Source organism: Maniola hyperantus, chromosome 20 (genome assembly GCF_902806685.2).
Source record: "Maniola hyperantus chromosome 20, iAphHyp1.2, whole genome shotgun sequence".
Classification (NCBI taxonomy): domain Eukaryota; kingdom Metazoa; phylum Arthropoda; class Insecta; order Lepidoptera; family Nymphalidae; genus Maniola; species Maniola hyperantus.
Genome location: NC_048555.1, coordinates 11,351,081 through 11,585,816, shown reverse-complemented (window position 1 = coordinate 11,585,816; position 234,736 = coordinate 11,351,081). Strand labels below are relative to the sequence as shown.

The 234,736-nt window shown below is 37.5% G+C and overlaps 10 protein-coding genes across 15 annotated transcripts; 8 read left to right on the top strand and 2 right to left on the bottom strand.

Moving 5' to 3' along the window:
• Window positions 1–28,291: 28,291 nt before the first annotated feature.
• Window positions 28,292–42,823, top strand: LOC117992021 (endocuticle structural glycoprotein SgAbd-2-like). Its single transcript, XM_069505477.1, has 5 exons — window positions 28,292–28,325; window positions 28,989–29,199; window positions 38,315–38,488; window positions 41,458–41,667; window positions 42,539–42,823. The coding sequence occupies exons 1-5, from the start codon at window positions 28,317–28,319 to the stop codon at window positions 42,592–42,594; spliced, it is 660 nt and encodes a 219-aa protein (XP_069361578.1). The 5' UTR covers window positions 28,292–28,316; the 3' UTR covers window positions 42,595–42,823.
• Window positions 42,824–45,374: 2,551 nt separating this feature from the next.
• On the top strand, window positions 45,375–68,425 carry LOC117991693 (A disintegrin and metalloproteinase with thrombospondin motifs 1-like). Of its 3 annotated transcripts, none has more exons than XM_069505466.1 (8): window positions 45,375–45,555; window positions 46,322–46,401; window positions 47,700–47,882; window positions 63,634–63,872; window positions 64,903–65,081; window positions 65,824–65,929; window positions 66,448–66,588; window positions 67,102–68,425. In XM_069505466.1, the coding sequence occupies exons 1-8, from the start codon at window positions 45,546–45,548 to the stop codon at window positions 67,166–67,168; spliced, it is 1,005 nt and encodes a 334-aa protein (XP_069361567.1). In that variant the 5' UTR covers window positions 45,375–45,545; the 3' UTR covers window positions 67,169–68,425. The 3 variants fall into 3 exon arrangements, with proteins under 3 accessions (XP_069361567.1, XP_069361566.1, XP_034835182.1); XM_069505465.1 differs by having other exon boundaries at window positions 45,377–45,648; XM_034979291.2 differs by lacking the exons at window positions 45,375–45,555; window positions 46,322–46,401; window positions 47,700–47,882 and adding an exon at window positions 60,321–60,406.
• A 7,638-nt stretch (window positions 68,426–76,063) lies between these two features.
• Window positions 76,064–122,538, top strand: LOC117992020 (A disintegrin and metalloproteinase with thrombospondin motifs adt-1-like). Its single transcript, XM_069505427.1, has 18 exons — window positions 76,064–76,216; window positions 109,416–109,488; window positions 109,824–110,086; window positions 110,664–111,411; window positions 112,920–113,025; window positions 113,587–113,721; window positions 114,311–114,417; window positions 114,831–114,973; window positions 115,879–116,063; window positions 116,683–116,746; window positions 117,169–117,283; window positions 118,121–118,251; window positions 118,973–119,076; window positions 119,411–119,576; window positions 119,903–120,014; window positions 120,790–120,938; window positions 121,687–121,873; window positions 122,312–122,538. Exons 1-18 carry the CDS (start codon window positions 76,136–76,138, stop codon window positions 122,440–122,442), a joined length of 3,000 nt encoding a protein of 999 aa, XP_069361528.1. The 5' UTR covers window positions 76,064–76,135; the 3' UTR covers window positions 122,443–122,538.
• Window positions 122,539–124,979: 2,441 nt separating this feature from the next.
• On the bottom strand, window positions 124,980–135,440 carry dgt3 (dim gamma-tubulin 3). Its single transcript, XM_034979329.2, has 10 exons — window positions 135,169–135,440; window positions 133,284–133,496; window positions 131,980–132,169; window positions 131,331–131,506; window positions 130,831–130,941; window positions 130,070–130,222; window positions 129,204–129,381; window positions 126,826–127,046; window positions 126,077–126,242; window positions 124,980–125,134 (listed from the first exon to the last, which is right to left on the bottom strand). Exons 1-10 carry the CDS (start codon window positions 135,348–135,350, stop codon window positions 125,042–125,044), a joined length of 1,683 nt encoding a protein of 560 aa, XP_034835220.1. The 5' UTR covers window positions 135,351–135,440; the 3' UTR covers window positions 124,980–125,041.
• Window positions 135,441–148,685: 13,245 nt separating this feature from the next.
• Window positions 148,686–150,042, top strand: LOC117991731 (uncharacterized). Its single transcript, XM_034979330.2, has 4 exons — window positions 148,686–148,847; window positions 148,982–149,059; window positions 149,182–149,332; window positions 149,836–150,042. The coding sequence occupies exons 1-4, from the start codon at window positions 148,686–148,688 to the stop codon at window positions 150,003–150,005; spliced, it is 561 nt and encodes a 186-aa protein (XP_034835221.2). The 3' UTR covers window positions 150,006–150,042.
• A 5,770-nt stretch (window positions 150,043–155,812) lies between these two features.
• LOC138403706 (uncharacterized) lies at window positions 155,813–163,572 on the top strand. 2 transcript variants are annotated; one of them, XM_069505213.1, is made up of 4 exons: window positions 161,751–161,978; window positions 162,127–162,204; window positions 162,328–162,478; window positions 163,403–163,572. In XM_069505213.1, exons 1-4 carry the CDS (start codon window positions 161,817–161,819, stop codon window positions 163,570–163,572), a joined length of 561 nt encoding a protein of 186 aa, XP_069361314.1. In that variant the 5' UTR covers window positions 161,751–161,816. The 2 variants fall into 2 exon arrangements, 1 of the variants encoding a protein (XP_069361314.1); XR_011237900.1 differs by lacking the exons at window positions 161,751–161,978; window positions 163,403–163,572 and adding an exon at window positions 155,813–161,186 and having other exon boundaries at window positions 162,328–162,352.
• A 4,327-nt stretch (window positions 163,573–167,899) lies between these two features.
• LOC138403744 (uncharacterized) lies at window positions 167,900–170,199 on the top strand. The gene is made up of 4 exons (XM_069505489.1): window positions 167,900–168,070; window positions 168,470–168,547; window positions 168,681–168,831; window positions 169,514–170,199. Exons 1-4 carry the CDS (start codon window positions 167,909–167,911, stop codon window positions 169,681–169,683), a joined length of 561 nt encoding a protein of 186 aa, XP_069361590.1. The 5' UTR covers window positions 167,900–167,908; the 3' UTR covers window positions 169,684–170,199.
• A 7,194-nt stretch (window positions 170,200–177,393) lies between these two features.
• LOC117992018 (phospholipid phosphatase 2-like) lies at window positions 177,394–205,462 on the bottom strand. 3 transcript variants are annotated; one of them, XM_034979667.2, is made up of 7 exons: window positions 205,035–205,462; window positions 188,261–188,360; window positions 183,138–183,292; window positions 182,543–182,757; window positions 181,972–182,098; window positions 181,146–181,328; window positions 177,394–179,262 (listed from the first exon to the last, which is right to left on the bottom strand). In XM_034979667.2, exons 1-7 carry the CDS (start codon window positions 205,134–205,136, stop codon window positions 179,077–179,079), a joined length of 1,068 nt encoding a protein of 355 aa, XP_034835558.1. In that variant the 5' UTR covers window positions 205,137–205,462; the 3' UTR covers window positions 177,394–179,076. The 3 variants fall into 3 exon arrangements, with proteins under 3 accessions (XP_034835558.1, XP_069361569.1, XP_069361570.1); XM_069505468.1 differs by lacking the exon at window positions 205,035–205,462 and adding an exon at window positions 193,155–193,331; XM_069505469.1 differs by lacking the exon at window positions 205,035–205,462 and adding an exon at window positions 191,258–191,564.
• A 4,033-nt stretch (window positions 205,463–209,495) lies between these two features.
• LOC117991659 (uncharacterized) lies at window positions 209,496–212,318 on the top strand. The gene is made up of 4 exons (XM_034979255.2): window positions 209,496–209,630; window positions 210,363–210,553; window positions 211,223–211,336; window positions 212,148–212,318. Exons 1-4 carry the CDS (start codon window positions 209,516–209,518, stop codon window positions 212,280–212,282), a joined length of 555 nt encoding a protein of 184 aa, XP_034835146.1. The 5' UTR covers window positions 209,496–209,515; the 3' UTR covers window positions 212,283–212,318.
• A 559-nt stretch (window positions 212,319–212,877) lies between these two features.
• LOC117991660 (uncharacterized) lies at window positions 212,878–215,141 on the top strand. The gene is made up of 4 exons (XM_034979256.2): window positions 212,878–212,998; window positions 213,296–213,486; window positions 214,438–214,551; window positions 215,007–215,141. The coding sequence occupies exons 1-4, from the start codon at window positions 212,884–212,886 to the stop codon at window positions 215,139–215,141; spliced, it is 555 nt and encodes a 184-aa protein (XP_034835147.1). The 5' UTR covers window positions 212,878–212,883.
• The last annotated feature ends 19,595 nt before the right edge of the window (window positions 215,142–234,736 follow it).

Below are 234,736 nucleotides of genomic sequence, written 5' to 3'. Positions count from 1 at the left end.
TCTTGATTTAAAAGCCGGAATAAAATGTCACTAAAAGTCGAGGTTGAGAATAAGTATGGAGGCATCTAAATTATTAAATTAACATCACACAAAAGGATTTGACATACTGACCTTTTCAACAAGTCATGTAACTCGTTAGTTGTTACACTTTACAATGAAGACATGGTTAAGCTACCAAAAATTAATTATCTAAGTACTACTTAGATGATGATCACGACTCCGTTCACGTAACTTTTGGTTTTAAACCCCGTGGGCCGGGATAAAAGTAGCCTTTGTCCGTCTACGGGATGCAAGCTATGTCAATATGTACCTACCTACTAAATAGAATATGATGCTCGCGAGTTCCGGCGACTTTGTTGGTGTGGATTTAAGTTTTAAAAATCCCGTGGGAACTCTTTGATTTTCCAGGATAAAAAGCCTATGTCACTCTCCAGAGTCCAGGTCTTAAAATATATACGTGCAAAGAATCACGTCAATCCGTTGCTCCGTTGCGACGTGATTAAAGGACAAACCAACAAACTAACAAACCAATAAACAAACACACTTTCGCATTTATAATATGGGTACCTAGTGATTAGGCGCTTATTACATGCAAATATTTTATTATAATTAATTATATAATATTATATAATATATGCATTATGTTATATTTTTTGTAACGTGTTATTTTTGCTCCAAATAGATCCATTAATGTTTTGAAAACTTCATCCAAAACTATCAATTAACATGTTAACTTTTGGCACGATGATCTTTAACTCGTAAAATATGGATCCGGTACCATCGATATAAATGACAAGATATGCCCAAGCGAACAAAATTTTTCAAGGTTTTGGAACCAAATAAATCAGCGTCACCTCTTAGATAGGTACTAATGAACGACCCGTTTGAAATCCAGACGTCACTGAGGTTACATTTGGCGCTTAAGCACCACTGAGTCGGTGCCATTTTGTTTGTTTCCTGTCCATACGAAGTAATATATAAGTCAATGTCCGGTACATGATTAGGCTGAGATTAGTAAGCTGTGATAGCCTAGTGGTTAGGACGTCCGCCTTCTAATCGGAGGTCGAGGGTTCGGTAAAACCCGTAAAAACGCAAAGAAACTAAAAACTAACATAATGTATAATGCAAAGACGGCCTTATTACTAACCCCATTTCGTATGGGAAAAAGCCGACAATTCATATTCAATATCTAACAGCATTCATACTTCAAACATAGGAACCAATCTATTGTTTATGAGGTGTACCAAACACACAGACAATACACCCAAACACACTTCCTAATGATTCAAGTCATCCTTGACATAGGCGTGGGAGTACAATGGTAGGATCTGCCACCTGACACATTACTGAATTATTTGCGCTGGTGTACTATGCGTGATTAATTTAAAGAATTTACTTTATCCATAAGTAGTCATAGCTTACTGGTTAAGAGGTCGGCCTGCTATTCGGAAGGTCGGGGGTGCGATCCCCCGGGATCGCATTTTTAGGGCAGATCTAAGCTACGTGCTGAAAGGGGAACCTTACCCCCTTCGTTTGGGTTATTCCCGTTGAGTCGCACCCCCGTGAGTGACTCAAGGGGAATTCTTGGATTTTTTTCCCCGTTGAGTAACACTGTGACTCAATGGGATTTTTTTTCCCGTTGACTCACACCTACATATTGCGTGTGTAACAAGTGTTGACTGAATAGGCACTTTTCTTAGATGCTGAATTAGATAATGACATTTATTTTCATATCTAAGATGGCGGGGCGGGCATGCACTTTTTACAAAAAATATAAATGGGTGAAGTTTTCAGGGTTTTCCAGGATACTTACTGATTTTGATTATGACATTTATTTTCAAATTCAAGATGGCGGACATGCGACGATTAATTTATTTAGGAAATAGTTATTATTTGCCTTTAGTAAGCATAAATTGTAAAAGGTTCGTCAAAAATTTTTTTTTTTATGTATTTATCTCAGAATAGGCGCCCCGCACACCCGCGCTATCTCACACCGGGTTCGTGCGGGGGACGTGCGGGTGTGCGAGGCGTCCTCAACCCGATCTATGTAAACCTGTCGCGTACTATGCCTTACACGACGTAAAAATAGACTGGCTATATCATAATAATATCCTGGTAATAAAATTAAAACATCCGGCCGCGTTCCATTGTTCAGATCAATTAAAATTTAGAACAAAATCCCAAGATAAATTATTATAGAAGACATAAAATAAATAGCCTTCAAACCAAAAATTTATTTTACGAAGTTGACGAGGTATTTAAAAAACGGTCAAGTGCGAATTGGACTCAGACAGGAAGGGTTTCATACCATCATACAAAAGTAACACTTCCAAATTTTTTTTTAAATTTTCATGGCACCAATCTTGAGATTTTAAGTATTTGTTGTTATAGCGGCAATAGAAATAAACATTCTGTGAAAATTTCAACTCTCTATCTATTGCAGTTCACGAGATACAGCCCGCTGACAGACAGATGGGCAGACGGACGGACGGACAGCGGAGGCTTAGTAATAGAGTCCCGTTGACACCCTTCGGTTACGGAACCCTAAATACTAAACCATAAACTATAGCGAGTGGACTAACTTTGTGCGCACGCACTAAGCTAACTAACTAAGCGCACGACTTTTTCCAAAACCACTAAAAATTTAAAAATAAAAAATGTTTCTACACGTTAGTATAGGTACCTATGTAGGTATGTTGAAATAGACGCTTTGATTTCTAGTTTTTTTTTTTTTTTAAAGAATATTAGCCATGTTAAATGACTAATTTTCCCCTTTCCTCTCCAACTAAGCGTCAGGCTTGTGCTAGGAGTAGGTACGACAATAGTGCAACGGGCGGGGTTTGAACCGTGACCTTTCGGTTTTCAGTCCACTCCTTTACCAGTTGAGCTATTGAGGCTCTTATTATTATGCTCGCCCGACTTCATACATACACGTATAGAAACAATTTGTTTTTTTGCTTTGTAGTTGTTTTGGAAGTCGGTTTTTTAATAATTTTTTTCAAAGTCCGTTAGAAACGATTTGCCCTGCGCCAAATAGGTATTTGAGACTGATGAAGAAGATAAGAAAATGAAATAAGAATTTATTTTTTTATTTTTTTTATTTTTTAAAAAGAATATTAGCCATTTTTTAAATGACTAATATTCCCCTTTCCTCTCCAATTAAGCGTCAAGCTTGTGCTAGGAGTAGGTACGACAATAGTGCAACGGGCGGGGTTTGAACCGTCGACCTTTCGGTTTTCAGTCCACTCCTATACCGGTTGAGCTAACAAAATGTAACAAATCAACAAAATAAACAATACTAATGTAACAGAAAACAGATACAATTAAGTATGGATGATTAACCGCAAATAAACCACAATAGATATCGCTCTCACAAAGCGCCGACAACCGATTTAGCATTCTGGTAAGATGCTGCATTAGAAAACAATTCTTCTCAATTTACATGTACCATCTTTGGCTGCATCGTCAGTGGCCTATAATTAACAAATGAGTCAAGGGCTCCTCGATTGACCGACAAGATGTTGTATAGATACTCGTTGCTTTAGTTTTAAGTAGGTACGTATTAATTATTATCACCACTGACAGCCGCACTCAGAGTCGCTTAATCGTTACTTAAGGCATTCATTAGTATGGATAGCTAACGATTAAGCGACTCTGAGTGCGGCTGTATATCATCTTACAAATTAACATTTTGACCATAGTAAGCGTAGCATTTTACCTATTCTGAATAAATAATTTAAGTTTGAGTTTTGAGTTTAAAGTAAACAAGCTTATGCTCGCGACTTCGCCCGCGTGGACTACACAAATTTCAAACACCTATTTCACCCCCTTACGGGTGAAATTTTCAAAAATACTTTCTTACTGGATGCCTACATCATAATAGCTATCTGCATGTCAAATTTCAGCCCGATACGTCCAGTAGTTTAAGCTGTGCGTTGATAGATCAGTCAGTCAGTCAGTCATCTATCCTTTTATATATTTAAGACTAATAAAGCCTATGCCTGTAAAATTGTCAATCTTTTGTTACAAGTTTCCTAACTGTCGTAAACTGTAGTCGATGGTTAAAAGATACCATACCCGGTAAAACCATAACATAACAAACCACAATTTAATGGCTTCAATCAATATTAGTGTCATAAATTATTCATAAGCATTTTGTGAAGCTCATTCGATTTGTATGTCTGTCTGTTCAATGGGTTCACCTACGCAACCATTATCTATATTATCAGGTATTATAATAATTATCACCATGTAAATACTTATTGTATGGATTTGATATTGAATTGTTTAAAAAACCACGTTACGTACTATACAGCGCCCTTAAAATCTTACTTTTTACGCGACTGTTGACACATAGAGCAATTAATATGCCGCGTGAGGAGTCATTTTGTACGGACTATAGGTAAAGCTGTGGTAGCCTAGTGGTTAGGACGTCCGCCTTCCAATCGGAGGTCGGGGGTTCGATCCCGGGCACGCATCTCTAACTTTTCGGAGTCATGTGCGTTTTTAAGTAATTAAAATATCACTTGCTTTAACGGTGAAGGAAAACATCGTGAGGAAACCTGTCATGCCTGAGAGTTCTCCATAATGTTCTCAAAAGGTGTGTGAAGTCTGCCAATCCGCACTTGGCCAGCGTGGTAGACTATGGCCAAAACCCTTCTCACTCTGAGAGGAGACCCGTGCTCTGTAGTGAGCCGGCGATGGGTTGATCATGATCATGATCATGATAGGTAATATATCACATGAGATATGTAGTTAGCTTTTTTTAATCTTTAACTACCTGAAATACCTTAGCTGGACTCTTAGACTGGATTTTTAACTACCTTACCTTACCTTAGTAGGTTAAATAGTAGGTACCTATAGAACTTGCTCATTCAATACCAATGAGTTAGTAGCAGAATTGTTATCTTTTACCAAACTTCTTTGAAACATTTTACGATTTTACGAAATCCTAGTGTTTATTTAGCACTATCTATATTCTCAGATTAACCAAGACCTATGCAGTATGCACCTAGTAATTACCTCGATGACTTAAATACATAAATGTAATCAAATCATAAGAATGAGCTTCATCAAGCTTCACAAAGGCGGAATTTCATGTAAATTATGGCGTGCCAATCATTATGGAGAATTACAGATTTGTTCGATCATGATTTATTTATCTATCAAGGTTATGCTAGACTATCTCCTGAGACCTAAGTCATTAGGTGTTAGTAAGACATCCAACTCAATTTATTCAGTAGCCAAAGATGATGTAAAAGGAAGAATTAAAAACTGCTTACCCTTATAAACAAACCTAGATTGTTTTATAAATAACCGTGTTTGTTTTGGACTCCATTCGGCATTCATCATTATCAACCAATAGACGTCCTCAAGCTGTGGTAGCCTAGTTGTTAGGACGTCCGCCTTCCAATCGGAGGTCGGGGGTTCGATCCCGGGCACGCACCTCTAACTTTTCGGAGTTATGTGCGTTTTTAAGTAATTAAAAATTAAAATATCGCTTGCAAACATCGTGAGGAAACCTGCATGTCTGTGAGTTCTCCACAATGTTCTCAAAGGTGTGTGAAGTTGGCCAGCGTGGTAGACTATGGCCAAAACCCTTCTCACTCTGAGAGGAGACCTGTGCTCTGTAGTGAGCCGGTGATGGGTTGATCATGATGAGACGTCCTCAAATGGACATCGGCACTATTATATTATATTCTGTGCCAGCAGGGATTAGTCGGGATGATGGCAAGAGACATGATGGCGTCCCCGTTCCCAAGTTCCCTGAGAACGGGGACGGGCGCTAATGTGGGACGCAACTCGCGTTGACAAATCGGCCCCGTGTCATACATATTAGGGAAACAGCATCAAGACCGGAAGCCGCAATAGAAACAGCTGAAAACCACATCTCGAAAGATTTACTCGAAAGTTAAATTTTTGTTCCGTTTGCCGTGGAAACCCTGGGGCCATGGAATCTTCGTGCAAAAAAAATTACGAGACATTTCACCGCGATTAATACCCTCATCTAGTGACAAAAGTGCTGGCTCATTTTTTGCGCAACGGATCAACCTGGCTGTCCAGTGCGGAAATGCAGCCAGTATTCTTGACACCACTCCATGCGGGCATGATTTGTATAGTAATTAGATAAGGCTAGCTTTAAGTTTTATTGTAATACTAGGTAGCTGATTCCCGCGACTTCGTCCGCGTGGATTTACGTTTTTCAAAATCCCACGGGAACTCTTTGATTTTCCGGGATAAAAAAGTAGCCTATGTGTTAATCCAGGGTATAATCTATCTCCGTTCCAAATTTCAGCCAAATCCGTTCAGTAGATTTTGCTTGATTGAGTATCAAACATCCAAACATCCACACTTTCACATTTATAATACGTACCTACTAGCTGAACAGCCCCGGCTTCGCTCGGGTGGAGTTTAGGAAATTGAGGGGGAGGTTTAATTAAATTTTTCTCTCGTACTTCCAGGAATATTATAAAAAAAGAATTAGCGAAATCGGTTCAGCGGTTCTCGAGATTTGGGATGACCAAAACATTTGGTGATTCATCCAGCTCGCCAACAAACTGGCTCACCAGTTTGGCGAGAAAATAATAATGTAAATATTTGGTGTACCTACGCTTGTTATAAATTAAAAAAAAAAAAAAAATATATATATATTTTTTAAGATTAGTAGGATTAGGATAATATATTTTCATTAAAAAAATGTAAACCTCTATGTCAATAATTAAACCAATTTTCGCAATCAGCAAAACATACATTGAAACAAAAGGATCTATAGTAGGTAAACATAATTAACGCGTACCTATAGGTCGGTGTTTATCCCAATTTTAAATAATATCCATCAATATAGTATTCTCACCGTAGAAGGAACAGCAATTTCGGCGTGTTGTTTTGTAAGGTCCCATTACCTTTGACGCGAAAAACGGTTCAAGACGGTTATTAGCTATTATACACAGAAGTGGTACTAGTTTTAGATGTTTTAAGCGGATTAGGATTGCTGAGTGACCTACATTCTACAATACAGCAGTGTACTAAAATCACTACCCATATTATCATTACCTTAAACTAATACTACTAAATTACGAGTCTTCTCTCTAAAAGTCTACCTAGTTTAGATAATCTCTTCGTACGAAGCCTTCGTATAATTATGATAGAACTTCACTTACAGGTAAGTTCGTTTAATCAGTAATTATACTTCATGCTTCGTACTCGAGATTATATAAACTAGGTAGACTTTTAGAGAGAAGACTCGTAAAATAGAGGAAGCGTATGGTTACAAGAAAATGTTATAATTTTTTTATTATAATTATTACCAAACCATAAATATTCCTTTAATTATAAACAATGTTATATTGAGTAATATGAATCATTTATAACAATTTGTATTTCTAATGAATCATTCATAATAGCCCTGCTAAAACAATCATTTTGGGCATTAATAGGCCGACTATGAAAGTTAGCAAACGTTTGGGAACTTGAGCTCTAGCCTGCAGTTGGAGCTCTAGCTGATGCCCGCGACTTCGTCCGCGTGGAATTAGGTTTTTTATTAGCCTATGTCGCTCTCCAGGTCTTTATCTATACCCATGCCAAAAATCACGTCACGTTGCGTTGCGACGTGATTGAAGGGCAAAACCAACAAACTAACAAACAAACACACTTTCGCATTTATAATAAGGGTACTGATTATAAATGCGAAAGTGGGTTTGTTTGTTTGTCCTTCCTTCACGCCCTAACTAAGCAACTAATCGACTTGATTTTTGGTATAGAGATAGTTGAAAGGACACAGAGTAGCATAGGCTACTTTTTATCCCGGGAAATCAAACAGTTCCCACGGGATTTAAAAACATTAAAGAGTCCCCCACGGAAAAATTAAAACCATGTGGATTGGGTCGCGGGCAACAAGTATTATAAATGCAAAAGTGTGTTGGTTGGTTTGTCCTTCAATCGCGTCGCAACGGAGCAACGGATCGACATGAATTTTTGCAAGGGTATGGTTAAAGACCCGGAAAGTGACATATGCTAACTATTAATCCCGGAAAATCATAGAGTTCCCACGGAATTTTAAAATCTTTAATCCACGCAGACGAAGACGCGGCTGGGTATCAACTAGTAGGTACTTAGTTATAGCAATAAAGTAACCAACTCCTTAATTAAAATTACCAATTATCTCATCTAAGCCTAATGAGTAATCAGTAAATCTATATATATAAAAGGAGAAGGTGACTGACTGACTGATCTATCAACGCACAGCTCAAACTACTGGACGGATCGGGCTGAAATTTGGCATGCAGATAGCTATTATGACGTAGGCTTCCGATAAGAAAGGATTTTTGAAAATTCAACCCCTGAGGGGGTGAAATAGGGGTTTGAAATTTGTGTAGTCCACGCAGACGAAGTCGCGAACATAAGCTTGTTACTGATAAACGCTCCACGTCATCTAAATTACGTCATTCTACAATAACGCACCTAGTAGGAGTATTATTTTCTAGGTTACTACAACGCACATAGAGTTATGATACTAGCCACATCACTGACTACGCACTTTTTCACGCAAATTCATCTTGTTTTTAATTCTACTTTTCCACCAGAGATGTGATGTCGCTATGGATGTGTGTGACATAAGTCCCGCAAATTGCTATTACGCCCGAACCAGGTCTCATTAATCTCGAAAATCTTATGAATAAATAAAAATGTACTATTTGCTCGAAACTTCAGTCTAGTGCGGATGTCACTAAAATGGCGGCCACGTACATTAGCAATTTGCGGGACTTATACCCACCAATCATTTTCATTGCTCCACATACCTTGCTTATTATTGGTGGAACCGTACGGGTTCAACGAAGCTATGTTTTTATATGGAGGGAAGCGTGCTATAGATGAGAGCTACGGATAGGAGTTACGGATGGGAACTACGCATGGGAGCTACATGGAGGGATGCGTGCTATAGATGAGAGCTACGGATAGGAGCTACGGATGGGAACTACGTATGGGAGCTACATGGAGGGATGCGTGCTATAGATGAGAGCTACGGATAGGAGCTACGGATGGGAACTACGCATGGGAGCTACATGGAGGGATGCGTGCTATAGATGAGAGCTACGGATAGGAGCTACGGATGGGAACTACGCATGGGAGCTACATGGAGGGATGCGTGCTATAGATTAGAGCTAAACTGTACGCTTATTACGAGATTTTATGTCTCACCAACGTTGATAGTATTCGAGTGTCGAAACACTTCCGCGTTATAGTAAACTGAATCTTAACTGCCTTGTTTTAAAGCTCAAGTTTGTCTACATATCTACAGCCAGCGCTCCAAGCGGAAACGTTGCAAAATTAAAATCAGTGGCATTGAATTTTTGACTTCAATTCAAGGCTCTTTAGGTCTATTTTACTTTGACGGTATTGTGTTACGACTCTCGAATTCTAGCAACGTTTGGTGAGACGTAAAATCTTATACTAAGCGACAGGCAATGATGGCCGATGGGAACTACGAATGTGGGCTACGGATGTGAGCTACGGGTGGGAGCTTTATTGGTCTGTCCTTTAATCACGTTGCAACGGGGCAACAGATCGATGTTATTTTTTGCATGGATATAATTAAAGACCTGGAGAGTGACATAGGCTACTTTTATCCCAGAAAATCAAAGGATTCCCACGGGAACACGCAGACGAAGTTGCGGGCATCAGCGAGTAATTAATATTCATGAAAATTAGAATATGAAAGATGGGCTACTTGTAAAGCTAGTTCGTGAGTTTACACATTGCAAAACGGAACGTAATTTTAACTTAATATTGCGAGTGAGCTGCTATACTGATGCTGACATCGCGCAGTTATTTATGAGGCGACTAATTTAAATTGACCTGGAGTATCATCGGCTTCAAAATATTTGAAAAGTAGCTGATGCCCACGGCTTCGCCCGCGTGGATTATAGAAATGCAAAAAAAACCGGCCAAGTGCGAATCAGACTCGCGCACTGAGGGTTCCATACCTACTGCAATCGTATTTTCAAAAACTACTTACTAAATCTTAATCTTAATCTTTAAGAGCCTCAATTGCTCAACCGGTATAGCAGTGGACTGAAAACCGAAAGGTCGACGGTTCAAATCCCGCCCCGTTGCACTATTGTCGTACCTACTCCTAGCACAAGCTTGTCCCTTAATTGGAGAGGAAAGGGGAATATTAGTCATTTAATAATATGGCTAATTTTCTTTTTTTTTTTTTTTTTTTAAATCTCGTTCAAACCAATTTTCGGTGGAAGTTTGCATGGTAATTACATCATATATTTTTATTAGTTTTATCATTCTCTTATTTTTAAAAATACAGGGGGGGGGGGGGACAGACATCTTACTACTTTGGAAGTGTCTCTCGCGCAAACTATTCAGTTTAGAAAAAAATGATATTAGAAACCTCAGTATCATTTTTGAAGGCCTACCCATAGATAACCCACACGTATTTTTTTAACCCCATTTATTGTTTTTTTAATCTTAATGCGGTTCACAGAATACATCTACTTTCAACCAAGTTTCAACGTATATAGCTCTTATAGTTTCGGAAAAAAGTGACTGTGACATACGGACAGACAGACAGACATGATGAATCTATAAGGGTTCCGTTTTTTGCCATTCGGCTACGGAACCCTAGAAATCAGCCGATTCGTTGCTCTATCTGTATCACAGCCAAAGTTCGCAACATAAAGTAAAGGAAAGTATTCTTTATAGTTTACCACATAAGATACAACAAAATAGATGTTTGTACAAAAGGAAACAATATAATCCACTGACCACTGGGTCTACTTTTTGTTATCATATTATTATTTTTTTATTTTATTATTATTTCCTTTGATCTTTTATCGTTTTGTATTTTGTCTTTTTTCCTGTACCTTTATTTGTATTTAAATTTATTAATTATTATCTAGTTAGTGTAAGTGGCACTGCCGTTCTAATAAGATATAAAATAAATAAAATAAAAATAAATAAATAAAATAATTTTGAAAATAAAAATAGCTACATACTTACCTACTAGAAAACCGGGTCGCCTGTACTTATCGCTGTAGATAAATATATATATATATAACGCCTCTTCCATGTAATCTAATATTAGATCTCGCGCAACCAACTATTAAGAGTGAAATTTATTAATTGACCAGGAATGCTCTTATACATTTATATTACTAGTCCTTTGATAAAATTATGTGTAAATATAACAAATCTACTTACCATATTATGCTCATTACTAGCTTAGGCTCGCGATTTCGTCCGCGTGGACCACACAAATTTCAAACGCCTATTTCACACCCTGTTGAATTTTCAAAAATCCTTTTTCAGCGGATGCCTACATAATAGCTAGTTGATAGATCAGTCAGTCAGTCAGTCAGTTAGACAGTCAGTCACCTTTTCCTTTTATATACTCGTATTTAGATTTTTGCGTATTTGTGCCTAATCTTAATTCTGCTAACATTTTAGCATCATTTCAAAACTGAATGCGGAAAATTCATTGTTATGCATTCAAACTAAAAATCCTTTTCAGGAGATGAAGATTCTTTGCATTATAGAGTCTGTGATAAATTAAGCTGTTTCCTAGTTCCATGGTAGGGTCCAAACATCCTCTAGGGTTCCGTACTACAGTCGTTTTATTTTGACATTTTGCACGATAAATCAAAAATCTACGCGTAAAAATAAATAAAAAATTGTTTTAGAATGTAGGTTCCTCCACTTGGTATAGTTATCTTACTTAGATAATTGAAAATATTAATTTTTGTTCATGAACACATTTTAATTTTTTTTGTGATGTGATCACAAATTCACGATTTTCGGATTTTCCCCCTTATGTGTGCTACCTACCAAATTACATGATTCTAGGTTAATGAGAAGTACCCTATAGGTTTTTTGGAAGCCAGACAGACAGATAGACAGACAGACAACAAAGTGATCCTACAAGGGTTACTTTTTCCTTTTGAGGTACGGAACCTTTGAAAAACCGGCCAAGTGCGAGTCAGGCTCGCGCAATGAGGGTTCTGTACCACAGTCGTATTTTTTCGACATTTTGCACTATAATTCAAAAACTATGATGCCTAAAAATAAATAAAAATCTGTTTTAGAATGTACAGGTGAAGACCTTTCATATGATACCCCACTTGATATAGTCACTCACTTCGTAAGTTGAAAATACTAATTATTAGTTCATGACCACAATTTAATTTTTTTTGTGTGATCTAACCCTAAATTCACGGTTTTCAGATTTTTCCCCAAATGTCAGCTATAAGACCTATCTACCTGCCAAATTTCATGATTCTAGGTCAACGGGAAGTACCCTGTAGGTTTCTTGACAGACAGACAGACAGACAACAAAGTGATCATATAAGGGTTCCGTTTTTCCTTTTGAGGTACGGAACCCTAAAAAGGTCTCGTCTTTGACTTACCATAAAATGTATATCATTACGTGGTTATATGTTATAAATACAACTAATTTACATTATACAATTGAAAGCTTTAAAAGCTACTTAGCCGATGTCCATCTGTGACATTTAAGGCTATAGTTAGATGTAAATAGCAACGATTTGCGTATCCGCATTACAAGAATGTAATTTATTAACGTAATAAGTTCTACCGTGGTTCTACCTAAACTTAACTGTAACTATTAACTGACTCCCCGGTTTTGTTAACTGACAGACAACAGCAACAAACCCCTAATATTTATGGTGCTAAATAACTAGGATAACAACGACAAATGTAAATATAGTTTTAAATTAACATTGCACCGATTCCTTTGTCGTTCTCTAAACTAAATTTAGAGTATCTGCATCCTTTTCTTTTTAACAATGCTAAAAAAGGAACGGAACATGACTTTCACATTTAAAGACTCTAAATTTTAGTGCACAATACAAATTTAAACAGTAGGTTCACGAGTGCGTGCTAAAATCACGGGTTTACCATCTAAAAATTAAATTTAGAACTGTCAAACTGTGTCTGTCCTTTTCATATTACATTAGTAAGAAGAGCATGCGAATACTCTAAAATTCGGTTGTGCTCAGAATCAGTGCCAAGTATAACTATAGAATTAATGTTAGTAGTTGATAGTTTATGATTCCGTGGCGTCACCCGGTTCAGGGTGTACCTACCTACTAGCTGAAAATCATCGCTGTATATTCTTGTGCAACAAGACATACGAAGACCTGCTTAAAAACAATAAAAAATCCTAATCCTAATCCTAATAATATTAAAAATGTGAAAGTGTGGATGTTTGGATGTTTGTTACTCAATCACACAAAAACTACTGGACGGATTTGGCTGAAATTTGGAATGAAGATAGATTATACCCTGGATTAACACATAGGCTACTTTTTATCCCGAAAAATCGAAGAGTTCACGCGGGATTTCGTAAAACGTAAATCCACGCGGACGAAGTCGCGGGCATCAGCTAGTAATTTATAAAAAATTATTACGAAAATCATTTATTAAATAAAATAAATATTAAATGCCTCTATCTTCTACCCTGCCTTAATAATTTTCCATTATGAAGCCCCTAGGCATAGTTTACAACGACTGGTGTATTTGTGGTTCAAAGTTTCGCTATACAGTAAGTAATTATTTCACAATTACCGTCTCATCTGTAGCAATTTGAATAAAAAAGGTCAACTACATTCAAAAAGGATCGATGATTTGATCGGCTTGAACGCGGAACTTTTTGTTAAGTTTGTTATCCAGTTAAGGATCAAAGGTGTATAGCTTTTATCGCAAACTGAGCTACTCTATACTAAGGCCCAGCCAGTGCCGGCCCGAGCAAAGTCGGCGCACTAGGCGAATAGCTGGGCACGCGGCCCTTGAATCAAATATTTCGCAACTAGATGATGCCCGCGACTTCGTCCGCGTGGATTTAGGTTTTTAAAAATTCCGTGGGACCTCTTTGATTTTGGTGGGATAAAAAGTAGCCTATGTCCTTCCCCGAGATGCAAGCTATCGCTATACCAAATTTCGTCAAAATGTGTTGAACGGATGGGCCGTGAAAAGCTAGCAGATAGACAGACGGACAGACAGACAGACAGATACACTTTTGTAATAGGTTCCCTTTGCAGGTATTCGGGTATGGAACCCTAAAAAGGAAAAAACCGGCCAAGTGCGAGTCAGGCTCGCGCAGTGAGGGTTCCGTACTACAGTCGTATTTTTTCGACATTTGCACGATAATTCAAAAACTATGATGCATAAAAATAAATAAAAATCTGTTTTAGAATGTACAGATGAAGACCTTTCATATGATACCCCACTTGATATAGTCACTCACTTCGAAAGTTGAAAATACTAATTATTAGTTCATGACCACAATTAAATTTTTTTTGTGTGATCTAACCCTAAATTCACGGTTTTCAGATTCTTCCCCAAATGTCAGCTATAAGATCTACCTACCTGCCAAATTTCATGATTCTAGGTCATCGGGAAGTACCCTGTAGGTTTCTCTACAGACCGACAGACAGACAGACAGACAGACAACAAAGTGATCCTATAAGGGTTCCGTTTTTCCCTTTGAGGTACGGAACCTTAAAAAAGAGTTTTGCCAATTTTAGGGCAAAGTTCATAGTGCAGTTTTAGCATAGCATAGCATTTGACGTGTGCTGTAGGTACTTAGCAAGTACATAATATTATCTGATATCGATAATTATGCAATTATGTTTGGCCTCTAATTCAAACTATAAATCATACGTTTTTTATCTATTATTTGTTCCAAACTCGGAGATATTAATGAGAGCAAATTGAATATTAGATATATCTAATATTTTAGTCACATCAAGTTCCATAAAAGACTGATGAAAGGTAAACAATGCTAAATATTAAATGTTCTAAATCTATACCCATAAAAGGAAAAGCTGACTGACTGACTGATCTATCAACGCACAGTTCAAACTACTAGACGCATCGGGCTGAAATTTGGCATGCAGATAGCTATTATAACGTAGACATCCGCTAAGAAAGGATTTTTGAAAATTCAACTCCTAAGGGGGTGAAATAGGGGTTTGAAATTTGTGTAGTCCACGCGCAGTCGCGAGCATAAGCTAGTTAAAGTATAAGGAAGAATGGTACGAACGGTACGCATGAGAAACGAACAGACAGACAGATAAACATAATTTTAATACTGTCACCACTCACACGTTCTAATCTCAAATTCCATCAGTCCAAAACAATAGATCCAAACAATGATCTATAATACCCAAGTGACTAAAAATGAATATCTTCTCTAGAGATGTCAAGGTAAGATTACATTATCTAAGTGCAAGTCATGACTTTTAAACTTAATCGTCTAAAATAACAGCATTAATAAATAATAACAATTCTTCTAAGATTAATAAATATAAATCATTTTAGATTAGTGTTATAATTCATCATCATCATCATGGTCAACCCAGCACTGGCTCACTACAGAGCACGGGTCTCCTCTCAGAGTGAGAAGGGTTTTTGGCCATAGTCTACCACGCTGGCCATGTGCTGATTGGTAGACTTTTTTTTTAATTTATTTTTTTATTCAGATACAAGTTAGCCCTTGACTGCAATCTCACCTGGTGGTAAGTGATGATGCAGTCTAAGATGATAGCGGGCTAACCTGGAAGGGGTATGACAGTTTTTATTAAACCCACCCTTTGGTTTCTACACGGCATCGTACCGGAACGCTAAATCGCTTGGCGGCACGGCTTTGCCGGTAGGGTGGTAACTAGCCACGGCCGAAGCCTCCCACCAGACGAAATTTCACACACCTTTGAGAACATTATGGAGAACTCTCAGGCATGCAGGTTTCCTCACGATGTTTTCCTTCACCGTTAAAGTGATATTTAATTAGTTAAAACTCCGAAAAATTAGAGGTGCGTGCCCGGGATCGAACCCCCGACCTCCGATTAGAAGGCGGACGTCCTAACCACTAGGCTATCACAGCTGATTATAGGTAATTATTTTGCACTAAATAAATGAAATTCTAGCACCTTGGGACCCCAACGTACTTATATCCGTTTTTCGAACCATGTGCCCTGCCCCTTGCCACTTCAGCTTCGCATCCTGTTGAGGTAGGTTCGTTACTCTGGTTCTGCTACGGATCTTCTCAATTAATTAATCACGCAGAAGCTCTCTCCATCGCCCGCTGAGTAACTCTAAGCTTTCTTATGAAGATTTTGACTCACTGACTTATAATATCAAAGCACAGCCTAAACCGCTGGTCCTAGACACATAAAATTTGGAGGGTGTGTTCTTTGTAAAGAGTAGGTATCCACTAAGAATGGATTTTTCGAAATGCCACCCCTAAGTATAACCTACTTGGGGGTGGTTTGAAATTCATGTAGTCCACGCGGACGAAGTTGCGGGCATAAGCTTGTTTCTAATGGACATCTTTAAACAATAGGTAACCTTGTACCTTTGCCCTATTGTTATAAAAAAATGTAAAGGTCAAATTCTAACCTATAAGAAGACCAAAGCACAATTAAGCTGGTACTTTTATAAGTATACTAATCTGTGACCAAAGTTTGAAGAAGGATAGCGTATTGGAACCTGTAGCCTTTTTCTTTTTACCCGACTGCGGCGAAGCCTAAAGAAGGGTTATGTGTTTGACCTGTATGTATTTCCTGGATTTCCTCGTTGCGGATTTTGTCCCTCAGAGAGACACCCAACATAACTCGCTCCATAGCACGCTGAGCTACTTTGAATTTGTGGACAAGGCCTACTGTCAGTGTCCACGTCTCTGCGCCATACGTCATCACAGGTAGGACACACTCATTAAAGACTTTCGCCTTTAGGCTTTAGGGTATCGACGAATTGAAGACTTGACGCAATTTTCCAAATGCTGCCCAGCCCAGCTGTATTCTTCTGTCAGCTTCCTTGTCAAAGTTGTTCCTACCAAGTTGTATTGTCTGTCCTAGGTAGTTCTATTCTTGAACAACTTCGATGCTGACATTTTCGACGGAGACGGATCTCGGGATGACGTGAGCCTACCTAGCATCAAATATAGGTAACATTTGACGCCTGCCAATGTAGGTGAAGCCTCAAGGTTTTTTTAAAAGTTCCCTAACCGTCGAACTGTGGCGCTTTTACGTGTCGCGTAGTAGAGGCTCCAAATGAAAACGCAGTCAAATTACTTACAACAACCTACTTCCTATTCAATAAAAACGCCAATGCAGCACATAGATGGCGCTGTAATTATTTTACATCGCGCTTAAACAGCATGTTGTGTTTAGTATAAATATAAACTAATTTAAATTTTTAACGACTTCACACACCTTATAGAACATTATGGAGAACTCTCAGGCACGCAGGCAGGTCAAGAAAACATTGTGAGGAAACAATTTCTTAATTCTTTCAACATTAGAGCCTTTCTTTGTTTTATTTAGAGCCTCAATAGCTCAACCGGTAAAGGAGTGGACTGAAAACCGAAAGGTCGACGGTTCAAACCCCGCCCGTTGCACTATTGTCGTACCTACTCCTAGCACAAGCTCGCTTAAGTTGGAGAGGTAAAGGGAATAGTAGTCATTTAACATGGCTATATTCTTTTGAAAAAAAAAAAATTGCTTAAAACGCACATAACACCGAAAAGTTAGAGGTGCGTGCCCGGAATCAAACCCCCGTCGGCCTCCCGAATAGGAGGCCGACGTCTATACCACTAGGTTATCGTCACTTTTTCACAGACAGACAGTACGAATTCCTAAATCCGAAAAGGTAAATACAAAACAATAAGATTCCAAGGCCATAGAAAAGGAAAGTTCATTGTCCATAGAAGTATAGTACGTGACAGGTTGAGATGGCAATCGGGGTGTGAGGCGGGGGGACGCCCCCTCACACCCGCACGTCACCCGCGCTCGCCCGCACCGGGCCAGCGCGGGGGCTGAGCGGGTGTGCGGGGCGGTCAGTCCCCGCTTGCCATCTCGACCTGTCGCCGACTGTAGGCATATTTTACGCTCAGACCCATAATCCCACTTTCAATGATAGAATGTGAATTACATCACAAGTTGACCTACAAACTTATTACAAGTTGAACGATGAAACTATGCGCATCTCTTTCTAAAGCCCGTTTATAACTTTAGAGATACCCAACGATTTATCGCATGAAAAATATCGTACGACAAAAATATTTTATACTGTAAATGACGAACGCGCGGCGCATAATATTTTGATCTCTACAATCTCTTTTTTTAAATGTCACTTTTAGGTTGGGTCAAAAAGAAAAAAATATTATTGTAAAATAGAATGTATCTGGTTATAATTTCTGATTCAAAATAGATGAGGATTGAAACGAATTACTTCCTTAAAGCTTATCAGAATATTTAAAGCCTTACTTACTATTTTAAACAAGGAAATTTTAATATAATTATATCATTTTAGGTTCCTTAACTCTCATACTGTATGATAGAGATAATTATAGGTAGGTAAGTGATGAAATTTCAAATAATTATACATACTTTCTTAGTTCTCACCTACGACTGCCCAAAGTTAAAATCTACGTTATAAAATACTAACCAGTCTTATGGAGTCAATGCCCCGCCTAGTGGCCTACATACGGAACGTTCGATGAACTCTAGTGTCAATCAAATGTTTTATTTGCAATATTATCGTGAAATTTTACGAAATACGGGAATTTTTTTTCGCGTTTTTTATGGTATCATATCATATCACTAATCATCAGTACTATCACCTGTCTCCGTTTTTGTGTATAAAAGGAAAAGGTGACTGATTGGCTGACTGACTGATCTATCAACGCACAGCTCAAAATACTGGACGGATCAGGCTGAAATTTGGCATGCAGATAGCTATTATGACGTAGGCATCCGCTAAGATAGGTTTTTTGAAAACTATTATGACGTAGACCTCCGCTAAGAAAGGATTTTTGAAAATTCAACCCCTAAGGGAGTAAAATAGGGGTTTGAAATTTATGTAGTCCACGCGGACGACGTCGAGGGCATCATCTACTAAATAATAAATGTTGTCTGAATCGGAAGGTGTAAAGAATCCTTTCACTGTAAAATAAACAAAAAGAGACGGATAGTGTCTTGTCTACACCTACATATATTAATGTAAAGATTTGCTACTATAAAAGCGAATCTTCTGTTACCAACTTACTATTATATTGTACCGCATTGAATGAATTATGTTTGATTTTACACACATTCTTCAGAACTATGTTGCGCAGTGAATACGAATACTAATTGCTCCCTGAGATAATTAATATACTCAATAGTAATAAACCTATAGGATATAGATGAGAGTTAAAGATTAGGAAATGGCATTTTTTTTAAACTGATCTATATTTCTAGAATTTGAAATACATAAGTATAGAAAACTTACATTCTGTCGTCCTAAGTAAGTGTATATCTAAAAACCGGCCAAGCGCGTGGCGGGCCACGCGCAGTGTAGGGTTCCGTAGTCACAAATCATTACAGCTGACCTAGGAAAGCGCTTTTATTTTATTTATGAATATTGAGGATATTTTGAATTCCATCAATCACACATACAATAGATACAATAAAACTATAATATACATTAATATGCAACTCATAATATCTACGTACAATAATAATTAACCTCGAAAAACAGATACAACTTATTAACCTGTGAATCCTACTTAGCCATGATAGTTTTCCTTTAAAATTGATTATAATATATACCTACTACTGCTGTGAATTTTTTCACGTTCCTATATACTACCATTTGGCTGATAGAGGGGGGGACACTTGACTCGAATAAAAATTAGCACTTTAAAACATCATATTTTAAAAACGGATCTAGAAATCGAAAAATGATGTCCCCACACCCACAGTATTATTAAAATACCTATTTAACGATACCCCACACTATGGGGTAGACGAGAAAAAAAATCATCCCCACTTTACATGTAGGGAGCTACCCTAAAAACATATTTATCACAATTTTATTTCACCACTTTGTCGGCGTGATGAATATTAATTATACCCATGCCAAATTACAGCTTTCTAGCACTAATAGTCTCTGAGATTAACCGAGGACGGACGGACGGACGGACAGATGGATAGACGGACGGACATGGCGAAACTATAAGGGTCAAAGTCAAAGTCAAAGTCAAAGTCAAATGATTTATTCAAAATAGGTAATTAATAACGCTTTTTGATGGTCAGATGTTGGATTTCTAAGATATAGTGGTGATAATTACGCAAACTTAAAACTAAAGCTACGAGGGTTCCGAGGGGTTCTTTGTTTACTACGGAACCCTAAAAAGCGTCCTTAACTGCAATAAAAATATTTTACGATTTACGAGGACCAAACTAGGAATTAATTAAAAGCATTGGCAAGAGCGCTTTGCGTTTCAGTTCATGTACCTAGGTACACGCAGTAGGAAAATGGTAGGTACAAATATGGCATGTATCAAACCACGAAATGTTGAATGTAACGATATTTGCACTAATTTAAATACTGTGACATTCCACTAGACCACATTATTATAAACTCATGAAGGTCCTAAGCCTGTCTGTAGGTCTGTGTGAAGGTCTGGTATGTAATCTATGAAATAAGTTCATCTTAAACTGTTAAACAAAAACCAACCCTAAAACCACCTGTGCTAAAGTCTAATTTTCCTGTAACCTTTCCCAAAAGCTTTAAAAGTATTCCAATCATGTTTAAGTGAAATTAAGTTCTACGGTCCAGAAGACAAAGTATAAATTGGGTTGTTTATTAATAAAGGGCATTTAACTAAATCGAAGCATGAACTTTTCGTCACCAAAAGGCTTGGACGATCTAACCTAAGGACGCGCCTCGCATGATTATTCCCCCCTGTCAATAGTAATGGATTTTTAATCCACTGCGTTTATAAACACTGTTTGCGGAATCGATTTTGTCATTGTCAGAATCGTTTTCGATGTGTGACGACGTCTTACACGCTGGGTGAAAAATGCCTGTTTGTGCCGTTAGTGAGTGCAAGAACAAATCAAACACATCAAATTTACAAAAAGATGTAATTTCATTTCATAAGTAAGTATTTTTGGTGTAATAAACGCTTTCTATAAATTAAATTACATAAATTATTATAATAAAATAACAATCGAGAACTTTACCGATTCAGTAATTGAGTACGTAATAATTCGGTAGAAACGAGTCACACTCCTCACGAGACTATATTTTGTTTTTTCTAAACAATTGCAACCCTCGATATATACAAATTAGGTTAAAATTTGAATACGAAAATTTGAACAGCATGAAATTACGTAGTAGTAAAAATAACACTAGTCTCGTGGGAAGTGCGGTATACTATAGACGGAGAGCCAGCGCTCAAAAAACTGTTTGAATTTACTAAGGCTAATTTTTTGCGCATACTGACCAGCTCTGTCCCCATATTCTGCTGACTAACCATTACAACTTTTATTTATATGCAATATACAAGTTATATAACAATTTTCAGCCTTAGTAAATTCATTTTATTACCTCGCAGGTACGACACCTTTGATAGCGCACCTGAGTCACTGTTCTCAGGTTCACTTGACTGACCGCAGTATGTTTGTGTACGCAACCATTCTAATGAACTATATAAAAATTAGCCTTAGTAAATTCAAACAGTATTTTGGCTCCTGGCTCTCCGTCTATAGTATACCGCACTCCCCACGAGACTATAGTGTTATTTTTACAAAATTTTTCAGTATTAGATTTAATAGCGTAGGACATAAGGTTCGATTTTTAAGAATCATGTGATAGTGATTGCGGTTCGATTATCGATATCGATGAAAACATTTTCTTTATTATTAACGACTAAATTACCGTCTTCAAGTCAAGTAAAGAATAGTTATTATTAATTACCACAATTTTTTCGCTACCTATACTTGTAATAAAACTAGTCGATTTCTGTGATTTCACGTACTTAATACATTTTAAAAAATATTAAAGCAACGCAATTTTAGTGATAGGCGCGAAACGGGGTAGGGTGTCTCTGAACTGGGTAATATGTAGCTAAAAGGTGTACCTTTCTCAAGGATGAGGATTAGGTAATAATTTATCATAATCGTTTTATTTTTACAGATTTCGATATTTTTACAGAGAGAATCGCCAAGAATATACATAACATTAACCTAATGGTAAATAATGACGTATTGATATATGATAAAAATAGAAGAGGCCACCGTGTGTGTTTACTAATTTATTTTCATAGTATCATATCTGTCTTATGGAATTTTGCTGTGGGGTAAAAGCGCCTGCCGCTTATTGAGAAAATTTTTGCATTGCTAATTTGTAAGGGCAATACGTGTAATATTTAATAACTTACATTTAATTTTTTTGGACAAAGAGTACACCATATTGGAATTACCATGTAAACCCAATGCGCAATAAATAAATGATTGATTGGAAAGAAAAAAACATTTTATTGATTGATATACCTACTAATTATGTTTGGTAGGCTTTTGCGCGGTCAGGTTTATTTTGTATTATATAATAATATAAGTCATTAACTTGGACGATCTAACCTAGATTAGAACGTCCAAGGTCATTAATAAGCACATTTTCACTATCGAAATTTTAAATGAAAATTTCGTTATATAAAAAAATACAAAAGATTAAAAATGATATAAAATAAGTAAAAAAGTATGTGCATATTTTTTAAATATATATTTTTCTTATTTTTACGTTGCATTATTAGTTTTTGGGATAATTACCTATTAAGTGAGGTGAATGTATGCAAGAATACGCTACGCTGACCAAACACTGGTTTTAAGTAATTAAATACGAGTAATAAATTCTTACTTCTACTTTTGTTTCTGAAAAACTATCGATATATTTTAAAATATCGATACGGTAGCATCGCAAATCAATTTGACTGTCTTACACTCGTAATGTCTTTGTATGTTGATGTATATAACTTATTAGTGTGCGTAAAATGTAGTAGTGTTGAAGATTTAGATATGTGTGTGTTAATAATGACACAAAACTTTGTTAAGTGAGTGTGTCAAGTTGTCTATGTAGTGTTTCCTCGTCCCGCACCAAAAGTGACAGAAATTTTTATTCGTAATATTAGGCGCGTTACAAGTCCATAGGTTAGATCGTCCAAGCCAAAAGGTAACGATATTATGACGTTTTTGAAAATTCAAGTTCGTGATGGAATTCAGATCAAAACCTATAATTAATAAATGCCGGCTAAACCTTTAATTAAAATGTAAAACCTAAGTACCTACCTTCCTAAAAACAGCATGCCTGAGAGTTCTCCATAATGTTCTCAAAGGTGTGTGAAGTCTGCCAATCTGTACTAATTGACCTGTATGGTAGGCTAAATACACTGCTCACTCTGAGAGGAGACCCGTGATCTGTAGTGAGCCGGCTATAGGTTGATTACGATGATGATGATAAAATTTCACCTGCCTGGAATCGAATCTGCCTGTTACGATGAGCGAATAATTTAATTAACATAATTTTAACATTTTAACGTGCAACACTGCACGATAATGACAACAGCGCCATCTATATGTGATTTGATAAATTAATTTTAATTTATCTAATCACATATAGATGGCGCGCTGTTATTTTTATTTTTTGTGATGTGACCACAAATTGACGGTTTGCGGATTTATTCCTTTAATTATTATTGTGCTACTAGCTGACCCGGCGAACTCCTTATCGCCAAACAGTCGATTCTTGTCCAGGCAATTTTTTAAATTTTTCTCTCCGTAAGAACCATCTTCGTACTTCAAGAAATATTATAAAAAAAGAATTAGCGAAATCGGTTCAGCTGATTTGCAATCAGCAACACATTCAGCGATTCATTTTTATAAATAGAGATGAGACCTATCTACCTACCAAATTCATGATTCTAGGTAAACGGGAAGTACCCTATAGGTTTTCTTGACAGACACGACGGGCAGACGAAATCCATTCAAATCGTCATGAAGGTTTTTAAAGGCTCAAAATGTATTAATAAACACTTAACAATTCGTTTTCATATTATGTAATTATAAATTTGCTACTGTGATGAGTATCCATATTATGATATTAGTTTGGAGGTTTTTTGCAACTTCCATTAAGATTAAACCTTAAACTTCTCAACTTTAAGGGCGTCTGGCACGGGGGTTGCCACGACACTATGGGTGAGATCTATAGAGCGCACTCTGACTTTGCTTAGACTTAAGACAGAGTTAAAACGAGACATATCTCTCACATAAATCCGTCTCGTTTTAACTCAATCTTAAGTCTGAGCAAAGTCAAAGTGCGCTCTATAGATCTCAGCCTTAGTGTCTGGCAATGCGTGACGTGTTTTCTAATACCTACTATTTCGAGGAAAATATAAAAAATTAGACTTCATACTCTGGCGCAAAAAAATTACACTTTTATTACCTGTTATCTCCCAAACCCACCATGATCCAAACAAACGTGTCTCCCAGTGTTGGGGACAATACGCAGAGAAACTTTCAGCTTTTATAAAATAACGAAGGTCTGACACGTGCTGGCTCTCTCTCTATAAAGGCAGTTGTTGAAAAAAAATCAATACCCTTATTATAAATGCGAAAGTGTGTTTGTTTGTTGGTTTGTTGGTTTGTCCTTCAATCACATCGCAACAGTGCAACGGATTGACGTGATTTTTGGCATGGATATATATAAAGACCTGGAGAATGACATAGGCTACTTTTTATTCCGAAAAATCAAAGAGTTCCCACGGGATTTTTAAAAACCAAATTCCACGTGGACGAAGTCGCGGGCATCAGCTAGTTGATAATAAATTAAAATTCTAAAACTCTTTTAATTAAGCTCTTGAAAAGTTGGGGATGCGTGGCCGGGATCGAACCCTGGACACCTCGATCAGGAGGCTGACGTCTTAACTACTACGCTATCATCGCCTCACAATGAATAACAATAGTGTCTAATAGTGATTAATTCACTTTCTAAAGTGACCATACAAATCTTTTTATGTCATAAAGATATACTGCATCTACCATTAGGTAAGTGTTATGCCGGCTCCACACAGTCGTCCAATAGTCCAACCCTCCAACAACCACAAACGTCGATAGTGTGGAGGCGATCAAAACACTCTTCAGAGTCTCCACACATACGTTCCAACTTCATTCGCTATGGGGACGTTGAACTGATTGGAGCTTCCTCGCTATAATTATTTTTTACAAGTCTATAACTAACGTGAAATCATCCGTCTCAACCAAGCATCGTCGTGTAAAGCCATTTTATCTTTATGTTTGCGATGCTTGGGATTCCATGGCACCGATTCTCCTTCATATAAGGTGAACTCCAATAACAAGAGTACAGTATCGTTATTCCACTCTGTTATGATAAATACAAAGATTAGCTTATGCTCGTGACTTCATCCACGTGGACTATATAAACTTCTACCCCCCCATCTTACTTCCTTAGGAGTTAAATTTTCAAAAATCCGTTCCTAGCGGATGCCTGCGTCATAATAGCTATATGCATGCCAAATTTCAGCCCGTCCAGTAGTTTCAGCTGTGCGTTGATAGATCAGTCAGTCAGGCAGTCAGTTAGTCAGTCAATCAGTGACCTTTTCCCTTTCTAAATTTAGATAAAAAACATCCAAATAAATGGTGCGAAATAATTTGCAGTTGGGGTCGCAGCGTACTGCACACGTCTGTCTCGCCTGAGTGAAGAGACCGCAATGATGTTTGGAGGGAAGGTGGAGGGTCTGTTCGTGTGAGTTGGCCAACTCCTGATTTGGGTACGCGCCAACATGAGCCAACATCACCAAACATGAACGAACTATCTCTCCACACTTGGAAGATTTGACGTACAGTTGGAGTGTTGGCCGACTGTGTGAAGCCGGCGTTAGACATCATATTATCTGAATTTCATAACAGTAATTTTGTTTATAATATCAATGTTAAATGATGCAGTCAAATAGAATGCATTCACCCGGAATTACGGACTAATATAATTGCAAAATATGCAGGTGTGTCAGTCTGTTGGTTTGTCCTTTAATCACGCTGCAAAGGAGCTACGGATCAACGTGATTTTTGCATGGACATATTAAGACTTGAAGAGTAGGTATGCTACTTTTAAATATTTAAATCATCATCATCATCATCATCAACCAATAGACGTCCACTGCTGGACATAGGTCTCTTGTAGGGACTTCTACACGCCACGGTCTTGCGCCGCCTGGATCCAGCAGCTCCCTGCGACTCGTCTGATGTCGTCAGTCCACCTAGTGGGGGGTCTTCCAACGCTGCGTCTTCCGGTGCGAGGTCGCCATTCAAGCACCTTGGGACCCCAACGTCTATCGGTTGTACGAACTATGCGCCCTGCCCATTGCCACGTCAGCTTCGCAACCCGTTTCGAGCTATGTCGGTTACTCTAGTTCTCCTACGTTAATATTTAAATATCACTTGCTTATACAATGAAGAAAAACATCGTAAGAAAACCTGCATGTCTGAGAGTTCTCTATAGATTATACCTAATACTTCCAAAGGTGTGTGAAGTCTGCCAATCTGCACTTGGCCAGCGTGGTGGACCTCATTCTGCTAGGAGGAGACCCAGGCCGAAGATAAGTTGAAGATGATGATGATGATAACTAGCTAAAGCCCGGCATGCGTTTCAACCAACAACAACTGGCCCCGACTTCATTCACGTGGACTACATAAATTATCAAACCCCTATTTTACTCCTTTAGGGGTTGAATTGCCTTCTGCAATACAGGGTTTTCCTAGTGCAGAGGGAAGGAAACTTGTTTCTTGTGTCTAAATTCTAAATTCTAAATTCAAAATAAATTATTCTTATTCTTCTTATTCTTATTCTTATTTTTTAAAATCCTTAACGGATTTCTACGCCATAACTCATAATAGCCAGCTGCATACCATATTTCAGCCCGATCGTTCAGTAGTTTGAACTGTGCGTTGATAGATCAGTCAAATGCCAATCAATTGATCTGCTTGAATTCATCATCATCATCATCATGATCAACCCATCACCGGCTCACTACAGAGCGCGGGTCTCCTTTCAGAGTGAGAAGGGTTTTGGCTATAGTCTACCACGCTGGCCATGTGCGGATTGGTAGACTTCACACACCTTTGAGAACATTATGGAGAACTCTCAGGCATGCAGGTTTCCTCACGATGTTTTCCTTCACCGTTAAAGCAAGTGATATTTAATTAATTAAAACGCACATACCTAATTCCGAAAAGTTAGAGGTGCGTGTCCGGGATCGAACCCCCGACCTCCGATTAGAAGGCGGACGTCCTAACCAATAGGCTATCACTGTTTCTATTGCTTGAATTACAAAAACATAATTGCACCATGCAACGAATCGTTTGAAGCTTCTTCACCCAATGTCACACCTGGCACGCCGGACTAAATACACCAATTAATATCATTGCACGCGTTTGCGAATAACTTCCAAGCCAGATCATTATAGGCAGAGAACTGGTGGCAAGACTTTGAGACTGAAATCAAAATCAAATCAAATCAAATCAAATCAAATCAAATCAAATCAAAAGAAATCAAATGATTGTCATATTCTTCGTCCTATGCTAACTTTTTTTTTAAATAAAGATAGCGAGCAAACGAGCAGGCGGGTCACCTGATGTTATGTGAAAAAACTGCACATATATACGGACGCTCATCCAAAATTTGATAATCAAATTATTATGCAGGAGGATTCATAATGAAATAATAATCTCTGCAACTTATCATTGAATAAATACATCTAGCATGTGCCTAAATTGAACGTTCCAAATCATCTCAATCTAGTAATGCACCCACAACAGACGACCAGATAGAAGAAAGAAAGAAAGGACCTCGATCTAAACAAAAATTCAGTTTTGAAATAAGCAGATTTATTGGACAATCATGTAAAAATACATACAATTTAGCTTTACACGACTGCTCAAAAAAGAGTGTTATGGTTCAGGGCTGATGTAGGTATATAATTATAGTATAAATGTGAGTTTCTTTATCCCACCGTAACTTCTAAATGCCTTGACAGATTTGGGTTTATGTGGTATTGTTAGAACTCTTATATCATCTCAAATGACAGTGGCTATAAACTTTTGAAAAAAAATATACTTTTTTGCTACTGTATAGCGCCATTTTTGAATGTGAAAAATGTATCTTTTTAGTTGGATTTTTGGTAGATCAGTCGTGTTTTTGTTAAATAATCACATCACTAAGTAAGTCCTACTTGATAGACTTTCGACTTACTTATAGCTTTATCAAAAATTACCACCAACTCTTCAATTATAACTAAACTTATGAGTTGTAAAATAATCTCTATCGACGCTAAACGTGAAGGGATCTGAGATTCGAATGCTGTTATCAGTCTCAGTATAAAACGGCAGTGGAAACTCCAGCAGCCATCATTTCACTGTCTCATAACAACCATATCAGTGGTCAATCCAGTCATGCAAATAGTTAGTATTCATTTTTATTGGATTACTTAGTTATGGTTAGCTTTTGATTTTAATATGAAATGGAATTAGATACATTTTTTTATTCAAGTAAACTTTTCCAAGTGCCTTTGAATCGCCAAAAGAATCTACCAGTGTGCGTCAACCCTAATCTGTGTGTGAGAATCTGTATATAAATTCTGAAGTGTGTTTGTTCGTGGTTTGTTGATTTGTCCTTCAATCACGCCGTAGCGGAGCAATGACGTGATTTTTAGGTTTCCGTACCACAAAATGAAAAAAAAGGAAACCTTATTTCGTTTAACTTCGTTGTCTGTCTGTCTGTCGTGTCTGTCAAGAAAACCGTTAAGGTACTTCCCGTTGACCTAGAATCATGAAATTTGGCAGGTAGGTAGATCTTATAGCACAAGTAAAGAAAAAAAACCGTGAATTTGTGGTTACATCATTAAAAAAATATTAAAATGTGTTCATGAAAAAATAATTAGTATTTTCAATTTTCAAAGTAAGATAATTATATCAAGTGGGATTTCATATGAAAGGGCTTTACCTGTACATAAGGCAGATATTTATTTATTTTTTATGCATAATGTTTTGATTTATGGTGCAAAATGTGCGCGCAAACGTGTAAAAGAGAGAAAACTATCATTAATGTCTGTATTTTCTTTCAAGCTAATCACTCTAACAGTCGCTTCAATAGCAACAGCAGCACGGCTAGACACCTACCTACCACCAAACAAGGGAGCCAATAGTATAAACACAGGCCTCCAAACGCCCCTACGAGCAGACACCTCAGACTCAGGCCCTTACGTCACTCAGGCCAAGAACTACGCCGGTCAGGCCAAGAACTACCCTAGTCAAACTCAGAACTATGCCAGTCAAGGTAAGAACTATTTTCCATAAACTAAAAGATTCAGACCATTTCAAATATTATCAATATAATCATTATCAGTGATCATTAATGATTTAAAAAGAGCAACTGCTGAGTTTCTTGTCAGCTCATCTTAATAGAATCTGCTTTTCGAACTGGAGGTAGAGCTACTAGAAAGTAATGTACATCGGCCTTTAGAATGACATTTCGGCTTCGTAGAGCGTTGTCTCTGTCCTACCTATATGACGTTTTGTCGGTCTCAACGACAGGGACAACGCTCTACAAATCTGCTATTATATTATATACGGTAATTTATGGCAAATAAATTGCTCTTCGATCTTGCAGTGTTTATTGTTCACCCATTTATTTGAGACATCTAATAACAATAAATTGTTCTCTCAATCTAAATATATAAAAGGAAAATGTGACTGACTGACTGATCTATTAACGCACAGCTCAAACTACTGGACAGTAGATCGTGATCGGGCTGAAATTTAACATTCAGATGGCTATTATGACGTAGGCATCTGCTAAGAAATGATTTTTGAAAATTCAAACCCTAAGGGGGTGAAATAGGGGTTTAAAATTTTAGTAGTCGACGCGGACGAAGTTGCGAGCATAAGCTAGTTATACTATATATAGCTCAATTACCACTCACTCACTGATTGACATAATTGTTCTCCTAGAAAGAGATAGAAAATGATATAATAATGTATGGGAGATATGTTCAGAAGTGGGATTCGAGTAGGGAAAAATTATGACATTTCAGAAAAACAAGATGGCGGCCGACCTGACTTTTGTAACTTTTTTGTTTTCCAACCGATTTTGTTACAACTTGCAACAATTGAAGATATTAGTAAACAATTTTTAGAAAATGTGAAAAAAATTGGAAAAACAAGATGGCGGCCGAGATTTTCAAAAAATTTCCTCCTGTAAAATTTTGTATGAAACTTTTTTTTTTCACTTGTGGTTTCATATAGAAGACAAAGATTCCTTTAGGGCAACATATGGAGGGAGCTGATGATTGAGGATTTCGGAGACGGGTGAAGGGCACGCTTTAGGTATCGAAGATAGGTGGGAGGTGCTCGACCAAATGTCATTCGAAACCTCATCCAATTGCCAAAAATTTGAATTTTTTTTTAAAATTCCGAAAAAAAGATGGCCGCCATACAAATTTCATCGGCGTCCATCTCGGAGGGTATGAAAGATGGAAGAGTGGTTTCTTGGCAAAAGATGATCAGGATCTGAAGGTCTATTTGATGACTTGAAAAAAAATTCAAAATGGCGGAATTTATTTTTTCCGCCGACTCACTCATTGACATAATTGTTCTCCTAGAAAGAGACAGAAAATGATATAATAATGTATGGGAGATATGTTCAGGAGTGGGATTCGAGTAGGGAAAAATTATGACATTTCAGAAAAACAAGATGGCGGCCGACCTGACGGTTGTAACTTTTTTGTTTTCCAACCGATTTTGTTACAACTTGCAACAATTGAAGATATTAGTAAACGATTTTTAGAAAATGTGAAAAAAATTGGAAAAACAAGATGGCGGCCGAGATTTTCAAAAAATTTCCTCCTGTAAAATTTTGTATGAAACTTTTTTTTTTCACTTGTGGTTTCATATAGAAGACAAAGATTCCTTTAGGGCAACATATGGAGGGAGCTGATGATTGAGGATTTCGGAGACGGGTGAAGGGCACGCTTTAGGTATCGAAGATAGGTGGGAGGTGCTCGACCAAATGTCATTCGAAACCTCATCCAATTGCCAAAAATTTGAATTTTTTTTTAAAATTCCGAAAAAAAGATGGCCGCCATACAAATTTCATCGGCGTCCATCTCGGAGGGTATGAAAGATGGAAGAGTGGTTTCTTGGCAAAAGATGATCAGGATCTGAAGGTCTATTTGATGACTTGAAAAAAAATTCAAAATGGCGGAATTTATTTTTTTCCGCCGACTCACTCATTGACATAATTGTTCTCCTAGAAAGAGACAGAAAATGATATAATAATGTATGGGAGATATGTTCAGGAGTGGGATTCGAGTAGGGAAAAATTATGACATTTCAGAAAAACAAGATGGCGGCCGACCTGACGGTTGTAACTTTTTTGTTTTCCAACCGATTTTGTTACAACTTGCAACAATTGAAGATATTAGCAAACGATTTTTAGAAAAAGTGTAAAAAATTGTAAAAACAAGATGGCGGCCGAGATTTTCAAAAAATTTCCTCCTGTAAAATTTTGTATGAAACTTTTTTTTTTCACTTGTGGTTTCATATAGAAGACAAAGATTCCTTTAGGGCAACATATGGAGGGAGCTGATGATTGAGGATTTCGGAGACGGGTGAAGGGCACGCTTGAGGTATCGAAGATAGGTGGGAGGTGCTCGACCAAATGTCATTCGAAACCTCATCCAATTGCCAAAAATTTGAATTTTTTTTTAAAATTCCGAAAAAAAGATGGCCGCCATACAAATTTCATCGGCGTCCATCTCGGAGGGTATGAAAGATGGAAGAGTGGTTTCTTGGCAAGAGATGATCAGGATCCCAAGGTCTACTCGATGGGTGAAAAAAAATTCAAAATGGCGGAATTTATTTTTTCATACAAAATTTAAAACTTTTTTTAAATTGTTCAAAATGGCCATTATAGACCTCGAGAGCTGCTTTAGCAGCTCGAGCAGCGAGCTAAATACTAGTTATACTATATATAGCTCAATTACCACTCACTCACTGATTGACATAATTGTTCTCCTAGAAAGAGATAGAAAATGATATAATAATGTATGGGAGATATGTTCAGAAGTGGGATTCGAGTAGGGAAAAATTATGACATTTCAGAAAAACAAGATGGCGGCCGACCTGACTTTTGTATCTTTTTTGTTTTCCAACCGATTTTGTTTAAACTTGCAGTTATTTTAGACATTAGCAAACGATTTTTAGAAAAAGTGTAAAAAATTAGAAAAACAAGATGGCGGCCGAGATTTTCAAAAAATTTCCTCCTGTAAAATTTTGTATGAAACTTTTTTTTTTCACTTATGGTTTCATATAGAAGACAAAGATTCCTTTAGGGCAACATATGTAGAGAGCTGATGATTGAGGATTTCGGAGACGGGTGAAGGGCACGCTCGAGGTATCGAAGATAGGTGGGAGGTGCTCGACCAAATGTCATTCGAAACCTCATCCAATTGCCAAAAATTTGAAAAAAAATTCAAAATTGTGGAAAAAAAGATGGCCGCCATACAAATTTCATCGGCGTCCATCTCGGAGGGTATGAAAGATGGAAGAGTGGTTTCTTGGCAAGAGATGATCAGGATCTAAAGGTCTATTTGATGACTTGAAAAAAAATTCAAAATGGCGGATTTTTTTTTTCATACAAAATTTATGACTTTTTTAAAATTGTTCAAAATGGCGATTATAGACCTCGAGAGCTGCTTTAGCAGCTCGAGCAGCGAACAAAATACTAGTTATTATACTATATATAGCTCAATTACCACTCACTCACTGATTGACATAATTGTTCTCCTAGAAAGAGATAGAAAATGATATAATAATGTATGGGAGATATGTTCAGAAGTGGGATTCGACTAGGGAAAAATTATGACATTTCAGAAAACAAGATGGCGGCCGACCTGACTTTTGTAACTTTTTTGTTTTCCAACCGATTTTGTTACAACTTGCAACAATTGAAGATGTTAGTAAACGATTTTTAGAAAAAGTGAAAAAAATTGGAAAAACAAGATGGCGGCCGAGATTTTCAAAAAATTTCCTCCTGTAAAATTTTGTATGAAACTTTTTTTTTTCACTTATGGTTTCATATAGAAGACAAAGATTTCTTTAGGGCAACATATGGACGGAGCTGATGATTGAGGATTTCGGAGACGGGTGAAGGGCACGCTCAAGGTATTGAAGATAGGTGGGAGGTGCTCGACCAAATGTCATTCGAAACCTCGTCCAATTGCCAAAAATTTGAAAAAAAATTTAAAATTCCGAAAAAAAGATGGCCGCCATACAAATTTCATCAGCGTCCATCTCGGAGGGTATGAAAGATGGAAGAGTGGTTTCTTGGCAAGACATGATCAGGATCCGAAGGTCTACTCGATGGATTGAAAAAAAATTCAAAATGGCGGATTTTTTTTTTTTCATACAAAAATTTTTATTATTCAAATGGCCATTATAGACCTCGAGAGCTGCTTTAGCAGCTCGAGCAGCGAGCAAAATACTAGTTATACTATATATAGCTCAATTACCACTCACTCACTGATTGACATAATTGTTCTCCTAGAAAGAGATAGAAAATGATATAATAATGTATGGGAGATATGTTCAGAAGTGGGATTCGAGTAGGGAAAAATTATGACATTTCAGAAAAACAAGATGGCGGCCGACCTGACTTTTGTAACTTTTTTGTTTTCCAACCGATTTTGTTACAACTTGCAGTTATTTTAAATATTAACAAACGATTTTTAGAAAATGTGAAAAAAATTGGAAAAACAAGATGGCGGCCGAGATTTTCAAAAAATTTCCTCCTGTAAAATTTTGTATGAAACTTTTTTTTTTCACTTGTGGTTTCATATAGAAGACAAAGATTCCTTTAGGGCAACATATGGAGGGAGCTGATGATTGAGGATTTCGGAGACGGGTGAAGGGCACGCTTTAGGTATCGAAGATAGGTGGGAGGTGCTCGACCAAATGTCATTCGAAACCTCATCCAATTGCCAAAAATTTGAATTTTTTTTTAAAATTCCGAAAAAAAGATGGCCGCCATACAAATTTCATCGGCGTCCATCTCGGAGGGTATGAAAGATGGAAGAGTGGTTTCTTGGCAAAAGATGATCAGGATCTGAAGGTCTATTTGATGACTTGAAAAAAAATTCAAAATGGCGGAATTTATTTTTTCCGCCGACTCACTCATTGACATAATTGTTCTCCTAGAAAGAGACAGAAAATGATATAATAATGTATGGGAGATATGTTCAGGAGTGGGATTCGAGTAGGGAAAAATTATGACATTTCAGAAAAACAAGATGGCGGCCGACCTGACGGTTGTAACTTTTTTGTTTTCCAACCGATTTTGTTACAACTTGCAACAATTGAAGATATTAGCAAACGATTTTTAGAAAAAGTGTAAAAAATTGTAAAAACAAGATGGCGGCCGAGATTTTCAAAAAATTTCCTCCTGTAAAATTTTGTATGAAACTTTTTTTTTTCACTTGTGGTTTCATATAGAAGACAAAGATTCCTTTAGGGCAACATATGGAGGGAGCTGATGATTGAGGATTTCGGAGACGGGTGAAGGGCACGCTTGAGGTATCGAAGATAGGTGGGAGGTGCTCGACCAAATGTCATTCGAAACCTCATCCAATTGCCAAAAATTTGAATTTTTTTTTAAAATTCCGAAAAAAAGATGGCCGCCATACAAATTTCATCGGCGTCCATCTCGGAGGGTATGAAAGATGGAAGAGTGGTTTCTTGGCAAGAGATGATCAGGATCCCAAGGTCTACTCGATGGGTGAAAAAAAATTCAAAATGGCGGAATTTATTTTTTCATACAAAATTTAAAACTTTTTTTAAATTGTTCAAAATGGCCATTATAGACCTCGAGAGCTGCTTTAGCAGCTCGAGCAGCGAGCTAAATACTAGTTATACTATATATAGCTCAATTACCACTCACTCACTGACTGACTCATTGACATAATTGTTCTCCTAGAAAGAGACAGAAAATGATATTATAATGTATGGGAGATATGTTCAGAAGTGGGATTCGAGTAGGGAAAAATTATGACATTTCAGAAAAACAAGATGGCGGCCGACCTGACTTTTGTAACTTTTTTGTTTTCCAACCGATTTTGTTACAACTTGCAACAATTGAAGATATTAGTAAACGGTTTTTAGAAAAAGTGAAAAAAATTTGAAAAACAAGATGGCGGCCGAGATTTTCAAAAAATTCCCTCCTGTAAAATTTTGTATGAAACTTTTTTTTTTCACTTGTGGTTTCATATAGAAGACAAAGATTCCTTTAGGGCAACATATGGAGGGAGCAGATGATTGAGGATTTCGGAGACGGGTGAAGGGCACGCTCAAGGTATTGAAGATAGGTGGGAGGTGCTCGACCAAATGTCATTCGAAACCTCGTCCAATTACCAAAAATTTGAAAAAAAATTCTAAATTCCGAAAAAAAGATGGCCGCCATACAAATTTCATCGGCGTCCATCTCGGAGGGTATGACAGATGGAAGAGTGGTTTTTTGGCAAGAGATGATCAGGATCCTAAGGTCTATTCGATGACTTGAAAAAAAATTCAAAATGGCGGAATTTATTTTTTCATACAAATTTTTTTATTATTCAAAATTGCGATTATAGACCTCGAGAGCTGCTTTAGCAGCTCGAGCAGCGAGCAAAATACTAGTTATACTATATATAGCTCAATTACCACTCACTGACTCACTGACTCACTGATTGACATAATTGTTCTCCTAGAAAGAGATAGAAAATGATATAATAATGTATGGGAGATATGTTCAGAAGTGGGATTCGAGTAGGGAAAAATTATGACATTTCAGAAAAACAAGATGGCGGCCGACCTGACTTTTGTAACTTTTTTGTTTTCCAACCGATTTTGTTACAACTTGCAACAATTGAAGATATTAGCAAACGATTTTTAGAAAAAGTGTAAAAAATTGAAAAAACAAGATGGCGGCCGAGATTATCAAAAAATTTCCTCCTGTAAAATTTTGTATGAAACTTTTTTTTTTCACTTATGGTTTCATATAGAAGACAAAGATTCTTTTAGGGTAACATATGGAGGGAGCTGATGATTGAGGATTTCGGAGACGGGTGAAGGGCACGCTTTAGGTATCGAAGATAGGTGGGAGGTGCTCGACCAAATGTCATTCGAAACCTCATCCAATTGCCAAAAATTGGAAAAAAAATTTAAAATTCCGAAAAAAAGATGGCCGCCATACAAATTTCATCGGCGTCCATCTCGGAGGGTATGACAGATGGAAGAGTGGTTTCTTGGCAAGAGATGATCAGGGTCCGAAGGTCTACTCGTTGGATGGAAAAAAAATTCAAAATGGCGGAATTTATTTTTTCATACAAAATTTTTTATTATTCAAAATGGCCATTATAGACCTCGAGAGCTGCTTTAGCAGCTCGAGCAGCGAGCAAAATACTAGTTATTATACTATATATAGCTCAATTACCACTCACTCACTGACTGACTCATTGACATAATTGTTCTCCTAGAAAGAGATGGAAAATGATATAATAATGTATGAGAGATATGTTCAGAAGTGGGATTCGACTAGGGAAAAATTATGACATTTCAGAAAAACAAGATGGCGGCCGACCTGACTTTTGTAACTTTTTTGTTTTCCAACCGATTTTGTTACAACTTGCAACAATTGAAGATATTAGCAAACGATTTTTAAGAAATGTAAAAAAAATTGGAAAAACAAGATGGCGGCCGAGATTTTCAAAAAATTTCCTCCTGTAAAATTTTGTATGAAACTTTTTTTTTTCACTTATGGTTTCATATAGAAGACAAAGATTCCTTAAGGGCAACATATGGAGGGAGCTGATGATTGAGGATTTCGGAGACGGGTGAAGGGCACGCTCAAGGTATTGAAGATAGGTGGGAGGTGCTCGAGCAAATGTCATTCGAAACCCCATCCAATTGCCAAAAATTTGAAAAAAAATTCAAAATTGCAAAAAAAAGATGGCCGCCATACAAATTTCATCGGCGTCCATCTCGGAGGGTATGAAAGATGGAAGAGTGGTTTCTTGGCAAAAGATGATCAGGATCTGAAGGTCTATTTGATGACTTGAAAAAAAAATTCAAAATGGCGGAATTTATTTTTTCCGCCGACTCACTCATTGACATAATTGTTCTCCTAGAAAGAGACAGAAAATGATATAATAATGTATGGGACATATGTTCAGGAGTGGGATTCGAGTAGGGAAAAATTATGACATTTCAGAAAAACAAGATGGCGGCCGACCTGACTTTTGTAACTTTTTTGTTTTCCAACCGATTTCGTTACAACTTGCAACTAATAAAGATATTAGCAAACGATTTTTAGAAAAAGTAAAAAAAATTGGAAAAACAAGATGGCGGCCGAGATATTCAAAAAATTTCCTCCTGTAAAATTTTGTATGAAACTTTTTTTTTTTACTTATAGTTTCATATAGAAGACAAAGATTCCTTTAGGGCAACACATGGAGATAGCTGATGATTGAGGATTTCGGAGGCGGGTGAAGGGCACGCTCAAGGTATTGAAGATAGGTGGGAGGTGCTCGACCAAATGTCATTTGAAACCTCATCCAATTGCCAAAAATTTAAAAAAAAATTCAAAATTCCGAAAAAAAGATGGCCGCCATACAAATTTCATCGTCGTCCATCTCGGAGGGTATGACAGATGGAAGAGTGGTTTCTTGGCAAGAGATGATCAGGATCCAAAGGTCTATTCGTTGACTTGAAAAAAAATTCAAAATGGCGGAATTTATTTTTTCATATAAAATGTACCTTTTTAAAATTGTTCAAAATGGCGATTATAGACCTCGAGAGCTGCTTTAGCAGCTCGAGCAGCGAGCAAAATACTAGTCTCCTTCTAAAGATCGATGTACATTACTTTCGGCCGCGTACTGTACAGACGTACTCATAGCATACCTATAAGATACATTTTGTCCTATATGAAATAGTTAAATTTTCATGTAGATTTTAATGAATGGTGTTTTAAGTATACAGTATGTTATATAGTATACGGATAAAATACGGTTAAAAAAATCTTATTAACTTTTAACCGAACAACAAATTTCGTCTCTTAAATAATACGTACAACCGATAGACCTTGGGGTCCCAAGGTGCTGGAAGAGCGACCTCGCACCGGAACACGCAGCGTTGGAAGACCCCCCCACTAGGTGGACGGACGATATCAGACAAGTCGCAGGGAGCCGCTGGATCCAGGCGGCGCAAGACCGTGGCGTGTGGAAGTCCCTACAAGAGACCTATGTCCAGCAGTGGACGTCTATTGGTTGATGATGATGAAATAAAACAATATATTCTCACATAATATTATTAATAAGTTACAATAATTATTGTTGTAAGAAACCATTGACTTTTGACTTAAGACCAAAACTTCGGAAGTCAGTCCACGAACTACGAAAGCCAGGGCCAGAACTACGACAGTCAGGCCCAGAACTACGCCGGTCAAGCTCAGATCTTGAGATACGAAAACGAAATCGACGACAAAGGATGGCACTACGCATATGAAACCAGTGATGGCACTAAGGCTGAACAAGATGGTAAGTGTTATTTCTTATATGCATGTTATTACCATATTCCTATTGTTATTTGTTACATACATGCATATATATGCATGTTAATATATACATAATATTATTATTGTTAGTAATAACTAATAAATACCTACCTAGTTTCTCTAGTTACGCCACAAATCTCGATTAAAATTATCACTTCCTACATTCGATTAAGTTTTTGTATGAAAGCACTGGAATTAGCAATTATCTGTCAACACTAGCAACCAGTGGCGTGCAGCTCATAGAGGCATAAACGCACTGCTTACCCTCATTGCAATAAATCAATGCTTATTTTTCATTTTAACCTGCCGTGTAATAAGTTCATACCTAAATGCATACCCTGGCTTGAACTCCTGTGCACGCCACTGCTAGCAACATACCCATTAACTATAGCTAAGCTAGTACATAATATGAGCGAGCTAGCTTGACCGTAATCTAAATATATAAAAGGAAAAGGTGACTGATTGACTGACTGACTGATCTATCAACCCACAGCTCAAACTACTGGACGGATCGGGCTGAAATTTGGCATGCAGATAGCTATTATGACGTAGGCATCCGCTAAGAAAGGATTTTTGAAAATTCAACCCCTAAGGGGGTGAAATAGGGGTCTGAAATTTGTGTAGTCCACGCGGACGAAGTCGCGAGCATAAGCTAGTTATCTATATGACGTATTCAGCCCAAAATAATTAGCATGATAAGAAGCCATGGCTGAAAGTCACGTTTTTGTCAGTGTATATACGAGCGGTGATACCCTAGTGGTAAAGACGTCAGCCTTCGATTCGGAAGTTCGGGGGTTCGATTCCCGGCACACACCACTAAGTTTTCGGAGTTATATATGGGCCAGTGTGGTAGACTATGGCCTAAGCCCTTCTCATTCTTTCTGACAGGAGACCTGTACTCAGTACAGCCAGCAATGGGTTGATGATGATGATGATACCTGACTAGTTCCGAGCGGATTCCAAACGATCAGGTTCGACACAATTTTGTTTGACACATCAACTTCAACTCTAGTAACTCTTGTTTATTTAAAAGCTTAGATTTACTATACCTAAGTATCCATTAGATACATTTAAAAATATTAACATTAGTTTAAACTAAATAAACATTTCAAGTACATTTATTCAATAAATCCATGAATCCGGGTTAATCCCTTACACAATGTGTGTCAAAGGTTTGCACTCAAGTGTTTCATTGCAAATCAATCTCTCGCATCGCCTATCTACACATGAATCTGTTACATAATGTAATGATGATTGAGAGCTTTCCTAACGCAATGTACTTATGCAGTGAATTGTCAGGGAACCTGGTTAAGATACCCTGCGATGGGGAAATAGCTAGAGACGCGCGTTCATAAATCAATCAATCGACTTTTATGTGCTAAAAAATATGGAGGTTAACAAAGGTGTTACAAACAAAGCAAGTTTCATAGAATTTAGTGGGACTAGCCACTTAGTATAGGTAAATACTAGGGCCGATTCTCTTATACACAATCTCTAATATTAACTGAATTAACAGGTCTAAATCTAGTGCTATCCTTTTCCGAAAGCAACATTATGAAAGGGATAGCAATAGACTAAGGTGTGCCATTTTAGTTTAGTTTAGAGGTTGTGTACGACGGAATTAGCCACATTGTATCGTAAAATATTTTTTAGCACTAATACTCCATTGCCCCAGGGTCTCCACGGCAAACGGAACAAAAATGTAACTCTCGATAAGAGAGGCATACCTACTTGCGCCGAGTTGCGCCACTTGCCGTTTTCAGCTGTTTCTGCTGCGGCTCCAGGTCTTGGTGCTGTTTCCCTGTTACAACTTATTTTTTATAGGTATTTGTAGTTGCTATCGTAAAACTGGCGCAAAAAAAAACGATAAAATTCAATGTAACTTTAAAAAAACATTTCGTGAAGATTAGGAAGATTAAAATAATAAAATTCAGCTTTGGTACAGCACGCTGTACTGTGTTTTTACCATGAACGCCGTGACGTTAAAAATAAATGAAATCATTTTTTTTTAAATTATTCATTCTAACCCCATAAACTTCAGTCCAAGACCCATACCTATTAGTGAAAAATGTCACTATAGCATTTAAACGTAAATTCAATCGAGTTTATTACTTCGATCTCCGGCAACTTGAACTTTAGCCAAAGTTTACATCGTTACTCTATCATGAACGAATTTATCATTTAAAATGGATACAGTTCCCTTCGATTTTAACTTAAACTTAGATCTATTTTACTGCACGATCGATTCTTCAGCCAATATGCCTTCCAAAAGTCACATACTTAGCTGTTTATTACAGCACTTTGGGACCGAACGTCTATCGTTTTTAGGGTTCCGTACCTCAAAGGGAAAACCGGAACTCTTATAGGATCACTTTGTTGTCTGTCTGTCGGTCTGTCAAGAAACCTACAGGGTACTTCCCGTTAACCTAGAATCATGAAATTTAGCAGGTAGGTAGGTCTTTTAGCAGACATTCGGGGAAAAATTTGAAAACCTGTAAATTGTGGTTAGTGGTAACATCACACAAAAAAAATTGTGGTCATGAATTAATAATTAAGTCGTATTTTCAATTTTCAAGTAATATAACTATATCAAGTAGGGTATCATATGAAAGGTCTTCACCTGTGCATCCTAAAACAGATTTTCATTTATTTTTTATGCCTCATAGTTTTTGAATTATCGCGCAAAATGTCGAAAAAATACGGCTGTAGTACGGAACCCTCGTTGCGCGAGCCTGACTCGCACTTGGCCGGTTTTGTCGAACTATGTGCCCTGCCCATTGCCTCTTCGGCCTCGCCACCTGTTGAGCTATGTCGGTCACTCTGGTTTTCCTAATGATTTCTTCATCAATAATTTGATCATTCGTATTCAAATTTGTTGAATTTTTTTAAAGTTAGGCCCATCCCAAGGGTCCGTGAAGAAGCTGCGCTTCAAAAACTTTTTATATTTTGCAGGTCGCATCCTCCCCGGTGCTCAACCCGAAGAAGGCTCCCTAGCAGTGACAGGCTCGTTCTCCTACATCGGGGATGATGGACAGACGTACACCGTCACCTATACTGCTGATGAGAATGGCTTCCACCCCAGTGGCGACCACCTGCCGACCCCACCACCCATTCCTGAGGAGATCTTGAAGAGTTTGCAATTGACGGCCGCTGGTGGTGATGGTAAGCCTTATGTCATCATCATCATCATCATCAGCCTGTGGACGTCCACTGTTGGACAAAGGGCTTCCCTAAAGAGCGCCACCCCACCCGGTCCTCAGCTTTCTCATCCAGCCACTTCCCGCCAGCCTCTTTATATCGTCGGTCCATCGTGCTGGAGGGCGTCCCACACTGCGCTTGCTTGTACGCGGTGTCCACTCGAGGACTTTCCGGCTCCAACGGCCATCGCCTCTACGACAGGCATGACCTGCCCACTGCCACTTCAGCTTGCTAATAGTTTGGGCTATGTCAGTGACCTTGGTTCTCCTGCGGATCACACTGGTTAAAGACTTTCGTCTTCAGGCACTGAGGAATTGACGAGCCTTATGTATATCCATACTAATATTACAAACCAGCGATCCACCCCAACTTCGCACGGATGCAATTTACTAATAAAGAAAATGAGATTATCATCCTCAAAATGCTTGCGCTTTGGCGGTTCAAATCCGAGCCGTTATACCTACTTATGGACGCAAAATACAGAAGGAACGTCATCCGTCGAAACAGACGGAGTGATAAATCGACAATCGGATTTAATCTGAGTTTTGTCGGATTCGGATCGGATGACATCGGAACGTTAAACTCCTAAGAGGCATATCTTTGTCGGTAGGATAGTAACTGACCATATCCAAGGCCTCTCAGCAGACCAGAATAGTTTTTTTTTAAATTATTAGACCACAGCGCTCGCCACTGTACCATGGAGGATGGATGGAGCATGGATGGAGGATGGACGGAGGATGGATGGAGGATGGATAGAGGATGAATGGAGGATGGATGGAGGATGGATGGAGAATGGATGGAGGATGTATGGAGGATTAAATATTTCTTCTCTCAGTTTCAGGTTACGACAGTCAGAAGAGCAGCTATGATGCTGATGCAACGGGGTATTAACTACTATCAAGGTTCTTCGCCAATCGTTATCGATATCCCACCAAATCACACGAAGCAAACCCTTTTACCCCACTGCGACAAAGTTCCGAGGGTTATGTGTATGACCTATTAATGTATGTGTGTATGTATCTATGTCCGCTTGACACTACTAAACGGCTCAACCAATTTTACGTAATTAGATTCGCCGCGTGTGTCACTGGGTACAAAATTTAAAAAAAAAAAACAAAATAGTGGATTTTAGGCGCTTTAATGTGTGGGCTGAAAAAGACAGACAAGCACGAACCGCAGCTTTCGGGGGTTTTTGCAAATTTTTTGAATTACCTACCATTGTTCTACTTCTTCTTCATTTGAGGATATGCAGATCTTTTGGTTCCTGTAGGTATCACGTAGACTATCTCCAATCCATTATGATCGCTGCCAATAGGAATCCCCTTATTCCACAGGCAAAACTGATCTCAGAGGGCGCCACAAGAGGTCCGGCCTGGTCCGGCCAATGCAAGCTGACAGTTGTCATCTTTATAATATTTTTTTACAATTTTTTAAACCTTTTTGCATAGATTAATTATTGCTCGCTCTGTATGCCATTTTGATTAAAAATTAACTACCTACCTAACTAGGTACCTATTAATTAATCAGTCTACTGATAAGTTACTCGGTAAGGTCTGTTATTGATCAAAAGAGCAATGCCCTGACGGGGCTTCATGTTGTAATATTGTAATATTATATATGTTATGATGTAAGACATGAATGCAAATAAATAAAGAAAGAAAGTTGTATGGTTTTTTATACAAACGTTGAAGGTGAAAGATGAAAGATAGAATTTATCAATTTCGGCCGTTTGTACGGTTAACAGCTTTAGGTATAGTGCGTACATTTTGAGATCTCGCTTGCCATTTTAGCTCTGTGTGTTAGAAGTACGGTTCAACTTTAAATTAAGGACTAAAATCCTAAAATAGCTAAGAGCTAAAATGGTGACTGAGATCTCAAAATGTATAATTATTATAGTTACCTAATTCACTAAGAGACGCCTGCAAATTAATGATATTAAATGTACAGTCAAACGCAATTGCATCCATTTTTTTTGTACATAGTAGTTACCTACTTGTAATAGATAATAAAATAATATACGATTGACTGTAATAGATATAATAATAATTATTATACTTAATGGCCAGTAACTTAAATAGATACTGAAATTATATTTTTTGAATATAATTGTAAATATGTTATGGATCCTTTTATTAAGTTTCTCTTTTATTGAGAGTTAATTTGAGGGAAGGATCTCAGCCTTTTACTAAGTCCGTCCGTCTGTCTGTCAGCGGGCTGTATCTCCTCAACCGTAATAGGTAGAGAGTTGAAATCTAAATATAGATATAAAAGGGTGACTGACTGACTGACTGATCTATCAACGCACAGCTCAAACTACTGGACGGATCGAGCTGAAATTTGGCGTGCAGATAGCTATTATGACGTAGGCAATGTATCTATCCAGTTCAGCAGTTGAGCATTAGAAGGTAACAGTAACAGACAGACACACTTTCGCATAATTATAATATTAGTAAGAAAACAGATATCATCACCATCATCATTATCAACCGATAGACATCCACTGCTGTAGGGACATCCACACGCCACGGTCTTGCGCCGCCTGAATCCAGCGGCTCCCTGACACTCGTTTGATGTCGTCTGTCTGTCTACCTGTCACTAGGTGGTAACAGATATCTCATAGACCATGGAATGCGTATGGTGAAAAAATGTAACTAAGAACGTTATTATAAATTGAAAATCATCATCAACATCATGATCAACCCATCGCCGGCTCACTACAGAGCACGGGTCTCATCTCAGGGTGAGAAGGGTTTTGGCCATAGTCTACCACGCTGGCCATGTGGGGATTGTTAGACCTCACACACCTTTAAGAACATTATGGAGAACTCTCAGGCATGCCGGTTTCCTCACGATGTTTTCCTTCACCGTTACAGCAAGTGATATTTAATTACTTAAAACGCACATAACTACGATAAATTAGAGGTGCGTGCCCGGGATGGAACCCCCGACCTCCGATTAGAAGACGGACGTCCTAACCACTAGGCTATCACAGCTTAATTGATAGCCTAGTGGTTAGGACGTCCGTCTAAGCTAAATAGCGTAAGTACCTAAATGACTAGGTATATGCCTGAAAATTGCAATTGCACGCCTGAAAATTAAGTAATTACAAACAAATCAATGACTATATTAATTAGGGTTCCGTAGCCAAATGGCAAAAAACGGAACCCTTATGGATTCGTCATGTCTGTCTGTCTGTCCGTCCGTATGTCACAGCCACTTTTTTCCAAAACTATAAGAACTATACTGTTGAAACTTGTTAAGCACACGTAAGTAGGTGTATTCTGTGAACCACATAAAGATTTTTACACAAAAATAGAGAAAAAAACAATAAATTTTGGGCGTTGCACAAACTTAGCACTGAAACTAAAAAGTTTTTTTTTTCATCAAACCCATACGTGGGTATCTATGGATAGGTCTTCAAAAATGATATCGGGGTTTCTAATATCATTTTTTTCTAAACTGAATAGTTTGCGCGAGAGACACTTCCCAAAGTGGTAAAATATGTGTGTGTTTCCCCCCCCCCCCCCCCCCCCCCCTGTAACTTCTAAAATAAGAGAATGATAAATCTAAAAAAATATATGATGTACATTACCATGCAAACTTCCACCGAAAATTGGTTTAAACGAGATCTAATAAGTAGTTTTTGATTTATCGTGCAAAATGTCGATAAAATACGACTGTAGTACGGAACCCTCAGTGCGCGAGTCTGATTCGCACTTGGCCGGTTTTTTTTTATTCTACCTCGGAATTTGTCTGAGGAAGAATTAAAAATTAACAATCAGTTACTCTGAGGAATTGGAAAGTGGGCGTTTTAGGTATCAATTCAATTGAAAATCATTGAAATGAGAAAAGGTATAACTTTAATATTTCTTGTTTGCCAAGTCTTAATATCGCAATGCATTTTAGAACATTTTCTGCCATCTAACAAATACGTTTTTAAATTTGGTAAGTATTTCTTATTGATTTAATTTTTATTAGATACTGATAATATTATGATACTACAAAAATCGCAAAAAAATCCTATAATTATGTAAAAGTTTACGATATATTGCAAATAAAACAGCTGTCTGACGCTAGGGGTCAACGAACGTTGCGTAAGTAGGCCACTCGGAGTCAATGCCGCGTCATAGGGGAGGCATTGACCCGAGTTCTGCACGCTACACATTGCGGGTTTGAAAAATACTAAATCACTAAAATTACAAAACAAGGCAAATGGTTAGATAATAGATATTGGTATTGGATTGTGTCTAGGTAGAGTAACAAAAATAACGCTAAGTTTTTGCTAGCGTTCATCAGTACTCGTAGTATAAGATTTTACGTCTCACCAAACGTTAGAATTCGAGAGTCGAAACATTTCCGCGTTGTAGTAAACTGGATCTTAAACGCCTTGTTTTAAAGCTCAAGTTTGTCTACACATCTACAGCCAGCGCTCCAAGCGGAAACGTTGCGAAATTAAAATCAGTGGCATTGAATTTTAGACTTCGATTCAAAAATTTGTCTAGGTTCATTTTACTTTGATGTTATTTTGTTTGGATTCTCGAATTCTAGCAACGTTTGGTGAGACGTAAAATCTTATACTACGGATACTGGTTCTGTATTGCGGTCATCATTTTTACAGGCGAAGACCGTGGTGAGCAAACGTTCGCAAAAAGTGGAAGGATAGGCTTCTTTCGGAAATATTTGGCAATACCGATTTCTGTAAGTTTAATATAATATATCTTCTTATCAATTCTCTATAAATATCAATTAGAGTGCAACGGGTACGTGTAGGAGAGCACCTAAGTGAGCACTCAGTCAGTGACTTTGGCGTCCCTCAGGGCAGCACACTAGGTCCGTTACTCTTCTTAATCTACATTAACGAACTCTGCTTGAGTAGTATACCGAAATCTGATTTAATTATGTATGCAGACGATACTGTATTATTGTTCCATGATATCTCCTGGGACAGTGTACAAGTAGCGACTACTAAAGGATTATGTACAATAAGCCTTTGGCTGGAAAATCACTTACTAACACTGAATACACAAAAAAGTTCTTACATGAATCGCTAAATGTGTTGCAGATCTCAAGAACAGCTGAACCGATTTCGCTAATTCTTTCTTCATAATATTCCTTGAAGTACGGGGATGGTTCTTACGGAGAGAATTTTTTTTTTTAATCCTGAAAAAGAATCGAAAGGTCGACGGTTCAAACCCCGCCCGTTGCACTATTGTCGGACCTACTCCTAGCACAAGCTTTACGCTTAGTTGGAGAGGAAAGGGGAATATTAGTCACTAGCTTACGCGCACGACTTCGTCCGCGTGGACTACACAAACTTCAAACTCCTATTTCACGCCCTTAGGGGTTGAATATTCCAAAAGCCTTTCTTAGCGGATGCCTACACCATAATAGCTATCTGCATGCCAAATATCAGCCCGATCCGTCCAGTAGCTTGAGCTGTGCGTTGATAGATCAGTCAGTCAGTCAGTCACATTTTCCTTTTATATATTTAGACTAGCTTATGCTCGCGACTTCGTCCGCGTGGACTACACAAACTTCAAACTCCTATTTCACGCCCTTAGGGGTTGAATATTCCAAAAGCCTTTCTTAGCGGATGCCTACACCATAATAGCTATCTGCATGCCAAATATCAGCCCGATCCGTCCAGTAGCTTGAGCTGTGCGTTGATAGATCAGTCAGTCAGTCAGTCACATTTTCCTTTTATATATTTAGACTAGCTTATGCTTGCGACTTCGTCCGCGTGGACTACACAAACTTCAAACTCCTATTTCACGCCCTTAGGGGTTGAATATTCCAAAAGCCTTTCTTAGCGGATGCCTACGTCATAATAGCTATCTGCATTCCAAATTTCAACCCGATCCGTCCAGTAGTTTGAGCTGTGCGTTGATAGATCAGTGAGTCAGTTAGTCACCTTTTCTTTTTATATATTTAGATTTAACATGGATAATATTTTGATTTAAAAAAAAATGTATTTCTTGGTTGTTTGTGTTCCTCAGGTGCCGAAATGCTCCACCATCAGCTACGTTCGCGTGGTAGTATCCAACGTAGCGACTAGTCGTCCTCGTGTGAACTATGTCAATGATACGCAGACAGTGGAGATATCCTACCGTCTGCTGCAGTACAGCGACTCCTCGTACGTTGTCACCGCCAAGACTGTTAACAAGCCCTACTGTCGCGAAGTTAGTATAGTAGTAGTATAGTTCAAGCTTAAGAATGAACTTGGCAAGTTTTTTCCCCACAAATAATTGGGTATTTGACTACATCAAAAATAATTTGCCACGTGTGTGAAGCGCCGGCATTAGATTTAATATAAACCTTATTAATCGCACTGTCAAGATATAAACTGTTTTTCTCAGATTGCTTCTTTCATTTATTTTAGTTGGGTTTTATCTAAAATAGCGGTGATAGCCTTAGTAAAGTCAGCTCTAAGGGTGAGATCTATAGAGCGCACTCTGACTTTGCTTAGACTTAAGACAGAGCTATATCTCTCGCATAAATCCGTCTCGTTTTAACTCAATCTTAAGTCTGAGCAAAGTCAAAGTGCGCTCCATAGATCTCAGCCTCACACTTCGGAGTATGTTCGTTTTAAAACAATAAAATGTCACTCGAAAACATCAAAACAAACATTGAATAGTGCTTGTGCTACTTTATTTTTCTAGGTCACAAGAACATAGTGAACCGTAAGTACGGGTTAGAATAAACTAAGGACAGTTACTGGACTGTAAATTAGATTTAAAAATTAATCATAAGTAGAAGTTTAAGCTAGAATAATATTACTTATTAGCCCATAGGCTAGATAGTAGTAGCAATAAAGCTACCATTTTATAATGGTGCTTTATGGTAGAAAAAAAAAAAAAAAAAAAAAACTCGACAACATCGTGAGGAAACCTGCATACCTGAGAGTTCTCCATAATGTTCTCGAAGACACGAAGTATACTCATCTATGAGCTATATCCACGTAGAAGTAACCAACATAGTAGATCGTCCTCAGGTGGACTATGACAAGGATACGCAACATGATGACGGAGAGGAGACGCAGACAAAGAAGCGCTACTATAAAAGTTATGTCATCATCATCATGATCAACCCATCGCTGGCTCACTACAGAGCACGGGTCTCCTCTCAGAGTGAGAAGGGAGAACGGTGAAGGAAAACATCGTGAGGAAACCTGCATACCTGAGAGTTCTCCATAATGTTCTCGAAGACACGAAGTATACTCATCCATGAGCTATATCCACGTAGAAGTAACCAACATAGTAGATCGTCCTCAGGTGGACTATGACAAGGATACGCAACATGATGACGGAGAGGAGACGCAGACAAAGAAGCGCTACTATAAAAGTTATGTCATCATCATCATGATCAACCCATCGCTGGCTCACTACAGAGCACAGGTCTCCTCTCAGAGTGAGAAGGGAGAACGGTGAAGGAAAACATCGTGAGGAAACCTGCATGCCTGAGACTTGAGAGTTCTCCATTATGTTCTCAAAGGTTTGTGAAGTCTGCCAGTTATGTAAAGGATAGAAATTACCTCATGTTGTTATCGAGCGTTCGAACGATTCAAATCTCGATCGTTTCTACGAATGACATCATGACAATTATTGACAATTTAGCTTTTATCTTCGTCGGCCTTGCACCTACAAATTATAACGAGCGCTATGTCGTTAATAATTCGTTACAATTCGTTTACCATTAATAATTGTGAATGATACTGATGTATAATCAAAGTTAATGTAAGCAACATTGCAACAACTACATTCCTACCTAGTTTAGGTAGATATCTAGGTAACCTAGGTAATGTTATCTACCTGTGGGGTGATTCGCCAACTCAGTGTTCAACGATGAATGATAGCCACCGAGCTCATTTGACTTTTATTACGGTTCCGTAGCCGAATGGCAAAAAACGGATCCCTTATAGATTTTTTTATCTAGCTTATGCTCGCGACTTCGTCCGCGTGGACTATTCAAATTTCAAACCCCTATTTAATCCCCTTTAGGGGTTGAATTTTTAAAAATCCTTTCTTAGCGGATGTCTACGTCGTAATAGCTATCTGCATGCCAAATTTCAACCCGATCCGTCCAGTAGTTTGAGCTGTGCGTTGATAGATCAGTCAGTCACCTTTTCCTTTTATTTATTTAGATATACAACAGAATTAGCAACAATATCGATATCATTATCAAATTTAAAAAAAATACTTTTAAATATCTACCACTGATTTATACAGGGTGTAACCAGAACGCTGGCAAAAACAAAGACAGGTGATAGTACTGATGATTACTCATATGATACCACAAAAACACGCGTCAATGCCCCCAGCCCCACCTACGCCACGTCGTAAAGAGGGCCTTGACCCAAGTTTTGCACGCTATACATTGCGGGTTTGAAAAATACTACATTACTTAAACTACAAAATGAGCAAAATGGTTATTAGTATTGGATTGTGTTTAGGTAGTATAAGCAACAACGCTAAGTTTTTGCTAGCGTTCTGTACCCGTAGTACAAGATTTTACGTCTCACCAAACGAAACCAAATTCGAGAGTCGAAATACTTCCGCGTTACAGTAAAATGGACCTAAACAGCCTTGAATTGAAGTCAAATATTCAATGCCACTGATTTTAATTTCGCAATGTTTCCGCTTGGAGCGCTGGCTGTAGAAGTGTAGACAAACTTGAGCTTTAAAACAAGGCGTTTAAGATCCAGTTTACTGTAACGCGGAAGTATTTCGACTCTCGAATTTGGTTTGGTTTGGTGAGACGTAAAATCTTGTACTACGGGTACTGGTTACACCCTGTATACAAACAAGACAGGAACGTACGGTACGTAGTAAGTAATAGGTTGCCTACGGTGACGAAATGAATGAAATCATCGAGGTTAAGTGCACACAAACCATCATATACTTATGACAGTCACAAAAAAGACGTCTATCTTAATATCTAAAGTCAATATTTAGCAACATTATCAAGTCGCATATTTTGTTAAAAAATCATTGGTCGCTAAGGCGCTTACCTAAATTTTGTCGTTGGTTATGTAAAATATCACTAGTATTAGTATCACTTACACTACTACTACTTCTTCTTCTCTTAAAATATGGCTTTTTTCAGTGCCATGTCAGCACAATGCACTTTGCCAGTCTCAAGTAGCTTGAAGGAGACCCTACTATTATTAGATTTACTTACATAAAAATCTTTACAAGAAAGTTCTAGAGTGGAAATCGCGAACAAAAGTATGGGACGCCAAGATGGGCCGACGATATTGGGTAACAGGATGGCTGAATATACTACCTATTTATTTACTTTTTATTACACAGTTGTCTTATGTTCTTCATCCATATTTGATAATATTATGTTACTAGCTGAACCGGCCAACTTCGTACCGCCTAATTTTTTAATACTTACAATTTTTTGAATTTTCTCTACATAAGAACCATCCTCGTACTTCAAGAAATATTATAAAAAAAGAGTTAGCAAAATCGGTTCAGCTGTTCTCGAGATTTGCGATCATTTAGCGATTCATTTTTATATATATAGAGAAGATGTACTTAATTAATGCTTATTTTTTTTCGAGAAAGCCTGTAATTGGCCATATTACTGTAATTAGAATCTAAGAAACTTATTATGATACTAGCTTATTCTCGCGACTTCGTCCACGTGGACTACACAAATTTCAAACCCCTATTACACCCCCTTAGGGGTTGAATTTTCAAAAATCCTTTCTTAGCGAATGCCTTCGTCATAATAGCCTATCTGCATGCAAACAGCTCGATCCGTCCTGTAGTTTGAGCTGTGCGTTGATAGATCAGTCAGTCAGTCAGTCAGTCAGTCAGTCAGTCAGTCAGTCAGTCAGATCCCATAAGGGTTTCATTTTTCTTTTGGAGGTACGGAACCATAAAAATTAGAGACAAGGAACGGCTATCAGTGGCATTTGAACATTCATTTTGTATTAAAAACGTTATCAATTCTGTGAAAATATTATAGTGATAAGCGTATGCATAATATACATGCATGCATATTAATGATATAGATAGGAATATCTACTTTCTAATCACATTTTTAGGGTTCCGTACCTTAAAAGGAAAAAGGAACTCTTATAGGATCACTCCGTTGTCTGTCTATCTGTCAAGAAACCTATAGGGTATTTCCCGTTGACCTAGAAACATGAAATTTGGCAGGTAGGTATAGGTCTTATAGCACACGTAATGAGAAAAATCCTAAAACCGTTAATTTATGGGTACACACAAAAAAAAATCATGGAAAAGTAATTAGTAAGTATTTTCTCAACTTTAGAAGAGACATTTCACCGCAATTAATAGCCTCATCTGGTAACAGAAGGGCTGGGTCTGTTGATTAGACATGGTAAAAAGCATTATGACTTCTGAAATATAACTACAAATCCAGGATAAATAGACAAAATATGAGGAAAATAGCAAAATTACGCAATGAAATAATCAGGTGACGTCACTTAGAAACCTTGACGTACATAAATCAAAATATCCAAATTGCCCGTATATGAATGGAACTGTGGAAGGAAAACCGATATTTCTATAATAGTCACAAAAGTATTATTAATTTTTAGGTACTTTGGTATTGGTTCTATGACATAACCCATTAACGTATATTTAGGTCTAGATATAGGCAAGTCTAGCGTATTACCCGCCTTTATCGATAACTACTAAGTAATGCCCGGCATGCATTGCACGTGCCAGAAACCTTCCTACAAGTGCCGACAACAACTGTACAAAGTCATCTACCTATAATATCATCGCGCATCATTCATCTTTGGCCGAAATTCGGTGGGAAGGACTCGTTTAACGTATCTCAAAAAATCAATACCAGTAAATAATTAACAATTGTTGTTGTCTAATATACAGGGTCTAACCCAGTACAGTTAGTACAAGATTGAACAATGCATTTATCGTTTATCGTTTCGTTTACTCCTCACGGTCAATGTTTACGTATTGTCCGGCAGTATGAGTTGGCCATAACAGTCAGTATTGGACTCATCGAGTAAAAGAAATAGTAAACGTGATGGTCCAACTCTCACCACAATTTGTCTCTCTTACACGTTCGCAAAAAAAGGGGGACAGATATACGCTGCCATTTTGTTGAGTTTGGCATTTATTATTTCGTTTATTGACGTTTTTGACAGATTGACAATGACAGATTGACAGCGTGACAATGACAAACAAGTGACAGTCCACCACTTAGTCTATGGTGTGTGTGTCTATGGTAATTTGTCTAAGATCACTAAAAACCTCAAGAAACTTGTGTCCAGAGCCAAATTTTCATCAGATTAAAAAAAAAGTTACCGCTTTCTAGTCTGTTACTCTGTCATTGTCAGTAAAAAAAAAAATCAAAACAAACCAACATAACCTTTTATCATAACTGAAACTGAGAGTTGAGACTGAAACAAACGGAACAATCGCTTTAGTTTTAACTAGAAAACTGAAGTTTTACTGATTATTAGGTATATATTATTGTACGTAATACAACTTTGTAGAAACAACTTCGACAAGGAAGCTGACAGAAAAATAAGCTGGGCTGGGCAGCATTTGGAAAATTGCCTCAAGTCTTCAATTCGTCGATACCCCAAAGCCTAAAGACGAAAGTCTTTAATGAATGTGTCCTACCTGTGATGACGTATGGTGCTGAAACGTGGACACTGACAGTTGGCCTTGTCCACAAGTTCAAAGTCGCTTAGCGGGCTATGTTGGGTAACTCTGAGGGACAAAATCCGTAACAACGAAATCCGTTGGATGACCAGAGTGACTGACATAGCCCAACGAATTAGAAATCTGTACTGGCAGTGGGCAGGCCACGTCTGCCGCAGAACCGATGGGGCAGACGTGTTCTGAAGTGGAGACCGCGTATCAGCAAGCGCAGTGTGGGACGACCTCCAACCCGCTGGACTGACGACCTTAAGTAAGTTTACTCTCTCTCTTCGGATCACGCTCACATAATGTACTAATTACTAGGTAATACAAATCTCTTGATCTGAATTTGGACACATAGACAAGTGGCCAGGTTTGAAGAGTATAGTTAAATCATAACATAACTTCATATGTACCTACCTACTTAAATAATTACTGTCTACTAGGTACCTAGCATTAAATGAGTTCAAAAAGGGCTGAGCCATCATTAATAATTATATTTGTTAGAACAGTTTTGACTACTGACCGCTTGATAAATGACAACACATTTTAGACATAATCTTGTGGTACACTGAAGTTAAAGTTGCAATAAAACATCTAGGTAATCTATTACAGAAAGGCAACTCTTTAATAATCAATTCAGTTTTCTTTGTTTAAGACATGTAATTAAGTTCGGGACCTTGAGTTTGAGCTGTATTTTAGTGTATGTATAAAGGTTATCTGTCTATCTATCTGCTGGCTTTTTACAGCTCATCCGTTCAACCAATTTTGACAAAAGGTACAAAGATCTTTCATCCTGGGGATGGATATAGCCTATTTTTAAATAAACTAGGCTCTGAAAATCGAACAGTTCCCACAAGATAAATGAAGTTGCGAGTATAAATTATTTAGTGTGGAGCTTTGTTACATGCTGGAGAAGGAGATAGGCTACTTTTACCCTTTAAATCAGCGCGGATAAAGTCACGGGCATCATCTACTTATTAATTAATATTATAAATAAAACTTAGACCTCATTAAGATAGATAGTAAAATAAGAAGAATAGTTCTTGTCTAATTAGCAATTTAAAAAATTAAAGATCAATAATTTCTATTTTTTCAGTGATAACTGTGGACCAGTTAGTTACGTTATGTTAACAGCCTGTGAATGACCACACCACCTGCCTAATCCACTTTGTTAGAAGAATGCAAGTTGATTTTGCTGCATCAAGACTACACTCTACAGAATCCTCATAAGTCATCTAAGTGCAGTAACACTGCGCAACAAACTACAGTTTTATAACAATATAAAAATTTAATAGTAAATAAAATGTTTTTTGTCTCTGCTTTTCTATTATGAACATAGTGTTTTTATAGCTAGTCATGCCATAAGATTCTTTTATAGGCATTTTAATTCATACCTACATACAACGGGCTAGCTTTTGAGACTTGCCGCCTTGATGGAGAAAAGAAGAGGAGATAGGGACGTTCCGGAGTCTCTGGATTCATCCATACAAAACGTGAGTGAGTCTCTGGCTGAAGGAGTGAAGGGGTTGACTTACCCCGCCGCCCCCTACCGAGGCTGTTTTAAGTCAATGACAATTTTATCAAAATTAAAAATCATTTAAAAAAGTATACATCCCCGGCGGAAAATCACTCCTTCCAAGGGAATGATTTCCCTCCCCTCCCTTTTACCTCAGCTACCCCCATCAAGGCTGCACGTTTCAAAATGTTCATACAAATAAACAAAATTGAAAATTGCCTGTTACGTTCTCAATAAGCTCATAATTAAAAAAATTGTGAGCTAATCTTTGAAGTGTTGAACCGATTTTGATGAGACTTGGTGCACAAACAGTTGGGGACAGTGTGGCTAATTCTGTTAGACGAGGTCTAAATGTATTGCTATCCTTTTCTGCAGTGCAGGGAGCTTATGAAAGGAACAGCAATACACATAAACCTGTCATTTTAATTTAGTTTTGATCATAGATTCCCGGAAATATCCAGGCAGGCAAATTCCAGAATACTTTTTAACTATTATTAGTATCATCTGAAAACTTACTTTTTTTAGGATGAAATAAAACAAATTAAATTCTTTTGTTTTAATTTAAATTAGATACTATAAGTAGGTAGGTATGCGTATAAGTATTTTACATCAGCTGTAAAATTCATAAGGTGTATTTAAGTAGGTACATCATAAACAGTTCAAATTATATAGGTATTCTACAAGTCTGATGACCCCCAGGTTAGTTGCAGTCTTGACTCTTGAATTAAGTTAGGTTCTAGTGGCCCTAGCTTAGGTAGCTGGAAGATAGGCAACATAATCTGGTAAGTATAGGTTAGGTACCATAGATGATCTGCAACCTGAAAATAATAATTTATTTTAGAAAAATACTTAATATAATAAGCTAGCTAAATTTGGTAGGTAGGTCCATTTCATACAAAATTTTACTAACTTATACCCTTCTATACTAGATTGTGCCCGCGATTTTGTCCGCGAGGACTACACAAATTTCAATTAGATAGATCAGTCAGTCAGCTTTTCCTTTTTTATATATAGATAAATTAAGTACCTACTTTCTTGTTTGTGAATGGATGCAAGTAATGGTAGGTAGTAGGTAGGTATTTTCTGTTATTGTATGTATGTTTCTTAATATACCTGGTAGGTAGGTACCTACCTAGGTTTCTATTCTGGTGAAAAAATGGGTTGATTTTATCAGATGTAGGTACCAACTTATATGTGTAATTGAATCATAAATTAATGTAAGTAGGCACCTACTTAGTAGGAAATTTGAGCCACACGTTTGATGTACCTACCCATAAGGCTTAGAATAATATTATGTAGGTATTAGGTACCTAGGTATAGGTAGGTAATAAATTGTGCATATCTTACCTTTGCCTCAATGATCAAGGTGTGACATACTCTTTGTGATCGATCTTACAACGCTACAAGTAAATGCATTCTGCGAGCTATATGTATGGATGGCTATCGCTGCACAAAATGATTCATCCGAGATGCACTATTATCATTATCTATCATTTTAGCCTGTGGATGTCTGTCTTCTACATCCAATCATCGCTGCACAAAATGATTCATCCGAGATGCACTATTATCATTATCTATCATTTTAGCCTGTGGATGTCTGTCTTCTACATCCAGTCATCGCTGCACAAAATGATTCATCCGAGATGCACTATTATCATTATCTATCATTTTAGCCTGTGGATGTCTGTCTTCTACATCCAGTCATCGCTGCACAAAATGATTCATCCGAGATGCACTATTATCATTATCTATCATTTTAGCCTGTGGATGTCTGTCTTCTACATCCAGTCATCGCTGCACAAAATGATTCATCCGAGATGCACTATTATCATTATCTATCATTTTAGCCTGTGGATGTCTGTCTTCTACATCCAGTCTTGAGGCATCCTCATTCAGCCACTTCACGTTAGGTACCTACTCTATAATATGAACGGTCCATCGGTCGGTACCCCACTAGGTACTTGTAGGTATGCTGTGGTACCAAATCTCAACTCAGTAGGAACGCAGGCATGGATTGTTCACTGCCACTTCAACTTGCTGGGTGGTTTCGACTATGTGAGAACCTGTTTCTTTGACGGATGCTCAACCAAGTACGACAGGCATGGATTGTTCACTGCCACTTCAACTTGCTGGGGGGTTTCGACTATGTGAGAACCTGTTTCTTTGACGGATGCTCAACCCAGTACGACAGGCATGGATTGTTCACTGCCACTTCAACTTGTTGGGGGGTTTCGACTATTTGAGAACCTGTTTCTTTGACGGATGCTCAACCCAGTACGACAGGCATGGATTGTTCACTGCCACTTCAACTTGTTGGGGGGTTTCGACTATGTGAGAACCTGTTTCTTTGACGGATGCTCAACCCAGTACGACAGGCATGGATTGTTCACTGCCACTTCAACTTGCTGGGGGGTTTCGACTATGTGAGAACCTGTTTCTTTGACGGATGCTCAACCCAGTACGACAGGCAAGGATTGTTCACTGCCACTTCAACTTACGGGGGGGTTTGGGCTATGTGAGAACCTGTTTCTTTGACGGATGCTCAACCCAGTACGACATGCATGGATTGTTCACTGTCACTTCAACTTGCTGGAGGGTTTGGGCTATGTGAGAACCTGTTTCTTTGACCGATACACTGCGCACATCACAAATTACGCCGCTGAACCAAATTTAAGTTACACAATCACGAAGGTTAGCTTTGACTACCTTCCCAAACATTCTCCTTGCCTCCGTGGGCAAATTAAGGCACTTCACTTATTAAATTTCATCATTTTGTTTAATTATCAATAAGCTTTCACGCTTCTCTCACCGAGTATTTTTTGGTGAGTTACAATTCGACTATCGACTCGTATCCATAAGCGAAAATGACGTCATTTACTAGTTTTAGGACGTCAAACTTAGGACTCGTACTGCCAAATTACTCGATATTGGTATTGGTGTAGGTAAACGCAAACCATTCTCGATGGTGACGTAGTTATGTGGTAATTGGTATCGTAAAGTTGAAAGCTATACTCGCAAACACTCGATCATCTTTAGTTCGCAATATTTCCGCTGTGTCGCTGCCTGTAGATGTATGGAAACAGTCGATTTCGACTTTGGTATTTTTAAAACTATGAAATCTTATACTAACTGTACAGAACGCTGGCAAAAACGAAGACAGGTACTGACGATTACGATATGATACCACAAAAAAACGCGAAAAAACAGTAAAAAATCCTATAATTTTCTAAAAGTTTACGATCTAATGCAAATAAAACATCTGACTGACGCTAGAGGTCAACGAATGTTGTGAATAGGCCACTCGTCGAATGTAGGTCAATGCCGCGTCGTAGGCAGGGCATTGACCCGAGTTTTACATGCTATACATTGCTGGTTTGAAAAATGCTAAATCACTAAAACCACAAAATGAAGCAAATGGTTATTGGTATTGGATTGTGTTTAGGTACCTAGTATAACAATAACGCTAAGTTTTTGTTAGCGTTCTGGATACACCCTGTAGTTCCCCAATGTTCCCCAGCTTTTATCTGGTGACCTTACAGATAAATTCACGAAACTGATAAGCATATCCAAAACCTACATTATATTTATCTGGATTAAGTAAAAGTAAATACCTAAAAATAATCAGTTTAGTCCCTACAGTTGAATAATGCAAATATCGGCATCACCAAATCTAAATAAAATATATAAAAGGAAAAGCTGACTGACTGACTGACTGACTGATCTATCAACGCACACTGCACAACCCAAACTACTGGACGGATCGGGCTGAAATTTGGCATGCAGATAGCTATTATGATGTAAGCATCCGTTAAGAAAGTATTTTTTTTAAATTTAACCCATAAGGAGGTAAAATAGGGGTTTGAAGTTTGTGTAGTCACAACACATATAGAAAGTGATCCTATAAGGTTTCCTTTTTAGGGTTCCGTACCTCAAAAGGAAAAATGGAACCCTGACGATCTATGTTGTCTCTCTGTCTGTCTGTCCGTCGGTATGTCTAGAAAGCTATATAGGGTACTTCCCGTTGATCTAGAATCATGAAATTTGGCAGGTAGGGAGCTCTTATAGTAGACATTAGGGGAAAATTCTGAAAACCGTGAATTTGTGGTTACATCACACAAAAAAATATTAAATTGTGGTCATGAACTAATAATTAGTATTTTCAATTTTCGGAGTAAGATAACTGTATCAAGTGGGGTATCATAATATGAATTAAGGGCTTCACCTGTGCATTTTAAAACAGAGATTTATTTATTTTTATGTATCATAGTTTTTGAATTATCGTACAAAATGTCAAAAAAATACAACTGCAGTACGGAACCCTCGTTGCGCGAGCCTGACTCGCACTTGGCCGGTTTTTTTTGATGTACAGAACCCTAAAAATTACAATATCATCCCAAAAGATTTAAGCACTGTTAAATTTAGAAAACTAGCTTTATGCTTGTCGATAAATTAAAAAAAAATGTATCCTCCTTCGGATTGAAATATATCCCTAACCAATTTGGACCTGGGTATTCCAGACAATCTATAACTAGACCGCAGAGGCAATTTACCGGCAGAACACGAGACTAAATTGAAATTGAAAGTTACAAACCGTTACAGTAATGTTTCATACAATGTAAATACCTATATTATACGGGTTCGGTCACTCGGAGCACGTTTACATTTTGCCGAATCGATTACGCGCGCTCCCCAGCGCTTTCCATAGAAATGTAGTTTCGTTCTCATTAAATATTTGTCTTTTTTTTTTTTTTATTTCAGATACAAGTTAGCCCTTGACTGCAATCTCACCTGATGGTAAGTGACGATGCTGTCTAAGGTGGGAGCGGGCTAACCTGGAATGAGTATGGCAGTTTTTATTTAACCCATACGCCTTTGATTTCTACACGGCATCGTACCGGAACGCTAAATCGCTTGGCGGCACGGCTTTGCCGGTAGGGTGGTAACTATCCACGGCCGAGGCCTCCCACCAGACCAGACAGTAGTGAAGTATTTGTTTCTAGGTCGTGTCTACAAAATTGCTTAGCATTCAAATGAGAACCAAACTACGTTTGTGTCATTGACTTATATGTATATTACTTCGTATTGACAGGGTTATTGAACAAACAAAATGGCACCGACTCATTCAACCAATGCAAAATCAGTGACGTCTGGATTTCAAATGGGTCGTTCATAACTAACCAAATAAATCAGCGCCACCTCTTAGGTACCTTTGAGGTGGCGCTGATTTATCTGGTTCCTAAAGCTTGAAATATTTTATTCGCTTGACCATATCTTGTCATTTAACTATATCGATGGTTTGTGTGTAAAGGGCTGGAGAGCGCGCTGGAGAGTTACCTACTACTTAAACAAATCGTAACGATTCTATGTAAACGGTAGTTTTCACGAAATTAGTATCAGAGCTCGACCGCCGCAAGTTCATGCTTTATGGTGCTTAGTATGTTCTTAGCTTTTTAAGTGTGCGATTGTGTGTGTGACCATGAAAGTGTGTCTGCTCGTTGTTTTGTTGTGGCTGCTCGATTTTGGCTGTTGTGGCCAGGTTGGTTGTATTTCTAATTTTATAATCTTGAGTAGGAAGTATTATCTGTAATCTTATTGATGTTTATATTTTTATTTTGTCACATATGTTTGTAAAATGTTGTATTAACTTTTAATTGGCGACTACATTTAGTAAGTAATATTTTCAGAATTAAGTTTTTTTTTTAAATGTATTAGTGTAAGTAGCCGTTAGTTAATTTAATATATAAAAAAAAAAAAAAAATTACTTGGGTATCTATGCATTTTTTTTATGATTGAAAAGAGCTTTAAAATCCAAACTCTTAAAAGTAAATTGAAAAAATCTGGGAAAAAACTTTTTGGGAGTAAGACAATAATGTTAAGTAGGAACTTCCTGAAAACTGTTTCTTGCTGAAAATTATATATTTTTTTCATATTTACCAAAAAATAAGAGTAGGTAGGTATCTATACATAACATAACAGACTAGCTGATATATACATAGCATAACACGTAGAACGCGGACGAAGTCGTGGGCATTTTATAAACCCCAAGGGAATTCTCTCGTTTTCCGGGATAAAAGCTTTTTCCATCCTTAGGATGCAAGCTAGATTTATATGTAGAATTTTCCAATTTTTTTTTCAAAATCGATTTAAAATAGATGAACTGTGCAAAGCTAGCAGACAGACAGACAGACACATTCGCTAGATATAATAGTGTATTTTTCTTGTATTTTTCTTATGAATATGTCAAGAACGTGTACCATTCAAAATAAATAACAATGACATTTAATAAAGTGACGTAAGTTTTAAGGTGCTTACACAGGGGCAATACACACATATTCGTGCAATTCAATATTGATAGCAGTGGTTCACGTTGGCTGCCTATTCGGAGGTCCAGACTCCAGGTTTCGATAACGGGATCTCTAACTTTTCAAAGTTACATGAACCACTTAAAAACATCGTGAGAAACTCAGCATGATTGGGAGTTCTCTATACCATTGTCAAAGGTGTGTGAAATCTATCAATCTGCACTTGACTAGAGAGGTCGGATATGGCCAAAACCCTTCTTTATTCAGTAGTGGACCGGCGATGGGTTGAAATGATGATGAAACATTTGAGTAGGTACCTACCTACATACCAAATCAATTAAAAAAACTATCTGTTCAGTTGGAATTCAAATCCCCGGACTGCATCAATAACAATATTCTTCGACGACTTTTATACTTTTTAATCCACTATTAAGAACTCTATTCAATACAGTTTTTTACTATAAAGTCGGACACAAAACATAACTACTGTTAGAGAGCTTCTAACAAGCTCTTTGAGCTTTGGGATGCTACCCTAGGAAGAAGAACCAGCAAAAAATACAATAGTTTGAAAAAGGCTTTTTTGATCACGAATGCCCTAAGGGGTAGCAAAAGAGTCCACTTATCTGGCAATTCATTCGTGAGAATTATAAAGTTTTACTATATTATGCTATTATTGAAAATCATTACATCCGACAGTACATCAGTACGACCGAGCCGACCCCGAACGTTTCAATGAAAACATAATCAGTAGATACCAATAACGCGAAACTATATTTGTTTGTTGGTTTATTGGGTTGTCCTCCAATCACGTCGCAACGGAGCAACAATAGAGGTAGTGATTTAGAGATTTTTTGCAACGTGTTTTTTTTTTTTTTTTTAATTATTATTCATGTACCAAAAATTGTAGTTACAAAGTAATAATAAATTAAAATACATCGGAAATGCTTATCTCTAAACAGATTTCTTCCAGCTTCCCATTCAAGGTTGTGAGTAAGGCGTATCAAGAAGTGGAATTTAGGTCTACGGTACTAGAATCTAATAAACTACATAAATATCTTATAATAAATACCCAAATCAACTTATATACAATAATAATACTTATCATAAATAATTATATACATAATATATGAAAAATATAAATACATATAATATATAAAATACTCTATATTAATGATAGGTAATACTGCTTCACTCTGTATTTGAATGAGTGTAGTGATTCTTTTGATTTGAAGATTTGTGTGTTGTCCCTGTAGGCACGCTGAGCTTAGTGCACTGCACTGGTATTATCTTAAGTCCTAATAACCTATATGATTGAAGCATACGCTAATCGCGGATAATATAGTACCTATTAAAATGTAGACTAGGTATATAATTTCTAACAGCTCTAACTTTATCAAACAACATATTTTTATCAATTTTTGTAACGCGTATCTAGATAAACAATTTTTTTTTCGAAAACAAGTTTGCCCATGACTACAATAATTTTACCTTGTAGTGATGCCTATGATGGTGAAGTCTAGTCGGCTCTGTAGTGAGCCAGCGATGGATTGATCATGATGAGTTAAACTTCTAAGTTCTAATGTAAGCGGGGGAATAAGCCCCCACTGAGACTGGAAATAACCCCATCTTTTTCTGTTATTACTGTAGAACGGTACAGATGCGAACTTAGTTTAGATAAATCTGTTTTTTTGCTGTTTTATGGGTTGACTTCGTATTGAATGTAGGAGGAATATACCCCTTAATTTTTTTTTCTGATATCACTACCCCTATCATACATGTATTTGTTTGTTGATTTGTCCTTCAATCACGTCGCAACGGAGCAACGGATTGATGTGATTTTTGGCATGGGTACCTATAGTTAAAGACAATGGAGAGTGACATACGGCTACTTTTTATCCCGGAAAATCAAAGAGTTCCGACGGGATTTTTAAAAACACTAATTACACGCGAACGAAGTAGTGGGCATCAGCTAGTTTCCTATAAGGGAAATATTGAGACTTGTATTGAGACGACTTGTCTAGCCACAAGTTGTTCTACTAGACATGAAATAATTTATTCGTGTGAGTGATATTCGAAGAAATTGGTTTACATCAATATTTAGATAATACCAGCCCACATGGCTCTTCAAAGAGAGTTCAGCAATCATAAAAGTTATTTTGAACGCTTCAAAATAAAATCAAGTAGGTATTAACCTAGTTATTTAAAGACCTACTTGAAAGATTTTGAAAGAGTTACATAACTACAAATCTTCTGTCGGCAGTTCCTAGTTTCCACTGACTGTCAGATTTTTTTTAATAAAAATATTTCTAAGTAGGTATGTAGCGAGGTACCTATTTCCATATCGAAGGAAAAAAACCGATTAGGGTTCCTTTTTTCCTTTTGAGGTATATAGAATCCTAAAAAAGGAAAACCAAAAAAAAATCACTAAAGTACTTACCTACTATTCCTACTGTATTTCCAGATGAGATCCACATCATCAATCAAATATTTAACGCAACAGAACAACAACAACAACGATATAACCATTAAGGTGATGGTGCATTTCGACAAATTCCTGACAAAGAAGCTGGTGAAAGAATACAAAGTGAAAACGAGAAAGAAACTCAAAATGATCACGCACAGGATTCTCGAGGACGCTAGAAATTATTTCAAACATCCAAGTTTGAATCAAACTGTTAACTTCGTGTTAATGGATACAAGGCAAGTAAATGGCCTAATTAGTAAACCTATTGAGGCTCAACTTTACCAGTTGAGCCTCAAGAGCTCAACTGATAAAGGAGTGGACTGAAAACCGAAAGGTCGACGGTTCAAACCCCGCCCGTTGCACTATTGTCGTACCTACTCCTAGCACAAGCCTGACGCTTTTGGAGAGGAAAGGGGAATATTAGTCATTTATTAACATGGCTAATATTCTTAAAAAAAAAAAAACCAAATTTGAGTAAGCAATTTTGGCTGTTACTTTATCACAACATTAAATGATTAAATTAAATTTTTTTTTTCAATGACAAGATAATATCTCTTAAATATCATCTTAACTATAGATAAGTGCTCACTGATGCTGCAGTTTAAAATAGAAACAGGCTATTTTGGTAGTGGTATGGTTAATCGGTTTCTACAATACGTTGTATACAATCTCTAAACTTATGATTTTAACTAATGATTTTAAGCTTATTTCGTGGTTTAACGAGATATTTTAATGTATTAAACAGGTACATACCACGATTAATTTTTGTTTTTATTTACTAAACTTAATTGACAGACCTCTAAATAATTAGAGTGATCTAGAGTGAAATAGCTCTCTATCTAGAGAGCTATGCTTGGAGTTTCTCTACGTGATCAAATCAGAAATGAGGAGATCCGTAGGAGAACTAGAGTAACCGACATAGCTCAACGGGTTGCGAAGTTGAAGTGGCAATGGCCAGGGCACATAGTTCGTACAACCGATAGACGTTGGGGTCCAAAGGTGCTAGAATGCCGACCTCGCACCGGAAGACGCAGTGTTGGAAGACCCCCCACTAGGTGGACGGACGACATCAGACGAGTCGCAGTGAGGCGCTGGATCCAGGCGGCGCAAGACCGTGGCGTGTGGAAGTCCCTACAAGAGACCTATGTCCAGCAGTGGACGTCTATTCGTTGATGATGATAATGATGATGAGAGTGAAATACCTACTTACTGATTTATATAGCGGAATTTACCTTACAATACTCAAGATAATTGTATGCATTGTAGGTTCCTAAGGGATAGCAAGAATTTGATGGGCGATGAAAACGCTCGTGAGTATTTGAAGAACTACTGCGATTGGCAGGCAAAGAAGAAGGTGACTGCGAAGACTCAGTACTACTCAGTTTTGTTGACTGGAATGGATATTTTTCATATCAATAATGGAAAATATGTTAGGACCAGCTCAGGTGAGGAAGCTGAACAGATTATTATTTGAATTATTTAAATACTAGCTTATGCTCGCGACTTCGTCCGCGTGAACAACACAAATTTCAAACCCTTATTTCGCCCCTTAGGGGTTGAATTTTAAAGAATCCTTTCTTAGCGGATGCCTACGTCACAATAGCTATCTGCATGCCAAATTTCAGCCCGATCCGTCCAGTAGTTTAAGCTGTGCGTTGATAGATCAGTTAGTCACCTTTTCCTTTTATATATTTAGATTTATTCATTAATTTTTCTTAAGAAAAACATGACATAAAAAGGATTGTCGCTTCGCCAATAAAAACAGCATCTGCATTGCTCTGTTCTTCGAACTTGGCTTGACACACTGCCGTGTGTGGATATAGTAAAAAACCGAAAATCTGTCGCTTCTAGACCTGAAGATTTACAAGGCAAACATATCTAGCAAGGCAAATCCTTAAAACTAGGTTAGTTTTCCAAATCTTCGAGGTAGTAAAGAGGTTTTGGTTCGATGTATTCAACAACCTATGAACTGAAGACAATTTAGTAAAGGTTTTAAAATATAAGTAGGTATAAGCGTCATCAAATCAGTTTAATATAACATTAAGAAGACTGAAGATGGGCAAAGAATATGAATGAAAAGAATAATTTAGAGTAGAGCCATAAATATAATATGGCTACCAACTAGTATAAAAGGAGATTTGTTTTTACGAAGTATTGAACACAATAATTATACCTACCATGTTTCAGGTCGAAGTTATACCAGAGGTGCATGCCATGCCAAAAAAAGCTGTGCGCTAATAGAGTGGGATCCGAAGCTCATTGGATTTTTGTTTGCTCATGAAATTGGACACAGGTAACTCTTTTAAATATAAATACCTTAAGAATTATTACCGAAACGAAACTTATTTACCTACATCTATCTAAATATATGAAAGGAAAAGGTAACTGACTGACTGACTGACTGATCATTCAACGCACAGTTGGACAACTACTGGACGGATCGGGCTGAAATTTGGTATGCAGATAGTTATTATGACGTAGGCATCCGCTAAGAAATTAAAAAAGGAATTTTGAAAATTTTGAACGTGAAATAGGGGTATGAAATTTGTGTAGTCCACACGGACGAATTCGCAAGCATAAGCTAGTTTTACATAGATTTGATTTAGTATTGATACGGTTGAAATTATTGATAAAAGTATTATCTAAAATCTAGCAAACCAAGCACAAAAATCTAGCCAAACGAAAGCTTACATTACATAACATATTAGGTACTGGAACGTATCTATTTTTTCTACAAAATTTCTTTGATTGGGTTGGATAATATTCAAAAGATAGCCAAACTTCTTTTAAACCCTATCTTTGACTTTGCAGCCTCGGCATGAGACACGACGGCCCTCCTCACAACCGATGTAGAGAACAAACCCACATCATGGCGACCAGATACGACCCCTGGCATCACCCGCAGACTTGGTCATCATGCAGCTTGAATACTTTGAAGCAGTTCTTGAATAAGTAAGTAACCAATAGATACACTAAACTGTAGACAATTATCAGGACACCCAAGTTCAAGAACGGCAAACGAACCGGCATGCAGTGTGGATATTCTATTACACGAATCATTTCGAGCTACGCAAAACTGAAAAACTATTAATTATTTATTAATATACATACCTACTTAAATTTTTTCATACCTAGTAAGGACTCTGTAAACACTTATGCAGAGATCTGTAGAACGAACGTACTTTGACTTTACTTAGGTCTTAGACTTAAAGGAGACCGACCAGTTTTGGGCCCAGTCTTGTTATAGAAAAAAAAATTGGAAAAAATCTTTTATTGTTTGATAAACCAAGATCACAAAAAAATAATTAAAAAAATATGAACGGAAATGTCTGTTTTTGTCGAGATTATTACTATAAATTGTATAGTGGGATGTTGTATTATTTTATGTTAGGTTATTTTACAAGCAAATTTTTTTAGTATTAATAGTAGATATTTTTGACTAAAATACCTCTTCCTTTTTTTCAGTAGCCACCTGTCGTGGTGCGTCAAGAACGAAAACGAGCGTGGGGTTACATTCAAGTACTTTCAATAACAACAATTTGAATCTGTGATAAGGATAAACTGATACCTACTTAGTATTTTTAAAGTTAGTTAGTTGTGAAGACGATGCATTTATACTTACTTGTTTTGCTGGCTGAATAATCCAAAGACTAATCGATCTTGGTCGATCTTGTCGTCTCATTCCTGTCCTAATGGATACTCCATTAGGACAGGAATGAGACTGGCTGACCAGAACAACCGTCATAGCTCATAGTATTACCGTAGAGCGAGACTCTGCCTGGAGATGAACCCTAGGGCTCGATAACATCGGTGAAAAAACCGGTCAATTGCAAGCCAGCTTCGTACCATTGTACCATCGTACTGGATATTTTAACTCTTTTATGGGCCACTGCAAGTTAACTAATCAGTTGATTTAGTAAACTAATTACTTATTCGTGGACATAAATATTATTTTGTCGTGATGTAACCACGAATTCACGGGTTTCGGATTTTTTCCCTTTATAAGACATTTCTACCTGCCAAATTTTACGAGTCAACAGGAAGTACCTACCCTATAGGTTTTGATTCCTTGACAGACACGACAGACAGCAAAGTGATTCTTTAAGGGTTCCTTTTTCTTTCGAGGTATGGAACCCTAAAAATGGTCTAAAGGAGCCTCTGTCATCAATATGAACGGTAACGACATTTGCACTGAACTTGGCTTCCCATGCCTTGGGGTCCCCTCTACGAGGACTTGCGGATAGCGCAACAGCGCAGGGAAGCCTTTTTCTACACGGACCTCGTCTCATCGGCGGAGAACTATAAGCCGGCGGAAATATCTACGAACCTGGCTTAGTGACGTCAAGCAACGCGCTCGCGTTGGCACCGGTACTGAATCGACGAAAAAGGGCGAGTTGCGGAGAAGCGCATTCCAGCGAGGTTCGTAGATATTTCCGCTAGGTATAGTAGTAGTAGGAGGCTCGGGGAATTCACGCACCATTGTGCAAAAATATTTATTCGTAATATCTAGTCATGTAGGTAATTAATATTCTGTTTCAATCATTAGATATTTTTTTAAACTCTTCTACTTTAGCAGGGGGCAGCGGGCACGGCAGTGCTCCCGCCAAGACGAGCTGTTTGTTACTTAAAATATAGAATTATGTTTTCATTGTAAGTGTAACTATTTTTAGTAGGTAGGATTATTTTAAAACGTAACTTAGGTGCCTAATTACAAGTACCTAGCATATTAGTATAATTATTTAAGTAAGTAATTTGAACAGCCTAAAAATACCTATTTTTCCCATCTACATCTGCCTATTGATACAAAATATGATATTGAAACAAATAAAAAAGTGAACTACTTAAACGTTTTTTATCTCTCATCGTTTGATTCTATAACCATAAAAGAAATTCTACCCATATTATAAATGCGAATGTGTGTTTGTTGGTTTGTCCTTTTATCACGTCGGATCGGAGCACCGGATCGACGTGAATTTTTCCCACGGGATTTTGAAGAACCTAGTCCGCGACAGGTCGAGATAGCAATCGGGGTATGAGGCGGGGGGACGCCCCGCACACCCGCACGTCACCCGCGCTCGCCCGCACCAGGTTAGCGCGCGGGCTGAACGGGGCGTTCCCTCCCCCATTGCCATCTCGTAGGTAATTTGTCCAAAGTGATTTAGCTCGGAATCCAACCCGCTAACTCGCTACACTTCTTTGGCTGTATTCTGCTGGAGCGGTCGTCAATACCCCTGACATACAAATGTTCTTTAGTTTACACATAGCGTGTTTGCTATGAAGGAAAAGGAGGCGCTCATCAAAATTCTGTACTAACCTAAGTACCTAACCTAAGTCTTAGCTTATGTAGTACAGAATTTTGATGAGCGGCTCCTTTAGGTCCTTGGATCCTAAGAAGAGTGTTAATAAAACAATAGATACTTACTATTATTTTTATGAATAAGTACTTACTATGAGAACTGTGCTCAGTAAAAAGTTTTTTTTTTTTCAGTTTGTGCCACACATGACATACTTTATTCAGGCGCTTCTTCTACTTGAGGTGTTTTGACTTTACTACTCAAGTATTAGAGGCGCCGGTATACCTAACCTGCAGGGCGATTGTCTAAAACCTGCATCAATCATTATTACAATCTCAATTGTTCTGATTGGCTGAATTTGTGCGATTCTTGGTGCAACAATGCATTGTGGCCAATAGTGAGCGAGCATTAACCAATCAGAGATGATTGCGATCGTGACATTGTAGCTGTCAAACAACCGCGGTAGGGCCACAGGTCTAGCTGGTAATGTGTGGTACAGCCTTAAAAAAAAAAACGTTTTTCTTTCTTTTCTTTTCTTCAGTAGTGAGGCGGCGCGTTTATTGCCCGTGGTAGGTACTTACTACCAATCGTACTACCAGTAACGGTACCAGTACACGGGTAATTTGATTGCCCGTGTTACTACTGCAGTTGATAGTAGTAGATACCACGGGAAATAAAAACCGGCCAAGTGCGAGTCAGGCTCGCGCAATGAGGGTTCCGTACTACAGTCGTATTTTTTCGACATTTTGCACGATAATTCAAAAAGTATGATGCATAAACATAAATAAAAATCTGTTTTAGAATGTACCTACAGGTGAAGACCTTTTATATGATACCCCACTTGATATAGTCACTCACTTCGAAAGTTGAAAATACTAATTATTAGTTCATGACCACAATTTAATTTTTTTGTGTGATCTAACCCTAAATTCACGGTTTTCAGATTTTTCCCCAAATATCAGCTATAAGATCTACCTACCTGCCAAATTTCATGATTCTAGGTCAACGGGAAGTACCCTGTAGGTTTCTTGACAGACAGACAGACAGACAGACAGACAGATAGACAGACAGACAGACAGACAGACAGACAACAAAGTGAACTATAAGGGTTCCGTTTTTCCTTTTGAGGTACGGAACCCTAAAAATAACAAAAGCAAACATTAAATTAAAACAATGGGATAGATTTACTTGCTAAACTATGAATCCCGCAAATTGCTAATGCGCGTGACCGCCATTTTAGTGACGTCACGTAGACTGAAGTTTCGAGCTGATGGTATATTTTTATTTCGGCTGACGTCATAATGACGTCATTTCGATGTTAATGAGACATGGTTCGAGCGCATTAGCAATTTGCGGAACTTATACAAAACACTTTCCCTGTATGTCTATTAAACAATGCCAACAAAAAATACACATAAATTCAGGTCACGCGCGTCCATCTGTATCACATTTACATTTTACAAAATATAATATCATTAAAGTACAATAACAATGTTTGTTTGTACCTATGAGGTAGGTATTCGTAACTACCTAGTTAAAAAGGTTTGTGGTTTTGCAGAAGTTTAATTCAGATATTTACGCAGTTTGATTCAAATTTTAGGGTTTGATTTCAGCAATTAGTGTACTAAAAACTAATTTTGTCATACTGCTTATATAAATTAAAATATAAACCTTTTAATAATAGCAATCACATTCAATTTAGTTTTAGTTTTACTATGTAGTAAGAAAATTAATACTGACCGATTCCGAATCCAGGGTATAATCTATCTCCATTCCGAATTTCATCCAAATTCGTTAAGCCGTTTTTGCGGCTAACATACTAAATTCAAACATCCACACTTTCACATTTATAATATAAGTAGGATTAGGATTAGGATATTAGGATTATGATTACAGTATAGAGATCAAAATGTGTACAAAGAAACAAAATTACGCAATGCCCCAAACTAAAGCTAGGCTAAATATATAAAAGGTAAAGGTAACTGACTGACTGATCTATCGACGCACAGCACAAACTACTGGACGGATCGTGCTGTTTAGCATGAAGCTAATTATGACGTAGGCGTTCGCTAAGAAAGGATTTTTGAAAATTCAACCCCTAAGTGGGTTAAATAGGGAATGAAAATTTCTATGAAAGTCCGTCATTTTTCAAGTTATTTGCATGAAAATTGGTATTTGGTTCGTCGGTTGTCGTATTGTATGCAACTTTTCCAAAAAACTTTTCCTTTTATAAAAGTGGGGTTTTAAATTTGTGAAGTCCACGCGGATGAAGTCGCGGGCACAAGCTAGTCAATAACAAAACTCTATATTAGTATTCGGGCGATATACAAAACTGAAAGTTTGTTTGGCCATTACGCGAAAGTTACATTTAATGCAAGTAAAAGTGATGTTGCTGTGCAATTTATTGTTTCCATTACCTACAATTGGGAAAGCGGATTCTGTCTGTTATCTAGATATATAAAATTCAAAGCCCTGACTGACTGACTGACTGACTGACTTATATATCAACGCACAGCCTAAACCGCTGCTGGTCCTAGAGACATGAATTTTGAAGGTGTGTTCTTTGTAAAGAGTAGGTATCCACTAAAAAAAGATTTTCGAAATTACACCCCTAAGTGGGTTAAATAGGGAATGAAAAATTCTATGAAAGTCCGTCATTTTTCAAGTTGTTTGCATGAAAATTGGTATTTGGTTCGTCGGTTGTCGTATTGTATCGTTAATGATTGATGCAACTTTTCCAGAATTGAGTCACTGAGCTTTTTTAGGAGGCTTGTGATTATGTCCAAATGTCCAAGATCCATATCAACACTGGCGACAGCGACTTTTTTTTTTAAAGAATATTAGCCATGTTAACTGATTAATATTCCCCTTTCCTCTCCAATTAAGCGTCAGGCTTGTGCTAGGAGTAGGTACGACAATAGTGCAACGGGCGTGGTTTGAACCGTCGACCTTTCGGTTTTCAGTCCACTCCTATACCGGTTGAGCTATTGAGGCTCTAAATTGGTTTCTCTAAATTGGTCTTCAAACACGTGGGAGGTAAAAGGTTTAGCTTTATGTTACACTTTTCCATGCAAGTGCTGATGCATGTAGATGCTTTCTCCGGAGCGTGAACGTGGTACCGTTCTTTTGTCTTTTATGGTCGGAGTTATTGTAACACCTATAAACAATGGGTGCTCGATTCTGTTCCCTTTGTTCTCGTCTAGGTCACTAGGCCTCGTTAACCCGCTAACTCAGTCATCATCATGATCAACCCATCGCCGGCTCACTACAGAGCACGGGTCTCCTCCCAGAGAGAAGGGTTTTGGCCATAGTCTACCACGCCGGCCGTGTGCGGATTGGTAAACTTCACACACCTTTGAGAACATTACGGAGAACTCTCAGGCATGCAGATTTCCTCACGATATTTTCCGTCGCCGTTAAAGCAAGTGATATTTAATTAATCAAAACGCACATAACTTCGAAAAGTTAGAGGTGCCGAAAAGTTATTTGCCCTGCCCATTGATGTTGGAATCCCCCTCTACTATTCTAGGGCCCTGCCCATTGCCACCCCAGCATCGCAACCCGATAATTTTTGTCGGTTAGTCTGGGTCTCTCACGGATCTCATTTCTGACTTGATCACGTAGAGAAACTCCAAGCCCATGAGTGAATCTGTATAAATAATAATTATACTCGTCATCAAATCATCAGAGTCATCTCTCAGTCAGGATTTGCAGCAAAAAGTGTCAAGTTTCCTTTCTCTTTCAAGATTCGCTCCAATACATAAGTACAATAAATTGTACGCTACATACATTCATTATACAAAATACCACAGAATTATTAGGTATAGAATAGAAGTGTTAAATGAGCGTAAGATTGTCGCCGCGCAGATGTGCAGTGACACACCAGTGCGTGATATTGTAAAAAAATGACGTATTTGCTTAGTCTAATAGTTTAATTTACATTGCATTGGATGCAAATGATGCAACAGATTTTTTTACTGATATATTTTTGGATGAGCTAAAATTAGCTAGGTAAGTACTCAATGTCTGGATTTTGAAGAAAGTGTATACCAACGGCCTTTATGTTAGCTATGTATTACGCACTTGACGGGTCCAAGGCCAAACAAACTTTTTTGCAGTCTGCAACTCGCTTTTATTTATAACTAGATGGCCAGTGTCATACAAATTTTGACAACTACATACACAATTTTTGTCCAAAATGAATCTAGTGCTTTTTTGGGATTTAGGCTTGCGCTTGAAGACAATCATGCCTGAGGAATAGAGAAATGATGAGGTCTAGGTCGGAGCGCGCTTGCCTAGAAGATGCCTATTCATATTATGCTAACAAGAGGTCGTTGGGTGATACCATTTCTATCATTCTAGTCAGAGTTCTGTGACTGGTAAATATGGACGAGCTAAATATCCGTATATTGGGAGAAAGGTATTATTAACAATGCTTGGTACACCACATGTGACATATCAGATAGATCTCCGCTATTCAATGGAACAGGTGGTAGCGTGGAGACGACTAATAATGTTATTTTATTTTTTCTAGCTGATGCCCACGACTTCGTACGCGTGAATTTAGGTTTTGTAAAATCCCGTGGAAACTCTTTGATTTCCCGGGATAAAAAGTAGCCTATATCATATTCCAGGTCTTTAACTATACCCATGCAAAAAATTACGTCGATCTGTTGCGAAATGATTGAAGGACAAACCAACAAACACACTTTCGCATTTATAATATGGGTAGTGATAGGTAGTGATTTCGAATATGTAACAGATATAAAGACAAGTCATAAATATCTGTATATATTAGGAGAAAGGTCTTATCCATCATCATCATCAACGGAAGGACGCCCATTGCTGGACGCCCATTATTATTCATTTAAAAAATATTTCTCTTCATGCATAGAGGGAAAGTAGAGAGCGAGAAAGAGAGTCTTTGTTGCTATAAAGAACAAAAGGCAATGCTTGAAATTACATGGTCAACTGCATAAAAATAAATTGTGGTTGTGGTTAAAGAATTTTATTCTCAAAAGAATAAATAAATTCAACGAAAAAATATATAGTTTTATCGAAGAAGTCTCTACACCGTCTTTGTTCTAACGCCACTGCGTGTGAGACGGAACTCTTGATGCAGAAACATTTTTACTGTTTCTCCCATTTTCAGAGGAAGGCGATTCCTATTGTATTCCAATTTCGAATTACTTAATTGTGGAATAGTTAGTAAGTACCATATACTTACCTGTGAAGCTGTGATAGCCTAGTGGTTAGGATGTCTGCCTTCTAATAGAAGGTCGGGGGTTCGATCCCGGGCACGCACCTTTAACTTTTCGGAGTTATATGCGTTTTAATTACCCAAATAAATATCACAATTAACGGTGAAGGAAAACATCGTGAGGAAACCTGCATGCCTGAGAGTTCTCCACAATCTTCTCAAAGGTGTGTGAAGTTTATTAATCCGCACATGGCCAGTGTGGTAGACTATGGCCAAAACCCTTCTCATTCTGAGAGGAGATCCGTGAGATGGGTTGATCATGATAATGATAATATACTTATCTACGGAACATGTATTTCGCACCTTTGAATGAGTATGGATTGAAAAGTCCACATATTTTCCAAAAATCTAGCTTAATTAAAGATTTTCGTTAATTTCTCTTTTAGGTTGTATAAATAAATACTAAGTAAGTAATAATACTAAGTTTAATAGTAAGTACGAATATATTAATTATTTGGGATATTATTTATTGATTTTTGGCAGATTTTTTTAAATTAGTGATTTGATTAGCCTAGATAATTTCTCATAGATACCTACAACTATGCAAAATGTTTGTACTTAATTTTTGTTTTTATGTGTGACTGACGAACGAAAAGCCACCGAAAATAATAATTTAAGTAATTAACACCAACTTATCACTCGTAGACACACGAAATTATTTTTATAACTGAACTTTAATACTTATGTTATACTTGTGTTTTTCAATAAAAAATAAACAAAACCTACCAAGAAAAATCACCAGGCTGTATGGTCTACGACATTTGCCTTTCCTGACGGGGATGAATTAAACAACTAGTTACTGAAAAACCTTTAAAAAAACTAGGTAAATTTCATGCTTTCTATACTTAGATTTTTCATAAACATTGAACGTACCTTTAATTCGATTGCAATGCAATTTCCAATTATTTCAAATTCGCAAGCGTTAGTTACATCCACAGAGCAGAAACAAAGAGGAGTTGGCCTAAGCAACTGTGCACTGTGATTTTCAACTAGGTCCTGACGTCATCACTGTGGGCGGGGCCTTAGTTAGTATGCTGTCTGCGTTCGTCAGGTTCACATATATTGAGACTCGTATTATCGGTGTGTTTTCGCGTTTTGAAGAACAAAAGGATGAAGTGTTGTGTTTTATCGTGTCAAAGTTATTCAGACAGACGTTCTGATGCTATGAATGGTATCACATTTCATTTGTAAGTAATTTTATACGTAATTATTATTGCTTTCTACACTTATTGACATCTAGTGTGAGATAGCTGAACTATGTAGTGACATCAATATATCGATGTTAGGTCGCTAAGCGAGTAGTTTTGCTACTAACCCGCAGATGGAAAATTGAGAAGTGGGCGGCGTTCCACAACCCCTCACCCCGCAAAATGTCACTCGATATTTCATAGGGAAATCTTAATACAACATCTCCTCTTTGTTTCTGCTCTATGGTTACATCGATCCCAAGTCCCAACCCTCCCTTCTAAACCGCGATCTAAATCGCTTGCACCAAACCTAACGCAGTCGCGGCTCGCGAAACCTCGCGAACTGCCGTTAGAGCAGGCGTTTCAATCTCTAATTTTACGACAAAAACAATAAAAAAAACATTAATATAACATAAACTAACGATTAAAAAAGAAAAAGTTTGTATACGTGTTTGACAGTTACGTAAAACCTCTCTACTTCAGCTGTAAATTAAAAAGTTAATTGTCAAATTCGCGCGGGAAAGTCGAAATGTGCAAATTATTATTATGTTCGGCGAAAAAGTTTAGCTGATAATAAACAAATAAATAAATAATTAGATAGAGATCCTAAGTTATTTCTAATACTTTTATGTAGTATCTAATGAGAAAATGTGAGATTTTTTTTATTATCCTTTGGATTAGGCAAAGGTTACGAGTCGTACAGCCAGTTTTGTCATGACTTTTTTTTTAACTTTTGTTGTTTTGAGTGAACTATCGTGATGTTTTGGAATCGGGTGCTTTTAATCGTAGCTTTTTTATCGTTTGTTGAAGTCAACAGCGAACATCTGATAAGAGACGATGTAAGTAACACGTATTTCTATTTTTTTAAAGAGAGCTTCTTATCAAAAAGTTGTTGCGAATTTATACTAATAATTATTACAAGTAGCATCTCCTAATGTATTTAAAACCAGTATTATAAGTAGGTATTCAAATGAATAAAAAATATTGGGCATTCCACGGATAGTGAAGGTTTTAATCGTTTTTCTTATTAGCGTAATAGCCATTTAAATATTTTAGCATTTTTTTTTTAATTCACTAATCAAAGGTCACTCATTATCATACCCTCTAGTTTAATGATCATGTAGGTAAGCCTTTGCTTGAAAAGTTCCATGGTTCAAAAAATTCGAGTAGATAGGTAGGTATACCTACTTCTCTTCTCTACATAGTATATAATAAAGTCGCTTCCCGCGTCTGTATGTATGTATATATGTATGAACGCGTAAATCTTTTAAACTACGCAACGGATTTAATGCGGTTTTCACCAATAGATAGAGTGATTCAAGAGGAAGGTTTGTAGCTATAGTTTAATTCTCAAAAAATTAGAGGTACCTAGAGAAATTGAAATGATGTGAATTAGGTCGGAAAAAAATCCTCTCATTTGAGAGTTTCCGAGGCAATGACACCTCAATGACACCACATTAGTAATCTACGTTGCACCCATGCGAAGCCGGGGCGGATCGCTAGTATTTTATAAAATTAGCGCTACTTTTACGCTTTACAGTAAAAATATAACTTGGTAAATATATCTGTATATCTGTACATTAAAAGGAATCTGAATAGGTACCTACAATCCTGCACGTCAGAAAGATTGGATTTTATTCACTTTGACCAAAAAATGAATTAACTTCATATTAATTACCGACAGGATTATTAACTTAATGATTTAACGAAATTTAGTACAGGGATAGCTTGCATCCCGGAGACGGACATACAATGCTATACATTTTGTCCCTGAAAATAAAAGAGTTATCACGGGCTTTTTGATTTATCTAAGTCCACTCAGAGTCGTATAGGCATCATCCACCTAATTATCAACTAATCAATAAAATAAATACTTACCTACTTAATTATTACTAATTCCATTTATATTAAGTATTAGCTTGTTATTAGTTAAGTTATGTACTCAAAATACATACATATATACATATATGAGACCCATTTTTACATAACTATACTACTTTATGTAAAAATGGGTCTCTAAAATGACGGTATATGATGGTATATTTTTATTTCTGCTGACGTTAAAATGACGTCATTTCGATGTTAATGAGACATGGTTCCGGCGCAATAGCAATTTGCGGGACTTTTACCTAGTAACTTCGCTATTTAGCTTTCGTACCAGAAAGCTAAATCGCTTGGCGGTACTTTTTTCCCAGCAGGTGGTAACTAGCCACATCCAAAAACTCCCGCCAGACTAGAACTACGGACGATTTAGTATTTCTCAAATGACCCCTGCCGGGTATCGAACTCGGTGCCTCCCACTTGTAAGAGCACACCGCTCAGCCAGGGAGGCCACTTACCACTGGGCCAGGGAGGTCAAGAAATTAAACACCTATACGCTCCACTGTAAAATTTACTTTTGCGAGATTTTCAATTATTTTACCTTCCTTACATGTTTTTACAGAAAAATACACTGCCCACAATTTTTATAGTGCACTAAGTAAGTATAATTAGAAGATTTCAATCAAATTCAGTTCAGATATTTTCGCAAGCCATTGTCGACGTGCTAAGCGCAATGGGAAACTTACATTTGATTAGAACTTCCATGATTTAATTTTAAAAAGCAGGACATATAAAAGTCTCAATGAGGAAGTTTCAGGGACAGCATCAATAAAATTTTCATAGATGTCTCTTGAATATTTCGCATAGGTCGTCACGAAAGAGGAAAATACTATCTATGCCACAGATCTAAGACTGACATAAGAATATGTCCATAGGTTAAATAGTTACTCTTTATTCTTCATATCATTATGTCATTGATTGACACGACCTAAAGCATAGATCATAATAAGTATAGATACTTATAGGTAGATATTATTTTTCGCCTTTAGTAGTGGTAATATATTCAGTGCCATCTATGAAAATTTTCTCGAACGTTGCCTGGAAACCTTCTCATTGAAAATAATTTATTTGCTGATTGAAAGGAATTATTGCTGGATGTCAAACACTAAATCAATCTCAATTTTTTTAGCTGAGCATAACGTACAACAGAAACTATATAAAACGAAAGAAGCAACTGCACGGTATCCATAACGACTCAACCCTCTAGAAACATCAAGTTTTTCTGTCTGATGTAAAGTTGCTAATTTTGACTGTTTTAAAATAAAAGTAGCGGGCAAACGAGCTGGCGTGTCACCTAATGTTAAGTGATTACCGCCAACTTTAAACATTTTCAGCACCAGAGGAACCGCCAATGCGTTGCAGGCCTTTCATAAATTTGTTGATCCGCCCCTTGAATAACCCCATGTTGTAATACGTGGTGTTAGAATCTAAACGGCAAAATTTACAGTAAGTATATAGCAATATAATTTATGTAACAATTTAAGTAAGAACTGCACTATTTATTTTAGGCAACTGAAAGCTCAGCCGATTCCACACAATCAATTGGGTATTTGACTACATCAAAAATAAATTATTTCTCAGTGATTATTAAATAGAGGATCTCCCAAAATACGTATAATCCACGTACTTTGTTAGTTTTAAGTTTTAATTAATAACCGTTTGAAATTATCGATTAAACTAAAAAAGTACGTCATTATGATGTGAGGTCACATTCCAGTACTTCATAGAATATCGCATACTAAGTGCGCGTTTTGACGTTTGATAAAAAGTTACTAATTTGACTAGTTGTCAAATACCGTATTTTACTACACTATCTTTTAGGAAAGCACAGTCGATTCCACGCAATAAATGTTTGCAAATTGAGTCCTAGAAGTACGGGAAAGTGTCGTATTCCTACATTTACATAGCAATGCTTTACTTTGTGAAATATGGAATTTCGATTTGAAGATAGGAAAATAGTTTTATATGAATTTTAATTTTTATATGAATGTTTTAATGCTCTAATAACCAAAATGTCGCAACTGGTAGTTTGTAAGTACTTAACACGAAGGTAACTAAATAGTTTATTCAAAGCGCGCTCCATACATACGTAGTTTTGTAAACTGTACATTTTTAAAGAACTCTGGAAAACCACAGACACTTATTAATTTCTAGAATGTATCTACACATTGAATTTCATCATGATCAACCCATCGCCGGCTCACTACAGACCACGGGTCTCCTCTCAGAGTGAGAAGGGTTTTGGTCATAGTCATATAGTCATAGGGGTTTAGTCATACCACGCTGGCCAAGTGCGGATTGGCAGACTTCACACACCTTTGAGAACATCATGGAGAACTTTCAGGCATGCAGGTTTCCTCACGATGTTTTCCTTCACCGTTAAAGCAAGTGACATTTAATTACTTAAAACGCACATAACTCCGAAAAGTTAGAGGTGCATGCCCGGGATTGAACCCCCGACCTCCGATTAGAAGGTGGACGTCCTAACCACTAGGCTATCACAGCTTTTTTCATTGAATTTGATTGGTTAACACTCAAATGAGAAGTTCCGGTACGATGTCGCGTAGAAACCTATAAGGCCCACCCCTTATCGGGTTCTACGCGTTTAGTAAAACTGTCCATACCTACCTTACCTAAGTCAGACCATCTTAGACTGAATGATCACTTCCCCACCACCAGGCGAGATTGACAGTCAATGGTAACTTGTACCTAATCGAATTAAAAAAGCCATAATTATTTTAATTGAGAATTTGTTAGCCATTTTTCTCACGCAGTTGCTACAAAGATGTCGAATGGAACATCTCAATTCGAAATTAACGACTAAATTGTATAAGTCGTAATTGTAAAGTATACAATTATACGGTTAGTTCGCATAAAATCGCAATAAAACGACTCAAGTGTTGCAGCTCTAAGATTCTTACTCAAGGCAGAATGAAACCATCTTATACTGATAATAATAATATAGAATGTACCTACCTCCTGTCTGTACATATTGGTATAATGGTATTACATCACAAAAAAATTATGAAAATGTATTCATGAATTTTCAAATTAAGATACATAACTAATCAAGTGGGGTATCATAATATAAAAGGGCTTTGTACAGGCATTCTAAAACAGACTTTTATTTATTTTTATGCATACCTATCCACTTATAATATTATTTGATTTATTGTGCAAAATGTCGAAAAAATACCGTTCCTTCCCCACCTTATATCCGATGTTTACCAATCGAAAAATCTGAAATTATTACCGTCAATAGAATATTTATGTATATTTCACAGAAAAAATATAACTAACGCTCTGTCATAGTGTTTTTGATAATTACAATAAACCTCGACAAACAAAGTTTTACGGTTCATTAACAAAAGTGATTCTTGTCGTTTTACTTCTTCTGTAGTACGGAACCCTCGAAACATAAATCCCGGCTGAAAACCAGCGCTGTATGCTCTTGTGTATGTAGCATGTACAAGACACACCATAGCATTATGCTGAGCTGGAATCTTTTTTGTGCCACACATGACTGTTTGTGGCGGTTGCCACAATTGCAACTAGATGGCGCTGTTCAATCGATAACATTTCATGACGTAGTCCCGAACAAATGTACCGCCGACAGTACTCGCACTAACGGAGTTTTCTGCAATCTGGACTATTTAATTATCTCGACCCAGCTGGCGCCATCGAGCACAAGCAACCGCTCGGTGGGAGATCTCCCTTTTTGGTACGGTGGAGCCTGCACACCGCTCCCGTAGAACTTTATTCCGGCGCTTCTTCTGCTTGAGGAATTTTGTCTTTAGTGCTCCGGGACAACCAACCCTTAGGTATAACAATGTTATGTGTGGCACAATTTACAAATTAACCAACGTTTTCCTTTCTTTATGTAAAAGAAAATACACGGACAAAGTCGCAAGCAAGTCAAATATTATGTGATTATATTATCTTAGCAAAGTTAGGCATCTACTGAGATCTATAGGCCCTGTGTTTTATTAATTGAACAGAATGTAAACATATTGTGTCAAGGAGCTTATAATGTCATACTGGTTCTTTGACCTTAATATAATAAATAGAACAAATTGCTTTTATGGCATAGAGGTCAGAGAAAACAATGATTTAATTATTTATCATGCATTATTCCAGCATAATAGATTATGCAATATGCATATTAGAATATAGATCGCTACCGGTCACTTAGATCGGTAAAATCAATATATTAATCCATAACAAGTAGGTATAACCATACCAATATTAAGAGCCTCAATAGCTCAACCGGTAAAGGAGTGGACTGAAAACAGAAAGGTCGACGGTTCAAACCCCGCCCGTTGCACTATTGTCGTACCTACTCCTAGCACAAGCCTGACGCTTAGTTGGAGAGGAAAGGGGAATATTAGTCATTTAACATGGCTAATATTCTTTAAATATATATATATATATTATAAATGCGAAAGTGTGTCGATCTGTTTGCTACCTACTTTTTAAATTCAGATAAGAGTTAGCCCTTGACTGCAATCTCACCTGGTTGTAAGTGATGATGCAGTCTAAGATGAAAGTGATAGCGGTTTTGTAATGCATTGCCTCTGTCGTGGAGACCGACAAAACGTCACGTCTAGGTATGAGTGACAGAGACAACACCCTACAAAGCCGAAATCTTATTCTAAAGATCGATGTACATTATTTTCTGCCGCGTACTATAATAAGCTTTTTGATTGAAAAATGTATAAAAATAAAATCCATACTAATATTATAAATGTGAAAGTGTGTCTGTTTGTCCGTCCGTCTGCCTGTCTGTCTGTCTGCTAGCTTTTCACGGCCCATCCGTTTAACCGATTTTGTCAAAATTTGGTATAACGATAGCTTGTATCCTGGGGAAGGACATAGGTTACGTTTTATCCCGGAAAATCAAACAGTTCCCAGGGATTTTAAGAATCGAAACTCACGCGAACGATAAGTCGCGGCCGCGGGCATCACCTGGTAGGTATATAGGTACCTAAGTCTTTTCTACCTACATGAGGATTTCTTTTTAGGGTTCCGTACCTCAAAAGGAAAAACGGAACCCTTATAGGATCACTTTGTTGTCTGTCTGTCTGTCTGTCCATCTGTCTGTCAAGAAACCTACAGGGTACTTCCCGTTGACCTAGAATCATGAAATTTGGCAGGTAGGTAGATCTTATAGCTGAAATTTGGGGAAAATCTGAAAACCGTGATTTTAGGGTTGGATCACACAAAAAAATCAAATTGTGGTCATGAACTAATAATTAGTATTTTCAACTTTCGAAGTGAGTGACTATATCAAGTGGGGTATCATATGAAAGGTCTTCACCTGTACATTCTAAAACAGATTTTTATTTATTTTTATGCATCATAGTTTTGGAATTATCGTGCAAAATGTCGAAAAAATACGACTGTAGTACGGAACTCTCATTGCGCGAGCCTGACTCGCACTTGGCCGGTTTTTTTTATCTTAATCTTTCGTGGTACAACTACAACGTGATAAACATTAGGTAAGTAACTAAGATGGGGTCGTGACTTCTTTATGGCCACTTTAAATGCAAAAATAGTAGGTACCTACCAGTCGTGGAAAACGATTTTTTTAGATTTCATTTAGATCTTTATACCTACTTACTTAATTTCATAATACTGTTACGTTAATTTGCTGTGATAGCCTAGTGGTTAGGACCTCCTACTCGGAGATTGGGGGTTCGATCCCGGGCATGCACCTCTAACTTTTTGGAGTTATGTGCGTTTTTAGGGTTCCGTACCTCAAAAGGAAAACGGAACCCTTATAGGATCACTTTGTTGTCTGTCTGTCTGTCTGTCTATCTGTATGTCTGTCTGTCTGTCTGTCTGTCTGTCTGTCTGTCTGTCTGTCTGTCTGTCTGTCTGTCTGTCTGTCTGTCTGTCTGTTTGTCTGTCTGTCTGTCTGTCTGTCTGTCTGTCTGTCTGTCTGTCTGTCTGTCTGTCTGTCTGTCTGTCTGTCTGTCTGTCTGTCTGTCTGTCTGTCTGTCTGTCTGTCTGTCTGTCTGTCAAGAAACCTACAGGGTACTTCCCGTTGACCTAGAATCATGAAATTTGGCAGGTAGGTAGATCTTATAGCTGGCATTTGGGGAAAAATCTGAAAACCGTGAATTTAGGGTTAGATCACACAAAAAAAATTAAATTGTGGTCATGAACTAATAATTAGTATTTTCAACTTACGGAGTGAGTGACTATATCAAGTGGGGTATCATATGAAAGGTCTTCATCTGTACATTCTAAAACAGATTTTTATTTATTTTTATGCATCATAGTTTTTAAATTATCGTGCAAAATGTCGAAAAAATACGACTGTAGTACGGAACCCTCATTGTGCGAGCCTGACTCGCACTTGGCCGGTTTTTTATTATTTTTATTATTGTGAAATTAAAATTAATTTTTTAGTCTTTTATCCGCCACCATATCATATAAATTCCTGTAAGGTGCTAGTTTTATTAGGTACAAACTAATAATTTATTGGCGTCATGAAATGAAAACAAAGCTCGCGCGTGGCTTGCACAATCAAGTCATGCGCGGCTCAGGGTTTAGGCGTGCTGTCTGCATTCTGAACGTCCCTTTCGCATTCTTCAGCTTATTTACGAGTTACGACTCCAACTAACACATATTTTTTTTAATAAGAATATTAGCCATGTTAAATGACTAATATTCCCCTTTCCTCTCCAACGAAGCGTCAGGCTTGTGCTAGGAGTAGATACGACAATAGTGCAACGGGCGGGGTTTGAACCGTTGACCTTTCGGTTATCAGTCCTGTTAGTTATTTGAACTAACACCGAAGACCCGATAGGCAGATCTTCTAATTTTTAGGTTCGGAGAAGGAACAATGAAACAACGTACTTCAGCGGAGAGTTTGTGTGTATGTAACGGTTTATTTTGACATTTCTTATATAGGTACAATTTTTAACCATAGACTAATTTTAGGCATAATCTACATAATAGTTCCGATAGGCCGCGAACGCACTGTCAACTTAATAAGAAGCGTTGACAAGTCCACACCTTTACCCGTTGAGCTATTGAGGCTTTTAATATTGGTATGGGTATACCTACTTGTTATGGATTAATATATTGATTTGAAATGATTGCAACGATTCTGTTGCTGATTACGAACAAACTACTGTCAGGTTTTGCGTGTACTAAAACTAAGGTTTTATATTTTTTCGTAAGTTCGTTGTGTTCAATAGACGACGTGACTTTTGCAATTTCTGAAATGAACATTTGACATGACTGGTTAAAAGCTCACGGCATTTGCTCACGGTTGGAATTATTATATCAAAACCTTTTACATAACATTTCCTATACCTAAACTATTATACTTGTAAATTCTAACAACATCCAGTTCTAATATTACGAAACCTTGGCATTTCATTTTTAGTTCATTTTCCATAATTTCAGTATATTTTATTATTATCGCGAAAATCTCGTAACGACTTGTTTAACTGGTTTATAATTTTTGTACATAACTGACAAATATTGTCATATATTATTACATACTTATATAATATCATACTTTGTCTATAATTAAACAAAACACGTTGAAAACAAATATTATAGTTATTATTACAATTAAATTTTACTATTAATATTGTTTTATTTTACTTTTAATTTAGATTTAAGATTTTTAAAATATTCAATATATATTATATTCAATCTATTTGAAACAATGAAATTTTTTTTTTAAATTTTCAGTTCAGTTTTAATTTCCCTAGATTTACTTAAATGTAAAAATCCTAACAAGTAATAATATTAAATCCTTTAAAGAATCATATTTTAATATTATTATAGTGGTCTAATAAATATTCTAGAGCTATTATTGATTTCATGCATGACTAGGTTATTCAAGCCCAGTTTTTCGTAAATTATTCACAATTAGCTTATGCTCGAAGATTTCTAAATAAAAAATACACAAAAGAAATACTTAAGAAAAAGATTTTTCTTAAAATCGGTCAAGTGCGAGTCGGACTCGCACGCTAAGGTACATTACCATCGTACAAGAAATCACACTTTTTTTTCATGTTGGCCATTTAAATAAATATTATTTATTGTTATCGCCGCAATGGAAATAGGTACATCAAAATTTCAACTCTCTGCCTATTACGGTTAACGAGATACAGCCCGCTGACAAACAGACAGACGGACGGACAGCGGAGGCTTAGTAATAGGGTCCCGATAGCACTTTTCGAGTACGGAACCCTGATAAGGAAAAGATTTATTTTCTCTGTTTTTGTGTGCATTATTCAGTGATTCAGGTAAGCGTTATAATCATGTGTTATAAATAAAATATAGGCAGAGCTAATGAAGCGTAAATACTAAATACTATCTGATTTCACACTTTTTCTCTTATAGAAAGATTTTATTATAAACTAGACGATGCCCGCGACTCCGTCCGCGTGGAGGATTTAGGTTTTATAAATCCCGTGGGAACTGTTTGATTTTCGGGGATAAAAACTTGCGCCTATAACCGTCTCCAGGATGCAAGTATCTCCGTACCAAATAGACTGATGATACCCGCGACTTTATCACGTGGATTTAGGTTTTTAAAATCCCATGGGAACTGTTTTATTTGCTCGGACAAAAGAAGCCTGTGTACGTCTCCGGGTTGTAAGCTATTTCTGTACCTTCATCAATATCGGTTATTTATTAAACGGAATGACCATGAAAAGCAAGCAGACAGACATACAGCAGGAATATTGTACATCAACCGTCAGAAAGAGATAGCGGTTTCGTAGAGCGTTGTCTCTGTCGTTGAGACCGACAAAACGTCACATAGGTATGAGTGACAGAGACAACGCTCTACAAAGCCGAAATCTTTTATTAGCTGTATCCAGGAATTGAATTCGGAGGGGGTTTTATCAGGGCCTCAACCGAATCTTTTTGGGGTAATTATCTGGTTACTGAAATTTTACCTTACAATTTGACAGGGAGACAGAAATAAAATTGCGAGCGAAGCGAGCACGATATTTGTGATATAACATTCACAATAAAACAAAATAGGTAAATGTAAGATTACTGTCAAAATAATCAGCTACAATAAAAGTGCGAGCGAAGCGAGCACAAAATTCTTGGCTTAATATTCAGAAAACCCCCAAACCATGGCTACGACCATGTGTACGGATAGACAGACACACTTTTGAATTTGTAATATTAGCATGGATTATTATGGATAAATATTATGAATAACAACGCATTAATAAAGAAGACCGTATGAGAGGCTAAAATTAGAAATTGCGGCGACCACTTTCCACGATACGCAACGATTGTTCCGAGATGAGATGACGAGATAATTTACATTCGCTTCCTCGTACAATGCGCAGCTAGAAAGCTGTATCGGAAATGATATTGGAATTCATTTAACTATGCAACAATTAGGTACAAATGATTAGGTACAACTAATGATAGTATAGACGTAATGACTTTAAACCTTATAGTGGTTTTTCGCTGTATCCCAAATACTTACAGTCCTATAATAATATGAACAAAACCGCGAGTGCGAGTCAGACTCGCGCACTGAGGGTTCCGTACTACGGTCGTATTTTTTTGACATTTTGCACGATAAATCAAAAACATAAAATGCATAGATAAAAATAAATAAAAATCTGTTTTAAAATGTACAAGTAAAGCCCTTTCATATGATACCCCACATATTACATTGAAAGTTGAAAACACTAATTTTATTTGTTCATGAACACATTTTAGTTTTTTTTTTGTGATGTAATCACAAGTTCACTTTCAGATTTTTGCCTTACGTGTGCAGACAGACAGACAGAAAACAAAGTGATCCTATAAGGGTTCTTTTTCCTTGAGGTACGGAACCCTAAAAATCGTCACCGTTCCATTAATAGGTATATATATATATATACCTATCAATGGAACCATTAGCCTAGTGGTTAAGACGTCGGACTCATGTTCAGGTGGTCGGCAGCTCGATGCCAGGCTCGTCCTCTAACTTTTCGGAGTCATGAGATAACTATTATTACTTTATTATAAACTAGGATAAACATAATGACGTACGCTGAAAAAAATATTAAAATCCAACAAAGATTTACAAAGTTACAGGCATTTTAATTTTGGAGTGGGAGGGTCTTCTATCCCTTTCTCGCAAAGCGAAAATTTGTATGAAACCGCACGAAGCTACTATGGCATTACTAAGGTGTGACGTCAAAATGCTATATCGCTATCTCTGTCTAATTAGAAATATTGAAATGCTTATAACTTTCTTGTTATTTGATCGATTTAATTAGTTTTTTCAGTTTACGTCATTATTTTTATCCCATTTTTTAATAAAGTAATAAAAAAATAGGAGTCAAATACCCAATTTAAATTGGTCACATGATTTAATGGTGAAGGCAACATCGTGAGGAAACCCGCATGAATGAGAGTTCTCAAAGGTTGTGAAGTCTGCCAATCTTCCCTTGGCGAGCGTAGTGTTCATAATATTTTCAAACATGCTTATGTCAAAGAGGAAATCTACAAGACGTGATCAAAGGATTAAACACTAAATATTTATGAAAGCGTTACAAAATCCTTAATATAAATAAACGTTACGTAAATGTTATTGTAAATTATTGTAAACACGTAAATTATTATTTTATCTTTTAAATAAAATCTAATGAATATTTCAATAATAAATTAGGTAATTAAATGATTATTCGAATCGTGTCTATGTTTGAAATTGATACTTAATTATTATATTAAATAAATAAACAACGTATAGGATGATTTGTTTATTTTTTACATAATATTATGTTTAAACTTGGGTTAACTTTAAAAAAACTCTATTCTAAGCTATCCAAACGAAACTGTAGATAATTTAGTTCTTTCAATAAAAAATTTTTACAAAAAAAATAAAAACCGACTTCGATACACAAACACTAAAAATTGAAAAATAATTTAATTTATTACCGAATATCTTATGTATACAAGAGTTAATATAGTTCCATAATAATACTTTTTGGTGCCGGTGCCAATTAGCTTTAGCTGCGCGAATCGTCTAGACTTCATATTTTTATGAGACTCCACAATGGCACCTCATTGGCACCGACCCCAAAAAATATTATTATGGAACTATATTAACTCTTGTATACATAAGATATTCGGTAATAAATTAAATTATTTTTCAATTTTTAGTGTTTGTGTATCGAAGTCGGTTTTTATTTTTTTTGTAAAAAAATTTTATTTCACAATTTTTAGTGGCCCCATGGAATTATGCTATGACTGGTTAAAAATCTACTGTTTACTAAGCTTATACACTGATCGCGAGCAATTTACTCTTATCCGTTGAGGAGTTCCAGTATCTATCTTCGAAGATGTTCATCAGATCTTCACCAAATTTAAATGGGACCAACTTTGAAGTATACCCTTTCAAAAAAAAAAAAAATTTTCAAAATCGGTCCAGGCGTCTTCGAGTAATCGGGGAACATACAAAAAAAAAAAAAAAAAAAAAGATTCCGACGAATTGAGAACCTCGTTAAAAAAGCAAATTTCTCTTTTAAAACGCTTACTGTAAATCTTTTATCGATAAAAAATTGTTCGATTAGCATAAAAACCTTTATTTTCTATTCAAATATCTTCCAAAAACGCATACCTACTGTGAATGATTCGACACGATTTTAAGTGAAATTATTTTGTTAGCAACTGCTTTGACCGTTATTTGCTTACCGCAATGTGTTTTTAGAGAATGTTTTTACAATGTCAATTGATTGAACCATGGCGTTAAACGATGCCACGGCGATTAGTTTCAAAAACTACTGTAGGTACATCAAAATTCGATGGGTTCCCAATTTGAGCTGTGCGTTGATTCAGTCAGTCACCTTTTCCTTTAATAGTGGTAGATGCCATCCATCTGACGGTTCAAAAATAATTTTAAAAGTTAAATTGAATAAAAATTATTTTTATTTTATTTTAATACTAGCTTATGCTCGCGACTTCGTCCGCGTGGACTACACAAATTTCAAAACCCTATTTCACCCCCTTAGGGGTTGAATTTTCAAAAATCCTTTCTTAGCGGACGCCTACGTCATAATAGCTATCTGCATACCAAATTTCAGCCCGATCCGTCCAGTAGTTTGAGCTGTGCGTTGATAGATCAGTCAGTCAGTCAGTCAGTCAGTCACCTTTTCCTTATATGTATTTATTAAGAATTAAGAATTAAGAAGACTAGCGACCCGCCCCTGCCTCGCATGGATGCAATGTAGATACTAATGTGGTGTCAGTGAGGAGTGATTAATAATCCATACTTCCATACTAATATTAATGCGACCAACAACGCCGTCGCCTCCGTCTCGTTTTGTTGCGCGTAATATTTGTTAATTTTCGATGGAAGCTTGATTTCTTCAGACATTTTGTTTAAATATCGTCATATTTCAACAAATTAACACAAACCAATATAAACTATATCTATAAACCTTCATCTTGAATTACTCTATCTATTGGTGAAAACCGCATTAAAATCCGTTGCGTGGTTTTAAAGATCTACGCGTTCATATATACATACATACGTACAGACAGCGGGAAGTGACTTTATTTTATACTATGTAGAGATATTTAGACTATTACTGGCTACATAATAGGTATATTTAACTATTATGTTTGAGAACAAAACACGGTTTTATCAATACCATCTCAGTTGGAAACTGGTCCAACCGCCACAGTAATGTCTCTGTACGTCAATTGTGTAAGTCTGAAAGTTATCTGCGGTGTGACTCCACTGTATACACAGTTCTCATAGGCCTATCTCTGCGAGATAACACTGGCACTGTGAAAGGAAGACACACAATGCGGGCCAAAAGCTAACTCCTTCTTTATCAGTTCGAGAACTTCCAGATAAGGTGACACTACATCACACGTGATTACATTCCATAAACAATGGCACCGATTCTAAGCACAACCTAATTTTAGAGTATTCGCACCCTCTTCTTACTATTGTAATATGAAAAGGACAGAAGCAGTTTGACATTTCTAAATTTAATTTTTAGATGGTAAAACCCGTGATTTTAGCACGCACTCGCGAACCTACTGTTTAAATTTGTATTGTGCACTAAAATTTAGAGTCTTTAAATGTGAAAGTCATGTTCCGTTCCTTTTTTAGCATTAGTAAAAAGAAAAGGATGCAGATACTCTAAATTTAGTTTAGAGAGAGACTAGAGAATCGGGGCCAGTTTTAGTAAATTTCTTAAACTTGTGTAAAGGCAAGTCTTAAATTTATGCTCCTAAAAAAATATATGATACAGTCGACTATGTAAATAATAAAAAAGCCTGTAGGGCGATTGTCTAAAACCTGCATCAATCATTATTAAAATCTCAATTGTTCTGATTGGCTGAATTTGTGCGATTCATGTTGCAGCAATGCATTGTGGCCAATAGTGAGCGAGCATTAACCAATCAGAGATGATTGCGATCGTGACATTGTAGCTGTCAAACAACCGCGGTAGGGCCACTGGATTTGACTCGCTCCAGCAATACACGGGGCTGCAATTGCTTGTACAGTAGGTATGGTATAATAATATTGTAAACATAACCACAAATTCACGGTTTTCAGATTTTTCCCCGAATGTCTGCTATAAGACCTACCTACCTAGTACCTACCTACCTACCTACCTGCCAAATTTCATGATTCTAGATCAACGGGAAGTACCCTGCAAGTTTCTCGACAGACCGACAGACAGACGGACAACAGAGTGATCCTATAAGGGTTCCGTTTTTCCTTATGAGATACGGAACCCTAAAAATAGTGGACTTTACGTATTTTGGAAGACCCTCTATTTAATAATCACTGAGAAATAATTTATTATTGACATATTACGCACTCATCCGATCCGCGTCCGTGAAAATCCTTAAATGACATCCAACTTCAAAACGCGTCCGCAATCGCATTTTTCATACAATTTTTTTTTGGATACTGCAAGTAAACTGTCAACTATCAATATATTTGGTCCACATCGATCCTTTATAGACTGTCTCCATGAACCGTGCTAGGAAAACTATATTTTGACATTGATGCAGTCATTAAATGATTGATGCAGGTGATTCGTAATCGAGCCGCGGATTCGGATCGGATGCAGTGCGTAATCGCCCTTATAGTGTATCTTTAATAGTCAAAGTCAAAATCAAAGTCAAATGATTTATTCAAAATAGGTAATTAATAAAATTCAAAATAGGCTTTTTGATGGTCAGATGTTAGATTTCTAAGATATAGTGGTGATAATTATTACGCAAACTTAAAACTAAAGCTACGTCTATCTGTGACTCTACCACCGCACAGGTTTGGAATGCAGATTCTACTAAGAATAAAAATAAAATAAATTAGTCTATTTCAGAGCGATGACATTTATATAATTACAGTTATACACGACTATAGATAACAATGTTCCCGTTCTTCGCGGTCGGTGACGATCTTAGAGCGTGTGAACTGCAGTGAATACCGAATTATTCGCCGACTTGACAAACAGAACATAACGCCTTCAAGAGTGGAAAAATTTGGAAATTCTAGGTACATTTTTTAAAATAATTTTTCATAAACAGGTGGATCGTAGGTGTGTATTATATTTACATTGATGAATACAAAAGTATTACATTGATATAGCTAGAGATTAGTAGAGTCCTGACTCCTGACATAGATACCTAAGCCGACTAGCACCATTACTGAAGAGTTAAACTGGATTCAGGCAGCGAAGACCGTACGCCTAGAAGTCCCTACAAGAGACATTCAAGTTATCCCTTGACTGCAATCTCACCTGGTGGTAAGTGACGATGCAGTCTAAGATGGAAGCGGACTAACCTGGAAGGGGTATGAAAATTTCATCAAACCCCTTTGGTTTGTACACGGCATCGTACTGGAACGCTTAATCGTTAGGCGCCACGGGTTTGTCGGTAGAGTGGTAACTAGCCTCCCACCAGACCAGACCAGAGAAAGTTAAGAAATCATAAAATCCCAAATTTCCCCTGCTGGGAATCGAACCCGGTACCTACCACTAATTAGACCACAGCGCTCACCACTGCGCCAGGGAGGTCGTTAAATGATAATGATGATGATGATGAATTACGAGCCTCCATAGGTCAACCGGTAAAGGAGTGGACTGAAAACCGAAAGGTCGACGGTTCAAACCCCGCCCGTTGCACTATTGTCGTACCTACTCCTAGCACAAGCCTGACGCTTTTGGAGAGGAAAGGGGAATATTAGTCATTTAACATGGCTAATACTCTTTAAAAAAAAACAATTCAGCCAACCTGAAACCCGACAAAACTTCGAGAATTGTTGTCATCTGAACTTTTTCTCAGATTCAAAGACACCGTGAAATAATAGATCACTTTAGCAGTCAGTCGAAAGTCATGGTTTTGAAGCCTACTTAAATAATTTCGGGTAGGTAATTATTATGTTGTTGACAAAACTATACGCATGTGAGCAGACTCGCTTTGTTGCACAGCGAAATTGTTTTGAACTTTCGTTCGGTATAATTTTTGGATAAAATATTTTTAAGTTAAAGTACCTACTATTATTATTGCCAGCTTACCCTCAACCCAAAAGAGACATCCAACCCTTCCCTGAAGACCAAAGTCGTCTTCGTCGTCGTAGTCGTCCGACAAAAGACGCCTTAAGCACGTCCTTAACGATCCCGACGATCAAATTATGACCGACAATTCTCCCTATACCGTAGGGCTACACAGCTCAACCTTATTACAGCGTCTTCGCCGGCGAAGACGATGTCCCCGATTTCTAACGTCACCCGAACGTGGACTCACGCCACGGCCTCGGGGGCGTACAGACTAACCAATATAGTCCAACAAATCCACCCATCCCAACGCCATCCTAAGCCGTGGTCCGAGCCTCACATGAGGCGCCTTTAGGAGGACGTTCCCCCCGACCTCTCAAATTATTTCTTCGAGTCCTAGGGTTCACCCCCAGGCGGAGCTTCGCGCTCGCCACCCTCCCCGGTGACGCTGTAGCGGCCAGTAGAGCATACGCAGCATAGTCAATCCGAAACAACATAAAAGCACTCGACCAGCAGTGGACGTCTATAGATTGACACAACGACGACTTCATCCGCGTGGACTACCCTAACCCGTGGAAATTTCAAATCCCTATTTCACCCCCTTAGGAGTAGAATTTTTAATAATCTTTTCTTAGTGGATGCCAACGTCATAAGAACTATCTGCATGCCAAATTTCAGCCCGATCCGTCCAGTAGTTTGAGCTGTGCGTTCGTAGATCAGTCAGTCAGTCAGTCAGTCACCTTTTTCATACGTTTTTATATATTTAGATTCTTGTGAAATTTTAATTTGGCTTAGATCTTGTCAAGCGCTAAAACGTCAAAGAAAAATAGATTAGCGATCATGATGATGAGGCTGCGTGTCCACGAGGCGTGTGATCGCGGTTCGGAAGAGCGAGAAAACGTCGCATTCCTATTAGCGATTAAAGCTGCGCGTACACCGAGCCAAAAGAAGAAAATAATGACCAAGTCAAAGTCAAATCATTTATTCAAATTGTACACTATCTGAATGTCAAGTGCTGAGTTTGCAATACGATATTTGCAATACACTAAAAAAAATACGTAAACGTAAAACTAAAGCTACGAGTGTTCCAAACGTCTAAGATAATAATCACTTATAATACCACAAGAGCTTCAAAATTATCGGGTATTTCCCGATAGGTTCGTTGCAAACAAATGAAGGAGTCAAGTTTTTCAGGTTAAAAACTTCCTGAAAAACTTGACGACTTTATTTGTTTGCAGGGAACCTTGAGGGAAATGCCAGATAATTTTGAAACTCGTGTGGTATTCGGGGGATTATTTTTCCGTCCCAAATGTCGGCTAAAATCTCCAATTTTCACAATTGAATTCAACCTGTCAGTTTGACGTGTGGACTTCAACTACCAGAGAAAATTTTCAAAAAATTATCAGTATAATACCATGTAGGTTGTACCACGTGACGTCGAATGGTGCAATTCTATTGGTCGACATTTGGGTCGGAAAAATAATCATTGATATTCAAAGAAAAGTTGATAACTAACCGATAAAACGGCTAGGATAATTTTTTAAATTATTTCAGGACTAGCTAGCTAGTGGATTTAGGTTTTTAAAATCCCGTGAAAACTCGTTGATCTTTCTTGATAAGAAATAGCCTACAGTACCTGGTAGGAAATATTTTACATCAACCTCTCCTATACATAAACTTAATATTGTATATAAATTCTATTAATTAAAAAAAAATAGCAAACTGAGTGTGCCACAAGCTTCACATTGCACATCTGCAACTGAGCAAGTGTCATTGACCGCAGATTAACTGCATAAGGAAACCTGTTCACGGCACGTCATACTTGTAGCCAGTTACATAATTATTCAGCCGTGGCGACTTTTTGTCGCGGATGACGATCTAGCGTCCAGTTATGCGAAAAAAATAGGATAATCGTTATTCTATACTAGATGATGCTCGCGACTTCGTCCGAGCGGAATAAGGTTTTTAAAAATCCCGTAGAATTTCTTTGCTTTTCCGTGACAAAATGTAGGTTTATGTCCGTCCCCGGGATGCAAGCTATCTCTGCAATAAATTCGTGAAACAGGTAACAGGCTGAGATAGACACACTTTCGCATTTATTAGGCACTAGATGATGACCGCGACTTCGTCCGCGTGAAGTTAGTTTTTTTTTAAATCCCGTGGAAACTCTTTGATTTTTCGGGATAAAAAGTATGCCTATGTTACTCTCCAGGTCTTTATCTACACCCATGCAAAAAATCATGTCAATCCGTTGCACTGTTGCAACGTGATTGAAGGACAAACCAACAAACAAACCCACTTTCGCATTTATAATAAGGGTACTGTTTTAAATCCCATAGTAACTATAAGTGTCGACTTGTGACACTTGTTGACATGCCTTTGTCTATATCCTGTTCATCGAAACGAGCTAATAGGGGAATAATAAAAGCTACTTGTTTACCTTTTTATTCAGTTTAGGAAAAATAGATTAGCCAACAATATTCGAACATTTCGCAAAACAGGTTTAAGTAAATTATGGAGATAATGCATAAAGGTCCTAATTAAACAATTTTATAAGTAATTTAGATAAGAGTAAATTTATTTGCCTCAACTAGTCGTTAGCTTGAGTAATCTCCGTCCATGTTACCTCACAATATGACCGAATATCCATCTTCGATTGTTATCTTCAGGCCTTGGCCACTTTGCATCTTCAACTTGGTAGGAACATTCTTTAGTTGTTAACAGGTTCATGCTTGACCCACAGTAGACACTCCGTACAACCGAACTGGTTTTAATTACCTGTTACTACTACCGGTATACCGGCCTGTCCGCACACTGCGTTTGCGTGTTTTGGGTAACATTGAAGTACAAATCAGTACATCAGTACCCTTATCATCAGTAGTTCAGTACCCTTATAATAATAAATGCGAAAGTGTGTTTGTTTGTTGATTTATTGGTTTGTTGGTTTGTCCTTCAATCACGTAATTCATTTCGATTGACGAAATACCAATATCATAATGAAACAAAGTTTTAATCAATATTTGAATTCGATTCGGTCTATTAATGTCTCGATTCCTATTAATATCGATTCTTGCTAAATAAATAAGCAAATAAGGAAATACCTACTGTGGCATCTATTAGCTTATTAGCAATCTTGGGTGCGTTTAAGACCTACCTACCTGCCAAATTTCAGGATACTAGGTCAACGGGAAGTACCCTGTAGGTTTCTTGACAGACAGATAAAGAACGAAGTGATCCTATAAGCGTTCCTTTTTTCCTTTTGAAGTACGGAACCCTAAAAAACGAGTTGAATTTTGCGAAAATTTTAGATCAGAATGCACAAACGAGGTCGTTGGGTAGGGCCTAATTAAAGCCCATAAGGACTCTGGGCGAACTTTGCGTACTTAGTTATTGAATTGAATTTAAATTTCAATGCACCTGTACTTATTTATGTTACCATTTATTATAGAAACTAGTATTTTCGTGAACTAGTTTTAAGGACTAGATTGTTAAGCTAGAGCCTAATCTAAGCCTAAGAAAATTACTATATGAGACCTAGTTTTACTTTAGAGCTAGCGCGCACCACGGTAAACCGTACGTTTTTTCCCGCAAAATCTGTGAACTATAGAATTATATGGAGGCGCGCGCACTGCGTAATCAATTCCGCAATGGATTTTGATACATCTAATTTCAAATTTACGGATTTTGAAAATTCTTTGGTGCTTGGCGATCGGGGGTGTCCGGCTATTGGGCGTTTATAGGTGGTGGTCTGTGTTTTGTATATCTACCGCTCAGCGCTCTGAATACGAGCTGTTTAGGGCAATGGTGACAACGGAAATGCTATTAAAAAAGATAGTGTTTGATATGTTTTCAATACTTACTTGATATTTTATACCGATACGTACATCCAAATATTAAGTATACCAACATTTTCCATAAAGATAGATATGTAGGTATATCAAAAAATATATCGATGTGTCGATACATTTTTTCAACAATACACTCGCAATGCAATTCGCAGCGCTGTCGACGTGCGTTCATAAAACGCACGTGAAAATTTCGCCATGTGAAAAGGCCCTATCAAGAACAGCTGATATTTATCTATAGGTAGGTACCTACCTACCGTATAACTGTGCAATTTTGTATATAAAAGTAAATATTCGTTAAATATTCACGCGAAACTAATTCAGGTTAACCTGGTCCAGTTATTTGTTAGTAGTTTCGTAAATCGCTAGCCTATTAGTAAAGTGTTTACCTTGGTAACAATCGCTGCATTCCATCGATCTAGAAAATTTATTCCAATATTTTGTAACAATTTTGCATTTTCTAAGTGGCATTGAATTTTTTTTCGCTTACCTAGTTACAGTACCTACCACGTTTTTAGGGTTCCGTACCTCAAAGAAAATTGAACCCTTATAGGATCACTTTGTTGTCTGTCTGTCTATCTGTAAAGAAAACCTATAGGGTAGTAGGTAGGTACTTCCCGTCTAGAATCATGAAATTTGGCCGGTAGGTATTTTGTAGTTACATCCTAAAAAAATTAAAATTTGTTCACGAAAAAATTAATTTACTAAACTCAATATATTATAGATGGTGCAGTGCGTCATTAGCTAGTTGGTACGCGACAGGTCAAGATGGCAATCGGGGAAGGAACGCGCCGCACACCCGCACAGCTCCCGCGCTAAGCCGGTGCAGGTGAGCGCGAGTGACGTGCGGGTGTGCGGAGTGTCTCCCCGCCTCAAACCCCGATTGCCATCTCGACCAGTCGCGGACTATAACTGGCCCTGGCCGTGACTAGTGAAGGTAGTAGAAACAATGATTGATGTGCACGCACAATACACTTGTGGTAAAAACATGTTCAAATATAATATAACACTAGCTGATGCCCGCGACTTCATCCGCGTGGACTTAGATTTTTAAAAATCCCGTGGGAACTCTTTGATTTTCATGGATAATTTTTTTTTTTTTTTTTTTAAAGAATATTAGCCATGTTAAATGACTCATATTCCCCTTTCCTCTCCAACTAAGCGTCAAGCTTGTGCTAGGAGTAGGTACGACAATAGTGCAACGGGCGGGGTTTGAACCGTCGACCTTTCGGTTTTCAGTCCACTCCTTTACCCGTTGAGCTATTGAGGCTCGTAATTCAATATAATAAGCTTATGTCACTCTCCCGGTCTTTACCTATACCTACCCATGCAAAAAATCACGTCAATCCGTTGCACCATTGCGACGTGATTGAAGGACAAACCAACAAACAAACACACTTTCACATTTATAATAAGGGTACTGATGATTAATAAAATGGGTGACAAGGTCGACAATTCAATATCGAGCTGGCAATCGGGATGGGGACACCCCGCATACCCGCACAGCCCCCGCGCTAACCCGGTGCGGGATAGCGCGGGTGACGTGCGAGTGTGCGGGGCATCCCCCCGCCTCATACCCCGATTGCCATCTCGACCTGTCGCGTACATACTTATAAGTTATCTATAACAAATTTAAAAGCTTCCCTGTCTCTTACAGACTGACAGATCTATTAGCGGACAGTGCCACCAACTTATCTGTTCATGTAGGCAAAATTGGTATTAAAGCCGCGTCAGCTGCCATTTAAAAATCCACGTGGGTGAAGCCGCGAGTATCAGCTTGAGCTGTCAAATCCCGTGACTTTAGCTGCCAATCGCGAGCCTATTATTTAAATTTGTAGAGCGCACTAAAATTTAGAGTCCTTAAATGTAAAATTCATGTTCTGTATTTTTTTAGAAATATTAAAAAGAAAAAGATGCAGATACCTACTCTAAATTTAGTTTAGAGAATGACAACAGAATCGACGTCAGTATCTACTGAATCAATTAATCTACAAACCTTTAGTTGACACGATTGTCAAAGGCACAGGCTTTCCTGCCAAAGCCGGTTCATTTTCTCTCCATATACTAACCGTATTCAATGCATTGGTCACAGTATGTTTTAGTTTTTGTGACCATTTATTATACAAAGGGGGCATTGAATTGGTACGTACCTATGGCATTGCAAAACCGACATACAAATAGGATCATAGAAGTTATTAGAACGCATTTTTGGTATGGAGTAGCTTTGCGCGCGTTGATTTCTTTCAAATATTTATTACGGTTTTCAGCTTTAGATTGAGCTAGTATTCTGTATTACAAATAATTCATCAGACTACTTGCCCGGAAAAAAATCAGATTTTGAATAAGACTGTTGTCATTTGATTTTGAAGTCCTTATAAGACAGCTATGTCCAGCTGTGGACGTTGCTGGTTGCTGATGATAACTTGCGCTGATGCTTTTTGTGCAACATCCTAAAGCATTAAGCCACAGAGGTGCAGACAGTACAGAAAGATAGTGCCGAGTAAACATTTAGGACGTAACTGTTACAACAGTTACATACAGCGAGTCGCAGGGAGCCGCTGGATTCAGGCGGCGCAAGATCGTGGTGTATGGAAGTCCCTACAAGAGACCTATGTCCATCTGTGGACGGGTATCGGTTGCTGATGATGACTTGCGCTAAGGCTCTTTGTGCAACACCCTAAAGCACTAACTGTCGTACTCAGAGTCGCTAATCGTTACTTAATATTGAGTTAAAACGAGACAGATTTATGTGAGAGATATAGCTCTGTCTCGTTTTAGCTAAACTTAAGTAACGATTAAGCGACTCTGAGTACGGCAGTTAGTCACAGACTGCAGACAGTACAGAAAGATAGTACCGTGTAAACAATTAGGGCGTAACTGTTACGACAGTTTACATACGAGCGAGTCACTCAGTGCGACAGTAATTAGACAAACAAAAAGCTAATTATTAGGTTCCTTATGTAACATCCAGATAACAGATTTAGATCGGTTACGCACTGTATCCGTTCCGAATCCGTTAAAATACGTTCCGAAGTTGAAGAACTATTTTACGCACTAGTCCGACTAATGTTGTATAGAAGCAGGCGTTACTCTGCGGAAATCCATGATATACAATGAACCAAAAGCTTAATTTGTCATAATCCGCTGAAACAGTTTGAATCTGTATGGTGCAAGATGCAGCATGCGGCATGCACCACCCGCCCTCCCACTGCTAAACATGCAGGGAAAAGCAGCCACCACGCAGCACCACACAAATCCCAAATTGATCGTCCGAATCGATGATTGCGTCAAGTGTGTTTTGGGATTTGTGTGGTGCTGCGTGGTGGTGGTGCATATTGCAGGCAACCAGCTGGTTCTTCTCGGTAGGATCTAAGACATTCTGAACCATGGATGATGATTCAAAAGTACCTACTTGTAAAAGTTTAATTGAATGGGGAACATATTTTGATTTGATTTAATAAAATTATATTATTTATTTATGCTTTTAGATTCAAAAAGGGATAGACAATAGAGCCTCAATAGCTCAACAGGTAAAGGAGTGGACTGAAAACAGAAAGGTCGACGGTTCAAACCCCGCCCGTTGCACTATTGTCGTACCTACTCCTAGCACAAGCTTTACGCTTAGTTGGAGGGGAAAGGGGATAATTAGTCATTTAACATGGCTAATATTCTTTAAAAAAAAAAAAAACTTAAATCTAAATTAAAAGTTTTACTTTTTTTTAAAAAACGTTATATAAATCTAAAAACTCATCGAGACAACCGCAGCGAGGCATTGTACCCAAGATGCTGGCAGCATTACCCCTGGATGGCCAAACTAATTCTTTGACCAAGGTAGCTGCCAGGTTTAATAAATACAAACATACATAGACTGCTAAAATCATAACCCTTCCTTTTGGCTTTGCCGTAGTCGGTTAATGTAGGAACTCTACATGGGAATTAGATAATGCAGGATGAATAGACAACTATTTATTTTCTCATGTCTTACCGTGTAATGTGTTTGAAATTATGTGTGATCTAATTTCTTTTTGTATTCATTCTTAGGTGTTATTATGAAGTTTGTGTACCTAAGTATATATGTAATTGTGTCACTTTACTTTTTTGCTTTCTTTATTAGATACACTTTATACACTGTTGTGCCTCGAATCCAGTTAAGTATATCTATTCAATATAGCGTATTTTTAATTAATCACAGATACGGATACCAATATAAAGTACTTACCTCTTCTTATCTTTTTAGGGTTCCGTACCTCAAAAGGAAAAACGGAACCCTTATAGGATCACTTTGTTGTCTGTCTGTCTGTCTGTCTGTCTGTCCGTCTGTCAAGAAACCTACAGGGTACTTCCCGTTGACCTAGAATCATGAAATTTGGCAGGTAGGTAGATCTTATAGCTGACATTTGGGGAAAAATCTGAAAACCGTGAATTTAGGGTTAGATCACACAAAAAAAATTAAATTGTGGTCATGAACTAATAATTAGTATTTTCAACTTTCGAAGTGAGTGACTATATCAAGTGGGGTATCATATGAAAGGTCTTCACCTGTACATTCAAAAACAGATTTTTATTTATTTTTATGCATCATAGTTTTTGAATTATCGTGCAAAATGTCACAAAAATAAGACTGTAGTACGGAACCCTCATTGCGCGAGCCTGACTCGCACTTGGCCGGTTTTTTTTTTCATTATAAATATCTATCTATCGGCCGAAGAATCTATTACCTACGCGTAAAATCTAACTCCCAACGCGTCATTTTAACTTTTTGTGTCAAATTTCATGTTAAAAGTACGATTTTAGTCTTTATTTTAAAGGTGAACCGTACTTTGAACCAGTTCACCCATATAAAGGTAAAATGGCGCGTGAGGTGTCATTTTGTACGGACTAAATCTACATTATGTAATTTGGCGGTACGTTATACGGAAACATAGTTTTTCGTCAAAAAGACCATTTTCTTATAGCAATGTGATTTTAGAAACTTCTAAGCTTTCTCGGTTCAGTACAAATACAAAACGTTGACACACCAGCTTGCGTGATAAAGTACCCATTTGTATTTCTGTTACACTTGAGTGAATTGTTGAAACTGCACCAGTTTCCACACTAGGTAAACTAATTTATTTTTAAATGACAAACATTTGCTTTTTAGATTTTGTAATAGAGAGAGAGAGAGAGAGCCCGCGAGGGCCAGACCTTCTTTATTTTATAAAAGCTGAAAGTTTCTCTACGTACTGTCCCCAACACTGGAGGGAACGATTTATTAAACTTAAACTTTAATTTATTAAAGTGCGTGTCTGGCAGGAATCCATGACGTGATTTCTAATAGGTACTATTCAGAAAAAAATATAAAAAAACTAGCTTATGCCCGCGACTTCGCTCGCGTGGACTACACAAATCTCAAACCCCAATTGTACCCCCTTAGGGGTTGAATTTTCAAAAATCCTTTCTTAGCAGATGGCTACGTCACAGTAGCTAAGTACATGCCAAATTTCAGCCCGATCTGTCCAGTAGTTTGAGCTGTGCGTTGATAGATCTGTCAGTCAGTCACCTTTTCGTTTTATATGTTTAGCTAACAATGCGGTGGGTTCCCAGGTCATTCCGCAAAATAAAACTTAGCTTAGTAAAAGTTATATAGGTATAGATTCATGCAGAAAGCTTATTATAACTCTAAACATCTCAATAGGTCAATGATTTATGGAGCGGACTGGAATTAGAAAATTTGTAAGTTCTTATCCCAATTTTCATTCTCTCAAAGGATTTCAAAGGGTTCAATTCAAGGATAGGTATATAGAGTATAGACGGAAGTCGAGGGGCATCAACTACTTTTAAATTACCTATATGCAGTAAGGAAATCGCTATAGAATTAGGCGATACTAAAAAAACGTAAGTTCATTACAATGCCATATTCCAAAACAAAGAGTGACCTTGAAATATGAGGTCATATTTCTTCAAGTTAATAGTGATCGTGAAGATGCGCTGATATATTTAGGCACAATTCAGATTCATCATGATTAACCTATCGCTGGTCCAATAATGAGCACGGCTCTCCTCAGAATGAGAAGGGTTTAGGTTTGTCACGCTGGCCCAGTGCGGATTGGCAGACTACACACACCTTTGAGCACATTATTGCTGGGAATGCAGGTTACCTTGTTCCAATATTTTCCTTCGCCGTTAAAGCAAGTGATACTTAATGACTTAAAAGCCGTGAAGAGCTAGCAGACAGACAGACACACTTTCGCATTTTGGATTGTAATATTATTATGAACATTTTATCAGTAAATGCACTAACATCAAGATAATAGTGCAATTACATCTCGCACCCATTCAAGCCATTTTCATTATTTCGACCCTGTGTGTTTGCACGCATGGCAAAAAATATTATATTCTTGTAATTTCATGGCAAAAGATCATCTTAATGACAATCATTAGACTGCGTTATGCGGCATGCTAGCATGTTATGTAGAAAAACTGTATAATAGTATAACTGTATAATCTATGTTCTAAGATCTTATTTAGTAAGATGAAAATTATAAAAAAATATTTAAGGCGATATGCGTCCCAAAAGCGGCGTTGAGACACATTTCGGATGTTCAAAGAATCAAGTTTTGACCTCAAAAACTACAAATATGTTTATTTATTTTTTAATATAATAAAAGTTAAAGATATTCTTTAGTGAATTACGAGAGCCAAAACACAATTGCCACAATATGACTCGATATAAAATAATCGCGAAATTTCCCCAAAATACGCATTTTTTGCGCAAACTGCGCAAGGAAGGTCTGGCTCTCTCTACCTTTTTTGACGGAATTCAGTAGGTACATCCCGGTGTCCCGGGGAAGGACATAGGCTACTTCTTATCCCGGAAAATTAAAGGGATTCCCACGGGATTTTTAAAAAACCTAAATCCATGCGGTTGAAGTTGCGGGTAGTCTAGTTTTACGTATAAAAGAAGATAATAATATAAAAACTACGAACTTTAGATTATTATGTACCTGTCAAAGAGAGGTAGCAACCATAAAGTTTATCTCAATGTATATAACGGGTATTTATTTTTTAAGGTTCCGTACCTCAAAAGGAAAAACGGAACCCTTATAGGATCACTTTGTTGTCTGTCTGTCTGTCCGTCTGTCTGTCGAGAAACCTACAGGGTACTTCCCGTTGACCTAAAAAAATCTAAAAACCGTGAATTTGCATCACAAAAAAAAATTCAAAAACAATTAGTATTTTCAATTTTCGAAGTAAGATAACTATATCAAGTGGGGTATCATATGAAAGGTCTTCACCTGTGCATTCTAAAACAGATTTTTATTTATTTTTATGTAGGTACCTACCTGTCATAGTTTTTGAATCATCCTGCAAAATGTCGAAAAAATACGACTGTAGTACGGAACCCTCATTGCGCGAGCCTGACTCGCACTTGGCCGGTTTTTATTTTATTTGTCGATATTTCAACCCAATTGCACGGGTCGCGGTCACGACGGGACTGCGGTGCTGCGAGAGACGAAGTTCGAGCTGTCATGGGCAGTAGCGAACTACCCTCTTTCTTTGTTGTTCTTGCAATTGGGTTGAAATATCGACAAATAAAAACAAAAATTAATCGTGGTATGTACCAGTACGTATATAGTACATTAAAATATGTCGTTAAACCAAGAAATAAGCTTAAAATCATAAAGTTTATCATACAAGCAAATTACAATCAGACGTTAATCTCACATATTGTCGTCTTATCTCCCACATCTTATATCACTCCTTTGTTGCCTTTAATTGCAATTTAATTACAATTTAACACAAAGGCGTTGGGATGTGTAATTTTTCAGATATTATGCATGCAAAATTCGCTTTATTTTCATGAGTTATTAGGAAGGAAACCACTTAATTATTGTTGTTTGATGATTTTTTTACCGTTAATTGTTAAGTTATTTTTTATTTTTTTTTTTTTATTGTTTTTTGCAATCGACAGCGATATATACAATATAATTTTACATAATAACAGACTGAAAATAAGGCCAAATAGGATTACAATTTTTTACAGATTACTTAAATAGATATGAAATATAAATTATTTATAACAGTACGTTTGATAATTTAAACAAGCTTTACAATAATATAATAATATGAAAATATAAAAGTCAATTAACTAGTAAAAATACCTAGTAGGTGATTCACAACATATGTATGTGTGTGTGTATGTGTGAGTGTATGTGTGTCTGTGTGTGTGTGGGTGTGTGTTTGTGTGTGGGAGAGAGAGTATGCGTGAGTGCGTGCTTGTGGGTTATGATATTATGCAGATTTATGTACTATTATAGATACTAGTATAATTATTATCAGTTACATATTATTATTTTTCCGATGCAGACATTATGTTATTATTTATGTTATTATTTATGGAGTTATGACAGACGATTAGTATGTAAATAAAGTGCCACTTCTTGCATAATAATATATCTTCTACGTGGTATCGTAACGGTATGTAAATCGTCCTAACCACGGCTTTGCTGGTATGGTGTTATCAGTATTGTCATCAGCTCTAACCATCGCTGGCCTATTACGGGAAAGGTATATTCAAGGTGGAGGGTACCAGAGGGCGAGGAAGGTCACCTACGCGATGGACCGACCAAATTAAGTCCGCTGGGGGCGGTCCCGTGCACGAATGTACCAGACTATCGGCCAGCAGGGAGAAGTGGCGAATGCTCGTGAGGCATATAACATCTGCCCCCAAAAACGTCACTTCGTGATGACCACGACCTCTCTGCCAAGAGTGTTACGACGGAGAAGATAGCTACAGTCTATGGCTAAACCTTTCCCCCCAACCATTTTTTTTTTCTTTTTTAAAAAGAATATTAGCCATGTTAAATGACTAATATTCCCCTTTCCTCTCCAACGAAGCGTCAGGCTTGTGCTAGGAGTAGGTACGACAATAGTGCAACGGGCGGGGTTTGAACCGTCGACCTTTCGGTTTTCAGTCCACTCCTTTACCGGTTGAGCTATTGAGGCTCCATGGTTTGACCATAGTCAACCAGCTGGCCAAGTGCGGATTGGCAGACTTCACACACCTTTGAGAACATTATGAAGAATACGCATACAGGTTTTCTCACGATGGTTTCCTTCACCGTTAAAATGAGTGATATTTTATTTGCTTAAAACGCTCAAGTCCTACAAGTTAGAGGTGTGTATGGGATCGAATTCGGATTCGCCGAATATCTAGTTCTAGAAGAAGGCTATCTATCACATACCTATAGTCCTATACCTATAGACAAGAACAATAGTAGGTATTAGATTATATATTTTATTTATATATATGACGGCTGAAGAGTTTCAGAGCCATTTTTAAAAAGCGTGACGTCAGCATTGCTGACGTCACTGTGTTCAGTATATTCATCCATTATGAATGTAACTACAATACTCGTTTGAACTTTACTTTTATTGCAAATCTCGAGAGGTTCGAGCAGCACGACGTCTCAAGCAATAATGAAACCTGAAACGTCGTCCGCCTGTATTTATACCAAAACATGCGTAATCACTCGCTTACAATAACAATTCGTCATCACTTTCAATTGTTCACTATGATTAATCAACTTTACAAACACTGAGGCTATTTTAGTACTTGGTTAACAAGGTAATATTTAACTTTTGATTGACTACGATTAACTATTAACGCCTTCGCGCCGACGAATTTATATATATAATTATATATTTTATATATATAATTATATATTTAGCTCGGGCGACGTGCGTTTGTGCTGGGCGTCCCCCCGCCTCATACCCCGGTTGCCATCTCGACCTGTCGCGTACTATAGATATATTGACAAATTCCGTGCACAATAGCGCTGGTAATGTCAGATGCAATGGCTTACCTTGACAATTGTAGTGAAGGAATATTGTGACACCTATTCATGATCCGTCACGCTCGGAACAGATGGTAACTATCACGATTTGAATATCGATAGGTTTGCTATAGATGGTGTTTTGATAACCCATGAAATCCATGATTTAGGGTTCCGTACTTCAAAAAGAAAAAAGGAACCTTTATAGGATCACTTCGTTGTCTGTCCGTCTGTCGTGTCTGTCAAGAAAACCTATAGGTGATTTCCCGTTGACCTAGAATCATGAAATTTGCAAGTAGGAGGACAAAAAATTAATGTGTTCATGAACAAATAATTAACATTTTCAATTTTCAAAATAAGACCAAGTGGGGTATCATATTATGAAAGGGCTTTACCTGTACATTCTAAAACAGATTTTTATTTATTTTTATGCATAATAGTTTTTGATTCATTATAATATAATGACTGTCTATCAGTTGACAACTAGGTACGACGATACCTTTTCCAATAATTTTTCAAAATAAGTTCAACCTATCTCATAACAGTCTCATCTCGCAACCGTATATCATTGATCAAGCGAACGTAATTTAGTAACAACCCGACAAGAAGAGTAAATCCACCAAACGATTCGTTTATGTTACGTAAAACTAGACCGCGCGTATCCAAACACTTTCATTGTTTTACAGAAGCTGGCATCTTGGCTCATTTGCGATTAATGATCGCATTTTGCGTAATGCTACTAAACGAAATACATATTTTTGCAATTTATCAAAAGCCACATTATGGTTAATTGGAGAACTTTTTTGAAGGCGGAAAAAGGAAGTTCCCATGTTTAAGATAAGATAAGATAACTTGGTAAAACAAATACGGAACAAGACGAGATAATCGTAAGCAGTTTTGATGTCTGTAACACTGGTTGGTGGTGTAAAGCATAGGTTAACAGCGTTTTACTCACACGTTGCTGAGTTGCTGCACATACACGTGTAGAGGTCTGAGATTTTTTTTGGAGGAGGAAATAATTCCTAATTTTCTTCGGACTTACAGTACTCAGCCGAAAATAATGTAGGTACATCGGCCTTTAGAATGAAATTTTGGCTTTGTAGAGCATTGTCTCTGTCACTCATACCTATACGACGTTTTGTCGCAACGACAGAGATAATGCTCTACAAATCCGCTATGTCCTTCTAAAGGTCGATGTACATTACTTTCTGCCGTGTATTGTAGGTATGTCTGCCTGGCAAGACGTGTCCGTCTCGTGTGAACATAAATAATGACCGGTTCTTGTCTTCTACGAGTAGATAAGCAGGAAAGTATAGTACGCGACAACCGCACACCCTCACAGCGCTTGCGCTAACCCGGTGCGAGATAGCGCGGGTGACGTGCGGATGTGCGGGGCCTCCCCCCGCCTCATACCCCAATTGCCATCTCGACCTGTACTATACCTGCCTACATTGCATTACATATTCTGGATTACTGCAATTCAAAAAGACTTGAAAGTCTCTTACCATCAGACGAGATCGCTGTCAAAAAAACTCGCTATGAAGTTTTAACATGGACCAAACATGAAATTCGATTAGGCACGGGAATCCGTGTGAAAAATATCCATTGTCAAAAAGTGTCGAGGTCATTTTCTCGGCGGGCGATAATAACAGGTAGACCCAGGTAGAACAATAGTTATTGCCTGCAAGTCGAATCGGCCGACGAGGTTAATGCCTGACGTTTTATTTCCATGTTAGTTTAGATACAACTTACTTTTCCCCTGCAAGCAGCTGTGGTAGCCTAGTGGTTAGGACGTCCGCCTTCTAATCGGAGGTCGGGGGTTCGATCCCGGGCACGCACCTCTAACTTTTCGGAGTTATGTGCGTTTTAATTAATTAAATATCACTTGCTTTAACGGTGAAGGAAAACATCGTGAGGAAACCTACATGCCTAAGAGTTCTCCATAATGTTCTCAAATGTGTGTGAAGTCTACCAATCCGCACATGGCCAGCACGGTAGACTATGGCCAAAACCCTTCTCGTTCTGAGAGGAGACCCGTGCTCTGTAGTGAGCCGGCGATGGGTTGATCATGATGATGAGGACTTTTCCCCTCATATTAGGACTAATCCATCAATCAATCAATCAATTAATCAGCCTGTTTTGAGTCTACTGTAACTGTAAACATTACGCCTGCATACCTTTTAGTTCATGATAACGTATTAATGCGGATGTTACGATGGAATTAGTTGCTCATAGCAACTTGCACTTGAGTCTTGACTCTTGACTATTATTTTACACTTAAATTTAAATTTAATTTAATATTCTTTACATTACATTTAGCTAGACCATTTCACCTCTATTCAGGGCACAAGATTTAAAAGGAATCAGTACTTAATTCACATGAATGAATGGGCAACCCCTGTACTAGTAAACACTGTATTACAGTGGGTTGCCTTCTCCATTTCTAAAAAGTTGAATAAATGTTATTACAATTTGGTGCGCTAAGGTCGGACATGTTATACCGGTGTCTATTACAAGTGATTGTGGTGTGCATGTATGCGAGTGTGTGTGTGCGTGTGTTAAGGTGTGTATGTGTGTGTTTGTGTGGGTGCATGTGTATGTATGTGTATTATTTGTTGTTTATATTAGCTAGTTTGTTTCAATCATATTATTTTAATCAGAAGATCCTCAGTTTCGTTATAATTTAGAGCATTGAGATATTTTATTAATTGCGTTTTCAGTTTATTACTTGTAAAATCTTTTAGCAATATCTTTCTGCATATTGCATTGTATAGTTTAGGACCGAGATAATTTATGAATTTCTGAGCAAAGATTGTTTTTATTTTGATACTTCAATGTCAGCATTCAGCTTTGATGCTTCCTGATGTATGAACGTGCATAATCGGCTAATTCTAGATGCACAGATAAAACCAAACATCACAATTATTATGAACCATTAGCATACAAATAATATTTTTATTTAAATTATACAATTAATTGTTACAGGAACACAAGAATCAGCTGCTCGAGCATCTCTCAGAGACGGAAAAGGTGTTCCTACTTGGTGCTAACCATGAAGGTAAGTACTGCCTACTACATATTTTGCGAAAAATTTTATAAGCGAACTTTTACTTTTTCGTACTTTTTAGGGTTCAGTACCTCAAAAGGAAAAACAGAACCATTAAAGGATCACTTTGGTGTCTGTCTGCCTGTCTTTCAAGAAACCTATAGGGTACTTCCCGTTGACCTAGAATCATGAAATTTGGCAGGTAGGTAGGTCTTATAGCAGACATTAGGGGAAACATCTGAAAACCGTGAACTTGTAGTTACATCATCACACAAAAAAATATATATGGTCATGCATAACGCATTAGCAATTTGAGGAACTTATATTACTTAATCAATATTTTTCAGGTGCAGAATTTGAAATAGCACACATGAAACGACCGAAACGTCGCAAAAGATCATTATTTCACGATAACGATGATGTAGCTCATTTGAAGAAACACTTAAATATAAAACGGAGTCCTAGAAACAGTCTCCTGGATCCACAGTTCTTGTTGCTGAAGAGATGGTCGAACGGTACAGAAGCTGGGCTGGACCAGCGTACTGATGAGGAGATAGATTTATGTTATTTTAGAAGTGAAGATGCTGCCTTGTATGTTTGTGAAGATGTGGTAAGTTTTATACAGGTTGTAACCGGAACGCTAGCAAAAACTTAGCGTTATTGTTAATTGTTATACTGCCTATACATAATCCAATACCAATAACCATTTGCCCCATTTTGTAGTTTTAGCATTTATCAAATCCGAGATAGCTTTCACCTCAGGAAAGAACGTAGCCTACTTTTTGTCCCGAAAAAATCAAAGAGTTCCCACGGGATTCTAGACTAGACTTTAGTATAATAAGAATAACGTATACCTACTCTATGTATGTGTGTATATTCTTTATTGCACCACAAAACACAAATGACAGGACTGTCTTAGATTTATAGATTTATAGGAACTAACAGTCTTCATCTTTCTTATCTAGTTCCTACTTATTTATAGGGAATAATAAAGAACTTTCATCAAGTCTAAAGACTTATAACGTAATCACAACTGAAATCGGCGAACCAAAATATCTGTAGTATCACTAACCAAGAATTCTTTCGTGAACATGCCGTAACAATGTCTGGTATCATTTGTTGTAATTTGCAACATTATGCTTCATCGCTTCATTGGTCACGTAATCCAAAAAGTTATAATGTTTCAGAGAGGAGTCGTCAAGTCAAACGATAGTTACTATTACATACATCCACTGCCAGAAAGATTCCACAACGAACATTCAAAACCACACATCATAGTCAAAAAATCTATTTTTGACCTCCCTAAGTATACAAATGACGAAGATGTAGACATTTGTATCGAGAAACATAACATTACATTCTTTGAAAATCCCGAAGAAACTAAAACATGGACTAAGCATAGAAGAAAACGAGAAATTATAGCTGATACAATTACAAATGGGAATAGCTTAGACCAATTTAAATTAAATTTAGCTCATAGGAATAAAACTATACAAGATTTTGTGGGAAAACTAGTGCTAGGAGAAAATAGACAGAAAAGAGCTGTGTTACCAGCGATTTTTGTCGAAACAGCTGTGTTCGTAGACAGAGATTTATACAAGCACATGATAGTTAACTTTCCAACGGATACAGAAAGGGAGTTAGTTAGATTTGTACTAGCGATGATAAATGCAGTACAACTTATATACCACGACCCAAGTTTGGGAAGGCCAGTAAATTTTATTTTGAAGAGATTAGAAATCCTTCACGAAGACCCTTCGAATTTGAAGAGACCTCATGATATTGATAGGTTTTTGAGTAACTTTTGTACGTGGCAACGATTGGAGAATCCACCAGGGGATAATGATCCATTGCATTGGGACCACGCGCTGATATTAACTGGATTGGATTTGTATGTCGTCAATAAAAATGGAAAAGTGAGCAGTCAAGTTGTAGGTAAGTACACCAACCAATCACTAGACCAACTGCCTATCACCTTCGCAATAGTAGCTTTCCTCAATAGCTCAACGGTTAAAGGAGCGGGCTGAATTCTGAAAGGTTGCCGGTTCAAATCCCACCCGTTGCCCTACTGTCGTACCAACTCCTAGCACAAGCTTTACGCTTAATTGGAGGGGAAAAGGGAATATTAGTCAGTAATTAACTTGGCTAATATTCTTTTAAAAAAACAGTGAAAAGAACTCTTAAAAAATAGGTCTTAGATGTTTGGGCGAATAAGTTTTGTGCAACTGCCTTACATTGATTTCGTACCATTCTTTGACACGCTCTCATTCGCATTGCGTCCAATCTTTAGATGAGTTAAAAATAATGATCATTACTCCATAACCACCAAATTGCAAAAGTGGATTAGTTCTTGGATCAAATTAATTAAATTGCCAACAATAAATATGATCATGAAATTGTATTAGTAATCGGTTTTCGTAACTTAATAATTTATCTGTAAAAACTTATAGCTCTCCCCCAAACGGCCACGTAATGGTCAAAATTGCTTTCAGTTCTTAACACTTTTTGTACAATTATTGAAAATCTTTTTGGGGCCTTGCAACAAACAACGTGTAACGTGACAAACCTGCGCAGTAGCTTGACTTTTTTAACACACTTTGGTCACAAATTATTACGGATAATATGATATTACATCTTCTTCTGACAGTGCCGTCTCCTATCGGAGGTTGGCAACCATTAGGGCTATCTGCACCCTGGACACTGCTGCGTGGAAAAGAACGGGTACTCTTCCCGTACCATTGGCGAAAATTCTCGAGCCATGATGTTCTTCTTCGGCCAGGTGGTCTTCTGCCGGCTATTTTCCCCTGAATTATGAACTGGAGGAGGTCGTACTTGCTATTTTTCATAATATGGCCAAAATACTCCAACTTCCGCAATTTTACCGTTTACAAAATGGCCTACGTGTACGTAAGCCCTGTTGAAGAGTCGTCGAGGTCGTCATTTACCACCAGATCACAAAGAATTCAATCCCAAGAGTACGCATATACAAGGTTTTGCATGGAAACAAAATCGTTAAATATTGACGGGGGGTAGGGGAGAATGCTTTGTTGTGATTGGTGAACTCAAAAGTTACGTAATCAACACAATGTGAGGAATGAGGGTACCAAACGGGCGTTGGCCGACTTTTATGCTAAGCAGCTGCCTAAGCTTAGCGATCGGGGATGTCCGGTTATTAGGCGTCTAACAGGTGGTGGTCTGTGCACCAGATCAAGGGCGTCGGACTACTTTGAATCTCTCTTTATACTATGATTTGGCGCTGTACGCTACAGCGCAAGTTTGTCACTTGACTCGCCATGCCTACAAACCAAGATAATTTTGCGATGCTGCATTATTATACTGAGCCTGTGATATTGTGCAAATCAGTCCGTATCATCGCCGAAAATCCAATCGGTATTTCATGTATCTCTAGCAGCCAGTAATATGGATCATGTTTTTTTTTGTAGGTTTAGCCCCTGTAGCCGGGATGTGCACTGTGACCAGCAGTTGCACTGTAAACGAAGGGAGACATTTTGAAAGCGTTTATGTCGTTGCACATGAAATTGGACACAAGTAAGTCAAAAGCTGTAATTTTTGTCTTGGGCAGACTTTGTAGAGGCTGAGATCATTGGAGTAGTCTTAGCCTTGCAATCTCTAGGGTGACTTCTATAGAGCGCACTCTGACTAAGCTTAGACATAAGACAGAGCTATACCTCTCACATAAATCTGTCTCGTTTTAACTCAATCTTAAGTCTGAGCAAAGTCCAAGTGCTCTCTATAGATCTCAGTAGGTGACTAGAGACTATACTAGGTATATTCAAAAAGGCATATTTATTTCCCTGTCCGAGTGTTGAAAATTCATTCTCCACTAGAAATGTTTCAGCCTTTTGAAAGTTACCCCTAAGGATTTTCAAGTCTCTTAGGATAAAGAAAAACACAAAGATTGGTGACGAAGCCTTCGGATACTATCTCGGATATACGCACTTTACGTGTGTAAAAGGATTTTTTCCACTTTCTATATTAGAGGGTACGGCTGCCCAGAAGTAAGACACTGAAAACTATAATTTTTCTCTTCTAAAACCATCAGGACTTGCAGAAAAAGTTAACTTAATTACTTAATTGTATTCTTTTCAGTTTAGGAATGCGCCACGACGGTCCTCTAGCAGATAATGGCTGCGACCCCACTGCGTATATCATGAGCCCTACTCTTGGAAGCGGCAAGATAACCTGGTCCCAATGCAGTAGAAACTACCTACAGAAGTTCCTTGAGTAAGTATAAAGATAAGTACTATATCCAGGCACTTGCCATAAGAAGACCCGTAAGATTACGCAACGTATTTTTTAATACTCTGGGTATATGAAATGCGTGTAGCAGATTCAGCTGCATTGGCTGATGATGTTAACAGAAGTCAGCGCTACTCACCCAGTCCAATGGTGCTGATGTCACAAAGCGCTAAATATTGCTGACCCTTTCAGTTCCTATTGAAAAGTGTGCCTTTGCGCATTCAATGGCAAATTTCTCGGCTCTGCCAGCACTGTGATATTTGCAGCCGTTTGCGATTTTCTTGCGCAGCAAAATAAATTTTACTAGATATGGATGGTATTCACTGTTCATTTGCTAAAACAAAAAAAATCGTTTGTATAACATATCAAAATAGTGGGTTTCTTTGACAATGAAACATCACTAACCATCCATAAAAGCAATCTACAAAGCATTGCAAGGGACGAGTAGGACTTCCAATTTTTGTTAGTCAGATCTATCAAATCACTGTAAATATTTATACAATCTGTGATGATGAAGAGGAAAAAAATAAACTAACGATGCATGTCTCAAATATTTATGTTGGTTGACTTTCAGCACATCACAATCTAGATGTCTTCTGGACCACGGTAATTCGGCAGGTCAATTAGATCATAGTGCAGAAGGGATCCTACCGGGTGAAAGATTTGACGCAGACCAACAGTGTAAGTAAAAACTTACACTGCTAACTTTTAAGCTTTTACTAACGTTTCTGTTAGAAATTTCAATAGGGTTAAAAAACCCTATTGAAATTTCTAACAGAAACGTTAGTAAAAGCAATCAAATATATTTCTAGAATAAAGCAAGAGAATACGAAGTAGTTGGCAAAACAAAATGTTTAATTCAATATCACGAGCAAAATTGGCACCAACCCTCGAAGAGGAGGCGGCCGACCTCTTACACCGGAATTCATAGTCAAGATAGGGGCTTCTTTGGATGACGATTCAGACATATTGTGTCATACACAACCTTAATGCATTGCATAAAGATTGAATATGACTAACTATGTCCTCTAAAAAAGCCCCTATTTTAACTATGAATTCCAATGAAAATAGCCTTTACTCTTTAATCGTTTTAGGTATGCTCAAATACGGCCGTGGCAGTCGACATTCTGGGGCGCAGAATTTAGAAGATATTTGCAGAGATTTACATTGCCAAAGAGAAAGGTATACCTGGACGTCGCACCCTGCGCTCGAAGGGACCAGATGTGGTGAAGATATGGTAAGAAATTTTATAAAGATATCAGCTAATACTAAGCAATGATTAGAACAGCGGGATGAATCACCAACTCAGCGTCTAACGCTGAATGATAGCCACCGAGCTCATTTGACATTAGTTGCTTCTACATTGCTGCTTCATTGAGTGGTAATAAATTATTTTTTTGTAGCAAACCTTCAACGGATTAAAAATAAATATGTCTAATAAGCTCGGCTTATTCAGTCTTAGAGACTGAGTTAGCGAATCAGTAGGCTGGATTTTTCCAATAACATAATTCTGCCCTAATTCAATATTCCTTCGAAAATCTGACTTCGCTACCAATGACAATTCAAACTTTAGAGTGATCAAATTTTGAGAGTCCAATATGGTCAGTTAAATTAGTTAGTTTAGTTAAGTCTTTAAATCTCAGGAAATATAAGTATTCCCTATATTTCCTAAAAGTTCCTGATAAAACGCCGCGAACGTGGTACGTCGAAGAAGACTTTATTCCATACCCCTTCATGCAGTCCTCGTCTATTTTTCATCTGAAAAATTCACCTTTTAATCGGTGCCCCAAGTTGGGTGGCAGCCGCATCTCGATTCAAGTGACCAAGTAAGCCCGGCCTGGTAGTACTCCCGATATTTCTTCAAGAACATACTAGGTCAAAGAAGGTATTATTCCAATACGTTCATCATCATCAACCGATAGACGTCCACTGCTGGACATAGGTCTCTTGTAAGGACTCCTACACGCCACGGTCTTGCGCGGCCTGAATCCAGCGGCTACCTACGACTCGTCTGATGCCGTCCGTCCACCTAGTGAGGGGTCTTCCAACACTGCACCTTCCGGTGCGAGGTCGCCATTCTAGCACCTTGGGACCCCAACGTTAATTCCAATACGTTATGTATTTTTTATTGTTTGTCAACAGTACTGCAGGGGCGGTGAGTGTGTGGAGCAGGGCAGCGCGCGGGGTGTGGGAGTGTTTGTGGGCAGCGCGAGCTGGGGCCGCTGGTCCAGGTGGTCGGAGTGCGCGTCCGCGTGCTTGCTGGATGAGGAGCACGCGCCCGCCGCTGCTGGCGTGGCTATCGCTACCAGAAGATGTACTAGACCGAGGTAAGACTATACCAGGAGCACAGCTCACGACGGTTATGGAATTTGTAACAAAATATCGAGGCTTCACCTACACTGGCATGGCAGGCGTCCAATGTAGTATCCTAGTTCAGTAATGAAACAACGATATCTTTGAAATCACGTCACCCCTAGCCTTTTTTTTCGAGGGGGAAATCCACCCCATAAAAACCCACTAAAACCCCCTCGATGGCCCTCCTCAGCGCGGTATTGAGACGCTCCGGGAACGTACGCCAGTGCCTCTCTTACGCGACGTCCATTCGACTCATCCTGGAGAAAATACTTCTCTGGCCTCATGCACCTGCATGTAGGCACAGCAGCTTGTGCCACAGCAAGCTGCCGACTTCTCAGGGTCGCCGGCTAGAGCCAAACTCCAGCCACCCGCGACCTCAAAGTCCTAGCGCCAGGGACTATTGAACGTCACCCCTAGCTTAATATTTGACAGATATCGATTCAGGATCAAACCGAGAGTTTCCTCGCTGTCACTCTGCCAGGAGTCTGCAGAAAATCGTTTCAGCCAGCGTATCTTCAAACGATAAACGATTTGAAGCTAATTTATCATTATTATCCTACCTAATATATATGGTTCCTTACTTTTTTTCAGACATGAAAACGGGAAAAATTTCTGCCAAGGACACGATAAAAAATATCAATCATGCCATGTCACGGTAAGATATTCAGTACCCATATTATAAATGCGAAAGAGTGTTTGTTTGTTGGTTTGTCCTTCAATCACGCCGTGACGGAGCAACGGATCAAGGTGATTTTTTGCATGGGTATAGTTACATAGACCTGGAGAGTGACATAGGCTACTTTTTATCCCGGGAAATTAAAGAGTACCTACCCTCGGGATTTTTAAAAACCTAAATCCAAGCGTACGAAGTCGCGGGTATCAGCTCGTTCAAAATACAATCCCTGCAATTTAAAGTATTTAAAATAATGAACTTAATTTAGGTTAATAGACTTGGCTAGAAGATCTCTTTTTTGATTACTGTTGCCTTGAAGGTACTTAAGTTATACGTGGCAGGGAACATGCACGATGGAAGGATTAGAGGTAAAATTATAACTGAGTGGATTGTTTTGGTTTTAGTGTAAAAATGTACCAAGAATGACGGTGAGGGAATTCGCTGATCAGATTTGTGTGAGAGCTCGGGACGTGGACCCTGATCTTATTGGGACTGGTCTACAGAGGTTGGATGTTGATGGTAAGTATTTTTAGTGTGTTTTCCGAGTGCCGAATTTTTTTTAATTTATAGACTTGCCGCTTTGCTGCATGCCGCCCTGCTGGCAAGTGACGGAATTTTTAAGCTCAGCCCGTAATAAATTAAGAATTAATTGTTCAAGTCTAATTTCTGTCCTTTTCATAATACTCGGCAAATGACGGAATTTTCAAGTTCAGCCTGTGAAAAAATTAAGAATTTGTTCAAGTCTAATTTCTGTCCCTTCCATAATGCTCGGCAAGTGACGGAACATTTAAATTCAGCCCGTGAAAAAATTAAGAATTTGTTCAAGTCTAATTTCTATCCCTTTCGTAATGTTCGGCAAGTGACGGAAAAATTAAGAATTTGTTCAAGTCTAATTTTTGCCCCTTTCATGATGCTCTCTATGGAAATAGATAGCACTAGATTTAGACATAATTTGGTTTAGTTTAGAGCTTGTGTAGGTACAATAAGATGGGGACCCACACTGCTGATTTATCCCGACAGGTGGCGCGCATAAGTGAACTGGCCATAGAGGTAGTATCATCTGTGGAACCGGCTATAGGTACTGAGCTGTCAAACGCCATAATTTAAAAAAATATGTCATGTACAGTGTGACAAGGCTATCTTGGCGCGTGTCGAAAATCGGAACTAACGTTGCCGTCAAGTGTCCCCTTTGTCCTTGTTTGAATATTCTAAGCCTTTGTTCTCACTCAAGTGCCAAGGGAGCCTTGTCTATATATATGGCTATACATTGGCCGCCCGGACCTCTTGTGGCGCCCTCTGATATCAGTTTTGCCTGTGGATCACGATTGGTCACATTGGTTGTTCTTGACATCACAGATGCAAGCAGCGCCTGCGCAGTATGGTGCGACACGCGCGGCGGTGGATACAAGTCTCGTGGATGGACCCTACCCGATGGGACTTCTTGTTCCACGCTATCCCCTAAGTTTTGCATCGCTGGTATTTGCAGAGTGAGTATTTAACCATTAATGGCGTCGATTTTCAAAGGTCTGACAGTTTTTTTTATTATTATAGGTAAACGCTTGACCACAATCATTCCTCATGAAAATTGATGATGTGGCCAAGATGGTACGCGTTTACCTAGAATATGCCTATTCACTCTTGTTTTAAAGATACCCGGGTTGTAATTGGTAGGAAACACATACGTGGAATAGTATTCCAAACCTTAGCCATGCGTATGAGGAATGATGACGCAAAACCTTTCGTGCGTGTAGATAGAATGTTGACGACATAAGGATGGAAGTTCTAATTTAAATTAGGTTTGTATACGTCCTTTTCTTATTACATTGGTAAGAAAAATATGCGAATACTCTGAAATTCAGTTGCACTCAGAATCACTACAACTGACGGGCTTGTGAAGTGGTTCGGCAAAATAGTAGGCAGAATTTGCAGTGCCTGAAATTCTATTTTAAAGTAAGACTAGCTTATGGTCGCGACTTCGTCTACGTGGACCACACAAGTTTCAAACCCCTATTTCACCCCCTTAGGAGTTGAATTTTCAAAAATCCTTTCTTAGCGGATGCCTACGTCATAATAGCTATCTGCATGCCAAATTTCAGCCTGATCCGTCCAGTAGTTTGAGCTGTATGTTGATAGATCAGTCAGTCAGTCACCGTTTACTTTTATATATTTAGATAATGTTTCTTTGTCAATATTGTTTTCTTCTTGCAGAAATTCAGCTGCACTGCGAATACAGACTCGGAGTTTTCTCTCACGGCAGGAGAATGTGAATGGGAGGCGTTACAAGTACAGACTGTTACGCAACATACTACATCGTAAGTGTACCTACATAATAGTGTGGACGTCCACTGTTGGACATAGGCCTTCCCTAAAGAGCGCCACCACACCCGGTCCTTAGCCTTCGACCTCATCCAGCCACTTCCCGCCAGCCTCTTTATATCGTCGGTCCATCGGGCTGTGGGGCGTCCCACACTACGCTTGCTCAAGGACTATTCGACTACACCAAAAATATATTATTTCTCAGTGAATATTAAATAGAGGGCCTTCCAAAATACGTAAAACCCATCTAATATAATAATAATCCATCAATCCTCTAGATTGGCCCCTGGTCTAGGTAATTTTCAAAATTTGCGTAAATTTCAATTTCAGAACAAAAACCTCAGGCACATGGCGCCGGGCGGTCGGCGCGCAGTGGCACCCCAGCAGCGGATGTCACTTTCGATGCGTGTTGGGCGGTTCTGGTCTACGCCTCGTCAGTTCTTCCTCACGACGAACTATACAGCTGTGCCAACCGGATAGAGAACGGACGCATCTGGTAAGGAACCTTGTTTTGTGGACAATAATTAATAGTGGTTAATTTTTTAGCTATCTCATGGTGTGGGGTATCGTGGTGTATTTTTTCATTCAGGGATTCGTTTGCGAAAATATATAAAGCTTTAACAGACGAAAACGTGTAAGTGCGGAAAGATCAGTGCGGAAGTCAGCCCAGAGCGAAGAAAGAAGAAGGGAACACTGTTAGGTTTTTAGGAGGCAATAAATACTCTCCTCAATAATTCAATTGAATAATTGCTTGTTTTTCTGGAGGTAAAACGACCTTGACTAATTTCAAACTTTACCCGTTCTATTATTGTATCATTTCAGGGTTGCAGTCAGCTGATGTCACCATACCAGTACGCGACGATGGTCTGCTCGAAGTACAAGGAGAGGGTCAGAAGACTGTCAGGGTTGGGCATGCAGATATCGCCCGCATTAGGTAACAAAAAAAAATCTCGGCATATTTTACACAATTAATTATGAAAAATTAAGGGACAAGGCATTGGTGAAATTTCATAATTATTATCATAGCCAGTTTGTATCTACTTCTGGACATAAGGTTTTGTGAGTGCGCGCTACAACACAAGATCCTCCATCTTTCTCATCCAACCACTTCTTCCAGCTAACTTCTTAGGGCCATCTTCCGTCCGGCAGGTTGGATGTTCGTCCAAGTTGCTCTTGCTGGTACGCGGTCTCCACTCCAGAACACATCTGACTCAGCGACCTGAAGTAACTTGGTGTGGCTTAACTGCATATTCCTCTCTAGATCCCATATTCATTTCCGTCAATTAAGACCTGTGAATTGTTTGTTTCTTTTTCTTCTTCGGATGTCTCTCCGACTAGCAAAGGTCGTCAATTTAGTATACTGCTGTCTCCTTTTAAGGCAAAACAATTCAGGGGCATTAGCGATTCCCGTTCACTTTCGCATGTTGCTAAACCAGGACTTTTTGTTACTAACGCCTCTTTTTCCAGCAACTTTTTCCAACATCTTACAACGCTGCGCTCTCCAGTGCGAGGTCGCCATTATAGCACCTTGGGACCCCAACATCTATAGCATAGCTCTCCCCATCACCTGCTGAGTTACTCTGAGCTTATGAGTCTCATAGTTAGCGACCATATATCAGATCCATATGCCATCACTGGCAAGTTGGCAACACGCTTTATATTCCACTCAGTCAATAAACACAAATATAATTTTTTCAATATTTTTTCAGAGGATCCCGACCGCCCATGTCGCATAGCGTGTCAAGACGAACGCGTCGCGCATCGGTTCTACCTCGTCAACGGACATGACGGCTGGTTTCCACTGGGTACCTCATGTGGAAGAGCTAACAACTCTTACTGCGTTAGTGGGAAATGCTTGGTAAGTTGTCTTTCTCTTTCAGTTCAATTCTAGGGCACCACTCGATCATCGCATTCTACCTCTTCAAAACACAAGACGGACGGTTTCCCCTGGACACGTCTTGTAGAAGAGTCAACAACTCTCATTGCGTTAGCTGGAAATTTTGATTCTAAGACCACCCAGGATTATTGTCACGATGGGTCGAGCATGGTTTATGATTTGACGGGGTCCACAACGGTTGGTTTCCACTGTGCACGTCGTGTGGGACAGCTAACAACTCTTATTGCGTTAGCGGGAAATGCTTGGTAAGAGGTCATTTTCTTTCAGTTCGATCCTCAGACCACACTGGACGATTGCAAGTTGAATTAAGGGGGCGGAGGTAATCTTACCAGTTTTGGAAAAACTAACTCAACAATAATAAAAACGGCTATATATCTATTATGCTCATTACTTCGAAGTTGGAAGCACCTTATTTAGCAGAGACAACTAACTATGTCTAGTGTCTCTAATGTATCTGTCAATGCGATTACTATCTGTGAACGCTGAGTGTAGGCCGAAGCTCTATTGTTTATTAAATACTAAGATAATACGAGTGATTAATATATAAAATAAACCCCGAAGACCTCAACAACAAGCATTTTCATTCAATAAAACATTACACCTTAGCCGTTGAATTATTTACGTACAGTCTCAAAATCTTCACCTAAAGTAGTTGAAAGGAAAGGGGAATATTTTACTGTTACTTAAATAATAATTCTCATGGTTTCAGGAATTCGGTCCCGATCAAACTCCTCTATCAGAAATGGTGTTCACACTGCCTCTACTGAACCGCACTAGTGAGGACAACAGGCGCTCCTCGCGACACCGCCGGAGTTTGTATCGAGACAGACTCACTGTGAAGGCGTCATTGGACAGACAACATTTGGATGAAATCATTGCGAGACTCAATTTCACAGGTAAAATTTATTTCAACACTAGCTAATGCCGTACGCGTGGATAAAAAGTTTTTCTGTACGTGATTAAATAAAAAATGAGGAGATCCGTAGGAGAACTAGAGTAACCGACATAGCTCAACGGGTTGCGAAGCTGAAGTGGCAATGGGCAGGGCACATAGTTCGGAAAACCGATAGACGTTGGGGTCCCAAGGTGCTGGAATGGCGACCTCGCACCGGAAGACGCAGTGTTGGAAGACTCCCCCACTAGGTGGATGGACATCAGACGAATCGCAGGTAGCCGCTGGATTCAGGCGGCGCAAGACTGTGGCTTGTGGAAGTCCCTACAAGAGACCTATGTCCAGCAGTGGACGTCTATCGGTTGATGCTAATGATGAAGATTCTTTAAAAAAAGCTTATGTTTCCAAGTAAAGTATGTTGAAAAATGATTTTCTTTTACAGATAACAACAAAGGACATATCACATACTTCCAGAGTATCCCAGAGAACATTGATGTGGATTTCACGAATCCTATACACATATCTCCAGAAGACACGCTATTGAGGAAAATACCACGACCTACTTGGGACTGAATTCTTCATAAACAACGACTTTTAGGCAGTGGTCTGAGCGCCGACGATGAACGAGAAACGAGAAGAACTAGAAACTTAAACGAGTTTGCGATCAGCGAGAAGCGAGTGTGTAGTTTCGATAGATTTGTCGCCAGGCTATAAGTGCGACGAGCGATTACTCGCGCCATTCGCCCGCGGTCGCTCAGTCCTGTGCAAACCTGCGCGCGCGTTACACGTGTTCAAGTGAGCGAGCATCGCTGAACGAATATCGCTGAGCGCGTTTATTTTTGAAGGCTCGTCGCTCAGCGACAAAACTAGTAAAGCGAGGCGGCAGTGTGAACAGTCAGAGAGCAACTTTTGATATATGCATCTCTTTCGTTTACACGGAATTTACATTTATTGTGCGTTTCTTGAGAGAGAAAACCGCCGATAGTTAGTCGTTTTCTCGCCGGCGGTCGGACCATTGCCTTAAACAGAAGAAATAGCTATACAGTGCGACAAGGCTACCTTGACGCGTGGCGAAAATCGGAACTAACGTTACCGTCAAGTGTCCCCTTTGTTCTTGTTTGAATAGTCTAAGCCTTTGTTCACCAACAGAGCCCCCTGTCAATGTCATTCAAGTGCCAAGAGAGCCTTGTCGCACTGTAAGTCGTAGTCATAAACTGAACAAGGAATATACTACTAAGAGAAACTGATATGGCAGATGCTCTGAGATGCTGGAAATATTTTAATACCTTTAGACACTGCTATCAACTACTAGTAGGAACATATTTTGGCATTGATAGCAAACGAAATTATTACCTCCATGGATGTAGGAAATCTAAATATATAAAAGGAAAATGTGACTGACTGACTGATCTATTAACGCACAGCTTAAACTACTGGACGGATCAGGCTGAAATTCGGCATGCAGATAGCTATTAGACGAAGGCATCCGCTAAGAAAGGATTTTTGAAAATTCAATCCCTAAGAGGGTGAAATAGGGGTTTGGTATAAGTTAGTAATATATAATACCTCTTTACATTGAAATCAAGTGACGTGAGTGTAGGATATACTTTAAAAATCGATCAAGTGCAATTCCGACACACGAAAGATACCGTATCGTCGTATAAGTCCCGCAAATTGCTATTGATCTGGAACCATGTCTCATTAACATGTAAATGACGTCATTTTGACGTCAGCCAAAAAATATACCATCAGCTCGAAACTTCTGACGTCACTAAAATTGCGGCCACGCCCATTAGCAATTTGTGCTGTTATAACGGCATTCTGTGAAAATTTCATCTCTCGAGATATTACGGTTCACGAGATAGTCTGCTGACAGACAGACACATGGACAGTCGGATGTTCGGAAAAATTGAAGGCGCCCTAATTGGGCTCCTTTGGGTACAGAAATTTTTATCATTAAAACTGCCTCATATAAATGGTGCTCCGAATATTTAGGTTGTGTATATAAATAGTTAAATGTATAGTCAATTTTACGCTTTCTTTGCTGACTGTACGGTATTGTGATCGTTTTAGTATTTATTTAGTTAAGAGTTATTTTATATTTTCCTATTATGTAATATTATTACTATAAAATAGTTTTTACAGATTTTTGTTGTTTTTGTATATCCAAAAGTTATTTTTTTAATTCATAGACTAGCGCTTGCCTATAAGATGCCTATTCACTCTTGACTTGAAGGTACTCATAATAAAACTGATGCTGAAAGGGTTGTTCCATATCCTAGCGGTTCAAATTAGAAACGAGGGGGCAAATCGCTACCTATACTAATATTATAAAGAGGTAAAGTTTGTAAGTTTGTTTGTAGGAAGGAATTACTAAACCAATTTTAAAATTGTTTTCACCAGCTACATTATTCCTGCGTGACATAGGCCATATTTTATTTTTGAAAAAATAGAGATCCCTACGAAAGTGCAATAAGCTACCCGTGCGAAGCCGGGGTGGGTCGCTAGATAATGTGGCTAATTCTGTTTTACACAAAAAAACTAAACTAAATTGACTGGTCTAAATCTAGTGCTATCCTTTTCCACAGGATTCATTATAAAAAGGATGGCAACACATTTAGACTTTTCATTTTAGTTCAGTTAAAAGACTGTGTACAACATAATTACTAGTCATTATGCTACCTTACTGATTCTGTTGGCAACTAGTGTAACTAAACACGCTGTATAGTGCGTGCTTTTTGAGATCTCACTCGCCATTTTAGCTTTGTGTCAACTGTCATGTCAAAAGTACGGCTGCTCGATTGCAGAACAGCTACAATATCACGATCGCAATCACCTCTGATTGGTTGACGCTCGCTCACTATTGGCTACAATGCATTGTTGCAACAAGAATCGCACAAATTCAGCCAATCACAACAATTGAGATTGTAATAATGATTGATGCAGGTTTTACGAAATCGACCTACAGTTCACCTTAAAATTAAGTACTAAAAGTAAAATCGTACTTCTGACATGACAGTTGACATAGAGCTAAAATGGCGAATGAGATCTGGAAATGTAAAACCATGTGAAGTTATTCACGGTAAGTTTATGACAAAGAAAACTTTTTGTATTTAAACGAAGTTTATTATATGAAAAACAAACGGTCACAAAATTATTACTAATATTTTAATTAGTTTCTCACGTGTCTTATAGCGGCTAACAACTTCGTAGGGTCTGTGAGGAACCACTGCCAAAGTTTTCTTAAGTTGTTTTTATCGCCATTCTGTAACAAACAAACAACATGTTGTTCTAAACTTAACATTTTGAGTCACCAAACAATCATTTTTCTACCACCGCGCACCGTACCGCAAGGCGCCGGGCAAGTTTCCACCCCTATGTCGTCAACATACCATCTACGCGTACGAAACGATTTGCGTCATCGTTCAGTAGGATATCACTGTTCTTCTTTAATCTATCGCCACTTCTTATCTAAATAGAGATAGCTTACCTTAACAGCATTGAAGGATTCACTGATCTGTAGCACCCTGGCTTCAACTCCTGCAGTCTCGTGTGTCAACGCATGTCTCAGATATGAGACACTTCTGTTGTGACAGTTCGGCCGCTTGGTGCATCCGTCCCAGATGAGTTTGTGTAGTGGTTTTTTATTTTGCCGGTTGGGTGGTAACTAACCACGGCAGAAGCCTCCCACCAGACCAGACCAAAGACTATACAGAAATTATAAATTCCCAAATTGCGCCTGCCGGGAAGCGAACCCTGGACCTCCCATTTTTAAGACCACAGCCCTCGCCATTGCGCCAGGGAGGTCTTTATCTAAATAGAAATAGCTTAACTTAACAGCATTGAAGGATTCGCTGATCTGTAGCACCCTGGCGTCAACTCCTGCAGTCTCGTGTGTCAACGCATGTCTCAGAGATGAGACGCTTCTGTTGTGACAGTTGGGCCGAGATAGCTTGCCTTAACAGTATTGAAGGATTCGCTGATCTGTAGCACCCTGGCGTCAACTCCTGCAGTCTCGTGTGTCAACGCATGTCTCAGAGATGAGACGCTTCTGTTGTGACAGTTGGGCCGAGATAGCTTGCCTTAACAGTATTGAAGGATTCGCTGATCTGTAGCACCCTGGCGTCAACTCCTGCAGTCTCGTGTGTCAACGCATGTCTCAGAGATGAGACGCTTCTGTTGTGACAGTTGGGCCGAGATAGCTTACCTTAACAGTATTGAAGGATTCGCTGATCTGTAGCACCCTGGCGTCAACTCCTGCAGTCTCGTGTGTCAACGCATGTCTCAGAGATGAGACACTTCTGTTGTGACAGTTCGGCCGCTTGGTGCATCCGTCCCAGACGAATTTGTGTAGAGGTTTAGCTTGATCTTTGCTGGAATTTTTAGGTTAGAACTTCTTTAGAACTTTAAGGATATAAATTATGAAAGATTTTAACACCACTAGGCCCATGTTATAAATGCGAAAGTTTGTTTGTTGGTTCTTCAATCACATCTGAATGGAGCAATGTATCGATGTGATTTTTTGCATGCTTATAGCGAAAGACCTGGAGAGTGCCATAGGCTAACTTTTGCTATAAGACCTACCTACCTGCCAAATTTCATGATTCTAGGTCAACGGGAAGTACCCTACAGATTTCTTGACAGACAACAAAGTGATCCTATAAGGGTTGCGTTTTTGAGGTACGGAACCCCAAGTGTTTTTCTGATGGAGACAGAGTTAAAATGCGACAGATGTATATCTCTCAGATAAATCTGTCTCTTTTTAACTCAATCTTAATTCTGAGCTCACAGTGCGCTCTATAGATATCACCCTGAGTATCCAGCAGAAAAACACATGGATTTTTAGGGTTCCGTACCTCAAAAGAATAAACGGAACCATTTTGTTGTCTGCCTGTCAAGAAACCTATAGGGTACTTCCCGTTGACTGGTTGGCTGACCTCAGCCTCGTTTACTTACATTTCTTCTATAGCAGCTTCTTTTATCCTATAGCCATATAATATCTCGTCATTAGCTTGTTGGATGTTCCTGCGTATATCATTGTAAAGTTTGATAGGTAGCAATGGGTCGCTAACGGGTTCAGCATTTAGTATAGAAAATAGACTTTCGAGTACGACGTCTGAATTTTGCAGGTTATTCTCCGCTTGGTCTTGCTCCATACATATATTGTCCATTGATTTCTGAAAAAAACCATTACCCATATTACAAATGCAACAATTGCGCCGATTCTGGTGTCTTTTTCAATACCAAATTTAGAGTATCTGCAAATTTTACATTTAAAGACTAAATTTTAGTGCACGCTACAAATTTAAACAATAAGCTCGCGACTCGCAGCTAAAGTCACGCGGTTTGACAGCACTAAATTAAATTTAAAACTGTCAAACTGTACCTGTCCTTTTCACATTACATTAGTAAGAAGAGTATGCGAATACTCTAAAATTAGGTTGTGCTCAGAATCAGTACCAATATTCTTTTTTAAAAAAAGTGGAGCCAAGTTAAAAAAAAAGAGTGGAGATCGCGAAGTGTGAGGCGCGCTCCAGCAAGATGAACCGACGATATAATAAGAGGATGGCGGTAAGGTGCTGGATGAGGAAGGCTGATCACCAGATATGCTGGTGCTTTTTGGGATGGGCATATGTTTAGCAATGGACGTCCACAGGCTGAAATGATGATGATGAAAAGCATGAAGGGTAAGCTTTAATACTTACAATTCTCTCAGAAACAGAGTCGGTCTCTTGCAGTAAGTACATTCTGAGGTAAGAGGCGAAACATAACAGTTCCTGAGTGAAATACAGCTCATGCTGCAGGGCGTTGTACAGCAAACGGTCTATTGCTGCTGCTTCATGTAAGGAAGGGATTATACCGACCGACAGATAGAGAAAGTGAGAGTGAGTTTCACCACTGTTGGAGTGAGATCAGCAGTGGAGACAAGTTCTAGAGTGGAGACCGCGAATAGTGTGAGGCGCGTTTCAACAAGATGGACCAACGATATAAGGAGGATGGCGGGAAGGCGCTGGATGAGGAAGGCTGAGCACTAGATATGCTGGGAAAGGTTTATGTTCAGCAGTGGACGTCCGCAAGCTGTATGGTGGTGCGAGATGTTGGTTGTAAATAAATAAAATTTATGATGACGCGTGTCTGGCGTGCGGCCGCTAAACACGCGTGGACACTGTGTCGCAACGGCGTATTGGAACCGACTGACTGTTTGTCAAAAATCAAAATACTTTAGCTGTTTGTTTTCCAAAAAAAAAATGCAATGCCGGCTTCGTATCGATGACGTGACGTGAAGCGTGAAGCGTGACGTCACAGGAACTGGTTTTTTGTAGTTCTTTCTACAGAGCGGAGGCGCACATACGGCACATAATAGCCCTGCACGCGACCTGCGGTCTATGTATGAGAGGTTTATTTGTTTATGTGTCTTTGTGTGAAAATGTGAAAGTATTGGAGATATAAGCTGAAATGATGATGATGATGAAAAGCATGAAGGGTAAACTGTAATACTTACAATTCTCTCAGAAACAGAGTCGGTCTCTTGCAGTAAGTACATTCTGAGGTGAGAGGCGAAACATAACAGTTCCTGAGTGGAATACAGCTCATGCTGCAGGGCGTTGTACAGCAAGCGGTCTATTGCTGCTGCTTCATGTAAGGAAGGGATTATACCGACCGACAGATAGAGAAAGTGAGAGTGAGTTTCACCACTGTTGGAGTGAGATCAGCAGTGGAGACAAGTTCTAGAGTGGAGACCGCGAATAGTGTGAGGCGCGTTTCAACAAGATGGACCAACGATATAAGGAGGATGGCGGGAAGGCGCTGGATGAGGAAGGCTGAGCACTAGATATGCTGGCGCTCTTTGGGAAAGGTTTATGTTCAGCAGTGGACGTCCGCAAGCTGTATGGTGGTGAGAGATGTTGGTTGTAAATAAATAAAATTTATGATGACGCGTGTCTGGCGTGCGGCCGCTAAACACGCGTGGACACTGTGTCGCAACGGCGTATTGGAACCGACTGACTGTTTGTCAAAAATCAAAATACTATGTATGTAATATGTTTAGCTGTTTGTTTTCCAAAAAAAAAAATGCAATGCCGGCTTCGTATCGATGACGTCACGTCATCTTTACGAATCGTGAAGCGTGACGTCACAGGAACTGGTTTTTTGTAGTTCTTTCTACAGAGCGGGGGCGCACATACGGCACATAATAGCCCTGCACGCGACCTGCGGTCTATGTATGAAAGGTTTGTTTGTTTATGTGTCTTTGTATGAAAGTGTGAAAGTATTGAAGATATAAGCTGAAATGATGATGATGATGAAAAGCATGAAGGGTAAACTGTAATACTTACAATTCTCTCAGAAACAGAGTCGGTCTCTTGCAGTAAGTACATTCTGAGGTGAGAGGCGAAACATAACAGTTCCTGAGTGGAATACAGCTCATGCTGCAGGGCGTTGTACAGCAAACGGTCTACTGCGGCCGCTTCGTTTGTTATGTCTTTGAGAAATGTTAGATCTTTGTAGATCTGTCTGTAAATTCAAAATTACATAATTTAAAAAAAATCGGAGAGCACTTTTTTGGATGTAACACCCGTCAGGTAGATTTTTTTTCGTATAAAATGTAGCCCATGTCATTCCGACCATAACAACGAATAAATGTTACCTACCTCATTCATCAAAATCGGCCCAGTAATTTAGGCGCTACGGTGGAACACACAGAATCTGATACAAACATACATACATGCGTAGACTGCTTTAGGGTAATGAGATGGTTTCTATGTTAGAATCCTCAAATCCTATAAGGTTTCATCTAAGGTTAAGTAAGAGGATATTTTGACGTATTTGACGCGTATAGTAATTAACTCAAAATAATGTAAAGTAACTTACTAAAAGTAACGTACAGTGACTTGCGAAAGTAACGCATAGTAACTTGGTAAAAGTAACATATTATATTAACTTACTAAAAGTAACGTATACTAACTTACTCTCTAACACGTACAGTAGATTTAGCTATACTATCCAAAAGTAATGTATAGTAACTTACTAAAAGTGACGTATAGTAACTTGCTAAAAGTAAAGTATAATAACTTACAAAAATAACATATAGAAACTTGCTAAAAGTAACGTATAGAAACTTACCAAAAGTAACGTACAGTAACTTACTAAAAGTAACGTACAGTAACTTACCAAGAGTAACGTATAGTATTTAGTAACTTACTCTCTAACAAGTAGAGTAGATTTAGCTATACTATCCACAGTGAGACTAGTCCGTCTGTCAACAAAGCGCTGTATGGCGTTGTGTATCTGTTGCCCCAATATTGACTCCTCTTGTTCTAATAACTGGATTGCACATTTGTGAGATGCCTGTGTGCTGAAAATAAATAAAAACAGGTCAAGTGTGAGTCAGACTCGCACACGAAGGGTTCCGTACAAGAAAAACTTAACACTTTTTTTTTTAAATGATGTAACCATAAATTCACAGTTTTCGGATTTTTTCCTTTACTTGTGCTATAAGAATTTGGTACCTGCCAAATTTCATGATTCTACGTGAATGGGTCGTACCCGATAGGTTTTGATTCCCCTAAATTGACAGATATGACAGACAGATAGACAAACAGACAGACAACGAAGTGATCCTATAATCCCGATTACTTTTTATCCGGGAAAATAAAAGAGCTACGACGGGATTTTTGAAAACCGAAACTTGCGGATGAAGTCGCTGGGATGCCTTAGTCTAAATATATAAAAGGAAAAGGTGACTGACTGACTGACTGATCTATCAACGCAGAGCTCAAACTACTGGACGGATTGGGCTTAAATTTGGCATACAGATAGTTATTATGAGGTAGGCATTCGCTAAGAAAGGATTTTTGAAAATTCAACCCCTAAGGGGGTGAAATAAGGGTTTGAAATTTGTGTAGTCCACGCGGACGAAGTCGCGAGCATAAGCTAGTATTTTATAAATTAGTAAAAACTTACGTATATGGACTAGAGTGTCCACCGCTGTAGTTAGTAATAAGGGCCAATTTCTCTAGCTCCCCAGATAAGTCCGCTTTTGATTCTATGTAGGCAGCAATGGCACCTGACAATCTGAATAAATAAGAAGAATAATTAGATGTTGTTACACGAAAATGATTCAATGGTACTGATTCTGAGCACAATCTAATTTTAGAGTAGGTATTCGCATCCTCTTCTTACTAATGTAATATGAAAAAGGACAGACGCAGTTTGACAGTTTTAAATTTAATTTTTAGATAGTAAAACCCGTGATTTTAGCGCACTGTCGCGAGCCTACTGTTTAAATTTGTAGCGTGCACTAAAATTTAGAGTTTTTAAATGTAAAGTTTGTTCTGACCCTTTTTAGCATTGTTAAAAAGAAAAGGATGCAGATACTCTAAATTTAGTTTATAGAAAGACAACGGAATCGGTGCCAATTCCTCTCTGGGACTATAACGTCATACTTAGTACATTCAACAAACCTGTCCTCCATATTCCTGGCTTCAAGAACTGCAAGCCTGGCCTCATTGTCCAAGCCATCATTGAGTTTGCTGTCGAACTTCAACATCGTGAACATGTCCACGTGTGATTTGAACAGCTCCTTTGTTTGCTGGTACGAGTCAAAGGGGCCGTATGTGAAGAACCTTTTGCTTGCCTCCTAAAACCACATCATAGAATCAATACAAATGCGATTAGCACTGGAATTCATAATCAAGATAGGCGTTTCTTTAGAGGAAAATTCAAACTACATGTGTCATATTTAACCTGGCCCCATTGTCTAAGGGTGAGATCTATAGAGCGCACTGTGACTTTGCTTAGACTTAAGACACAGAGCTATATCTGAGAGATATAGCTATGTGTTATTTTAGACACAGAGCTATATCTCTCAGATAAATCCATCTCATTTTGACTCAATCTTAAATCTGAGCAAAGTCAAAGTGGGCTCTATAGATCTCAGCCTAAACCATCATTTAGTTTTCATAGAGTTTTCTGTTGAACTTCAATAATGTTAACAAGTTTTTTGTTTGCTGGTACGAGTCAAAGGGGCTGTATGTGAAGAATCTTTTGCTTGTTTTAAACCACACCATGGAATAGTGTCCATCACCTACATTTCTCTCTTCTTCCTCATACCTTATCCCCAGCACAGCTGCCATACACGTTCAAGGCACCAGCGACAGTGTCCACTATGTCACTGGTGAGAACCTCCACATGCTGGGCCAGCTTCACACACTCCTCCCCATGTGAGGCTTCATCCTCTACCTCTTGTTGTTCAGCTGCATACAGTTTTGACAACTCCATTGTGAGTTCTTGATTTGTTGCCCTGGAAGACAAAATCAAAGTCAAAACTGTTTATTCAAATTAGGTACAGTGTGACAAGGCTCTCTTGGCACTTGAATGACATTGCCAGCGGGGCGCTGTTGGAGAACAAAGGCTTAGGAGTATTCAAACAAGAACAAAGGGGACACTTGATGGCAACGTTAGTTCCGATTTTCGCCACGCGCCAAGATAGCCTTGTCGCACTGTACCATGTACACTGTCAATTGTTAAATTTGACAATTAAATCAACATCATCATCATTATCAACCAATCTAGACGTCCACTGCTAGACATAAGTCTCTTGTAGAGACTTCTACATGTCATCTGCCCACTTAGTGGAGGGTCTTCCAATCCTGTGCTTTCCAGTCTGAGGTCGCTATTCTAGCACCTTGAGACCCCAGCGTAGCAGCAACCCATTCCCAAGCTTTCCTATCATATCATCAGTACCCTTATTATAAATGCGAAAGTGTGTTTGTTTGTTGGTTTGTTGGTTTATTGGTTTGCTGGTTTGTTGGTTTGTCCTTCAATCACGTCGCAACAGTGCAACGGACTGACGTGATTTTTTGCATGGGTATAGATAAAGACCTGGAGAGTGACATAGGCTACTTTTTATCCCGGAAAATCAAAGAGTTCCCACGGGATTTTTATAAACCTAATTCCACGCGGACGAAGTCGCGGGCATCAGCTAGTATCTAAATAAAATATGAAACTGAATAAGAAATTGTATGGGATAATATTATGTACTAGACATGTCTACATCTAACTGGTTTAATGACCTGATTAAATTTAGTGCTGTTCTTTTCCCCAAGGCACATTATGAAAGAGATCACAACACATTTGGACTACTCATTTTAGTTTAATTTAGAGATTGTGTACAATAGAATTCACCACACAATGTGGCTAATTCCATTGTACACAATCTCTAAACTAAACTAAAATGGCATGTCTAAATCTTTTGCTATCCCTTTCATAATGTTGCTTGCGGAAAAGGATAGCACTAGATTTAGACCTGTTAATTTAGTTTAGTTTAGAGATTGTGTACAATGGAATTCGCCACACTGTGTAAGTTTTGAAACAGGGCTTAAGAAGGATAGAAAAAGAACTGTGAATATACTTACTGGTTCTCCTGTATCAGTTCCTTAAGAATGTCCTCCTGCTTGTTTAACATTTCAAGCCTCTGTTTCTGGATACTAATATCAAGTCTGACATCTTCTAACCCATCCTGGTCTCCTGGTAGACAGAGACCTTTGAACTCATTTTGTACATGGTGCAAGCTGACTTGTAAGTCCTCTGGTGACAGCACTTTGCCTTGTTTTTCAAGTTCAGAGTATCTAAATAATTTTAGTCATATCAAAAATTGCAGACCGACAGGAATCAAACCCGCGTCTCCTGGGATCGCGGCCGACACTCTGACCACTAAGTTATGGCACGCTTGCTGCCAGTGACGAAATTTGTGATATGTATGTTCACTCAGTACTGAAGCAACTGTTTATGCCATCTAGTAGCGACACTTATGCAGTTATCGAAACTACTTTCAAAGGCCCATATTACAATGCAGCTCTTTGAATGAGAAATGACATATTTGCTTTTTACTATACTTTTTTTAATTTTATACTGTTTGGCCTACACTTACTTGAAGTGTATTTAAAACACTATAAAAATAATAAAGAAATTCAGAGTATCTGTAACGGATATCAAGTTTATTTACTTTTTTATTCATTTAAACATCTTTATTGCTAACAGCATAGCAAAAAGTAAGAATACAGGATAGTAGTCATTTTAAATACCAATTTTCTCTTATTGAATACTAGATGATGTCTGCGACTTCAATACTTAGTGGATTTAGAGCTTTTTTTTAATTCCATGAGATCATCCAGGATAAAGAGTATGAACACATAGTGATAATAAAGGTATGACACTTACTTTTCTAAGTAATACTAATACTAATCTAGCAGGTATTTTATACTTACTTTAGTATCAATCTGGCCCAGTGTTTCCATGTACACGGTAATTACCGTAGATGCACCGTAATTCAGTCCTAATCTACCGTCAAGGTAAACATGCCATTACCTTGACCGTGTCATCGTAATACAAAAATCACGTTAAAAATTCATAGTATACTGCGTAATACGAGTACGAATCTCAGTCACGTTAGCATATTTCGTAATGGCAACATTTCTCTTGCTCTCGGTTAATCTCAGCAATCTATTTTCGTCCTTATTCAAGCAATTAGGAAGGAGTGAAATGTAAAATTAATGAGATTTTACAAAATATTAATATTAATAAATCCGTATATGAAAAAGATATTGCTATGCTAGGAGAGTCAGATTCAGAATAATATTAATAATTGATTAAAAAGCAAATTCGTGACTTTTTCTTTTAAAAATGACACGGTATTCTTTTAGCTAATCCACCGTAATTTAATCTAGAAACACCGTAATTTTAACCCTTCAACACGGTAATTCTCGATTTACATATGGAAACAATGATCTGGCCTATGAGAGAGGTTATTTGTACAGAAGAGGGTCATGGCCCTGATTCTCTAGTCTCTCTCTAAACTATATTTAGAGTATCTGCATACTTTTCTTTTTACTAATGCTAAAAAAGGAACGGAACATGACTTTCACAGTTAAAGACTCTAAATTTTAGTGCACAATACAAATTTAACCAGTAGGTTCGCGAGTGCGTGCTAAAATCACGGGTTTTACCATCTAAAAATTAAATTTAGAAATGTCAAACTGCTTCTGTCCTTTTCATATTACAATAGTAAGAAGAGGGTGTGAATACTCTAAAATTAGGTTGTGCTTAGAATCGGTGCCGTGCTACTATAAGCTCGACCAAAAATTCAGCCTATTGCTGCTTAAAAAACTCTAAAATTCCTACGGAAATCTGACTTCAGTGTCATATTTTTGTTAAATACCTACGTAAATGAAAAAAATTATAATAGGTATGTACAACATAGCTGATGACAAATAGGTTTATTCTAATTAAACTTTAGATTACCTGCATTCTTCTCGAGCAGTTAATGCATTGTTCTGATCTAAATTATCGTAAATCCACCCCAGAACACCTGCATAGTCTGGATCACTAAGCAACCATTCGAAGGACTTATTATAAGTTTCCACGCCTAAACTACGTAGAAAAGGGATGAATTCTTCATCACTTATATGATTATGTTCATTCATTTTTTATTTGATAGCACCAAAATTCACTGAAACAGTGCCGAAATACAGAAAAATCAACTTTCCGTTTTTCCGTTACACTCAAGATTTGAAAACAAAACCGACAAAACAACAAACAAAAGTCACTGTCAGTGTGTCAATGTGAAATGCTATTGTGACATTGACTTACTGTAACCGTTCAGAAAAACTTAAAAATTTTTTTACAAAAAAAATAAAAACCGACTTCGTTACATAAACACTAAAAATTGAAAAATAATTTAATTTATTACCGAATATATTATGTATACAAGAGTTAATATAGTTCCATAATAATACTTTTTGGTGCCGGTGCCAATTAGCTTTAGCTGCGCGAATCGTCTAGACTTCATATTTTTATGGGACTCCACAATGGCACCTCATTGGCACCGACCCCAAAAATATTATTATGGAACTATATTAACTCTTGTATACATAATATATTCGGTAATAAATTAAATTATTTTTCAATTTTTAGTGTTTATGTAACGAAGTCGGTTTTTATTTTTTTTGTAAAAAATTTTTATTTCACAATTTTTAGTGGCCCCATGGAATTATGCTATGACTGGTTAAAAATCTACTGTTTACTAAGCTATTACACTGATCGCGAGCAATTTACTCTTATCCGTTGAGGAGTTCCAGTATCTATCTTCGAAGATGTTCATCAGATCTTCACCAAATTGAAATGGGACCAACTTTGAAGTATACCCTTTCAAACAAAAAAAGAATTTTCAAAATCGGTCCAGGCGTTTTTGAGTAATCGGGGAACATACATAAAAAATAAAAAAAAAAAAATAAAAAAAAAGATTCCGACGAATTGAGAACCTCCTCCTTTTTTTGAAGTCGGTTAAAAATTGTTCCGAGGTAAAACAACCAACACCCCAAGCTAGCTTTTTGTTTTAAATATAATATTAACAAAAATGCTACACAATTCTACAACTGATATAATACTAATGATTTTTGTTGCTAGGTTCATTTGAAATGTTTTAATTATAGATAGGTATAATAAAATATTTAATAAAAAGAAACAAAAAAACTGTTTGGTAAGTTCTCGCAAGATGTCGCTACTAGTTTCAATACAACTTTTATTTGTTTGAACTTTGAACGTTTCCGTATTTTTAACCGACTTCCAAAAAGGTGGTGGTTCTCAAATCGGCCGGTGGGTCCGTTTTTTTAAATTTAACAATCAATAAATTCAAATTAAATCAGAACATAATTATCGACTTTACCCAGAATACATAACTCTGTACCCAGAAGAAATAAGTCTCATTTTACGTTTCATTACATACCTACCTATAAGTAGTGCAAGAAATAAACGAAAACAAAAAACATTTAAATATCCTGCGAAAAAGTTTTGCTGACAATATGGCGCCCCATACGTCATCGTCACGTCACCCTCGTAAACTTTGACTAGTTGAGAGAGTTTACAAGCAGTTGACGTCATCAACGATTCTCGTAGGTACGGTCTACCTATCTTGTATTTTTCTAAATTGACGAAATAGTTGGTTTCCAAAATTCACATTCAATAACTACGAATGCCATCAATAGATCCTATACCTATTTTACACGCTGTCAAATACCCTATTGCGACAGAAACACAAAGGAAGAGTGACCAATAAATAATTGACACATTATTCAATTTAGAGGCCCCTCTCCGTTTTGGAATATTATAATTTACCCTCGCACTTGAACGGGATCTCAGTTCAAGGTCACGATCTTGTACGATTCGGACTCGAGGAATTTTACAGCATGGTCAATCATTGGTCAGTCTCCTTTGACTAGGGTTGCCAGATGGAAAAATATAAGTACTATGTACCTAGGTAATTAGGTATTGACAATAGCAATTTTAGCTACCTTGGCTACCTAAAATATGTAATACACTTGTTGCTTGAAACTAATTGTTAAAACTTGTTGTTGAAATTTGTTGCGGAAACTTGTTAATGAAACTAGTTGACGAAGCTTGTTGCTGAAATTTGTTGCGGAAACTTGTTGACAAAACTTGTGGCTGAAACGTGTTGACGAAACTTATTGCTGAAACTTGTTGTGGAAACTTTGGCGACCTCGCACCGGAAGACGCAGCGTTGGAAGACCCCCCACTAGGTGGACGGACGACATCAGACGAGTCGCAGGGAGCCGCTGGATCCAGGCGGCGCAAGACCGTGGCGTGTGGAAGTCCCTACAAGAGACCTATGTCCAGCAGTGGACGTCTATTGGTTGATGATGATGATGAACGAACAAGTGAATTCTTATCTACTTCTCACGTCCAAAGCTCACAAGCATGTAGGTACCTATAGTACGCGACAGGTCGAGATAGCAATCGGTGAGGGAACGCCCCGCACACCCACACAGCCCCCGCGCTAACCTGGTGCGGGCGGGCGCGCGTAACGTGCGGGTATGCGGGGCGTCCCCCCCGCCTCAATCCCCGATGGCCATTTCGACCTGTCGCGGACAATACCTAGTAAGTAACAAAGTATTTATCAGTAGTGCTCATCGTGGGCATTATGTGCATTGTGGGCGTCGGAGCCTATTCACGACGCTTCCGTCAACGACGCTGACCGAGCTTTCTAGGGGTTACAGTTCCATTGTCATAGCGGACGATTTTGTTAACGTTTTCTTTTAAAATGCTATGATTAGAATGTTATGGAACTTTGAAATTCTGGATTGGATTAACATAGTTTTAGGTAGGTATTTTGTACATACTTAATATAGGAAATAATTATATGTAAATTTTAAGCAAATTGCTAATGTGCGTGGCCGCCATTTTAGTGTCGTCAGCACTTGACTTAAGTTTCGAGGTGATGGTATTTTTACTGAAATATACGTCATATGACGTCAAAATGACGTCATTTCGATGTTAATGAGACATGGTTGCAGCGCAATAGCAATTTGCGGGACTTACACCACGTTATTTCATTCATGTACGAGTAAATGCATAATCACAAAGCGTTACAAAAGCCACAAGAAAGCATTGTCACACTGATTGTGCTAGGGCTGCTAGGGAAATTTTTTAATTAGTTTGGCACCATTGAAATGCCAATCTACTTATCTACTAGGCATATCACTAGGATTACTTCTAATGCTTTTCTGACGTGTAGAATATCACCATTTAATGATGCACCAAAGTAGGTGCCTTTACCTTACCATAATGGTGAGGTAAAGGTCGATGTTAATGTAATGATTCATTAAATATAACGTAAAATGGGTATATTTTCATAAAATAGTAAATAGCCTAATAGACAGTATAATGGACATATTTCCATCCAATATGAAGTTGAAGTAGGCTACATAAGTATCCTTGACAGCAAAGAGACGTCGCTAGAAAAACAATAGAGCATGCCTGCCCAAGCCTTTACAATAAGCCAACTTATTCCAGCAAATATAAATCATAAACCATCTCTTATAATAAAAATATCCTCAACTTATAGGAACTGACTTTATTCCATTTAGACAATACTTAATAAACTTCAATCTTAGTTCTAAACTATTAACTTCTTCAAGACATAATTATAAATTCTAATTTTCCCTGCTTCAAATCAATAGCTCCCGCTCTTATTGCCGCCATTTTTACCTCTCCTCATAATTCTTTTTTTAAATTCAACTGTAGGCAAAGCAATGTCGCTAACAATCGGCCATTCTGACTTCATGTCTGTCCTCAGACATTCAGGCTCAATTGAAAGAGATTCTCATTCTATCAAACTCATAGTTTTATCTTGATTTCATGATCACTAACTTTTCATTAATCAAACCACTTCTTTGGTTGAATTCGAAAAATTTCATCTTTTCTTGTCAGGGTTTCTTATTTTATCAAACTTTATATTAATTTCATAATCACCTAAACATAATTACTTAAACCAAACTATTTCTTTGGTTGATTGTTGCATTCGAAGTATTTCATCTTTTCTTGACAAGGGTTCTCATTCCATCAAACTCATAGTTTTATCTTAATCTCATAATCATCACCTTTGCTTAAACTAAACCGCTTTTTTGGTTGATTGTTGCATTCGAAGAATTTCATCTTTTCTTGGCAGGGGTTCTCATTTCATCAAACTCATACTTATATCTTAATCTCATAATCACCATCTTTGTTTAACCAAACCACTTCTTTGGATGATTGTTACATTCGAACTTGTCAGGGGTTCTTATTTCATCAAACTCATAGTTTAATATTAATTTCATAATCACCATCTTTACTTCAACCAAACTATTTCTTTGGTTGATTGTTGCATTCGAAGAATTTCGTCTTTTCCTGACAAGGGTTCTCATTCCATCAAACTCATAGTTTTATCTTAATCTCATAATCATCACCTTTGCTTAAACTAAACCGCTTCTTTGGTTGATTGTTGCATTCGAAGAATTTCATCTTTTCTTGGCAGGGGTTCTCATTTGATCAAACTCATACTTATATCTTAATCTCATAATCACCATCTTTGTTTAAACCAAACCACTTCTTTGGATGATTGTTACATTCGAACAATTATTTCGTTTCGGCCATCCTTTTCTTAGAATGTCCTCATTCACACATCAGACAGACATAGACATCAGTTTAATATTCATGATCATTGTCAATGATGCCTAATGGCCGCAAACTAATAGTCTCAGTCTCTTATTATGATCGTCATCATATCCCCAACGTCATGACATCAGTAAAACATCCATGATCGTTCGTCAATAATGCTTATTATTACTTGTCACCTTAATTAACTATATCATTTACGCCATGACAGCCCGCTCACTAGCCTATGGTCATTCTCTTATCATCTTAATCATCATCTTAATTAATTATATCATTTACGCCATGGTGGCCCGCTCACCAACTTGATGGCTGCAAACTAATAGTCTCATTCTCTTATGGTGATCGTCATCATATCCACAACGTCATGACATCAGTAAAATATCCACGATCGTTACGTCAATGATGCCTGAAAGGAACAAAATAAAAACTATTAAGCAGTATCTGAGTTCTTTAAATGTGTAAATGCAGTGTAACTTTAGAGATATACTCACTTATTATTAATTGTCATCTTTAACTAACTATATCATTTACGCCATGGCAGCCCGCTCACTAGCCTATGGTCGCAAACTTAATAGTCTCATTCTCTTATCATCTTAATCATCATTTTAATCATTATTTTAATCATCATCTTAATTAACTATATCATTTACGCCATGGTGGCCCGCTCACCATCCTGATGGCCGCAAACTAATAGTCTCATTCTCTTATGGTGATCGTCATCATATCCACAACGTCATGACATCAGTAAAATATCCACGATCGTTACGTCAATGATGCCTGAAAGGAACAAAATAAAAACTATTAAGCAGTATCTGAGTTCTTTAAATGTGTAAATGCAGTGTAACTTAAGAGATATACTCACTTATTATTAATTGTCATCTTTAACTAACTATATCATTTACGCCATGGCAGCCCGCTCACTAGCCTATGGTCGCAAACTTAATAGTCTCATTCTCTTATCATCTTAATCATCATTTTAATCATTATTTTAATCATCATTTTAATCATCATCTTAATCATCATCTTAATTAACTATATCATTTACGCCATGGTGGCCCGCTCACCATCCTGATGGCCGCAAACTAATAGTCTCATTCTCTTATGGTGATCGTCATCATATCCACAACGTCATGACATCAGTAAAATATCCACGATCGTTACGTCAATGATGCCTGAAAGGAACAAAATAAAAACAATTAAGCAGTATCTGAGTTCTTTAAATGTGTAAATGCAGTGTAACTTAAGAGATATACTCACTTATTATTAATTGTCATCTTTAACTAACTATATCATTTACGCCATGGCAGCCCGCTCACTAGCCTATGGTCGCAAACTTAATAGTCTCTTTCTCTTATCATCTTAATCATCATTTTAATCATCATTTTAATCATCATCTTAATCATCATCTTAATTAATTATATCATTTACGCCATGGTGGCCCGCTCACCAACCTGATGGCCGCAAACTAATAGTCTCATTGTCTTATCGTGATCGTCATCATATTATCCACAACGTCCTGGCAATAACATGGCACATTTTGCTATAAGTAATATCTTCTGCATATTTCAATAGCTTATAAATTTTGTTTCTTGTATGACATCAATCTCTTTATCAAACTATGATCTTTAAATTGTACCGCATTTACATCTTGATCATCATTACAGATTCTTGCTGAAACAGAAATAAAAACAAAGCAGCAACAAAATCACCATTAAAAGGTGGTACATAATTTATTATTGTTAATTGTCGTGTTTTAAAAACGTTTAACTTTCAAGAGTAAAAGATTAATTTTTTTATTACGATTCCCGCGCATAATTTTTTGCGCAAATATATATTTTTTCAGATTTTTTTTTAATGTGCTGTTTAGTAATTTTTTTAATTTTACAAAAAATTATATCACAATTAAAATATTTTAAGTCATCTACGATTCACCAGGCTGCATGGTCTACGACCTTTGCCTTTTCGAGGAACGAATCGAAATATGCATACTACACCTATACAGCTGCATTCCAATTTATGATTGATCCAAAAAGATAACAAATATGGCGATACTGATCACGTGACTTTATTTTGACTTGACCTCTAGTGATGCGCTATTGCTGAACTAACTATATTGGGAATGTGGACGTTTGAATGAATTAACTCTGATGTAAAGAATTATATTTTCATTTTATGTACTTGCAAAACTTATAAGTCCGTAAACATTATTACGAGAATGCAATATAAAATAACTTTATATATCTATTGATGGTTCGTAAACAATGGGGCCGATTCTGTTGTACACAATGCTATATTAAAATAATTTGATTTAAATAACTCGATCAATTTCCGATTCTGAACGAATTATCGATGTGTACGGTCCCTAACATTCATACATTTTCGTCTGTGGTTGCAATGTCTAAAGAAATTAAAGAATGCGAAACGTCAAACTAGCATTTTAGTTTACTCTGTGGATCTTAATTTTGTTTTCATTTCATTTTTAATAAAAATTTTGCTTAAATCATGGATAAAAAGAATGAATTTTACGTGTAGGTATATTTGATATGTTGTTCGTGGACCACAAGGCATTAGTGAGTGTTTTAAACTGTTCTATCATCGGGAAAAGTGTTAACGACGTTTATGTCACGGTGCTTTTTACTTCGAACAAAACTATGGAAATATGAACTGATATAGGTAGTTTGTACATCAACAGCTAATAATATTTGTAGTAGCAATACCAAAGATTATTTTTAATGCCGGCATACTTTTTCTCTAGAATCGTTACACGTTTCGTTATACGCATATATATTTTTTTTGTTAAAATAATCAAAATATACCTAGTGTATTATTTTAATAATTTCGACTGTAATATAAATTCTTATAAACATTTTATAAATCAATAAACTGATTGATTGCCTCCTAATGCCCTATTCATTTTAAAATTATTAAATTTCTACATTTTGATGAAATAATAAATCGACATTAATTAGTTTGACATCATACAACTTTTCTCACTTCCAGATTCTCCCGGGTTAGGTTATCCCATAGATTATCTACTAAGTATATTGTTGTCCTATAAGTTATTGGTAGGCTCAAAAGAGCTAGAACCCAGAGCCGTAAAACCAGTAAAAAAAAAGTTATCGATCTGTGGTCAATGAAGTGTAGTTATACACTAAAGGCCTTAAAGGACTGTTATCCAGGGCCGTAAACTAAAAAAAGTAAATAAATAAACCTTTATTTTATGTTTCACCCAGTTTTTTTTTTTTTTTTACCCTTTTTTTTTGGTCGGTGTGTTTTACTACATTTTTCATTCGGATTCGTCCAGAATTTGGACAGTAAACACTAGACACGACGTTACTGGTTTTTTTTAAAATTTAAAATGCTATGTTATACTTTATTAAGTTTAATAAAACAAAGATATTGTGATGATATTACTTTTGTTTTAAATAGTTCACACTCAACTTAGACACAAGTTTTACCTCTTTCATTGTTACTATGTTAAATATTAAGCAACAACAATGAAAGAGATAAACTTGTATCAAAATAACCTCGAAAAATTATAACAACAATAGGTGTAGGATAAGGGCTATATATAGCAGAACAACAGAACCATAGTTATGGGTATATCTAAGAAAATTAGTTCGTACACCAACTACTAGGAGCGCTGATTTCCTTGATGGTTTCGTATAATATTTTCCGCGAGTGATAACTCTATACCCTAATATAATACTACTCTATTGTTTATGATTCCGGACTTTTCCTAAAGTCCATTTGAATATTTTAAAATATAAATTATTATAATATCTATGTTCTGCATTTTAGTCGAGACAAAATCAAAACTCAATTTAACACTCAAAGTACATAGGTACTTTAATAAACGAATAAAAATAGGTACTCACAAAATTGTGGGCGATGAGTAATCTTCACTTTGGAACTAATAAAAATATCCTCAACTTATAGGAACTGACTTTATTCCATTTAGACAATACTTAATAAACTTCAATCTTAGTTCTAAACTATTAACTTCTTCAAGACATAATTATAAATTCTAATTTTCCCTGCTTCAAATCAATAGCTCCCGCTCTTATTGCCGCCATTTTTACCTCTCCTCATAATTCTTTTTTTAAATTCAACTGTAGGCAAAGCAATGTCGCTAACACTTATTACAATGACATAAAGACTATGATCGCTTAAATATTTGTTTTAGACGGCTAATAATTTTGTACAAATGCACTCCTTATCAAGTGGAAAGAGCTCTTTAAGTTCTTCGTGACTTATGAAAGCCTGGTATTTCTGTGCTGACAATTGTTTTTTTTTGAGCCAGACTAATCGACCCCAATCACAAACAATGATTGCCTATGTACAGTTCTTGCAAATCACGAAGGCTAGTGAACTTTACTTGTGGTAACGTCGTTTACATGGTCATTGCGTAAGTGTGCGTGCATGTCGGACCAATCAGTCGCGAGCAAGCGCTGTCAAACGCACACATTTAGTGTAGGTACCTACCTTACGTATCATTATTTGTAAAAACTGGTCCTCCTGAAACACATTTCTTTTTTACCTCTCTTGCTCGAAAATTCAGAATTCTTAGGCCGAGATCTATAGAGCGCACTTTGACTTTACTCAGACTTAAGATTAAGTTAAAACGAGACAGATTTATGTGAAAGATATAGCTCTGTCTCGTTTCAACTCTGTCTTAAGTCTAAGCTAAGTCAGAGTGTTTCTTGCTGGTTCTTCTCGGTAGGAACGGCATTCCAAACCAGTGGTAAATTAAAACTACCCGACGATTCAAAAGCACTTGTAAAAAGTTTAGTTGAATAAAATATATAATTCTACTTCTACTTCTCACCCTTAGTCTCAAATCTTGCACAAATAAAAATAAAGCAAGAACTTACCTAAAATCTTTACAGGGACAGCTTTAGTCTTTAATAAGTCCCCTAAATTGATCTTAAACTGAAAATAGACAAGTGAAGTGTCAAAGAACTAACACGCCGTCGACAGGTCGGCTGAAAGGTGAAAGATAAACAACCAAGCTCGTGCAGAGTGATTTGTGTTTCTAAGTTATAAATAAAGTAATTTGTTCATCAATGTCTTGGGGAGTGTGACTATGAAATTTTATTATGGGATGATATTGTCAACGGTAAAACTATTAATTCTTTCAATAATCGAGGTTTTAAGGTTTTCATCTGTAATAATTATTTATGATATACTTACTTAAGTAGTATCATAAATCATTACATATTAAAACACTGTCAACACCATTAATTCCACACCTTAAAATTAATGTGTCCATAATAGGGTATGTTACCCTATTTAAACATCAAATACGTAGAAGGTACCTAAATTTGATATCTATATAGTATGTACGTAAAGAAAATGATAAATAAATAAAAGGCCGATATAAATACATAATATTAAAACTTATACTTACCATAGTACGCGACAGATTGAAATGGCAATCGGGGAAGGAAGGCCCCGCACACCCCACATCGCCAACCCGGTGCGGGCGAGCGCAGATGACGTGCGGGTGTGCGGGGCGTCCCTCTGCCTCATACCCCGATTGCCATCTCGACCTGTCGCGTACTATACTTACCGGTGACTTTCATCATCATCATCATCGTAATCAACCCATAGCTGGCTCACTACAGAGCAAGGGTCTCCTTTCAGTATGAGAGGGGTTTGGCCGCTGTCCACCACGCTGGCCAAGTGCGGATTGGCAGACGCGATTGTTAACTACCTACCTAGTAAGTAGGCATTTACTCAAAAATCCACACGAACGAACTCGCGGACATCATCTCATCATCATCATCATCATCATCATCAACCAATAGACGTCCACTGCTGGATATAGGTCTAGTTAGATAAAATTATAAACGACTCTACACTTTTCCCTATTCAAATGCTCTTGAACTAGAGTGCTTACACAAACAGACTGACACTGACTGACTGACATACAGCGCTTCTAAGGCGTCCCAACATCCAGAAATAGACGAAAACAAAATGTAAGTAATGATAAACACTGCATTTACAGTAATTTATTAGAAAGCACTTAGGTAGGTGAGTTTACCCAAATCGAAGAAAAAACGTACGACGAAACAGAATTACTTGTAGGAATATAAAAAGGTAGGTAAAATTTGTTATTTAAATTACACACATGTACTTACACACTCACACACATACACTAACACACAATACACACTGACACACACACGCACACACGTATTTTTAAGTTTCATATTCTTTTAGTTTTTGTATAAAGTAAGTGTTTATTTGTTAATGACGGAGGAGGGAGAGCGGGGACCCTGAGATACACGTTTTGCAAACTAACTTCAGGGTCCCTGGCACAATTTTTAAAAGACCTTTGTAGAACAAATAAATCATTTCAAAAAAAAATCTAACTTTCATACACATGAAAATATTATTGAGTTTTGACAATAATCACCCACACCTTTAACAAAAATGTTATTAATGGATTTTTAGTAGGTACCTAATACAAAAGACGACATCATTAATAATTCAGAAAAAGCAATGTATTAAAATTAGGAAATCCAATTACTTTACGTGATAAAGATGACAGTATTACGTACATTGCCTACGTGTTATCTAAACCATAAATAAGTCCAAAGGATGGAAGAGTGACACAAGCAATAAAACCAAAAAATATATTCTCCACCTTGTTTACTGTATATTTTGTATAGATTGTGCTCTTTTAAGGAATAATTTAAGTGACTTTTAGAGAATATTCTTTCTCCTGATGACAAAAATAATCAGCGATAACTTTGGATTTAGCATTTTGAGGCTGGGTGCTTTTAGAAGCACCTTTACTAATACAGTAACTCCTCCGCCTTGCACTGCTTCTTATTATTAGAGAGGACTACTAAATACGGCATACTTGGCTAAGTTGTCCATTTCTGTATATTCTCCATAGATTTTCCACCATTTATAAACATTTTAAAAATGTGAAACGAGTGATATTCATCTGGTACGTCCAACCTTTTAGGCCTTCTTTCTTACTTTTTCTTGAGCCTGATATTTTGTGTTAAGTACCTACTCGAGTTTTTATCAATTGAATAACTAAACAAATTACAATGTTAACTTCCAAATTCTTAACTTCTGTCAAATGGTTCATGTTCATCCGCCTTATATTCGGCCACTATTACTACGTGGGCAAATCCAAAACCCTCAAATTATTGATTTGGATTTACTGTTTTCTTTTCTCAACATTTTGTTGTACTATCTTCCTAAAATTAATAGATGTAACATTTGTAACTCTTGTAACATATTATCACACGGAATTTATGTTCAATTGTATGATAACTTTGGTATTTAAAAGCAACTATGTAAATTCAATAATCTCTCTGGTGTCTGTTAGTGAAAATATTATAAACGCTAAATATATCGAAGTATCTTACAAGATGTTTGGAACATTGCTAATTTTATTATTCTTTCGTATTTTCGTCTATGTTTACTTTGGTAGAGATTTGGGTTATTTTGTGGCATTTTTACTTTGCTTCATATTATTGTTCTCTATATTTGTAAGCTACATCTCAAAAATATTGTTCTTCGATGTACTTTTCCACCGCATGAAGACCGTCCGGAAGGCTTTCGAATACAAATATGTCGAAGTTAACGTAATTGGTAAAGAGAGGATCAAACACAGAATTAAAAATATCAAGACATGTTTAGCCGTCTATGATCATTTACTACATCACGTTGAAAATTTGGATCTTGGACTTGAAATTTGGGTAAATAATAGCTAAACTTTTTAAGGTATCCTTTCGAAAATTGGCGTTCACAGATTTTTGGTGTGAGGTATTATTATTTTTCCAATTCCCACCTAAAGACTTCTTTCTGACTAAGGTAAAATTATGCAATATTTAGTTCAAAAATGTTTTACGCCGGAACAATATACGACAATGCGGCATACTACTATGGAAAAAATAATTTTGTGACCATAAGAAGCATGCGTCAATCTATTTTATGCCAAGACAACATCATAATGTAGAACTGGAAAATTATGGTATGACAGATTCGACGATTCTTGCTACATTTAAAAATATTGTACGACGTGGCCCTGTGGCATGCCACAGTGTCGCACAAGCGCTGGCGTAATATACGATAGTAATAATTCATAAAGCGGAGTGCATTCAAATCGATTTCTTCATCAATTTAAAACATGTTTATAATATTAAACTAACAACATTGGCTAACTGAGTTGAGCTAATGGAGCACAATTTCATTACAATAGTGAAGTTATACTGATAGTTTTAAAGATATTCAAGTTCCGCTTTGACATTATTCACCTGTGGAACAATTTTCTAGCCAAAAAAAAATATTTCAAAATGCTTTCTTCAGCGTTTATACTCCGTATTAAGAAAATGTTGGCCATTCGTATTTTATTTGGGCACTACTATAACATGGGAAATTGCAAAATTTTAAATTTGTTGCTCCGTTTGTACTGTGTCATTGTGGTCTCCACAGTTTTCATCATTTATATCAAGTCGCCAATAACTAGTATCATTGCTAAATTCAACTATTACGATTTCCTGATAAACTCCCTAACATCGTTGCTATTTCATTGTAAATATATGGACAAAGTTTTTTCTCTCGTTACGTTTACTGGAAATATTTTGCACGAAAAATCTATAAATATTTCTATCAAAATGTTAGCTACTCTGTTATTTTTTGTACTGTTCCGTATTACCAACTACTTGATATTTGCTAAGTTTCCCTGGAACAGTGTTTCTTATTATGTTTATTTATTTACATTTTTATCTACGAGTTTCTGCTATTTCACGAAAATATTAGCTTTCGATGTAGTTTTTCAACGCATGAAATTAATCAGAAAGACAATTGAGGCCAAATATATCACCGTAAATATCATCGGTGTTAAGAGGTTAAGATATAAAATTAATAACATCAAAAAATGCTTAGACGTATACGATTGTTTGATGAATTACATCGAAAATATGGACCCTGAGCTTGAAATTTGGGTAACCATTCTACAATTTTACATACCTCAGTTAAGAACTATTGAAGGAAATGTCTTTGTTATTCGTTCCTTTTTTACTCAAGTGTATATTGTAAAGAAATTTCTTAATTTTATTTATCTTTTGTATTTTTTCAGCTCTTCTTCACTGTATTGATATATTTTCCAAAAGCAGTTATTTTTATGCGCAATGCCATGGTGCTTATTTTAAATAAGGTATTTTTTTAATAAATCACTTTTTTTGACCTCGATTTTTTCTTAAACTTCGAACTTAAGCATAAGTAGGACTTAGTTAATTTTTGAAATTCAAATTAAGTATGTACATAAATTGTTTTCAGGAACTATTAACTTTTAAAGCATTTTGGGCTGTAGCTACACTGCTCTTCACAATTTGTGTGGGAACTTGGCCAATGGTTCTATTTGAGCTTACCAAGAATGAAGTGGACACCATTAAAGATATTTTGTTTAAACAATCTCTTATGGATACGGGTTAGTTACAGCTAATATTCTAGAAAAAAACAACGCGCAACGAGGGTTCCGTACTACAGTCGTATTATTTCGACATTTTGCACGATAATTCAAAAACTATGATGCATAAAAATAAATAAAAATCTATTTTAGAATGCACAGGTGAAGACCTTTCATATAATACTCCACTTTATATAGTTAGCTTACTTCGAAAATTGAAAATACTAATTATTAGTTTATGACCACAATTTAATTTTTTTTTGTGTGATGTAAACACAAATTCACGGTTTTCAGATTTTTCCCCAAATGTCTGCTATAAGATCTACCTACCTACCAAACTTCATGATTCTAGGTCAACGGGAAGTACCCTGTAAGTTTCTTGACAGACCGACAGGCGACAGACAGACAGACAACAAAGTGATCCTATAAGGGTTCCGTTTTTCCTTTTGAGGTACGGATCCTTAAAAACAATTGTTTAAAAGTTTTAGCTAAGTTTTAGTTTTAGAGAGTACATTTTGTTTCAGATGAAATTCTTCGCTTGGAAACCCAACGCGCTCTCCAGCACATCAGTCTCCGCCCATGTCAGTACCACGTCTGCCGCATGATGCCGATGGGCGTCGGTCTGTCACTCAGCTTCATCAGTCTTTGTATCACCTACGTCATTGTTCTTGTGCAACTGACACCTGATAAATGAATACCCTTTCTTTTTTACTTACACTTTAGTTTTGAGATTACCCATTGGCATACCTGCAGAATATTTTTTACTTCTTCACTTGAATCGAAAGTATAATAGGTACCGTTCTCTATTACCGAAAGAAGACCTCTTTTCGTTTATTATAAAACTAGATGATGCCCGCGACTTCGTCCGCGTGGATTTATGTTTTTGAAAATCCCGTGGGAACTCTTTGATTTTCCGGGATAAAAAGTAGTCTATGTCCTTCCCCGGGGTGCAAGCTATCACTGTACCAAATTTCGGCAAAATTGGTTGAACGGATGAGCCGTGAAAGGCTAGCAGACAGACAGTCAGACAGACGGACAGACAGACAGACACACTTTCCCATTTATAATATTAGTATGGATACATTTCACTATATAACCTAAGTTTGCTAGAATCGATAACAGATCATCTGCAGTTGTTTTAATTATTGGATTTATTGTGATTAAATTAGAATGTTTGTTTATCTGTGTAAAATTTTCTTGTAAAGTTATTTATAGAGCTTATCTTGTAATAATGTTTACTTACTTATAGAGACTAAAATCAATTATTATTTTAATTTTAGCAAGAAGAATTAAACTTTAGCATAATCATAATGATATAATGTATCTAGGTATATTAATGATTATAAGTATTGATAAACCTAAAATAGATCGGCTGATGTTTTTAATTTTTCAGTGTTCATTTATTGTATGGTAATTGTGATTTAATTTTATAAACAGCTATTGTTTATTTACTCGTGTTTCTTCTTCAATTGTTTACTTACTAATACTTACCGGATATTTCTATTTTTCATAGAAATGGATTTGACGACCTCCCTGGCGAAGTGGTAAGCGCTGTGGTCGGTAAGCGCTGTGGTCTTATTAGAGGGAGGTCCCAAGTTCGATTTTTGGCAGGGGTTTGAAATTTTATGATTTCTAAAGTTCTGGTCTGGTCTGGTGGGAGGTTTCGGCCGTGGCTAGTTCCCACCCTACCGGCAAAGCCGTGCCGCCAAGCGATTTAGCGTTCCGGTACGGTGCCGTTTAGAAATCAAAGGGGTTTAATGAAACTGCCATACTCCGTCCAGGTTAGCCTGCTACCATCTTAGAATGCATCATCACTTACCACCGGGTAAGATTGCGGTCAAGGGCTGACTTGCATCTGAATAAAAAAAATTGCTTTTTAGCGACAATAATGTGGACACATGTATATCTACTTTTTTTTAGGCTTCCAAATTCAGAGGTTACAACAAAGCCCTATTAATGTCACTCTGCTGTCTGTCTGTCCGTCCACATATCACAGGTCTCTAACGCGTAGACGAAATGAGTTACAAACCTGAACTTTTGGTATTTGGTGTAGAACGTTGACCCAAAACAGCATATTGAATTAGAAATTCAATTAAATTATTTTTCAGAGGGGCATACATGAAAAGGGAGCCGGATTTTTTATTTCTCTACCCAACATGTGGGATATCACTTTCCAAAGCTCACTGAGTGAAGTACGAATAAGTACCTACAATTTTATTCTTTTTTATCTTAAATAATAACTAAATGGGGGGGCCATCAAAGTTTGTAAATAGTAATCTCAAAAACTACACTAGGTGGTTAGAAATATGAAATTTCAGTATAATATTATGTACCAATCCAGCGTGGGAGACTATGGCCTAAACCCTTCTGATTCTGAGAGGAGACCCGTGCTCAGTAGTTGACCGGTAATGGGTTGATCATGATGATGATTATGTACCAAACAACAAATACTGAAAACAACGTACCTAATATCAAGACGCAATGTGAACATAGTAGATGACATGTTTGGTAGTGAGACGAGTTGGAGCGTAATAGCCTCCTTCTGTGAAACTGTCATAACACCGAAGGAGGCCGCGGAGTAGAACGAAAGCTGGACGCTGATGCCCACCCGCTTCACAGAAGACAGGGGAGAAGAAGGAAACAGTATGCTCATCTTCTCCCACCTTACGAAATAGGTGCAAACCTGTGCCGGTTCAACGTCGGGACGTCTGAGTCGCATTCGATACCAGGGATCCTGAGACGCCTCATTCCTGACGCGGACTGTGCCACTGGGGTTTTTAGTGCCCCACAGCAGTGCCAGTGAGTCCCACATACTTATCCGCTTTTGTGCGGGATAAGGTTTTCAACTATATTAATGTAAAAAAATCAGGTAAATCCGTCGCTCTGTTACGGCATGATGGAAGGACAAACCAATAAACCGAAAACCTACTGACGACCTACGCTTTCGCATTTATAACATGGGTAGTGATTACTTATAACTGAGTTAAAGCACACACTTATCTAATTTGCTGCAGTCTTAACAAGGTGGAGGGAAGCGGGTAAAAGACGACATCATTAATAATTCAGAAAAAGCAATGTATTAAAATTAATGAAATTGAATTGAACAAGATAGTAAATGCAATTACTTTACGTGACAAAGATAACAGTGTTATCCAAACCATACATAAGTCCAAATGATGGAAGAGTGACACGAGCACTAAAGCCAAATTATATATTCGCCACCTAATTTACTCTATTACTGTATATTTCTGTATAGATTGTGCTCTTTTAAGGAATAATTTAAGTGTATTCCGGGGAATATTCTTTCTCCTAATGACAAAAATAATCAGCGATAACTTTGGGTTTAGCATTTTGAGGCTGGGTGCTTTTAGAAGCACCTTTACTAATACAGTAACTCCTCCGTCTTGCACTGCTTCTTATTATTAGAGAGGACTACTAAATACGGCATACTTGGCTAAGTTGTCCATTTCTGTATATTCCCCATAGATTTTCCACCATTTATAAACATTTAGAAAATGTGAAACGAGTGATATTTATCTGGTACGTCCAACCTTTCAGGCCGTCTTTCTTACTTTTTCTTTAGCCTGATATTTTGTGTTAAGTACCTACTCGAGTTTTTATCAAATGAATAACTAAACAAATTACAATGTTAGCTTCCAAATTCCTAACTGCTGTCAAATGGTTCATGTTTCATTCGGCCACTATTACTACGTGGGCAAATCCAAAACCCTCAAAGTATTGATTTGGATTTATTGTTTTCTTTTCTCAACATTTTGTTGCGTTTTCTTTCTAAAATTAATAGATGTAACATTTGTAACTCTTGTAACATATTATCACACGGAATTTATGTTCAATTGTATGATAACTTTGGTATTTAAAAGCAGCTATGTAAATGGGATAATCTCTCTGGTGTCTATTACTGGAAATATTATAAACGCTAAATATATCGAAGTATCTTACAAGATGCATGTAACATTACTAATTTTATTATTTTTTCGTATTTCCTTCTATGTTTACTTTAGTAGAGATATGGGTTATTTCGTGGCATTTTTGTTTTGCTTCATATTATTGTTCTCTATATATGTAAGCTACATCTCAAAAATATTGTTCTTTGACGTACTTTTCCATCGCATGAAGACCGTCCGGAAGGCTTTCGAATACAAATATGTTGAAGTTAATGTAATTGGTAAAGAGAGGATCAAACACAGAATTAAAAATATCAAGACATGTTTAGCCATCTATGATCATTTAGTACAACACGTTGAAAATTTGGATCTTGGACTTGAAATTTGGGTAAATAATAGCTAAATTTTCCTATCCTTTTTGAAATAAATAAAGATTCTTGAATCTTGAAAATTGGCGTTCATAGATTTTGGTGTGAGATATAATTAATCTTTCCAATTCCCATCTAAACACTTCTTACTAAGGTAAAATTATGCAACATTTAATTTAAAAATGTTTTACGCCGGAAACGATATATACGACAATGCGGCATACTAAAATGGAAAAATTAATTTTGTGGTCATAAGAAGCATGCTTCAATCTATTTTAAGCCAAGACAACGTGATATAACTACATAATTACGTGATGTAGAACTAGAATATTATGGTATGACAGTTAGCCGACGATTCATGCTACATTTAAAATTATTGTACCACGCGGCCCTGAGGCATGCCGCAATGTCGCACAAGCTCTGGCGGAAATGAAACATATACGATAGTAATAATTTATAAAGAGGAATATATTAAAATGGATTTATTCATTAATTTGAAACATGTTCATAATTCAACTAATAACATTGACTAACTGAATCGAGCTAATGGAGCACAATTTCATTACAATAGTGAAATTATACCTGTTTGGTTTTTGTTACAACAAATCAGGTTCTTTTGTTTTTATTCTTAATATATCATTTATTTTATTTAATCTATCTCCTTTCCCACTCAAAATTCCCTCCAAATTACGAGCCGCGTGGAATGGAACGCAACCGAAGAAAAAATCCAAGATGGCGAAAAACACTCGAACGCGAGCCCACGCTGCTCCGAAAAGGTTTAAGTTTTGGACAAAAATGTGAACAATAAAATCCGAATAAAACTATCCGCTGGCCAGCAAGTGTCGTGAGTGTGTGACTGCAACTACAGAAGAAATCTAAAACCCTAGTGCATCCATAAGTGCAGCGCCGGAGACAAAGTACGTAATCCTGTTGTCTTATTTAATTATCCCTGGTGCCTTTCCCAATATTTAACATTTGGTCCTTCGTTCGCGAATGCATCGAATTTTCGGTGTATAAAAAACTGGTAGTTATCCTATGGGGTTGCATATCGTCACACGGGAATATCTTGGGTCAATCGGGGTAAAGTTCACGAAAATACACTGTACAAGCCATGTTTATTACGATATATGTGTATTATATCGAGTGTAGTATATAATAAATCCCTTATTTAAATGGTTGTAGTATATAATACGATATATATCTACATTTAAAATAGCACCGTGTGACGCTCTTGTTAGAACTTAGAATTGTGTAACAAAAGCTAAGCATGCTTTCGTTCGTTTCTACTTTAAAATAGAAACGAAGATGGCGTAGGGGCTATTTATGGTTAAATTTCTATTTTGGGAATCGGATTGCGTCATCGCGTGGGGCGAGCGCGGATTCTAGGAATTTAGCTGTTCAAATTGGATTTAAAGGATACTACACATGGGCGTATTAAAAGGTTTGGTTATTTTTTCGGAATAATTTTTCCCTAATAAGTTAAGGGTTATGTTTTGGCTTATTAGGAATTTCTTGGGAAGTAAGGGTCACGGCACACTAGTGCGCGTTTATTAAAAAGTTTGGTTTAGTTGTTGGAAGCATTTTTCTCTAATAAGCTTTGGTCGGAATTTCGCTTATTAGATATTTCTTTGGAAATAAGGGCCGCTCCACACTAGCCAGATTTATTCAAGGTTTTGGAATTATTGTAGGAGCACTTTCCCTAATAGGTTTAGGATCGATTTCACCTATTAGGTATTTCGTTGGAAATAAGGGTTGCTTCACATTAGTGCAGGTGTATTGCAAATTGTAGTTTATGTGTGGGACGCATGTTTCCCTAATAATGGTAATTTGTGGTTGTCCTTATTAGGTATTTTCTATTCTTGAAAATAAGGGCGGTTCCGCACTGAGCTAATTTTGGAAAATTGTCTTGGGTTTTATTAATATTGGAATTAATCATTGGTGCTTTGATTGGTTAATTAGGGTTGCTTTAGTCTTAAAATATTAAGGTAATTAATTATTAAACTTTAACCATGGGTGGGAAAAAGTTAATGACTAAAGTGCGTTATGATATGACCGTTTCTAATTTTGAGACAATACGCTCTCTCTCTCAGGTGGTATTGGCTTCAAATGAAAATAAGCTTTTATTTAAAGCTAGATGTGCTGATTTGGAAAAACTATTTGAGGATTTTCAGGAATTGCATGTCCAATTGGCAGCGGAATCGGGACCGGAGTTTGATCAGGAAAAAACACATGTTAGTGTTCAAAGAAATTAGTAATTCTTACTATACATCTAAGGCGAAATATGCCGAACTTTTTGAGGACTCGGAGCTGCCAAGGGCGACTGCAAGTAAAAGCGATGATTCAACAAATCAATCGTATAAACCGAATCTGTTACTACCTAAGGTGCAAATTCCAAGCTTTAGTGGTAAGATAGAGGAATATGAGTATTTTATGGATTTGTTCTTAGCAATGGTAGGGAATGATAATCAGTTGTCTAACACACAAAAAATCTATTATTTGTGCGGGGCTCTGAGTGGAGAGGCGAAGAGTTTGGTACAACATTTGTCAATTACCGGGGAAAATTATCTGGTTGTGCTGGATATTTTAAAGTCAAGGTATGGCAACCCAAGGTTGCAGGCCGATAAATTACTTCACACTATGATGTCGGCGTCTCCGGCAACAAAAAATTTAGGTTCTTTAAAATCGTTTTTAAATGTGTTGATGGAGACTAGCAAAGGACTGCAAAAGTTAAAGTTCCCGACGGAAGAATGGTCCTATTTGCTGTTGTATATTAACTTAAACAAATTAGACATTACGCTTAAGCGTCAGTTCGAAGATAAATTTGGGGGAGGCCAGGGGTTACCAACCTTTGAAAATTTAATCACTTTTTTAACCAAGGAGGTTCAAATTCTAGAGACTACTAATTCAAGTTCAAGGGGTACCAGCTCAACAAATTCTACTCAGCAGCATAAAGTGCACGTGGCTTATTCAAGAAACCAAACGCAAAAACAGTCGATTCAGTGTATTCTATGTAACGGGGTTCATTATTTAAATCACTGTGAGAAATTTAATAAGCTGAATGTAGCAGCACGGAAAAACTTTATTATTGAAAAACGGTTGTGTTTTCGGTGTTTTCATCGGCATCATATTAATGAATGTAAGGTCAAATTATCTTGCGGGACCTGTAATTCTCGGAAACATCATTCTTTGCTTCATTTGGATGAGGGGTCTGTAGGGAGCGGCTCTACTGACTCTGGTTCGGCTCCACCGGGTACGGGGGGTTCTAAATTGGGTTCACCGAATGAGGGAAAGTCAGATGCGGTTAATGTTTTGCATTCAGCAGCGATAGGTGCTCGGCGCACGGTTTTATTGTCTACAGCTTTGGTGCATATCTTGGACAAATATGGAAATTATCATGAAGTCCGTGCTTTGTTGGATAGCGGTAGCCAAAGTACCTTTATTTCGGAAAAATGTATATCCCGGTTGGGATTGAGGGTTCAAAAATCGGGTTCTGTGGATGTACGGGGGGTAGGGGGAAGCCTGTTATCCGGGTATAAAGGCTGTGTTACAGTCAGGATTACCCCACGTCACGTTGATAACCCAGTGTTGGTGACAACCGCTTTGGTATTGAATAAGGTAGCGGATGATCTGCCTAGTTGGTCATTACCCAGTCAGTTGATGGATTGCTATCCGGGGCTGCATTTGGCTGATGATCAATTTTTTAAAAGCGCCAAAATTGACATGCTCATTGGGGCGGATCTCCTGGGGGACATTTTTCTGGGTGGAGAGATTATCCGACCTGAGGGGTTGCCATGGGCCATGAATACCATATTTGGTTATATTTTACAGGGGGCATGTCAAGTTAATAGGGAATCTAAATCCTCGGTACAAGTTTATTTTGCTAACACGGATGCTATATTGGAGAAATTTTGGGAGGTGGAGGAGGTGCCTGTCAAGATGAAGAATCCGAAAGAAGAGCCATGTGAAGTTCACTTTGAACAGACCCACCAACGGGATGCAACAGGACGATACGCACTGCGGCTACCGTTTCTAGCGGATCATCCTGAGTTGGGGGACTCTCAAAACCAAGCACGTAGACGGTTTCACACTTTGGAGAAGCGGCTCCAGGCGAATCCGGGGTTAAGCAGCAAATACGTGGACTTCATGCGGGAGTACCAGCAGTTGGGGCACATGGTTCCTTTCAGTGGAGATCTTGAAGCATCTCATTATGTAATTCCTCATCATGGGATATTTAAAGCGGGATCGGAGAAAATTCGAGTGGTGTTTGACGCCAGCTGTCCTACATCAACGGGGGTTTCTCTGAACGATTGCCTTCATGCCGGTCCTAAATTACAGCATGACGTTATGCAGGTTATCTGTCGGTTTCGGCTCCACAAAATTGCGTTTTCTACGGACATCAGGATGATGTACCGTATGATTGAGATTCAACGGGAAGATCAAAGGTACCAGTTAATATTTTGGCGGGAATCACCGAAGCTACCTTTGCAATTGTTTGCCTTAACAACGGTTACTTATGGTATGAAATGTAGTCCGTATCTAGCTATAAGGACTCTACGACAGCTCGCGGAGGATGAGTCACGTACGCCTAAAGGCGAGTCTGACCAAGGCGAGATGGATTCTTCCGGATTAGCAGAGGCAGCTCACGTGCTTCAAACATCCGTGTATATGGATGATATTTTAAGTGGAGCTCCTACTTTACCTGAAGCTCAACGGTTAAAGAAGGACATAATTCACCTGCTGTTCTTGGGCGGATTTGAACTGCGCAAATGGATGTCAAACGACGAACACCTCTTGGAGGATATTCCGTCAGATCATCGAGAGAAACCCCACTTATTTGACACGGACGGTCCTGGTTATGTAAAAATCCTAGGAATTCAATGGAATCCGGTTGCGGATACTTTTACTTACCATACTAATCTGGATCCAGACGTGGTTTGGACAAAAAGAGCCATTTTGTCCGTCCTCGCTCGTATGTTTGATCCTATGGGTTGGATAACCCCTGTGATTTTACAAGGGAAACTGTTGTTACAGCAGATTTGGCTGCTGAAATTAACCTGGGATGAATGTCCAACGCCAGAAATTATCAAGGAATGGACTCACATATTTAATCACCTCCCCGCCATGGAAAATCTTAAAATAAATCGGTTTGTGTTGGCTGACGAGGTCGTTCATTGCTCGTTACATGGGTTCTCGGACGCCTCGGAAAAGGCTTTTGGCGCCGCAGTTTATATTCGTACTGTGACTACGAGTGGTCAGGTTCGGATCTTTTTAATGATGGCTAAATCGAAGGTCGCTCCTATAAAGAGTAAACTAACCATACCTAAGTTGGAACTATCGGCGGCAGCGTTAGCAGTCAAATTGCTAACATACGTCTTAGATTCTATTAACGATAAAGTTGTCGTGCATGACATTTTTGGTTGGTCGGATAGCACGATAGCTCTTTCGTGGTTGAAATATCCACCTCATCGGCTTCAAACGTTTGAAGGAAACCGAGTGACCCAAATCAACAACAGTGGTTTGGATATTAAATGGAGATACGTGCCCTCGGAGGGGAACCCGTCAGATGTTGCCAGCCGAGGCTGTAAGGGGCACGAGCTGCGGTCTCATGACCTGTGGTGGGGTCCACCGTGGCTGTTGTCGGATGAAGGTGATTGGCCGGTTAATCTGGTGGATCCGGTTGACACATTGCCCGGTTTACGGAGGGGCGGTAACGTCACTGTGTCGGCGGTTGCTGTATCGGATACATCTCTCATGGCCAAGTACAGCTCTTTGTCCACGTTAATAGCGGTGACCGCGTATTGCATTCGGTTTGCGTCGAACTGTAAAAAACCGACTAGCCGAATCACGGGTCCCCTAACAGTGGTAGAACGTAAACAAGCTTTAGAACGGCTTGTTCGGTTAGTCCAGGCAGACGCCTTTTCCAAGGATATTGAAGCGATTTCTAACAAACGAATGTGTTCCACGGGCCTAAGAAGATTGAACCCTTTTATTGATGATTCAGGACTACTTCGGGTGGGAGGCCGACTTGAACGATCTAGTTTACCTTTCGAGGCTAAGCATCCGTTGCTTTTGCCCAAGTCTCATGTCCTAACATCCTTGATAATTGTGCATCATCATGAGCGATGTTGCCATGTGGGAGCAACTGCCCTTCAGGCAATTCTACAAAAACAATTCTGGGTCATTTCCGCTCGGCAGGCTATTCGAAGCCAGTTGTTTAAGTGTGTAAAGTGTTTTAAGACTAAAGCCAAGCCAGCCGAGCCTTTTATGTCGGACTTACCAGCTGACCGGATAAATGCCACTGGATTGTTTCATACGGTGCAAACGGATTTTGCGGGTCCGTTCGCAATTAAATCTTCTCGTTTACGAAAAGCCAAGGTCTTAAAAGAGTATTTGTGCGTATTTGTCTGCTCTGCTACAAAAGCAGTACATTTGGAAGTGGTCGGAGATTTATCAACGGAAGGATTTTTAGCGGCTTTCTCCCGTTTTTCGGCGAGGCGTGGTTTACCTTTTCGGATAAGATCAGACGGTGGGGGAAATTACGTTGGAAGCAGCCGTCATCTGGATGAGGTACAGCGGTTCTTGCGGACTCAGGAAGTGCAAGATAATTTGACCCATCAAGCTGGCCAATTGGGAGTCATTTGGCAGTTCAATCCCCCCGCGTCTTCGCATTTTGGCGGGCTTTTCGAAAGTGCTGTTAAGTCGGCTAAGACCTTACTAAAAAGGGTTGTGGGAGATCAAACCTTAACGCATGAGGAATTTGTAACTTTGGTGGTCAGAATTGAGGCTGTGCTGAACTCCAGGCCTTTATGCCCTTTATCTCAAGACCCGGATCAGTTAGAAGCTTTGACTCCGGCTCATTTTATTATCGGCAGGTCGCTTTTGGCAGTTCCCGAGTATGACTGGCATCATATTCCGGATTCTCGGTTAAACCGCTATCAGTTGGTTACGGCAATGTCCCAGCGGTTTTGGCTTAAGTGGAGTGAGCAGTATCTCCACACCCTTCAAATGCGAAACAAGTGGACTGCCACGACTGACCCTCCTACCGTTGGAGAGTTAGTCTTAATTAAGGACGAGAATTTGCCGCCACTTAAATGGAGGCTTGCTAGAATTAACGAGCTGCTACCTGGGAGAGATGGGGTAGTTAGGGTGGTAAAATTATTAACGTCCACTGGTTCTTTGGTCCGACCTGTTGCCAAACTGTGTCGGCTTCCTTTAAGTTAATACAATGTTTAAGGGATAAAGGCTTTTAGCCTTTCTCGGGGGGAGAATGTTTGGTTTTTGTTACAACAAATCAGGTTCTTTTGTTTTTATTCTTAATATATCATTTATTTTATTTAATCTATCTCCTTTCCCACTCAAAATTCCCTCCAAATTACGAGCCGCGTGGAATGGAACGCAACCGAAGAAAAAATCCAAGATGGCGAAAAACACTCGAACGCGAGCCCACGCTGCTCCGAAAAGGTTTAAGTTTTGGACAAAAATGTGAACAATAAAATCCGAATAAAACTATCCGCTGGCCAGCAAGTGTCGTGAGTGTGTGACTGCAACTACAGAAGAAATCTAAAACCCTAGTGCATCCATAAGTGCAGCGCCGGAGACAAAGTACGTAATCCTGTTGTCTTATTTAATTATCCCTGGTGCCTTTCCCAATATTTAACAATACCTACTGATAGTTTTAAAGATACTGAAGTTCCGCTTTGACATTATTCACCTGTGGAACAATTTTCTAGCCAAAAATAATAATTTCAAATGCTGTCTTCAGCGTTTATACTCCGTATTAAGAGAATGTTAGCCATTCGTATTTTATTTGGGCACTACTATAACATGGGAAATTGCAAAATTTTAAATTTGTCGCTCCGTTTGTACTGTGTCATTGTGGTCTCCGCAGTTTCCATCATTTATATCAAGTCGCCAATAACTGGTATCATTCCTAAATTCAATTATTTCGATTTCCTCATAAATTCCATAACATCGTTGCTATTTCAGTGTAAATATATGGACAAAGTTTTTTCTCTCGTTACTATTACTGGAAATGTTTTGCACGAAAAATCTATAAACATTTCTTTCAAAATGTTTGCCTCTCTGCTATTTTTCGTACTTCTCGGTATTACTAATTTCTTTATAATATCTGCTAAGAACAGCGTTTATTATTATGTTTATTTATTTACATTTTTATCTACGAGTTTCTGCTATTTCACGAGAATATTGGCTTTCGATGTCGTTTTTCACCGCATGAAATTAATCAGAAAGACAATTGAGGCCAAATATATCACCGTAAATATCATCGGTATTAAGAGGTTAAGATATAAAATCAATAATATCAAAAAATGCTTAGATGTATACGATCGTTTAATGAATTACATCGAAAATATGGACCATGAGCTTGAAATTTGGGTAAACTATGGACATTCTACAATTTTACATACCTAAGTTAAGAACTATTAAAGGAAATGTCTTTGTTATTCGTTTCTTTTTAGTTTTTTACTCAAGTGTATATTGTAAAGAAATTTCTTAATTTTATTTATCTTTTGTATTTTTTCAGCTCTTCTTCACTGTATTGATATATTTTCCAAAAGCAGTTATTTTTATGCGCAATGCCATGGTGCTTATTTTAAATAAGGTATTTTTTTAATAAATCACTTTTTTTGACCTCGATTTTTTTCTTAAACTTTGAACTTAAGCATAAGTAGGACTTAGTTAATTTTTGAAATTCAAATTAAGTATGTACATAAATTGTTTTCAGGAACTATTAACTTTTAAAGCATTTTGGGCTGTAGCTACACTGCTCTTCACAATTTGTGTGGGAACTTGGCCAATGGTTCTATTTGAGCTTACCAAGAATGAAGTGGACACCATTAAAGATATTTTGTTTAAACAATCTCTTATGGATACGGGTTAGTTACAGCTAATATTCTAGAAAAAAACAACGCGCAACGAGGGTTCCGTACTACAGTCGTATTTTTTCGTCATTTTGCACGATAATTCAAAAACTATGATGCGTAAAAATAAATAAAAATCTATTATAGAATGTACAGGTGAAGACCTTTCATATAATACTCCACTTTATATAGTTATCTTACTTCGAAAATTGAAAATACTAATTATTAGTTTATGACCACAATTTAATTTTTTTTGTGTGATGTAAACACAAATTCACGGTTTACAGATTTTTCCCCGAATATCTGCTGTAAGATCTACCTACCTACCAAATTTCATGATTCTAGGTCAACGGGAAGTACCCTGTAAGTCTCTTGACACACCGACAGACGACAGACAGACAGACAACAAAGCGATCCTATAAGGGTTCCGTTTTTCCTTTTGAGGTACGGATCCTTAAAAACAATTGTTTAAAAGTTTTGTAAGAAATCCGTCGTAAGTATAAACTAAAGACATATTTATTAGAAGGATAGCTCTCAAAATTCATAGCTATCACCAACCATTCTCTAGCGTCTCTTCTATTCCACGCATCATTGGCAAAGTAAATTGTACCCATTTGATACAACTGCGTACCATAAAAACAGAATTGAATTTAACTTTTCGAAACTACCTATGTGCGTTTCAACCAATAAACTGTCACTTGAGTTAATGGTGAAGGAAAACATAGTGAGGAAACCTGCATGCTTGAACGTTCTCCGTAATGTTTTCAAAGGTGTGTAAAGCGTAATTACCTATAGCTTGAATCCTTCTCAATCTGATAGGAGACCCGTGCTTAAAAGTCCGACAGCGATGGTTTGAGAAGATGATGATGATTCAACATACGCTTACGTATCGATTTTTTTAAATGAGTTAAGTTTTATGGAGAGTACATTTTGTTTCAGATGAAACCCTTCGGTTGGAAACCCAACGCGCTCTCCAGCACATCAGTCTCCGCCCATGTCAGTACCACGTCTGCCGCATGATGCCGATGGGCGTCGGTCTGTCACTCAGCTTCATCAGTCTTTGTATCACCTACGTCATTGTTCTTGTCCAACTGACACCTGATAAATGAATACCCTTTCTTTTTAGGGTTCGGTACCTCAAAAGGAAAAACGGAACCCTTATAGGATCACTTTGTCGTCTATCTGTCTGTTTGTCTGTCTGTCTGTCTATCTCATGAAATTTGGCACGTAGGTAGGTCTTATAGCAGACATTAGGGGAATAATCTGAAAACCGTGAATTGGTGCTTAAATCACACAAAAAAAATTAAATTGTGGTCATGAACTAATAATTAGTATTTTCAATATTTGAAGTAAGATAACTATATCAAGTGGGGTATCATATGAAAGATCTTCACCTGTGCATTCTAAAACAGATTTTTATTTATTTTTATGCATCATAGTTTTTGAATTATCGTGCAAAATGTCGAAAAAATACGACTGTAGTACGGAACCTCGTTGCGCGAGCCTGACTCGCACTTGGCCGGTTTTTTTTACTTACACTTTAGTTTTGAGATTACCCATTGGCATACCTGCAGAGTATTTTGTACTTCTTCACTTGCATTGAAAGTATAATAGGTACCGTTCTCTATTACCGGAAGAATACCTCTTTTCGTTAAATACATTATTTCACTATATAACCTAAGTTTGCTAGAATCGATAACAGATCATCAGCAGTTTTAATTATTGGATTGGTGTGATTAAATAAGAATGTTTATTTCTCTATGTAAAATTTTCTTGTAAACTTATTTATAGAGCTTATCTTGTAATAATGTTTACTTACTTATAGAGACTAAAATCAATTATTATTTTAATTTTAGCAAGAAGAATTAAACTTTAGCATAATCATAATAATAATATTATGTATCTAGGTAGGTATATTAATGATATACATAAAATAGATCGGCTGATGTTTTTAATTTTTAAGTGTTCATTTCTTTTCATTTATTGTGTGGTAATTGTGATTAAATTTTAAAAAACAGCTATTGTTTATTTACTCGTATTTCTTCTTCAATTGTTTACTTAGTAATACTTACTGGATATTTCTATTTTTCATAGAAACGCATTTGACAACCTCCCTGGCGAAGTGGTAAGCGCTGTGGTCTTATTAGTGGGAGTGTAGTAACCAAAGGGGTTTAATGAAAACTGCCATACCCCTTCGAAATTAGCCCGCTACCATCTTAGACTGCATCATCACTTACCACCGGGTAAGATTGCGGTCTGAATTTAAAAAAAAAAACGCTTTATAGCGACAATAAAGTGGACACATCTACGTTTTTTTACGATTCCAAATTCAGAGGTTAAATCAAAGCCCTATTAATGTCACTCTGCTGTCTGTCTGTCCGTCCGCATATCACAGATCTCTAACACGTAGACGAAATGAGTTACAAACCTGAACTTTTGGTATTTGGTGTAGAACGTTGACCCAAAAAAAAGAATATTGAATAAAAAAATTCAATTAAATTGTTTTTCAGGGGGGCTCCCATACAAAAAAAAGGAGCCGGAATTTTTAGGGTTCCGTACCTAAAAAAAAGGAAAAAAGACTTATAGGATCACTTTGTTGTCTGTCTGTTTGTCCACCTGTCTGTCTGTCCGTCGTGTCTGTCAAGAAAGCCTATAGGATACTTCTCCTTGACCTAGAATCATGAAATGTGGTAGGTAGGTAGGTCTTATAGGACAAGTAATGGAATAAACCTAAATGTGAGTTTGTAATACATCACAGAACAAAATTAAAATTTGTTCATGAACAAATATTAGTATTTTCAATTTTCAAAGTAAGATAACTATACCAAATTGGGTATCATATAAAAGGGCTTTACTTGTACATTGTAATTTTTAAAACAGATTTTTATTTATTTTTATACATAATAGTTTTTATTTATCGTGCAAAATGTCAAAAAATACGACTGTAATACGGAACCCTCGGTGCGCGAGTCTGACTCGCACTTTTTTTCTCAACCTAGCATGTGAGATCATCAACATCAACCGATAGAAGATATTTACTTTATTTAATCAGTACACCCCTTCCGCTTTCTTTAATTTTTATAATATCCTCTACCCTAAGGTTGCCTGGAAGAGATCGCTATTTTAGCGATAAGGCCGCCTATTGTACATGCTGTATTTGTTATATGTCTATTGTTTTTGTTTTGGTGTACAATAAAGCATATTTTACTTACTTTTACTTACTTTAGAAGTCCACTGCTCGACATAGGTCTCTTGTAGGGACTTCCACACGCCACGGTCTTGCGCCGCCTGATGTCGTCCAACGCTGCGTCTTCCGATGCGAGGTTGCCATTCCAGCACCTTGGGATCCCAACGTCTATCGGTACCTATCTATAACATGTGGGATGTCTCATCTTAAAAATAAAGAAATGGGGGCCAGATAGACCCCGTCACAAAAATAATATATTTATTACTATCATCTTTGTGATGGGGTCTATCTCAAAAACTGAACTAGGTAGTTAGGAATATGAAATTTCAGTATAATATTATGTACCGACGATCCAGCGTGGCAGACTATGGCCTAAGCCCTTCTGGTTCTGAGAGGAGACCCGTGCTCAGTAGTTGACCGGTAATGGGTTGATCATGATGATGATTATGTACCAAACAACAAATACTGAAAACAAGTAATATGAAGACGCAACGTGAATATGGTAGATGACACGTTTGGTAGTGAGACGAGTTGGGGTGTAATGTCCTCCTTCTGTGAAACTGTCATAACACCGAAGGAGGCCGCGGAGTTGAACGAAAGCTTGACGCTGATGCCCACCCGCTACGCAGAAGAAGACAGGGGAGAAGAAGGAGACGTTATGTTCATGATGCATGATGGAAGGATAAACCAATAAACCGAAAACCTACCGATGACCTACGCTTTCGCATTTATAATACGGGTAGTGATTACTTACAACTGAGCAAAGGTTTAATTCAACAAGGCAAGGTGGAGGGAAGCGGGTGGATGTGGTAGGTGAAGGACCATATTTGGTGGCGCGCTCTTGGAAAGCTATTCCCAGCATTGAACATTGCATATAAGTGATACAGGCTGATGGAATGGAATGGAATACTATCAAGTCTGAGAGTCAATATAAACCTAGTTTACCTATGATCTGCTGGAGAAAATGCATTCAAAGATTATGAAAAATTTGGGGCTTATAACCATTGTTATTTCCTAAACTGCAATCCTTATGAACTAATATTCATTGCCTTGCATAGAATAACTAGGTACCTTTTCTATCTAGAAAAATATATTAAAACTGTATACATAGGTACCTACTTAGTAACGTTTTATCCATGCCGCGTAAATTTTATTTCATAATAAACGAGACGTCATTAATAAATAATTCAGAAAAAGCGATCTACCTACATATTCACAAAAATGAAATTGAATTAAGCACGATAGGAAAACAATTACTTTAGGTTACAAAGATGACAGTTTTATGTGAATTGCCTGGACCTAGGTACATGTTGTCCAAACCATACTAAAGTCCAAAGGGGTGATACGAGCAATAGGTTCGACAAATATCTTCAACTCCTAGAACCTACCTTAACCTTAATGAATAGATTTTATTATTTTTCTCCAGTGTAAAAGTGTCATTATTTAATTCAAGAAACTTATAGAGAGAAGTTTTTTCTAAATAAAATCATCGAACCTGATATTTGGATACAGTAACTTTATGATCGGGTGTTTCTAAATCTGCACTAATAGAAGTAACTCTTCCACCTTCCGATGTTTCCTTATCATCAGAGACGACCATAAAATACGGCATGCTTACTTGAGTTATCCCTTTCTGTATAATTCTCCATCATATTATCATTTAAGAAGGGAAAATCGAGTGTTTTTTCATCTAGTAGGTAATTCCATTCTTTCGCACTCGCGTTTTTAGCAATTGAATAACTAACAACTATCTAACTAAATAAATTAATATGTTAACTTCTAACTTCTTAACTTCTGTCAAATGGTTCATGTTCATCCGCCTTATATTCGGCCACTATTACTACGTGGGCATATCCAAAACCATGAAATTTTTAATATGGTGTTATTGTTTTGTTTTCTCAACATTTACTTGTGCTACTTGTTTAAAATTAGTAGATGTAAAATTTATAAATTTTGTAACTTATACAGAATTTATATTCAATTGTATGCTAAATTTGTTATTTAAAAGTGACTATGTAAATGGGATAATCTCTCTGGTGTCTATTACTGGAAATATTATAAACGCTAAATATATCGAGGTATCTTACAAGATGTTTGGAACATTGCTAATTTTATTATTTATTCGTATTTTCATCTATCTTTACTTCGATAGAGCTTTGGGTTTCATCCTGTCACATTTTCTTTGCTTTTTATTATTGTTCTCTATCTTTGTAAGCTACATCTCAAAAATTTTGTTCTTCGATGTTCTTTTCCACCGCATGAAGACCGTTAGGAAGGCTTTCGAATACAAATACGTTGAAGTTAATGTTATTGGTAAGGAGAGGGTCAAACACAGAATTAAAAATATCAAGGCATGTTTATCCGTCTATGATTATTTACTAAAACACGTGGAAAATTTAGATCTTGGACTTGAAATTTGGGTAAATAGTAATTAAATTATTTAAGGTATCCGTTTTGAAAATTGACATTCAAATATTGTGGTGTGAGATATTATAACTTTCTCCTATGTTATGAGAATATTGGCTTACGATGTAGTTTTTCACGCCATGAAGTTGATCAGAAAAACTATTAAAGTCATTTATTATATTGCCGAAAATGCCATTTGAATCAATAAAACGTATAAGATTATCGAAAATCTGGACCCCGATCTTGGAATTTGGATAAACTATGAACATTCTACAATTTCAATAAAAATAGCAGAATTATTGTTGTAGAAATTTTTTTCGTCATGTTTTTAATATTCTTATTCGTACCTGTCCTTTTTTTAAATTAAGTGTGTTCTGAAGAAATTGTTTCTTAAAATCTTTTGTATTTTTCAGCTATTCTTCACTGTTTTATTATATTTTCCAAAAGCAGTTATATTTATGCGCAATGCCATGCTGTTTACTTTAAATGGGGTATGCATTTCCTTAAATTACTTCATTTTGACCTCGATTTCTGTACGAATTTCTTTACTTTAAATCTTAAGTACCTTCTTAAACATTACGATAAAATTAAGTGCATATTTATAATTAAGTAAATTGTTTTCAGGAACTATTAACTTTTAAAACATTTTCGGCTGTAGAGACACTGCTCTACACAGTTTGTGTGGGAACTTGGCCAATGATTCTATTTGAACTCACCAAGAATGAAGTGGACACTATTAAAGACATTTTATTTAAACAATCCCTTTTGGATACAGGTATGCTACAGCTAATGTTCTAGAAAAAACAATCGTTTAGAAGTATTTATGAAATCCATCGTAAGTAACTTAAGACTAAAAAGTAGAAGAAAAAGATAAAGAACTAGAATTAAATAAACGATAAAATTAGTAAGACAAAATGGGAAATAAAAGAACATGCAACTGGAATGCTGGAAGCTTTAGGAGTTGCGTGCGTTTTAAGCAATTAAATAGGTATTAGAATTTGCTCTAACGGTGAAGGAAAACATTGGGAGGAAGTCTGAATACTCGAGTTCTCCATAATGTTCTCAAAGGTGTGTGAAGTCTGTCCATACTTGACTAGTGATGAACCCTTCTTAAGAAGACCCGTGAGCCGGTGGCGATGGGTTCAGATGATGATGATAATCCAACTTACTACGATTCGGTTTTTCTTTAAACCGAGATAAGTGTAATAAGTACTTATAATGGAAAGTAAATGGGGTTTCATCTCTGGACATGATACGGTCATCCGAGACAAACCATTGCGCATATGACTGGGTGCCCTGCGTGCCCGACAACCTGCACGAACGAGGAGCTACACGAGGCTACCGACAGAGCTATCGCGGTTGCGGCTTTTTAAGCTCCCCGTATTTGAGGTGACCGTCGACTCGAGAAGAAGAAGAAGAAATGGAAAGTAAACCAACCAGATTACATTCTATTTCAGATGAAACTCTGCGCCTGGAAACCCAACGTGCTCTCCAGCACATCAGTCTCCGCCCATGTCAGTACCACGTCTGCCGCATGATGCCGATGGGCGTCGGTCTGTCACTCAGCTTCATCAGTCTTTGTATCACCTACGTCATCGTTCTTGTGCAACTGACTCCTAATAAATAAAGATCTTTTTAAGTGCCCCGTAAACGGTCAAACATGTTTGTCAAACACGCCGTCAATCAAATTGGCCAAACACGTTGTTTGTTTGACAAACGCAGCCATACACCCTACACCTTCAAGCATGTTTGACTTACCTTGCCAAACACGTATTTTATTTTTTAAAAACACGTAGTTGGATTGACAAACGCATCAAACACGACCGCAGACGTTCAAATAATTTGGCAAACATGTTTCACCGTTTACGTTGCACTTTACTCACACTTTAATTTTGATTCTACATAATATTGTTTGTGCTTTTTTACTTGACTTCTAAGTATTCTTAGTACCATGAACCACCCTCTATCGTCGTAAGATATCTTTTCGTTCATTCTGAAATCCTTATTCAGTTTTATTTTTATTTTGTGGTGATATTTTAACTAATTACTATTTGACTAGTTTTACTGCCACTATTTAGCATAACTTTGCTAGAATCGATAACAGATCAAATTTGTTGTTTTAATTTTATTGGATTTTTTGTGATTAGGGTAAAAATGTTAATTTTTCTAGTTTACTTTATTACATTATTTTCAGTATATATTATACCTAACTTTTTTTTATTTTATTTTATTTATTTTATTTTATTTATATATACCTAACTTAAAATAATGAACAAGTATTACGGAAAAACTTATCTTGTAAAATCTGTAAAATATAATATTTTTTTTAGTTTTAGCATAATCATCTAATAGGTAGGTAAGTGCATTAATGATGTTGATGATTAAAATTTTAGATCAGCTAATGTTTTTAATTTTTCAGCGTCATGTACCTACCTATAATGTGTTAGCTCTAATTAAATTTTACAAACAGCTATTTTTATTTATTTTTTCTCTAATTATTCACTTAGTAATTCCTTCCCGATATTTATATTTTTCATATATATATATGAAGATATTTTGAAAATTTTTTTTCGAGGGCACTTTATAATCGATACTGAACACAAAACTGTAATTTTTTTCATTTTTGTCTGTCTGTCTGTCTATCTGTCTGTCTGTCTGTCTGTCTGTCTGTATCACGGCCGCGCATCACGCTGAAACTACTGAATGGATTCCAATGAAACTTGGTACAATTTGAGGTCATACTATGAGGAAGAATATAGGATACTTTTTATCCCGAAATTCAGCATGGTTCCCGTAGGAGAGGGCATGAAAGTTAAAATGTATACTGAGTTGTAATTCATTAACGCGTAGCCCGATTTCATTCATTCTTTTTTTGTTAGAAAGGGGATATTTTAAAAATTGTTCCGTAAATATTTCAAGGTAATCGGTTTTTAACCGACTGTCAAAAATGAGGTGGTTCTTTTTTCTACATCGATTTTTTCGAGGTTTCTGGACCGATTTGCAATTTTTTTTTTAAATCAACAAAAAAAGTTTTTGTGGTGGTCACATAAAAAAATCTGGATTCAACTCCTTAATCCTGATGCTGCAGGGTTACTGCCCGCCTGAGTTATCAAGATTCAGGAAGTGTTCATAGTGAATTCATATTGTAGGTACCAAGCAACGACTTTATTCTCAGACTTTAATCGTGGGGATTTTAGAATTTCTGATAGTGAATAGATATTTTTAAAAAAATTAAAAAATTTGAATCTGAATATGACTGTTAGGCGGAACGAAGTTCGCAGGGTCAGGTAGTATATATATATATATATTTAGTTGCCTGAATAAAAATTGCATTTTAGTGACAATAATAATTGGACACGACGTGTATTGCGTTGCTGTTTTTTATGTACACTCAAGTATATTATGGTTTACTTATAATAAAGTATCTAGACTTATAGGTATTTTCACTTTGAAGAGTGGTGATAGTCTAGTGAATAGGATGTCGCGTCGGCCTTCCATTCGGGAGGTCAGGGGCTCGATCCCGGTCACGAACCTCTTACTATTCAGAGCAATTAAATATCCTTTGCTTTGGTGAAGGAAAACGTCGCTCGTGAGGAGCTGGTGATGGGTTGTTGATGATGATGATGATTTGACTTTCATTGTTCAACGCCCTATAGAGTCATCGTACCTATCGTACACGGGATCCATATAGGTAAGCTTATCAGCAACACTGTAGGTAATGTGCTGTTTCTTTTATTATTCAGATACAAGTTAGCCCTTGACTCACCTGGTGGTAAGTGATGATGCAGTCTAAGACGGAGGCGGGCTAACCTGGAAGGGCAATTTTTACTAAACCCTTTGCTTTCTACACGGCATCATACCGGAACGCTAAATCCAAAGGCTATTTCGCTTGGCGGTACGACTTTGCCAGTAGGGTGGTTACTAGCCACAGCCAAATCCTCTTACTAGACCAGACCAGAAAAATCATAAAATTCCTTTCCCAGCCGGGAATCGAACCCATGGCCTGCCACTTATAATGCCACGGCGACCACCAATGCGCCAGGCAGGTCGTGTGCAGGTAATTGAACTATTACGACAGAACACTCAACCATTGTCACAATAAGTCTGATTGGCATTACAATACAATAAGCTTTATGAATGGTGATAACTATAACTCTAATCTTTAACTTATCAAAACACGTTAGTGTTTACCATTAACTTTTGGATCGTTGGCTTCATCTAGATATGGGAGGTCGATACACTGGATTTGTCCGTTTACGAATTATGGCATAGGTACTAGATTAAGGCCCGGTCTCCACCATAAGCGGAGCGGAGAGGACAGAGGTGGATTATAAATGTCGAGAGCGTCCTAGGCAAGCACCTCATAGACGCCCCTCTAACAGCCACATAAAAAAAATACTAAATAATTTCAAAATAACGAGGAACCGTCTCATTGCATAGCTGGTTGTTGGTGATTATAATTCATAAGAACGAGTGAAGAACATCACGTCATGACACTTTGCTATAGCAAATAGGCAGCTTCCGTCACCCCAAGATAATATTACTTAATAGGATAATTAGGTAGGCCAGGGTGGGAGGTTTCGGCCGTGGCTAATTACCACCCTACCGGCAAAGCCCTACTGCCAAGCGATTTACCGTTCCGGTAGAAATCAAAGGGGTATCTTTAATAAAAACTGCCATACACCTTCCAGGTTAGCCTGCTTCCATCTTAAGACTACATACCACCAGGTGAGATTGCAGTCAAGTGCTATAGCTTGTACCTTTCTGAATAAAATAAAAACCATTTGAATCCAACTAATAGAGATAATTCGAACTAACTTTTTATTAGAAAAGTGATACTATGCCATTAATGATTTTTTAAACGACGCAAATAAAAAAAAAAAAAAATACGGGTCTCCCTACTAAGGTCTACTGACCAAATTGCGATACCCAAACTGGGTATCCATAATCCTACCTTGTACACAGTTTATAGAATTGCAATGATTTGAAATTGAGATAATTAATATACCCACATTGTCTGACGTACTTATTAAATAACAAATTGCAAACTAAACTCATGTCGGCGCAAATGAAAGTGTCCCACATAGCTAATGAGCGTAATTTCGCGATGATGATTATTTTAGCAACGCCAACGTCTGGGGTCGAGGGGTCATCCAACTTGCATTTAACATCTGCGTCTGTTATTTATTACTCTTCTTTTTGTTTGGCACATTTTTAGTGTTCCTTATTTGGTTTATGAACAGTATTTACAGCCAGTGAGGATCCGAGACATGGTCGCTAACTATAGGCCTCATAAGAAAGCTCAGAGTCACTCAGCGGGCGATGGAGAGAGCTATGCTTGGAGTTTCTCTACGTGATCAAATCAGAAATGATGAGACCCGTAGGAGAACTAGAGTAACTGACATAGCTCAACGGGTTGCGAAGCTTAAGTGGCAATGGCAATGGCAAACCACCAAGTTTTGCCTTGTGTGTGCTCTTGGATCTATGAATTTTCGATAAGTATTTTTTGAGTGTATTTTAATGACTCGTTCACGTGACTCCATAGTAATTATTATTAAGTGCATAGGGCTGCATAGTCATAGGGTTTCCCTTGCCAGATGACATGCGAAAAACGTACTTTCCCAAAGGTATGTTTGCGCGCGTCACATTGTTAAATAGGTAATTTTTTATTTACTAGCTTTTGCCCGCGACTATTTACCTGGGTATCTAATCAGTGAAATAATAAGTTTCAGAATCTGATTATTAATGCTGGAGATTCCCTTATATCTGACGTCAAAATCGGTTTAACGGATGGGTCGCGTGAAAGGTAACAAACAGACAGATGGATGTAAACAGACAGACTGACACACATTCGCATTTATAACATTAGCATGGATAGGTTACACACATTTTTAGGGTTCCGTACCTCAAAAGAAAAAAAAGGAACCCTTATACGATCACTTTGTTGTCTGTCTGTCTGTCAAGAAACCTAAGGGGTACTTCCCGTTGACCTAGCCTAGAATCATGAAATTTGACAGGAAGGTATTAAGGTCTTATAGCAGACATGAGGGGAAAAATCTTAAAACTGAATTTGTGGTTATATCACAAGAAAAAAATTAACATTATTTGATCATCATGAACAAATATTGTATTTTCAACTTTCAAAGTAAGATTACCTACCATACCAAGTATCATATGAAAGGGCTTTGCTTGCACATTCTAAAACAAATTTTTATTTATTTTTAGGCATAATAGTTTTTGATTTATCGTGCAAAATGTCGACAAAATACGTCTGTAGCACGGAACCCTCAGTGCGCGAGCCTGACTCGCACTTGGCCGGTTTTTTCGTTATGTAATAAAAGCACACTGCAGGATGCCCACCTGTTGGCTAGTTATTTTAGGTATAGAGGGGAACTAAGATATGATCATAAATCACAATAAAAGCGAGCGATGCGCATCTCGTCTCCCGTGTCGTTACCCCACCGGAGATTACGAGGTATTACCCAATTGACATACACAACAAACACAAGTTTTTTTATTTACTTAAATTATATTTTTAAAGAAAATCATAAGCATACCTACCAAATTATGCATTCGTCTTTAGGCAAAAGGATTTTGGAGAAAATAATAGCCCATAAAGCTGTGATAGCCTATGAGGTCGGGGTGATGAAGGAAAACATCATGAAGAAACCGGCTTGCCTGAGAGTTCTTCATAATGTTCTTAAAGGTGTGTGAAGAACGCCAGTCTAGCCAGCCTGGTAGACTATGGCCAAAACCCTTCTCATTCTGAGAGGAGACCCTTGTTCTGTAATGAGCCGGCGATAGGTTGTAAAGAGGATGATGAATAGCCTGAAGCCGGATTAGATTTTCCACTTGCTTGGATTTGACCATTGTTTCAGGAAAAAAATGCAAATGTACCTACTTTTTTTTTTAATGCTTTTTCTACTCAAATTAAGTACATAACTACACTAATTAATCACTATCCTATTGTCTTCTATTTTCGATCAGCTCTACTGACATGTATAGATAAGAGCGATTGAGTGACGGCACATCAAAGATGTAGATAACCCTCGGGTAACATTAGGGTTATTACGTCATTACATATTCCTAGTATACCTATTCTATGACTATACTTCATGTATTAGGTATAACCTATCAACTGACTTGCTACCATCCATGGACTTAGGATTGGTCAAAGAGACTCAATCGGAGGCAATGAGAGAAAAGACTTCATTCTAACTCAGAAAGAAGTAAGTATTTTCTCTGATTCTAACTTAGAAAGAAGTCTTCGAAATCTGACTGCCATCGATTGAGTTTCTTTAACCAATCCAAAGTCCATGGATGGTAACAAGTCAGTTGGTAGATTATTTTAACTCCTAAAATCTGTCTTTTTCTAGCCTACCCCATTATGATCACCAGCCTCTAGTCTTTTTCAACCATTGTAACTCTCAGGGTTTCCGTCTAGTAAGTAATTTTTAGGGTTCCGTACCACAAAAGGAAAACGGAACCCTTGTAGGATCACTTCGCTGTCTGTCTGTCTGTCTGTCTGTCAATTTTAGACTTGCCTTTACACAAGTTTAAAAAATGTGTTAAAAGTATGCTCCTAAAAAAAGCATATTATACAGTCGCAGACTATGTAAACGATAAAAAAGCTTGGATTTGACTCGCTCCAGCAATGCAAGGGGCTGCAATGGCTTGTATAGTACGGTATAATAACATTGTAAATTGAAAAATTAAAAAGAGCAACCGCCGAGTTTCTTGCTGGTTTTTCTCGGTAGGAACGGCATTCCGAACCAGTGGTAAATTAAAACTACCTGACTATTAATAAGCACTTTTAAAAAGTTTACATGAATAAAAAAACATTCTATTCTATTCTATTCTAAACCTAGAGGGTACTTCCCGTTGACCTGGAATCATGAAATTCGGCAGATAGGTAAATCTTATAGCACACGAAAGGGATAAATCCGAAAATCACGAATTTGTGGTTACATCATGAAAATAAAATAAAAAAGTGTTCATGGACAAATAATTACTATTTTAAACTTTCAAAATAAGATTACTATACCAAGTGGGGTATCGTATGAAAGGGCTTTGCCTGTACATTCTAATTTCTAAAACTGATTTTCATTTATTTTTATGCATGCCCAAGTGTTCTCCATAATGTTCTCGAAGGTGTGTAAAGTCTGCCTATCTGCACTTGGCCAGCGAAGTGTGGTTGTGGCAGGTATATCCCGAGTAATTGGGAAACACGCTAAGAAAAAGGGTAAATATTTTTCCTGAAGATTCCTTCATAACAAAGTGGCATGTCATTGCACCCATGGTCCAATCAAAATCCTCTTAACACCACAATTTATTCACATGCGTCAAACGTATCCTTCTCACGATCATCCTAAATTGGCTACATCATCACATCGTCCGTCTTGCATCACTCGGGAATCGATCCCGGGCCCCGGCATCCTCATTTACGCAACGACATAAACGACGGTGAGGCAATGGTGAGGCTATCATTCTCAATTGATGTCCTTTGCCCTCTAGACCCCCATTAGGTTGTAAAATAGATCTTCAGTTACAAAAAATGTTTACTCATAACTCCGCCCCGCCCCTGTTTCATTCGAGTGGAATTTTCTAAAAATCGATAAATGGGTGTAATTTTTAAAAATTCTGAAACTTTCTTCAATTTAGAGCGGGAGCCCTAATTAATATCAAATACAAAAAAAATTGTGTCTCTGGAAGGGGTTTCTCTGATCCATGATCACTCTATCTAGTGTGTGGCATATCGGAGCGAGACGACAGTAGTTAATAGTTCATACACTAACACTACAAACCCATAGGGCATAGAGGTAGAATTTCTATAAATGCTTTCTTAGTGAGTGCCTACGTTAAAGAAAAGAATGCCTACCTATACCAGTCCAAAGTCAAGTCAAAGTCAAAGTCAAATCATTTATTTAAATTGGGTAGGTATCATTGTTTTGTAATTTGTACACTTTTTGCTCAGAATACAGAATAACTTTTTGATGGTCTTGTTGAATATGTAAGATGTTGGTGATAATTAATTATGTTTTATTTTATTTTATTCAGATACAAATTAGCCCTTGACTGCAATCTCACCTGGTGGTAAGTGATGATGCAGTCTAAGATGGAAACGGGCTAACCTGGAAGGGGTATGGCAGTTTTTATTAAACCCGCACCCCTTTGGTTTCTACACGGCATCGTACCGGAACGCTAAATCGTTTGGCGGCACGGCGTAGGTATCATGCGTGCAATGGACTGTTTCTATACATTTAAGAATCATGTTATTGATGGTATTCACTAATAGATGGCACCTAGGCATTTTTATGGAAATAATAAAAACAAATAAATTCGTCAATATTTTTATTTAAAAAAAATATGAGTATACAAACAAAGGTACCTAATGAGGTATTTACAAAAATTATGTACAACGCTTCAAAAGATTTTAATTTTAATTTTTAACATAAAACTTACGCTTCCTATTATCGTGAGTTTGCATTGTTTGAAAACTATGTAACGTGAATAATTATTTCGTACAAGATGACTTCTCACGCGCCATTTTAACTCTATAGGCAGTGGCGTGCAGGTCATAGAGGCATAAATGCACTGCTTACCCCAGTTGTAATAGCTCAATGCATATTTTTCATTATGACCTGCCAGTAAACAGGTTCCTACCTAACTAATGTCTAACCTTGTGCACGCCACTGTCTATAGGTCAACTGTCATGTCAAATTTACGGTTCACCCACTTCACCTCTAAAATAAGGTCTAAATTCGTACTTTTAACATGGACACATAAAGTTAAAATATCTCGCACATAAATCTGTCTCGTTTTAACTCAATCTTAGGTCTGAACAAAGTCAAAGTGCGCTCTATAGATCTCAGACTAAGTTTAATGTTAATTAGTGCAAACTCACAGTTAGTTTAAATTTAATAATTACCTACTTGCTAAAATACTTTTCAGTTTCTTAAAATTTATCGTCATTATTTTTTAAATATCTACCTACTTATCGTGACTATGCTAAAATCACAGATATTAAAATATGGTCCTCGTATAAAACTATAGGTAGATTGGAATGATTGATTGCTCTAAACAGTACCTAGTAATTTTTTAATAATAATAATTACTTAAAATAACATTAATGATATGTCCATTATTATTTCTAGTTATATTCACAATTGATGCCTATTTAAATCTAGTCTAATAGGTCAACAACCAACTATCGGGGCCTATTTCACAATCGTTAGATAAACTTAATCTAACGGATAAATTTGACATTTTGACAGACACCCAATACACCCAAATCCAACGAATAAATAACAGGTCAAAATTCGTTGGATAAAGTTTATCTGGCGGTCGTGAAAAGTCAATAAATTATTTACGTTTTTACATACAGTTCATAAAATATGTAAAAACGCGGGAATTTTCAATTAAAAAAAGTCAGTTTTACCAATCACTATAAAATATCAGCTTCGTATTATTACTTTCACATTGGTTCTCGGAAGATTTTTTTGGAGAATGTAATAATTCTCATGCTTTCCGTGTATACAACGCTTGTTTTAGTAAGCGCAAAAACATAAACACGTGTCGAATATTTTCATAGAAAGAATATACATATTATGTACAAAATTTCAAAAATATTTAAGAATTTACGAAGTTATAAGCTTGTTCTGTTGAGTCGTCATCGCAAAAACATGGTCACCCCAAGCTAGCGGCTGTGAGCGAACGAGACGGCTGGCGTCGATCGTGCGCGCTCCCGCTTGCACGGCTCGAATCAGCTGGTGCATGCGGTCATTAAACTAGGTGTCCAAACTTGCAGGTTTTTAAAGTATTTTTTGGTCAAAAAAAGTTGTAAAAATTGCAATCGATTCTGTTACTGATTCTGAACAAACTACTTTCAGGTTTTGCGTATACTAAAATTAACGTTGTATAATGTCTTATCCTGTCGCTGCTGTGACGGCACTTTAGATAGGTACTCACTATCAGGACTTAACAGACCCTTATTAAATAGAAAGATCAATAAACTGAGGGACTAAGAAGGTGATTGCTGAGGTTCGTCGAATACTAAAGTCCGAACAGTATGCTGACTGTCTGTCATGACGGAAGGTTGATGGGGTTCATCAAACACTAAAGTCCGAACAGTCTGCTGACTGTCTGTCATGCCGTTACTTTGTAAGGTCTTCGGTGGTAGCTTGAAGTTGTCACAGATAACTAGTACCTGGAACAAATATTATTTATAATGTAAAATTATATAAGAGTTATGTTTATGTTCCGTTTGCCGTGGAGACCCTGGGGACATGAAATCATAGTGCTAAAAGGATTTTTAACTAACCAGACATTTCACCGCAATTAAAAGCCTCAGTGACAGAAGGGCTGGCTCATTTTTTGCGCAACGGATCAGCCTGGCTGCCCAGCGCGGAAATGCAGCCAGTATTCTTGGCACCATTCCATGCGGGCTTCCGCGTGGACTACAAAATTTCAAAACCCTATTAGGAGTTGAATTTTCAAAAATCCTTTCTTAGCGGATGCCTACGTCATAATAGCTATCTGCATGCCAAATTTCAGTCCCATCCGTCCAGTAGTTTGAGCTGTGCGTTGATAGATCCGTCAGTCAGTCAGTCAGTCAGTCAGTCACCTTTTCCTTTTATATATATAGATAAGGTACAATATTTTCTATTAAAAAAAGTTGTATTGGTTATGTCCCTATTGGTTATGTCATGAGATGGACAGAGACAGACCAAGTGAGAGCAAATATGTCATTTCTCGTTCAAAAAGTTGCATTGTAATATGGCCTTTTGAAAGTAGTTTCGATAGCTGCAAAGTGTCGCTACTAGATGGCATTAATAGTTACTTCAGTTCTGAGTGAACATACATAGCACAAATTTCGTCACTGGCAGCAAGCGAACCGTAGCTTAGTGGTCAGTGCGTCGGGCGCGATCCCAGGAGAGGTTCGATTCCTGACGGTCCGCAATCTTTGATATGTACCTATTTAAAATTATTTAGAAATTTCCTTGAAGTGTAGGAAAAACACTATAAAAATTATAAAATATTTTGACAGGAAATTTTACACAAAAAGTTAAATTGGCGCGTGAGGAGTTAAATTTTACGCGTTATATGTTGTACTAGGGACATAAATGAAACAAAAGTAAACATTAAACTAGGGTTTAACTCCCAAGTAACATGGTGGATTCATGAGAGGCCATTGGCCTGAGCAAACTTGTATGAAATATTTATTCTGTCCACGAGTCTGTAAATTAATTTGACCACATATAACAACACAATGCGGGATTTAATTAGGTCCCCTCGTTTGTTGGTTTACTTCACTAACTAAGAGTAAGTTAAACAGCTAACAAGGACCGACTGTTTAACTAACTCGTCCTCCTAATCCTCATACATCAGGATTAGGTACTGAACTTTACTATAATCCTAAGCAAACAAATGACGACAAACACCAAGATAAACAAAATGGTCATAATTTGATACAACTAAAATCAAACCATTTCACAATTTCAGAAAAAAATAAAAAGTCGAAAACGATGGTAGGCAGTTGTTCTTTGTTAAGTGGTTGATTGCAAAAATTAAATCAAAATCGAAATCAATCAAGTTCAATTAATCATTATCTGAATAGAACATCCCAGTTGTATCTATCTTGCAACTTAGAGCAATCTCTAACAAAGCCTCTAACTGGTGGAACTCGTCTCTCTTGCAAGCTTTGAAATTTTTATTTCATGAAATGAAAGGTAATGATATTTTATTGACATCAAAATACTATGGGTACACAAAAATTCAGAGATAACCTCATATTATAATGGGACAAGGCTCGATTGGTACGTTTCTTATACGAACCGCTATGGTGTGGAATACCCTTTCCGCGTCCGTATTTCTTGCCACGTATAACCTAAATATACCTTCAAAGCAGGAGTGAATAGGCACCTTCTAGGCAAGCGCGCTCCAACTTAGTCCTCATCATTCCTTTTTAAGCATGATTGTTGTCAATCCCAAGCCAATACCAAACCCAACACAATAAAAATTTAAAAAAAAAGGAAAGAGAGGTCAAGGCTAAAAAAGAGAAGTAGAGACTTTTACAAAAACAATGCTCACTGAAAACAACAAAGTGACGACACCAATGCCAGCACCAACGAGGACATCCCACCAGTGGTGTCTGTGGTCAGTGATCCGCGTCAACGAGCAGACTGCTGTGTACGTGATGCAGAGGAGCTGGACCAAGGGGACGAGGAAGACGGTGCGGTGGCGCCAGTTGAAGGCTCGCTGTTGGAGGTACCACTGGAACAAAATGAGGATTAAATTAATGAAACTAATTTATACCCTCGTCTAGTGACAGAAAGGCTGGCTCATTTTTAGCCAGGCTATGCAACGCGAAAATGGAGCCAGAATTTTCGGCACCATTTCAAGCGTGCATGATTTGTACAATAATTAGAAAAGGCTAAAATGTCTCGTAATTTTTTTAGCACTAAGGCTGAGATCTATTGAGCGCACTTTGACTTAAGATTGAGTTAAAAGGAGACAGATTTATGTGAGAGATATAGCTCTGTCTCGTTTTAACTCTGTCTTAAGTCTAAGCAAAGTCAAAATGCGCTCTATAGATCTCACCCTTAGACAAGAAAACTAAAGTACCTTCAGTTGACTTATATATTACTTCGTATGGACAGGGCCATTGAACAAACAAAATGGCACCGACTCATTGGTGTGCGTCAGTCAGTCAGAGTGCGCTCTATAGATCTCACCCTAAGACTCCATGGCCCAAGGTCTCCACGGCAAACGGAACAAAAATGTAACTCTCGATAAGAGAGGCATACTTGCTACCGGTACTTGTACCGTTTTAAGCCATTTCAAATTTGCAGGGCATAAAACATACAGGTTCGTGAGCGTGAACTGACATGATGGGATCAACAAGGGATGAACTTACAGCCATAAAGAATCCACAGTACAGCGACAGAGAAGTGTGTCCTGAAGGAAAGCTATGGTACGAGTCAGTCTGGTACCATTTAGGAAATCTCGTTGAAGTGCATTCAAACGTGCTGACGTATTCAGATCTGTAAAGAAGAAATAAACATCATATAATTATTAGTATATAAATGCTTATATTATTTTATAAATAAATGAAAAAGTGCCTTTCCATGACTGCAAGAAAGAGGGGTAGAGGAATACCACAAACTACCTGGAAAAAAATTTAAATCATAGGAATAAAATACGATATTTTTGAAAATTTGCTCCTACGCATCCGAAACTATTAAAAATATTCTCGTAAAACTAGTATTTTATACAATTCCGTACCTACTACATAGGTAATTATATTGTGCCAAAAAAGGTTGGAATGGACTGCAATCACAAAATTGTTTCTTGCCAGTTTCTTGCTGGTTCGTCTCAGTATGACGGGCATTTTGTTTAGTGGTAGATTCACTTGGCAATTCGAAAGCACCTGTGAAAGTTAAATAAATTATTTTTATTTTTGTTTAGGATGATAATAATGAACTTACCCATTACAAGTCTTCAAGGTATCCGGTTCGCAGATATCGAAGAAAGTGGGCCTCGGGTTACCAGTGATGCCTTTCATGGCTTCAATGGTCATAAGGTTGAAGAACATGCCATAAACGTAGTTCCTATACAATATGGCAGTTCTTCGAGAGACATAGTTTAGCTTCGTTCGCATCGTGTAGCTCGAGTCGAAGAGGATTATTTCAGTGATGAAGATCTGTAAGCAAAGATTATAAAAAAAGGTATAAGATTGAATTTAATAATAATAAAATCATTCAGTAACAGCGATCCTCAACACAGTGAGAGGATAAAAATGATAAAATACACGAAGAGAAATTAGAAATAATAATCTGTTTGTATGTGAAAGTTTTGTCAAAGAAAAAAAATGGCAAATTAAAATTAGATTAGATTTATTTATTTGCTTTCGTGAACATTAATTGATGGTGAATGCGTAAAGCTAAATATACGTGAAACTCTGTCAGGGCATTGCAAATACAATTAGGTACAATAAAATGATAAACATTAAAGAAAAGGTTATGTCGTTATATCACGAAACAAGCTTAAAATCATCAACAATAAAAAAGATGAAATAATTACCAGTGCAAAAGGGAAAAGTATTATCGTCGACACAATGACTTCCATGGACACTGTGTCTCCTTTAAAGGGGAAAGAAAGAGCAGGATCGTTGCAGAAGAAGCCATTCTTGTAGTGTGGTATCACTCCGAACTCGAAGAGGCCAATGAGCAGAGATACTGTAAATAAAACAACTATTTATAATCATATAGAGGCAGATTAAAATAACGAACATCCACAACATAATACCTAATTGTTAAACAGTTGAACCTATCTTGATTGACGGTAATAGTTCAAGAGTTGGATATGGAACTACTAAGTTTCATTATTCACAAGAAAATATATTAGAGTTTAGACAAATAAAAATAGTAAATTCTAATTCTAATTCTAATAAAAGAAGTTGGGGCCAACCGTCAGTAACTTATAAAGGTAGTATTATTTCTATAAGCATTAATTGATAGAAGTTTATACGGTCTCACCACTAAAACTTAACAAAGTTATATCTTAAACACGTACATGCATTTGTATGGGATGAACGGGTATAAGTTTGTTTAAAACGTGCCTAAAGTTATTGTGGTATGGTAAATTAATTTTGGTTATTCTCATTATTTTATATTCTATCTCAAAACAACTTTCGGCGAAACAGATATAAAATCTGTGCTTGAAGAAAACATGCTTAATATTGCATTGCAAACGCAGAATATAATTAAATCAAATGACTCGGTTAAACAAAACAAAGATAAAATCAACGCCACGAAGATCTGCAAAAAATTAAGACACGGTGTTTCTTTTTCTTTTTAAGGTCACGTGATCTTTAAGCTGACATGCACGCCGCACGTGTGAGACGAGTTTAGGGGGAGTGCTTGAGAAAAATATAAAAGCATTTCATATTTTAATTATTGACTTAAAAACAATAATAATAACTAATCTATAAAATAAACTAAAATCTAAATTAAGATTAAAAACTAAAATATATACGTTATTAAATCTAAAACCTCATCAAGATTGTACCCGAGATGCTGGCAGCATTGCTGCAAAATGCGAAGAACTGTAACTTTGAATAGAGGACCACCGAGTTTTTGTTGGTTGGTTTCGGTGAGAAGGGCATTTGTAACGTGGTACATTCAGTTGAAGATTCAAAAGCACTCACTTATAAAAGTTAATTTGAATAAAAATCTTCCTATTTCTATTGAGCCTACAAGATATCCATGTTGAACATTGGATGTCTATCGGTTGACGATGAATGAATGTGAATGAATGAATGGATGAATGATTTATTGAGTCTTATACATTTTACTATTGTAACTGGTGTTTGAATCAGTACCCTTATTATAAATGCGAAAGTGTGTTTGTCTGTTGGTATGTTGGTTTATTGGTTTGTTAGTTTGTTGGTCTGTTGGTTTGGTGGTTTGTCCTTCAATTACGTCGCAACGGTGCAACGGATTGACGTGATTTTTGCATGGGTATAGTAGGCCTGGAAAGTGACATAGGTCCACTTTATATTGCGGAAAATTAAAGAGTTTCTACGGAATTTCTAAAAACCTAAATCCACGCGGACAAAGTCGTTAGTCTCAGCTAGTATTACCATATATGATATAAATAAGTAAGGATACGACGACGGAGGAAAGATGACGACTAGTAAGATTGAATTTAATAAGATAATAAACAAAGGAGTCAAAAGCACAATGTTCCTGTTCGCAGATTTTGACCTCCGCAATTACGCAATTGTACCATCCTGGCAATTTGACATTGACTTTGAACTGAAAATGGCGGAAGCGGGGGTTTCGGCGATTCAATTGGCTAACGATGCCAACGTCCATATCAATGCCACGATGTTATGTACCCTGTGTATGTACTCTTAAGTCTCCAGTACACGTTAGCAGTTCGGAAAATGCCGGCCAATGCATATATGAACACTACACTTACAGACCGAAAACCCAAATACCAATTTTCATGCACCAGCATTTTACCACCGAACCGCAAGACGTCGGGCGAGTTTCCATCCCTATGTCGTCGACATTCCATCTACACGCGAAACGTTTTGCGTCATCATTCCTCATACGTATGGCTAAGGTTTGGAATACTCTTCCGCAATATGTGTTTCCTACCAATTACAACCCGGGTATCTTTAAAACAAGAGTGAATAGGCATCTTCTCGGTAAACGCGTCCCATCTTAGGCCACATCATCACTTCCCATCAGGTGTGATTGTGGTCAAGCGTATACCTATAATGAATAAAATAAAAATAAAAAAACCTACATACTTACATACAGACAGCGGGAAGTGACTTTATTTTATACTATGTAGAGAGAGATGTGCGAGCAATTTTAGTTCAGAGGTATCGAAATATTACCTATACGAAAAATTACAAGACAAATCGTGTTTTTGAAAAGACTTCCTCTTTAGGCACATTAGACTATAGTCACAACTTCCGTACCTACTAGTCCCCCTGAACTAGATGCGCCTGATGCGCATTTTATCAACTGCAGTTCTATTCAAATTGGTTTATGCAATTCGAACAACTCAATGTGTTCTCTTCTGTGAAATAGAGGCTCTATTTAGTAGGTTATAAAGTTTACATTGCCACTTGGCAGGCCATGCCTGTCGCAGAACCGATGGCCGATGGGGCAGACGTGTTCTGGAGTGGAGACCGCGTACCGGTAAGCGCAGTGTAGGACGACCCCCCGCCCGCTGGACCGATGACCTGAAGAAGGTGGTGGGGAGCGGTTGGATGAGGAAGGTGGAAGGCCGTGTTTGGTGGCGCGCTCTTGGAAAGGCCTATGTCCAGCAGTGGACGCAAACAGGCTGATGGATGGATGGATGAAAGTTTACATTCGATTAAATCTTTATGCTACGAACCCTAGGCGCATAGAGGTTTTACAGTGTTGTCGCCCGAAACCGCACGTGGCTTCCAATGTGGATGGAATTGGGGAGCAATTTTAAGGTTAGAGAACTTTAGATTCTATTTTATAGCATATAAAGTTTATAATTAAATAACAAAACGCTACGTACCCTGGGCGCATGAAAGCTGTTCATCACTTAACTAATAGCTCTTATTACAATAGATTTAAAGACTATTATCTTATTTTAAGAGTCATGAGTTTGTCGTCCGTAACCACACGTGGCTTACAATGTGGCCGGGACGATCAGGTTATTAGTGTTGCATCACAGGTGCATCCTTTTCAGACTAGACAGTCAACAGATGAATTACCCACTCTGTGTACAATCTATCATTGTTAATAGTTACGTAGGTACTTAGTGAATATCTAATCTTCCTTTTTTGAGAACTAGGTAACTAGATCAATTATTAAGCAATCAGAACCATACCTATGTATTTTTTTTTAATTTTTGCTTTTAATGTCATTTTTAACCGACTTCAAAAAAAGGAGGAGGTTCTCAATTCGTCGGAATCTTTTTTTTTATTTTTTATTTTATTTTTTATGTATGTTCCCCGATTACTCGAAGACGCCTAGACCGATTTTGAAAATTCTTTTTTTGTTTGAAAGGGTATACTTCAAAGTTGGTCCCATTTAAATTTGGTGAAGATCTGATGAACATCTTCGAAGATAGATACTGGAACTCCTCAACGGATAAGAGTAAATTGCTCGCGATCAGTGTAATAGCTTAGTAAACAGTAGATTTTTAACCAGTCATAGCATAATTCCATGGGGCCACTAAAAATTGTGAAATAATTTTTTTTTACAAAAAAAATAAAAACCGACTTCGATACACAAACACTAAAAATTGAAAAATAATTTAATTTATTACCGAATATATTATGTATACAAGAGTTAATATAGTTCCATAATAATATTTTTTGGGGTCGGTGCCAATGAGGTGCCATTGTGGAGTCCAGCCATAAAAATATGAAGTCTAGACGATTCGCGCAGCTATAGCTAATTGGCACCGGCACCAAAAAGTATTATTATGGAACTATATTAACTCTTGTATACATAATATATTCGGTAATAAATTAAATTATTTTTAAATTTTTAGTGTTTGTGTATCGAAGTCGGTTTTTATTTTTTTTGTAAAAATTTTTTGTTCAGTCTTAAAGGCATCGTGTGCTAATGTGTGACTGCCATGCAGAAATCCGGTCTTTAGCGTGTATTATGCTACTTAGTTCAAGAGATAACATTTTTATAGATATAATATAATATTTATAGTCTCCTGAAAACTTGTGTTTTTACCACATAGCGGAATTTTTATGCGCAGCGATGACGTACCTATTCTGTGACTAGTCGCAGAAACGCGTAAGCGACGTGCTACACAAAGCCCTTAGATTTTAGAACGTCTATAGTGCCGGCCATAGAATGTTACAGAAAAATAATTAGATAAGATAATTGATAAGTTTAACCTACCTACTATGTATATACTTATTTTTTCTTTGACACCCTACAACAGTAAATCAAGAAGAGAGAACTCTACTCGACAATAGATGGCGCTAGCAGTGACAACAAAACTTTATCGCCTGTGATAATAATTTATTTTAAGTATCTATTAAAAGTCCGTAGATCAAAATGATTAACGATTATTATGTTTTAATTAAAGTGCTCCGCTATATTTTATAACTACGAATTACCTATAAACTTGGCTATTGATTAGTAATTTTGTAGGTAGGTAGGTACCTACCTACTTACTGTCTTTGAATCGACATGGTTTATGATTAAAAGTCAGTGAACGGTGCTCGATGCATCTTAATGGGTTTAATCGATATTTTAATCGATTTTCGTAAACGGGTTCACCAATTTTTTTTTCGTGTGAGTTGAGTTCGACCTACATAGTTATAGACATAAACAGTCGGTTTATAATTATTATTTAACGTTAGAGAACATGCAATGATATCAGTACCCTTATTATAAACGCGAAAGTGTTTGTTTGTTGGTTTATTGGTTTGTTGGTTTGTTGGTTTGTTGGTGTGTCCTTCAATCACGTCGCAACAGTGCAACGGATTGACGTGATTTTTTGCATGGGTATAGATAAAGACCTGCAGAATGACATAGGCTACTTTTTATCCCGGAAAATAAGAGAGTTCCCACGGGATTTTTAAAAAACCTAATTCCACGCAGACGAAGTCGCGGGCATCAGCTAGTTATTAATAAACTCTTTATCTGCTTTCTCATATAAAGACAAGGGATTAAACTTACCGATTATTAGTAGAGGTATATCGACACCCAGGAACCACCGTAATCTGTGTTTCTTTTGACTATTCTGTTCGTTTATAAGTTGCGACTCCACATCTTTTCTCTGGAACAAAAATGAAAACAAAATCAAAATATGAATCTTCATAACATTCGAAACTTTATCCCAAACTTTGTCTAATATATATCTATCTATCTTTTACCTTTTCACGGCCGATTCCTTTACCAATTTTAACGAAATTTTGGTGAAGACGGACATAAGCTACTTACTTTTGACCCCGAAAAATCCAAGTGTTCTTATGGGATTTTTAAAACCCTAAATCCACGCGGACGTAATTGCGGGCATCATCTTGTTGATATATAAAAGACTAAGATCAAAATAAAGCTGGTATTTTAGGGTATGAACACCAATGTACAGACTATAGACGATAACTTTTTTGTTTAATATTAACAGCTTAAGTAGCATCGAAATACTGTATGTATAAAGATCTATAAATTATTATAGGTACAATAGCCACATGAAAGTGACCTCTAATGATAAAATTAATATTAGATGTAAATAAGCTTCAAAAAAGAGCTTGAGGAATTATATGATTTTCATTATATTCATCACCATCTTACGTCGGCCTCTGAGACACGGGTCTCCACTTAAAATGAAGGGGCTAGCTTACCACGCTGGCTAAGTGTGGATTGGCAAAATTCACATCTCTTAGAGTACATTATACATACATTAGACATACAGTGGCTCTACCGCAGTTGTTTGACAGCTACAATGTCACGATCGCAATCATGTCTGATTGGTTAATGCTCGCTCACTATTGGCCACAATGTATTGTTGCAACAAGAATCGCACAAATTCAGCCAATCAGAACAATTGAGATAGTAATAATGATTGATGCAGGTTTTAGACAATCGCCCAACTGGTCTCCTCACGATGTTTTCCTTCACCGTCAACCGTATAACAAATATTATTTAAATGCACATAACTTCCTTTCAGTGTTTTTACAATATTAAGTACTTATTTATAGTCCATTTTTCCTTATATAGAAAAGATAAACTAGTAGCTTCTAGCTGAAATGCGTAAGGGGGTGCATAGTGCATACGTGGCCCGTACGACCTTGTTACCGTGAACTGACAATGAAAACGTGATACGAGTGAAAAACCTAACTCCAAAAGGTCTAAAGCCTTATGCAAATCATGTCGCTTACGCGTTTCTTCGATTCGTTTATCTTTTAAGCAAACTAAGAAAAAAGCAAATATATAGGTATACATAAGTAAACGTAAAATTCCGATTCTGTTACATAAATATCGATCGCGGGTAAGGTCAGGCTGACCTTGGCTCGACTCGTGTCCTTGCACGCCCTTTTCTAGGACCGTTGACCTTAAATACTAGAGGGCTTGAGGGCAGACGTTTTGAGTAACGACTGGTTGAGCCAAAACACATAAACGACATTTAGTATCGACAACGATCAGCGATTCTATGACTTTTTCTACATAAGCATTGCCTGAGGTAAGCGATTGCTTCTTTTCAGCTGCAGCTGTGTTAATTAAGCTGCATAAACTTCCAAAAGTGAAAGCTTTTGCAAAAACGTGCATTTCATAGGCATCGTAGAATAGAAGTGATAGTAGCCAATAACCGCAGAGCCTTACTGCTATCGCGTGAAAATTGCTTCGATAGTGCATCAAATAAAAGATGTCATGCTTCACTAAATCTCTGCTACTGGCGTGCTTTAGAATATGCGAAGTTATTTGAAGAACTACGCTTCATTTAGCTTGTGATACTTACTATCAAATGTGGGACGTTTGTGCACTCATCCGTATTCGGTTCGTATCCGTGATTCTTCGAAGTGGCCGTCATACAAATACGTAGGTACATTAGATTTGTATTTTTTGACAGATCCGTGAAATCGCGGATGACTGCACAAACGCCCGTACGGAGTTAAACGTGCAACGTCTGATATGAGACCGAAAACTAATCAAAACTTTGCCGATACTAAGTCTTATGTGTGCGGTGACCCTTTCTGGCAAGGTTAAAAGTTATCATTTATCTTAGAGAGTGGCTTTTTAAAATAAATGGGAATCGTTAAAAGACAATTTGGTTTGAGCGTTTTGGATCAAGAGTTCTTATTACGTTCTTTTTAGATCTACATTAATGATAATGATGTTTGAATTATCAATACAGAAATTTCAAAGATATAATTTTAAATATAATTTAGACACTTTATAAAAATATTATGAAGATTATAACTAGGATTGAAATTAGGTTATCAAAGTGTATGCTTGATTGATATCAATCTAGATTAGGAGGTTTGGATGACCTAAAGGTTGAGAAAAGTTAAAAGTGATCATAAATTAATCTAATAGATATTACTATCCACATTTATCCGATTTATAAAACACCTACAGGATTTTGCCCGTGACTTCACCGCGTGTTATAATTTACAGCCTATAGGTAGGTAGCATTCGTGATTGCCTGCTAGAGATCGCTTCAAAGCGATAAGGCCGCCAAATTATTGTACTACTAATTTTGTTCTGTAATGTTTTACTTTTGTGTTTCTTTTATGATGGCGTGCAATAAAGCATTTTTCAATTTAATTTCTATTTAATTCACTCAAGGATAATGTAGCTATCTATCAGTGAAAGAATTTCAAGAATCGGATTATTAGTTCTGGAGATTATCCCCTGCGTCCAAACTAACATACTTTACCTCTTACAAAAACCATAGCAAATTATTTTATGGTTATAGTAAAATGTTTAAAACCTTCCTTTACAAGAAATACTCGCTAAATTCTTTGAAGTGATAACCAAGCTGATTCACTGTTAAGGTTACTATGACAAAAAATACGTCACAGTTTTACTATAACCACATTTTACTTACGAAATTACTATTACGTAGTAGTAATAGTAATACGTATTGCTTACTAATAATTAGGTCAGTTATATCTGACGTAGTTAATTAATAATTAATCATATTTTCCAAAGAAATTTTACACAGGTATTTACCGGCACAGATCCGTAAGAAACGTATGACTGCATTTTAACGTAAAAATCCTATTATATCAAGGAACAAACACTATTTAAAAAAAACACTGATTTTAATATGGAACTAGTGGTTGCAGTACACTGTACACACTAGTCATATAAAATTACAAATATTTGAAAAAAGCACTAATTATAGTTAAGAACTAATGTTTGTAGTATACGCTAGTACAATAGAATACTAAATTCATAGATTCTTTGATTTGAATAATTTAAAAACAATAATTTTATATTGGACTAAATCACCGTTTACTGGCGTCATATATTTTGAATAAATTGCACAGACCGATATAATAATATTGTGACTAATAGGGAGATTATATTGATATCTTATCATATTGGAAACGTAGTAGTGGAAACGCCAAGTTTTTGAATTGATTTATTTCAATTATGTATGAGTATTTTTTACCACCACTTAGTACCTATCTAACGTTTCTGTATCTAAATTATTAATAGATAGTTTATAAATGGAAACAATTTTTTCTGAATTTTTAATGTCCTCATTTTTTGTTTGGTTTGTGATCGTCATTTGAAATAATAATTCAGGTGTATCATTTAAGTTATATTGATGACGAATTATAAAAAGGATAAGATGACAGATCAACGTAGTCAGAGAAAAAGAATAAAGTTAACACTTATCGAAAGATAAGGTCATAATTTATTGTAACTGGTTTAAGTTAATAATTGTCTAGTATTTTAAGAAAGAAATGATGTCATTATTATATTCGAATTTCAGTAATAATAGACAGTAGGTGTGGATTTTATCACATTGCGAAAATGGCAACCGACAGAAGCCGATGGAAACAGATAATCCATTCGAGGGCAGGTTGCCAGGACCACGATCTTCAGCAATGAAGGAACGACCGGAGAGAGAGAGAGAGAGACAGTAGGTAGTAATTGACTCAAGAACTTGGTTTTTTAACGGACTATTTGATACATCGACCTTATCGATTATTTGATAAGATTGAAAGCGTATGAATATGTAGTGAAGTAGCAATACAACTCACCCGTCATTAATTATTGACGTGTGGAATTATTTATCGGTCACAATACAATCACAAAATACAAGGATTTACAATAGTAAGTAGGTAGGTTTATATCAAAAATGAGTAAGTGCATATTTACGTGATTAATCTATGTTAGGTAGGTATTTCTCACAAAACAAATATAGCTTATCTAAAATTTTTCATATCTATCAAGTGACGTTATATTTATATTTTCGAAGAACGTTATAAATAGGCATTAGGCTGAAAAAAATTTTTGTTATGGAAATATTATAAGCAGGCATAATATTATGGTTAATAGAATTATAACGGTCAGTCCTAATAAGGTTGTTAGTCTAAAATTAGGGATCTTATCTTTTTTATAATATTCTCCATTGAAAATCATACTACTCATCAGACCTGTCAATTTAATCGAGTTAAAATTTGTATGGTTTTTGCACGAGTCAAGCATTTTCACCATTTACAAAGTTGGCTTGATGCTTGAATCAAGCATTTACGCGCTGGATGCGATTTTATATTTTTGCTTGACGCGAGGTTTGGACAGTGATCGAGATATGAAAAAAGTGCTTTATCAAGCCGCTTGACGGGCACATCAAGCTCGCATCAAGCAGTTTGATCAAGCAAAACAAATGTACCTACGTGCTTGGCGTCAAGTCGCTTTACCGCACAGTGTGAAGCATGATTGACAAAGGTAGGTAAGGGTTAACAAATCTCTAGATCCATTGTTAAGGCTGTGCGTTACTATCAGTCAGTTAGTCAATCACCGTACGTTTTATATTTACGTATAATAGATTGCACTATCCTGTGGGTAGTTAGATGCTAAGACGATTGAATTAGGTATATTATGTTCAAATTACCTGCACACTACTCCGAGTTAATGTGGCCATTTTCTTCAAACCTTCTATACTACGTCGAAATGAATTGGTGTGTACCATTATAACAACTCTTCGTTATAGATAATTCACTTTTAACAACAATTTTAATCCAAAAGTCACTTTTCAATTCAACCAATTAATTTAATTCGTAATATTATCTACCACTTAATTCAAAATCTTCGCTTAAAATAATTGTAAATTATTTATTAAAAAAAACTCTAAAACAGAGCACACGATCGTTTTAATTGCGGTCCAATATTAACTAATCATAAAATACATATAAATTCATATTATACTATTTACCAATTGTACGTACAATGTGACAATAATTGACCACAAACCTACACATTGATTTTTACAGCTTTGATGAGTAATGAGGAAAACCCTATATTGTAAGTAGTTAGTCCCTTTGTGGATTAGTTGACTGTAATGCCTGTAACTAAGACTTAATAGAATAGAACAATTTATCCAAATTATCTAACAAGAGCTTTTGATTCATCAAGTGAATCTACTACTGGTTCGGAATACTCTTCCTATCGAGAAAACCTAGCAAGAAACCCAGCGGTTGTTTTTATTAAAATTCTAGTAAACGCCATGTATAATACACATAAGTTATTTAAAAGGTTTAGTAGGTTAGGAAGGTTAGTTCTGGATCTCAAAAGACAATCGTCAGATGTTCACCAAAAAATGAGACCGATCCCATCTTTTAAAATGTGAAATAAAATAATGTAGGCGGTTCAGATTTGTGGAGTTGTGGAGTGACGACATAAAAAATAGGCATCAAATTGAGAATCCTTACCTAATTTAAAGTCAAAGTAAAAAATGAAAAACGGAGCAAGGTCCTTTTGTTTGTTGAATTTTGTCCACAAAAATCTTTAGACCTAACCAAAAAATATGTGCATTATGTAGCAGAGGTAGTGTTCAGTTTACGTTATAATATCACGCGTTGCCTCTACAGCTGATGTCCCACTAGCCTGTAGTCAAATGAACATGGTACTGTCGAGTATTACGATACCTACTGGAAATTTTCAGTGTCTCCGAAATAAGGCATCACCATTATGTTACTCTTTACTTACTATCTTCAGTAATAAACATTATCCTGCTTTCATAGGTGTTTAGTATCACGTAGGCACAACAAACTTTTACGTAATTACAATAATATTATTCAATCGTATAGGGCAATATAATTGTTTTGTGCAAAATAATACCCACATTGGTTTTAAATATTGAATAATGAAAAGTATGAAAAGTCCCGACTCACTGATTCATCAACGCTCAGTCCAAAACCTAGAACGCTGAAATTTTGCGCTTGGAGGTTCTCTTTTATTGTACACAATAACACAAGGAATGAGGCCAGATTTTTCAAAATTCAGCGGGATAGGGAAAAAGAGGAAAAAGAGCAAGTGGCAAATTCAACAAAATAAAATTTACAGAAGAAACTTAAGTTTAAGTTTTTTTTTATTTGTACTGTGTCTTTTTATTAGTCCCAAATCTAAATATATAAAACAAAAAGGTGACTGACTGACTGACTGACTGGCTGACTAACTGATCTATTAACGCACAGCTCAAACTGCTGGACGGATCGCGCTGAAATTTGGCATGTAGATAGCTATTATGACGTAGGCATTCGCTAAGAAAGGATTTAACAGGGGTTCAAAATTTGTGTAGTCCACGAGGACGAAGTCGCGGGCATAGGCTAGTTCTCCATTTAAACAATAGCTTGTATCTTGTTCTTGAGTACCAACATGCGTAAATGCAAATGGCGTATCAATTATACATACACATAATTACTTATTCCCAGTTATTGTTAAGATAAATTCAAAAGGAATAGAAACTAGAAAGCCATAAATACTCGCTTACGTCGCTTGCCAGCAGGGAAGGCGAAAGGTTATCAATAATCTTCAAATGGATTGCGTTATTCAAAAGAGAGACAGTCACATAAATAGAGTAAAAGAATGATGAGTGATGACCACTGAACTGTACTGGTATCTCTAAAAGGTCTATTTCAAACAAAAATTGTTTCTATGAAGTTGTCAAAATTAGGATATCTATTATAAATAGATCAATGTAAACATTGATCTATTTAGAAATCTTGACTAAAACAATCGTGTGCTATGTTTTCATGGCATGTTTTCTTTATAATAATACTTAATATTATATTTGAGAACACCTCGAATAGGAATGCTATTTTATTTCACGTTCCGATGATATAGTTGTATATTTACCTATTTCATTTTCAGCTTTTCAATTATGAATTCTAAAATTACTGGAGATTATGATATTTAATTACTTTAATTATAATATATTATCAAGTGATTGTGATGAAACCAGAAAGAGTCAACTTAAAAATTACTATTCACTACATGAAACTATCCATTTCAACTTAGAAGCATAACTCAAGATCTACGTATTGGATAATCGTAGAGAGTTATTCGTTATCATATAATCAGATATCGGCTTGAATATAACTTAGCAACATCCAACCTCCTACAATACCTACTTTATATTACTTTGTGTAGAATTTACTTAGATAGGTAGGTATCTACTTACTGTACTTCCTAATCATAGAATCGCAGAATTTTTCGTATGCAGAGGAAGATTATTTGTATTTCAAAATAAGAAGGACCACCTACCAGTACATAATAATGAATTTGACTTTGACGGTTTTTAGGGTTTAGTACCTCAAAAGGCAAAAAGGAACCCTTATAGGATCACTTGGTTGTCTGTATGTCTGTCCGTCTGTCGTGTCTGTCAAGAAAACCTAGAATCATGAAATTTGGGACGTAGGTAGGTCTCATGGCATATGGCACTTGTGGTTACATCACAAAAAATATTTATATTAAAATGTGTTTATGAACAAAATTAATCTTATAATATAACAAATAGTTATCTTATTTTCAATTTTCAAAATAAGATAACTACCTTCACCAAGTGGTATATCATATTATGAAAGGGCTTTACCTGTACCTACATTATAAAACAGTTTTTTTTTTAACTTAATAGTTTTTGATTTATCGTGAAAAATGTCAACAAAAATACCCGAGTACACGAATCTGACTCGCACTTGGCCGGTTTTTGAGAAATAATTTTGAAACATTATTGAACTCAATAAGAAAAAGAAAAGAACTGACTCTCTCACTGTCTGACTCTTTAACGCCCAGCCCAAGCCCAACCTAGAAAGCCGAAATTATACCTACACAGAAGTTCACTTTGTAATGTTAACAAGGAATACGGCTAGATTTTTCAAAATTCCCACGAGAACTAAGTTTATTAAATTGCTAGTACCTAATGTAGAGCGAAGTAGTTTAAAAATAACAATATTGTGCACCATTAAAAATAGAATTGATAATTAGGTATGTACTATGTATTCTGAGTTACGTACCAATATAGGGTACTTTACCCTATTTTTGATTTTAGTTTATAATTTACCTACCTACCTACCTAGTTAACTACAATAAACGAAATCGATTAAATTAAATGTTTCCATTTATTTCGTATGCATACTCTGTAATAATCGTGATATTAAGGACAATAATTATAATAATATTATGAATAACTAATAAATACAAATATTTCAGTCACGTTTGTAGAGTATAATAGGTAATAATAGGTAGGTAGGTACTACATATGCTTTATAAAACATGTTTGATAAAAATTATTTATATCAACGCCATCTAGCGTTGAATAGCGGAACTAAAAGCCAAGGTGTCGGTAACATTGTTATCGTCGCGTTTAAAATATCAGTTTAATTATTATAAAGCTATAAATCATATCCGTCCGTCCGTTGTTATTTATCTGTCTTAATTAATTAGAAAGTGGACTATTTATAAGTTTGGACTAGAATTCATACCGTTACAAATGGTTTGTCTGTCTTAATAAATTCCTATTCGTGTATAATAATTTTACATACAATCTAGGACGCATGTTTTAATTTATTAGTTTAGAAATAATTTATTAATAGTAAAGGTAGATAATATTATAGGTAGGTAGGTACTTAATAGACTAATTTTATAATTCACTTAAGTTTTAATTCATAATAATATTATGATCTCTGACAAGTTGAAATGGCAATCGGGATATGAGGCGGGGGAACGCCCCGCAGAGCCGCACGTCAGCCGCGCTAGCGCATTGCTGTGCTCGCGTGCGAGGCATCCCCTCCCCGATTGCCATCTCGACCTGTCGCTTATTATAGGTACAGATAGATTAGATAGGTGTTACGGGTTACCCGTGTTACTTAGTTACCTATATTGTAACATAATTATTTTTTCAGTTTCCATAGTTCCTATAAAGCAAGTGATAATGTAGTAAGTCAGGTAAGTGTAGACAAAAGGAAAATACATATATAGGTATGAGTGACAAAGACAACGCTCTTCAAAGCCGAAATGTACCTACATTACTTTCTGCCGTGTACCACTTATTTAAATGCTTAAAACGCACGTAGCTCCGAAAAGTTGAAGCTGCGTGTCCGAGATCAAACCCGGACTTCCCGATTTAGAGGCCGACGTCTTAACCACTCGGCTATCACCGCTGTAAGTCCCGCAAAATACAAATGCGCGTGGCCGCCATTTTAGTGACGTCAGCACTAGACTGAAGTTTAGACCTGATGGTAGGTATATATTATTTTATTTCGGCTGACTTCAAAATGACGTCATTTCGATGTTAATGAAACATGGTTCCAGCGCAATAGCAATTTGCGGGGCTTATACCTACGTATACCTTCCATAATTTAGTCCAAGCACGTAGAATAACCTAAAGATAATCAATTGCGCTGATTCACCCGCCGCGGCGACCCCATGGGCCGTGCGTACTGCGTCATGGTACGAGGAATTTCTATAATTTTATGTAGGTATGTATTTATAGCTACACCTTTACAGACAGACGCCACTTTAGTACTAATGTACTTAAATATCCGGTCATTCAGTACATGTATCACGAAATTACAAACTTCCTTGTTAAAAAACTTTGGTAGATAGGTAGGACTAGATGCCTACATATAAGTGCGCAACTGGTTGAGATGGCAAGCGAAGTATAAGGCGGGGGGACGCCGCCCACACCCGCACGTCACCCGCGCTCGCCCGCATCGGGTTAGCGCGGGGCCTGTGCGGGTATGCGGACGTTCCCACCCCGACTGTCATCTCGACCTGTCGCACACTATACAAAATAATTCAATGGTTATAAAATGGTAAAAGCGTAAAATGGTTAAAAAAAGCTGTGATAGCCTAGTGGTTAGGACGTCCGCCTTTTAATCGGAGGTCGGGGGTTCGAGGTGGTAGACTATGGCCAAAAATCCTTCTCACTTTGAGAGGAGACCCGCGCTCTGTAGTGAGCCGGTGATGGGTTGATCATGATGATGATGATGAAAATGGTAAATCGTAACTCGTAATAAAATATTTACTTCAGTTTTTGGCTTTTGCAATTCTTCGTTATAAGCGATAGGTAGGTACTTTTACTACCCCTATAAAGTTTTTTCTCAATTTAAGGTACCTACTTAGTACCTACTTACCAGTGGCATGCAGCTCATAGAGGCATAAACGCACTGCTTACCGTCATTGTAATAAATCAATGCTTATTTTTCATTTTACCTGCCGTAAAATAAGTTCATACCTAAATGCATACCCTGGCTTGAACTCCTGTGCACGCCACTGCTACTTACTTACTTAAATAATTCAGTAAATTATGATAAGCAATCTGAATTTAATGTTTCATGCTTCCTCAATGGTAAGGAAAGAATTTTCTGAAAGAAACTATAAGTACTTACCTAGACCTACCTACCTAATTACCGTACCTAGATAATCTCACAGCTTCTCTCAAAATTTATTTCAATTTTGACTTGAATTTGGATTGGAATGTTTGTCAGAAAATAGTCTTATTTACTTAGAAATAAGTAAATAAGACTATTTTACTTATTTACTTAGAAATAAGTAAATAAGTCGCGCTATCGATATTTTCTGTATTTAGCTCTGAATCACATAAATTAATGTAGTTCCAATTATTTCCGCACTAATAATCGTGGCGCCACATGCACGTTACTAGGACTAGGGTTGTAACAAACAGAAAAACTAAACACAAAATAAAATAAAGAATTTCTATTTTCTATGAAACAGTGCGGTTGTGACTTTCATTGGTTAGAGGGTAAAAGGTAATATTAGTAACTAGCTGATGCCCGCGACTTTGTCCGCTTGGATTTAGGTTTTAAAAATCCCGTGGGAACTCTTTAATTTTCCGGGATAAAAGGTAGCCCATGTCACTCTCCAGGTCTTTATCTATACCCATGCAAAAAATCACGTCGATCCGTTGCACCGTTGCGACGTGATTGAAGGACAAACCAACAAACCAACAAACAAACACTTTCGCATTTATAATAAGGGTACTGATGTCTAACATGGCTAATATTTTTTTAAATATTCAAGTTAACCCGTCATCGACATCAACAAAAAACATTACAAATACATCACAAAAAAAATTAAAATGTGTTAAACAAATAATAATAATTAGTATTTTCAACTTTCGAAGTAAGATTACTATACCAAGTGGGGTATCACATGAAAGGGCTTCACCTGTACATTCTAAAACAGATTTTTATTTATTTTACGCTTAATAGTTTTTTATATATCGTGCAAAATGTCGAAAAAATACGACTGTAGTACGGAGCCCTTGGTGCACGAGTCTGACTCGCACTTGACCGGTTTTTATCTTTTAAGCAAACGAAGAAAAACCAGAGGTTTCTGATTTGATTTGATTTTTAACTGTCATTTATTTTCATAATAATTTATGCAACAGTTTTACAAGATAACTTATTGCTAACAAACAGTATTAAATACCTATTTGTTTGTACAGGCTAAACACCTTTATAAAGAGGTTTCTGAATTTTTTTATCTTTTAAGCAAACGAATGAAAACTAAAATATGGGGTATATTTACCCCTTCCTTTTTGCCAACCCTAGAGATAGGATCGGGTAACCTTGACGCAGACGCATTAACCGCAACCTCTGCAAAAGACACTAATATTGGCGTTTATTTATAGTCCCGCCTGTAATAAACCTGCCACGACAAGTGATAAGAAAATATTACTTATGTTTCCTTTCTAGACATCAAGTTAAAATTAATGAAAATTCTCATCTAATTAATACATTTGTAAAGTGCGTACTTTTGAGATCTTACTCACCATTATGTGTCACCTCTATGTGTCAACTGTCATGTCAAAAGTACATTTAACCCATGGATTTAGAAAGTAATAATTCTTAGTTTACTAATTATGAATGAGTTCTTAAACTTTGATTTCAAATGTTGTATAGAAGCAGGCGTTACTTTGCGGAAATCCATGAATGATGAATGAACCAAAAGCTTAATTTGCTATAATTGCAGATCGAATCTGTATGGTGCAATATGCAGCATGCGACATTTACCGCCCGCCCTCCCACTGCTACCATAAACCTAAAGTTAATTCACAAAATTATTACATGGGCCAGTTAAGTTTTCACCGTTAAGTTACACATATTTTCTTAAGATGGGAGTCCATTTCTAGTAGCAGACAATGAGGCGTGTGCCCACCATGACGAGAAAGAATATCTGGCCGCCCTAGGCCCGGGTGCAGGTACTGGGCCTTAGGGCAAATCCGCCACTGAATAGGGATAGTTATATTTAGGTAGATTATTTCTAATAACTACACCGTACACGTAACACGATCATGCGAAGTTGAAATAAGTGATGGTATAATCATAACAGATTAATAACTCGGCCTTCAGCAAAGAGGGATACGGTAGAATGAGGAAGACGATAGTTTGATGTCATGATGCTAATCAGAGCTATTTAATAGCTTACAATTACTTACCTATTTATAGTTACAGGTTAACTGTGGGACATAGATTTATAATTTTTATTCCTTCCTGCCCTTCGCAATATTCCAATATAATCCTGGGACATCCATTGCAGCTCTCACTTGGCCTGCCCATCTTATTAGATATCTGTCGTGTGCTATAGTGCTCTCTGATATTAGATGTTCAATGGAGATAATATTATAGCGTTTAGATATCCTAGTGTATAACGTACAATATTATAGTGTATACACGCAAATCCATTGGAGTGGCCGTTGGAGCCGGAAAGTCCTTGAGTGGAGACCGCGTTTAAGCAAGCGTAGTGTGGGACGCCCAGCACGATGGACCGACGATATAAAGAGGCTGGCGGGAAGTGGCTAGATGAGAAAGGCTGAGGACCGGGTGTGGTGGCGCTCTTTAGGGAAGGCCTATGTCCAACAGTGGACGTCCACAGGCTGATGATGATGATGATGATGATGACGCAAATGCATGCCGCCAAAGCCCTGCCGCCAAGCGATTTGGCATTCCAGCACGATGCCGCGCAGAAACCGATAGCAGAGGTGAGAGGATCAGAGGTAATAGCCCTCCCAAGTGAGCCCGCTCCCATCTTAGACTACATCATCTGTATCACCAGGTGAGATGCAGTCAAGGGCAGCAATTAACATGCTTATCAGAAATCAAAAAAAAAACCTGCACTAAGGCTCTGAGGTCTGACAGATCGAAATCCATAGACGGACGCAATAATTTGTACTTCGGATTCGGATTCGCAAATTTTCCTCGAGTATACTCTGAAGTGACAAGTTGAAATAGCTACGTAATGGTACTATACCATTGGGAAAATATAAGACTTTCCAATTTTCCTGCTATTTTTTTTACCAAATTCAGGTAAATTGCGTATGATTAAGATATTCTTAATCATAATGATATTTTCAATGCTAATTTACCTGAATTAGGTAAAAAAAAATAGTAGGAAAATTGGAAAGTCTTATATTTCCTATTGGGAAGGAAAAATACTCAAAATGACATAAGCAGAAAAAACCGACTTAAATCGTGACAACGTAACTAAGGAGCTATTAAAACGTGACTGGAATACGTTATACATATACCTAATAAAACCTTGGACAAACGCAACACGGTAGCGTATCCACTACGGGACCCCACGTCGTAGGACAACGTAGTGAGGTCAGCATGGTGGGCAATGTTAGAATAGAATAGAATAGACTAGAATATATTTTATTCAAGTAGACTTATTACAAGTGCTAAGTACAAGTGCGGCATGGTTTTGAATCGTTACCTAACTAGTTTAATTATTTTTTATTTTTTTATTTACCACTGGTTCGGAATGCCGTTCCTACCGAGATGGACCTGCAAGAAACTCGGCGGTTGCTCTTTTCAAGTGATCAATTTACAATATTATTATACCATACTGTACAAGCAATTGCAGCCCCGTGCATTGCTGGAGCGAGTCAAACTCAAGCTTTCTTATCATTTACGTAGTCTTCCACTGTATAATATGCTTTTTTCAAGAGAATACTTTTAATAGATTTTTTAAACTTGTGTAAAGGCAAGTCCAAAATTGTTTGTGGGGTTTTATTATAAAATATTACACTCATTCCCACAAATGACTTTTATAATTATCAGATCAGATCTTGGAAGGCAGTGGAAGCGACATCACCTCCTCGCAGACGGAGTCAGCGGAGTGGAAGAGAGAGGATGACATGGTATCTCACTCCATTCATCGCAGGTGGGTTAAGCACAAAGCGTGCCATCCATGATTACTGCCTGTCCCCTTGAGAAGGGCTTCTGGCGATAGTGGTTGAATTTTCAAAAATCCTTTTTTTAGCGGATACCTACATCATAATAGCCAAATAGCTATCTATCTGCATGCCAAATTTTAGCCCGATCCGTCCAGTAGCTTAAGCTGTGCGTTAATAGATCAGTCAGTCAGTTAGTCAGTCAGTCGCCTTCTCCTTTTATATATTTAGATGATATAATATTATGTGTGTTCAGTGGGACTGACTGACTTTCCGTTAACCGCTGCATCGCGATGTGTATGTCCAAACCTTTGCCTACTTATGTACCGATATGCCCTGTGGTCATACTAAATGCCGTAATTGCTTTAAAATACCTTTTTTTATCATGATTTACCTATCTGTGAATCTGGTTAGGTATTTTGGATTTTCCTATTTTGAGGAAAAGGTGATTAAGGTATTTTGCTGAGTTGGCATATTATGTTCTTGTACTCTATTACTCACTTAATAAAAAGTTTGGACTCCCTCTTGATGTTAAGTGATTACCGCCGCCCATGAACATTTGTAACACTAGAACGACCGCCAATGCGTTGGGGCGGCTTTTCAAGAATCCGCCCCTTGAATAACCCCACGTTGAAATCTGACGTTCACTGGGAACAACACCACGGAAGAAGAGTTCCACAATTTGATCTTATGATCTGTCACAATGGGTGATCGAATTGCACCCAGGTGGTAAGGGTGAAATTGCTTACGGTGACTTGCGGTGCGGTTGTAGAAAATGGAGGGTTGAATAAGATCAAACCAGTCTTTAGAATACTCCCCGTTATATAGACGATAGAAGAAAACACGCATGTTTCGGAAAGCAGTTTACAAACAGTCGGAAAGCAACCGACAAAGTCGACGACAAACGCCGACACGTAACTTCGGCAGCAGTTGACAAAACGCCACTCGTCTTAGCACACTTAAGGTATGATTCCGAACCACGCGGCACGCAGCAGTGCTGCCGCAACAGTGCTGTCGCGGCACTACTGGTCCCCATACAATCTCTATATGCTTATACCAGATTACATTCCGAGCTAGGCAGCAATGTTCCGCTACATTGCTGCCGCGACATTGCTGCCTAGCTCGGAATGTAATCTCATATAAGCTTATAGAGATTGTATGGGGACCAGTAGTGCCGTGACAGCACTGTTGCGGCAGCACTGCTGCGTGCAGCGTGGTTCAGAATCATACCTATTATGTTTAATCAGTTCGCACGTTTTCTTTAAACAAGCGGCTATGACACATCGCGCTTATTTTCAAAAGAATCAAGTTGCTATGTTGTGAAAGTTAACGTGAAGTTACGAACGACGAACACTCAGCGATACATTATGTACTAGAGAACAGTCATATTATAATAATAAGCTATATGTATGTGCCTGCCAGCGTGGGGATGATTCGCTAACTCAGTGTCTAACACTGAATGATAGCCACCGAGCTCATTCTTGACATTGGTTAGTTCTACATTGCTCTTTCACTAAGTAATATTAAAACATTTTTTCATAGAAAACCTCCAATGTATTAAAAATAAATGTCAAACGGCTATCTATCATTCAGTGTTAGACACTGAGTTAGCGAATCAGTTGGCTGTTATCTCGTGCATTTGGTTAGCTAAAGTTAGTAATAAGGTAGGTAAATTAAAATACATTGTACCTATGATAGCTATCATCATCATCATCATTATCTCAACCCATCACTGGCCCGCTACTAGGCGCGGGTCTTCCCACAGAATGACTAGGGTTTAGGCTAGGTATTGACAGACTTCACATATAACGCGTAAAATTTAACTCCTCACGCGCCATTTTAACTTTTTGTGCCAAATTTCATGTCAAAAGTACGATTTTAGTCCTTATTTTAAAGGTGAACCGTACTTTTGACATGACATTTGACCCATAGAGTTAAAATGGCGCGTGAGGAGTATCTACTTTTGAGAATATTGTGGTGAATTCTCAGACGTACAGGTTTTCTCACATTTTTATTTGATTGCGTAAATAAAACCAAGAATAAAACGCATCGCTCCAAAAAGTTAGATAAGTAGGTATGTCCAGTAATAAATATGTGCAGTAGGATTATCAAAATCCTTCTCTCAGTCCCAGTAGCAAACGCTTCTGCGAACCTTGTATCTCCACCAACGTAGACGCATATTTAATGGTTTTCCTCAAGTCTTGAACTTGATAGTGCACCGAGCCACCCAGCCAAACCTCTCACAAACAGGTTTCATACGTTATTTCTTCGCAAAATCAATTAATTAATACATACCGGTTCGTTCAACGACGACTGTGAACTTATGTTGACAGTGAAAACCTCCGTACTGACCGTCGGTGCTATTTTACTTTTACTAACACAGTCCAAGGCACCCATTGCACTTTAAACTCGCGAAAAACACTGAATTTTCACTCAAAAGTAACTATTTTGTCACTAATATCGATAAACACAAAAGACTAGCGAAGTTTTCATTGAGTTTTAGTCAAAATCTGCCAAAAAATAATAGAAATTTACACTTTCAAAAATACAGAAAGCACTCATATCACTTGAAAATGACAATTTTGTTAGTTAGTAGATATAAAAAACAATGTATTTGGCAATTTTTAGTCAATAAACGGTTAATTTAGTAACATTTATGATCTACACGTGATATTTAAGTGTGTCTACTTGTGATATTGTAGTTCGACTGGCTGACAGTTGAGAGTTGCGTGCGCGCATGTCGCTGGCGATAGAATAACTGGAAGTGACATATACTCTGATAGCATGTAATGCTGTAGAGGTATAGCGTGCCAGGCGTGGATCCAGCTCTCAATAAAGGTTGTGGGCACAGCCACCTGAAAATCTGCCACGTGCGAGTCGAATTATGAACTCGCTCATGATCGATATAATCCATTCCTATAAAGGAGATGTTTACAAAATATTATATGACGCTTTGACTTTAAGATTTTGTACAATTCCACGTGGGCAAAGCCGTAGGGCGAACACCGCAAACGATAGACAGTGACAGTGCACGTCACAAGTCTATTAGGGTTGTGGGCATGCCCATCGTGCCAACAACGGTGGATTCGCGCAAGCGTGCCACTCAGGTTGCTCATTCAAGTTCAGAAAAGCTGGTAATCCTGTAGGATTTTTGGATTTTACTAATGCGCCATGAGCCAAATTGAAATTAGCACAATTTAGAATAGTAGCTAGATCCTAATCTACTAGTGTAAAGATCGAGTCGCTCTGAAGAAGCTCTTGGACTCGTCTATCTGAACGAACCCTTAGCAATGTATAGTATATGTGCCATGCATATAATATAACACTAGCTTATGCTCGCGACTTCATCCGCATGGACTATACAAATTTCAAGCCCCTATTTTACAACCTTAAGGATTGAATTTTCAAAAATCCTTTCTTAGCGGATACCTACGTCATATTAGCTATCTGCATGCCAAATTTCAGCCCGATCCGTCTAGTGGTTTGAGTTGTGTGTTGATAGATCAGTCATTCAGTCAGTCACCGTTTCCTTTTATATATTTAAAAGAAGCCCACGACTTCGTCCGCATGGAATTAGGTTTTAAAAATCCCGTGGAGACTCTTTGATTTTCCGGGACAAAAAGTAGCCTATGTCCTTCCCCGGGATGCAAGCTATCGCTGTAGGTAACAAATTTCGTCAAAATCGGTTAAACGGATGGGCCGTGAAAAGCTAGCAGAAAGACAGGACAGACAGACAGACAGACAGACGGACACACGGGACACACTTTCGCACTTATAATAAATATTAGTATGGATGGATTGTCATGTCTCTCAAGTTCTTACAATTGAGGCCGTTCCATTGGCCAAGCATCTATGCTATGATTCACGCACGTGAGCCGGCGACTGCATTGGGCGACTGTATATGTAACGTACTATATGTAACGCAGTTGGTCTGTATGTATGTGTCGTTGTAGGTCAAGCCTTTTACGACTTCAATCTTTTATGTTATCTTTAAAGCGAGGAATGCGGAAATAACGGAATGTTCGGTCTGTCTCTCCTTTTTATCCGACTACGGCAAAGCCAAAATGACGGGTTATGATTTTAGCCGTCTATGTATCTATATAAGTATGTATGTATATATGTGTGTTCCACCTTAGCGCCTAAACTACTGGCCCGATTTTGATGCATAAGGTGTCAATTGGTAATATGGTCCGGGTGACATACCTACCTACATTTTATTCGAAGAAAATCGATCTGACATCGTAACATCTAAAAAACTATATGTATATCTATAAACTAGCCACGGCCGAAGCCTCCCACTAGAAATTAATATCTACTAATGATCGGATTCTGAAAATTCTTTCACTACATTTTTATCTTCGAAGCTATTGGCTATACTTAATTCTAATTAGGTATAATATCATGCGCCCCTTAGGGGTTGAATTTTCAAAAATCCTTTCTTAGCGGATGCCTACGTCATAATAGTCTATCTCCATGCCAAATTTCAGCCCGATCCGTCCAGTTGTTTGAGCTGTGCGTTGATAGATCAGTCAGTCAGTCAGTCAGTCAGTCAGTCACCTTTTCCTTTTATATATTTAGAGATCATTAGGAACTAAGTACATAATGCTTCGTAAGTAAATCGAAAACCGCAATGTAAGACTGTGTTCTGATAAGGTGTTATCATCATCTCATATACAAGTTGGTAAACTTAAAACAAGTAGTTTGCAAATAATAACTACTTTATCTGTATCCATACTAATATTATAAATGCGAAAGTGCGTCTGTCTGTCTGTCTGTCTGTCTGTGTCTGTCTGCTAGCTTTTCACGGCACAACCGTTCAACCGATTTTGATGAAATTTGGTACAGAGTTAGCTTATATCCCGGGGAAGGACATAGGCTACTTTTATCCCGGAAAATTAAAGAGTTCCCACGGGATTTGTAAAAAACCTAATTCCACGCGTACGAAGTCGCGGGCATCAGCTAGTACTGTATGAACGTGTAAATAAATTCAATTTAAGAAGGTATATCAATACTCAAATATCAAAAAAGCTGTGGTAGCCTAGTGGTAAGGACATCCGCCTTCCAATCGGAGGTCGGGGGTTCGATCCCGGGCACGCACGTCTAACTTTTCGGAGATATGTGCGTTTAAAATATCACTTGCTTTAACGGTGAAGGAAAACATCGCGAGGAAACCTGCATGCCTGAGAGTTCTCCATAATGTTCTCAAAGGTGTGTGAAGTCTGCCAATCCGCACGTGGCCAGCGTGGTAGACTACGGCCAAAACCCTCACTCTGAGAGGAGAGCCGGTGCTCTGTAGTGAGCCGGTGATGGGTTGATCATGATGATGATAAGCACTTCTTTTAAATCGATCAAATTCAAAACCTGTGTCACTTAAAATAAATATGCCCACTAATATTATAAATGCGAAAGTGTGTGTTCGTTGGTTTATTGGTTTGTCCTGCGATCATGTCACAGTTGAGCAACGGATCGACGTGATTTTTTACATAGATAAGTTAAGATCCTAGAGTATGACATAGGCTACCTACTTTTTATTTTTATCACGTAAAATCAAAGAGCTCTCATGGGATTTTCGAAAACTTCACGCGGACGAAGTCGCGGGCATCAAGCTAGTAGTATATAAGTATTTGAACCACGTCTCAATGGCATCCATTGAGAGAAATTCGTCAGATACCTAGTAAGCGACAGGTCGAGATGGCAATAGGGGTATGTGGCGGGGGGACGCCCCGCACACCCGCACATTACATTATCGCGGGGGCTGTGCGGGTGTGCCCGATTGCCACCTCGACTTGTCGCGTACTATACATGATCTTGTTAAACTATCGTGAGTCAGAATATTCCCCATAATGTTGCGATACTGTTTACCTTTAACACAATGACTCATGGTTTATATCACTGAGATCAACTATCTCTATCTACAGTGCGACAAGGCTCTCTTGGCACTTGAGTGACATTTACAGGGGGGCGCTGTTGGAGAACAAAGGGGGCGCAAAGGGGACACTTTAGTTCAGGGGCAACGTTAGTTACGATTTTCGCCAAGCGCCAAGATAGTCTTGTCGCACTGTACCATCCACTAGCGTACTACGCACTGCAGATTTGATCAGTGATAAGAATTGTTTGTTAAAATTGTGATAAAATATCTGCTTTATTATCTATCGTGTACCTATCATCCAAGCTATCTGCTGAATAAATACAGGGTGTAACCAGAACGCTGGCAAAAACAAAACACAGGTGCTAGTACTGATGTTTACTGATATGATACCACAAAAAACGCAAAAAATTATAAAAACATCCTATAATTTTGAAATAGTTTACGATATATTGCAAACAAAACGTCTGACTGACGCTAGAGGTCAACGAACGTTGCATAAGTAGGCCACTCGGAGTCAATGCCGGATCGTAGGCGGGGCATTGATCCGAGTTTTGCACGCTATATGAAGGAGATAGCAGATTTGTAGAGCGTTGCCTCTGTCGTTGAGACCGATAAAACGTTGTATAGGTGCGAGTGACAGAGACAACGCTCTACAAATCCGAAATGTCATACTAAAGGCCGATGTACATTACTTTCTGCAGCGCACGTAGCCGCTTTGGTAGCGCAGGTTTGGATGATGCCAAAGAAGTTGGAAGTACTACTAATGGATGATGCTTTACTTAAGTTTGACTTTACAATTGACTGTGTCAAATCCGTACCAAAATAAACTAATCTAAATCGAAATCATCTATAAGCAATTTTGTTTATAGAAAACTCATAGAAACCCCTGAAATTTTGGAAAACCACCATGAATATACCGGCATTAAAGTCGTACGAGGAGCAAGCCATTGACGCTGTTGTTGGTGTTTTGAACAGAGCCAAAGAGGCGCTCGGGGAAAGACAGACTTTGAAAGGGCTTGCTAGTAAGTATGTCTTCTTGGTCTTCTTCCTTCTTCTCTTGGCTCAGTTGTTGCTATGAATTTTTCACTGCCGCTCGTGCAATCCCTCCAGCGACTTCTGTCGGTGACATTACCGTACTACACATAAGGAGACAGGCGTGTTTGTTGCGGAGCGGATGCTCGTCGACCTAGTTGGGGAACGCCCACGTGGGCGTGTGCCCTCCACTCGGCCTTGTACCAAAGATCAAGGGTTCGATGGTCCTCGTAATGTGCTCAAAGAACTTGAGGATTCGCAATTGTTCGTCGCTCGACCAAAGCCTTTGACTTATTTTCAGTTCCTAGCATACGGTGCGCTACGCTTCAGTGCAGTGCGTTGCGTAGCAATGTGGTGTAGTACGTTGCGGTGCGATGCGGTGCGGTGAGGTGCGATGCGGTGGGTTGCGGTGCGGTGGGATGTGGTGTGATGCGGTGCGATGTGGTGTGGTATTGCAGTGCGCTACGCTGCGGTGCGGTGCAGTGCGTTGCGTAGCGAGATGCGGCGCAGTACGTTGTAGTGTGGTGCGCTGCGGTGTGGTGCGGTGCCGTGCGATGCGGTGCGGTGCGCTGCACTGCAGTGCGGCCCAGTATGATGCGATGCAGTGTGGTGTGCTGCAGTGCGGAGCAATGCCTTGGGGTGCAAATTTTTGCGCGTGCAATTCAATACGGGTTCCATAGTATTCAGAACATTTCACGAAGAATTAAGTATGGATTTTTCAGGCAGTCGCAAGGCTTTCTTTCCACCTACAAAGGTGGCCCTGACGTCCCTCAAATGCCCTTTAGTAATCACAAGTGAAACCCTAATAAGGAAGACGATAGAAAAGAAATGGGAGCTCACAGAAAATTTCATGTACGTTCTAAAGTACATTGGCAGTTCCAAGGATGAATGTTCTAAGTATTATTATTTTGAGGTACTTAATATTAGTATGACTCCCCAATTTACAATTCTGATAGCTCATAAGTACAGTCTCTTTCCATAAATTCATTAATCATTAGATACAATTCAACATTAATAACGCTACAATCAAGAAGCGTATCAACAAATTCATGAAAAGTTCTCCGGGTGCTGCAAATTATTATGTATAGGCACCTTCTTCTTCTCTTGCTTTGAAGGTATTTAGGTTATACGTCGCAGGAAATACGGACACCGAAACGTTGAGCAAAAACGTTTCGTGCGAGTGGATTGGATGTCGACCACATAATTAATGTAATGTATGTTTATGTATGCCTATATATATATATATATATATATATATATATATATATATATATATATATATATATATATATATATATTTATAACTACATTGCGACTCCCCGTCTTACAGTTCTATAAGTTCTTAAGTATGGGTTGCCTGGAAGAGATCACTTTAGTGATAAGGTCGCCCTTTGTTTTTTAAGTGTATCCTGTATTCTTACTCTCTGTAATTTTAGTAACAATAAAGTTGTTTTAAATTAAATTAAATTAAATTAATTAAGGATACCAAACGTTTCTCGCTGTTCTGTGGTAGAATGAATGTGGTAGAGGTCTATCGGTTTAAACGTTGATGTACTAAAGTTAGATTTCATTCTTTCACTAGGCAGTGTTCAGTCAACCCACACCAGCCTTCCCGATTCCCCAAGCCACAGCATCAGTGTTCTTCCGAGTTGAAGATAAGCAAATCCATTCTCAGGAAGTCAACGGAGTGCCGCAGGTATTTATTAAAAATTGAATTACTTTATATGTACTTAGGTTTAATAAAAAGGTCGTCATTCTAGCACTTTAGGACCTCCACGTCTATCGGTTTATCGAACTAAGTAGGTTTGTGCCCTGCCCATTGCCACTTCAGCTTCGCAAACCGTTGAGCTATGTCGGTTACCCTGGTGATCCTACGGATCTCCTCATTTCTGATTTGATCATGTAGAGCAGCGATTCCCAATTGGTGGTTCGCGGAACCCTGGGGTTCCGTGGAAGGGTCACAAGGGTTCCACGGTCTGTCCGAGAGTTACCTAAATAAAACGTTTGTGGAAAAGATTCATAGCTGCGCCGCACCGTCACGCCTACACGGCAGTCTAAGATGGAAGCTACCCGCGTATACCTACTCCTAATCGGTTTCTACACGGCATCTTACCGGGAACGCTCAATGGCATGGCGTTACGCCTTCACCGGTAGGGTGGTAACGAGCCGCGACCAAAGCCTCCCACCAGACCAGACTCGAGCCGGAAACCGAAGTGGGACCTCCAACTTTTAATACCTACAACAGCGCACGCACTGCGCCACGGAGGTAATTAACGTCATAGTATTTCTTTGTCACAATAAATATTTTGCAATGCTTATAATAATTATTATTTATCATTATCAAAATACCTTCAAGACAAGAGTGAATAGGCATCTTCTAGGCAAGCGCGCTCCATCGACCATCTCAGTGTGCATCATCACTTGCCACCCAGGTCTGATTGCAGCCAAGCGCTAGTCAATATGTATATTTTTTTTAAACCCCTAACAATGCTTGTTTTTTGTGGTAGATGGCGTTCAGAGTGGAAGGACATCACGTAGACCACGATATCCGTTACGTCACTTTGGTAGCAGAATGGCTTCTCGGCGTCATTCAGATGAAGATCAAACTGTTCAGACGAATCGAGCAGATACGGATGTTTTGATTTTATAATACCTACTTATATTTTATTATTTTTGGATTTATTATGTATATTTATATATGTTATTATTTGATAGTTCTTTTTCTTTTATAGCGTTGTTAGTATTTTATTAATTTAATCTACATAGGTACTAGGTGTTTCTTTAATAAACCATTTTTTTTTAAATAAGTAACTTGTTTTTTTTTTCATTTTCAGGGTCCGGAACTCGAAGGGTACCAACGAGATCCTATTACATATATATATATATATATATATATATATATATTATCTATATCTTGTACGATGGTACGGAACCCTTCGTGTATAAATGTGAATCGCACTTAACCGGTTTTTTGGTGGTGTTTTTCTATCTATTTATGATGTACAACGCGCCTAGGAATAGATAACAAACCGACAGATATATTATATTAGGTAATTTTTATTGATGGCAGCATGATCCCAAATAAACTCTCTTTAAATTACTATTTTTTTCAATTTTTTTTTGTCAAAAAGTGCTTGACAACTTGACTTGTGACTTTACAATGACTTGTCAAATCAATTATTTTAAAATAAACAAACATAATACTCAAGAGAATATAAATCCCTACGTTTCTTGAAAAACAGAATGAATATACCATTAATCAGCTCGTACGAGGAGCAGGCAGTGGACACGGTGGTGTCGGTGCTGAACCGGGCAAAGGAGGCGCTCGGGGAACGGCAGACACTGAAACAGCTTGCGAGTAAGTTCTTTTTTGGGGTTCCGTACCTCAAAAGGAAAAAGGAACCCCTTTATAGGATGACTTCGTTGTGTCTGTCTGTCCATCCGTCATGTCTGTTGAAAAAACCTATAGGGTACCATAAGCTAGTTGGTAATATTTTTTAAACAATGCGGGAATGTTGCGACCCGGGATTTTATTTTGATGGACCGGTACCGGAGGGAAACGCTGACCTAGACGATGCCTATTCATTCTTGACTTGAATTCTATAGTTTTTCGTGTCAGGGCATTTGGGCAAAAATAGTACCTATTTAATTCCAGTGACTCGCGACACAGTGTCCCCACAGGGCAAAGTGGTCCTGACTAGCCTCAAATGCCCCATACCCATTACTAGTGAAAAACTCATACGAGACACCATAGAAAAGAAATGGAAGCTCATCGAGACCTTTATGTACCTTTTAAAGTACATGAGCAGTTCCACTAATGAATGCTCGCGATTTTATTATTTCGAGGTAAGTATAGTACCTACGGGACCTTTTGTGAACTATACCTAATAAAATATATCTACCTTGATCAGTACCCTTATTATATCAGTACCCTTATTATCATTACCCTTATGATAAAAGCGAAAGTGTGTTTGTTTGTTGATTTGTTGGTTTATTGGATTGTTGGTTTGTCCTTCAATCACGTCGCAACAGAGCAACGGATCAACGTGATTTTTTGCATGGGTTTAGGTAAAGACCTGGAGAGTGACATAGGCTACTTTTTATCCCAGGAAAACAAAGAGTCCCCACGGGATTTTTAAAAATCTAAATCCATGCGTACGAAGTCGCGGGTATCAGCTAGTAAGTAATCTAAATATATAAAATTCAAAGTCCTGACTGACTGACTGACATAGATATCAACGCACAGCCTAAACCGCTGGTCCTAAAGACATGAAATTTGGAGGGTCTATTCTTTGTGAAGAGTAGGTATCCACTAAGAAAGGATTTTTCGAAATTCCACCCCTAAGTGGGTTAAATGGGGGATGGAAGTTTGTATGAAAGTCGGTCATTTTTCAAGTTATTTGCATGAAAATTGTTATTTGGGTTTTCGGTAACAAATTAAGAAATACGTGTTTCAGGATTTTTTGAAAATTCGCCCATAAGGGTGGTAAAATAGGGGATGAAAGTTTGTATGGGAAAGTTTTAATTATTGATATTATTATCTTGAAATTTGGAAAGTAGGTTTTTTCTTGAGGTTAGGTGTCAGCTAAGAAACAACTATGAGAAAATCCCCCTCTAAAGGAATGAAATGGGGATTGGAAGGTTATATTATGTATTATTCGGTGCTGTTCAGGGTGCGCGTCCTGATGTTATAATGTTTGTTTCCTGTAGGCCACGCGGGCAAAGCCGCAAGCAGAAGCTAGTATGATATAGAAGGGTTATTATTTACTTAGTAAAATTTCCGTCACAATTGACCAGGCAATCTTCAGTCAGCCCACAGCCCTGTATCCCATTCCTCAAGCCACAGTATCCGTGTTCTTCCGAGTGGAAGACAAACAGATATACCCATCGGAGGTCAGAGCAATGCCAATGGTGAGTAGAGAAGTACTTTTTCGAAATTCTAGATGAGGCTGAGCTAGACTAGACCCATAGGTGTGACTTGGGACCTAGGTGACGATTCATGATTTGAAACATCGGATAGACGTTTTATGATTTTTTCTAACAGTAGGTACCCTAATTATAAATGAGAAAGTGTGTTTATTTATTGGCTTGTTGGTTTATTGGTTTATTGGTTTGATGGTTTGTCCGCAGTGCGCGAGTCTGACTCGCACTTGGCCGGTTTTTTTTAATTTTTTATTTCTGCTGGGCATGGACCTTTCTTAAAGAGCGCTACGTACCACAGCCGATCTTCAGCCATCCTCATAAAGGCATTTCTTGTCAGCTTCTTTCTTGTTGGAAGGCGCTGTGCGCTCCACACTATGCTTAGGTACTTTTGCGTGGTCGTTTCGATTACTTACTAAGAAACCCTAAAAAAATGTTCTTTCTAGATGACGTTCAGGATCGAAGGCCACCGCTGGGACCACGACGTGCGCTACGTGCTGCTGACGTCAGAGTCGCTCCTCGCGGTCATTCAGATGAAGATGAAACTCTACAGGCGCGTCGAGGAAATGCGGCTGTTCTAACGGTTTTTTTTTGATTGGTTGACGCTCGCTCACTATTGGCTGCAATGCATTGTTGCAACAAGAATCGCACAAATTCAGCCAATCAGAACAATTGAGATTGTAATAATGATTGATGCAGGTGTTACAAAATCGACCTACTGATCTTGAAAATCTGTCTGTCCGTCTGTCTGTCTGCTAGCTTTTCACGGCCCAACAGTTCAACCGATTTTGATGAAATTTGGTACAGAGTTAGCTTACATCCCGGGGAAGGACATGGGCTACTTTTTATCCCGGAAAATTAAAGAGTTCCCATGGGATTTTAAAAAACCTAAATCCACGCGGACGAAGTCGCGGGCATCATCTAGGCATCATCTAGTGGTTTATAATTTATTCTTTATATTCATGCGCTCTTTTTCAACATTGCATGAAATACATCGCTTTTAACTTAGGTATGTACTTTTACAATTTCTTGTTAATAATAATATAATATTGTTTAAATGATTGATTGTTAAGACTTTTCATAAGTAGTTTATCTTTAATATGTCTAGATAAGTATTAACAAATTAATTACTTAAATAATTAATTATTAATACTTTAAAATAAATTAATTAAATAATTGAATTTCCACTTATTTAGGTATTTAAGAACCTAATCATTATTATTTATTGATTAATGCCCGATGCAATCTAACTTGATTGTTCAGTACCTATGCAAGTTCAATGTGGCTAATTCCTTTGTACACAATCTCTAAACTAAACTAAAATATCACGTCTAAATCTATTGCTATCCCTTTCATAATGTTGCTTGCGGAAAAGGAAAGCACTAGATTTAGACCTGTTAATTTAGTTTAGTTTAGAGATTGTGTACTAGAGAATCGGCCCCAATTATCTATGTAGTAGGTATGTACCCGGGATGCAAGCTATCTCTGTACCAAATTTCATCAAAATCGGTTAAATGGATGGGTCGTGAAAAGCTAGCAGACAGATAGACGGATAGACAGACAGACACATTTTTGCATTTATAATATTAGTATGAATAGTATGGATGCACAGTACCCAGTGGCGTGCACAGGGTTTGAAGCCAGGGTAGGCATTAGTTAGGTAGGAACCTGTTTACTTGCAGGCCATAATGAAAATTATGCATTGAGATATTACAACTGGGGTAAGCAGTGCATTTATGCCTCTATGACCTGCACGCCACTGACAGTACCTACACCTACCTCAGTGCTCAGACCAATAAATTATTGTAAACGCTATACTGAGGTAGTTATTTCAAAATGAATCACGAATATACATTCTCAGAACTTAGTCTAAGCTACACACGGATGCCGATAATTTATTTATATCATTAGTTATCCTTGAAATTAATTATTATGAGCAAGGTTTTTAGGGTTCCGTACCCGAAGGTGACGTGACCGCAATAGCGCAATGCTATTGCCGCTCTAATAACAAATTATTCTTATTCTTTATTGATACAAAACATACCTGAGGAGACATTACAGTTAAAAAATAAAAAAAATAAAAATATCTTTTTTATTCGTATAAACTTTTACAAGCACTTACGAATAGTCGGATGCATCTACCACTGGTTCGGAATGCAATTCTTCTCAGGCTACAAAAAAAACAAATTAAAATAACAACACATAATAAAGACATAATTTACAAAAATAATACATAATTAATTAAGATTGCCTGTCGCGAACTATCTATAACTATCTATAAAATTCAAAGTCCTGACTGACTGACTGACATAGATATCAACGCACAGCCTAAACCGCTGGTCCTAAAGACATGAAATTTGGAGGGTCTATTCTTTGTGAAGAGTAGGTATCGACTAAGAAAGGATTTTTCGAAATTCCACCCCTAAGTGGGTTAAATGGGGGATGGAAGTTTGTATGAAAGTCGGTCATTTTTCAAGTTATTTGCATGAAAATTGGTATTTGAATTTTCGGTCACCAATGAAGAAATACGTGTTTCAGTATTTTTGGAAAATTTGCCCATAAGGAAAATAGGTTTTTTCTTGAGGTTAGGTGTCAGCTAAAAAACGACTATGAGAAAATCCCCCCCCTAAAGGAGTGAAATGGGGGTTGGAAGGTTATATGTGTTATTCGGTGCTGTTCAGAGTGCGTGTCCTGATGTTATAATGTTTGTTTCTGAAAAAAATGCCATTTGTTTCCTGTAGGCCACGCGGGCGAAGCCGCGGGCAGAAGCTAGTACAATATAATCTTGTACGATGGTAAGGAACCCTTCGTGAGCAAGTCCGCCTCGCACTTGACCGGTTTTGTTATTTACAAAACGATTCATGTTTTACTGGAAGAATGTCAGATTGGAATCGTGGATGTTAATTTACTTTTAATTGGCAATAATTTTGATTATTATCGAAAATAGACACTATAACAGTCTAAATTTTTGAGTTTCAAGATATTCGTTGAATTAGATGTGACACTGGTAAGTATTATCTAAATATATAAAAGGAAAAGGTGACTGACTGACTGACTGACTGATCTATCAACGCACAGCTCAAACTACTGGACGGATCGGGCTGAAATTTGGCATGTAGTTTAAAAATTTACCTTTTGATTTGTCAGTAAAATACAATCCAAATAAATAGGAGCGCGAGCGCAGCAGGCGCAATTTTTTTTTGTTACTAAAAAAAGTGCTTATGTCATGATTGGCCGCCTCTAATATCTACTTAGCCGCCCTAGGCCCGGGCCTACTGGGCCTTAGGGCAAATCCGCCACTGTTTCAAATGCATAATACATAGAAGTGAAAGTCGTCTAGGCTTACGCAAGCATAATCGCTCAGAATACAGATGATCGTCTTTTGCTAAACCACTGCTGTTTGATCGATCTATTTCTAATCTTTTTAGGGTTCCGTACCGGAAGGGTGCCAACGGGACTCTATTACTAAACCTTTTATTAATATCTTTAATAGAGATAACGAGCAAACGAGCAGGCAGCTGATGTTAAGTGATTACCGCCGCCCATGAACATTTGCAGCACCAGAGGAACTGCCGATGCGTTGCCAGCCTTTCCGGAATTTGTTGGTCGTTGAAAAGCCCCATGTTGTAATCTAGTGGGGAAAGGAGGGTGGAATGAGGGTCAAAAAGCTCTTCAGAGCACTTCCCATTATAAAGGCCATAGAAAACGCATAGAGAGCTTACGTCTCTGCGGTGCTCCAGGCTTTCCAACGAGCCGGTTAGTTTAGGATCGTCCACAAGAAAGAGTTGGCACTGGGGTGCTCCGACCCAAAGGTGAAAGCCATATATGGGCGGCGCTGTCCTCATTGGGAAGTTGGTATATAATCGATTGCAAAATTTGTGCTGAACCGACAAACAAACAAACAGACCAACAAGAAAAAACATACCTATTGAAATGCATCCCATCAAGCTTCCGTTGCGTGCGTTGTATTTATTAAGTTAAATTTTCACGAAAACAATGTACCTATAGTGAAATACATAAACTGGATGGGTCACCACTTATGTATATTGTGAATAGCTAAAAATCGACGAAACGTGAAACATTTCTATTCTTAGCGTTTAAACTATCGTGAGTGATTTCCATTATACATATATCACACATCGGATTTACACACGTGTTTAGTAGACGTTAGCTCGACTAGTTTCTCGAACCCATCCGGGGTACCTGTGAAAAAGAACTCCGAATGGGTTCGAAACTAGTCGGGCTGACGTCGACTAAACACGTGAGTAAAGTCGGTGTGTGATATTTCTATTTTATTACATACAATTTTATTTTTAACCGACTTCAAAAAAAGGAGGAGGAGGTTCTCAATTCGTCGGAATCTTTTTTTTTTTTTTATGTATGTTCCCCGATTACTCAAAAACGCCTGGACCGATTTTGAAAATTCTTTTTTTGTTTGAAAGGGTATAGTTCAAAGTTGGTCCCATTTCAATTTGGTGAAGATCTGATGAACATCTTCGAAGATAGATACTGGAACTCCTCAACGGATAAGAGTAAATTGCTCGCGATCAGTGTAATAGCTTAGTAAACAGTAGATTTTTAACCAGTCATAGCATAATTCCATGGGGCCACTAAAAATTGTGAAATAAAAAATTTTTACAAAAAAAATAAAAACCGACTTCGTTACATAAACACTAAAAATTGAAAAATAATTTAATTTATTACCGAATATATTATGTATACAAGAGTTAATATAGTTCCATAATAATATTTTTTGGGGTCGGTGCCAATGAGGTGCCATTGTGGAGTCCCATAAAAATATGAAGTCTAGACGATTCGCGCAGCTAAAGCTAATTGGCACCGGCACCAAAAAGTATTATTATGGAACTATATTAACTCTTGTATACATAATATAATCGGTAATAAATTAAATTATTTTTCAATTTTTAGTGTTTGTGTAACGAAGTCGGTTTTTATTTTTTTTGTAAAAATTTTTTATTTCACAATTTTTTATAAAGAATATTAGTTATATGACTAATATTTCCCTTTCCTCTCCAACTTAGGCGTCAAGCTTGTGCTAGGAGTAGGTAAGACAATAGTGCAACGGGCGGGTTTGAACCGTCCCATTTAGTCCCATTTTCATCAAAATTAATTTAAACGAATTTCAAGCCACCCTTGAGCTATTTAGGCGTATCAATTTGTTAGTTTTCTAATTAAAACTCCCGCATTGTCGATCGATTTGTTTTAATTTGTAAGGGCGACGTAATCAGTTGTTAATAATGATCTCTCATTTAAAAACAAGGCTATCGAAATTCAACTGGGTTTTAATTCAAAGAAAGAGTGACTGAGTGGGGCAATTTCCTATGTCTACCCTATCGGTAATCGTCTACTTTATAACTAGCTTATGCTCGCGACTTCGTCCGCGTGGACTACACAAATTTCAAACCCCTATTTCACCCCCTTAGGGGTTGAATTTTCCAAAATCCTTTCTTAGCGGACGCCTACGTCATAATAGCTATCTGCATGCCAAATTTCAGCCCGATCCGTCCAGTAGTTTGAGCTGTGCGTTGATAGATCAGTCAGTCAGTCAGTCAGTCAGTCAGTCAGTCAGTCAGTCAGTCAGTCAGTCAGTCAGTCAGCCAGTCACCTTTTCCTTTTATATATTTAGAAGAATACAGGGCAACATAAAAGGTAGACCTGGCCGTAGACGAATATCCTGGCTCAAGAACCTTCGCCAGTGGTTTAACATGAGTACAAGGTCACTGTTTAGGGCAGCAGTAAACAAGATCCAGTTAGCCTTAATGATTGCCAACCGGTATAATATAGGAGATGGCACTTGAAGAAGAAGAAGACCCTATCGGTCCTGTTGGGAGTTCTTCCGAAAGTATGGGTCATTTATTCAGACTGCCTGCTAGTCTTGCTAGAACTACGCAGTTTGTACGTCTGATCCTATCAACATTAGGTACCAACGGTGTTCTTTTGTACAGTATTTTATCATATCACTAGATTTGTTCCGTGAAATGATCAAATCACTAGATTTGTTTAGTGGAATGATCAAATAGAGTTGTTTTTTTAGCATCTGCAGTGATCAAATCCCGGTTTTACCTATTATGAAATTCTTCCCGAGCGATCAGAGTAATTAGTATTAGGTACTTATATGTTTATGGTTCACCACGGATTATAACAAGCATAAAAATTAAAAACCCTACAATTTTACGATCACAGACTTTTTATTATAATTACTTTACTAGGCTCTACCAGGCTCTACGGTCTACCTGAGAGGTGAGTCACCCCGCAAAACCACGTTTCGCACAACCGTGGCATAATGACCTAAACCTGTCAGGCTGTCATTCCGTGCCGATAGTATGCGCGCGCGCACGTACACTAAGTTATAATACCATTATCATCACAACGTTCCATATTTAAAACGAAATCTTGAATGAAAAGTGCGTTTTTAAGTTATGCCAAAGTGATAGACAGTTACGTTTGAATGAATACTGCGTTCTGAAAGTTATAATCAAGTGGTTTCAATCGGCATTGTTAAACCAGTTTAATTGATGTAAAAACGTTCGATATTGAAAAGGAAAATGTTGTTTTCATATTTATTTAAAAGTGGTTTGATATCTGGAATCCCGTTAGAAGTGTAAATACAAGAGTGTGGTACACTTTTCGGTTAACAGTTGCTTTTGAAATATTTTGAATGAAAATGGCGTTCTATTGAGTTAATTCTATATCTGAAAATCTGTCAAAGTGTCCAATAGTAATAAGTATATGAAAAAGTGTGGTGCACTTTTCTGTGAAAGTGTTTTACAAGTGAAATGGTGCGAACGTATAGGGTTGTCAGTTGTTTCAAGATGCCGAGAAGGTCGAAAGTGGTCCCTGCCCCTAGCGGGGAGGGGGTGTTCACTATTGACATGTCTTCTACTTCCACATTGGATATTGCTGTAAGTATAGAATAGAATCTATTAATTACAGTACGCGGCCGTAAGTAATGTACATCGGCCTTTAGAATGACGTTTCGGCTTTGTAGAGCGTTGTCTCTGTCACTCTCTGCCAGCTTATCATGAAATTTTTAACCTATTTGGTGGAATTGCAGTCAATCGTGTTAGCTTATTGAAGTTAGTTTAATGAATTAGACAATATTTGACACATCCGATGTCACGCGATCTGTGGCGGGGAAGCCATCTTCAATCGATTTGTATAAATACCGGTGTTTGAAGGTTTTTAAGCCAGTCTCGTTCCGACTCGAGACTCGACGACTATTAAATACTTTTTGTGTTTAGGTCGCTATTTTGATTATATGTGGTTGCAATAGCAATTATGCCCTAATCAAGTTAATATTGCAGTTAGGTTATTATAAAGATTAAAACTCACGATAAGCCTCTACGCGTTGTGATATATATCCACGTGCAAGCTTTATATGAGGGAACATTTTAATAACTTATAAAATTAGTTAAATTTAACTTGCTTTTCTGACTTTAGCTTAAAATCGCATGCCTATAAAATACCTGGGTAATGGGTATCTACCCTACCTACCTACCACATAAAAATTAAAACAGTTCGAGGCATAGATATAAGGGGCATAATAATTCAATTCAATTCAATCATATTATTCATAACATATTGTAACAAGTTTAACTGGCTTTCCTAGACACAGTAGGTCAACTTTCTCTTTGGCATATTGTATTCGATAATCCTGTATTGAAAAATTCATACTGTAAGAGCGTCTACACACTGTCGAGATCGAGTGCAAGATTTTCTTGCACGTCATCGAAGGCATCAGTACCCTTATTATAAATGCGAAAGTGTTTTTGTTTGTTGCTTTGTTAGTTTGTTGGTTTGTCCTTCAATCACGTCGCAACGGTGCAACGGATTGACGTGATTTTTGGCATGGGTATAGATAAAGACATGGAGAGTGACATAGGCTACTTTTTATCCCGGAAAATCAAAGAATTCCCACGGGTTTTTTAAAAACTTCTTTCCACGCGAATGAAGTCGCGGGCATCAGCTAGTTTATAAATAAAATAAAAAAACTGGCCAAGTGCGAGTCAGGCTCGCGCAATGAGGGTTCCGTACTACAATCGTATTTTTTCGACATTTTGCACGATAATTCAAAAACTATGATGCATAAAAATAAATAAAAATCTGTTTTAGAATGTACAGGTGGAGACCTTTCATATGATACCCCACTTGATATAGTCACTCACTTCGAAAGTTGAAAATACTAATTATCATGACCACAATTTAATTTTTTTTGTGTGATCTAACCCTAAATTCACAGTTTTCAGATTTTTCCCCAAATGTCAGCTATAACATCTACCTACCTGCCAAATTGCATGATTCTAGGTCAACGGGAAGTACCCTGTAGGTTTCTTGACAGACAGACAGACAGACAGACAACAAAGTGATCCTATAAGGGTTCCGTTTTTCCTTTTGAGGTACGGAACCCTAAAAATCGTGCTTGCTTCGCTTGCAATATTTTTAACGTAACTAGATGGATTTGATTTCCACTCTTATTAGGGTTCAGTGCACTGAAAATTTGGAGACCCCTGCCCTACAGCACTCGAGGATAATGTAGATACATAAGCGAAAAAAAATTCAGAATCGGAATATTAGTTTCGGAGATAATCCCCTACATCCAAACTTACACCTCTTTACAATGTTAGCGTAGATAGTATAAATAATTTTAAATACACATTAAAAATTGCGAACCGGCAGGAATCGAACCCGCGTCTCCTGGGATCACGCCCGACGCTCTAACCACTAAGCTACAGCCCACTTACTGCCAGTGACGAAATTTGTGATGTGTATGCTCAATCAGTACTGAAGCGACTGATGTGTATTTAAAATTATTTAGAAATTTCCTTCAAGTGTAGGTAAAACACTATAAAAATTATAAAATAATAGTGTAAATAATGTTATCAGTAGGTAAACATTTTTCTTTTAACGCCACTACAAAAATCTCTTAAAAATATTAAATTTTCTTTGAGCTCTGTATATAGTAAAATGAACCTTAATTTCAATGACATAGATTTGAAATTGACTTATCGATGATATCATTAAGGTTTTCACGGTTTTGTTGGCTTTACGGAAGCGAGCAGTGATCAAGGCTATGAGCTGTTTACCATTTGTGTTTACTTCTTGACTTACATAGGTCGCCACTTCACATTTTTACGTAATGAATAAGTACCGAAGTACATAATATAGGTACTTAACGAGTATATAATGTATATTATGCCTAATTAACGGCCCATCTTCTTCCAGCTGCGTGATTGCGGTAGAATGACAGCTACAATGTCACGATCGCAATCACCTCTGATTGGTTGACGCTCGCTCACTATTGGCTACAATGCATTGTTGCAACAAGAATAGCACAAATTTAGCCAATCACAAGAATTGAGATTGTAATAATGATTGATGCAGGTTTTAAGTAATCGCCCTACTGATGATATCGGTCGGTACAACATGTCTTCTTTCACTCGCTTCTGTCATCCGTCAAAGCATTATTCACCCCTTTTTACACGCAAATCCTCTTTCACGCAATCCATCCACTTTTCTTCGAACCTCTCCTCTTGTGTCCTTTCACATTCATATTATGTATTTGGCATTCTTCCAGTGATATGATTTTCCTCCCTCCATAGTATTTACATTATTTACGAGTAACTCCTAATTAACGGCCAACACGGCCACTTAAATGTGCGTGAATTATGCAACCTTTTTTTTGAAAATTACAATAAATATAAGTCCCCCAAATTGCTAATGCGCGTGACTGCCTTTTAGTGACGTCAGCACTAGACTGAAGTTTCGAGCTGATGGTATATTTTTATTTGGGCAGATGTCAAAATGACGTCATTTCGATGTTAATGAGACATGGTTCCAGCGCAATAGCACTTTGCGGGACTTATACCTACAATAACTTTATTAATGTTTCAATATGCGCGTTTTGGGTCTGTTATCTTAATTTCTCATGAAATAGAAATATCTTTGGATTGGATATAATTCCCTCTTGATATAAAAAAACCGAAAGCTACTCCTAAATATCTAGATCCAACAGGAAATGGTTATTAAAAAAAAAATCTGTAGTGTTACTTTAATTATTCCAAAAATACATGAGAGTTATTTCTATTATGAACTAATAATAAACTAATCATTTGTTTACTCGAAGCTAAAAATACTTACGAGTAACTTATTAATGTTTTGTCACCTATCTGTGAGAATAATGGCCTATTAAGTAAAACATTTTATTAATATTAGTACATACAATGTTACGTTATCGTGCCCTTCGTATTACTCTGTGTATTTCAATTGTGAAGATCATAGGCATAATATATTGATTATTTAAAATGTCAAACTTATAATAATTATTGATACCTACCTACAAGCTGATCGGCCCCAGAATTTTTAAAAACCGGTGAAGGACCGGGGTGGGATTTCTAAAAATCCTGAAACACGAAGGTACTTCATTCATTTTTGACTGAAAGTCCAAATACCAATTTTTATGAAAAAATTACTTTTATACAAATTCTCCTCCCCTATTTAACTCACCTAGAAGTACAATTTTCTATAACCATAATTTTATAAACATGTCGTTAAAATACCATACTTAAGTACATGAAAGGGTCAAGCACCTTAACAAAATGATAAAAGCATAGTAAACAAAACGAATGCTCAGCTGTTGACTTTTTTGTGAACACAAGCATTAGGTATGAGGTAAAATAACATACTTACCTATAACTTATAAGTAAGTTCTTATGTTATTTTTTTGTAATGATTATGACTAATTAATATTGCTCATAAATATTTATTACTTAGTTAAAATAATTATTAATTTCTATTGTTTATCTGCGTGTGGGTGCATGCAAAGTATTTTGAAGTAATGATGCTCTGTCAATTAGAATATTATATGTAGGTACTAACCCTCACACGTCTAAGCCACAGTATGGATACTGATGATGCTGTCAACTTTTCCTATCATCCAAGTGTGAATTTCAAACACATAGATTACAAAATTAGGTACCTAGAAATTATAATCATCAATCCAGCAAGCAAGTTTTTGGGACGCAAAATCGCTTGGTAATGGCTGTCATGAATGTCAAGAATGACCAGAATATATTAATACACTAGCTGATGCCCGCGATTTCGTTCGCGTGTAATTAGGTGCTTTCCCGTGTGAACTCTTTGATTTTCCGGTATAAAAATAGGTACCTAGCTACCTAGCCTATGTCACTCTCCAGGTCTTTATCTATACCCATGCAAAAAATCACGCCAAACCAACAAACCAATAAACAAACACACTTTCTAGACATGTGTCCGCTATAGCTTAACTTAACTGAAAACCGCTGCCATGCCTATAGCGTACCGTAGCGTTATTGTCGTAGCTAGCAACGGTTATCACTATGACGAACCACCTGACAACGCAACGCTGCCAACTGGCAACTGACAATGCATTGTTTGGTTTTTTGGTAGGTAACTAAAAACGCAATAATTATGCCTTCTCTTTCTTTCTTTCACTGAAAGCTGAGAAGGAGCGGTTATTGGCTACCGGCTTAGTAACTAAAAACTTGATAAACCAAAGCCGACCTTATCTCTATTACGCTAAGGCTTCACTGAACAAGTACTTGTCCATTACACTTTGATCTATCAATTTTATTACAGTTAGCCTTAGAGTAATAGAGATAAGGTCCTCTTTGGTTTTTCAATCATCGTGAAATGTTTTTGATTAAGTGGACTGTGGCAAACTATCCGTGCAGGCGTCCACTATAGTTTGACCTATGTCAATGATCATTATAATTAAACTTTGCTGCTAAGAACTTAAGGTTGTGATTACTTCACGATATTCATGAAAAAAAAATTGGTTTTATTTTAGTGAAATATGCGCGCGCTAGCTATACAGACGGTATTGATACGGCAGCTAGCTTAGTTACTACAACGGAAACCATTGCACAACTCTGATACCGATATTCGGCAACGGTTATCAATATCGGTATTGAAACTAAATAACTGTTGGATAACCGATCCCAGAAATAGCCAATAACGCCCATCTCTAATACTTTCGCATTTATAATAAGGGTACTGATACTAAGAAACCCTTGAATAATATACATAACTTGCAGAACTTACTTAAGTTGAAAGGTCGTTCGTGAAACCCCTAAAATGCCATTTCGAAATTCCAACAATCTCAAACGCTCAAATTTCTAATTCTGACTCTGTCTCTAGAATTCCTAAAATAACGCAAAGTTCCTTGAAAGCTTAAAATAACTCAATGTACCTATAAATAATATGAAATGTAGTCACAAAGGAATTCCCAGCACAATCATCCGAGTTATTCCTACAAAGCCTTCAAAACTTTGCTCATGATTCACGCCAAAATGAACCTTATTTCAAACGGTTGAGAAACTTTCAGTTTCACATAGCTTTTATTACAATGCAGGTAAACTTGGGTCGATGTGAAATAGGTCTTTGTAAAGAGCCGGTGACGACTTTATTCAAACAATAGAGACGTTACTATAAAAAACCTTCACCTATGCAGAAGGTTCCTCTTTGCCGGCGAATAGTGCCAACGGGACCCTATTACTGAGCCTGTCCGTCCATCTGTCTATAAAGCTGGCTGTATCTCACGAACCGTAACAGGTAGAGAGAGTGAGAGAGTTAAAATTGTCACCGAGTGTGTATTTATTTCTATTGCCACTATTAAAAAAACAAGATGGAGAATTTAAAAATGACCTGGCAAATATCTTGTACAATATTATGTAAGAGGAAGATGGGATGAAGGTGGGAACTCGACTCACATTTTTAACGTTTTTTTTTTAAATGGGCACCTCGATGTTTTTAGTAGAAGCAGATAGGTTTTGCATCTGTTAGTTCAGCCGTTCAGTGTATACAATGATGATTCACGAGTGATGATGGTGAATGACTGATCCAGCGGAATATAATCCAGTAATTACCCGACTGCGGCGAAGCCCAAAAGGACAGCTGTTATGTGCTTGACCTGTAGGTATACCTACTACATGTATGTTCGTTCCTATGTTTGCTCGTAGCTACTGAATGGCTCATCCGATTTTGATAAACGATACGTCATTAGTCATTAGATTTGTCTTGATGGTGCGAGTGTCACTGGGTAGGTTGATTAAATTCTTAAATAAAAAGTTAAAATGGCGGATTTTATGTGCCAGTCACTTTAGACATCCAAGGTTACAAAAATTCACACTTGGCTGAAAATTGGTAGGATTGTTCAAAACACTATTATAAATGAAATGTGAAAAGTCCTCATCGATCCGACACCTGGAAAAAAATTTACTCGGGGTCAAAGGTCGCAAAACGGGTTTTTCGCGATTTTCAGCAAAACGGTAAGTTTTATTATAAAACTAGAGGATGCCCGCGACTTCGTCCGCGTGGATTAAGGTTTTTAAAAATCCCGTGGGAACTCGTTAATTTTCCGGGATAAACAGTAGCCTACGTCCTTCCCCGGGATGTAAGGTAACTCTGAACCAAATTTCATCAAAATCGGTTGAACGGTTGCGCCCTGAAAAGCAAGCAGACAGACAGACAGACAGACACACTTTCGCATTTAAAATATTAGTATGGATGTGGGTAGTGAAAGCGATCTACGGTTGTGGAAAGCTTCGCCCAAAATTGCAGGTTGACGAAACCATAGCTTTTCTATATGCTTTATTCTTTACTAGCTGATGCCCGCGACTTCGTCCGCGTGGACTACACAAATTTTAAACCCCTATTTCACCCCCTTAGGGCTTGAATTTTCAAAAACCCTTTCTTAGCGGATGCCTACGTCATAATAGCTATCTGCTTGCCAAATTTCAGCCCGATCCGTCCAGTAGTTTGAGCTGTGCGTTGATAGATCAGTCAGTCAGTCAGTCAGTCAGTCAGTCAGTCACCTTTTCCTTTTATATATATAGATTAGCTCACATAAAACGGCTTTACTCACGTATTTAGTCGACATTAGCCCGACTAGTTCTTATTCACAGGGACTCAGTTCGCACGCGTCGCGGTTGAGACCTGTGAAAAGGGACCCCGGATGGGTTCGAAACTAGTCGGGTTTAACGTCAACGAAATACGTGAGTAAAGCCGTTTTATCATACATGTATAATGGAAATCCCTCACGATAATTTAAACTCTAAAAGAGTCCCTTTGTTTACTACGGAACCCTAAAAAAGCACCATAATAGTAGTTGTAAGTTGACCAGTTAATTCCCTGACCCATGATTGTAAGCCGATGCGTGACGACTGTTAGGTATTGTGATTGTAACTGCATGACAGGAAGCGCATTGTATTTATTACCTACTAGATAATTCCCGCGACTTCGTACGCGTGGATTTAGTTTTTATAAATCCCGTGGGAACTCTTTGTTTTCCGGGATAAAAAGTAGCCTATGTCCTTCCCCGGGATGCAAGCTATCTCTGTACCAAATTTCATAAAAATCGGTTAAACGGTAGAGCCGTGAAAAGCAGACAGACAGACAGACACACTTTCGCATTTATAATATTAGTATGGATGAATTTATATATGTATTATATGAGTAGGTAAATCAGTGTCATGGGAAATTCCCAACGGTATCAAAAGAACATAAAATAGTTAGTAATCTTAATCTTAATATATTATAAAAGGAAAAGGTGACTGACTGACTGACTGACTGATCTATCAACGCACAGCTCAAACTACCGGACGGATCGGGCTGAAATTTGGCATGCAGATAGCTATTATGACGTAGGCAACCGCTAAGAAAGGAATTATGAAAATTCAACCCCTGAGGGGGTGAATAGTGGTTTTTTTGTGCAGTCAACGCGGACGAAGTCGCGATCATAAGCTAGTTTAAATAATAGAAACACTGCGTGCTTCTTGTGTTGAACTTGTACTAAACAATACCCCGTATATTCAATGTACTCTGTGACAATACCTATATAACCCTTCTTTTTAGGGTTCCATACCTCAAAAGGAAAAGTGGAACCCTAGGATTTTTCCCCTTACGTAATACGTATGCTATGAGTCCTACCTACTTGCCACGTTTCATGATTCTAGGTCAACGGGAAGTACCCTATAAGTTTCTTGACAGACACGACAGACAGACCCACTTTCGCATCTACTTTCTTATCACTTGATCTACTAACGCACGTTGGTAGATCAGTCAGTCAGTCAGTCAGTCAATCCTTTTATATGTATATTTAGATTTAAGATTTACAAGTTTCTATTGTGGAAGTTTTGATAAAAAATGTTTGTAGGTACTTCCTACTTATGCGCTATGTAGGTATGTGATGTGGATAGGGTTGCCAGGCGTCCGGATAAAGCCGGACATAGGTAGGCTTTTTGATTGCGTGTCCGGCCAAAATAAACGGTGTCCGGCTTGTCCGGCTTTTGTTAGGCTTTTTACATTTCGCAAACGAGCATGGCCGAGTGCAGGCGAGTCGACTGTCGGTCGCTCCCGCGGGCGGTAGAGCCACCTAACAACAAGATTTATGACAATAATAAAAAAGCTTGATTTTACATACAATTTTTTTGTCGTACCTATTAATATTCGGACACAAAATCCTCAATAATGTAGGGTGTCCGGCCTTTCTACCCAAATGTCCGTCCAAACTGGCTGGTCTGTCCGGCTATTAGGTTTGGCGACCTGGCAACCCTAGATGTGGATATATGTAGTACTAGAGAGCCGACACGCGATGTTTCGCGTGACTTGAGCGCTACTTAAGAATATTACTTATTGATTTTACTTGCATTCTTACCGAGGTACAGTTAACAGTACGCGGCAGAAACTAATATACATCGACCTTTAGATTTTAGAACGAAATTTCGGCTTTGCAGAGCGTTGTCTCTGTCACTCATATCTATATATGACGTTTTTTCGGTCTCAACAACAAACAATCTCTACATAGTATAAAATAAAGTCGCCTCGCGCGTCTGTATGTATGTATGAACGCGTAGATCTTTTAAACTACGCAACGGATTTTAATGCGGTTTTCACCAATAGATAGAGTGATTCAAGAGGAAGGTTTATAGCTATAGTTTAATTCTCAAAAAATTAGAGATCCCTAGAGAAATTGAAGTAATGTGGATTAGGTCGGAAAAAAATCCTCTCATTTGAGAGTTTCCGAGGCAAATACACCTCAATGACACCACATTAGTATCTACATTGCACCCATGCGAAGCCGGGGCAGGTCGCTAGTGTTCTACAAATCTACTATCTCCTTCTAAAGGTCGATGTACATTACTTTCTACCGCTTACTGTACCAACCAGTAGGTACACTGTAAATGTACATAGATATTGAGGTTCTTATACAGTCAGTATATAATATGGCAAAGTTCCAAATTACAAACAACGCAAACAAAAGTCCTGAATCACTCGCTGACTGATCAACGCCCAGCCTAAATCCTTGGACCTAGAAAGCTGTGCACAAAAGCTAGTCTAAATATATAAAAGGAAAAGCCGATTAACTGACTGATTGACTGATCTATCAACGCACAGTTCAAACTACTGGACGGATCGTCCAGAAATTTGAATTTTCAAAAAAGGATTTTTGAAAATTGAATCCCTAAAGGCGTAAAACAGGGTTTTGAAATTTTTGTAGTCCACGCAGACGAAGTCGCGAGCATAAGCTAGTAAGTAAATTAAATAAAGTAGGTGAAATTTTCCAACCGCCTTGCTTAGGTGAAAATCTGAGCATTTTGCGTTCGTAATGGGATAAGAAAATGTTATTCGGCATCGCTCAATTAGGTACCTAATACTTATTATTCTAGAAAATAAATTCTTGAAGATAATTTTCTAAGAATAAACCTACAATATAACTATACCTACTGCTTTTAAAGTTCTAGAAATATAGAATACAATTGGCTATTTTATTCTGCCGCCCCTTTTGCTGAAAAGTGAATAACCCCAAAAAAATGGGAATTTAGAATAAATGAAGTTTCTAAAAAGTTAAAACTTAACAACTAACTAAAAAACTTGATCCTATTTTTGACAATTTTTTTAAGAACATCAGTTTTTCAAAATTGTCTCGCTATTTGGGGATAACTCAAAAAAGTCTTTTTTCGCAAACCAGGACAGGACACACGGCAACATTGGGTAGAAAAACAGCCATTCACATTTTGGAAGATATAAAAAGTTCATAAATCAGACACATTAAAAGCTGACCATGGGAACCCGAAAATCGTTCTAAATGTTAATAGATAGAGGTACAATATAGATTTTAGGGTTCCGTATCCGAAGGTTACCATTTACTAAAACTCCGCTGTCCATCCGTCCGATCGTCTATCAGTGGGCTGTGATATATGGGGGGGGGGGGGGGGGGGATATATAATGTAGGGGGCTGAAATAAGAACAACAATTAATCTACTAAAAATTTTAAAAAGGCTCCCACGAAAATTGAACAATTAAAAAGGGTTGAACATAGTCCGCGACAGGTCGAGATGGCAATCGGGGTATGAGGCGGCGGGACGCCCCGCACACTTGCACGGATCGGGTGGGTTATCGTGGGGCTGTGCGAGTATGCGGGGCGTTCCCACCCCGATTGCCATCTCGACCTGTCGCGTACCTACTACACCTATTTCTTGTACAATGGTACGGAACCCTTCGACTCGCACTTGACCGGTTTTTTATTTAGCCTATTGTTGTTTTTTACCTGTGTCAAATCTTTATTAAAGCTAGGTTACTCTATAATCCTTTCTGAGAAACTCGGAGCTATTAATACCTACCTGGCCTCACATAAAACTAAGAAGGTAGTTCACAGAATTATAATTAATACGGTAATAGAAATAGTTGCCGTCAAACGTCACTGTCTTGAGCCCCCTGAATCCAGCGGCACCCTGCAACTCGCTGGATTTCGTCCATCCACCTAGTGAGGGCCTCTTCCAACGCTGCGCTTTCCGGTGCGAGGTCGCCAGTCCAGCATCTTGTGACCCCAACGGAACTTGAAAAAATTATCACGGCATCTATCACGTATCTGATTGTTCTGTTTAACACGTCATCTCCGCCCCATCTACGCTTTTGTGGATACCGGGCCTAAAGAGGGTATATTATCAGAAAGGAGCCACGATTCTTAGTACCTAATGAAGGTAGAACGCGAGGAGATAACAATCTCTACCAACCAAAGCAACATAAATAAAACTGTAATTCAAATAGGTACCTACCTTCGCAGGTTTTTCCAATAACAAGCAGCACGGTTTATTTATTTTTTATTTATTTACACTTTATTGCACACAACACAAAGTAAACATTGAAAAAACACAATACAGGATCTTAATTTAATAGCTGTAGCATGCAAAGGCGGCCTTATCGCTAAAGCGAATGGTTTTATGAAAAATCCAGATTTTTCTGCCCCGATTTGAACCTGCAATTTTTAGTAAGACAAGAAGGAATTCGTTGGTAAATTGAATGGATTGGTGAATCTTAATTAAATTAATTAAATAGGTACAGATTTGCTTAACCTACTGGAGATTGCAATCAATTAAATAATGATTAATGAACCAAAGCAATAAATAACATGTTGAACATAATTTAATTACTTATGTATTTATTGTTGTTGTTTAGTACATAACATTTCCTGGAAGTGAAGTCGAAACTTTTTCATAACAGATGCTATCATAGAGTCAAAGAATAGCGCCATCTAGCGAACAGTAGTTTTACTAACATTCTAAGCGCCATCTAGTATCCAGTGGAAACAAACTACAATGTAAACATTACGGTTCCCAGAAGGACGAAGCAATTACCTATATTTTAATTGATTTATTGGTATGTATTTATACTAATATCACTGCATTTTTTTTTAGTATTATTTTACTACAGGATGGGTTAATAAAAAGTTTTTAATATAATATTTCGAAAAAATTATAATTATTATTTACCTGTCTATAGTAAAATTTCTGAACGCATCCATTAAGAGGCAATACAGGATGTTTGTTTTTAAATTTATTTATTATAGTTTATCTTAAATGTTACACTTGACATTAAGATGATTAAGTATATTTAGAGATTGATTAAAAAAAACTAATAGCATCTCAGATTCGATTAACTCTTACGCTTCTAAGAAAAGTTGCAGCGTGAGAAATCGGATTATTCAATTATAGCGCTAACATTATAAATCTCTGATCTCATAGATAAAGAACCAGTTATACCTAGTTAGGTAATTTTGCGCTTAGCTTAGCTTCTCCTGTATGAAAGGTTCAAACAAAAATACTTTGGTTTGGTTCGAAATTCTAGTCTGATTTTATGATTTTTAATAGCAAAATTGTTTATAGTGAATTAAGTGGTTTTTGTGTGACAAAATGACGCACACACTATTTCAGTTACCTATATACTAATTATTACATATAAGTAAAGATATTATATTATATCACAGTTCATAGAATTGAGAATTCGTCATACCTATTAGAGATCTTCGCAATACAATTTACCGTTAAAGTTGGTATCTACCTATATTTTATCTACGAACAAATTATGTAATCGCTGTTACGAATAGTAAACAAAAATGACCTTGACTTTCTTCTCTGTACATGCCATAGGTACGCTCCTATTGACATTATTGCCGTTTCTAAGATAAAAATCATTATGTCATTAACATAATAACTTTTCTTATCAGTCTTCTGTCATCTCAACTCTCAAAAACCTGTTTTTAAAAATTAAGTCACATGCGCAAGTGTCTGCTAAAATTGAATTCTTTGAATGTGAGTAACAAAATAATGTATAGGAAATTCCCATGCCTTTGAATGGAACCTTAACGACTTTCATTATTTCGTGGTTATTTTGCAATGACTCTAGCTAATGCGACGACAAAACTCACTTATCAGTTGCTTAACTTTACTTTTAACATCATAAACCCGTGTGCATAATGCCGTTTTGACGTGATTGAAGGACAAACCAACAAACAAACACTTTCGCATTTATAATATACTAGTAGCTAGTGATAGTGACTAGTTACTTGTGATATGGGTAGTGATTTAAATATAAGTAGTTCATAAGCTATGAAAATAATATTGTCTTAAATCTTTTCGCATTGGCTTGAATACTAAATAAAAGCTAATCGCTAAAAAAAGCTGCGGCAATCACTGCTACAATCTCAATTGTTGTAATTGGCTGATTTTATGGCATTCTTACCGCAACAATACATTTTAGCCAATAGTAAGGGAATGTCCAATCGTTACACTGTAGCTGTCAAATTATGGCAGTAGGCCTCTAGACTGGATCCCAATCTAGA

Excerpts from the sequence above, each read along its gene's own strand:
- LOC117991660 (XM_034979256.2), top strand. The coding sequence starts at position 212,884 with ATGAATATACCATTAATCAGCTCGTACGAGGAGCAGGCAGTGGACACG. Across the intron at positions 213,487-214,437 it reads CGCGATTTTATTATTTCGAG|GCAATCTTCAGTCAGCCCAC; the intron begins GTAAGTATAGTA and ends ACAATTGACCAG. Across the intron at positions 214,552-215,006 it reads AGGTCAGAGCAATGCCAATG|ATGACGTTCAGGATCGAAGG; the intron begins GTGAGTAGAGAA and ends TGTTCTTTCTAG.
- LOC117992020 (XM_069505427.1), top strand. The coding sequence starts at position 76,136 with ATGTTTTGGAATCGGGTGCTTTTAATCGTAGCTTTTTTATCGTTTGTT. Across the intron at positions 113,722-114,310 it reads TACCTACAGAAGTTCCTTGA|CACATCACAATCTAGATGTC; the intron begins GTAAGTATAAAG and ends GTTGACTTTCAG. Across the intron at positions 116,064-116,682 it reads AGAAGATGTACTAGACCGAG|ACATGAAAACGGGAAAAATT; the intron begins GTAAGACTATAC and ends ACTTTTTTTCAG.
- LOC117992021 (XM_069505477.1), top strand. Across the intron at positions 38,489-41,457 it reads CACTAAGGCTGAACAAGATG|GTCGCATCCTCCCCGGTGCT; the intron begins GTAAGTGTTATT and ends TATATTTTGCAG. Across the intron at positions 41,668-42,538 it reads GACGGCCGCTGGTGGTGATG|TTTCAGGTTACGACAGTCAG; the intron begins GTAAGCCTTATG and ends TTCTTCTCTCAG.
- LOC117992018 (XM_034979667.2), bottom strand. The coding sequence starts at position 205,136 with ATGGGTGCCTTGGACTGTGTTAGTAAAAGTAAAATAGCACCGACGGTC. Across the intron at positions 183,293-188,260 it reads TATACCTCTACTAATAATCG|TATCTCTGCTCATTGGCCTC; the intron begins GTAAGTTTAATC and ends TTTTATTTACAG. Across the intron at positions 181,329-181,971 it reads ACTGTGGATTCTTTATGGCT|TGGTACCTCCAACAGCGAGC; the intron begins GTAAGTTCATCC and ends ATTTTGTTCCAG.
- dgt3 (XM_034979329.2), bottom strand. The coding sequence starts at position 135,350 with ATGAATGAACATAATCATATAAGTGATGAAGAATTCATCCCTTTTCTA. Across the intron at positions 132,170-133,283 it reads GAACTGATACAGGAGAACCA|GGCAACAAATCAAGAACTCA; the intron begins GTAAGTATATTC and ends TTTGTCTTCCAG. Across the intron at positions 130,942-131,330 it reads GCCAGGAATATGGAGGACAG|ATTGTCAGGTGCCATTGCTG; the intron begins GTTTGTTGAATG and ends TTATTTATTCAG.
- LOC138403706 (XM_069505213.1), top strand. The coding sequence starts at position 161,817 with ATGAAATTAATCAGAAAGACAATTGAGGCCAAATATATCACCGTAAAT. Across the intron at positions 162,205-162,327 it reads TGGTGCTTATTTTAAATAAG|GAACTATTAACTTTTAAAGC; the intron begins GTATTTTTTTAA and ends AATTGTTTTCAG. Across the intron at positions 162,479-163,402 it reads ACAATCTCTTATGGATACGG|ATGAAACCCTTCGGTTGGAA; the intron begins GTTAGTTACAGC and ends ATTTTGTTTCAG.
- LOC117991693 (XM_069505465.1), top strand. The coding sequence starts at position 45,546 with ATGAGAAAAGGTATAACTTTAATATTTCTTGTTTGCCAAGTCTTAATA. Across the intron at positions 45,649-46,321 it reads CAAATACGTTTTTAAATTTG|GCGAAGACCGTGGTGAGCAA; the intron begins GTAAGTATTTCT and ends TCATTTTTACAG. Across the intron at positions 47,883-63,633 it reads ACAAGCCCTACTGTCGCGAA|ATGAGATCCACATCATCAAT; the intron begins GTTAGTATAGTA and ends CTGTATTTCCAG.
- LOC117991731 (XM_034979330.2), top strand. The coding sequence starts at position 148,686 with ATGAAATTAATCAGAAAGACAATTGAGGCCAAATATATCACCGTAAAT. Across the intron at positions 149,060-149,181 it reads TGGTGCTTATTTTAAATAAG|GAACTATTAACTTTTAAAGC; the intron begins GTATTTTTTTAA and ends AATTGTTTTCAG. Across the intron at positions 149,333-149,835 it reads ACAATCTCTTATGGATACGG|ATGAAATTCTTCGCTTGGAA; the intron begins GTTAGTTACAGC and ends ATTTTGTTTCAG.
- LOC117991659 (XM_034979255.2), top strand. The coding sequence starts at position 209,516 with ATGAATATACCGGCATTAAAGTCGTACGAGGAGCAAGCCATTGACGCT. Across the intron at positions 209,631-210,362 it reads GACTTTGAAAGGGCTTGCTA|GCAGTCGCAAGGCTTTCTTT; the intron begins GTAAGTATGTCT and ends TGGATTTTTCAG. Across the intron at positions 210,554-211,222 it reads CTAAGTATTATTATTTTGAG|GCAGTGTTCAGTCAACCCAC; the intron begins GTACTTAATATT and ends TTCTTTCACTAG.
- LOC138403744 (XM_069505489.1), top strand. The coding sequence starts at position 167,909 with ATGAAGACCGTTAGGAAGGCTTTCGAATACAAATACGTTGAAGTTAAT. Across the intron at positions 168,548-168,680 it reads TGCTGTTTACTTTAAATGGG|GAACTATTAACTTTTAAAAC; the intron begins GTATGCATTTCC and ends AATTGTTTTCAG. Across the intron at positions 168,832-169,513 it reads ACAATCCCTTTTGGATACAG|ATGAAACTCTGCGCCTGGAA; the intron begins GTATGCTACAGC and ends ATTCTATTTCAG.